Here is a 288,358-nt window from a genome sequence, read left to right as displayed (position 1 = left end):
GAGCATGGTGAGCTCATGGGACTTAACACTGAAAGCCCACTGATTTGGCAACTTTGTGAACCTGTATCATCTTGACTCTACCTTCAGAAAAATAATCTCAACCTGGAAATCACACGGCAAGAAGAAAAAGCAAAGGGAGGTAGGAGATCGGGAAGGGGGAGGGGCATGGGGAGAGGGGAGAGGAGAGGGGGAAGAAGAGAGAGAAAGAGAGGAGGGAAGGGGAGGGGGAGGTAGGAGGAGAGGGGAAGAGGAGAGAGGGAAGAGAGGAGGGGAGGAGAAGGGAGAAGGGGGAGAGGAGAGGGGAAGAGGGTAGAAGGCAAGAGGAGAGAGGGGCGAGGGGAGGGAGGAGTGGAAAACAACAGATTTCTATTCCATTTCTTCAGTTTTTTCTTTTCTTTCCTTTTTTTTTTTTTGAGTGCTTTTTGAGTTTAAAATTAGGGAGAAAAACAGAATTATATTCAATATTTAACTGTTTCTAGTAGACTATTTTGCAGGCAACGTTAAGATAAAATCAACAGAACCTAGAACCCAGCTACTCCAAGTAAAAGAAAGCAGGATTTTTTTTTTTTTTCTTTTTTCTTTTTTTTCAGAGCTGGGGACCAAACCCAGGGCCTTGCGCTTGCTAGGCAAGCACTCTACCACTGAGCTAAATCCCCAACCCCGAAAGCAGGATTTTTATTTTATTTTATTTTGTTAGATCGAGAGAGAATGGGGCTGGAGAGATGGCTCAGTGGTTAAGAGCACTGACTGCTCTTCCTGAGGTCCTGAGTTCAATTCCCAGCAACCACGTGGTGGCTCACAACCATCTGTAATGGGATTTGATGCCCTCTTCTGGTGTGCATGAAGACAGCTACAGTGCACTCATACATTAAAAATAAATAAATCTGTAAAAGAGAGAGAGAGAGAGAGAGAGAGAGAGCGAGAGAGAGAGAGAGAGAGAGAGAGAGAGAGAGAGAGAGCAGCGCTTGCTGCCAGATGTGGCAGAGTTGAGAGATTTTGTAGCCTCCACAAACTTCTTTACAAACAGAACTCGAAGACATGACTAGAAGGGGGTGCCAAAGAATTAGCTAAAATCTTTCTCAAGTTTTCAAACCTGTAGCTTGGAACTGACTGTTCAGAGAAGTAAAGGTATTGAGCAAGCCTGAGCCAGACTCAGCTTGTGATCCTGGCCTCCCCTCTTAGCTTCTTTTTTGTTTTTTAAAGAGAGAAAGAGATATGTAGGGTTTTTATTTTAAAGATTTATTTAGTTTATGTATATGAGTACGCTGTAGCTATCTTCAGACATATCAGAAGAGGGCATCAGATTCAATTACAGTTGGTTGTGAACCATCATGTGGTTGCTGGGATTTGAACTCAGGACCTCTGGAAAAGAAGTCAGTGTTCTTAACCGCTGAGTCACCTCCCCAGCCCCACTCTTAGCTTCTTTCTCTCACCTTCAGCAGCTTCTTCCCCAGCCCTCCCCCCTTTCTGCCCTGAGCTCACTACTTTCCAACAACCCTTCTCTCCTCACTGAGTCGGGGGTCTGGCTTCACCATGAGATAGCACAAGGGCCTAAGCTATACCACACATGCCTGCTCACGGACCCTCAATTCTCTCATTTATAAAGGGGGTTGACACTATACCCACCACACGTAGCCATTAGGATTGACGGAGAGCACTCTCTGGAATCTTTACAGATCCAGGCAAAATGTACTCTTCAATCCTACAATCGCTATCAACTTGGACTATGTAAGAGTGTCAGGATACCCCTGATATCCTGTTTCCAGGTGAGGGCCCCAGCGTCGGATCAGCAATCAGAGGTGCCAAACTGAGGGCTGTTCCGGTTGTTTGTGACCAGCTCTCTCCTCCCTTACTCTCACTCACCAGCACACCTAGCCTCAGCTCAAGTAGTCTGGGAGACAACTCCTTACCTTCAAGGACCCTCGTATGCCTGTATGGTCACCCATGAATTTTACTTCCTTCTCTCTTTCAGCGTGGGGTTGGCAGCTTCTGGTATGAGTGTGCTGGGTCCCACTGCCCAAGTCTGAGCCTCTCTACAGCCAGCAGCTCTGGAGCTGGAGCGACTCCGTTCAGCAGCCTGTGTGGCAGAGGAGCATTGTGGGAAGATTTGGTGTAGTGGGTGTGTGTGAGCAGAGCCCAGGCTTGGCATACATATGGGATGATGGTAAGAGGATCGCAAACACCCTGTAAGGAAGTGCGCTGAGAGAAGAAGACAATGACAGAGAGAAATGGCAACTTTCAGAGGGAACATTCTGGTCTGATTCAAAATACACTGAAGACAAGAATTAAGGGATCACCTGTGGGTCTGTCTTATAAAAATATAATGATAACTATGGTCATTTATGTAAAATGCTGAACACTTATGCCTAACTATTGTGCCTCTCCACCACAGCCATTCTGCTTGTCGGACGGTATGAGCCTGGTGTTCATGTCACCCATGACCCTGTTGAGGATCAGTTCCCTGACCCAGCAATACAAAGAAAGACACATCCACTGAGTCTGCAAAGCAGTGTGTGTGTGTGTGTGTGTGTGTGTGTGTGTGTGTGTGTGTGTGTGTGTGTGTATCTGGGTCTCTGAGTATCTGTGTGTACCTGTGTCTCTATATGTATGTCTCTGTATGTGTCTCTATGGGCCTATTTGTCTGTCTGTTTCTCTCTGTGTTCTCTCTCTGTTTCTTTGTCTCTCTCTCTCTCTCTTACTCTGTGTGTGTGTGTGGTGTCTATATATGTATGTATGTATAAATATGTATATGTATATATGTGAGCTGTGTATACGTATGTATATGTATGTGTATGTATGCAAGTCTGTGTCTCTGTGTGTGTCTGTGTATGTGTATGTACCTCTGTGTGTGTGTGTGTGTGTGTGTGTGTGGTGTCTATATGTATGTGTGTATTTGCATCTTTGAGTATCTGTGTCTCTGACTTTATATGTATGTCTCTGTATGTGTATATATGTGCCTATCTGTCTGTCTCTCTGTCTTTGTCATTATCTGTCTGTCTGTCTGTCTGTCTCTCTCTCTCTCTCTCTCTGTGTGTGTGTGTGTGTGTGTGTGTGTGTGTGTGTATCCATCTCCCTCAGCATCCACCATTGTTAGTGAAGCTGTATTGGTTATGAGAAGAACAAAGGCTGATCATTTTGAATGGTTGTTCATGACGATGGAATCCGGATGAGTGTATGTTTACAGTAAGCTAAACAAATTTTAAAAACTATCTTATAATGGATAAGTAAACAAAACAATGATGAGAGATATTTTCTCCCTAATAATCCATGTGACATGTTAAAAGCTTGGAGGAATTCAAAAATAAATAAAGCCCAGCCCTGATTACACAGGTATCACAACACAGTTCAAGGAGCCTGTGGCTGTGAGTACTGTAGGTCTGATAAAAAGAGACATCAGGACGTCACCCAGTCCCCCAAATACTAGAAACCTAAAGAATAAAGGGTTTTATATTTGTGCTTTAATTAAAAATCTTGGGTTAAGAAGAGAAGGGACAAGGAACAAGGGGCAATTAACCCTTTATTTACTTGACACATAAATATGTCACTGTTAAGCCATAACCTTTCCTTTCTTGTTTATCCCCAAGGTCACACATGAATACTAGTATTACAATATAAGCATTCCAAATTTTAAAAGTCCCATGGTCTTCAAAAAATCAAACACCGGGGTTGGGGATTTAGCTCAGTGGTAGAGCGCTTGCCTAGCAAGCACAAGGCCCTGGGTTCGGTCCCCAGCTCCGAAAAAAAGAAAAGGAAAAAAAAAAAAAAATCAAACACTTAAAAGTCTCTTTAAAATATTTAGCCTCTCAAAATTCAAACTCTTCGTAAAATTCCAAATCTCTTTAAAAATTCAAAGTCTCTGAACTGTTGGCTCCTACAAAATGAGTTAAATACTTTCTTACTCAAAGAGGAAAGAACCAGTCACGATCAAGTCAAAGCAAAACCAAACTCCAGCTGCGTAAATAACATCCAATGCCTGAGATTCACTCACGATCTTCTGGGCTCCTCCCAGGGGCTTGAGTCACACACTTCTCTAGCTCCCCTCTGCAGCACACACACCTTGTCTTCTAGGTTCCAGATGGCTCCTCTCCACTGCTGCTGCTGTTCCTGGTGGTCATCCCACGGTACTGTCATCTCCAAAATGCTGTGTCTCTCTTGCAACTGAACTGCACTTTCAGCAATAGCTTCTCATGAGCTCTCTTCACGGTGCCAAGACTCAACTTCTCTTCAATTTTGGAACTTCCAACTACTACTGAAGTGGCACCTTCTCTAATGGCCTTTCCTGGCTTCTCACAATACCAAGGCTAAGCTGATCTCTGTGGACACCTTCATACCAGTGCCACCTGGGTGACTCCTATACCTAGTTGAGGTGGTGGTACAAGTACAACCTTGTCCACGCCTTGGACACAGGTTTTGGGTGCTGACTCTCAGGAAACACTTCCCAGAAGTCTTCACCTCAAAGATGCTGGTCTCTTTTTGATCATCACTGGTTTCTGAGTTGCAGCTGACCCTCATCAATCATACCAGTAAAGCAAAGGTTTTATGTTAGTGATTCTGGTCTCTTGTTAATCACAGGTGAATTTTCAGCCCAAGCTAACTGATTCTTAACGTAAAAGATTCAGTGGTCCCAGGAGTCACCCAGGCTTCCACCATCTTCATGGCTCTCAACATTCTTGTTTTTCAAGCTTCCATAGAAAAGTTCACCAACGTTTGAACACTCAATGGCTTTTCTAATCTAAAATCCCAAAGTCCTTCCACAATCCTTCTGAAACGAACACAGTCAGGTCTGTCACGGACATACTCCACCCCTGGTTCCAATTTCTGTCCTAGTTAGGGTTACTATTGCTATGATGGAACACCATGACCAAAAGCAAGTTGGGGAGTAAAAAAATTTTTTGGCTTAAACTTCTGTACCATAGTCCATCATTGAAGGAAGCCAGAACAGATACTCAAACAGGGCTGAAACCTGGAGGCAGGAGATGATATGGAGGCCATGGAGGGGTGCTGCTTACTAACTTGCTCCTCATTGTTTGCCCAGCCTGCTTTACTTACAGAGCCCAGAACCACCAGGCCAGGGATGGCACTACCCTCAGTAGGCTGGACCCTCCCCTATCAATCACGGATTCAGAAAATGGATACGGCTCCATCTTATGAAGGCATTTTCTCCAGTGAGGTCCCCTCCTTTCAGAGGGCTATAACTTGTGTCTCGTTAACAGGAACCTAGCCAACATAGACTGCTTATTTTACAGTTATTAACATCTGCTGAACAGATTTAACAACAATCAGTTTGAAGTAGCAAATCCTAAATTGAGAAGTTAATTAAAGTAAGAACGGTCCTGTGCATTTCTTGGCTTTTCAATACTTAAGTGCTTTTCCAACCACAAGTTCTTTTATGCCCACTTCTAGAACACTAGATTTACTCTCATATAACAGCAAAGAAAAGGCGTGTGGGGTACAGTACATACAAGACATAAAACGTTCTCTGTGAATAATCAGGAAAGTAAGCACAACGATTTGGGAGTAGGGAAGACCTAATAAAGAACTTGTGCAGATGCTGGAAGAAATCTTGGAGAATGTGGAAAGCTGGTCTCAAAGCTGGCTTTCTTCTTCCAGTAAGGGTAGGAGCCTGGACCAGCTAGAGATAACTGGCTGGGAATCACCATAGACAGAGCTGAGCCTGTAGAACCTGACCTAGTAGCAGGTAGGTAGTACCTAACTGTGTTGAGTAGCAAGACCAGCTTTCTCTGAGCTTTTGTACCTCAGGGATTCTGACCTGCATCTCCCAGAGGATGTTAGAAACTAGGAGACCCCCACCGACAGTTCAGGCTCATGAACTGAATGAGCCAATGTTATTCCAGCACATGTTTTACAAAGCCAGATGGGTTTCCTCAACAACTTAGAGATGAAAGAAAAGAACGCCTGGATCTATACAACGGGACAAGGAATGGTTAGTTGCTAAGCTGCCCCCTACCCCAATATTTTTAGCTAGTGTACTCATTTTCTTTATTAAATGTAAAAATATGTAGACAGAAACCAGTAAATGCAAGTTTTACTACAAAGAAAATGTCAGTTAACTGGCTCTTTATCTGCCTTGTCAGAATTAGTCTTGTTTTGTGCCCACAAGAAATTTCTCAGCCTTTCATATACAGAATGAAATTTGAGATTTGATAGAGTAGTGACAAAAATACCATGTCTATTTTTGATATAAAAGAAGAATATTGACATTTTGTGCCTTGTTCTAGTATTAGATGAGAGAGAGAGAGAGAGAGAGAGAGAGAGAGAGAGAGAGAGAGAGAGAGGAGGCAGGGGAAGGGGAATCTACACATACTACACATACACCACACACACACCACTACACACATACTCACACACACAACATACACACAAACATGCACTATTACACAGACACAGCAACAGTAACTAATTTCTAAATCTTCTATAATGTTTAGATAATATTGACTTCTTCACAACAGCAAACCTTCACTAAGGCTATTTTCTACAACAGATTTTTGAAATTTCCTGAGAAAACCACAAGTTTAATTTTCCTAACACTTGCCTTCTGACCCCAAGATCTCTAGCCTTTCCTCAAACAGGATTCATATTCCTCTGGGAGCTCTTGGTGACCCATACACTTCCTCTGTGGTTTGACAGGCATGTAGAAACACTCTCCTCGGTAGAGTCCAGGCCAATTTTGTTTGGTACCACATTCAAAAGCATCAAAACCTTATGAGAGGCTTTGCAAAGTCTTCTCACTAGCTTAAGTCAAAGAGAGGTGACCTTGCAACTCCTGCTGAACTGGGCTGGGATTGTCCTGATGCCCACCTTAAATGGTTGGACGTTAGTTAGCATCAGTAAGTCTAAGGATAGAATACATTGGACCGCATCCCTAACTTCCCAGTTCTAGATTGTTCTACCAGAAGACATTAAATGTTTTTTAATTAGAGTGTTTTCTAGAGCTTAAGTGTAAGAGAAATTTAATTCAAGAGGCATGCCACACGTGTGTGGTGTTGCACGTGTGTCATCCCTACACTTGGGAAGCTGAGGTAGAAGGCTCTTGAGTTTGAAGATACAACAGGCTATACAAGAAGATGACCAAAATGTATTAACTTGATGCATGTAAAAATCTGTATTTAACACATTCATATTCCAGGGCTCTCTGTATTGTGCAGTTCATGCTTACTATTAATTAATTGATTAATTTATTAAAGTGGACTTTTAATAAGCCTTTACCTACTAAAAATCATTATCACTAAAAATTCTTATAAAGTCTATTGCTGTCCCATTTCACAGATGGGCAAAATGAGCTCAAAGAAGCTCAATGACTAGTATAAGGTCCCTGGGGGGAACAAAGTAAGCCAGAATTCCCACTGAAGCAGGGTAACTCCAGAGCACATAAACAGTGACCTTGCTGTACACCTGTGCCTTCTTGTTTTATTCAATTGAGCAGGCCTTGAGCAACTCCCGCATGCCACGCTCTGTCCCAGATGTTTCCACACAGAGCATGGGCCACACAGACCAGGCCTGGACTTGGGAACTTAGACTATAGTGTGAAGGGTCTGAAAGCATGTGGGACAGGGAGGGAGAGAGAGCCAGTGAGAACTACACAGCTTCTCAGTTGGCTTCCTAACTCTGTGGTTAACCACGCGAGAAGAAACAGCCAAGCTCCATGAGGCCAGCTGTTCCACTGTGACTTCCAATTTCTTGACTTCCACACCGTCACTTTACTGCCTGCATTTTTATTGTGGCCATGGTGAGTTCGTTCATAATTTCTATTTGTGAAAGAATTTCTTCCAAGAACAAAAGTACCAGATGATGCCACAAATCAACTGGATGTAGGAGGGCAGGGGGAGGGGGGAAGAAATTTGCCCTTAGTTTCAGAGCCCTGTGACCTGGACACCAGCTGTGGAGGTCCCTTTATGGCACCGTGCAGACAATGCTGTGCCCTGCTGGCCTCTGGGGACCCAGGACATTCACCAACTATCTGTCAATAATAGGTTTCCCAGATGGCCTGTAAGTGATCTATCAGGCTCCCCCCTCCTCCAACCCCCCCAATGGAAAGGCCAACACCCCCCAGCCCCTGCTGTGTTGGGTGGAAAAACAAGGTAAAATGCCTCCTTCTGTTTTACAGCAAGGTAAATCCAGTCCTGCTGCCTTTACTTCTTCCTGAAGAAAATTTGCATTTCACAGGGGTCATCTCTCACCGAGACCGAAGTGGATTTCCAATCTATCAGACATTTATAAAAGAAAACCATATTATCTCTTTTTAAGTGTCTTAATCACATTTAAGATTTTTTTTAATTAAGTAGATAGAAAATAACATTATGTCTTGGGAACATAGGTTTTCTTTTTACTACTAAAATACACTTCTTTTAAAAATAAACTAATAAATAAAGCTAAATAAAAATAAGCATTTTTTTTTAGCTCCTGGGAATATCGGGTTTTTTTGTTTGTTTGTTTGTTTGTTTGTTTGTTTTTGTTTGTTTGTTTGTTTTAAACTTGGCCCAAACTAAACACTGATTTAGGGCTGGAGAGATGGCTCAGAGGTTAAGAGCTCTGGCTGCTCTTCCCGAGGTCCTGAGTTCAAATCCCAGCAACCACATGGTGGCTCACAACCATCTGTAATGAGATCCGATGCCCTCTTCTGGTGTGTCTGAAGTCAGCTAAGGTGTACTTATATATAATAAGTAAAAATAAATCTTTAAAAAAACCCATTGATTTAAAGCCCAGTGCCATAGACATTCAGCAATTAGGTGACATAAGGCATAGTGTGACTGCACTGTGAAAACCCAGGGCAGCTGATCCTGTCCAGCACGTGTTCCCAAAGAGAGAGAGCTGTAGGCAACTGGTCTCTCACCAGAAGAAGGGGGAAAGGATTTGTTTGGAATTTTCCCCCCTTAATTAATGGCTTCCTTTGAAAACAACAGAACGACTAAGTAACCACTAAGATCAAGAAAGAAGCTGAATTAAGACCACAGCTTCATACCTAACCTTAACCGAGAAAGGACACTCGATCCCGATCATGTAACTCTAACTGTATGGAAGTTCATTTGGTTGTATAGATTTTGGGTCTGGTTAATTTTGGTGTGTGATGCTTTTATTTATTTGCAAGTTTTTTTTAAATAACACGATTTATTTTAAAGAAAATTGTAAATGCCACTAAGAGCTGTGACCCATGGATTCTTTGGGTGACAGGTATATGAAATTCCTTCTTCCTGTTTACTCGTTTGGTGCTGTGATCTACCAACTGTTGTTATTAATTCCCACTGAGCCTAATTTAAACCAAAAGCTCGCTCTGGAGACTGAGTTTCATCAGACGACACTCCTGGGAAGCCTCCAATGCTACAATACTACATTTTGGTTTGCCAAACAAGTTAAATTTCTCACATTCCTCTTAAAACTTTAGAGCAACTGACCTAAGAATGCATTAAAGCAATACTTGAGCTGTGTCTCCACCTGAAGATCTCACAAAGCACTAACATTCATTAACACTCATCTCCAGGGCCCAGCCTCTCCTAGTGCCCTGCGAGGTAAACTTCCTTCTGCCCAGAAGATTAAGGTAAGAAGATTAAGATTGGGGTTTTTTTTGCACAGGAAAAGACATCTCTGGGTCACTGGTTCTCAACTGTGATCCTCAGACAATGTGCTTAGGCATGCAAATTATCAGCCCACCTGGACCAACCAAGCCAGAACATTAGGGACCACCTCCCCCCACCCCAGCCCCTCCAAGTGATTCCGATGCCCATTAACACTTGAGAGCCACTGATTCGGGCCAAGGCTCTGGTTTTACAACTAAAGTGGGCGGTTAATGAATTACCCAAAACTGTTAAAGTCAGAACTGGAATTAGAGTCCATGCCTCTCAGCTTCAAGCACAGAGAAACAAGGAGACCTTGGCTCTTTTTTTTTTTTTTTCTCCTTCTCCTTCTTCTCCTTTTCTCCTCCTCCCCCTCCCCCTTCTCCCTCCTCTTGCCCCTTCCCCATCTCCCCCTTCTTGTCCTGACTGGTTTAACTGTGGCTGGCCCAGTGTCCCAGGTTTTAAACAAGGCTGGAATCTGCACTAGATGACATTTGCAAACCCTTTCCCGATCCCCTCGGACGCCCTGGCCTCACCCCTGCCTGGCTGCTGGGCACTGAAGAGTGTACTCAGCTTGTCCTGGGGTGTTCGCTCTGAGCCCTGCCTGGAAGCCCTAAGTGTTTTCACAGTCTCCGTCTCCCTTCTTCTGTGTGTGTCACCCATGGGAGACTCATCTTTGATCATACTAGAATTTGAGAGTCTACAAAATACAGGTATTTCACGATATGACCTCTACATACACTTCCTCGACGTCACCCTGCTGGATAAAAGGAATCCATTTCTTGCTGGCCAGAATTCTACATCCCCCAGAGTTCCTATTCAGCTCTTTGCTTCCATTCTATGCCTATGCCCCTTACACTGGTTACCAGGCTGCCATTCCTGTGTTAAACTATGAACTGGTTTGGATCAGACACCAAACTTTTGAAAATGTTTTAAATTAGCATACAAAACATTAAGTTTCACTGTGACCTTTTCCAGGTCATGCGATTTTTGTTTCTGTTGGTCCTCTGTCCCCCCTTTTCTCCGGCATCCTCTGCCCATCCTCCACCCCCACCCTTACAGTCCTTTGTTGGCACATGTGCATATGTGCATGTGTGGTTTATTACTCACCCATACTCTTCACCTCCTTTTTCCCTTCTTGCCCTCCCATTTCTGGTTACATGGCCTAGACCCAAATACCTATACACCTTACACATTACACACACACACACACACACACACACACACACACACACACATGTACACACACACTATATAGTATGTAGATATGTATGTGTATATAGATATTTACTATATACTATATATGTGTGTGTAAATATACTATATATAAGTGTGTGCCATATATATGTATGTAATATATGTGTATATGTGTATATATGTATTTTATATGTATATGTATGTATATATGTATAAAAGTATATATAAAGCTAGGGTACATATTTGTGATAAAACATGCAATATTTATCCTTCTGGTTAACTTGCTTAATATATTTCCCAGATCTGCCCATTTTTCTGTAAATTCTATGATTTCAGTAGAATGCAAATCTTAATCATAATAAGATTCAGAAGAAAAAAAAACACCAGATAAACAGCAACAATAAGAAACATTTCAACTTCTTGAAGAAAACTGTAGTATGTCTGGAAACCCCATTTGAATTAATATGCCCATAGTTTACACTGTAGATTCAGCCTTGCTCCACAAAAGAGCATGAAGAAATTTCAAGTTGTTTCCGATGTGTGGGATTTTTTTATTTATTTGCAAGGGTTCTCTTTTTATAATAATGTTGTTGTTTTTAAATTGTAAATGCCACTAAAAACTCTGACCCACAAATTCTTTGGGTGACGGGTATATGAAATTCCCTTTTCCTGTTTTCTCATTTGGTGCTTTGATCTACCAACTGTTGTTATTGATTCCCACTGACCCTAACTTAACCCAAAAGATCTATCTGGACACTGACTTTCCGGCTACCACACACCGGCCACCGACAGTGGTTTGTTTTCATGACATCGTGTATTTATAGACATACACTATGTATGCAGGTGCCTTTACAGCTATATAAGTAACATACGACTTCACTGTAACAGGACAGTAGCCCAGAAAGCAGAGGAGACCAAAAAGGGAAGCTAAAGAGAGCCTCAGCAAAGCTATCAGAGGACGACGATCCTGAAATAAAATATAATTCGGAGTGCATGCAGGTAGGGGTGGGGATAGCTGGCAGGCCCATGCCAAGGCTCCCGGACCCAAGAAATCACTCCATCACTCCATGCGACAGACCTGGTACAAGGCTTATTTGGGGGAAAGGAGAGGAGAGGACTGAAGACTTGGAGAAGGGGTAGGGGCAGACAGACAGGAGTAGAGCCACGAGGACACAGAAGTGGGGCGTGGGGAGGAGCAGAGAAGAACAGAAAGAAGGAGAGAAAGTCCAGGGAGAGGGAAAGAGCGTGAGAGAGAGCCGGGTGGCAAAGAGTCTTGTTTTTATGCATCAGGTAATGGCCGCAGGGGACGACATTGCTAGGTCCCTGAAAGAGTCTAGGGGAATCGCCTGTAAGCCAAGAGATCCATTGCTCTCCAGTCACATTTTGAAGCCAAGGATGTGATCAGGATGTTGATGTCCACAGCCCCGTCCAATCTCCCATGGATGTTCTCATCCACTCTTAGGAACCTTTTAATCGTTACCGTTAATATAAAGATTACTTCTCAGGAGAGGCCTGCGTCGCGGACAATCTCTTTTCTACCTGTCAACAACAGACATTGCTTCCTGAACCAAGCCCGAGTCTGAGGTCATAAGTTCATTCAGGATCTTTAATTTCTTTTGCAGAAAGCTTTTCTAAGGATCACTTAACACATACAGAAATAAGGATGTTTCAGGCCCCAGGATTAAATCTGAGAGTGTGTGATGAACAGGGAGGGAGGGGAAAATAACAGAACTTGGGGAAACTTCGCGAGTTGTTTCGCTAAAATAAGCTACAGCAATTTATAGAAAAGAAAAGCTGTGAAATCAGTCTCACTGAGAATCAAATTAGCTGGTTTTGTTAGGGAGGGCACGAGAAAGCTTATGTGCCTCTTCATGAAGAGACTGAGGAGTTTAAGCAAGTTTGTTTGTTTGTAAGCATCTGAAGAGAGTGGGCATTGGAAAATAAAGGCCTAATAGTTTAGTGAGGCTACAGGATATGAGCGAAGAAAACCACCTGGAAGGAAAACCAAATGTGTTTAATGTATGCATGTGTGAGGAGATACGCAGGCATGGGCGCTTACGCACAGGCGAAGGGCAGAAGACATCTTTAAGACAGGGTTTTTCATTGGCAGGAGCGCACCGGTTTCATCCCTTCCTCTGTCCATCTCCTGGACCTTATCTCTTCTAGTCTCTACCCTCCTGCAATCCACAAACTAAGCGCTCTTTACCCTGCTCATCGACCTGTGTAGGTTGCTGTCCCCACCCCTTTCTTGGGGCTCCGGGCAATTGTCCATCACAGAGAAGACCTGGTCTCTAAGAAAAGGAGGTCCCTCCCTGCCATCACCCTGTTTAGCTTCATTTTCCTGTACATGTGTTCTCCACGTGCTCCAGTACCCAGCTCCCTCATTAGAGTAGCGGTACCCTACAAGCCGAGATAGTAAGACTGCCCCTCCATTAACAGCACCCAGTCCCTATGTGCTTACAGAGAGTAGTTATCTCTGGGTTCATACCTCAGTTTACACTAACACCTACACCGCTCTCTCAAAAGCATTTTCTCTTCCCACTATGAATTCTTATTTCTGCAGACTTGCTTCAAAGAACACCCTTCTTATCCATCCTCAACCATGGCAACTTAACTGTCGCTGCTGTGGGCGAAGCCAGAGGTGGGCCTTCCCCATGGCCTCCTACCCAATCACTTTTCTATTTAAAGTTTTCTTCTCTGTTTCTGCAGAGTTTGACATCACACAGGATATATATATGGTAAGTACTTAACTATGTTTGCATATATTAAAATTAGTTAATTTAACTAACCTAGACTGTTATATACCTTTTGGTTTGGTTTGGTTTGGTTTTGTCTTACAGAAAAACACAAACAATGCTGTTGCTCAGGTTGGCCTCAAATTCCCTATGTAGCTGAGGGTGTTCTTGAACTTGTGATTCTCCTGCCTCCACCTCTCAAGTGCTATAATTAGAAGCATGAGCCACTACGTCCTGTCCTCTACTCTTTTAAGTTCTGGGTACTTAACTTAGCACTACACTGCCAACACCTTCTTTTTGAGATTCTCTCTTCTTTTGCCATCTACAATATTGCCTGGCCTTTTCACAGCTGGTCATTTTACCAACCATCATCTTCTTACATCTTCTACGATGGCCTGCGGTCAACACTAACCATTCATCAGAAGAGAGCCGGCCCAAGGCAGTATCTTCAGTCACCATTCATTGTCTGAGGATCCTGACCTGTATGTCTTATCCTAACCTCTTGTTTAAATGCCACAAAGAAATGCATATCCACCTCCAAGATGCATCTTAGATGCACTTAGAGCACACTACACTTGTCCCAGTTTGTCTTAGTTAGGGTTTCCATTGTTGTGGAACAACAAAGAGACCGTGACCAAGGCAACTCTTATAAAGGATAACATTTAATTGGGGTCGGCCTTATTTTCAAGGCAGGAAGCACGGCGGCATCCGAACAGTCATGGCAATGGAGGAACTGAGAGGTCTCCATCTTGTTCTGAAGTCAAATATAAGAAGCCTGGCTCCTATGTGACTAGGAGGACGGTATCAAAGCCCACCCTCACCGTGATACCCTTCCTCCAACAAGGCCACACCTACTCCAAAAAGGCCACACCTCCTAACAGTTCTATTCCCTGGGCCAAGCATTTTCAAACCTCCACACAGTTCAAAGTCACTCCAGTCTAATCTACACCAGCAGAGAGTTATTTCATCAGTTGCCAGATTTTGGGATGTCTGCACTCTACCTTCCATTCCCTACTGGCTTTCCAAAGCAAGAGAAACAGAAATGGGTGGGAAGGGAAACAGGAGCCCAGGGCGCTGTGCGCTGGCACATACTGAGTCTTACAAACATAGGAGGCTTCAAAAATGTCCTACACGCTCCAACTGAGACATGCAGAAATGTGTTATTTCTTTATTTTGGTCTTTTTCCTAAGTCTCCAACTGCTCGCTAATAGGAAAAACATATTGTTAATGTTCAAGTCCGTTCAAGTCATAATACAGTCTAATCATTTGAGGAGACCATTTGAGAAATGCCAAGTTTCCCTTTGAAAAATAACTGAGACTCTGAGGAAGATTCCCCTCCTCTGCTGCTTTTTTTGGAGAAGTCCAGGTGTATGGGAGGAAGGGACATGATTGATGCGTCTGTTGTCAAGGGGAGACACATGCTCTCGGATCCTACACTGTGACTCCAGAGTCCCCTGTCACGTCAGCTGGTGGTGAAGCATATGATGTGGCCCCCTGGGCTTGATCAAGACCAGAAGGTCTGCACAGCTGACTTCACCCACTCTGGCCTGGGCGTTTGCTATGCTGCAGTTTCCTCACTGTGTCTCAGTTTGCCCTCTGGTTGACGTTGATTCTTTCTCGCACTGAAGGTAAACATCAGAAGAGTTTCTCAATACTATCTGTCTCTGGGGCTAGACCCTGGGAAGGATGTGGCATTAGCTTCTTCCCTCTGGACCTCAGTGCTACTCATTTGCTGAACATGAAACTCTACCCTCCTAGAAACCGGGACTCCTGTCTCTCCTTCCCTTTCTAATACACATCTTCTTTCTCCGTTTTCCTCCTTACAATCTTTACTGCCACCAAAAGAGGATTTTTGCTTTTCTTTTCCTAGACTTCTCTTTTCTGCTCCATGTGTACTGAAGAGCTGCCTCTCCAATGTAGAACCCCATAAGCTCACTTGTCTACGCTTAGGTGGTGGCATGCTAAGAGACCAGTGAAAGGAACTAAGACAGTATGTTCCACCACAGCCTGGTGCACTTGATATAAATTAAAGCTGATAATGTGCACCTTATACTGTGCTAAGGAGCTTTGGTTGAGTCTTACAGCAACAAGAAGAGCCATTAACTGTTAGAAACATGATTCAACCTACTTTGAAAGATCCCATTGGCTGAGATATAAGGGGTGGATTAGACACAGTGCTGCCTAGATTCTGCTTCCACAGCGCTAGTGGGAAATGCTAATATTCTACAGCATGATGCGGAGACAGAAGAAATGCAAATCTGGGAGGCAGGAAGCTGGTTGAGATGCAATTGCAGTGACAAAGGGTGACTACTATCCAAACATTAGTTAGGAATGTTTATTATGTCTAATTTGTTATTAGTTCTTAGGGAGAAATGAATAGATTCTTGCAGGTCCCTGTCCTAGTTACTTTTAACTATCAACTTAACACAGCCTAGTTGCCTGAGAAGAGAGTCTCAACTGAGGCACTACCCGGATTAGATTGGCCTGTGGGTATGTATGTAGGGAATTGTCTTCCTTGTTAATTGATGTAAAAGAGCTTAGTCCACTGTGGGTGGCACCATTTCTTAGGCAGATGATCCTGGGCTGTATAAAAGAAAGAGAAAAAGAAAGAATCATGCTAAGCACTTGTCTATAAGCAAACCAGCAAATACCATTCCTCCTTGGTTTCTGCTTTAGGTTCCTGCTTGAGTTCTTGTCCTGACTTCTCTCAAGAACAGACTATATATATAAAACCTGTGAGATGAAATAAGCTATTTTGTCCCTTAAGTTGCTTTTGGTCATGGTGTTTGTCACAGCAGCAGAATGACAAGTGAATAGATACCAATTACATGGGAAAGGGCCATGTTGTTGAATTGAAAGTTAGATAAAAGGTCGAGCTAACTCATGAAGGCTTTTCCACAGCAGTGGAGAAGAGGGTGATGTTTGAAGGTGATGTACAAAGTTTGAAGTAGGAAAGGCAGCAGAAGGAGCAGAGCTGCTACCAATACTACTGTTTAGAAGGTTTTCCTAAGCTAAAAAAACCACCTAATAAATAAAATATCCAATAAAAAAATTACCCAGAGATCATATTAACAAATGTTTTACAGACAACAACCCTTACTTTTCTTTTTTCTTTTTCAAGACAGAGTTATGGTTTCTCTGTGCAGCCCTGCCTGTCCTGGAACTCTCTCTGTAGACCAGGCTGGACTTGAAATCAGAGATCTGCCTGCCTCTGCCTTCAGAGACCTGGGATTAAAGGTGTGTAACACCATTCCCTGGCTAACAGTCCTTTCTTCTTACTGAGTATTTTATATTTGTTAATATTTATGATCTGACTGTACCCAAGCCCCCCAAAGAAAATCAATTTATATTTAAGGTTCTGACGTCAAACATAATGAAATCTTGATGCAGAACCTGTAGAAAGTAATTAGGTTTCAACAGGATGAAACTCCACAGTGGGATTAGTGGCTCAGTCAAAGATCACTTGCCCAGCATGCACAAGGCATTGGCTTTGGTCCTTAGCACTGAAAGAGAAATTTGTTTTTACATTGTATTAACTAAAAGAAGAAGAAGAAAAAGAAATTGAAAAGAAAAGAAAAAAGAAATATGAAGCTAGGCGTGGTACAGCATGCCTTTAATCTTACTATGGTGATGCACAACATTTGATCCCAGCAGTTGGGAGTCAGAGGGCAGTGGAAGCTCTGTGAGTTTGAGATTTGGTCTCTATGGGGAGATCCAGGACAACCAGGACTACATAGAGAGACCTTATCTCTAAAAAGGAAGAAAGAAGGAAGGAAGGAAGGAAGGAAGGAAGGAAGGAAGGAAGGAAGGAAGGAAGACAGAGGGAGAAAAAGAGGGAGGAAAAGAAATAAGAGTAAGATAGAAAACTCTCTCCCCCTTCTCCATATGCACACACTAAAGAAAGGCCAGGCAAGGACAGACAGAAGGCAGCCACCTATGAACCAGGAGCTGCATCTCCTAGCACCCTGACCCCAAACTGCCTTCTAAACCCATCTCCAAAACAGAAGCAAGCATCTCTTTAAGCACCACGTCTACGGCGTTTGTGACGGCACCCCAAGTAGACTAAAGTGTCAAGCAACCATCTCGTTAGACTCCAAATAGCATCCATTAACGCAAAGAAAACTAAGTGGTAGCTGCCAAGATCTGAGAGAGTGAAGGGAAACCCTAAGACATGAGGAACTTGCCTGAGAAACTCTGAAATGCAGTCATGGAGCGGAGATTCTTCAGATCCGACCTCTCTAGTCCCAAGACCAGCAGTTCTGGAAGACCCTGCTATCTCTGGGAAGACAGTATATTTATTTTCAAAAGTTACGAGTCTATGTGTGTTCTTAGAGCTTCTCCAATGGATCCATTTCATTTCCAAAGTCAAGTTACCAGACAGCCAAGATTAGATCCAAGATTCTCTTTCACCTTCCTGTTTTTTCCCATAGCCCAACTCTCACGAAGGATCTGAGTAGCAGTGAGACTGTCTGTGTCTGTGGCCCGTGGAGGCCCCACATTTCAACTGTGCTGCTCCATGTGCACCTGTAAGACCCTCCCAGCATCCTTGCCTTGCTGTGCTACCCAGCATAGCAACAACTTCCGATCATGTCTGTTCCTGTTCCCAGGCAGATATTTTTATTCCGTAAGCTATAGTTTGAAATGACTTTTATCATTTTCATAATTGTATTCAATTGACCCCTTTATCTTTTCCCCATCACAGCAAAAGACATAAGGTGGGCAAAATAGCCAGCAAAGTTCAGATGATGCCATTCATTTGCAACCTCACCATGCCCTAGCCCGAGGGAGATGACTCTTGCCGCTCATTATGAAAATCACTGCCTTATACCAGGGCTAAGATATGCTTGGAGATATGATTTCATTTTTGAACTATGACATTTCTGATGCATTAAGCTTAAGTGTGTTAATGGTGTGTGCTGTTGGCATAAGTCAAGGCCAACTTTACCGTCAACCCTGTAAAATTCCTTAGATGCCTGAGTGCAATTAAGAGAAGTAAGTTGCTTCGAGGTGCTTATTCAGGCTGGATTAATGTGTAATCCCAAAGAACAGCAAACAGCTATGGAAAATACGAACTCTGCTTTATTAGAGAGGGGATGGAAGTCAGCTGAGCTAGGGAGAACTCTGAGGCGTGAACCAGACCCATCTGAACAGGCGTAGGACACAAGTGGATGACTTGGTTATAAGAATATGCAACGCTTTCAAATTCTCCAGCTCCCAGGGCAGCCCAGTCCAGTCCTCAGCCTATGGTATATCCAAAGCATTTGTCCAAATGCTGAGAGGACAGATGGACATCCACGAAGTCCTTAGAGACAAACCTATCAGCCCTCCCTACGATGATCAGTATTTATTTCTTGGAGAAAAGACAGGATTTCACACTCATTTTTCTCTGCTGCTCTTTCTATATTTTTATCACGTCTAAAACACAGAGAAAATCAGAGAGGTTTTGAAAGGCATTTCTGATACAGAAAGCAAATTAGAGGACATATTTTCAGATATATTCAAGTGATGATTAGGAAACTCTGACAATATTCTAGGTCACAAAACTGCATATTTACATAGGAGGATAGACTGTTATAAAAATTTCACTGCAATAAAAATTTAGTTAGTTAGTTAGTTGGTTAGTTAGTTAGTTAGTTAGTTTTTGAGACAGGGTTTCTTTGGATAGCCTTCCTTGACTGCCCTGGAACTCATTCTGTAGGCCAGGCTGGCCTCAAACTCACAGGGATCTACCTGCCTCTGTTCCCCGAGTGCTGGGACCAAAGGCATGTGCCATCACCGCCCAGCAGAGAGTTTTATTTTTTAAACTATGTGTGAAGTTAACATCTTAAAGAGTTCCAGGACTCAGAGCTCCGTACAGAAAGTTCAAGCATGGGTGAGAAGCTTACCGGATGGGAAGGAAAAGACTAAAAAGCCTTGTAAAATTCATCCTAACTCCCAGGAAACCATAATCCTTCTTTTCTATACTTCGACAATGTGATTCAAGATAAACGTTTAGATTTGGAAGTATGAACTCGTAAACGACAAGCCGAGTCGGATACGCTGTGTAACGCTGTTTCATTCAGCCCATCAGTTTAAAAGAAAATAACATAAAATGAAGGTCTGGGGAGATAGCTTAGTATGTAAAGTGCTTGCTGTACAACATGAGGACTTCAGTTCAGACCCTCCCATGCCCACCCCCACCCCAACAATGTAGGCCCAGGGGAGGGGAGACACAAAAAAATATCCTCGGAGCTCATTGGCCAAACGGTCTCACAGAAACGGCAAATCCTTGGTTAAGTTAAGAAAGACTCCAACTCATGAATGGGATGGACAATCATAAAAGACACCTTGGTCGACCTCTGACCTTTGCCTCCACACCCACATGTGCATACACACACACACACAAATCCACCACACACGCACAAAAGGAAAATAAAAAATGAAGGGGCTTAAGTCACTTCATTTTAGCTGCCCTTGTCTGAAACAGCTGTCCACGTAGCATTTTTGTGGTGGGTTTCTTGCAAACCAGCTTAATGGAATGATATTTTCAGAGCTTTCTGTCCCTGCCAGCTGTCGGGGGTTAGAGGGAAAGTATCTTGCAATTTGGAGACATGTGTAAGCCAAAACACCTATTTTATTCATATTTCTGAGTCAGATCGCTGCCAGGAAGTGTGAAGGACATCCAGGAAAATTCCAACCAGGTACTGAAACCTGTGAGGATGCTTTCGTTAAAGTAACTTTGTGGCTACAATGAGGGGAAATGAGCCACTGTAACAACATCCGGAGTCATCCAAGCGTATCACTGCATGGTCAGCCTCACTGTCACACGGTCATGACATCATTTTTAAAAATATGTTGCAGCTTAAGGGCCAAATGAAGTTGGAAATGAATGTCCCGAGCGGCGGCTCACTCACGTTTGTCTCTTAACACCCTGGAAAGGTCTATTTATTTCTTTGCTTTTCCGTGATCAGCTGACTTACTCCGTGGGTCAAAACCTCATCCCCCCAAGACACAAAAAAACAAGAGAAGAAGCCCTCAAAACCCACAATTAGCAGACCAGATGGCCTCCTGTTTGGCGGAAATCTCCCTGAGGTGACCTCAGGTGACCTGGCCTCCAGCTGGTAGCACATTAGCTGTAAATGAATTTAATCTGGTCCCAAGATCTCAGGTCTTCAGTCTTGTCAGTTCTTAAATGGGTCTAATTAGACCAGTCTCTTCTGATTCACAACAGGATATATCCATGCATATGATTTTTCAAATAAAGGAACAAATAGGAGAGAAGCAGTAATATTGAGGCCTGTCTGAATAAAGGAAATTCTCCAGTTTCAACAACTGTGCCGTAAGATGGACACTTGGATGATATCTTCTGGGAAAACTCACTGGGCATACGTATGTCTCTTTGTATATGTACACGTATGAATATTCACATGTGTATGCATGTTTCCATACATGTGTGTGGAGGAGGTCAACCTCCTCATGAGCCACCACATGGATTTTTAATACAGGGTCTTTCACTCAAACATGAGGCTGAAAGACTAGTTTATTGTGGCTGACCAGCAAGACCTGGAGACCTACCTGTCTGTCCTTCCCCAGTGCCAGCATGTACCTAGGTTTTTACACATGTTCTACGGGTTGAACCCAGGTCTTCATGTTAATGTAACAAGACTAAGTTATCTTTTGAGCCTCTAGGAGAACTCTCTATTCCTAGTTTCTATATGAGTGATCTATTGATATTAATTCTCCCCCATCTTTCTTTTTTCTCTGTCTCTGTCTCTGTCTCTGTCCCTACCCTGAACCCCCCCACACACACACAAATAAGAGAGAGAAAAGATGATGGGGGGAGGTGAAGATGATAGACAGACAGATAGACAGACAGACAGTTAATGTGTGTGTGTGTTCCTCCTGTGTAATTCCATCACAGTCCACCAAACATATTTGCAGTCCTTTAGAGAAAATTCAGCCACATCACAATGGAGTCACTACACAGAAAACACAGCTGAGAGTCATTTTCTCCATCTAGTTTTGAGGTGCCTCACACTACCCATGCTGGGCACTTCTAAGGGGACACTAGTGATTCCCATGAGTCATGTGAGCAAAGGTTGCTCCAGCTGGCGGTTGGCACGGCAAACAAAGCATCAAGTGCAGAGATGCCCAGTCTAGGAGACAGGGCTCTCCAATTTCCAACTAGGCACTTGTGATCGTTAATCTTGGCTGTCAATTTAATTAGCTTGGGAGGTGCCTGGGACATTAGTTAAGGATTCCTCTGAGTGTGTCCTGGGAAGGTGTTTCCAGAGATGATTGGCATGTGGGACAGCAGCTGGGGTGGGAAGAACCACCTTCAATGTGGGTGACGTATCCAATAAGCTGAGGACCTGATAGAAGGAAAGCAGGACGAAGACCACCCCCCCCGACACACACACACACACACACACACACACACACACACACACACTCTCTCTCTCTCTCTCTCCCTCTCTCTCTCTCTCTCTCTCTCTCTCTCTCTCTCTCTCTCTCTCTCCATCTCTTGCTCTGCTTCCTGGCTCCCATATGGGAACTGCTCGCTCCATAAGTTCTTCTGTCTACAATGAGCTCAAACCTCAGAAACCATGGGCCAAGATAAGTCTTTCCTCCTTTAAACTGTGTCTTCCCAGGTATCTGTCATAGCAAGGAAAAGCCTGACAAACTTGAGGACTGATGTTTGTTTGCTTGTTTGTTGAGACAAAGTCTTCTCTATGTAGCGTTGGCTGTGCTAGAACTAGCTATGTAGACCAGGCTAGCTTCTTCAGAACTGATCTTAAATGTTACAGGGACACAGAAACCATTTGCATTGTTACTATGGTAGCCTATCAGGAGTAATATTTAATTCTCACTTGTCTTTTGGTTTCTAAACCCTGATGCCTTCAGCAGTGGGTCAAATTATTTGATTATTGCATTTGGTCCTTTGAGAATACCAACTAGGAGAAGCTATAGTGAGATTATACTCTGCATCCGGGCAGCAGCTGAGTGGAAGCTGTTTGCGCTCAGATGTTTAGTGGCCAAGTTGTCCTCAAGACATAAGGAGGAGGACCTTGGACTAAACCATGGAGGGTGCAGGACTAAAGAGCCCAAGCCCTACTGGGACAACCTGCATCCAAAGTGAGGCAGAGGAGGGCAGAGAATGCACTGAAATTAGTATACAATAGGTAAGTAACAGTTCTCTGCACCCTAACACCCCCTACCTCAATTCGGTCACCCAGCGCTTCCTCCTTGTTGCTTCCTCTCTGGTGACCGCTGCTTGATGTAAACAAGATCTCACCAGGATAAGATGTTGTGGTGGTTAAAATAAAAATGGCCTCCACTGGTTCATAAGTTTGAATACTTGGTCCAGTTGGTGGAACTCTTTGGGAAGGATTAGGAGGTGTGACTTTGTTAAGAGGTGTGTCACTGGGGGCCATTCCCTGTCTCTCTGTCTCTGTTTCCTTGGCTCTCTGTCTTTGTCTCTCTGTCTCTGTCTCTCTGTCTCTCTCTGTCTCTATCTCTCTGTTTCTCTCTGTCTCTCTGTCTCTCTCTGTCTCTCTCTCTCTGTCTCTCTCTCTCTCTCTCTCTCTCTCTCTCTCTCTCTCTCTCTCTGTCTTTCTCTCTGTCTCTCTCTCTCTGCCATGCTCCCTACCCATGATAGTCATAGACTCTAACCCTCTGAAATCTTGAGCACCACATTAAATGCTTCCTTCCATAAATTGCCTTGGCCTTGGTATCTTATCACAGAAGCAAAAAGGAAGACAGCAAGACAGATATCTCAAGGAGAAACAAAGACTATCGCTTACAGCCTTATCCGGGGAGGCACTTCCTGGACTCTCTCATGAAGACACTGTGTAGTAGGTGAAGAAAAGATTGGCACTTTCAAATACACTTTCTCTCCTACCGTCTAAAATGTCTTGAGCACTGGTTCACAAACAACATGGTCCATCTTAGAGATATGTTTGAGTACCAGATAGACAGGTGCTCAACATGTGTTTGTTTTGCTTTTACACGTAGCTTTTGTAGACACAGATTCTTTAGGGGAAAAACAATAGAGGGTTGGGAGAAAATTGTGGTGTCAGAGGATTTTGTATTAATTTGACTGTAAAGTTTTTAAACCTGTATGCATTCCTTTAGCAAGAGCACCACAGTGTCTATGGTGGAGATGGGATGACAGTTCTTGGCGAGAGTCAGTTCTCTCCTTCCGCTCTGTGGGTCTTGGGGATTGAACTCACATCCTCAGGCTTGGCAGCAAGTGTCACTATTCATTGAGGCATCTCAAGAGAACAACAACAACAACAACAAAAATCAATGTGAGCTTTGTCAAGAGAGCCATGGATCTCAGCTGACTTCCGTAACAGTGCATTAAGTCCCGAAGAGTGTCTACTAAGGACTCCCACAGGCTTCTCCCTGTGGCTTTGCTAACTCACTCAGGCTGTATCTGGCTGGCCTTAGGGTGAGCCACTTTTGCTGTTCACTGACCTCTCTCTTTTGCAATCTGGGAGAAGGGAAAAACTTCTCAACTTGAGAGTCCTCTCTGCTGGTTGGTCCCTCATGTTCTGGTTTTAATAACGAAGCACCATTCTTCTCGACAAAGCTCTCACAAGCTGAACGTTGTTTCACAATTTGCTTATTTTCATTTCTTGGGGAACTCTCTGCAGTACACTCTGTTCAGTAGGGGACATCTGCCTGTGGGTTTTTGTCACCAGGAGGTCACTTACTGCATGCCTCAGTATGCCTGGGTGCAGAGATAACTGCCATAGGGAGTGAAATACATACATACATACATACATACATACATACATACATACATACACACATACATACATACATACACACACACACACACACACACACACACACACACACACACACACACACACGCCCACTGGCAGAGAACATATAAAGGTATGTCTATGAAGGTGTGTTCAAAGTGGACAATGTGCCCAGTGTCCCTCTGAAAGTGTCCAGCCTGCTGCTGGGCTTGGATCTTCAACACTCAGAAACACTGTAACACTGAGTGCTTTAGTAAAAGTGGGCTTGGGTCCTCTGGGAAGTTCTGCTTACTCTGTGAGTATTAACTTCCCAGGAACATTTTGCATTTTCATGGGATGCTGGAGTGAGAATCGGGATAATAGATGCTTCTGTTTCACTCTTGAAGCCCTGGTCTTCCCATGGCCAATTTGCAAGTGAAATCCTACCCTGGCTTTGTTTGCACACTGGACTTCGCTTGTGAGGCTCTAAAGTACTTTGAATGGATTCCCCTCTGCTCTCCTCCCTCCCCCCCCTTCCCGCTTGCCCCACAGACTGGTTGGCTTCAAGCTTCATGCCATACACACATTCATGATTCTTATGTACTCATATACAATCTGGGACCACGAATGAATAAAATCGTGTGTCTTTTTGTCTTTCCGGGACTAACTCAGTTTGCTTAATATAATTATCTCAACTTTCATGATTTTCCAGTAAACAACATAATTTCATTCTTCTTCATGGCTGAGAAGAAAAATTCCAGACGTCTATATTTTAAGACCTGTCACATCTCACAAAGACCAAAAATCTTAGATAAAAGAGAAACTGTAAGGAACACATTCCCAAAGCTAGAAGTCAATTGCACCTAAATATAGATTATCATTAGATTTTTCAATATCTATGTATGTTATTGGATCTTGAGTAAACTAATTGGTTGAATATGAAATAGTCTCCAAACCAAATAACATACGGTGGCAATACTTGACAAGGAAGCCAAATGGCCTCTTTCACTGTTAAAATGGTGTTTCTAGCAGCGGCGTGCTGCCACTGGACCCTGCAGACTCTCAAGGGCCAGTGCCTTCACTCTACCATGTGGTGTAGTCTACTGGCAGCTTTAAACTAGTGGGAAGATTTACTGTGTAGCACAAGCCACATACTGCATCTTGATTTTTCCCTGGACAAATGAGTACTGGACACTCACATCTCTCATGGTAGGTAGGCCTTCCTTCTAAACTTCCTTCACGTGAAGCATGTTGACACATGGAGGCTGTGTGACAGTCTAGATCTAAGTTGAGCCTTTGTTCCTCTTTGGAGCAGTAGTATGCACAGAATCAGGGGTGCCCGGGATGGAGGCATCTCTGAGAATTGAACTTGGATGGTCAAGCCTGCCTAATGGAGAGCAGTTACAGCCTTAAGGGTAGGGAGAAGTTACCACCTTAAGGGTGGGCCACTTCTTTCCTTCCTATATTCAGGGTTTTCTTCTTAGTCTAACCCTTCCTTCATCAATTTTTCTCCTAGGTTTTAATTCTTAAATTCAATTTGGCTTTGAATTTTTTATTGAATTGAATATATATCTATTTCTATACCTATATCTATCTATCTATCTATCTATCTATCTATCTATCTATGTGTCTATCTATCCATCTGTCTGTCCATCTGTCCATCCACCCATCTGTCTGTCTGTCTGTCTGTCTGTCTAGAGTGGAGAGTTTCTCTGTGTAGCCCTGGCTATCCTGGAACTCACTCTGTAGACCAGGCTGGCCTCAAACTCAGAGACCCACCTGCCTCTGCCTCCCAAGTACTGGGACTAAAGGTGTGCACCACCAACCACCACGTAGCTTCTTCTAGATATTTTTAATCTCTCGTTCAGACCATGATTCTGTTAGGTAAGGTATGAATCACACTGAGTAAATGCAATTGATTATCTGTATAAGCTGACAAAACTCTTGCTGGTGCCTTTCTGAAAGTCTTAGGAAGGATGTGATCAATACTTTCCTCTGGGTCACTGGCACTGGCAATGAACAGCACAGCACAGTGTCTGGGTTTGGCAGGCAGATGGATCTCCGAGTTCTGGTGTGTAAAGTGAGTTCCAGGGCAGCCAAGGACACACAGTGAAACACTGTCTTGAAAAGAAGAGAAGGAGGAGGAGGAGGCGGAGGAAGAGGAAGAGAGGAGGAGGGAGAGGGGAAGGAAGGGGAGGGGGAGAAGAGGAGGAGAAAAAGGAGGAAGCAGCTCTGGGTTTGATTCCCAGCATCGCATAAAATCAAACACTGTCTCCCATGCCTTTAATTGTAGCACTTGAGAGATGGAAACAGAAAGATTAGAAAATCAAGGTCATTCTTGGCTACACTGGATGTTGGAGGCCAAGCTGAGCTACAACAGACCCTGTCATGAGAAGAAGAAAAGGGAGGAGATGGAGGGGGTGGCAGGAAAAGAGGAGGGAAGTCAGGGATTCCAAGTGGATACACTGAGCTGGAAGGAGGGAAAGTCATAAAGAGTGGTCAGCACAGTCACTTACGGAATTATTTACTAATTCAGTAAGTATTAATCATTAAGTCATCCGATATTTACTCAACATTATACATATATATATATATTTTTCCAGGCACTACAGCAAATGCTAAGAAATAGCAGTAGAGTCCTCATAAGCCTGCATACATTCTAATGGAAGAAGACAAATTACACACACACACACACACACACACACACACACACACACACACACACAGATTCTGCTCCGAAAGGGTTTTAATGAAAACTACAACAACAAAGGTTGAAATGGTGATGAGTCTGTGGTAGTGTAAGGACGGTGGTTTTAGGCAGCGCGGTTTAGGAGGGTCTCACAAACGGAGCCACCTATGATCAGACCCTCACGGGAGGAAGCAAAGCAGGACTCAAGCCATAAGGGCGGTGGGACAGGGTGGCTTTCTAGATAAAAGGATAAATGTCACTCCAACAATCAGAAGTCAGGGAGACCCTGCTGTGTTCCAGGGTCAGTGCCTGACCCAGAGCTGGGCACAGAGACCCAGCAGCAGATGACAGAGAGAAAACTCTTTGTCTCTGTAGAGCTTGATGTCTACTGAGAGAGGGCACAACTAACTCAAGGACACACACACACACAAACCGGAGAGAAAGCTCAGGCAGTAAAGTGTCACTGCCCAAGCATGAGAACATGGTTTGAGTCCTCGGAGCTGTGTGAAGGGTCAGGCGTGGTACTGTGGGTTTATAATCCCAGCACTAGGGAGGTAGAGGCAGATGGATTCCTAAGGCTTATAGCCAGGTAGCCTTGGCTAATTCATCAACTCCACGATAGTGAGTAGCATTGTCTCAAAAAATAAGATATATGGCTCCTAAGGAATGACACTTGACATTGATCTCTGAGCTCCATATGCATGTATACACATACCCACATGTATCTGTATATGCATGTGCACCAACACACACACACACACACACACACACACACACACACACACGTGTACACACACATTTTGCTCAAGTTTAAAAGGATCATACAAATGACAGTAAATTTATGAGTTATAGAAAGGCATACTTGTATTCGTGTGATCAGACGCTTGCGACGTCCTGTGAGAACTGAGGAGGGTCCAAGCGCAGCTCCCCGCTCCCATCTGACATCTCCCAATGCTTTACACTTGACTTCGCACCGTCAATAATCCCACACAGCCTTGGCTGCTCAGAGAGCTTCAGGGCAATCTGCTCCCTGGCATGCTTTCTAGAAACACGTTGGTTTGGGGAACTTAGAGCCACCTGCACCATATGTCCTAACTCTGCACAGAAAAGCTATCCTCAAGCTTCTGTACAGCAGGGACTTCCAGAGCTGTACCCAAGAGTCCCTGAGGGCAAGAGCTAGAGTGAGAATGGGGGAAACCTACTCGAGTACCTAAGTCCATCCTGGGCCACATTCCAGCCTTTTTTGTGTATGGTTTTGTTGTTGTTGTTGTTGTTGTTGTTGTTGTTGTTTTGTTTTATTTTGTTCTGTTTTGTTGAGACACTTTCTCTGAGTAGCCCTGGCTATCCTGGAACTCAGAGATCTGCCAGCCTCTAGGTACTGACTGGGATTAAAGGTATGCGCCATCATCGCTTGGCAATTCCAGCAATTATGATTGATATTTGGCCTTACAGTAATTACTTCACTCCCTAACCTGGTCCGTCTGAGGGGTTAATGATGGCAGCTCCAAAGCTTTCTGAAGATTATACAAGATCACACACACAAAGACAGACTCGTAAGGGTGAGGATGAGACCATTCTCCTGGCAGAAACTAGGATTCGTACACTTTTGTCTGAACAAAGGTTTTAAGTGGCCCATGTAATGTTGGAGCTAGGCACACAAATAAACTGAAAGGAGCTCGCATAGACCTGATGAGCCAGTTTAGTCCAATTATCCCAAGATACATACTTAGTGGCCATGAGAAACTGCTGGGAGCATTGAGGAAGGATGCAGCAGAAAAGGAAAAGTCAGCCAGCTTCGAATGGCTTCCTGGTGTCGTACTTCCTCACCCTGTCCCATGGGGACAGAAGTCAGACTGGTGATGTAATGCAGAGACTAAAGCCTCAAATGTAGAAAAAGAGGTTCTCCAAAGTTGGACCCCAAAGCTGAGGGGGTGTTTTTATGAACCAGCAAATAACTGATTAGCCCAGGCACACATGCCTGCCGTCCGTCCAGAAGGAAATCTTAGCATCAGCAACACCCACACAACAAACAGAACCCTAATCATCTTTTACTGGCTCATAGATCACAGGAGCAGGCATACTGTCCAAGCCCCAGGGACTGCAGGGAAGCGCTCCACAGGTGTACATAGGCCTCCTTCAGCTCAGCTGGTTTGAGACCGCTGCACCGGAACTTCCCTCAACCCAGAGTCCCCAACTCAGAGAAGGAAGTCAGGCTGGCACTTCCACACCCACGGAGAGAAGCTGGGCATCTTACGACTACTTCACTGTTCCGTATGCACCCAACTAAATTCTACACACACTAAACGGGAAGGAAGATGATATTTCCAAAGGGCAACAGAAATTGGAAATAGTCAGGAAACCCAAAGCTTACTACACTACGGTCCAACCAGAAAAGAGCAACAAACCCCACACAGCATTCGCATGTCGAAGCAAGTGAACCCCAGACTTACTTCCCGGATTTTGGAGTCTTTCAGCCACTAACCATTTGCTTCTTATTGCTCACCAAAGTACAATGCGTAATCTGTGGGGTACTACGTGACTTAGACACAGCATGCCTGGCTTGTTACCATCCTACGGAAGAGCCCATGAACAAGGTTATTAAATCTTTCTTTTAATGTTGAGGCCACCGAGCCTCAGTGGGAGAGAAACACACACATTTACCCCAGGACTCACACAAAATAGATTCCAGATCATGGCACTGAACTATGGGCTTCTGACAATAAGGTTTTGGGGTCCATGTGTTTCACAGAGTCAAACTCTTAGTGCCACAGTGGTATCCAGCCTCTGTGGAGAGCAGAACCAAGTGCCAAGTTTGGGACCTCATGAGAGAGGTAGGTCAGCCAACCAGTCCTGACCAGCGGAGCGAGTACAAGAACTCAGAGGGAGGGGTGGGGAGCTCCATCAGAAACTCCTCAAAAGCTGAGGTAACTTCTTCAGGCAAACCTGCTCTTGCCAGAAGAAAGACCAAAGGTTTCTCCAGAGTCCAGCAGAACAGTGTCATTTGAAAATCTCCTTGAGGGCTGGAGAGATGGCTCAGTGGTTAAGAACACTGACTGTTCTTCCAGAGGTCCTGAGTTCAAATCCAACCACATGGTGACTTACAACCATCTGTAATGGGATCCAATGCCCTCTTCTGGTGTGTCTGAAGACAGCTACAGTGTACTTATATATAAATAAATCTTTAAAAAAGAAAATCTCCTTAAACCTACTGATAACTTGAAGCAGCCAGCCAAACTCTGCCTATGGTATAGTCTGAACTTTGTTTTTGCTTCTCATCAAAATAAAGTCTGGAAGTAAGAAATTTTAGCCCAAAGATTTCATGGAGGCTTTCGCTTCCTTCTGTTTTCCACACACTACGATTCTCATAAGCTGTTTCACTGCTTAACAGGTATGGAGGATATGGAAGAACTCTGTCTCTATGGTCAAGGCATGTGTGGGTGCCTCTTCTGCTGCCTTAGGTTTCTCAGACATAAGTTCTGTAACACAGGTAAGCCCACAAAAGCAGGGGTGTCTGTCTGGACCACTCGTGCATCTTCCCTGGTGGTGCAAATTGGAAACTCACTTAATGGCTGATCTATGATGATGGTAGACGGTTTTTCATATCTCTCTCTCTCTCTCTCTCTCTCTCTCTCTCTCTCACACACACACACACACACACACACACAGAGAGAGAGAGAGAGAGAGAGAGAGAGAGAGAGAGAGATGCATATATGCACGTGTGTTTACACAGGCTCATGCATGTACATGGGGAGTCCAGAGAAGTTTTCTGTATCTTCCTCTCTATCTCTACCTAGTTTTTTTTTTAAAAGCAGGATCTCTAACTGAACTTGCAACTCCCCAGTTTGTCTAGGCTCAGCAAGCCTCAGAGAGCCACTTGTCTCTGCCCATGACTTGTTGCTTTTTGTCAGCATTTTACATTGCCGTTTGTGTGTTTAGAGGTTAAATTAAAAATAGATCCAATTATTGTAAAGTACAATGACAGCACTGGACAGGAAACAGCAAACATATCTCCCTTCCCCTGGTAACAGAAGCTGCAGCTAAGACAGCACTGACTTCCTTCTTCCCCGATAGCACGTAGGTTTCAAAGCCACTACATGGTTGATCATATGACAGAAGAAATACATGACCTGCAAAGGGCACTGATTACGTAGACAGTGGTTTTCAGTGAGGACCAACATCTTCACACGCAAAGGGCATAAAGGGCCACCTCTGTGGCTCTTCTGAAAGGAAGTCTATCTGTGTTTTGCTTCCTTTAACTACATCTCTATTTTAAGTTCATTTAAATACTTGTAATCCCCGTGTACTCCCCTTTTATACAAATTGATGGGACATTGAGATCAGTTTTGTTTTGAAATTTATGGACAGCTACTGACCATTGAAGACAACCACCATTATCACATTCTCATAGTGTACTGATAAGGCAGAACCTACCCCAGTCTGTTTTTAAAACTGTGGCCTTCGCTCTGATAATACATAAACTCTCAACTGTAGTTAGTGGGGTGGTTGGTCTTTATTGTCAACTTGACACAATCTAGAGTCACCAGGGAAGTCACCTGAGATTGCTCAGATCAGAATACCATGGTTATGGCTCTGTAAGAGATCGTCCTGATTAATGGTGGATATAGGAGGGCCCAGCCCACCATGGGCAGCACCATCCCTAGGCAATCAGGCCTGGGCTGCATAAGAAAGCTAGCTGAGCATGAGCCAGAGAGCAAGCCAGTAAGTCACATGAAAAGATTATTCCCATAAGTTAATGACAGTGTTGAGCAATTCCTGTTACCAGATGTTATTGTAGCTGCTGTCACGTCTAGCACAGGCCTTCATGTGCTTGTGGGGCAGCTATGAAAAAAAACCTACCACACTGCTAGACCTATGAGAGTACAACCCACACCATTATGTACAGTGCCCTATGCTTGAGAATGATGATAAAGGCTGTGCTCTTGGCTTACATGTGTACTTCCTGTAGAGCTTATCATTATTCTAAAGTGCACTCATATATGTGTGTATGTGTGTGATGTATGGGTGTTTGTATGTGTACAAACATATGCATACATACTCGTATATGTACATACATACACATACACACATGTGCTAACTGTAGAACAACTTTAGACAAGTCCTTCAGGAGGAATTCTCCAGGATGATATTATTGTGACAAAAGATGACAGCTCCATGCATGTCATTGGCCTGAAGACCTCTCAGCATGACAAGGTGTGCAGGTGGAGGTGGGTCACAGTGATATGGACAATCCTGACTCTGTACAGCCCGAGACTGTAGTGAGTATAGTTTTAGGTTAGTACCATTATTCCTTTGTTTTGTTTTTGAGATAGGGACTCCTATGTGCCTCTGGCTGGCGGGAAGCTTACTGCGTAGCCCAAGGCTGGCTCTGAACTTGCTATAATTGCCCCAGTACTGGGATGTACAGGGATGCACCACCACATATGGCTGTGTCTGCTTTTAAACTGAGAAGCTGGGGCTGGAGAGATGGCTCAGTGGTTAAGAGCACCGACTGTTCTTCCCAAGGTCCTGAGTTCAAATCCCAGCAACCACATGGTGGCTCACAACCATCTGTAATGAGATCTGATGCCCTCTTCTGGTGTGTCTGAAGATAGCTACAGTGTACTCATATATAATAAAATAAAAAAAAATAAACTGAGAAGCTTAATAAGTAAAGTAATAATAATAATAATAATAAAAAAAATAGAAAAGCACTGTAGAATAAGGAGAGAAATGAATAAAATATTTTTGCACAGCTCTGTAACACATTTGGAATTTAAGCTAAGTGTTTTTTTGTTTTTTTGGTTTTTTTTTCTTTTTCTTTTTCTTCTTCTTTTTCCTTTCTCTTTTTTTCGGAGCTGGGGACCGAACCCAGGGCCTTGCGCTTCCTAGGCAAGCGCTCTACCACTGAGCTAAATCCCCAACCCCTTAAGCTAAGTGTTAATGGCACATTCAAGCACTTCAAAAAAATTTCAGGTTTATAAAGTAACATAGTAAAAGTTAATTTATGTAAGTTTATTATTGAAGAAGAAAAAAATTGAGATAAGGTCTCAGTGTAGCCCTGGCTATCCTGGAACTCACTGTGTAGACCAGGCTGGGCTCGAACTCACAGAGATTTGCTTTATGCTGCCATAATTAGCAAGAAGACCATTTTAAATTACATGTAAGCTAAGAGTGTGGTGCATACGAAGTCTACAGCTTCTCCATTGTGGTGCCCTGGGCCTTCACAGCCGTTCATCACCTTTCACTCACCTCGAGCCACTTGCAGGCCTGCCACGGCCTCCATCATGTCGGCATGCTCGTGATGGGCTGCACGGGCTGCGTTTGTGTCGGATCCTCTGTAGTGTTCATTGAAGAATAATCACCCACAATGCATTTCCCTCCCTCCTTCCTCTCTCCCTCTCTGCTTTCTTTATTTTAATTAGTTTATGTATGCGGGTGCACATGTGTATTTGTGAACATGCTGAGAGCAGGGGGGAGAAGACAACGTTGGGAGTCATGTGAAATGCTATCCACCTCCTTCGTCTAGGGTCTCCTATTGTTGTGACAGGAGATGCCCCTCCCATCAAGGTTTCCTTTTAGGGGGTTAGGCAGGGAGAAGAAGAGGAGAAGGAAGGTTAGAAATAAAAAAGGATGGGAGGCGGAAGCGGGGAGAAAGGGAGAGAGTGGGAGGGGGAGGGAGGGAGGGAGGGAAGGACGGAGGGATAGTAAAACCATTGCATCATGTGCTGTAATTAGCCTGCTCAAGCACCTAAATAATCAGAAAGCGCGTGCAGCTGAGCCATGGGTAGCTAAAGAAGGACCCACAGAAGTGGTTGGTAACCTCATCCTAGCAGCACTGCGTGTTTCTAGATCCAGAGCTGCCTTGCTTCGTCCAGACACTCATATGCGTTTTGAATAATTGACCTGGAACTTAGCCTGAATATTCAAGCCATCACGAACTCCGCTGGTTATCTGCACGGAGCTAAAAATAATGCGCTCATGTGCACCTCCTGAGGAGAACAAACTGCCTCACATTCTTCCCTGCATTGAGAAACCCGGGGCAGATTGATTTTCCACACTTTGGCTAACTTTCCAGAGATGTTGTGGAAAGTGGTTCTAAACCCTTTAAGTCCTTGATTCCTTTCTTTCCCCCAAAGAGACAGGGTTTCTCTGTGTAGCTCTGGCTATCCTGGAACTCCATCTATAGACAGGCTGGCCTCGAACTCATAGAGCTCTGCCTGCCTTTGCCTCCTGAGTGCTGCAGTTAAAGGAATATGCTGCCACCACCACCTAGCTTATTTACATATATAATATATACATGTATGAGAAATGAATATTTAACATATTTAATTTATTATAAATTTAGTATATAATCTATAATATATATTCTTTTCCAGTCATAAATGTAATGATCACAGTATTTCAGAAGACTGAAAGATAATATATATTCACACATTACTGATGGTTTTCTCATTCAATATTTCCAGACCCTCACCAGGTGGGCTATGATATTCTTTGGTAAATGATCTGCTATCCAAAACTGTCTCGTGTTTTCTCAGTCAAAAAGGCTTTTATTAAAAAGTAATTATAGATACCCATTAATAGTAACTGGGAAGTGACACTTCCCATTCATTATATCATTTCCATATTCACTGAAAACAAACTGTTAAGTATATATTATACCTCAGTTTCCAGAAGACAGAGAGCATAAAATAGACTGGGAGCTAAAAATGGACCCGATTTTGTAGGATTAAAAGGTGCATGCTACACGCGCTGCCATCAGCACAGACACACTTCAGGTCCACACATCTGCCTCTGTCTACTGGGCCCACAGACATTCACTACAGAGGAAGGAGGGCAGAGGGGGCCTAGAGAGCGCAGTCAAACAAACAGGGTCACACCCGGCAAGCAGGGATCGTTTGCACACCTGCCTTTCCTGGAAATGTTTGGGTTCATTGTTTTCTCAGGTTCACGTGCAGTTTCACTGGGTCCTGGAAACACCTGCCCTGTGTCAACTGCGTCAGCTCTGGGAGACCAGACCATTTCACAGTGAGTAAGTAGACAGGGCTGGGACCTTTTTTTAAAAAAATTTATTTATTTATATGTAGTGTTCTGCCTGCATATATGCCTGTATCCCAGAAGAGGGCGCCAAGATCCCACAACAGATGGTTGTGAGCCACCATGTGGTTGCTGGGAATTGACCTCTGGAAGAGCAGTCAGTGCTCTTAACTACTGAGCCATCTCTCCAGGCTGTGGCTTTTTAATACAGTTCTTCATATTGTGGTGACCCCCGACCCTAAAATTATTTTTGTTGCTATTTCATAATTAATTTTACTACTGTGATGAATCATCATGTAAATAAGTGATAAGCAGGATATCTGATATGTGACCCCTGTGAAATTGTCATTCGATTCCCAAAGGGGTTGAGACCCACAGGTTGAGAACCACTGAGCTCCAGTATTTTGTGTTGGATAGACAACACTTTACAGTCTGAGGTAATCCTAAACTAAATTGCATCTAGAAATATAAGGGCTGGGACATGACTTGTTAGTGGAGTGCTTGCCCATCAGGTTCAAGGACCTGTATTTGATCTCCAGCACTGAAAAACAAAAGTGAACAGGAAACTCAATTTTTGAGTCAATGAGGAACCACTGATGTAGCCACACACAAACAAATGTTTATACACACATAATTATGAAATAATAAAGTATAAACTAATAAACCCACCCTTATTTTGAGAAGGTGTGCTGGTTAGTTTAACTGTCAAACTTGATACAAACTAGAATCACCTGTAAAGAGAGTCTCAGTAAGGAATTATCTAGACTATGTTAGCTTGTAGCCATGTCTGGGGTGAGGTTATCAATTTATAAAGAAAGACCACTGTGGGCCGCACCATTCCCTTGGCAGAGGGTCCCAACAATGTAAGAGAGAAGAAAGCTATCTGAAAGCAAGCCAGCTAGCAAGCAAGATCAATACATTTATTTTTTTCTCTGCTCCTGACTGGGACATGCTACTTTGAGTTCTTGCCTAGACTCTCTGGAATTGTAAGCCAAGTAAACCTTTTTTATTTTTATTTCAACACTGATATTTTTATTATTTGCTTTATTAACAGTATAATATGTTCATGCACTCAGCACGTTTATAACAGATTCACTATCCACAATGTTTGATTCAAGTTACCAAATAGTTAGTTGAACATGGGGGAAGAAATGAGTTTTCTTTTTTCATGTAATTGGCTAAGCTATTTTTGAGAGTGAAAGTTAATATTGCTATTTACAACTTAAGTTTTCAAGCTTCCTGTCAATCTGACCATAAGTCTACTGCCTAGGCCAGAGGACTGCCCATCAGTCTTTCTTGTCGGAGAGCAATCAATCTCTTGAACCACTTTTCCTCAGCTTCAGCTTTTTCAATAAATAAATTTGGATGAGCTAGAGAATTGTCATCTTGGTACTTGATAGCCATGGGGATGCTGTCAGAGTCTATTTCCTTTCCAGTGCTGGGTGGGTCAGCAGCTACTGATGCTGGTCCTGATGCTGGAGTCACATGCTTCACTTGGCTCTACCGACTTTTTGACATCTTTACTTGATCTGGATGTCTGCTGAACAAAAGAATCACTTTCAATTGCTTCAATTTCATTTACTCTTTTTACTTGTTCTACCAGGGTGGCTTGGTCTTCTTCTTTTCTTCTCTTTGCTTCTTCCTCATTCCTTTCTTTGACTTCTAATGCTTCATCAGCTTTTGCAGCAGCTTCAAGGACCAATTGAAGTCTGGCTTTGGCCTGCTCAGCTGGAGGCAGATGTTCTAATCCGACTTTGATGTTTCCACAATCCCCGCGTTTGATGCTGTGCGCCTCTTTGTCTTTGCCTTTATCCTTCTCCTTTTCTCTCTTCTCTTTGTCCCGAACTTTACGTCTGTCTCTGTCCCTGGACCTACTACGAGTTCTTCTGTGACTGGATCTTCCACTGCTTCTACTATGTGAGCGTGGACGAGGTGTTGGCCTGGACCTTCTTGTTCTGCTTTTTGACCGAGACCTCTGAACTCTATAGGATTTCCCTCGGCCCCTGGAACGACTGCGACTTCTTTTTCTTCTGGAGCCATAAGAAGAGCTGCTGCTTGATCTGCGCCTGCATCTCCTCTCATAAGAATGTGAGCGAGGCTGGCGGTCTCTAGACCAGGATCGTGACTCCGACCTTGGCCTCCTCCGGCCCTTCTTGCGGCTGTACGTCCTGCTGTCTGAAGAGCTGCTTGAAGATGACCGCCTCCGATGTTTCTTTTTTCTCTTGCTTTTGCTTTCTTCTTCAATGTCTGAAGACCTGCGTCCCATTTCTGGGTCGACCTTTGGGTTCGCACCTCCTGAAGTGGGGACCTGGAACTCCCTCTTCTAACCTCGGCGCCACCGGCGTCCTCAGAACTTGCTTCAATTTAAGCTCAGCGCCTTCCTGGTTCCCCCAAGTAAACCTTCTAATCCCTCATGTTGCTTTTCACAAGAGAAATGAAATCGAGTCAAGAGATACAGAGATGGACTCCAACCTCCAATCTACTGATTTATCCCAACCCCCCTTTCCTTTATCCTGCACAGCACCCATAATGCTGAAATTACAATAAAAACTTCAGTAACATCTTTGGATTATTAAAAGGGATTTGAGAAAAATTCACTTGTTCCAGGAACTGTGAGATAAATTAATGAATTACATTTAATAAATATACATCCTTTTTATACTCCTGTGGAAAAGGAATAGGTGATGTTTTTAAAATTTAAGGAGCAAAGATGGCCAAGTGACATCAGAATCCAGGGGGCAGAACCGGGAGGAAGCTCTCAAAGAACATCATAAGGAAGTGGCATCGGTCACATTGCAGCGCCTCTATGCCACTGTTCACTTGTGTGCTGAGTGGGGGACATTTTGCTCCCAGTGGCTTCCATCCTCTGTGGCCACCCTGGAAACATGTGCCAAGATCTCAGGTCTCTTGGCCCTCTGAGTCTTTACAGAACTATTGCTCATTGGCTTTGTTATTTGAGTGTGTGTGTGTGTGTGTGTGTGTGTGTGTGTGTGTGTGTCTGTATGTGTAAGTGCGTGTATGTGTGTGTGTGTATATATGCATAAGTGTGTCATTGTCTGTGTGTTTGTGCTTTGTATGTGTGTCTGTCAGTGTATGTGTGTGTGTTTGTATGTGTGAATTCCAGAGTGCATGTGCAAGGCTTCATCACTGAGCCATTCCCTTCGCCTATATTTGAATTTTTGATACAGTATTTCACTCTGTAGTCTGGGCTGGCTTCAAACTTACAGCAAACTTCCTGCCTCAGCCTCCCAAGTGCTAACACGTTAGGCATAAGCTGCCACGCCAGTTGCATTGGCTTTGCTGTTTAAAAAGAAAAACATTACTGAAGCACAATCAACGTACATGGGACAGGCTGCAAACAACCCCGAGTGTATACAGTTTAACCAGAGGCGGGGTCACGCCTGTGAAACCACCTCAACAACAAAGATAATAGCCACACATTCACCATCTACTGTCCCTGTCAGTGTTTACCTTCTTCCTCCCACCATGCCCAAATCATCTTCTATTTTCCCTTAAGATAATTCAGAGGGCCAGATGGCTCAGTTGGTAAGATCTCGCCCTGCAAGCCCAAGGATTTGAATTCAGTCTCCCAGAATTCATAATAAAAGTGTCCTCACAGAACAGCAGGCTCCTGTGATCCCAGTTCTAAAGAGACAGACAGAAAAGACTTATGGGACTCTCTAGCCAGGCAGTCTAACTTAGTTGATGAGCCCCTGTCCCAATAAGAAACGCTGTCCCCCCAAATAAAGTGGAAGACAATTGAGGGAGATGTCTAACACAGACCTCTGACTTCCACATTTACACATAAACACGTATACATGCCCTGCACATGCACATATGCATGCACGTGCAGGCACACACACACACACTTTGAGTTGCCCTGAAGCTCGAAGGCATCTGCTAATCTGTGCAAACCCTGCACAGCAATCTGCTTAGTCGGCTGGCACATGTTTCACATAGGAAAAAAAAAAAATAGAAGAAGAATAAAATGCAAGCAAATTCCAAGAGAGCGGAGAACATACTTGGCTTGTTTAATAAGCCTAAGGAAAAGAAGTATTCGCCTCGGCTTTAAGCCAGCAGAGCTTTCTTCCCTGTGGGAAGTGGGGGAGGGGAGGCCTGCCAGGAACAGCTCAACACTCAAAGTGGCCACGTGTTATCAGAAAGAAGAGATGGCATTGCTTAAGGAAATGCCCACTCCGGGTGACAGAAATCAAGCCACTTCAGCTCAGGGAAGCCCTCGTGTGTCTGTGGGGGGGCTGCAAGGACAACTTCTCCCCGAATGTTAATGGACTGACTGGAAGCTTTAAGGAGAAAAGCAATGCTCAGATTTAGTCTTTGAGCTGCATCTGCTCTGAGGGGGGAGAAAACCCTCCACTTCTCTTTTTCTTGTTAATGGTGGGAAATTTAAGGAAAAGCATGATTCTGAATACGTAGATTCTTCTATTCATTAACTATGTGAGCCTATGTACATGTCATTTCACTCTGACTTCTTACTGAAATAACGAGAGAATTGAACTTAAAAACCACTTCAAAGTCCCTTCAAGCTTTAAAGTGTATAGAGTGGGATACTTTCGGTAATATCTTTGATCTGCGAGGGCCTCAGCTGGTTCAGATCTATCTCAGAGCGGGAGGAAGGCAAGTGCCCTCTACTAACCCAACAGTCCTTCCCACAGCTCTTCTCTGTTGCTACTATTAGAAAAGCTACTATATATCCATTATGTAACTCTGGATTAAGATGAAAACAAACCCAATAACATTTTAAACTGTTTCCAGAGAGGGTGGAGAGCCATGCCACAAAACTGTCCTTGTGAGAAATATTGCTAATTCTAGACACCCCTAGGTATCCAGAACAGCCTGCCACATGTCCTGTGTAACAACCCCATGGTTTTAGAGAGAGAGAGAGACTTTCCCCAAACAAAGGAGGCTGAGAAAATTGACTTTCACTTTTACTTCTATAATGTATGTTGGGGCAGGTTCCCATGCATTAGGGCTTCCCCAAAGAGAAGCAAGTGACTGGAGAGTAACGGAGTTCAAGCACAGTCATTATGACAGACCTTGCCAAAACCATTTGGCCTACAGGGCAGCAAGACTTCTGGGCATAGCAATGTGATTCCAGAAAGCCTGAGATTTGCAGGGTCTCCAAATAACAAGGCTAGATTCTGTCATAACTCTATGTGGTTGTCACTCCACATGTTGTGCACGGCTCTAGGCACTGGAATCACCATCTTAGAAAGCCTTCTGTGGGCCCTTCTCTGTCCACACCTCTCCTCACCCAGGAAGGCCACAAGTTACCCAAGGGACATCCCACTTCTAAGTTCATAACACAGTGACTGCTCTGGTTATGCAGGATCCAGAATTACCTAATAGGACTAATAGGAACCTTTCCCCAAGGGGCAATCATTTGTCCTGTCTGGGGTGCTCAGAACTAAGGACTATCTACTGGGTTGTTGTTTCGAGAGACTGTGTATGTGGCTTACACTGTGCATGCACAACACTACCATGAAGCGAAGGGAGTGGCCCATGAGCGGAACCTTCTCCACGTTCGGGTCTTAGGCCTTGCATTTGAACACATTTTCTCCAGCGTTGGCATTTGAAGACCATCACCTGCCTCCCACGCCGTGTCATCTGAGCATCCTGTTGACTTGCAGAGATGCCTCCCTCAACATCCCGAAGTCATCTGGCCGCGCAGCTGAGTGGAAACCCTGTGAGTCACGGCTGTGCCGCGCACATCTCATGGTCAACTTCAAAATCCATCAGACACATTGTTTACATAAGCTCACCTTGTAAAAACTAAGCTGTCACTATGAAGTTCACAGAAGAACAACACAGGGAGCATGTCAGTTTCTGCACTCGAAGGTCTTAATCGAGCTGGGCAGGGAGTGAAATAGTCTACAAACACTAATTCTCCAGAAAAGGCCCCCGGAACAGCCCAAGTCAGGCAACCACGGAGATTTACGCCCCCCGCCCCCCAGCACCGGTAAAGAAGATAAACACACAAAGTCCACTCTGTAGTGAAGGGCACGCCTTGCCTCAGCTTATAAATCCCCAACCCTTCCCTTCACAGAGTAAACAGACTTCCCCCCCAGCACTGTTATCTCTCGGCTTCTCCACTGAGGTCTTCAGAAAGCTTCCAGCCACTTTTATCTGGAAATTCCAATTTTGCTACAACGAGGTAACTACCAAAACGGGAGGGTATCTTTTGCCAGACCCATGAAACTGAATCTCTTTGATGTTTTCAGTGCCAGGTACCTCCTGCTCGCTCTCGTCTTTGTTCAATATTCAATCCTGCCCTGTGGCTCTGCCCCTTGTCTCTTCCTACTGAAACCATGACACTTCTTCAAGTCCCAGCTCAAATTCCTCCCCATTTGGCAGTGACCTTTCCCACAGTTCTGAATTCTGATAGGGACTTTTCATGACACTACTTTATCATGCACGATGTACTGTGGAATGCGGCTGATTTTCTTATGAAGCCGATTTTTCTGTTTCAGTTTCTTGGAAGTTCCCTTAGCACCTAACCTTTAAATTCAGAAACAATGCTGATTAATAAGTTTATTTTCATTGACTTAGAATATGAGAATTTAAATGAAGTGCTGGTTTCTAAATATAGCAGATATTTTATGTGGATTTACCATAATGTCTAAGAACAAACGTTTAAAATGATGACCAAGAACCTCAAATATGAAAGGATCATACCTAACTAAATATATTGTGTATGTGATTATGTATACATATGTAAGTGTATATGGAGATATAGAGTAAATGTACATTTTAGAGATATTTTTGAGAATAAGATTTGAAAACATTAAGTTTGCTCCAGTTCTACTCTTGGGTTTGGGGGTATCTCATTAAATGTTTATGGATTTAAACATCTCCAATAGGGACCTGGGTGACCATAAGAAGGAATTAACCTAAAGCAGGCTAAATGCAAACACAGGAAAACCTCTCGGTGTGGTCCAGCAGAACTCAGTGACTAAACACCAAGTTCTTGAAGATTAATCTAGAAAACAAAAGCTAAAGGGACCACAGACCAAGTGAAGACAAGTGCTTCAGAATTAACTCTGTAAACAGCTAGAGCGTTCTGTACAGAGTTAATGTGATGTTTGCAGCATGAGAGGAAAAACAAACCTTAAAGTAACCACACAAATTCTTATAAGAATTAGCACCGAAATGACCAGAGTGTTCTCTCCTGCAGGCGCCACGTTCCCTCTGCCCCTCACAGTCCTCCCTTCATTTACTCCTGAACACATCAGTGATGTCTGCATTCGATAGTTTCTTTAAAACCGTCTTCTGTTGTTGTAGGCTTCTGTGGACTTGCTACCTGTGGAAGCTTCATCTCTCTTCATCTGCCTGGAAGCCTAGAGAGGCTTCATAACAATGTCCAAGATGGCATTTCACACGCTACATACCAAAGCAGTGTCTGACTCATTGTAGATCCAATAAATGACAAACAGATGGATGGACGGATGGATGGATGGGTGGATGGATAAATGGACGTTTGACACTTGGTAGTTCCTTCCTAAATTCTGGACAGGAGTTTTCTCCCTACTAGGCTAAAGGTATCAAAAAGCACTTGTATATCTGAATCACTGCCATGTTCCACACACAAGTAAAAGTAACGGGCAGCCACTAAAAAGAGGTGAGTGTGAGGTAGCTGGGACCAAATGCCCCAGATGACCTAGAGCTAGATTTATACACTGTTAAGCAAAAGAGTATGCAGTCACCAACCCACAGCAGACTCGGCCAGTCTAAGGCGTCTTTGCCTAATCTGCAGGGCAACCTGGCTGCATTGGCATAGCCCACTCTCCAATATTTCTGAGAACAAAACATTTCTTCCGATATCAACCACATACCCTGGAGATAGTCTAACTGCCCCACTCAGAGCCTTCCGCTCAACCATCAAAACATAAGCACCCCTTATATCTGTATCTCTGATAAGGGTTAGCTCTCCGATGCAGCTTGCACTCTGACACACGCAACCTTTGACCTCATTGCCTTAAGGTTCAGTGCTCAGCACACATATAGGCGCACATGCCTATATGCACATACACATGGATGTACACACATCTGGCAATAGTTTAGCACTTCCTTGGAAAACTCCTTTCAGGTGACTGATTTAGGAGGAGTATCCCGTTAACTAGCATTTATTAACAGACATACTCGTTACTCTTTGGTAAAGACTTAGTGAGTCCTGATTCCAAATTAAACCAAGACACACTTCTTCAAGCGGGCCTGTATATCACCTACTTTCAAAAAGAGAGAGAGAAAGAGAGAGAGAGAGAGAGAGAGAGAGAGAGAGAGAGAGAGAGAGAGGCGCTAAAAATCTCCATAATGAGGCTTCTATGATAAAATAGAGAAACTCAGAAGACACTGACCCCCTGGGGGCAAGATCACCTCTCTTAGTGCCTGCTTTGGCAGGAAGTTCTTCAGTGGCTGCCTTCACACCTCCAGCAGTCCTGTGACATGAGTAAAGGCAGAGACATCGCCTCTACTTTGTAATAGTGGAGTTGGAGGGCTGTAGGGTCTGTACCTCCAGAACTGCCTAGTGGTGAGTGTCTCTCACCCCAAAGCTGAGGGGCCGAGAAAAGCAGATTCTCAGAGTTCCCTGACCAGACAGCACCAACCCCCCCCACACACACACACAGTGAACTTCAGGTTCCGTAAGAGAACCCACCTTAAAAATTAAAAAAAAAAAAAAAAAAAAAAAAAAAAAAGGTGGAGCATCATTGAGAAGATACTTGACTCCGTTCTTTGTCCTCTCACAGGTGAGCATCCCCCCCCCACCCCTCCCCACAATCATGCTGCCCTAACACCCAGAGGGCTGGGACACGAGGATCATTTTGATCTCAAGAGTTGGACACCAGCCTGGGTAACATAGTGAGACCTTTTCTCTCATTGAACATGGAGTTTTCAGTTTCAGATAAACTGGGCAGGGCTCTCAGAGTTTGTTTTGAGCCACACAACCAACAATGAGCAGAACCAGGCCTTCTTCTGTACTCAGCCCCGGCCCTCCACTCTGAGGCACAGCCTCACTGGAGATGTGGAGATACTGCAGGAATCAGTCCTGCACCAGGTACAGGGCATGTGTGAGGAGATCCTGCTGACTACAGAGCCAGCATGTTCTGTGTGTTCTGTGGCTTGTTAGCGGAGGTAGCAACAGCAACAGGGCAGTAGCTAAAACAACAAACAGAAATAAGACAGGTGACCTGACTTTGTGTAGCTTCCTTTAGAGCAGTGATTCTTAACCTCCCTGCTGCTGTGGCCCTTTCACGTACTTCCTCCTGGTGTGGTGATCCCCAACCATAAAATTATTTTCGTTGCTACTTCAGGACTGTAATTTTGTTACTGTCACGAATCATAATGTAAATATCTATGTTCTGATGGTTTTAGGGGTCCCCTGTGAAAAGGTTGTTTGACCCCCAAAAAGGTTGTAACCTATAGGTTGAGGGCCATTGTTTTAGAAATGTTCTTCTGAGCCAGGTAGCCTAGCATTCTCTCCCATGACCAATTTGACTTTCGAGAACTTGTGTCCCCTGCTAACCAGAAGGATCCTGTCACCCTTCTTGACTGTCAGCTGAGATGTTTTTATTTCTCATCCTTGCTTCCAACTCATTAACCCAGCCACGAGGAATTCAGGCCCATCAAAGTAGCATTACCGAAATCTACGTCAGTTTTCAAACCCAATACCTTGCTGTGGAGGAGAAACAATGTGGTGGCGGAATGTTTTTATTTCGTGGGCACAGAATCTCCATAACTGCCTTCCTTTTGTGGTTGAAGATGCCTCCCTTGTTTTTCCAGTCAGACAGCAAACGCCTTCCTGGACTTCCTAGATATGAAGATAAATAATAAGGACCCTAACAAATTTCGTTATAGTTGGCTACATTTTTTTTTTTTTTAGTTCTTTTTTTCGGAGCTGGGGATCGAACCCAGGGCCTTGCGCTTCCTAGGCAAGCGCTCTACCACTGAGCTAAATCCCCAACCCCAGTTGGCTACATTTTTAAGTCCATTGTAGACATTGTAGAATAGCTCCCAAATGAACTAAGATGCAATTAGGGGAACGACCGTGCACCTGACACTGCAGTCCCACGCCTCATCCCCATGCCAAAGGTGACCTGTGTCCAGTAGCACAGAGTAGATGAGGATGAGATCCGCTGGCCTAAGTCACCCCTGCCATGTGTGCCCAGCAAGTGTGTGGAGATCAGAGGACAACTTGTGGGAGTCTGTTCTCCCCTTTTACCAGGATTGAAGTCACATTATTGACTTGGGTTCAAAGTCAGTCACCTTCCTACCAAAGCGTCTGTTGTAAGCCTCAGAAGAGCCCATTTTCTGATGGGTCTGAAGAGGTGCTATTGATTAAGCTAGCACTGCTATCCTTACCCTTGGGCCCCTGAGGCCACCGGATGTGATCATTCATCTATCATTACGGATTGAACACATAACAAAAGTACAGGTTTCTAAGGCATCATGATTTCTGTCAAGAATGAGTCCACCTGTCTTTCAATGAAGGAGACACTCCTGTTGGCCTTGAGAAGTCGAATACGTGAGACCTTTACCTCCAAAAGAAGTTATTGTCCCATACCACTGTCGATAATTTTTAGGTTACAGCATTGCCATTCCAATCCAACTCGTCAAGCCCAGCCCGACTGGCTCTAGAAATCACATTGTATTGTTCTTTTCTGTGTCCTGCATCACTGATAAGCAGAAAATAGCATGCCTTTTATTGGAAAGTCCACCCAACAAGGAGCCAGAGGTCAAGCTACTTGATGGACATTCTATACACCCTCCTATGTAGGCATGAGAGAGTCCAGAGTACAGAAACAGACCCCTTCAAATATCAAACGACTTCTGGCTCAAAAGGAGTGCCTTAAGATGGTTCACAAAGCTGGGGTGGCTGCTGAACGTGTCACCCGAAACATTTCATCCTGGACAATGCACCCGATGGATGTGCTGGGGAGCAATAGAAACCCATTCTGTAACTTCAGTAGTCTACCCTCCCAATGACTCATGATGGTGACTATATCTCTTTTCTAACACAATCCAGACCAGCGTGACCGATACACTGCCCTGGTCAGTCGACAGGGAATTTTCCATATGTGGACTGAGCTCAGCTTCATGGATTCCCTCTTGGGTCTGAGATCATAACTGCAACTAGTTGGCTGGGAAACAGCTCTTGGGTTAGCGTTAGGGTTAGAGGGTTAGGGTTAGGGTTAGGGTTAGGATTAGGGTTCAGGTTAGGGTTAGGGTTAGGGTTAGGGTTAGGATTAGAGTTCAGGTTAGGGTTAGCGTTAGGGTTAGGGTTAGGGTTAGGGTTAGGGTTAGCGTTAGGGTATGGTTAGGGTTACGGTTAGCGTTAGGATTAGGGTTAGTCTTAGGTTTAGGGTTAGCATAAGGATTAAGGCTAGGGCTAGGGCTAGGGTTAGGGCTAGGGCTAGGGTTAGGGTTAGGGTTTAATGTCAGGGTCAGTGTCAGGATCAGTGTCAAGGTCAGGGTGAGGGTGACAGTTATGGTAGGGTAGGGTTAGGGTTGGGGTTATGGTAGGGTTAGGGTTAGGATTTGGGTCGGGGTCAGGGTCAGGGTTAGTGTTAAGGTTAAGGTAGTGTTAGGTTCAAGGTCAGAGTCAGGGTTAGGGTTAGGTTAGTGTTAGGGTTTGGGTAGGGTTAGGGTTAGGGTCAGTGTCAGTGTCAGGGTCAGGGTTAGGTTCAATGTCAAGGTCAGGGTCAGGGTGTGGGTCAGGTTAGGGTTAGGGTCAGGGTTAGGGTTTGTGCTAGGGTTAGGGTTAGGGTCACTTTCAGGGTCAGGTTCAGAGTCAGGGTCAGGGTCAGGTTCAGGGTCCCTGTCAGGGTCAGGATCATGGTTAGGGTTAGGGTTAGGGTACCTGAGCTCAGGTAACGAGCCACATGGCAGAGTTTAGGTTAAAATAAATTGGATAATTTAAATTATGATCTAATAAGAGAAAAGTCTAGCTGTATTACCAAGGTATTTGTAAATACATTTTGAGTCTGAGTCTTATTTCTGGGAACATGGAGCTGCGAGGAAGAACCAAACATTCCTTCTACCCAGGGAGACACAAAGGTGATGTCCACATAACAGCCCTCCATGTCCTTCACACCCAGATTGAGGTCAGGAGGTCAGCAAGCTGGGGCAGTGTTTATGGCGACTGCTCTGCTGTTCTCCCACTGCCCTCAGAGATGCAAGAGGCCAACTGTATTGGCAGAAAGAGTAAAACCTTCAGAACAACACAGTTCTTGACACGAGTTGGGGGGGCTGTGGGAAAGGACAGCCGTGATGTGACCATATTGGCATGTCCTCACCTTAGGAGGCATCTGACAATCAGCCGTTTGTTCTCATCCACACGGATGGCAGACTTGTCACAGTGGTGGCAGACACACCACCAGAACCATGGCGTGGCGTTCCTGGGATGGCTTGTCACCTTCCGTACAATCTTTGGATGACGCCACATGGAAGAGAATGCAGTGGCCGGTCGTTGTTGTCAGTTTGACACGGACACGCATCTAGATGGCAGCGTTCTCAGAAATGTTTAACTAAAGGGAGAAGACCCACCCTGATTACCCAAAGCACCATGCCCTGGGCTGGGAACAAGAATGACAGATGAAGGTAAGCTGGATGCCAGTATTTGTCTCTCTCTCTGCTTCCTGACTGTGGGCTCAAGACCAGGTGCTTCACACTCCCGGCTCCGTGCCTTCCCCTCCATGACAGGCTATCCCATCCAACTGAGTCCCAAACAAACCCTTCTTCCCCTCAGGTGCTCCTTGTCAGGCAGTGCAAAAAGTAGCTGAGGCAGGAGCAGTCCTCAGTGCTGAGAAGACATCTTTAAGGAATTTAACATTCCTATACATGTTGGGAGCTCCCTATCACTTCAGAGAAAACTCTCCGTCTCTTTGAGCAAATTCTAAGTTTGTTTTGCTCTACTTTGAGTACCTGAGAGATTCAAAAGAGATGAGTCAAACCACCTGGCCCAAGCTAGATGCACAAGCTCTGAGTCCTCCCAGTCATCCACCCCTCCTGGAGGGAACATGTGCCCCACCTCAGAGCCCTCAGAGCCTCCTCAGAAAAGACCGTTTATACCCCCAGGCCTCCAACAGGCCCAAGGGGAACCGGTCCCTACATCCACACAAAAGGTCTTTCTTTGCATGCCCACATCTGACAGAGCCTGGACTGATGACAAACTCTGATGTGTCAGGGACTTTTCTGGTCTGAGGGTGGCAGGCCTCGTTCTCAGCCTTGTAACTCCTGAGGCTAGTAGGCAAGAAGCTGGAGAGGCCTCACTGCCAACCAACGATTGGGGCCCGATTCCCCTCTCTATCCCACCCCTGCACCTCCAATTCTCTATTGCCAGATGGGAAAATATGCTGGAAACAAGACTTCTCTCTCTGCTCCTCCACCTCCTCTTTCCTCCCCCTCTTCCTCTTCCCCTTCTGCCTCCCACTGCCCTCGCCTTAGCCTTCAGGTTAATGCTAACAGGCTCTCCCTCGGCCCTGTACAGCCCTTACCTCTCTGCTGCTTGCAATTACCATTTGCTCTGCGTGTCTTCGTGCCTGTCAAAGCTGAAAGTTCCAGGAACTATTTCCCTGGCCTCTCACTCCTCAAGCACAGTTGTTGGCACGTCTTGGGCACTCTAAGAGTCTTTGACACTGGCTGCCCCACTTCCTCCCTGACTTTTATTGCCTTGGATCAGCTGCCTCAGGAAGCAGAGGCTTGGACGAGGACCTCAGCGTTCTCCTGTGTCTCGCCTTTTAGAATAGGCAGCTAAAAGACGCTTCAGCAGAGGCCACTGAGACCGGGCAAGAGCAAAGAACAGGCCCACAGCGGCAGAGCTGCAACCGGAAGTGGGCATGGAGGCGAGGGCTGGCGTGGTGTGCCCTGTTCTTTGAGTTATAATGGAGTTTGCCTTGAGAACTATTGAGTTTACAAAGGTATGTCTTCCTAGAAAACACTGAAAAAGACAGCCATTAAATACCATTTGCGGGGAATGCGTTAAGAGGCATTCTTCAATGAAAAGAGACTCTGGAAAAGAGACCAGGAGACCCTGTTTGAAGTCTGGAAAGGGCAGTGATGGAAGACAGTCCATTGTCTCTTCCCTAAAATGAGACAAGAGACCACTGGCACCCTACCCTCCTTCTAGAGGCCTGCCTCTGGAGGCCTTGCTCCTTCAGGCTGACAAGCATGGTGGGAAGTAGAAATGAAGGCGTGCATTCTTCTCTCTTAAATCTAACCATTGCTTTTACCCTCAGATTTCCTCGACCACCACCACCCCAATGACAGTAAGAAAGGCTGAGTGCCTGAGCCAGACCACCTCGATCTAGTGTTAGACTAAGTCCCAATTAAATCTATAAAATGGTCACTTGCACATGGCCTGACATTTTCATCTCGGTCATAGAACAGCTTGTGCTACTAACCAAGTTAGCTTCGTCCACTTGATATTTTCATTGGGCATATATCAGCTCTGAGCCATAAGAAAATAACATAGCAGATGAAAAAAAATATATACTCCCAGAGGCAAACGACAAGGGAGATTTTATCCTTTTAACCTTAAGTGTTTATCACTTGTGTCTGTGAGGGAGAAACAGTGTCTCATACAGCCTAGCTTGGCCTTGGATTTGCCATACAGTCAAGGATGATCTTGATCCATCTGTCTCCACCACCAGAGTGCCAGGATTACAGTCAGGAGCCACCATGTCTGGTTTATGCGGTGCTGGGGGTTGAACATAGGAATTCCCATAGGCTGGGGAGACACCACCAACAGAGCTACACCCTCAGTCCACAGAGGAGTTTCAAGTACAGACTTCATTACACTGGGCCAGGTCACCGCAGATGTCACTAATACCCTTTTACCGACAATTTCAAACCAGTTCTCTTGAATAAACAATCTCATATCCAGAAGAAGTGTTAGAATTATTCTCCTTCCAGGATTTAATTTTCCAGAAGAGGAACTGGAAGTTCCTTACTGCAGCCCCTGTCCAGGGTAGTGTCCGAGGCAGGTGGGACATATGTCTTCATCTATAACTAAGTTGTTTGTGAAAAACGATATTGTTTAATAATATATTATTATTTATAGGAAGCCCACAGTAAATGTTTGTTGATTAAACATGTGATTTGTGGTAGTGATTTAAAAATAAGCCATGGTTGAATAAATAAGTAGGAGAGAAAAGACAGATCTCCCAAGCAGATATCAAGTCATTTATATGAGTATCCCCTGGCCTCAAGGAGAATATTCCCCGCCTCGAGGAGGTGATGTATAACTCCTGGTTTTAAGAGGGGACTTCCCATGACAACTTCATTTCCAATAAGTGTGGAGAGAGGAGTGGAAGAGCAGTCTGTTGGGGAGAGACCTCTGCAACATGGTGGCCAAGGCGAAAATCAGTAGTTAAACCGTATGGATAGCATTACCCCTAATATGATACAATAAGAAGGGCTCTGCACACCTGTGGTCTCTTGAAAATCCAATGATGCTCTCTAACTCTGAAGAAAATGACAAAACACACATCTTCTGAGGGCCATTCCTTGATCTCCTTCCCCAGTGATACTCAAAACTGAGAAACTCTGAGAAACTATCAGAGTCAAGACACCTTTAAGAGACACAAAAAGTTAGAATGAGGGCTGGAGAGATGGCTCGGTGGTTAAGAGCACTGACTGCTCTTCCAGAGGTCCTGAGTTCAAATCCCAGCAACCACATGGTGGCTCACAACCATCTGTAATGGGATCAGATGCCCGCTTTGGTGTGTCTGAAGACAAGGACAGTGTACTCACATAAACAAAGCAAAAAAAGACAGCAGTATGATTCCATAACCTGGGTGGGACAGAAAAATGTGTATTAAGAAAACTTCAGGAGATCCAAGTGCCCACCCTGTCCCACTGGCCCTGGGTAGCCAGGAGACACCCAGGGGTACCACAAATGGGAGAATGTGTGATGACGAGATGGGGAAATTGAGTATGTGGTAGAGAGGTGGGAGAAAAAGCAAAGCGGAGTGGTTCATATGGAGAAAGGTGGCCCTAAGACTCAACGGTGAGGAACAGGAGATGAGGAGCTTGTACAACCACCCAAGGCCATGGAAGTGTCCAGGCCTGGGCTGCCACCAAGAGCCATGTCTGGATCTAGTCCGTGGTCCTGTTGCAGCTGTAGTCTGAGTCAGCACCTGTGGCCCGAGATACCACCAAAGGCCGTGCAGATGTCTGTGGTTTGGGCTGCCACCAGAAACCACGTGAATATCTGAGGGCCAAGCGACTGTTGGGGGACATATTGGTCTGAGTGGCCTGTACCCCACCTGAGGCTGTAGTAACATCAGAACCCGTGCTTCTGCCAGAGGCCATGTCTGGGTTTGTGGTTGTATCACAGCCAGGGTCTGTGTTGATGTCCAGGACCCATGTTACCAGCAAAGACCATACAGATGTCCCTGGTCTGGGATACCAGCAGAGGCCATGTTGATTTTCAGGCACTGTGCAGAGCAGACCCTGCCCCTCGCCTGTGGGGAGCAGTTCTGCACCTCATCTCAACAGCACAGTAGAGTTGGCTCTGGTGCAGGAGAGCAGGGGATCCAGCCTTGAGCACATGAGAGAAGGCCATGCCCCTGGTCTGCCATGAGGGTGGTGTGGGCAAGGGAGAAAAGATCCCCCTTCCAGCCACCAGTGGCAGGCTGTCCTTGTATCTCACCTGGGCAGCACAACAGAGCTGGCCCTAGTGGCATAGAGGCTGGTGAGCTGGCCCCAAGGGCATGAAAGCAGGTGAGCTAGCCCAGCCCCCTGCCTGCTGCACCATCAGGTGAGCTAGCCCAGCCCCCTGCCTGCTGCACCATCAGGTGAGCTAGCCAGGGCAGTGCTGGAGAGAGGGAGTGAGGAAGAAATGACTGGCTGACAATCTCAGCTACCAGCCAGGCCCAGATCCAGGGCTTTGGTTTGTCCCACCCTGACATTTGTCCCATTTATGAACTGCTGGAGCGTGTGAAAGGGCCCGTCCTGCAGATCCAACGCTGCAGATCTCCATGACACGGGGCAACAACAGGATATCCGAGAAGAGCCCTGGTGAGGATCCAGTGTTGATAGTGTAACAGAAGCCAGAGGCCTCGAAACAGACCAGTGACCCATTGCAATGAACCTTTGCAAGTAATGCTGTGTGGATGGAAGGGTACACTGTGTGACATACTGTGACACACTACCACTTCCACAAGATGGGTTTTGTTGTTAATTTTATCTTGTTGGATGGTTGCAAGGGCAGCAGGCAGATACAAAGAGTCAGGTACATGAGTGAGATTGGGGTGTAAGATGTGAGATTCACAAATGATCAATGGAAAGTTTATAAATAAATGAATGAATAAATAAATAATAGGAATAAACTCACCCCCCAATTAGCCAAATCATTTGGGCCCAAGACTACAGGTGCTTTTTTTTTTAATACTACTTAACTGTTTCCATGTCATTCAAGATTTCAAATTAAACAGTGCTTTTCTTTTGAAGAAAAAAAAAACTTCATGAAATTGAAACAGTGTGGAGTTTAATTAATATCTAGATACCGTTTAAATGATTTTGACAAATGCACCAGAATAACATTAATTATAGGAAGGTGTGACTTAGGGTATAAGGCAATGCACTAAACTGTCTTCTCAACACTTCTATAATAATTTCAACCCACAATTGACTTCAGGAAACTAAAATGTCTGAAAAATGACCCCATGGGCAAGTGAGGATGGGCCTCCCTGACTTCACTGTTACCGTGAGGAGCTAGGTTTGCGTGCCCTGTCTCTCCATTCTCCATGTTAGCCCACAAGGTCTCAGAGGCAAGAAGGAGCCTCAGCTACTCCTCTCTGTATCCAAAGCCACACCCAGAGCTGCCAACACTGCCGGCTCAGTGAGTCTCGGTGGCCCGAGTGGAACGCGCTGGAATTGTGTTTGAGTCCAGTGGCGTAGGGCATGTTCCTCTTACTAACCTATGTGGCAGTGGATTTCAGTGCTTTAGTATGAATGTGGGATGGAGAAAATCAAAACAACTTCCTGCCTACTAGGATGAGTAAAGTGGGTAGCTGGTGTAGGCAATAATATGATTTTATAGATAGAAATGGCACCAAATTGTGTCTTCATATGTTTTGTTAAGGTAAACAGATTCAAACAGCAATCATAGCACCTCATAAGTAAATCCATCCCTCCTCAAAATGCTTACAGAGAACCCAGTCCAGCCACTGCAAGGATTCATTCATTCATTCATTCATTCATTCAACAAAATATTTTGTAATAAACCTGTCTAGATTTGAACAAGACAAAGTCTACAGCCCTAAGAGGCATAAGGACCAATCAGGATTCTTATCACCCAGGTCAGACTGCAATTTGTAGCAAAGGACAAAGCACTCGACTTAGGGCACAGATTCAGGAGCTGTCCCCTTCCTTTGGATGGTGTTAGAGGTGACACAAAAGCCTGTCGCTCTGAGTTGCTGCCCTAGACTGGGCACGTGTAGCGAGTAGCGGATTGAGGGCAGACGGTAACAGCCTTTGAATGCTGCTCTGATGTGTCCTTCTGTAATTTAAAAAAGAAGAGAGAAAGAAAACCACAGCCATGAAGACTTTGAGAGTTTCTGGACTCACGGCAGCCAATAGGCTTCCTTTTCAGAAAGGTGACTGTCTGGCTCATCTGGAAGAGAAGAGGAGGATCTGGGTAAGGGATGATGAGACTCAAGAAGGAAGAGAAGAGGGGACACCGCAAGGCAAGGCCATTCCCTGGGCTAGGGGTTCTCACACCTCTGCTCTCAGGACCCCTTCCTACTCTTAAAAACTATGGGCATTCGTGGAGAGTTTTGATCCTGTGGCTTATACCTATCTGTTCCTATTGATTTACTATAGGAGTAAAAATGGAGAAACTGGGCACACATTACATCTGCCCCAAACCAGATGGCATCACACACCTTAAAACTTATGAAAAAAACTACTTTCTAGTCCTCATAGGGAGGGGGGAGGGGGTGGAGATGGTTCAATGGATAAAATCGATTATTATGAAAACCTGACAATCTGAGTTCAATCTCTGAAACCCATAGTTGAAGAAGGAATTCAGTTGCTGAAAGTTATTGTCTATTCTCCATACACACACTAAACACACACACACACACACACACACACACACACACACACTCATGAATGTGTACACCATTTTTTTAAAAAAGGAAAGAAAATACCTCTACTTAGCAGGTACCCTGAAGGCAGGTTGTGAGCTCAGAGGTCTTGAATGCTCTTTGAGAACTGCAGATCTAGGTGAGGCTCGAGTTCGTTGGGAAGGTCTGGCAAAAGACTGAGTTAGGATGGGGTTGAGTAGAGAGGACCAGACACCTGAGAAGAAGAGGGGAAAAAGTATTATTTTCATATTGAGAAAATACACTTTTTCAAACCCCTCCCCATTGATTAGACTTGTAGATTCTCAGATAATATTTCAAAACCAGTGCTTAGACGGTTCATCGTCTTTCTAGACTCCCCATCCTGCCCATGGCGATGTGTGTCCTCCGGCTGGCAAAGCACACAGACTAGTAAGGACTTGGCTCTCAGGCTTGATGAGTGCATGGGTGTTGACTAATCCGGCAGAGTCTACAAATAACCCTGTGAGCCCTCAGATGAAAGGCATAAAACTGCAAACTTCTCTTGAGCAATGAATCATGCTTTAAATATGCATTAAGATTATTTTCCTAAGAGTGCATTTCTCACCCCCACTACCAGTCCAAGCATAGTAGTACTGACCCCGCTTTAAGGAACGCCCATCACTTAACTGTGGCTTTCTTAAAGCAGGGTGTGTTCATTTAATTAGTTTTAATTGAAAGACCAATTAACAGTGTTTCAACATAGAACAACATGATAAAAGTTGGCTTTTTATTTCCTGAGCTACTGAATCATCTCTGGTGACTCTGACAGAACCTGATTTTTAGAATACAATGTTATCCCAAAGTCTGGATGAAACCCACGCTAGACTATTCTGCACCCTCTGGTTTTCAGCCCAAGTAGCTTACAATCTGCCTCGATGTCCCATCTTTTCTCTCCTGTAACTCTAATGTTCCAACAAACCCAGATACACGCCCAGAATCCCAAACTGTGTCTCATAATGAGCTGTAGTAACTTACATATTTTTTAATCAGAAATGATAGGCTCCAGCCGTGAAGAACCCTGATGGGGTCTTAGTTCACGTGCAGCTATGTCCTCCCTTGGCTCCCTTTCCGTAGGGTCCTGTCCTCCCCACTGGCTTCTGAACACCGTTACAGTCCCATGCCTTCTGCCACCCATTCATCCACTGCTGGATCTTGCCCCTCCCCTACTTTCAGAATCTAGTTCACATGACCCTTTCATATGCAGCTTCTGCAATCCCTCAGGCCTGGTTTATTCCCATCTCTCTTCTCTAGAATCTCCATGATCCATTCCCTGTGACTCACTGGACCGTGGGCTGCTTCTAGCTCTGGTTTCCTGTTTATAATCAGCCATTCATAATTGATACTTGAGTGGAATTGCCACTCAATGGGGAGGGTAGGAGAGGCAAGTTCTAACATCCCAACTCCCACCTGTGCAGAACTTTTCCCCATCCCTAGTCCTGCCTTTGATCTTGTCAATAAGAAAACACCTCTCTGTAGCCCTGAGTGTATTACCAAACATGGAATCACAACTTAAGAACCATTAAATCTAGTGCATCCTCTTGGAGTGAATGCTAAGGAAGCCTTTGACCGGGAGGTCAGCAAAGAGAATAGATGAAATCGAGACCCCCAAATATTAAGCGTGTATCCCAAATCCTTCCTGCATAGGCACACCTCCATCCCTGCAGCTTATTTCAAGATGATATAGTGAGCTCCATCGCACAGCCTGTCTGAACTTACAGCTGAACCTGCTTCGAGTTGCGGTTCTCAACCTGTAGATCACAACCCCTTTGAGGTGAGGGTTGAATGTCCCTTTAATAGGAGTCGTCTATCAGACATCCTGCATATCATATCAGATATTTACTTTATTCATAACAATAGCAAAATTACTGTTATGAAGTAGCAGCAAAAATAATGTTATGGTTGGGGGTCACGGCATTACGGAGGTTGAGAACCACTGACTTAAAGTATCCTCCAACCTAAACAGTCCTTCCTCCATCCCTTCACTTCTCCCCAGATCACATCCTCGTGACAATTCCTTTGCACCTTCCTTGACTACTGTCAGAAGAGTTACTGTGGAACTTCTATTTCAGTTCCTGATGCTCTTGTGCAACAAAGGAGGGCTAAGGCCAGTCAGGCTGCGAGACTAATCTAAGACCACATAACCTCCCTAGGACCTGTGACCCCCAGCCTGCTCCGTCTCACTGCTTGCATCCTTGATCACCAAGCTCTTCCACTCCACTCTCTAGTCACAGCTGTTTCCTGCAGAATAAACCTGTCACTCCCACTAACCCGCAAAGTCCCGATAGGGGATTCTGAGAGTCTTCAACGATTAGCAAAGCCCGGGCAAGGGATTGTGGGAGTCTTCAAAAGCAAAGGAAGCTACATGGTTTTTGGAGTTAAACCTAGGTTCAAGAGTGTGTTCTCTGAGGTTGGGGATTTAGCTCAGGGTAGAGCGCTTGCCTAGCAAGCAGAAGGCCCTGGGTTCAGTCCCCAGCTCGGGAAAAAAAGAGTGTGTTCTCCCAGATCACATAAACTTCTGAGCCTCACTCTATGCATCCGTATAGCCGGCCTCGACATTAGTGGGTCCAGCAGAGTACCAGGGGGCTGGATGAGTCATCGGAAGTCTGACGTTTGCCACAAACTGCCGTGTAAAGGAGAGGAATTGCCCTGGACTCCCTGGCTTAGGGGAACGAGCTCTCTGTACTGGCCCCTTTTATTCCAAGCAGTCTCCTGACTCTTGGATTGAAGATAAAGCTCCACTAAAGGAACACACCAGCTTGCTTTCAGGAAGGGAGAAGTTTATACTTCCTCTGTAAAGACGAGTAGAGGAAAATGACAAGTAGTTTCCACAGACAGAGCTCAAAGCAAAAATTAAAAACTCATCTCTGCTAAACCGACTTCAAGATACTCAGGATCTGCAGTCATTCAAACCCTAGCGAACTCTGACCCAGTGGTCAGGGACATCAACACCACAGTGTAATGCAGTGCTTCTCAACCCGACTGAGGCCATGCCTCCTTCTGGACCAGATTTGATACCCTGTGCCCCTTAGCTCTATGTCCTCATCCAGACTAAACATAGAGTCAGCCCACAGGACACTGCACTGGGCCCCAGTATGTTAAGCATGGTCTACTACATCAGGCATGGTGCTCCCACCTATAATCCCAGCCCTTGAGGTAAAGATTGTCCCAAGACCAAGGCTAGCCAGGTTGTGTATAGAGTGAGATCTTGTCCCAAACAAATTTAAGGAAACCCAGCATTCTCTTTTATTAAAAAAAGAAAAAACCAAAACACTAAACAAAAGGTTGGGGAGTTGGGCCAGTGGGCAGGAATACCAGGTCTTTGAGAGGGAGAACGAAGTTTGAATCCAGCATCTGAGTAAAAAGCTGACTGTGGCTATGCATGCCACAGCTGCAGCACCGCAGCCTGGAAGACGTCTGACACCCTGCTCTCACCTCATGTATCACAGAGTTATTTGTATGCAATACACACACTCACACACACACATGCTCATACACTCAAACGTACAAATATGCACACACAGACAAATACTCATATACACACATACACAAACACATAAACACACATACATATATACATATACATATATACACACATTCACATATACACACTCACACACACACATACAGTTTGGTCTACATAGTGAGTTCCCATGCCACATCTGCAGCACTGGAGCCTGGAGCAGGTTGGTCCCCCAGGCCCACTGGCCAGCCAGAACAAACAGCAGGTCTCAGATCGGTTAGAGACAGAGGTAGAAGAAGACGTCTGAACCCCGCCTCACCTCATGCACCCATGCAGTTATGTGTATGCAATACACACACTCACACACATGCTCATACACTCACACACACACAAGTATGCACACACATATCACATATACACACTCATTCACACACAAACATACACATACTCACACATACATATAGTTTGGTCTACATAGTGAGTTCCAGGTCTGGCAAGACTATATAGAGAAATCCTATTTTGAAGGAGGAGGAGGAGAAGGAAGAAGAGGAGAAGGGGGAAGAAAAAGAGGAGGAGGAGGGAGAGGAGGAGGAGGAGCAGCAGCAGCAGTGGCGGCGGCAGCAGCGCGGCATAATCTCTCTGTTAAATTCTAGAAAATTGCAGACACCACTCACCAGAGAGGTCCTTGAGCTACATCAAAATCCCAGCTTTGCCTTTTCCATGTACTTCCCCACTTTGTCAGTCAAACACACAAGTCACTCACATTTGTGGAGGTAGGATAGTGACTTTAATTCCCTCAATAAAAGTCTAAGATTGCATTCATAAATTAGAGCTCATCTATACCTTAAAATGTAAACGAATGCCAAAACCCCCATCCACTATCTACCACATGCAACGCAGATCTGAAGAAATTCATGTTGTCCCATTACCAGCGATAACTGATGGCGGGGCTGAGGAGATGGCTCAGTGGATAAAGCATTTGCAAGCATGAGGCTCAGAGTTAAGATCCCCAGCCCAGGTAAAAGCCACTCAGGTGTGGCAGCCACCTAAAACTTGGGTACCCACAAAGCAGAGCTCAACCCGTGGAGCAAGCTGGCTGAACTAGGTAGAGTTGAATGCTCCAGGCTCAGCAGGAGACCCTGCCTCTGTGAATAAAGTGGAGTGTGATCAAGGAAGACACCCACCATCAACTTCAGGCCTTATCACACTGTGTCTGCACACATGTGGACACTCATGCACACATGCATCTGTACACAGGTGGACATGCATGCACACATACATCTACACACAGGTGGACATGCATGCACACATACATCTGTACACATGTGGACATGCATGCACATATGCATTTGTACATAGGTGGGCACACGTACACACACACACACACACACACACACACACACACACAAGCAACATAAGCATAAAAAGCAACAGACGGATGAATGTTCCAGGGCAGAGAAACTAGGATCAAGTGCTGACGGTGCCTGGACACATGGAAATCGCTCGGCAAACATCTTACAGCTAAAAGGGTCTGTGCCAAGGTTTACTTGCTTGGCACCAGTGCTCAATTTAAGACGGAAAGAACCTAAGAATGGGATGTTTTAACATTCTTGAAACTTTGTGTAACCGTTCGGGTCCTGGAATGCCACTGAGGTGTGCAGGGTTGACTTTGGTTTTAGGGAGAAGAGCTGTGATGGCCGCATGACTCTGTAGATATGACACCAGCTCTTGCTTCTTCTTCCTGCCCTGGAGCCTAGCCGGTGCACTGGGCCTATACTGGCTACCAAAAGAATATTGTCTCTCCAAATGAGCCAATATGAGCTGTATGAAATAGTAACAGCAACAATACACACGCACACACGTACACACACGCACACACACACACACACACACACACATACACACACACACATTCAGGATCATTTTCATTGAGCTTTCTGTAATCTGTTTGATCAATTAACAGATTAGCAAAATGGCATGAGGAAAATAATGGTGCACTCATTGTTCTCCCCTCTGGTTTAATTCATGGGATAAGCTGTAACTTCCTTTGCTTGCAGGAGGCTCTATTCCACAGCATGATCTTAATCCGGAATAATTGTATGTAAACAGAACTTTAGGGTCCCAAACCAAATGATATCCTTTCCCACTGTGGGTTAAGATCCCTCCCATTAAAACCAAAGGAGACTGCACTGCATCGTCTTCTGTGGAGAGTGTGAGTGAGCGGCAGGAATGTTGTTTAGTCGTTCCTAAAGTGTATGGGGGCTAATCCTACTTTAAGTAATCAGTGCATTCTAACCGTAAAACAAACCATAGTTAAAAATAAATATCCATGACACAAACATCTGAGGAGCATCTGTGCTTTTAAAAGAGTCGCTCCGAGGGAGCATATTTTTCAACAAGTGAGGCATTGTTTAAGCAATGAGGCACACTTTCTTTGGCACCTCTTGCACAGATTGCCGCATGCTCTTTGGAAATATTTCAGAGGAGAAAACTCTGCCATTTTCGGGTTGGATTGACTTGCAAAAACAGCCAACACGTCTTTTCAGAAGGGACTAAGGGACACTGAATGCCAGGATAGGTAAGGCAGTTACACAGGTGTAGAAGTTTACAAAAATATTCAGGCACAAGGTACATTAAGATGACAGTGGCCACTGGACCTGACCATCATGCCCGAACCTAGTAGTCGCTACCTGTTGTCTTTGTGGAGGTTTTTAACTGGGCAGTAAAGTCTGTTGGGTTTGTCTCGTGGCCCAACTACAGCCCTCAGAACATTAGCTGAACTGTGTCACTTTGGTGAAGTGGTACGCAGTGTTTGCTCATGCTCGGGGTTCGACGTTCCGCAGCCTGTGTGGCTCTCACCTTCTCACCAGTAGTGTTGGTGATGAAGCAAATCAAGAGCGTGGGTCTGGAGGCTGACTCTTAACCTCTCTGGAACTCATCTGACCATCTCTGAAATGCTGACAATAACCGTGCTTGTCTTTTCTTGTGTGGATTGAACATCTGTGTACTCCAGATGCTTCACCTGCCACAGTCAAAACTAACTATGAGGTAGCCGGGTGACTGTAGTGAACACCTTGAGTCCCAGCACTTAGGAGACAGAAGCAGGTGGATCTCTGTGACTTTGAGGCCAAACTGGTCTACAGAGTGAGTTCTGGAACAGCCAGGAATACACAGAGAAACGCTGTCTCAAAAACAAACGAACAAACAAAAAAACAAAACAAAACAAAAAGGTGATAGACAATAGAGAGATAGATTAGATAATAGATGATAGATAAGTGATAGATGATAGATAAATGGATGATAGATGACAGATAGACAGACAGACAGACAGATAAGTATGAGGTACAGCTCTTCAAAAACTGACAGAGGATGAGAGGCCAGCCTTCAAACAAAACAAAACAAAAATAATAGTAGCCTGTGTCCATTAGAACAGTGGGATGCTTTAATCCCAGTCTGTAGAGAGGCTGGATGTCATGTGATGTGTCACAGGATTCTAAATATGGAGGACAGAGCCGGTCTCTTTAAGACACTTTTAAACACTGCAGTCACAGATCCCAGTAAGCCATGGGGTCCTGGGAGAAAATAGAATTCTTGTGAGCTGCGGCAACAGCGTGTTTTACTAAGACATCACACATTGGAAGAAAAGTCTTTGGAAAGGAAAGGTGGGCCTAAGCGTCAGTGACCTGCGACACCAGGTCTGCACACTTACTCAGGATGCTGGAGGGAAGACATTGATGCTCCCCAGTGATGACAGGAGACACCTGCATGTCCTTGTATGTGGATTCTCGATTCTTCTGCATCTGAGGGCAGGCTGGGCCATGAAAGAGGAACCTTTCCCAAGGTTCAGAAACTGAGCTCTGAGTGTAGCCCAGTGAGAAGAGCCCCAAGGGAAGCCACGTTTTGTGCGGGAAGTGGTGATGGAGCAGGAGGATCAGAACACTTGAGCGAGCACGGATGAGCAGGTCCTTTTCAATGCGGAAATCCAGAACTATCTGTTTGCGGAAAGAGTACACTGCTTCATCCAGAGAACCCCCAGGCCTCTCTTCCCATGCTCCCTTTGGGCTTCTGGGAGCTCCAGGCTTGGACCCCAGCCATGGTTACCATGACCTGAGCTGGTTAACTTTCATCCAATCATATCAGAGCCAACACATCTGCAAATGCTGGTTCCAAAGGCTCAACATCCATTTGTAACCACTTGTTCTTACATTCCAACTTAGTAACTATCAGGAAAGAACCTAGACTACCGTCTATGCATCCATGACCAGCTGCTGGGTGTCCTTACATTCCAACTTAGTAACTATCAGTAAAGAACCTAGACTACTACCTATGCATCCGTGACCAGCTGCTGGGTGTCCTTACATTCCAACTTAGTAACTATCAGTAAAGAATCTAGACTACTGTCTATGCATCCGTGACCAGCTGCTGGGTGTTTTGACCCAAGAGTTGAGAAAGAGCCTCAAATTTCCCAGCCTCCCAGAGTTCCATCCTATGCATAAGGATACAGGAACCAGAGGTCAAAGAGGAAGAGCGTATGGAGACACAAAAAGAGAGGATGAGGAAGGCTTTCTTCTGTTTGCTTCTGTTTTATTTGAGACAGGGTCTCATTCCGTAGCTCAGGCTTGCGAGGAATTCACTGTGTGGTCCTGGCTAGCCTTCCCTGCTGTCTCTGCTTCCCAAGTTACAGGCATGGGCCGCCACACCTGGCTTACATGTGTAAATATGATTGAATTTGCTCAGTGTCTTAGATTGTTCTTTAAACAACAGTATCCAGCCTGCCTTTAATAAGCTGTTATGGCCCATCAAATATAAACTTGAAAAGAACTGTGAAAAATTAGACCCAAGACTCACTGCCTTTCTCATGTGCTTCGCCATGACCAGCCTAGGAGCGAATTCATGAAACGTTCCTGATTTAAACATTGGGTCCAAATCTTCAGGGAGAACTGGAGACATTTTTATATAAAGTTTTAATTTTTTTGAACTCCTAAGTGAATCAACTGTTTAAATTTGAATACAGATATCATTTTTCAGCATAAACTACAAAACAGACAATATAATATATGATTGCTTTTTAAGTAAGACAGAACAGGTTGGGTGGTGGTGGCTCACTCCTTTAATCCCAGCACTCAGGAGGCAGAGGGGTGGATCTCTGTGAGTTCAAGGAGCCTGGTCTACAGGGTGAGTGCCAGGAGAGCTAAGGTTACACAGAGAGACCCTGTCTCAATAAACAAATGAGTAAACAAACAAAAAGGCAGAACATACATCCTGGTTTCTCTAGGATCTGGGGAGATGCTCAGTCAATAAACTGCTTGCTGTTTAAGCATGAGGACCTGAATCCTGAATCGTACATAGCGCAAGTAAACTGTGGTTCACAATGAGCTTGTGGTCCTAGCCCTGGGAAGCAAAGGGGAGAGTCCCTGAAGCTTGCTACCCAGCTAAATCCTTGATGCCTGGGTTCAATCAGAGACATTGCCAAGAGAGAAAGAAAGAAAGAAAGAAAGAAAGAAAGAAAGGAAGGAAGGAAGGAAGGAAGGAAGGAAGGAAGGAAGGAAGGAAGGAAAGAAGGAAGGAAGGAAGGAGGGCAATTGGTGAAGATACCTGACATGACCTCTAGCCTCCACACATAGGTGCGTGCTGGAGTGTGTGTGTGTGTGTGTGTGTGTGTGTGTGTGTGTGTGTGTGCGCGCGCGCGCGCGCGCGCGTGTGTGTGTGTGTGTGTGTGAATGAATGCACCATAGCATGTGTGTGAAGCTCAGAGAGCAGCTCTAGAGAGTCCATTCTCTCCTTCCACCTTTATGTGGGTTCCCGGGATGGAACTCTGGCCCTCAGTCAGTGAGCATCTTTAATTGAGGGGCCATCTCACTAGCCCCCGACTGTGCTTTGCTGAATTTTCTATGGCCTCTCTCATAACAAATTCACGGATGAGAGGATGAGAGCGCTAAAACTTTTGTGTCAGAGTTTGCTTGTTGCAAAGTACACATCAGTTACACTGTCAAAGCTGTTGCCCATGTTTAGCATCTTGAATCCTTGTAACCTTTTGACAATGAATCTGGAATCTTCTTCCCCTCCAACCTCTCTGCTGGCTTTCCTGGAGTTCCAGTGTCTATGACATTACATCTGTGTACAAAAACAAACAAAACCAAAACAAACAAACAAACAAACAAACAAAACCCCAGTAATGATAAGGCACGTCGTGACATCTCAGCTATGTTTTGACTTCTAAATTTTCCTTAAACATGTATCCTGACTCAGGCTGCCAGAAAGCCTGGCAAAGGTTTCCCTGGAAGTGAGTGAACCCAGAGTGCAGATTCCCATGGTCTCTAGCAGCAGCCCCTTCCTCCTAAGATCAAGCCCGTCTCCACGATGACTCAATGTGTGGGATTCACTGCTGCCTCCCTTAATGAGGATGCGATCCCTGCCAGAAGTCCCATTTGGATAATTTACTTTTTCTTTGTCGGTCAGATTGAGCAAATCATTACAAATAATAATCCTGTAATAACAGAGTTCTTTCCAGGAAAAGTCATCTTGCTGATGGCATCTGAGTCTGGATATTATTAAAATCTGGCTCCCCCATCCACACCCCCAGTCTGCACTGCAACTTAACACCCCTTGAAGAGCGACAACAGGGAGAGATGTCCTGGCTTGTGAGCTGCATTTCAGGTTGGCGGTCAGATGAAGGTTCCCCTTGGAAATATTTCCAAGGGTTTGCTGGGTGTTCTCAAATTTCTTGTTCTGTGTTGACTCAATCTGTTTTGTGAAATACCTCTATAAAACCAAACCAAAACAGAAACCAAACCAAACAAAACAGCAGACTATCAAGGCACTCGGATCAAGTGGAAAAAAAGTTTCCATTTGTTTTTCACTTCCTGAATATATAAACCTCTTATTATCCCTCAAGTAGTAAGACAATTGACTAATATAATTTGTGAGCATATGTATATACATATTCATGTGTATATGCATATGTTAATGCATATTCATGTGTATATGCATGTTCACTTGTGCATACATGTTTATGTGTATATGTGTGTATGCATGTTCATGTGTATATGTGGATATGCATGTCTGTGTGTTTATACATGTTCATGTGTGTGTATATCATGTGTGTATGCATGTATACATGCTCATGTGTATGCGTGGTCCTGTGCATATGCCTGTTCATGTGTTCATATTATGTGTATATGCATGTTCATGCATGTGTGTATGTATACATGCTCATGTGTGTGCATGTATGTGCATGTTCATGTGTTCTAATCACATGTGTATGCATGTTCACATGTATAGGTATGTTCGTGTGTATGTATGCATGCTCATATGTGCACATGTGTGTATGCATGTTCATGTGTTTTCATATGTGCATATACACAGGAGGCTGGAGTTGACACTTGGTGCCTCCTTCAATCATTTTCTACCTTGTTGTTTGAAACAGTCTCTTATAGGATCTGGAACTTTCTGGTTGACTAAACTGGCTAGCTAGCAAGCCCCAGAGATCCTCCTACCTCCACCTCCACATGTATTATAGGCACACATCCCAATACCCAATTTTTATGGGTGTGATTAAGATTGACCTTAGGGGCTGGAGAGATGATTTAGAGGTTAAGAGTACTGGCTGCTATTCAAGGGGTCCTGAGTTTAATTCCCAGCAACCACATGGTGGCTCACAGCCATCTGTAATGAGCTCTGATGCCCTCTTCTGGCCTTCAGGCATACATGTAGGCAGAACATTATACATAATAAATAAATCTTAAATAAAATAAAATAAAAAAGACTGATCTTAGCTCCTCATACTTTTACATGAAGCACTGTACCAACCTAGCAATGCCCTCCCACCTCAAATTTTGATCTAAAACTTAAAAAAGGATCTCCATCCCAAACTAAGTGCCTGCATCTTATATTTATTGTTAGGCACAGGAAGATTCACCTGAAATATTTAAGGAAACGGTACTGATTTGAATGAGCCACACGAGTTTTTGTAGATTCCTGTTGGTTCCCAATGAAACTTCGTAGAGCACACAATAAATACTTCTCAAAACACATGGCAAAAAGGAGCTTGGAGAGATGGCTCAGTGACTAAGGGCATTTCTTGCTCTTCCAGCAGTTACTGACTCGGTTCCCAGCATCCGCGTGGTGGATCACAGCCATCTTTAACTCTGGTTCCAGGGGATCTAACGCCCTCTTCTGACCTCAGTGGGCACTGCATGCATGTGGTACACAGCCGCCCATGCAGGCAAAACACCCATACATGTAAAATGAAAGAATAAAAAAAAAAATGGCAAGAAATACTTTTTGGAGGTAATAAGTGAATAAAAGAAAACCTACAAAGAGAATCCAGAGGGCAAATCTATAACCTTAATGTAGATACATTTGCTGTAATTGAAGAATACCCTATCAAAACTGACAATGTGAAGATTCTACCTCCCTTAATTGGAAGCAGGTTAAAAAGTGGGTAAAGAGGCTGGAAAGATACCTCAATGGTTCAGATCACTGGCTGCTCTTCCCAGGTCTGGTTCTCAGCACCCACGTTGCAGTTTACAACCATCTGTAACTATAGTCCCAGGGGATCTGATGCCCTCTTCTGGCCTTTGGAGGAACTAAGCACACAAGTGGTGATCAGACATAAATGCAAGCAAACTACCCACACACATAAAATAAAAATCAGTTTACAATATTTAACTGGTAAAGTGTCTGCAGTACAAGCTCAAAAACCTGAGGTGGATCCCTAGCACCCACATAAAAGCCAGGTGTGTCGGTGTATGTCTATACAATCCCAGTGTCATAGAGAGGCAGATCTTGGGGCCTTGCTCACCAATCAGTCTAGCCCAAAATGGTGAGAAAGCCCATCTCCTCCAAAACCAAATAAATACATCATAGATCAATAAAGGAAGAAACCCGACAGTGATTTCTGACCTCTGCACATGTGAACACCAGTATACACATGTGCACACATGTGCACACACCACACAAACCAAAATAAGAAAGTAAATTGTCTTAGTTTGGGTTTTACTGCTGTGAAGAGACACCATGACCAAGGCAACTCCTATAAAGAACAACATTTAATTGGGGCTGGCTTACAGGTTCAGAGGTTCAGTCCATTATCATCAAGGTGGGGGCATGGCAGCGTCATGGGACTGGTGGTGCTTGGAGTTTCACTTCTTGTTCCAAAGGCAGCTACCAGAAGACTGGCTTGCAGGCAGCTAGGATGAGGCTCTAAGCCCATGTTCAGAGTGACACACTTCCTCCAACAAGGCCACACCAATTCCAACAAGGCCACACCAATTCCAAGTAAGTGCCACTCCCTGGGCCAAGCACATTCAAACCACCACATTAATAAATGATAAAACATCTAAAAGGTTGCTTTAGGCTATCAGGATGGCTCAGGGGGTCTTGTCGAGACGCCTGAAAGAGGAGCTAAGTTTGATACCTGGGACCCTCATGATAGAAGGAGGAAACTGGTCCTGGTTTCCTAGGTTACAAAGCCCAGGACACGTGGGGTAGGAGCCACACCTGACACCATGTATGTGCTCAGCTGCCTTTGTTATGCTGCAGACTGGATCTAGAAGAGCTTATGTATGCTATGGGGTGAACGCCTGCCAAACCATGTTCTAAGCCAGACATATTGACCTCACTTTGTCAAGCAAACCCTCTGAAGAAACGGTTCCTCCTTACAGGTTAGAATCCTGAGGCTACCAGACGTGGCACAACCAGGAGGAGACTGACTTCCTGTAGGCAGCCAGAAGAGACTGTTTCACACTGGGCTGACTTGGGCGTATATGTGAGCCGCAAAGCCCCACCTCCACAGTGACATACTTCACCTATCAAGGCCACATCTCCTCATAGTGCCACTTCCCATGGGCCAAGGACATTCAAACCACCGCACATGATAAGAAAGCCCAAGTCATGAATTCAGTGTTGGTGTTTGTGGGCCACATTTAATCTGTCAATTAGCTCTGAGGACCTTGTTGGTTCTTTAGGCCCATGGAGTCAATGATTTTGAAGGGACTTCTTGCTTTGTTGTTGCTGCTGCTGTGACTGGTGATGGTGGTTTTGGCTATTGTTGTTGTTGTTGTTGGTGGTGGTGGTGGTGGTGGTGGTGTGGTTTGTTGGTTTTCTTTTGGGGGCGTGGCCTAGAACAATGTACCCATGGCTGGCCTTGAACTTCTGATCCTCTATCTCAATCTCCCAAACACAGAGTGTGTGCCTCCACACCCAGTTTATGAGGGGCTGGGCATTTCGCATAGGAGGCAAGCACTCTAGCGACTGAGCCCGTCCTCAGCCCTCTGTTTTGTTTTTAAAGAAAAACAATGGTCTGTCCAAGTGGCAAGATGGCAATAAGTTATGAACATGAAGTCATTTTGCATTTAATCTTTTCCCCCATTCTGGTCCTCACCATGGGACCTGGACTCTCAAAACATGACTTCCTTTGTAACTGAATTATCCTGGTTCTGCCTGCAGACAACGTAACAGTAGTCTAAACAGGCAAATGATATTTGGGATTCTAATCCCACCAGAAGTTTAGGGAAAGAATCTCCCTCATCTCTGGCCCATTATGTGCTTTTATCTCTAAAGATTAAGTTTTCTGAAGGTAAGTTTATGGGACGTGATGTCATTTCAATTTCAAATGACTCTTCTGGTTAAGAAAACCTCACTTTACCCATAAGCTCATTCTCCTACATCTTAAAATAACTGTTAGGGTTTTAAAGTTGACTTCATTATATTTTATTTTTATTTTGAGACTTTATCTCAGATGTTTTTGTGAGTGTGCATATATGTGCTATATGTACATGCTCCTATAGTTGCCTTCCCCTGAAGGTGTATGCACATAGTATGAAGGCCAGAGGTCAATCTTGGTATCTTCCTTGGCCAATGGATGGATGGATGGCGAGTGTATTAGTCAGGGTTCTCTAGAGTCACAGAACTTACGGAATGTCTGTATATATTGAGGGAATTTGTTGTAATGACTTACAGTCTACAGTCCAACTGTAGGCAGTCAACAATTGGCAGCTGTGAGTGGGAAGTCTAAGAATCTAGTAGTTGCTCAGTCCCACGAGGCTAGGTGTCTTGGCCTTCTGAGTAAACTGGAATCCTGAAGAAGTAAGTTCCAACAGAGGAACTGGCAAGTAAGTGTAAGCAGGTGAAGAAGAGTGAATCTTCCTGTTCCCAATGTCCTTACCTATGGCTCAGAATCAAGGTGTGTTTCACCACGCCTGGACTTGGAACTTGCTCTGTCCCAGGCTGGCCTCGAATTCAGGATCTACTTGCCTTTAATCCTGGGATTAAAGGTGTGTACTACCTTGCCTAGGCCTAAGCTTTTCATGGCCACTATGCCTCAAGATCTGGATCAAAAGTGTGTATCATTTCACATCAAAATCTGGGTCAGAAACCTATGTCTTCCAGCCTCAAGATCTGGATCACAGGTGTACCCTCCATTTCTGGATTGTAATTTCTGGATTGTAATTCATTCCAGAGGTAGTCAAGTTGACAACTAGGCATAGCCATCATATATATATATATATAGATAGATAGATAGATAGATATATAGATATATATATATATAGAGAGAGAATTATATATACATATATAGAGATAGACATTATACACACACACACATATATATATATATATATATATATATATATATATATATACACACACACATATACATATATATACAGAGAGTCTTCCATTGAACCTGGAGCTCATGGATTTAGCCAGGCTGCTAGTCAATCAGCTTTATGGATCCACATGACTCCTGACATTGTCAAGTGCTCCCTTTAATAAGATAACACACCTTGCCTTCTCTGCTTTCTGTATTTTTATATGCTTTAATAAATCCATAAACTTGTTAATTAAGTCTATGGACATGCTATCTGATCCTCTGTTCTGTCTCATTTATTCAATTGTCTCCTCTCACTCTCCACCCCATCTCTATTTATTTATATCAACGGGGTCTCATGTAGCTCAGGCTGGTATCAGACAGACAAGGATGACCTTGGATGTCTGATCTTCCTGCCTCTTGCCCCAAATACTGAGATTATAGGCATACTTAGTTCCTTCATTTGTTTGTTTGGTTTTTGAGACAAGGTCTCACTGTACAACCTATCCTGGAAATCATAATTCTGACTCAGTTTGCCCAGCACTGAGAATAAGGTGGGCATCACACGCTCAGTGGTGCCCCGTGATCCTCTTAATCCACAAAATGAAAAGATTTCAAATATGACCTAAGTTAACTTTCTACAGTTAAGCCTGAACTCTTTCATAAATCGTTACCTGGTTCTGCCCATGTGCTCCCAACACACATACATAGAACAACACAGTAATGCCATGATCATTCCTCAGGGTCATGAACTCAAAAATATTCATTCCATCAAGTGAATCTGGGTTTCCTTAAATTTTTCTTTAACTTGGTAAAAGTTATCAAAATACCAGAGAAAATTGCTATTTTCTTTCTTCTGTGTTTGGCCCTGCAGTTTGTGTGTTGAGTTTTTCTAGCTCCCTCTGTGAAATCCTTCCAATGTTCCCATATTGGTGAAACTCAATGATACAAAAAGCTTCTTTGTAGCCTGAACTCAGGAAAACAACTTCTGTCACATGGAAAGCCCTCCTGAAGTACCCTAATAAGCCTCTCTTTATCTGATATTTTAGACACTGAGTGTTTTGCAAAAACTATTTACTTTGGAGAGGTACAATCAAGTTCAGCTTCAAATTATGTAAAACAAAATTTTCAAAAGGCGATACAAAGATTTCTTTTAATGAGACAGCGGAGACCTTGTGTTCCGTAAACCATTTACAGTTAACAATCTGCAGTTGTATTTTCGGCGTTTTTTGTTGCTGTTTTGTTTTTGTGACCTTTCTGGACTGGTTTGTTTCTGTTTAGATCCCATCTCTTTCCCTTCAGGGATCATTGATAATTCTATCCACCCCACTTAGATATGTGGCCACTGATTCGTGACATGGGCAACAGACAAGACAATCACATAACGGTAAAGCAGAGAGCTGATTGAGAAAGGCCATTTTGAAACCACGGTGGAGAAGGTTTTTTTTTTAATTTTTTATTCCATATATATTTAAAGTGTTACTTGTGCTTTTTAAAGTATATTAAATTTTTATTTATGCACATGTATCTGCATCTGTGTATATGCCATATATATGCATGTGCCCTCGGAGGTCAGAAGGGGGTATCTGATCCCTTGGAGCTGAAGTTGCAGATAATAGTGAGCCTCTGGTCGTCTGGAAGAGCAATAAGTGCCCTTAGCCACTGTATCATCTCTCTACCCCCCATCCCTCACCGCTGCTTTGGGACACACAGTGAAATGATTGCTCAGAGTGGGCAGTGGACTTGTCTGCCATCTCACGCAGTGGTTTGTTTGTTTGGAAGGAGCATCTAAAGTCTGCTTTTAAGACAGTGTGCTGGTTAGAAGACGGTAGAGGCCATGGTAGAGGAATGGCAGCATAGCAACTTCCTTGTAGCTACAAGCCCACTACGACTCTGCTGGACCCAACAGCTTTAAAGAGGTTCATGGCTCTGAAGAGTCCAATTAGATTCATTGGAATGAGCACCCGTGGGCAGTCAAATGGCAAAAGAGTTTATAAAACATAACTTCCACTCATTGAGGTCTGCAAAGAGTTTTTTTTAATGCTGATAAATTGGTAGTGTTCTCATGGTAGATGCAGCTTAAAATGCGTTTGCAAACTGTCTATGATGCTGCCCACCAGTGTCAAGGCAATAGGCAATGTGATGGTTTGTATATGCTTGGGCCACAGAGTAGCACTATTAGGAGGTGTGGCCTTGTTGGAGTACTTGTGTCAGTGTGCATGGCTGAATGGAAGTGAGTATTTTGCTAGCAGCCTCCAGATGAAGATGTAGAACTCTCAGCTCCTCCTGCAGCATGCCTGCTTGGACGCTGCCATGCTCCCACCTGGATGATAATGAACCTCTGAACTTGTGAGCCAGCCCCAATTAAATGTTGTCCTTTATAAGAGTTGCCTTGGTCATGGTGTCTGTTCACAGCAGTAAAAACCTAACTAAGATTGACGAGTACCTGGGCCAAATGCAGTCCTGAAACAGAGTGAACAGAGGTATTATTGACTCTGCAGTTTCAAAGGAATTTGCCAAAACTGAGAAAATGGGAAGGGGTTTCATGGGAGCCCATGTCCCTGACTGTGTCAGAGTTGGCCGTTGTCACTTCTTAAGACTCTGAAGTTCGGGTCCACTGAGGGGAAGTGAGGATGTCTGGGCACTGGGGAGGCTTCCAAGGCCTGTAACAACTTGCTATTAGTTCTAAATATGACCAGAACTACTGGGGTAATGAATATAGAATCAGGTTACTGCCAAACCCAAAACTATTGTCTCTGATGCTCTGTGTGCCCCCAGGATGGTATGGCTCAAGGGTTCTTAGGGTGCTCTGAGATGTCAGATGGAGCAGCTTTCTAGCTAATAGCTATCCTTGGGTCTCAAAGCTAAGGACCTAAGGTTGCCAGGGGACTGCCGCCAGCACAGGGAGCCTGGTTCATCTGGAAAGGCTGGCCCATCTGATCTGCAGAATAAGTCCTTATCCTGTGGATAAGGTCTCCTGGCCATGCTCTTGTTTCTGTAAGAGCTGCCCTCAGAGGGTGTCCTTTGACAGACTGTTGAGAACAAACTCTTCAAGTCCCTTAGGTCATTCTGAAAGTGCTAATGGATTTAATGGAGTCTTCTGCTGAGCTCTGATCACCTGGTCATAGACAATTTCCCCACAGAATTTGAAATGCTTGTTCTTTCATATGTTTTACAAGCATGTTATCTTTAAAAAAGAATGTACCTAACTGGCTGAGCTGACCTGTTTTAAATTTCTGAGATGAATAGTGGTATAGCACTCAGGAGATAGAAACAGGAGGATCTTGAGTTCAGAACCAGACAGCGTGTCTCAGGATTTTACTTCTGAGAACAGACGCCATGACAAGGCAACTCTTGGTCAACATTTGATTGGGGCTGGCTTACAGGTTCAGAGGTTCAGTCCATTATCATCAAGGTGGGAGCATGGCAGCGTCCTGGCATGCATGGAGCTGGAGGAGCTGAGAGTTCTACATCTTCATCTGAAGGCTGCTAGTTTAAGACTCACTTCCAGGCAACTAAATAAGGGTCTTGAAGCCCAAGCCCACAGTGACACACCTTCTGCAACAAGGCCACACCCACTCCACAAGGCCACACCTCCTAATAGTACCACTCTCTGGACCAAGTATATACAAACCATGACTCAGGGCTATGTGGCAAGTGTAAGGCTTAGACTACTGAGATTCATAACAAGACCTGATTGAGGGTGGAGCTCAGTGGCAGAATGCTTGCCTAGCACGCAAGGACTGGGGTTCAATCGCCTGAAGAAGAAAAAAATACGTTTTTTTTTTAATGCCCAAGCATCTTCATTTGAATACTTTGATCATGAGATTTACTTTAAAAATAAGATGAACTCTTGCCAACTGGTTAAAATCCACCCAAAGGAAAGAAAAGAAATTGGTGTGAGACACTAGAAAAAGAAAATAAAAGTCCCACTGCACCAGTCAAGGGCTGTCCCCATCGGCCATGTGACTGGCGCTCTGGACATGTTCTCAGGGTCCCTGGCTTTCCCCAGAGGATGAAGCAAAACAACTAGAAGTTGCTGCTCAGAGATCCGACAGTTACAGCATCCAGGCGTGAGTCTCTTGCCACAACCTCCAGGCCTCAAGTGACTTCCTCCTTGTCCATTCTTACTATGTACTTTTCTACATCAAAAGAATGACATTTTAATGAAACATACTATTTTGTACAGTTGATATATGCTAATACTTTTTAAGAAAACTGACTTCTTCAGACAATCCATGATGATATTGACTTTACATGATTATCATTCTAAATATAACCTATTGTTTAGAATATGGATAAATTGCCATGCCATTACTAAAACAATCGAGTCTCTTGGCAGATTTCCAGTGTGTACCACCATAGAGGTCCTTAGATTATAAATCTAAAATCCACACAACAATTGCTAAACTTGGTGGGCGTGGTAGCCCATTTATAATCCCAGCACTTGGGAGACAGAGGTAGGAAGATAAGAAGTTCAAAGTCATTTATAACTAAGTAGAGAGGTTGGGGCTAGCCTGGGCTATATGAGATCTATTTCCCCAAAATAAACAATGACAAAACACCCAAATTGTTAAACTTAAACTTAACAAGAAGTGGGGAGATGTTGCTAAGAAGACACCAAGTTTTAGTTGCAAGATGTTTAGTCCTGGAGCTCTTCTGCCTGGCTTGATGATTCTAATTGATAATAGTGTGTTGCGTACTTGAAGCTCTCTAGATCTATGTCCTCCTCACCGGTGTCTGTGTGAAGGGAGCGCTATGGTACCCTTATCATAGAGGATCATTAAATAACTACGCATACATCAAAGCAGCATGCTGTACACCTTAGGTAGTAAGCATGGTGGGTGGTCCTGATGTGTAATCTCAAAATTGGTAGGTATGCCCGGGGAGGAGGATGGCCAAGTGAGGTTAAGAGTCAGGCTGGAATAGCTGTCCCATGTAGTACCTTAGACTAAATCAGGCCACAGGACAGATTGCAAGAGCCAAGTCTAACTTTCTTTTTCTTTTTTTAATTATATTTCTCATTAGTTTTGTTTTGTTTTTCAAGAAAGAGTTTCTTTGTGTAACTCTAGCTGTCCTGGCACTCTCTCTGTAGACCAGGTTGGCCTCAAACTCACAGAGATCCACCTGTCTCTGCCTCCTGAGTGCTGGGATTAAAGGCATACGCCACTGCCTTGCTTATATTTTTAATTATTTACAACAATTTTTTATTTTAAATATATTTTAATAGTATTCTGCCACTCACCCAAGTCCTTTTAGACCTTTTACCCCTCCCTACCCAACCCAACTTTAAGTTTGTTTTCAGAAAAAAAAAAAAACAATAAACCAACAGAATGAAATCAAACAACACCCCCAAAACAAAACCAAACCACCCCCACACCAATAACCAAATAAAAGCACACACACACACACACACACACACACACACACACACATACACACACACAACAAACAAACAAAAACCTGTAGAGTTCATGGTATGTTGGTGGACTATTCCTGAACATAAGGCCTGAGAGGTTGGTATACCCTGTTTAACTCCATTGAAGAAAACTGATCTCCCCTCATCCAGAAGGTCATAACAAAATAAAGCATAAGATAAAAGAAAAACTATCACAATGAAGTTGGACAAGACAAACCAACGAAAGGAAAAGAGCCCAAGGAGAGGCAGGAGAACCAGAGAGCCACTCCTTTGAGCGGTCAGGAATCCCACAAAAAGACTAAACTGGAAGCCATGATATGTACACAGAGGACCTGGTGCAGACTTTCAGCGGTGGGTTCTGGGGACCAAACTCAGATCACCAGGCTTGTGCAGTGAACAACTTCCCCACTGAGCCATTTTTGCTAGGCCTGATATCACACTGAGAAGCCTGCTGCAGAGGGTGTGGACTGTTCAACACGAACAGTGACAACAAACTGATCACCAAGCAAGTTTTAAGTAGTATGTATCCATATCTACCAAGCCTCTATATGATCATGGACATACAATAGGCCTCTCCATCTCTCCTAAGCTACTGTCGACAAGTGTAATGACAATGTTATAAGCCAAAAGCTATTGAGTTAGTTGTTTTCCTCACGGCTGTGATTGAATCCCTGCCAAGATGCAGCTTAAGGGAGGTCTGACCCCACAGTGACTCACTCACCACCTCAGCTAGGCCACATACCTCAAGGGTCACTCCCAACTGGGGACCACGTATTCAAACCCATGAGCTGATGGCGGGGCATTTCACACCCAAACCACAACAGCTATTGTAAATGAGAGACTTAATCGGAACGTATGTAAACCAGAATGCACATTTCACATACAGAGCCCTGAGAGCAACTGAATCGAAGCTTTAGTTAGGGCCTCTGGCCCGGGCTCAGCAGCCTTCCAGGTGTATCCAAAGCGCTCTCTCTCTCTCTCTCTCTCTCTCTCTCTCTCTCTCTCTCTCTCTCTCTCTCTCTCTCTCTCTCTGTTGCCCCCATGCCTTTGGCAGGAAAGAACACAGGAACCAAAGTGGCTGTTTAAAATAATAGGAGCCAAGATAAACCCAGTTTTCCTGAGAAACAATAGGAACTAAAGGTCTGCTGGGACCAAACTCACCGCAGCTGATTAGAATGTCTTCCAGGCTGAGTGCTGGCCTGGATGTGGGGTTAGGGGTGGGGAGATGATGAGGGTCTATTCGCCGTCTTAATTGCCATGAACATTCACCAGAGCCAGCAGCTTATGCTTCTACTTCCATGCCCTTTCTCCTGCAGAATGATCAGTGTTAAGCCTCCTCTCTTGGACCACATCTTTGTTTGGTTTTCACATTTTTTCCGACGTTAACAGTAAAGGGCTCCATTTTGCAATTAACGAGCTGGACCACCCACAACTACTGTAAATCTTTGGGTGATTTTTGGTATACTCTACATTGTTTTCGATCCATATTCAGAAGCAACTCTATCTTTGTCTGGAAAGAACCATGCTTTGAATATGCACCCTACATGGACAGGACAGGGCAGCGTAGAAGTACTTCCTTTGGAAGGGATAGCTAACCTCGCTCACACATCCAGCACTCAACAATTAAAGTCTCTATCTCCTTTTCCATAGGTCCAGAGTTCAAAACAGGTTCAAGTGCAATTATCACAGTCTGTTCTCAAATTTATTCTAAGGAGACTCTTGCTGACGGCAAGCACACAGTGACACTGCTTGTGAACATACTTGGTCCAGTCCTCTCTCTCTCTCTCTCTCTCTCTCTCTCTCTCTCTCTCTCTCTCTCTCTCTCTCTCTCCAGGATGCCTCTGTGTAGCCCAGCCATTCTAGAACTATGGATTAGGCTGGCCTCAAACTCTTGCTTCTGCCTCTCAAGTGTTGGGATTAAAAGATTAATCCACCATCTGGCTATGTTTGCTCTATCTTGGGTGTCTCTTTTCTCTCTCTGGCTAACATGGTCATATTCATATATTCTCTCTCTCTCTCTCTCTCTCTCTCTCTCTCTCTCTCTCTCTCTGGCATACATGTACACAATATGCATGTTTCTATGCCTATTCCCATGTGTGAGAGTGCACATATGAGGGCTGTGCCTTAGCAAAACTCCACGTGAGTCTGTATCAGCTGGCATCACTCTGCCAATTGGCCAAGTCCATGAAGCAGCAAGAAGCCACCAGGACACCACCAGAAATTTTTTGCTGTGTTTTTCTCTGTGGAGTCATGACAAACAGAGCTCAGCAACGCAATGTAAGGCAAACCAATGCATGCGTGTCATTAGCTAAGAGTCCTCTACGTGTCCTTTCACGTGCGTGCTTTATCAAAAGATCCTTTCACCTGTGTCTGCTTCGGCAACGTTCTTTGACATAACTGACTTTCCAAAGAAGTCTCCACTTCAGGTTATTTCTGTCATTTGCCCACTTAATCAAATCAACAACTGTGATTTGTGGATATGATGCCTTCTGTGATATTTATACTCCAGCTTTGAATTTTGCAGACATGGACACATTAGGCAGCACAGCATAAGGCCAGCGAATTCTGCAGATTTATTGCATCTCAGTGAGCAACATCTTCAGGGAGAAAGGAGTCTGACGGAGACCATGAAACTACCCTCTGATCCAGTGGTTCTCAACCTGTGGTTCATGACCTTTTTGGGGTCAAATGACTCTTCTGCAGGGGCTGCATATCAGATATTTACATTACAATTCATAGTGGTGACAACATTACAGTTATAAAGTAGCAACAACAATAACTTTATGGTTGGAGGTCACCATAACAAGAGGAACTGTATTAAAGGGTCATAACATTAGAAAGTTTGAGAACCACTGCTCTAATCCTAAATTCTTCAAAGTAATAAACCCTAGGGGCTAGGAAGACTGCCCAGCAGTTAAGAGCTTGTACCAAGGAGAAACTTTTCATGGCTTTTCCTCTTTATTATTAGACGATTGTTGTATACAACAATGGTTTTCGCTTATGGTATATACGTGCATATAATGTACTTCAGCAGCAGGTAAGGCATCATCAACAGCATCTGTTGCTGCTCTAGGTGATCCTAATTAAACTCACTGTCTCCATGACAGCAACAAATACACAAAGGTAAGGCAGGACTAATTGGAAGTGGGAAAGGAGTTCCCAGGAGTGGGAAGGACACAAGGGAGCATGATGGGGGTGGAAATGCCCCAAATCCATTTTACATGTGTCATAATGTATATATCATCGATGAAGCCCTTCATCGTCTATAATTAGTATACTCTCACTTTTAAATTAAAAACAGCACCCCAGAAAATGAGTAACAAACTGTAATCTCTGACTAAGAAGATGGGTCTTCCCCAGTCCCAACTATGCTGATACCCTGATCTCAGATTCCCCAGCCTCTGACACTGTGGGGGGAAATCGATCTCTACGGTGTATGTAAACCCAGACTCTCCTTTGCCACAGCCGACAGAACTAAGACAAACTGCTTTATTCGTCATTTTACTTGCCTGCCTCCTCCCCTCCTCCCCCTCCTCCTCCCCACCCTGCTCCTCGTCCTCCTCCTCCTCCTACTTCTTCTCCTCTTCCTCTTTCTTTTCCTTCTTCACACCCAGCAGAATCCCATTTTCTTTCTAACAGCGAAATCTGTTCAAACTGGCAGCGTAAAATTCCTATACCTCCTGATCCCCAAAGGAAAAAAATTCTCGGGGCTGACTGTGTGTAGCTGTGTGACATCAAAATGATTCTTGATAGAATGAATTAACCTCCCCACCCCCCCTTTTTTTGTTCTCCCACTGAAGGATTTCTCAAAGCAAATTTATAATAAATAAACAAACAAACAAACAATAAGCAAGCCAGCAAGTGAGTATGGTAAGTTTTTATTCAAAGTATTATATGAACTCTTGTCATTAAAGAACAGTTTTGATCAAACGCAAGGTGAAAATCAACTAGAACTTTCTATAAGGACACAGTGGAGAGAAGCTGACTTAATTAGCAACCGCTCCTGCTTGTGCCCAAGCTTCCAAACTCCTCTCAGTCTCACAACCAAGTAAGTCACTGGAATTTCCTTTTCTATTAAATTATTCATTTTACATCCCAATCGCAATCTCCCTCTACCCCCAGCGCCCCCTCACAGGGCCCCTCTTCCCACCCCTCCCCTTCACCTCTGAAAAAGGGAAAGTCTCCACCCTGGGTACCAACCTACCATGGCACATCAAGTCACTGCAAGACTAGGCACATCCTCTCCCACTGAGGCTGGACAGGGAGGGCCAAGTAGGGGGATGGGATCCACAGCAGGCAACAGAGACAGGGACAGCCCCTGCTCCAGTTGTTGGGGACCCACAGGAAAACCAAGTTGCATACCTGCTACATGTGCGCAGGAGTCGCTGGAACTTCTGAGGCCAGCGGGCAATTAAACGCTGAAGCTGAAATCCCCAGGCAGCCAGTCTCTGCAATCTGTGAAGCACGCTCGGACAGTGCAGGACACAGTTCCTGAGAAGATGCTCTCGACTTTCCACAGACTTCAGATAGGACTCAGCCCTCAATTGGAGAGTGTGAAGAAAACTGCTCTTCCGGTGGAAAAAAATAAGTTAGGGTTTTCGGGAAGGGGGAACGTGTATTTGATAATACCCCGTTTCTCCTTCAGACAGATACCAAAGGGTCCTACACAGAATTCTTAGTTTATGCTGCAGTTTGTAAGTAAGCCACTACTTACGGAAGTATAACATGCTTCCGTGTGTTAGGCAAGGGTGAAGACCGTGAGAGAACGGCAGGATGGACTTTTTCTTGAGCCAGAGTCTCATGTATCCCAGGCTGGCCTCAAACTCACTGTGCAGCTGAAGATGATTGTAAACTTACCCTGCTGTCTTCCTTCCACCTCCCGAGGGCTGGGGTTCAAAGCAGGAGCCACTGGGCCTGGCTTTCGTGGTACTGAGGACAGAACCCAGCAGCGGGTGCCTGTTAGCCAGGCACTCCACCCACTGAGCCGCATCCCCGGCCCTTGACAGACGGTTTTAGAATTGTAGAATGTCCGTATCAGTGTGGCCAGCCCTAAATGAAGGTGTGCAACATTTCCTACACTGCCAAAACCTCCATTCCTTCCTCCTGGTCGGTTCCATGTACCAGCCAGGACTGTAGTCATGACAACTGTAGCCACACTGTTCAATTGCCTGTTTTTCAACTCTGTAACGGGGAATCATACATGTGTGCTCTAGAATATCTGCATGACGCTACTTCATATTACATTTGAGAGGTTCATCCATGTCGCCACGTGCCGTTAAGTATTAACTCCTGTGCGGAAGCCTTTATTTACCATATATTTTCCTATCACTAGCTTATTTAGATTTCTTAATAAAGCCAACTTCCTGATTTTAATCATATCTGATATAGCCATTTTTTCCTGTACACTTAGTGCTTTTTCTGCACCTTTAAGGAAACCTTGACTCTGAGGCTATAAAGACATTCCACATTGTTCTCATTTATTTGCTGTTGACTGTGATTATGTTTTGATTTGCTACTTTGGTTTTTGTTCTTTGACAATTTCATAAATGTTTATAATGTGTTTGGTTTGTCTCCACTCTCCATCTCCCCACTGAACCACTCCTCCTCTTCCTCCTCCTCCTCTTCCTCCTCCTCCTCTTCCTCCTCCACCTTCTCCTCCTCCTCCACCTTCTCCTCCTCCTCCTTCTCCTCCTCCTTCTTCTCCTCCTCCTCCTCCACCTCCTCTTCCTCCTCCTCTTCTTCCTCCTCTTCTCAATAACTCAGCCTGCTGTTTCCTTGGTTTTGATTTGGCTTAGTCTTTTCGTGAGCCCCTGGTTTAAATAGGAATGCTCGCATGAGCAAGGGTGGAAAGCTCTTCACTGGATCACGGTACCAGCAGCTGTCCCACTGAAGGAAGTAGCTGGTTACTTGCTACAGGCTTAATTATCTTAACCTATTTAGAACCGATATTTGGGAACCACATAAAGTAAGTGCCAGAATGATTTTCCCATATGGATAAAGCGGTAATCAGCACCACTGATCTAAAATCATTAAAGATATCATCTCCCCCCCCCCCCGCTCCATCACAATGGCAGCTTTGTCATTCCTTGGGTGGCCACATGGATACAGGGCTGTTTCTGCACTTGTATCCATTCTACTGTACTTCCCTGTGCACCTGTTTGTAATGCCGTTAACAAAGGAGGCTCGCCTATGCTACCCTTTAATGGGCCTGCATATGAGATTAACCCTTGGCTGACATCTGGGAAATTGGATTGGGGAAGAGTTCCCACCGTTTTTTTAAACGGATGAGAGTGGCTCATTGTGCCTAAAACGCTCATATAAATGTATAATTTCTCTTAAAGATTTGCCTTCCTTCGAGGAGCCTGGATTGTGGTGTGGGCTCATGCCTGCAGAAGGCCTCCGTGAGAAGCCTTCCCCAGACGTTCAGTCTCTGGTGAGCATCTCTAAGGGACGGTTCGCATGACTGCTGAAATTCACTGAGAGGATTAAACACACCCCGCGTGGCTCCGCAGAGAGCCTGTGGACAAGGACTCCTGGAGCCTCACCTGATTTGTTTGGTTTCACCCTGCACACAATTCTCTTTCTGATCTCACTTTATATATTGTGTTCTGTCCCCTTTCACCACAACATAAAACTTGTATCCTCTTGTAATACAATAAAGCCATAAGCACAAACACCCTGGAGCCTGCTACTCAATTATCTGTCTGGTCTAAGCCATCCCTGGCTGTGTTCTTAGGGAATATTAACACAGTACCATGCTGTCTTAATGACAATCGACAGACAGACAGACACACCAGACACACCAGACACACACACACACACACACACACACACACACACACACACACACTCACAGCCATGAGACCTAGCAGTGCAAGTTTGCCAGGCCAAGCATGGGGCTAACTAGGTTTCAAACCTAGTTTAATGCTTCCCAGTATCCAAAAAGAATTGTTATTGTCTTAACAATAAACAAGGTCTTGAGAAAGTTTTTTTTTAATGTGCTGGAGTTATACAGATCTATGTATCAGGACTAGGAAGTGGCTCAGTCAGTTCTGTGTCCACTGCCCAAGCATGAGAACCTGAATTCAGATCCCCAGAATCCTCGTAAAACCTGGGCACTGTGGCCTGAGCCAGTAATCCCAGCACTGGGGAGATGCTCCCTGGAGTCTCCTGCAAGTTAATCCAGCCAAACTGGTGACCTTGAGACTCGGAGTGAACCAGTCTCGACTGCTTACCTATTCCATCTTCTTAGAATGGTTAAGACACAATTATCTGACTTCTGTCACTTGGGTATTAGTTGAAAAATAATTTTTTTTCTGTGTTGAGGAAAATACACACAGAGTCACTCACTATGTAACAATGTTTGATCAGTGATGGACATGATAACGGTCCCATGAGTCTATGCCACCCTATGACATCACAGCCACTTCAGTTTATATAAGTACAGTCTGTGGTGTTTGAGGGCTGAAATCATCTAATGATACATTTGCCAGAATCCCTGCTAGCCAGTGAATCATGGTTGCATGTGTACAGGTGTGTGTGTACATATTGTGTGCATGTGTGCATGTGTGCCTGCGTGTGTGTGTGTGTGTGTGTGTGTGTGTGTGTGTGAGTCTGTTCATCCATACATCTGTCTACCAACCTGTATATCCATGGACTCCACATCTGAGATTGAATTGTCAATTGGTCCTCACCTTGGTGCTTTTGGGAAGTGGTGAAGCCGTTAGGAGGTGGATTTTAACACGAAGGCTTCAAGGCACCATCTCGAAGGAGATGAAGAATGTTGTGGGATAGAATCTTAAACCTCCTCCATCCCCACCCCCATGCTTTCACCCTACTATATCTCTCTGCCATGACCCAAATCAATGGAGCTCACCAACCACAGAATGAAAATCGCTTACGACTGTGAACCAGATAAAAACCACTTCTCGGGGTTGGGGATTTAGCTCAGTGGTAGAGCGCTTGCCTAGCAAGCACAAGGCCCTGGGTTCGGTCCTCAGCTCTGGAAAAAAAAAAAACAAAAACAAAAAAAACCCTTCTCTTTGTAAGCTGTTTGTCTCAGGCATTTCTGAAGTCACGGGAGCTGATGAGTGCTAATATTATACTGGGCTATGTTGTATGTACACAGATCAAGTGCAAATACTATATCAGTTCATGTAAGGAATTCAGAATCTGTAGATTTGGGGTATTCTAGAATAGAAGGGTACCTGAAACCCATTGCCCAAGACAGTCAAGGGGCAGCAGTACATGCTGAAAATCTCCCTGGCTCAGATCTATTACCCAGACCTATCTCAAGATAGAGTAGATACGCCAGAGTGAAGTTTCTAACACTGTAAATTTCTTAGGATTCCCCAGACAATAAGCTTAAAGCTCTCAAGTGTCTCCCCTCACTGAGGTTTTTATGTGGGAAGAGCAGATACAGATATTTTAGATGGGGGGATTCCATGTATACCCCCACTCCTCCCCTTGCCATTAGAGAGCTTTATCCCTTCCATGAAGCCAAGTAAGAATTGCCCTAGTTGGGTCTGTGAACTTGGTGTGACAGTGAACCTTTTGTCAGATTCTCAGTTGAGAAATCTATAACAAGACATTTGATAATCAGTAATCAACGAGTGGGCTAAGGAGTGGTCGGCCATTGTCCTGCATCATTAGTAGCTGTAGAATATGGGAAAGGTAACTGAGCTCTTCCTGAGGACCAGGCCTGTGTGTGCCCTCATACGAAGGGCTTACTTCAGGTTCTATTTATAAGGACAAACTCCAGGGACACACACTCTAGCACCCCAGCAAAGAAAAGCAGAAACAGTCATCAGAGGTCATCTAAATGCCATGGGAGCCAACTAGGCTGAGAATGCATTTTCTGCATTGAAAAAGAGGTAAGATTGACTCTGAGGTAGAGTCTGATAACACCTCCAGTCATGAAAATTCTAGACCACTTTAGGATGGAGCTAGATAACAAAGCGCTTTCCCGTTCTCCCACCTCAGTCCTACCTCAGTGAGTAAATGGGGGAGAACAGGAAGAGGAAGAAAACCATTTAACCAAGCACAGGATGGCCCGGCTTCAGACCTCAGCTGCATGTGCCAGTGCAGGAAAAGGAAGAGAAAGTGAGTCAGTGCTAAATCAGTTTGAAAGTTTTAACTGACGAGTAGGAATAAACGCGTGGATTCCCAAATCAAGAGCCTTTGTGATCAGAAATTCTTCTGGAGCTTTCTGGGATGCAGTGGTGGCTGCCGTTGGGCCCTGTTCCATCTGCTCCTGTCCAGACTTAACTGCAGTTCGCTCCTGCTAAGGTACAAGTCATCCAGAAAGCCACGCCACAGCTATGGCTTTTGATGACACCAGAAAGACGTCCGTGGAACCCCAATTCGTATCACGTTCACCAGCCACAATAAAGTCATTGGAAAAGGTGCCTGCCAACTTGATCAGAGGTACAAAGGAAAAGAATTCAAAAGGGAAAGGACCAGTGTACATGCCTAAGACACTGAGCCTCACTACAAGAAAAACCCTCTCTGGAGACAATTCCAAGGTCTGGGCTCAGTTCCAGGTGAGAATCCACAAGTGACTCATCGACTTATGGTCTCATTCTCTTTAACTAACGGTGGCAGGGCAATGGTGCTACATGCCTTTAACCCTAACATTCACTAGGAAGGCAGAAGCAGGCCAGCCTGGTCTACATAGAGGGAGTTCTAGGACAGCCAGGGCTACATAAAGAAACTCTGTCTCAAAAAATAAAAAAAGTGTCTCTGTATCTACTTCTCAGTAAGGAGGTAAAGAAAGATATTGTGCATCCATTACAATGGCAATTACCTAAAAGGACAGCTAATACCAAATGACTAAGCTGATTTGGAGAAAAAAGAAAAAAGTCCTCGCTGGTGGACTATAAAATGGAATAGCCATCAGAATGCAAGTAGACAGTTTCTTAGAAAGAAGAATGTACTTTTACTAGACAATCTAACAATTGCAGCAAGTGGGACCCGCCCAAGACAGGAAGAAAACCGTGTTCACACCAACTTATGTATGACTACCTTCCCACAGTCGCATGCTACGAGTGCACTGCCCCAAAACTAGAAACAACCCTGGTGTCGGCCCTAGTGAGAACTCAAGGCATCCAGGTAATTAAGTAGAATTCAGCAGTGGGATGAATTGTTACATGAATAAATGGCATTTCAAAACTGTTGTGCTAAGGGGTTGGGGATTTAGCTCAGTGGTAGAGCGCTTGCCTAGCAAGCACAAGGTCCTGGGTTCGGTCCCCAGCTCTGAATAAAAGAAAAAAAAATGTTGTGCTAAGTACTACGGAGAAGAGGAGATAGCTTACCTGGCAAACTGTTTGCCTTACAAATATGAGGGCCTAGGTTTTAGATCCACATTTCACATTTTAAAAAAGGGGGGCATGCTTGCTTTGGCAGCCCATCTACTACATGGAGCAGAGAAGATTAGCATGGCCCCTGCACAAGGATGACACCCAAATTTGTGAAGCGTTCCATGTTTTTAGAAACAAAAGGCCATTACCTAATTTGTTCTATGAAGCCACAGTTACATTGATACCTAAACCACAAAGAGATCCATCAAAAAAGAGAGCTTCAGACCAATATAATCTATGCAAAAATAATAAGATACAAGCAAACCAAATCTAAGAACACATCAAAATGATCATTCACCATGATCTAGTAGGCTTCATTCCAGAGAATGGTTCAATATACAAAATTCCATCAACATAATCCGCTATATAAACAAACTCAAAGGAAAAAAAACATATGTTCATCTCATTAGGTGCTTAAAAAGCCTTTGACAAAATACAACACCCCCTCATGTTAAAAGTCTTGGAAGATCAAGGCCTACACCTAAACATAATAAAAAGCAATATACAGCAAACCAATAGCCAACATCAAACTAAATGGAGAGAAACTTGAAGCAATCCCACTAAAATCAGCGGCTAGACAAGGCTATCCACTCTCTCCCTACTTATTCAATATAGTTCTTGAAGTTCTAGCCAGAGCAATCAGACCACAAAAGGAGGTCAAACAGATACAAATTGTTAAGAAGAAGTTAAGATATCACTATTTGAGGATGATATACTAGTATACAAAGTGACCTCAAAAATCCCCCTGGAGAACTCCTACAGCTGGTGAATAACTTCAGCACGTGGCTGGATAAAAAATTAACTCAACAAATCAGTAGCCTTCCTCTACTCAAAGGATAAAAAGGCTGAGAAAGAAATTAGGAAAACAACACCCTTCACAATAGTCACAAATAATATAAAATACCCTGGTGTGACTTTAACCAAGCAAGTGAAAGATATGTATGTCAAGAACTTTAAGTCTCTGAAGAAAGAAATTGAAGAAGACCTCAAAAGATGGAAAGATCTCCCATGCTCATGGATTGGCAGGATTAATATAGTAAAATTGGCTGTCTTGCCAAAAGCGATCTACAGATTCAATGCAATCCCCATCAAAATTCCAACTCAGTTCTTCACGGAGATAGAAAGAGCAATTCTCAAATTCATCTAGAATAACAAGAAAACCAAGGATAGGGAAAACTATTCTCAACAATAAGAAAACTTCTGGGGGAATCACCATCCCTGACCTCAAGCTGTATTACAGCTTGATTAGTAATTAAAAACAAAACAAACCTGCCTGGTATTGGTACAGAGACAGGCAGGTAGATCAATGGAATAGAATTAAAGACCCAGAAATAAACCCACACAACTATGGTCACCTTTGATAAAAAAGCCAAAACCATCCAGTGGGAAAAAGCATATTCAACAAATGGTACTAGTTTAAGTGGAGGTCAGCATGTAGAAGAATACAAATTGATCCATTCTTATCTCCTTGTACAAAGCTTAAGTCCATGTGGATCAAGGACCTCCACACAAAACCAGATTCACTGAACCTAATAAAAGAGAAAGTGAGAAAGAGCCTCAAACACATATGGCTCAGGCTCTAAGATCAACTATAGAAAAATGGAATTTCATAAAATTGAAAAGCTTCTGTAAGTCAAAGGACACTGTCAGTAGGACAAAATAGCAACCTACAGATTGGGAAAAGATCTTTATCAAAGAACCCTACATACACTAGAGGCTAATATCCAATATATACAAAGAATTCAAGAAAGTAGACTTCAGAGAACCAAATAACCCTATTAAAAAACGGGGTACAGAGCTAAAAAAAAGATTTCTGAACTGAGGAATATCGAATAGCTGAGAAGTACCTAAAGAAATGTTTAACATCCGTAGTCATCAGAGAAATGCAAATCAAAAGGACCCTGAAAATCAAAACTCACACCAGTCAGAATGGCTAAGATCAAAAACTCAGGTGACAGCAGATGCTGGCGGGGATGTGGAGAAAGAGGAACACTCCTCCATTGTTGGTGGGATTGCAGACTGGTACAACAACTCTGGAAATCAATGTTGGTTTCTCAGACCCAGTTATGCTACTCCTGGGCATATACCCAAAAGATGCTCCAATGTATAACAAGGACACATGCTCCGTTATGTTGATAGCAGCCTTATTTATAATAGACAGAAGCTAGAAACAACCCAGATACCCTTCAACAGAGGAATGGATACAGAAAATGTGATATATTTACACAATGGAGTACTATTTAGCAATTAAAAACAATGACTTCATGAAATTCATAGGCAAATGGATGGAACTAAAAAATATCATCCTGAGTGAGTTAACCCAGACACAAAAGAACACACATGGTATGCACTCACTGATAAGTGGATATTAGCCTCAAAGCTCAGAATACCCATGATACAACTCACAGACCATTAGAAGCTTAAGAAGGAAGACCAAAGTGCAGATGCTTCAGTCCTACTTAGAAGATGGAACAAAATAACCATGAGGGGCAGAGGGAGGTTGGGACCTGAGAGGGAGAGAGGAGGAGGGGGGGCAGGTTCAGGTATGGAACAGGAGAAAAGTACAGAAAGTCAGGAAATTTAACAGAAATATGTAGCCGTGGGGGATGGAGAGCTAGGGGTAGACACTAGAACGTCCCAGATGCCAGGGAAGCAAGAGGTTCCCAGGACCCAACAGAGAAGACATTAGCTGAAATGAGATAGAAAAGGGGAGATACCAGTGAACGTGATTGTTGGGGAGAGGGCGGTAATGGGGGGAGGGTGGGGAGGGGAATGCCCATAGAGAAGGGGAGGGAGAGGGATTAGGGGGATGTTGGCCTGGAAACCGGGAAAGGGAATAACAGTTGAAATGTAAATAAGAAATACCCAATTTAATAAAGATGGAGAGAAAAAGAAAGAAAGAAAGAAAGAAAGAAAGAAAGAAAGAAAGAAAGAAAGAAAGAAAGAAAGAAAGAAAGAAAGAAAGAAAGGAAAGGGGAGATAGAACCTGTAGAGAAAATCTCCAGTGATAGGCATGGCCCCCAGTTGAGGGGTAGGGCTACCCACCCATCTCAAAAATTTTAACCCAGAATTATTCCTATCTGAAGGAAATGCAGAGACAAAAAATGGAGCAGAGATTGAAGGAAAGGCCATCCAGAGACTGCCCCAACTTGGGGTCTAGCCCATCTGCAGACACCAAACCCAGACACTATTGCTGATGCCAAGCAGCGCTTTCTGATAGGAGCCTGGTATAGCTGTCTCCTGAGAGGCTCTGCCAGAGCCTGACCAATACAGATGCAGATGCTCACAACCAACTATCGGACTGAGCAGGGGACCCCAATGAAAGAGTTAGCTGAAGGGAATTGCAACCCCACAGGGAAAACAACAATATCAACTAACCAGACTACCAAGAGCTTCCAAGGACTAAACCACCAAGCAAACAGTACACATGGAAGGACCCATGACTCCAGCTACATATGTAGCAGAGGATGGCCTTATGTAATGGTTAGTATATGCTTGGTCCAGGGAGTGGCACTATTAGGAGATGTAGCCTTGTTGGAATAAGTGTGGGTCGGAGTAGGTGTGTCACTGTGGGTGTGGGCTTTAAGACCCTCATCCTAGCTGCCTGGAAGTCAGTCTTCTCATAGCAGCCTTCAGGTGAAGATGTAGAACTCTCAGCTCCTCCTGTACCTGCCTGCCTGGATGCTGTTAGGCTCCCACCTTGATGATACTGGACTGAGGACATAGCTTTCTGTGTTTGGCAGCCGGCCAGTCAACTAAACAGATAAAGAATATGACAAAGGTATGGTCTGTCTTCTACAGTGGACTTCTGCCCTTACACAGTCACTGAAGAGATGGGGAGGCTTTGGACAAGATTCATACTTGGTGAAAAGTGAATTCATCACAGCCTACCAGCTGGAGAGGGGGACGGAGAGGGAGTGACCGGTCAATGTGGGGTGGTGGTGGTGGTTGTGGTGGTGGTGGTGGTGGTGGTGGTGGTGGTGGTGGTGGTGGTGGTGGTGGTGGTGGTGGTGGTGAAAAGCTAGCCCAGAACTGGAAAAGAGAAGGGGTGAGGTTCCTCCATATCAGCTCTTGGCAGAAGCAAAGCTCGCACAGCCCTGGCAACTCCACCTGGAAGAGAAGCAGTCGCTCGGGACTCAGCCGGGTTTCGTCCTTCTGTTGTCTCCCAGTTGAAGAACGTTTGATTTCTGTCACCCAAAGCAGCTTTGGTGTGTATGGTGGGAGAGCGAGGGATGATGGTAGCCTGAGTTTCTTACTCACCAGAAATAAAGGGGGTACTCTGTGAGTTGGGGGAGCTCATGGGTCAGCTAGGCATTTCTCATTTGGGGTGTACTGTGTAATCTTTACCTTGTTTGTAATCGTGCGGGAAAACAAGACTTTGTTCTGGGAGGAGGGACGTCCAGGGAAGAACCATCAAAGCAGGGCTGGAAACTCCCCAGTGTTCTGGCTGCTCATGTCCTGGCTGGGCAGGGGAGTGGCTGGGGCACCGAGGGAGGCCTTCCTGTGCAGCCTGTGCTTCCCTGTTGTCACAGCAGCCCTTTTCCTCAGTGTCAACAGCCAGGCCAGGCAGAGCCAAAGGGCTGTATCCCACCCATCAGGAACCAGAACTTAGTCATGAGATGTCTATCTCCAAGTCTGTAACCCAGAATGGAACGGTGCTTTGTGACTCCAGACTGCTTGTTACTTCTGATCCTCCAGCAGGACACAACCTGCATTCACCTCCTGTTTAGGCCAACATCATTACTCAGGCAGCCCTAACAAAGCCCGAGACAAGGAAGGCAAGCTTATCCACAGCTCGGCCAGTTTCTTCGGAGCCTTCAGGACTAGGCCTGCTGACTTAGTAAGGACTCAGACGTGGCTCCAGTCCTTACCAGAAGCATCGCTTTCTATCTTCTACCTTCTCTGAAGAAGGATAGTTCATTTGTGGAAGGCTGTGGGGGGGGGGACCATGCGGCTGGGGCAGGATTAGAGTTCTTGGACCTTGACTTGTAGGAGAGCCAGTGATGAGCCGCAGAAGTTACGAATGAGAGAGAAACGTATGCTGTGTGAAGGGACCAGATTGCAGAATGGAATCCACTCCATAGCATCTTCTGTGAACTCCCGCCTCCTACCACCTGGTGTAGAAGGTGGCGTGATGATCAGAGCGAGGAATTACAGAGAACAAGATCCTAACAAAAGGACTGGAGAGATGGCTCTGTGGTTAGGAGCACCTGCAGTTCTTCCAACAGACTGGGGTTCAATTCCCAGCACCCACATGTCAGCTCACATCTGTCTGTAACTGCATTTCTAGACCAAATGACACCCTCGCATAGACATACAGGCAAGAAAACCACCAATACACATAAAGTTATATACATAAATCATTAAAAATACCCTACAAGTGGCGGGAGTGTCATTGTGGAGGCACACCTTTGATCTCAGTGCTCAGGAGACAGATACTTATAAGCTCAAGACCAACTTGGCTCTATATGCGAGTTCCAGAATAGCCAGAGATACACGGTAAGACCAATAAAGCATACAACAAAAGAGATTGGAGACATGAGCATAAAGTCATGAGGATCTGGGTCTGGATTCTTGGCAGACGCACAAAACCCAGGCAAGGTCACATATGCCTACAATCCCTGCACTGGAGGGAGGGCCAGCGACAAGAGGATCCTGCAACTCACTGGGCAAGCAGATAAGAAAAATGACAAGATCATGCTCCATGAAAGAGTGTCTCAAAAAACAAAGGGAAGAGCAACAGAGGAAGACATGCACACAGACAGACAGACACACACACAGATATACAGACATACATGCATAGGAAAATAAACATTTTTTTAAAAAAGACTGAGTGAGTTTATCAGTCCTAACCATGATACTAAACAACTGTCTCCTCCTGCTTAACAGGGTAGGTAGGGAAGGCATTGATCAGTTAAAAAAAGAAATGCTTCGTTTACAATGAAATCTGAAACATGGAAGGAAATGACGTTGTAACTGGGTTTCTGAGAAGACACGTGGACAAAGTCACCAGGCGCCTTCACAAACAGCTTCAGTGGACTCTGCATAAACGCCTGATGTGACCTTTTGTGCCTCTGAGCTACTTCAATTACAGTAATGTCAGAGAAGGTGGCCAAAGCTGGGTACTATAAATTCTGTTGTCTTCCTATTACTGTGAACCACTGCAGGAAATTCAGTGCGCACCTCCTGTTCAGACTGTCTGGGAAAAGCACAGCGGGAGTAAACACAACCTCCTCACCTCGTTTGCTTTCCTGAGAGGTTAAAACAGCACTAACGACTGCATCTAGGCCCTGGAAGCCCTTGCTAACCTGTACGCTCCCAAATGAGCAGTACTCAGTCATACAACATCCAGTGGCTTCACCAAGGTCTGTCCCAGTCAATTAACACACCGAACCACTTTTCCTTAAGAACTGAGAATTCTGTGATGTAAGATAATCATAATTATTAAAAGTCGTGGACCTCAGGTAAACACGGAGGCATAGAGGTGTGATGTCAGCACTCAGGAGGCTGAGGCAGGAGGATCATGAGTTTGAAGTCACCTATGGGCTCCTCAGTATATCTTTATGTATGTTTGAAATTTTTTATTATTTTATTTATTTACATTTCAAATGTTGTTCTTCCTTCCCGGTCCCCACTCTGCAAGCTCCCCCAACCCATCCGCCCTTCTCCTCTAAGAGGGTGCTCCCCCACCCACCCACCCACCCACTTTCACCTCACCTCTCCAGCACCCCCCTTCTCTAGGGCATCAAGCCTCCTCAAGACCAAGCACATCCTCTTCCACTGAGGCCAGACAAGGCAGTCAGTCCTCTATTACAAATTAACTGAGGCCACGGTCTAGGCCATGTATGCTCTTTGACTGATGGCTTAGTCCCTGGGAGCTCTGAGGGATCTGGTTAGTTGATAGTGTTGATCTTCCTATGGGGTTGTCATCCCCTTCGGCTCCTTCAATCCTTCCCCTGACTCTTCCACAGGGGTCCCCAGGTTCGGTCCCAGTGGTTGGCTGTGAGAATCTGCATCTGTGTGAGTCAGGTGCTGACAGAACCTCTCAGAGGACAGCCATGTCAGGCTCCTGTCTGCAAGCACAACATAGCATCCATCAGGAATAGTGTCAGGGTTTGGTGCCTGTACATGGGATGGATCCCAAGTTGGGTCAGTCACTAGATGGCCTTTCCTTCAGTATGAGCTCCATTTTTGTCCCTGTGTTTCCTTTAGACAGGGACAATTCTGGGTCTAAAATTTTGAGATGGGTGGGTAAGTCCATCCGTCACCTGGGGCCATGTCTGTCTCCCGGAGGTGGTGTCCTCAGGCTCCATCTCCGCACTGTTGAGTGAGTCTCAATGTCATCCCCACTGGGTCCTGGCAGCCTCTCCCATGCCTGGTGTTAAATTCTAAATCATTCGACTCTTACAGGAAACATTATTCTTCCCTGCATTCTCAGAGGCTTCTTTCCCACTGCTTCGCTTGGGTCATCTGGTTGCTATCAAGGAAAGTAATTTCCTTTAAAAGTTTATCCTGCTAAAAGCTTTTCCTAGGCCCTGTCTAGAACGTGTAGCATGACATTGCCTTAAGAGCAGTCAGAGAATGACTGCCGAGCTTGACCCCGCCAAGAGAGCAAAGACAGAACAGAACACTAGCCTAAGTGACACACACACATCAGAAAATCATAAAAATATTTCTAAATATCTATCTGTGGGCCATCCCCGGAGATCTAATTCATACAAATTTTATTAGTGGCCATCTGTCTCTTTTCACTGTGTCTGCCAGAATGCTGGGGCCAGGTTAGAAGCCCGCCCTGCTCCGGAGCCCCCTAGCAGATGGTAAAAGCGTGGGCTGTGCGTGTAATCTACTCCTGGCCTCACCTGAGCTCCACACTTGGTCTCCATCTGGGGTCTTATTTTTGTCTTGATTAACCATATGTTCCTAAGCAGGCTTGGGTTCTCTTCTGTGGGAGGATTGTAGGTGATCAGTAAATCAGAATGGAAGGCAGAGATTCTGAAATATTACATCCTTTCCGTAACTTTTCCCTCTCCTTCAGAATTTAGGGCTATGTCTCTTTCAGTTTCCGGCAGCCCTCCTTGCTGGAGATAAACTCGTGAATATCACTGACACTCAGAACACACCTTCTTTCTTTTTTTTCCCCTCAGCCTCATATCTATCTCTTTCAGTTTCCCCTCCAGAAACACGCTATCCCCTGTCAGAGCCTCCTGGGTCCCCTGAAGTGTTTCACCCCCCTTGTCAGACCCTTCTGGGTCCCTTGCAGGATTTGACCCCTGCTGAGCCCTGCTGATGCATGTGGAAGCCTTTTGTTCCTAACAAAGGAGCAGTCTGGCCTGGTAGTGACACACCTGGGCTATGGTCAATTCGTTCCTGTCTTTTGTCTCCCCAGTCTTTTTATTATTATTATTATTATTATGTTATTTTATTATTATTATTATTATTTTCAGAAGCTGGGGACCAAACCCAGGGCCTTGCGCTTGCTAGACAAGCAGTCTTTTGTCTTTGAGACTTAGGCTGGTCTTCCTGGATTTCTCCCCAGTAAATTGGGAGCATGTATTCGGTCTTTTGTTACTGAAGTCTTGAGTTGGGGTTTCCCACTGTGCTTCCTAGATTTTTCCACCTGGTCAACTTGGGGCATATATTCGGAAAATAAAGCTACAGAAGGGGCATTCTTTCTTAACACGAATAACCCGTGTGTGTGCATGTGTGTGTTTTTTAATCCCGCAGGCTTCCGCCCTGTTCTAGGTACCGTGTCGGTGTGAGCATTGACAAATGGAGGTTCCACTGAGATCGGGAAAGAGAAGGTCTCCTGACGGGACATCCCGGGTAGCTGGCCAGCTGGTGAGGAAGCAGGGACGTATTGGGGTAAGATGGGCTAGAAAAGGCCTCGGTGATTTGGGCTAGCATGAGTAAAACTTGTAATAAAAAAGGGACAAGGTAATGGTAAAGTGTTTTTGTGTATGCGTTCTTTTAGAGTTATGTTTTAGTCTTTGGATCCTGACTAGAGAAACTTTACACCCTAGACATGAGAGAGAATAAATGGGTTTGGGAAAAACAGTCCTCCCGGACTCTCCGCAGATGCTTTGGAGAAAGAGAAAAACCTTTTCAGAGCTCTCCTAGGAACAGAAGGAAAGCAGGAGACATCCTACCTCTCTGCTGGCTCCTATTGGAGAAATGCTTATTTCTGGTTCTGGGTTCCATAGGTAGGATATCTGGGTCCCTTTAGTGGGACACCTTCTAGTTTTTTCCTTCTATATCTATTGTCTGTCCTTGGTGCACCAAGCTGTCCATGTCTGTCAGTTTATGTCTGTGGTTTTTGTTTCTTGTTGCTTAAATGTTTTATGTTTCATGTTCAAAAGAAAAAATGGTAAAAACCTTTATCTGCTGGTAGTTCACACCTTGATTTGGTTTTAACTTGCTAGAAAAAGTAAAAATGGTGTTTGGTTAAATATTAAAGATATGTATAGCCACTTCAATTTTGTTTCTGATTGGTTTTAAATGTATAAATATGCCCTGCATGCCTTGGTTATGGACTATTGGCTTTTAAGTTATTGAATATGGTTAAAAAGAATGTAACATTGGTAACAGAAAGTTTGCTTAAAACTGGTAATTTGGATGGAATCATTCTAGACAACGTGTGGCATGAACCAACCTAGGGAAACAGGTCTAAATTGAGATAATATTTTTATGGAATTCTTATCCTAGAAACCAGGCTTCTAAAAGAATTTAGGGCAATGTTTCTTTGTTGAGGTATTGGAGACTACACCATCCTGCGTTCATATGTAGGAATTGGCAGTCAAACTTTGTAGCATGAGGGATAGACTCGGTGTCTTGGAGACTGGATTTTGGAGGCTAGATTGTTTGTTGGAGGTTGAGTTTTGCTTTCCAAAGTTGTGGTTGTGCTCTGATGTTACAAGGAGAACTTAAAGATGTGGTTAAGGATTGTCAGTGTTACTAACTCAAACTTATTTGTAATAAAAATCAAACAGGTAGAGATTGTTACAGGATTTACGAAGGATTGATGATGCTATGGAACTTGTGAGAGCATTACAGCCTGTTTGCTTACTCCAACTGCCATTTCAAGATATAATTAGAGGATTGTTTTTGTGCAATTTGTTTACATACTGGTGATTGTGAGGAGTTTTCATTTAGTGAGCTTGCTTATAATTTTAGAGAGCCCATGAAGTGCTATCAGTAAAAAATTTTACAAAAGAATGGTTAATAGTCTTATATTATGTAATTTTGTCCCTGCTTCAATGTAAGAAGTTAGAACTTTGAATCTTTCAGTGTATATGAAAATTTTTACTACAAACCTTTACTCTCACAATGAGCTTTAATATTTGGGGAGTAGCTGTTGCTCCAGAAAAGATTCAATATTCCTTTTTAATATTTGAAACTAATTTTAAGCTTCTAAGGATATGTTAATTGGCTAATACCTCACCTTACCAGAGGACTTAAGCCTTTGTTTGATATCCTCATTGGAGATAAAGCTTTTGTTGTGTTAATATAGAATTGTAGGCTAGAGTCCAGGAAGTATTTTAAAAAGAAACCTGGTGAAACATACCTTATTCCAAACAGCAATTAAATTGGTTATTACAAAATACTGATATTTGGCCTATTACATATACAAATTTTTCAGGCAAAATTGATAATTTTACTCTTTGCATGCTTTTGTATTTCCTGTAAATTTGTGCATGCAACCCATAGAAAATGAACTTACTGTATTTATAGAAGGTTCATCTAATGAAAAAGCTACATATATGATTGAATCACTTGTTTATTCTCTTGAGTTTCCCCTTGCTTCTGCACAGATTATTGAATTACATGCTGTAGCTGCTGTTTTTTTAAATGTTGAAAAATCAAGCTTTCGGTTCATATACTGATAACCAATGTGTGGTTTGTGGTTTACAATTGATTAAAAAAATTTCCTTTTGTTAGATACTAATAATACTCAAATTTTACAATTACTTAATGCTTTATTGGAGGCAAGTTTTCTACATGAAATCAGTGAGTGATGATTTCAGTGTCTGACAATTCGCTGTCCTTTCAGAGCTCTGGCTCAGACAACTAAACAAAACCATAGACTCATACCTAGCTTTGTGGAAATGGTAATGGAGTTGATAACACACCCTCACGAAAAGAGGAAGATTCCATTTGCTTATTCTCAACTTCGGGCCTTGCCCTGCCAGCTCAGGGATTTCTAAGTAAGGCTAAATCTGGACAATATTTACAGGATTTGGCATTTCTAATTAATGCTTATATTTAGGTAAATAAAGCTTGTGGGGGGCTAGAGAGATGGCTTAGTGGTTAAGAGCACTAAGTACTGTTCCTTTATAGGCCATTTAAGAACACAAACTGGATTGCCTGGACCCCTTAGCAAGGGAGGGCAATGATACCAGGCAGATTATAGGCCTTATAGAGGAACAATTAGTCAAAAAAATCCCATTCTTTTATAGCTAGAGACAATAATTTGATAAATACAAGTGCTCAGTGTCCTCAATTTCTTCCTGTATCACATAATGGTGTTAATCCTCGAGGACTTATCTTAATAAATAATATATTAATATCTTAATAAATAAAAAGGGGGAGTTATATCCCTGTATGCTATACAATTATTTAAATAGTGCTCTTTTTATTCCAATTCGGATGCCAAGGAACTCTCTGAGTGTTTATGGCAACCTACAACTAGGCATACTTCTACCTAGGTGAAATGGAAGGCTCCACATATTGGCATATGGCATGATCCTGTTCAGGTATTTTATATGGGGAAGAGGGCATGTTTGTGTTTTTCCTACAGGATGCTACAGGAGTGTGCCAGCTGCCAGAGTGGCTGGTAAGACATGCTGATCCTGGGTCCCTGGAGTCATTCCTGTACCCTTGGAGGAAGATGGAGGATTCCCCCTCATCTTTTGTCATCACAGAGATTTTGGTGTTGCTGCAGTCATTGTTACCGCTGCTGCATGTCCCGTCCCACCACAACCTGTGCTCCTACCCTCTGTGCACCGCTGCATGCCGGAGAAGACTGGACTCCAGCCGTTACCCTTGCCCCTCCTCACTCCCATGGCGGTTCTTGCTGCCGTGACTGGTATTGCCATTTTGCAGTCTGTGGCTTCACAAAAATGCCATCCGTGTGAAGCTGCTGGAGACCAGGGAACTCTGCCCTGGTTTTGCAGATCTCAGACATGGTTCCATTGCCTGCTGGTTGTTCCAGAGAAGGATGGCCGATCCTGAAGTGTCTTGGGAAAGACTTTGGCATTTTCACTGCTATCATAGCAGCCATTGCTGCTGCAGCCACTGGGTCTGTGGTGTCTAGAATTGCCCTCCCCCAATCTATTGTTAGGCAAGCACAGTGGGTTAACTTTCTGGAGTAGTTGCTGACGATTGGGAATTCTAAATTTTAATATAGGAATGGCTTGACAGTAGCCCTCAGTGTTACGGTCCTCCGAGTTCCGAGTTTCGGCCCTAAGGCCCCTGTGCTTCTTATCACATGCGCAAACAGCACTCCCAGTCCAGGGCAGCAACTAAGCAGGTGTTGTTCTCCTTGTTAGGAGACGAACCTTCTGCCCAAATTGGGCTCAGCCTTCACGAGAAGCAGTTAGATAAGAATGGGCAGCTCTTTGGGACCAGGCCTCGCCTAAGATAGGAAATTCTGAGACTGGCAGAATTTTCCAGAGACGGGAAAGAGGCTTGATATCTCAAAGTGTCCTAAGACAGGCCCTGCTTAAAAATAATATAGGGGGACTTGCTTAATAAAAAAAAATAATATAGGGGAACTTGTCAGAGCCTCCTGGGTCCCCTGCAGTGTTTCACCCCCCTTGTCAGACCCTTCTGGGTCCCTTGCAGGGTTTGACCCAAGCCCTGCTGATGCATGTGGAAGCCTTTTGTTCCTAACAAAGAGCAGTCTGGCCCAGTAGTGACACACCTGGGCGATGGTCAATTCATTCCTGTCTTTTGTCTTCCCAGTCTTTTGTTTTTGAGACTTAGGCTGGTCTTCCTGGATTTCTCCCCAGTAAATTGGGAACATGTATTTGGCCTTTTGTTACCGAAGTCTTGAGTTGGGGTTTCCCACTGTGCTTCCTAGATTTTTCCACCTGGTCAACTTGGGGTATATATTCGGAAAATAAAGCTATAGAAGGGGCATTCTTTCTTAACACGAATAACCCGTGTGTGTGCATGTGTGTGTTTTTTAATCCTGCAGGCTTCCGCCCTGTTCTCAGTGCCGTGTCGGTGTGGGCATCGACAATCCCCTCCCACCCCACACACAAACCCTGCTTCTATGAGGGTGCTCCCTCACCCAGCCACCTACTCCTCCCACTTCCCTGCCCTGGCATTCCCCACACTGGGACATTGAGCCTTGACAGGACCAAGGTCCTCTCCTCCCACTGATGCCCAACAAGGCCGTCCTCTGCTATACATGCAGCTGGAGCCATAGGTCTATCCCTGCAGAACACACTTTCAATCTACCAACTATGACTTCCCAAGACACTTGGCCTACCCCCATGCCTCCTCTCCTCTCTTCTGCTCCCTTCCCCTCCACTCCTCTCCCCTCCTCTCATCCCCCCCCTTCTCTGCATGTCTTCCTACCTTGCTTGCTGTAAAGGAAAAGAAGAAAAGAAAGAGAAAAGGAGATGGGGAGAAAGAGGAAGGAGAAAGGAGAAAGGGGATTATTAGGGGGAGGAAATGACCTTTCACAGGGACAGTGTAAGTGCTTTGCTTTGGGGCAGTCAAGCCTCTGGTCTAGACAAATGTTATTTAGTTATGAGACATGAATACATTTATGTATGTTTAAGTCTACGTAGGCTGGGGATGTAGCTCAATGACAGAGTGGTTGCCTATCATGTGAGGGACCAAGATTCCATATCATTTTGTTCTTCAATAAAAGGGAATTTTTTAAAGCTACAACCTTTTCTTTTGGTTTTCTTCTTTGTCTCTTTTGTGGATGCATAATTTGGTTCATTTGGACTAAATAGAATGTCTGTGGCGGTTACGGCAGAAACCTGATAAAGGTCAATAGAAGAAAAGAGAAAGAGTTGAAGGAAAGAGAACTGTTCAGAAACCTTCAAAAAGAGAACCATAGGGCTGGAGAGATGGCTCAGTGGTTAAGAGCACCCGACTGCTCTTCCAGAGGTCATGAGTTCAATTCCCAGCAACCACATGGTGGCTCACAACCATCTGTAGAGAGATCCGATGCCCTCTTCTAGTGTATCTGAAGACAACTACAGTGTACTTATATATAATAAATGAATAAAAAAAAAAAGAGAACCATATTTGTGTGTATTAAAGAACACAGTATTTTAAAAAATGAAGGCTTCGTTCACACAAATATTAGTATGGTCATTTTACTAAACTTCAAAAGGATTTAAGATCTAAAGAAACTGCCTTTCATTTCCACTATAAAACATCCCAACCAAGAGACACCACCTCTCCACTGATAACAGTGAGCTGCCCCTGAAACTCAGGGTGGGTATGGGGTGAGGAGTGAGAAATTATGGTGAGAATTCTAACTCTTTCCCAAGGGATATGACATTTTGCAGATTTAGACGTTTATGCTCTACAAACTTTTAACACTGAAACAAAACTCCTCACCAAAGGGTGCAGGTTGCATTACTTGACTAAAACAAACAAACAAACAGACAGACAGACAAATACACCAGACTGGCTAGCAATGCATAAAATATTACCATCTATAGAAATCAAGAGATACACTTCAAAATGACCAATGGCTCAAAGACAAAAATACCCAAAAAAATGGAGACACTTTAGATGACAACAAGAAGTATAACAAAATTGTGTCCAATTTAAGGAATACTTAGAGTCATTACATACTATGGGGGGTGGAGGGTGGGAGGTCCAGTTGAAAGCCAGAAGCTGAGCATACATCTCAAGAAAGTAGCTTAAAACAGAAAATAAACTCGAAGTTTTCTTACAAGTTAGTAATAAGAAGAAAAGCATAGGGTTAGGGAAATGTCTCAGTGAATGAAGTGTTGGCTGCATACACACAAGGCCCTGAATTTGGATTCCCAGCATCCACATGAAAAGCAGAACCCAGTGGCCACGCCTGCAACCTCAACAAGAAAGCAAAGACAGGTAGATACCGGAGCTTTCTAATTAGCTCGGTGTATTAGTCAGGGTTCTCTAGAGTCACAGAACTTATGGCATGTCTCTATATAGTAAGGGGAATTATTGAAATGACTTTCAGTCTGCGGTCCACTTAACCCAACAAGGGACAGATGTGGACGGGAAGTCCAAGAGTCTAGTAGTTGCTCAGTCTCGTGAAACTAGTTGTTTCAGCTGGGCTTCCGTATAAGCTGGAGTCCTGAAGTAGTAGGTTCCAACGGATGTGCTGGCAAGGGCAAGCAGATGAAGACAAACACTTCCTTTTCCCATTGTCCTTATGTAGGCCTCCTGCAGAAGGTATGGCCCAGAGTCAAGGTGTGCACCACCAAGCCTGAATTTGGAATGTGTTTTGTCTCAGGCTGAATCTTGAACTCAAATCTGATTGCTTCCTTCTCCTGGGATTAAAGATGTGCTCTACCTTGCCTGGGCCTCAGCTTTTCCTGGCCACTCTGCCTCAAGATCTGGATCACAGGTGTACCCTCCACTTCTGGATTGTAGTTCATTCCAGATGTAGTCAAACTGACAGACAGGAATAGCCATCGCACCAGTCTAGTTCAGAGAGCCAGTACCAGGTTCAGTGAGAGACTCTGTCTCAGGAAATAAGAGGGGAGGGATGGGAAGACACCAGATGCCAACCTCTGTTTTCCGTGTGTGTATGCATGTAACACACACATACATAGGCATAGACCAGACGTCATGTGTATGTGTGTGTGTGTGTGTGTGTGTGTGTGTGTGTGTGTGTGTGTGTGTGTGTGTGTGTGTGTACACTAGCTACTTTATGTCAACTTGACACAGCTGGAGTCATCTCAGAGAAGAAAACCCTATTTGACAAATTCCCTCTGTAAATCGAACTGTAGGGAAACATATATAGAATTGTATTAATGTGATCAATGCGGGAGGCTCATTAATGGGTGGTATCATCCTTGGACTGGTGGTCCTGGGTGCTACAAGAAAGCAGACTGAGCAAGCCATGAGGAGCAAACCAGTAAGCAGCACTCCTCCACGGCCTCTGCATCAGCTCCTGTCTCCAGGTAGAGTGTAGGCACGATGTTTTTGTGCACAGTATAAAGTTTACCCTTGCTGATTTCTCTGCCCTTGAACCTTATTTCAATCTAGAAACAGCACTACAGTGCTTATGCTGAGAATCCTGTCTCAAATTTATGTAAACAGTTCTTGCCATTTATTCTCTGCCTTGTCAATAAACACTGATCACCCAATGGCTGGGCAGAATAGAGAATAAGGTGGGGACATCCACCAACCAGAGAAAGGGGGAAGGGGAGAGAGGGAGATTCAGATCAGCGAGGAGGATGGAGGAGGATTTGGAGCCATGAGGAAGGGGTCCTGAGAGAGACCATGGAGACACACTTGAAACCCAAAAAGCCAGACCAATAATAACATGCAAGTGAGCTGAAGTGGTTAAGAACACTGACTGTTCTTTTAGAGGTCCTGAGTTTAAATCCCAGCAACCACATGGTGGCTCATAACCATCTATAATGGGATCTGATGCCCTCTTCTGGTGTGTCTGAAGACAGCTATGATGTGCTTATATATAATAAATAAATAAATCTTTAAAAAAATAACATGCAAGCATCGTGGGATGGGGCTGGGAGGTAGCTAGATTAGCATAGAAGACTAAGGTAGATCATTTAACTGATCAACTATTGAGGTATAGTTTTAAATAAACATTGGTTTTTCTCTGAGATTATTACAAACTAACAAAGTAAGGAAATACAGCTGACTAATTCACTGTTTATATTTATATTACAAACATTTCACTTACTTAAGGCACCATATGTAGAAATCAGAGCCCAGTTCTTCCTCCTAGCCACAGGCCACCAGAAATAAGACACAGACTCAATATATATTTACAAATACCTTGGCCATATAGCTTAGCTCTACTCTGACTAGATCATAACTTAGCTAATCCAGTTGTTTTAGCCCACATTCTGCCACGCTGCTGGTTACCTCTGCTTAAATACCACGTGTCCTTCTAATCACACCTTCCTAGGTGGCTCTCCTGCTCCCAGCTCTATCCCAGAATTCATTCTCCTCCTGGATCCCACCTTCTATTTCCTGCCTAAGCCATAGGTCAGAGGCATTTTAATTGACAGGTGATGCATCCATACAACACACAGATATTCTCTCTACAGTAGTGCCTGGTACAAGTTCCTATCTTGGATTCAATGGACTTTGATTCAGGATATGTAGCCCAAATAAACCCTTTCCTCCCCAAGGAGCTTTTGGTCATGATGTTTCATCATGGCTACAGTAACCCTAACTAAGACAATTATACATATGTACAACAAATATTTTTGAAAAGGTTAAAAAAAAATTGACCAAACTGAGTATTTTAGTTTCTTTCTCTTCAAGTGATGAAAACACTGACCAAAAGCAAATTAGGAGAACAATAGACTTATTTGGCTTACATACAACTGCAGGCTATAACCTGTCATTAAGGGAAGTCAAGGCAGGAACCTGAAGTCAGGAATTTGAAGGCAGTTTGCTCACTATTCCACACAACATTACTTCTGACCAAGGAGCTCACTTACAGCCAAAGAAGTGTGCCAGGAACCGTGGATGTTGTTGCCTGTCAGCTGGCAGACAGGCTTATGATCAGCTAGCTTTTTATATGGTCTGGGAACACCTGCGTAGGGAATGGTGTCGCTCAGAGTGGGCAAGGGCCTCCCATATCAATAACAATCAAGGCACTCCTCCACACACCAGTCCAACCTAAGCAACTCCTCAGCTGATGCTCTCCTTTCAGACAACTCTAGGTTGTGTCAAGTTGAAAGATGCAGCTAGCCAATCACTGAGGAGGATAAAAAAAAAACTCGTTAATAAATGATCAGTGCCAGGGAGGGGGGCTAGGCAGAGAAATTGGCATTTAAGAGTACAGACTAGTCTTCCAGAGAACCCATGCTTGATTCTGAGCATCCACATGGCAGCTTACAACCATTTGGTCTAGTTCCGGGAGATCCAATGCCCTCTTCTAGTTTTCAGACCATAAGAATGCTAGTGGTGCACAGACATGCATACAGACATTCATAGAGACAAAATGCCCATACGGCATAATTTTTAAAGGTTTTTTTTTTTTTTTTAGAAAAATTCAATGCAAAGAGTGAAAAGAAGACCTAACTACAGGTCTTACCAACATTTATTTTTTTTTTTAATAAAGATGAAAAATATTTCAATTTTATTAAAATGTACACTAAATGTTGATATATAATTGGTTTATTAATTTGTCAAAGCAAAACAGTATGTTTGGTAAATACAAAGAATGATGGAGATGTGTGAAATAAAAATAGGTATATTTGAAAAAGAAACAAATAATATTATTATATATTTACCAAAAAGTAAATCCAAAAACCTATAACACCCTTAATTCTACATATAAATATGCACATATATTTTTTTTTGCTTCCTTTTTTATTTTTTTATTTTTTTATTAACTTGAATATTTCTTATATACATTTCGAGTGTTATTCCCTTTCCGGTTTCCGGGCAAACATCCCTTCCCTCCCCCCCTTCCTTATGGGTGTTCCCTCCCACCCTCCCCCATTGCTGCCCTCCCCGACAGTCTAGTTCACTGGGGTTCAGTCTTAGCAGTACCCAGGGCTTCCCCTTCCACTGGTGCTCTTACTAGGATATTCATTGCTACCTATGAGGTCAGAGTCCAGGGTCAGTCCATGTATAGTCTTTAGGTAGTGGCTTAGTCCCTGGAAGCTCTGGTGGCTTGGCATTGTTGTACATATGGGGTCTCGAGCCCCTTCAAGCTCTTCCAGTTCTTTCTCTGATTCCTTCAACGGGGATCCTATTCTCAGTTCAGAGGTTTGCTGCTGGCATTCGCCTCTGTATTTGCTGTATTCTGGCTGTGTCTCTCAGGAGCGATCTACACTTCTGCACTTCTTTGCTTCATCCATCTTGTCTAATTGGGTGGCTGTATATATATGGGCCACATGTGGGGCAGGCTCTGAATGGATGTTCCTTCAGTCTCTGTTTTAATCTTTTGCCTCTCTCTTCCCTGCCAAGGGTATTCTTGTTCCCCTTTTAAAGAAGGAGTGAAGCATTCACATTTTGATCATCCGTCTTGAGTTTCATTTGTTCTAGGCATCTAGGGTAATTCAAGCATTTGGGCTAATAGCCACTTATCAATGAGTGCATACCATGTATGTCTTTCTGTGATTGGGTTAGCTCACTCAGGATGATATTTTCCAGTTCCAACCATTTGCCTACAAATTTCATAAACTCGTTGTTTTTGATAGCTGAGTAATATTCCATTGTGTAGATATACCACATTTTCTGTATCCATTCCTCTGTTGAAGGGCATCTGGGTTCTTTCCAGCTTCTGGCTATTATAAATAAGGCTGCGATGAACATAGTGGAGCACGTGTCTTTTTTATATGTTGGGGCATCTTTTGGGTATATGCCCAAGAGAGGGATAGCTGGATCCTCAGGCAGTTTAATGTCCAATTTTCTGAGGAACCTCCAGACTGATTTCCAGAATGGTTGTACCAGTCTGCAATCCCACCAACAATGGAGGAGTGTTCCTCTTTCTCCACATCCTCGCCAGCATTTGCTGTCACCTGAGTTTTTGATCTTAGCCATTCTCACTGGTGTGAGGTGAAATCTCAGGGTTGTTTTGATTTGCATTTCCCTGATGACTAAAGATGTTGAACATTTCTTTAGGTGTTTCTCAGCCATTCGGCATTCCTCAGCTGTGAATTCTTTGTTTAGCTCTGAACCCCATTTTTAATAGGGTTATTTGTCTCCCTCGGTCTAACTTTTTTTGAGTTCTTTGTATATTTTGGATATAAGGCCTCTATCTGTTGTAGGATTGGTAAAGATCTTTTCCCAATCTGTTGGTTGCCGTTTTGTCCTAACCACAGTGTCCTTTGCCTTACAGAAGCTTTGCAGTTTTATGAGATCCCATTTGTCGATTCTTGATCTTAGAGCATAAGCCATTGGTGTTTTGTTCAGGAAATTTTTTTCCAGTGCCCATGTGTTCCAGATGCTTCCCTAGTTTTTCTTCTATTAGTTTGAGTGTGTCTGGTTTGATGTGGAGGTCCTTGATCCACTTGGACTTAAGCTTTGTACAGGGTGATAAGCATGGATCGATCTGCATTCTTCTACATGTTGACCTCCAGTTGAACCAGCACCATTTGCTGAAAATGCTATCTTTTTCCATTGGATGGATTTGGCTCCTTTGTCAAAAATCAAGTGACCATAAGTGTGTGGATTCATTTCTGGGTCTTCAATTCTGTTCCATTGGTCTATCTGTCTGTCTCTGTACCAATACCATGCAGTTTTTATCACTATTGCTCTGTAATACTGCTTGAGTTCAGGGATAGTGATTCCCCCTGAAGTCCTTTTTATTGTTGAGGATAGTTTTAGCTATCCTGGGTTTTTGTTATTCAGATGAATTTGCAAATTGTTCTGTCTAACTCTTTGAAGAATTGGATTGGTATTTTGATGGGGATTGCATTGAATCTGTAGATCGCTTTTGGTAAAATGGCCATTTTTACTATATTAATCCTGCCAATCCATGAGCATGGGAGATCTTTCCACCTTCTGAGGTCTTCTTCAATTTCTTTCTTCAGTGTCTTGAAGTTCTTATTGTACAGATCTTTTTTACTTGCTTGGTTAAAGTCACACGAGGTATTTTATATTATTTGGGTCTATTATGAAGGGTGTCGTTTCCCTAATTTCTTTCTCGGCTTGTTTCTCTTTTGTGTAGAGGAAGGCTACTGATTTATTTGAGTTAATTTTATACCCAGCCACTTTGCTGAAGTTGTTTATCAGCTTTAGTAGTTCTCTGGTGGAACTTTTGGCATCACTTAAATATACTATCATATCATCTGCAAATAGTGATATTTTGACTTCTTCTTTTCCGATCTGTATCCCCTTGACCTCCTTTTGTTGTCTGATTGCTCTGGCTAGAACTTCAAGAACTATATTGAATAAGTAGGGAGAGAGTGGGCAGCCTTGTCTAGTCCCTGATTTTAGTGGGATTGCTTCAAGTTTCTCTCCATTTAGTTTAATGTTAGCAACTGGTTTGCTGTATATGGCTTTTACTATGTTTAGGTATGGGCCTTGTATTCCTATTCTTTCCAGGACTTTTATCATGAAGGGTGTTGAATTTTTTGTCAAATGCTTTCTCAGCATCTAATGAAATGATCATGTGGTTTTGTTCTTTTCAGTTTGTTTATATAATGGATCCGTTGATGGTTTTCCGATATTAAACCATCCCTGCATGCCTGGGATGAAGCCTACTTGATCATGGTGGATGATTGTTTTGATGTGCTCTTGGATTCGGTTTGCCAGAATTTTGTTGAGTATTTTTGCGTCAATGTTCATAAGGGAAATTGGTCTGAAGTTCTCTTTCTTTGTTGGGTCTTTGTGTGGTTTAGGTATAAGAGTAATTGTGGCTTCATAGAAGGAATTCGGTAGTGCTCCATCTGTTTCAATTTTGTGGAATAGTTTGGATAATATTGGTATGAGGTCTCCTATGAAGGTCTGATAGAATTCTGCACTAAACCCGTCTGGACCTGGGCTCTTTTTGGTTGGGAGACCTTTAATGACTGCTTCTATTTCCTTAGGAGTTATGGGGTTGTTTAACTGGTTTATCTGTTCCTGATTTAACTTCGGTACCTGGTATCTGTCTAGGAAATTGTCCATTTCCTGTAGATTTTCAAGTTTTGTTGAATATAGGCTTTTATAGTAAGATCTAATGATTTTTTGAATTTCCTCTGAATCTGTAGTTATGTCTCCCTTTTCATTTCAGATTTTGTTAATTTGGACACACTCTCTGTGTCCTCTCGTTAGTCTGGCTAGGGTTTATCTATCTTGTTGATTTTCTCAAAGAACCAACTTTTTGGTTCTGTTGATTCTTTCTATGGTCCTTTTTGTTTCTACTTGGTTGATTTCAGCTCTGAGTTTGATTATTTCCTGCCTTCTACTCCTCCTGGGTGTATTTGCTTCTTTTTGTTCTAGAGCTTTTAGGTGTGCTGTCAAGCTGCTGACATATGCTCTTTCCTGTTTCTTTCTGCAGGCACTCAGCGCTATGAGTTTTCCTCTTAGCACAGCTTTCATTGTGTCCCATAAGTTTGGGTATGTTGTACCTTCATTTTCATTAAATTCTAAAAAGTTTTTAATTTCTTTCTTTATTTCTTCCTTGACCAGGTTATCATTGAGTAGAGCATTGTTCAGTTTCCATGTATATGTGGGCATTCTTCCCTTATTGTTATTGAAGACCAGCTTTAGGCCGTGGTGGTCCGATAGCACGCATGGGATTATTTCTATCTTTCTGTATCTGTTGAGGCCTGTTTTTTGACCAATTATATGGTCAATTTTGGAGAAAGTACCATGAGGAGCTGAGAAGAAGGTATATCCTTTTGCTTTAGGGTAGAACGTTCTATAAATATCCGTTAAGTCCATTTGGCTCATGACTTCTCTTAGTCTGTCTACGTCTCTGTTTAATTTCTGTTTCCATGATCTGTCCATTGATGAGAGTGGGGTGTTGAAATCTCCTACTATTATTGTGTGAGGTGCAATGTGTGTTTTTACCAACATTTAAAAATGCAGTAATGGTCTCGTGAAATGGTCGTGTGATATATCACAAAAGGATGTTATGTATGTTATACCAATAATATTGACATGTGAAATAGATATATTCCTAGCAAAATATCACTTACTGAAAACATGTAATCCAAGTAGTAATGTCTCTTTTAAATAAAATTCAATGAATAATTGAAATCTGTCCGACAAGAATTCTTCACTGACAAATTCTATCAAACGCTAAACAAGGAACTAGTCCCAGTTATACACAGCCTGGTGTGAAAGAAGAGGCATGAGTTCTTAGCTCACTTATGAGCTCAGTTCTACCAAACCAAAACCCAACGAAGTCACTTATCAACATCCCTCACACGCATAGACTTGAGGTTTTAAGTAAAATATTAGAATAGGAAATTGAGACATACATAAAATAAAATATGGCTTACTTTGGGAGCATAGATTAATCTCACATCTGAAAACCATCAGTATACATCCCCAAGATAAAAGAAGAAAAACTTCGGCATTTTCTTTCAGACAGCAAATAATGGGCTTCATTTTCAATGGCTGTCTCATTGTGTGAAAAAATAATAATTTTTAGAAATTTCAAGACTCATTCAAATAGAGAAAAATGGGAGGGGGCCTGCTTCAAAGCTAGACCCTGATGGAATTACTTTGTTTCATGAGGAACAGCCACAAAAGGTGTGCAGCTAACATCATGGTTAATGCGGAATATTGAGTGTTTTCCCAAGATTGGGAACAAGGCACAGAATTCTAGCACCGCTGAGTAATACCAAATGTCCCACCCAATGCAATACAGCAATAAAATACATAGAAATTGTTGAGCTTGGAAAAGAAGCTGTTATCATGCATAGATTATGTGAGTACAAGTGAGAAAAAGCCTAAAGTAGTCTATGAAGAGGTTTATTAAAACGAAGAAAGCAGACCCAACCTAAATGTGTAAAAATCAAGCGTACGTCTCTACAACAGAGAAATGAAAATAAAATTTTTTCAAGGCAATTTACAACAGCATCAAACACTTAGGTATCTTGGAATGTGCATACCTCATGATGAAAATTGCAAATATGATAAAGGAAATTGAGATTATTTAAATACAGAGGTAAGACTGTTGTTCATGGATCAGACAGTAAGATACCAGTTTTCTCAAAATTTTCAATACATTCAATACAACCCCATTCAAAAATCTTCAAATTGATATGTAGTCTGTGGTGGTCTAAATATGCTTGACGCAGGGAGTGGTGCAGTTAGGAGGTGTGGCCTTGTGTCACTGTGGGTGTGAGTTTTAAGACCCTCATCCTGGCTGCCTGCAAGTCAGTCTTCCAATAGCCTTCAGAGGAAGATGTAGAATCTCATCTTCTCCTCCTGCACCATGGCTGCCTGGATGCTGCCATGCTCCTGCCTAGATGATAACGGACTGAACCTCTGTCTCTATAAGACTTGCCTTGGTCATGGTGTTCGCAGCAGTAAAACCCTAACTAAGACAATTTACTTCTTTAATTTTGTGTGTGTGGTATATCCACATGTATGCACATATGTGCACTGGTCTCATGTGCAGAGGTCAGAAATCACTGTCAGGTTTCTTCCTTTATAGTGATACACACATATATATTCCATATATTTACCAGATAATAGTCTTTTCTGGGCAGAGTTTCTTTGTGTAGCTCTGACTGTTCTGGAACTCGCTCTGTAGGCCAGGCTGGCCACAAACTCTCAGAGATCTATAAATGTAACTTCTTTTTCTCCAGATGTAATTTTTTATCTTGGAGGCTTATTACTGAATAAAATCACCCTTTCTAGATCTCTCTGATCTCTGACTGACTGGTTCAGCTCAGCTGTTCTGGCTTAAACTCCTCTCCAAGCTGACTGATTCAAACTGGCTTCTCTCTGACTGAATTTCTCTGCTTGGCGTCATGCTAACTTTGGCAAATGTTCTGGTCTTCTGGCACCTTCTGTCATCACCTGTGTCTAGCGTGTTCTCTCTTCAACCTGTCTCTATAAAACTGCCCTGGTAAAAGTCCCCACCCCGACTTCCTTCTCTCTATGTGCTCCCTTAAGGAGCCTCTCTTTCCTGTCTGTCCTCATGAGAGTTGGGCTTTTCCTAATTCTGACTCATTCTGTCAAGTCTTTCTCTGATTAATCACTTTGTCTGCCCCTCAATTAGATGTCACTTTCAAACATGGGTGCTTTCTTCTACAAACTAACCTTACCCACATTGAGATTAAAGATGTGGACGAAGGGTGTGTCTATGTTCCCTCCAGATGTGTGCCATTCCGCCTGGATCACACAGACCTAGAACTTTGGATGTGATCCATTGCCAGAGCAGCCATGTGGCTGGATGAAAATTCCTTTACAGAAATCTGCCTGCCTCTGCCTCCCCAGTGATAAGTTATTTCTCCACCAGTAAAAGGTGCCAATTCAAGCCAGAGTCAGGTATATAAAAATGCAGGTTTATTGGGAAACTGCTCTTGGGTGAGTTTACTGGACCCAAGAAAAGAAAATGACCAGAAAAGTCACCATGGGGAGGGAGAGAGGGGAGAGGAGAAAGAAAGAGAGAAAGCAGCAATGCACAAAGAGAAGGAGGAGAAAAATGAGGGGCAAGGAAAAAGAGGAGGAGGAGAAGAGGAGAAAGATGAGGAGACTAAAATGTCTCAGTTATATAAGGAAGAGTCTCTGGGGTAAGGGCAGCCCGGATGCTGGGCTGGAAAATTCAGAGCTGGGGGGATGCTGGGAGAATCTGTTATATTTAAAACTTAGTAAAGGAACTCAAGGTAACAAACATGAGATTAACAACTATCCATGAAGTAGCTGACAAGTTGGGGCTGTGGCAGAGCCTGCTGAGGTCCTGGATTCCTTCTGTGGTTTAACCTCCATGTAGTTTAGGAAGGTGCAGCCAGAAAATTCCATTATGCATAAAGTTCATAGTCAGACACAGATAGACATCTTCCTTTTCTCGTTCAATTTCTCCACCTCTCTAACTCTCTTCTGCTTAAGAAACTCCAGATGGCTGAGCACAATGTTGCACTTTTAATCACAGCACTCTGGAAGCAGAGACAGGCAGATCTCTGTGAAATGGAGGCTAGCCTGGTCTACATAGGAAATTCCAGGTCTTAGTGAGACCCTGTCAAACAACAAACAAATAATATCAAATGCCTTGAGAAGAAACCTGCTATATAGCATTGGGCTTACTTCCCTGAATTCTCTTTTCTCTGAATCCTTCTGAATCTGAACAAGTCATCCTTCATCGGTTTTCTCACAATAACAACAAAAGAGGTGGTCCAGAGACCAATGTCATCTCAGGACCACATAAGCAACAACATTTTGTTTACTTTAGTATTCAGTTAACAAAAATAGTTAATAGTGACCAAGTGCTGCACGTTCCCTCAACTGCCCCCTTCTTTTAAAGTAAACTGAGACACACAGTAAACCTGCTCCACACAAAACATTAGTAGGAGCGAAGTCTGTGTTTTGACCTGTCTATGACTCTAGAGCTCTTTCTTTTCTCAAGATTTATTTTATTTTTAACTGTACGTTTGTGAGCATCATGAGACGTGCAATGCTCTTGGAGGCCAGAAGAGGGTGCCAGAACCCTATAACTAGAGTTACAGGAGTTTGTGAGCTGACCAATGCCAGAGCTGGGAACCAAACTTGGCTCCCATTCTTAACGGTACACATTCTTAACTGCTGAGCCATCTCTCCAGTCCCGAGTCTAGTGTTCTTAATAAGTTGTAAAACAACACATGGATGGAAAATGATACAGCTATAAAATAGGCTGGCACCATCAGTCTAGTTCTCTTATATGATTAGGACATTTTCTTAAAGTGAAAGGAGTCGGATTTTGGGTGTGTTTTGTTGTTTGTTTTGGGTTGGTTTTGTCTTTGTTTTGTTTTTTGGTGTGTTTTTTTTTTTGTTTTTGTTTTGTTGTTGCTGTTGTTTTGATTTGTTTTGTTTTTCCAGGCAGGGTATCTCTGTGTAGCTCCCTAGAACTCCCTCTGTAGACCAGGCTGGCCTCAAACTCACAGATCCACCTGCCTCTGCCTCCCGAATGCTGGGAGGAAAGGTGTGTGCCACCACGCCTGGGTCATGGTTAACAGTTTTGATGCGATTGAAATACTTTTGATCTTTCCAAATGGCTTCTTGAACTTCTGTTAGATTCCATTAAAAGGGAAAATGTCAAGGTCTGTGCACTAGAGGTTGCCTTCCTAATGGCGGGCCCCTGGCTGGTTACCTTCTGTTGCCTCTTTGAAGACAGCGAAGTTGGCCAGGTCTCAGCAGCAGTCATCAATGTGACCAGCAGATGGCACCAGAACGCCAAAGATCCAGAGGTTACTGCGGTAGCGGAACAGTTCTTTAACAATAGTGTTCGTCCCAAAGGGCAGACTGTGCTAAGTGCATTATTTTAATGAATGTTTAAATAGGGCGTTATTTAGTTGCCAATAGAGTTTATGTAAATATGTGCGCGCGCCCGCGCGTACACACATCACTTGTCTTCTGAAAACAAACGAACAAAAACAAGATAGGTTGCTTGAAATAGCAAGCTACAGAGGACGTGAAAGAGACCTAGCTGGCTAGAATGACAGTTCAGACTGAGTTTTCACCTTCCTTCCTTCCTGTATGACATTAATCAAAACTCAAAGACACACCTGAGGTCAGGAAAGTGACAAATCCACAAGGTTCCAGCCTTTTCCTCTCTGGGAAACTGACTTGTTTCTCTCCTCTCAGTTCAGTGGTGAGCTGGGTGTCAAGGGGACCTACAGTGTGTTCGTGGCTTTCTATATCATGTGAGCTCTAGGAGGCTCTCCCTCCGGACAAGCATTCATCCTACTGGACTGCGGCCTAACAGTGATTCCTGACGTTCCAGCTGCTTACCTCACCCCTGTGTACCGTAGGCCTGCAGCAGCCCAATGGACTTCTTGTCTTAGGACCTTCACTTGACTCATCCACACGGAGCTGCGACCTACAGGAGGCATGCGCTAAGGTCTCATAATTCCAGAGCCAGATGCTCATCATGACTCTGCTCGCTGACCATTTAATTCTGCGACTCTCCAGGAGCCAAATCCCACTCACCTAGGATGAGCACGAAGGTTAGAATCTTGCTATTGTGAGTGCTGCTAGCATAGTCAAGACTTACAGACCTCTTAGGAAGACTAACCTACCTCATGTGAAACCAACCTGGTCACATCAGTGTTGTCTGTAAGGACTGTGGAGAAGTAACGTGTATGCGGACAGGTCAGTAGTCAGGTATCCGGATGAATCCCAACCCTTGGGATGCAGAGACAGTCAGATCTCTAAGTCCAAAGCCAGCCCAGTCTACAGAGAAAGTTCTTCAACAGCCAGGGCTACGACAGAAAAACCTTGTCTCGAAAGAGCAAAACAAACAAAAACAACACCGGCCTGTATTTGTGTGCGTTGTGGGTGAACTACGTGCATGTGTGTGAGTGTGTACATGTGTGAGTGTGTGAAGCCCGGGGACAAACTTCAGCCGTCACTCCTTAGGAGCGGTCCACCTTGATTTTTGAGATAGGGCCTCATTGGCCTGGATATCACCAATCAGCTCAAGTGTGGGGGCTGGCCCATGAACTCCAGGAACCATCCTATTGGACGAGACAAAGTTAACCTGTAAGCCCCACTGCCGGAGGACAGATAACATCCTGGAATGTTGGGCGCTGTGGTTCTTGGGGAATAACGAGTTACATATTTTCGATCCCTTAAACAAGTTTGTTTGCGCCACATATGCTTGATTGCATGTGGGCGGGAATTGTGTGGGCAGGAAATACGTCAGGATACATTCTTGCTCCTGATTGGTCCTGATGGACAATATGGTGGCCATAAAATTTTGCATTTCTAAAGCGTCTGCAAAACATGACTCATGGCTATTTCCTGGGAAACCAGTAGTGGGCCTGGCCAGAGTCCATCACGGTGGCCATTATTTAATTGAAGCTTGCTTCGAGTTTGGCACAAAATTGCGAAATTGGTCTTTCTCCCGTGCTTTTCGGGATTAACACTATCTCCGCCTCTCGAACTCTGGGGTCACAGGTATGCACCAAAACACCCAGGTTTTCTTGTGGGAGCAGGAAGTAAATCAGTTGTCTGTAAGTGAACTAAGCAAGAAGTTATTCCTTAAACGATGACATAAAATTTTCATATGATTCAGCCAATTGTCAGAAATGAAATAAAAATTTAATATCTATGAGAGCCACCACCTCTAAGCCTCAGTAACTCCACCACTAACTCCCCTACCACACCCCTTAGTTCTTTATCTTATTAACAATTTTATTTGATGGTACCAGGGACTGGCTCCCGTACCTAATGCTATGCTAAACTCTGTCCCCTCAGCTACACTCCCAGCGTGTTACAGAGTTCATCTTTCTCTTCCTCCTCTCACCAGTTAGTGGCAGAGGACAAAAATCAAAAGCAGCAGGTGAAACTCCCGATGGATGCTCTCAGTCTCTGAAGCCTTCCCGCCCAGCTAAAGAAAAGCTACTCGGATCTGTAAATGTCTGAGGATGCAACTCCTCTCTAGTCATCCTGAGAAGGAATTTCCTGCCGAAAGAGTTGGCCTTTCTGTGATCACCATACCTAAGAGAATGGCTTAAAGAGAATTCTTTATTTTTCTCCTGTATACTGGCTGTTTTTGTGTGGCAACTTGATACAAGTTAATCATCAGAGAGGAAGGTCTCAGTTGAGGAAATGCCTCCATGAGAACCCACTGTAAGACATTTTCTCTATTAGTGATCAATGGGGTAGGGCCCAGTCCATGGTGGGTGTCGCCATCTCTGTGTTGGTGGTCCTGCGTTCTTTAAGAAAGCCGACTGAGCACTGTATGGGGAACAGGAACGCAGCACCTCCCTCCAGGTTCCAGTCCTGCTTGAGTTCCTGTCCTGACTTCCTCCAGTGATGGGCTAGATCTGAAAGTGTAAGCCAGATAAATCCTTTCCTCCCCAATTTGCTTTGTGGTCACAGTGCATTTACACAGCAATGAATCAGCTTCTCAATTCACCGCTCCTCATCACTGCTCTGACAAGCGTTAGTAACTTCCAACATTTTCTAGAAATGTATAGATTGTTCATTCAGTTCTAAATTACACTTAAATTGCTGTCACAAGGACCCTATCGATGAAGACATTGCACGCTTCGGCTTTTCAGAACACAAAGAAAATATCAAACTGATTGGGAAAGTCCTCCCTGCTCCTGGCTTTCAGGTGCAGAAAGGTGCCGCCCCCTGCCGGCTGGAGGAGAAAAGACATCCATGTGTTTTCTCCTCCAGCACTAACCCCTGCAGTCTCCAATGCCAGCCTGGAGTTGTTGGCTGAGTAACTGTTAATGGGAGTAACTAACCACTTTCTAGTTGGGTTTGAGACATAGGAAGTAGGGCCCACAAAGACATCAGGGACTTTAGAAGAAATCTGCAGTTAGAGAACTAACTACTTAAAGCTGTGCTTTCATTCTCTCCTTTTGTTTTCAGCTCTGTAAGGAGACACTATCTACAAAGTGGTTTTATATGATTTTGGAAGTTGATTTTGTGCTTTTTGTTTTGTTTTAGTTTTTTTTGTTTTTTTTTTTTTTGTTTGTTTGTTTGTTTTTCCAGCAGGGTTTCTCTGTGTAGTCCTGGATGTGCTGGAATTCATTCTGTAGACCAGGCTGGCCTGGAACACAGAGATCCACCTGCCTCTGCCTCCAGAGTGCTGGAATCAGAAGATCACGCCACTGCTGCCCAGCTGCCTTTGTGGTTTGGTTTTGTTTTGTTTTGTTTTCTAAATGGAGATCTCACCAGAGGCTTGGGTTAATCTCAGGATTTCCTGCTTCCGCTGACTAGTTCCTACAGGTCTGCAACACTTTCACTGATCACTTCTTATCACTCAAACAAAGTCAACTGCTCTAGGTACTCAAAGGAGATCAGAAGACAAATCAATTTGCATATTTTGACCCGAAATTTTTTACAAATGGAGAAACAAGATTCTAGGGAGACACAGCTGCTGTGTGACACAAGTGGACCAGGCAGGAGGGAGCTCTTGCCTTTGATTAGATAAAAAAAAAAATGATTGTAGAAGCTTTTGTGTTTCAGCCTGCGCTTGAAAGAGCTGGGAGTTTGCAAACCATTCAAGCTGGGCAGGGAATTCCACATGGTTTTTGTTTTTCTTTTTATTTTATTTTATTTTTTTTTTAGCACACTGCTGTTTTGCCTTCAGGGGTGTGTGTGTGCGTGTGTGTGTGTGTGTTTGTGTGATACCCTGAAACTGGAGTTACAGATTGTTGTGACTGTCATGTAGGTACTGGGAATTGAACCTGGGCCCTCTGGAAAAGCACTCTTAACAACCGAGCCATCTCTCCAGCCCCTTCACACAGTATTTGCAAAGCAAAAAGAACTCAGCAATTGTGGTGCATGTGGGAACTCACAAATAGCCTGGTATTTTTGGTTTTGGTTTTTAGGGGCTTTTGGGGGGGGGCGTGGCTTTTTGCTTTTTGGTGAGGTTTTTTGTTTTTTTGTTTTTTGTTTTTAATGTAAAGTGTCAGAAGAAAAAGTCCTAAGCTGGTACCACACACAGCAAATGCAAATCGATGTGCCATGGACCATCATGGTCACATCACTATTTATGAAGAAGGTTGGGACTTGTGTGCAAAACCCCGAGAGTTTCCTTCCAGGGCAAACTCTATGACAGCGCCTTTGAACTCTGGTTAGATGCTATCTCAGCTTCTCTAACAAATTAGGGCTAGGGTTTCTTCTTCAGAAATTGAGTCACCTCCTTCTGTCAGGAGAAAACCGGTCTGCCTGTCACACATCTGTTCTTTGCTGGGTCATCATGTTTTTTACAGAACTCTAAACGGCCACTAATTTTGTCCTTTCCATCAAATCCGTGGACTGTGATATAGGTCATAGACAGACCTTCATCCTGTTTCAAGTTGGAAGGCAGAGTTGGTGCACATCTGTAAAATTAACTTTTATTCCCCTGTTGTAGTTGTTGTCTCCAAGGCTTACTGCCTCCGTCTGGTATCCTAGGCCTAGTCCTGGAAGCTTCCAGCCTCCGTCCAATCTTATCTAGGCCTAGGGTGTTGTCAGCCTCTGAGACTGACTGCTGAATATGCACTCCCCTTCCTAGCTCTTTCTGATCTGGCTGATTCAACTCAGCTCTTCTGGCTCAAACACCTCTCCCAGCAGACATATTCAATCTGGTTTTTCTCTCTCAGCCTCTAAATTGCTTTGCTTGGCCTCAAACTAGCTCTAGCAATCTTTTTCTAACCCGGCTCCTTCTCATTCTCTAGCTTGTTCTGTCTTCACCTTTGTCCAGCTTGTTCTCTCTTCAATCTGTCTCTGTATACCTCTCCCTGTAAAACTGCCTCCTTCTCCCTCTGTGCTGCTCCAATGAGAGACTACTGAGAGCTATCCAGTAAGATCCTGCCCCCGCCTCCCCCCAAAAAAAAATTGGGGCTGGAGAGATGGCTCAGCAGGAACACTGGTTGCTTTTCCAGAGGACCCAGGTTCCATTCCCAGCAACCACATGGCAGCTAACAACTGTCTGTAACTCCAGTTCCAGGAGGTCCTCCCCTCCCCTTCCCCAAGACAAAACAGGCAAAACATCAGCGCACATAAAACAAAAACAAACCAAGTTAGAAAACAGGAGTTACTCAATTATTTTGTGTTTTTGAAAACCCACAAGTAGGTCATCGACCCAAAGGACTCTGTTTCTTACTACAGCAACACACACTTATCTGTGTTCATCATGGCTCTATTCACACTAGGCAGGACATAGAAACAGCTTAGATGCCCACCGGCTGAAAATGGACAACAAAAGTGTGGTACCTCTCGGCAATGAAATATTATTAGCTGTAAAGAACAATGAAATTTGGAGGTAACTGAGTAGAACCGGAAGCCATTAACCAAGTGATATAAGTCTGACCCAGAATGACAAACGTCTGAGTTCTCCCTTGTACACCACCTCCCATCCCATCTTCAGGTCTGTGCTTAACTCAGAGGACCTGTAGCAGACAGGAAACCATGAAGGCGCCTTTGGTGGGGACAGGCAGAAAGATAAAGAGAGAATCATGGGAAAAAGGCTTCAGTGAGGAAAGGGTCGGGAGGATTATGCAGAGGTGTGCTGGGATGGGCAGGTAACCAACATTATGGATAATAAAAATATTTTTTAAGTAAGAAAGTGAGCAGACGGCAAACGTGTACGTGTATCCTTTCCAGGTTTTGACTCTTGGGTGTGGCTGATTGCATTGATGTCCCCACAATGATGGACCATAACCTGGAGTTGTGAGCCAAATAAACTCTTATTGAATGTCTAAGTAAGGGTTTCCATTCCTGTGAACAGACACCACGACCAAGGCAACTTTTCATAAAGGACAACATTTGGTTGGGCCTGGCTTACAGTTTCATAGGTTCAGTCCATTTTCATCGTGGTGGGAAGCAAGGCAGCACACAGGCAGACTTAGTACTCAAGAGCAGAGAATTCTACATCTTGATCCGAAGGCAGTCAGAAGACTGACTCTTTTCCATACTGGGTAGAACTTGAGCATGGGACCTCAAAGCCCACCCCTACAGTGACATATTTCCTCCAACAAGGCCACACCTATTCTAACACAGACACACCTCCTAACAGTGTCACTTTTTGTGGCCAAGGATTCAAACATGAGTCTATATGGGGACCATCCTATCTGAACCAGTGTATCACTCTTCCTCAAAACTAGAGAAACAAAAGAAACCCCAGGCCTGTATCTCTTTGTTATATAAGAGGGCGATGGATCCTCAAGGTCATTTATTTAACAACATCTGATGATACTTCCAAGACAGAACTGAGACACCCCTAGAACTCAGGCCGAAGACGTGCTGGGGCTAATCCAGGTCCTGCCCTGTCTACTAGGCATAAGACAGTGGGAGTTGATGGGATTTTAAGACTCTTGACTTTCATAGGACTCACTGTTCCTCTCCTGTTCCTACCTTACTTAATATTTGTAAAGGAATTTATTATTGAATTTGTCCCAACAGCAATGCATAGATCTTGCTGGAGAAGCAAGCCACTGGAGCTCTTGCTCCCAAATGGCCTCGTGTGCTTAATTTTATTTGTAACATGAAGGATGTAAAAAGCTTCCTATACTGACTGTGAAGGACAATTTCAATCATCAGCTTGATAGGACAGAGAAGAAACTAGGGGATTAGTAAGGCTCGCCTCTGGGTGAGTGTGCAAGGACATACAAAGATACACTATGATTGTGAGGGATCTCACCTCATCAATGATTTGATCCATTCACAGGTGCAGAACTTCAGTAGGCCTGCTTGGTCACTGGACAGGTGTCGCCTTAGCTGTATGTTGCTCAAACCTGTATGAGTTACCCACTGTTGTGCTTCTTGTCCAGCTTGATGTAAACTGGGCTGTGCTGCTTCCTGTGCAAAGGGACATGGCCAGCCCCCTCCAGCCTCATGTTTTGTATTCTGTTCAAGCACCTGGGCCAGGAACCAGAGTCCAATGATGAGCAATTCCTCCCAACTCAGGTCATGTCAGTATTTTGCTATGAGAAGGCAAGCAGAGCTTGCATACCAGCTGAACGAGGATCATTAAAACCTATAAAGTCTTTGTTCTTCATAAATATTTCCATTAGGAAACAAGATTCCAACTGCATTTTCTTATAGTTGCCTAGGTGAACATTTTTTCGAGCGGATCTATAGATGTATATGTATACCAGAGATTTTAAAGCATTTATCACCATGTGTCTTAGTTAGGGTTTCTATTGCTATGAAGAGACACCATGACCAAGGCAACTCTTATAAAGACAACATTTCATTGGGGCCGGCTTACAGTCTCAGGAGTTTAATCCATAATCATCATGGCAGGACATTGTGGGAACAGGACCAAAGATGAGAGTGAGAGGTGACAGAGTCACCTGATGAATCCTGGGAAATCAGGCTCCAGAGACCAGCATCAGAGTGCAGATCTGAGTTTATTGTGCAGCATGTGAGCTTGTTACAGTGTTGAAGCCTATCTGAAGCCCCTAACTTGATTGGTATTCCATCACCATACTTCAGTGCCTTCATGCCCTGCCTGATGGGGTAACTCAGAAGGACTGTGGGAGGCATCCTCACCTGTGAGGACTTCCGGGAAGCAAAGCAGTCACCACTCTTGCCTTGGTTCCTCTTGCAGCCTCACAGGTGTTCTGGGAGCCATCTTAGATCTAATGCCATGTACAGCACATCAAGACCCTTCTAGTTGCTGCGGGAGCCTTTGACACCTCCATCTCCATCCCGCTTTTCCCTTTACAAGGTTGACTTCCACATCCTCCACAGGGCATGACAATGTGTGGGCAGACACAATGCTGGAGAAGGAACTACATCTGGATCAGCAGGCAGCAGATGGAGGCTGTGTGCTACAATGGGCGTAGCTTGAGCACATGCAACCTCAGAGCCCACCCTCATAGTGACGCACTTCCTCTAGCAAGGGCCACACCCAGTCCAGTAAGGCCACGCCTCCTAACATTGCCACTCCCTATGGGCCTATGGAGGCCAATTACATTCAAACTACCACACCATGTTAGGGACAGAGAAGCAAACAATGAAGGTTGACAAGAGTCCAACAGGAGTTTATTACCTTATGAGGAGAAGACAGGGATATAGACAGTAACAATATAAGGCTGTCGGTCATGTAAAAGAAGGGGGTGGAGGTAGGTTTCTGTTTGCCCCTGTTGTTGGTTTCCTGTTCTTTCCTATCCCTGGCAAAAGGTTTCATTTTTCCGGAGAGTTTATGGGTGTGATCTGGGGATGAGCCAGGAAGCCAGGTGTTGGGCTATTGCTATGATAAATATAAATTCTAAGTGAGCTGAGTGCCCAAGGAATGTCTCATTAACGAAATGAGCTATCAGCTGTGCCTAATTCTTTGGATTTACTTGGTTTTCAGAGGCACGGGAAGGTTGTGGGCATGTACTTTAGAAGGTGATGTGTTTGAATGGCACATCAATCTATTTTGTCATCAGCAAGAGTTAAAGGGGAAGTGAATTAATATGTTCAGAGCCTATCTTATGTGGCCATGAGATCCCCAGAAAACAAATCGAAAATACTATGAAAACAAGACTTTATAATGATTCATTCAGGGCTGGGGAGGCAACTCAGAAGGTATAAACCACTTGCCATTCGAAATTGTTGACTTGAGTTTGGATCCGCAAAACCTAGGTAAAAACTCTATGGGAGAATTAAGACTAGGTGGTCCCCAGAAGGCCAACTAACCAGACGACGCGGCAGGGAAGGAAAATGATGCTCAACCAAGATGGCTGACATCAGAGAGTGGTTCTCTGAACTCCATACACACCACACACACACCCCTTTTACTACAGTACACAGATATTCTAACTGAGGGGTGGTGTGGTGAAATCAGCCTGTTAGCAACATTAACCAGAGGAGGCATTTAGCTGGGTGCATGGTGGGTTGGTGAGTTGGTTTCATTGATTAAAGGTGCTTTCGATGGAAGCATGATACCCAGAGTTCCACCACAGAGCCCACAGTGGAAGGATAAGCCCAACTCTCAAAAGTTGTCCTCTGACTTCCACCCATACACCTGCACACGCACACGCACACGCACACGCACACGCACACACACACACACACCCTTGTGTGCACGTGCACAAGTGTAAAGGTGAATCAGAATGACTGCTGGGGAGAAAGTGAGCGGATCAAGCGAACCCATTCCTTGGTTCTCGGCAGGTGCGTTTTGAACCTGTTGGTTTTCTGAAGGGCTCTTTGCTGAGTGAAGTGTGCGCAGCTGTAATTGGCCAAGGACCAGAACTTCCATAGCCCTGGTGTGAGTTGTCTGTGGTTAACCTTTTTTTTTTTTTTGCTAACCACAATCTCCCCTTGCAGCCTGCTTAATTTAAGACTACCCTGACAGCTTTCGGTTCTGTGTTTATGCTAATTTGCTTAGCTATTTGGAGGCACTGCATTTGCAATTAAAATGGTCTGTGTAATTGTTAGAAAACGACTCTGTAAGTGAGATGAAAAACAGTTTTGTGCTGTTAAAAATACATGAGCAAGAAAAGAGACTGAGGGAGAAGGAGAAAGGAGAGAGGGAGACAGATTAACCATAGATAAAACCATTTTAATCCCAACAATCAGGAGGAACATTCATTTGAGATTAGTTCAGACTCTGTAATGAGACCCTGTCTCTGTAAAAGTAAGCATAAAGCTATAGGGCTGATTAGCCATCAGGGAGGAAGGAGCTTCAGTTGAGAAGACGCCGCCATAAGATAGAGCTGTAGACATCTTTCAAATTAGTGATCAATGGGAAAGGGCCAAGCCTACAGTGGGCTGTGGCGTCCCTGGGCCGGTGTTCCTGGGTTCTATAAGAAAACAGGCTGAGTTAGCATAGGTTGCAAGCCAGGAAGCAGCGCCCCTTCACGGCCTCTGCATCCGCTCCTCCCTCCAGCTTCTCATCCAGACTGAGTTCCTGCCTCAGCTTCCCTCAGCGAACAGTGATTAAACATACGTAAGCCAAACACGCCCTCTCATCCCTACGTTGCTTTTGGTCATGGTGTTTCATCAGAGCAATTATAGCCCTAAGACAAAATGCATCTGAGCAAATGCTGAAGACATGCCTAAGTTTTCGAAGGTTGGTTAATCGTGTCCTGCTTGGAAGGCTGTCCACGAAACAGCACTTGGCATGTGTCATGTAGGTTATTGGCGTGCAGTTCCTGGGGCAGTGCTTGGTGTGTAATTCATCGGGGAGCAATCCTTGTGGTGGAGCTTAGTCTGTGCCATGAAGGTTACCACAGAGTTTTTGACTGAGTAGATAAGAGAAGTTGCAGCCAGACACAAGAGCACTGTTTACCTCTTAAGTTACCAATATCTCACACTCTAAAGGGGAGGACCTTGGAGGTGTCTTCACTGTCCTTACATCACCGGCAACTCATCCTGTCCAATGATGATTTGTTTAATCTGAATTGACACCAGGGCAAAATCTCAGATGCCATTTATTAGCACATGCATAGACACCATTAGGAACCAGGGCCTATCAACCTGAGTTCAGTTCCAGCTTCAGTCTTACTGGCCCAGAAAGCACTGTGAACATAATTATGTCACCCACTAAAAAGTTTCTTAGGGACCAGAATTAATGGGGGGATTTTTGAGTAAGGTTTGTATGATTCTCTGACACAGTCAGACCTGGCACTCTCTGGCTTACATTCATTCTTGGCAGCAATTGGTCAGAGCTCTCCCTCTTAAAGGGGTGTGCTGTGGAAATGTGTCATGGTCTCCACCATCTCTGTTCTTGATGGGGTCTTGAAAACATTTGGTCTTTACCTCTTTCATATTTGATATTTACACTCTAGCTCACTGAATCTGGGGGGAGAGAAATGGGTCAATACTAAATCATCCAACAGATCAACAAATCATATATATATGTATATGATATACACATATGTACATATATCATATATACATAAATATTTAATAATATGTATATAAACCATGGATCCCACATGCAGACACCACAGCTCTGCCTAGTTCAGCCAAGTGTGAAATCACTACCTGCTTAGGTCTCAGCCCATAACGTGCACCACACTTCCTGTTTCTATTCTGTGCCTGAGCAAGACCGGCTCACAGTATATGAAGCAGTAATCAAATTTAGATTTATCATACAACAAACCAACTATTAAAGTTTAGTCTCAAGATGAAATTAGGTATTATTAAAAGAAATGTAACAATGTCTGAATTCATTTCCAACTATAGAAAAAAAGGGGGGGAGCTCAAGGAGGTAGGGAATGGAGAAGATTAAGCTGCATATTAAGTTTTTGTCAAAAGTGGGAGAGAATTGGCTGGGGGTGTAACTCAGTGGGAGTTACAGGCACTGCCAGCATATGCTTGATGCCCTGAATTCCACTGAGCCATCTCTCTCTCTCTCTCTCTCTCTCTCTCTCTCTCTCTCTCACACACACACACACACACACACTAACCACTTTAATAAATCTATTTTATTTTATGTATATTTATTTTATGTATGCCTATTAACTAATATTGTATAATCATTTCATTTATGTGTAAATCTATTAATTTATGTGCATATGTCTGCGTGTGAATGCATGCACGTGTTCAGATGCCCTTGGAGACCAGAAAGGGGCACTACAATCCCCGAGTTTGGAATCATAAGTGGTCATAAGCCACAAACACAAAGCACAGGTGCTGAGAACTGAATTCCAGTTCTGCAAGAGCGGCAAACACTCGTAAGCCACCTCTCCAGCCTGCCTTGACCAGTTTAGATGCACAGGTTCAAGGTTAATCTTGAAAACACTAATGCTTGATATTGGTAGCATGTTTCAATACTAAATGCTGAACAGTGACCATGACCCATTGGCTGTGGATCATACAAAGATTATCACATGCCTTGCCTATTTTTAGTCCACACAATTACTTTAAGAAGCAACAACCATTATTCCATTCTTACAGATGAAGAAGCTGCGAGTTGAAAGATGAGGTGACACTTAGGCAAGCTGACATGACAAGAAAGCTCATCTGTGGGACAAGCAGCTAAACTCCAGATCCGCCAGTTCCAGAGCGTGACCTCTTAACTTTCCCTTAGGATGTTCACAATACGCACAAAAGCCACAATCCATATGTAAAGCTATAGGGAAGAGAAGCAAAAGACAGCAGTGAAAGATCTAGGGCTGGAGAGAGGGCTCAGTGGTTAAGAGCGCTGTCTGCTCTTCCAGAGGACCTGAGTTCAATTCCCAGCAACCACAGGGTGGCTCACGACCATCTGTAATGGGTTCTGATGCCCTCTTCTATCATACAGGTCACATGCAAATAGAGCACTCAAACACATAAAATAAAACTTTAAAAAAGAATTGTTTTCTAATGTGACATATTACATATCAATATGCAAACATTCATGCACATCTATACGTATGTATACGTAATATATGTGTCTTAGAGTTTCCATTGCTGTGAAGAGACACCACGACCAATGCTAACTCTTACAAGGACAACATTTAATTGGGGCTGGCTTAAAGGTTCAGCGGTTCAGTCCAGTGTCATCATGGAAAACATGGCGGCTTCCAGGCAGGCATGACACAGCACGGGCAAAACTGAGACTTCTACATCTTGCTACACAGGCTACATCAGACCCTCTCTGAAACGGAAAAAAAGAGAAGAAAAATAAGTAAGCTCCCCTCATAGAAAGTTATGAAGAAACGAAGGGCCACAAAGCAGAATTTAAGGGAAATGGGTTAGTGAATGTAATCATTGAAACCAGTGAAACAGGCGCAGCTCATCTTGCCAGGAGGGAAACACTCCATCCTGATTTGGCCAGAGCTGGGAAGCTTCTCACGACTGAAGGTTTTGTGTGTGTGTGTGTGTGTGTGTGTGTGTGTGTGTGTGTGTGTGTGTGTGTGTGTGTGTGTTAAAACCAGGAAGTCCCTGGAAAACTCAGATACACTCACCCTGATAGGAAGTCAGGATTCTTTTGGAAGGAAGGAATACAAGTTAGGAATTCTTGAGAAATTCCCAAAGCTAGAACTAAAGCTGTTAACACTTATGTAACAGGAGATTTGGGCAAAGAAGTATTTTAAGAATAATAATGAGTAATTTTTCTGGCTGAAAGATCTGACAAAAGGAGGGTCTAAATTGTCAAGGAAAATGACATGTTTATTTTATTCCTTCAAGATATCTCTAAAAGCTATTCCGAATGAGAATGAAACACCCACAAAAAAGCAAGTATTCGAGTGGCCATTGAAAGCCACACTGGGTATGCACAAGCAGGGGATATGTTTTTAAAGTGACAAGAAAATAAATAACAAACCGCACAGTTTGTTACGTTCAACTTTCAGAATAGGCAAGTCTTCAACAATGAATGATGCACTTTGGGGAGGGGTTGGGGGCTGGAGAGATGGTTAAGAGTGGTTAAGAGTACGTACTGCTCTTGCAGAGGTCCTGAGTTCCTTTCCCCGTATCTGTGTCTGAGAGCTTACTGTAACTAAAGCTCAGGGGATCCAACACCCTCTCTGTAGGGACCTACACATGTGTGCATGCACATTCAGAGACATACATGTAAACTTCAGTAAAAAAGTCAAGTAAGTATATATTTTAAAGCTATACTTTGTGTGATGATATATAGATATAGAAAGATAGAGAGATGGAGATATAGACATAGATAAAGCTATAGATGGACATATATTTTTTTGAGGTAGGTTCTTACTACATAGGCATGGCTGGCCTGGAACTCACCATGAAGACCAGGCTGGCTTAAACTCAAAGAGATTTGCCTGCCTCTGCCTCCTGAGTACTGAGTTAAAGGCGTGCACCACCACACTCAGCTATGATGAACAATCTTGACTGTCAACTTGACCAGATGCAAAATCTCCTGAAAACGCAGCTCAGGGTGTGGATATAAGGTGTTTTCAGACTTGTTTAACTGACAGTGAGCAATAGCTGCTTTCTTGTCTGTCCTTTCCCCACTGGGAGTCCAGTGATGCCAGCTGCCTCAGGCTCCTGATGCCATGACCTTCCGTCATGGTGGACGGTTGTAGATTGTTGTCTATACGCAGGCGAAGGCTGGCATGAGTTAAGACAAGGCCTGTGACTGGGCAGTGAAAAAGTAAGGCGGGCACAGAGTTTTGAAGGAAGGAGAGAGGAGGAGAAGGACTAAGATGGGGGCAGAGAAGGACGGCCCTGATCCGTGTGGCATTAGACCGCCACGGGTAGTTATGGAGATTTCTTAAGGGATGGATTTTTATAGGTCAATTTATCTTATCTAGGTGGGCAGTTTATATCATTTTCAATTGGTTGTGAGTTTCTTGTGTAGACGTTTTGTGGAGTGTAAATTTACTGAGATAAATTACTGAGATAAATCTGATTGCTAAATTACAAGCATATTGAGTTTTGATTCTAACGGGTTGCTGGGAGTTGTGACTTTAACCACAGGGGGCGGTTGATGGGAATGTGAACAGAGTTCGGTGACAGAGAGCCAGGAGAGTGGCCACTGCTGGGACCAAAGAATAGCTAGAGGTATTTGGCATGGTACCCTAGACCGGGCTGCCGCTGAGAGGAGTATACCTCACTACTGCCACATGGCTCGGTGATGCTGGCTAGGGAGGGCTTGTGGATATTTTTAATATTTACCGCAACAGACGGTACATGTGGCCCTCAAGCATAAAATTATTTTTTGCTACTTTATAACTGTAATTTTGCTACTGTTGGGAGCCATACTGTAAACATTCGTGTTTTCTGATGGTCTCAGGCGACCCCTGTGAAGGGTCTTGACCCAGGTTAAGAACCACTGCTGTAGAGGAAGAACACGGAGCATGGGCGCTGTGCACTGTGGATCTGAACATAGAACACAGGCACTGTGCACTGTGCATGCCATCATGCTGTGCTGTGCATCATGAACAAATGTTTTGTGGAATACCTTGGCTGAGACTCAAGGCTATCTTGTGTTTACAGACCACAGGGCTTTATTACCCAGAATACCTTTTCTGCTCTTGTAATAGGCAGCATTTTAATTATGAAGACATTTAATATTTCTGTACCAATACCCTCCAGCATGTAAGTATCACACTCGTGTGCGTGTGGACTATTTGCTTTTAGAATGTTTGATTTTTAAGAACTGTCCTCTGAAGGCCAGTGAGCTCGCTTGGCAGGTGAAGGTGTTTGCTGCGGAGCCTGCCAGCAGGAGCTTGATGCACGTGATCAGAGGAGAGACTGACACCCCCAAATCGTCCTCTGACCTGCTTAGGTGCACATGCATACACAGACACACACGGGCGCTCTCTCTCTCTCTCTCTCTCTCTCTCTCTCTCACACACACACACACACACACACACACACACACACTAAATGTTAAAAAATAAAACAAAATATGTAAAAACCACTCTTTGTAAAGTTGCCAACTTTAGTTTTACTTTAAAAAAAAAAGTTGTTCCCTGACTTTGGCTTGAGTGTAGGACAAAACTCCTAAGTTTTTGAAATGCTTCTAGACATGCTTTTGCCATTTTGACATCTGTCATTAACATTGATCATTATAAAATTAAAGCGTTGGTGAATTCTGATAGATGTTGAAGGGGTTCTCTGTGGTGTCAGATATTCAGTCAAGATTTAACTCTTTACGAAAAAAATGTTATGAAAAAATAATACACGTCAGTCTCACTAGTGAACACATTTTCTATAGTCTTTAATAAGTGGTAAAATTTATGCATGTCAAAAATTATCCAAAATGAATGTGTGATTTCAGTTCTAGTAAATGTTTGCTTTGTTATGGTACTTTATATACCTTACATCCTTGTTGGAATAAAAAGTTCTTGGGCAAAAAGGAGTTATAAACTAAGAAATATTTCTTAAAGATTTATTCACGCGTTTGGGCATTTTACCTGCCCATGTACACTTACCAGAAGGAATTGGATCCCATGGGACTACAGTTATAGAGAGCTGTGACCTGCCATTAAGTGCTGGGAATTGAACTCTGGACTCCTGAAAGAACAGCCAGTAACCGCAGAGCCATCTTTCCAGCCTCTTGTTCTAAACCAAATTGGTGGTGAGCGGTTATAGCAGAGACCAGCTTTACTGCTGCCCCTTGGTGCCTACCGGGAGTACCATTACGAGAGACTGTGCCGAGCTGGGCTTTGTCAAACAGCTTTCTCCTCTTGCTCGGTAGAGGTCGCTGTTCTCCATGTGCCCTGGCGTCTAGGGGAGAAGAGCCGATTCGCTTTTCACCCTGTTCTACTGTGTAGCCCTCTGAGGTCCCACGTGGCTTTCCCCTAGCCAGACTCTAAGCTTTGACTATTGCCCTCTTTCACTTAGGAGCCCGTCAGAATCCAAAGTTCAGGTTTGCCTGGGATGAAAAAAAAAATCAACCGACTCTCAATGCAGACTCAATTTCAGGGTCCCAGGAGACTCGTGGTGTCTCCAGCCTTCAGTCTTTGCTCCAGTGCGTTCAGAGACAACTAGACCGTTTATTTTTTTCTTTCAGCATCTATTGCTTATCAATGAGGCTCCTCGAATTGCAGGAAGCTTATTAACATTTTGTATTCTGATTCTGTCAAGTCCACTTTTTGGATGCCTATTTCTCGCTTCTGAACGCTTCCATGCATCGTTTTCTATCACCACGGTCGGAACACTCAATCAAGGCAAAAAGTGAGCACTTGTAGCTGGTCTGGTCTCCCTTAAGCAGTAAACACCAAAGCATGCCTTTCTTTTCAGCCACTTTCAGTTCTTTAATCTTATTCGTAAAGGACTTTTGTCAGGCTTCTTTACTGGTTGGGTCAGTGGCTTTCTTCCTGGAGCCTCCGTTCCAGTCTCAGGTGTCTGGCAGCTGGCCAACCTAATACCAACTTGAAATCATTTCTTCACACGAGATTTTTTTTTTTCACACCGCCCAGGTATTAGGGATTACACCACAAATTTGTTTCTGAGGTCTGACTTGTGGTTACAAATTCTCAGGGGAGCATTTTCTGTCTCTTTACTTATTTCCAATGTCCTTCTTGCCTGACCCCTCTTCATCTTTGGGCATTGTGGTGCTCCCTTTGGATTTTGACCTCTTTACTGCCAAGGCTGTCCTGTACCTTCCACCCTTAAATCAGTATATAACTTCGAAACCATCTGGACTACTTAAAACCCTCATTTCAACCACGATGACTTTTATCACAGGGTCTTATCATAGCTCAGATTGGCTCTGAACTTGTTATGTGGCCAAGGCTGGTCTTGAACTTGGGGTGTCTGAGTGTTTGAATTACAGGGATGTGTAACCACACATAGTTTATGCAGTGCCAGAGACTATACTTGGGGCTTTGAGCATCCTAGGATAAGTAAAGTCTTCCCTCTTTGTGCAGCTCCGACTACCTAGGAAGAAATGTCACCAATTGCTATTAGAACTGGAAATGTCCTCAAGTCTGCATCCGCCGCTGTTCCCACCTGTAGTAGCTCTAGTCTGCTGCTGTGACCCGGGACACCTTGATGCATTCTCAGGAACCATGTCCTTCATTCTGTCCTCTTTTGCTTTGATTTTACAATGGCCTTTTGGAGAAGAGTGTTTAGTAACCTCTGACCATTTCCAACCCTGGCATGATTTCTGCCCTTTGCATAGTGCTAGGGTTGATCTTACCGAAAGCCACAAAGGAATCCTTTTTACTAAATTTAAAGGCGCTCCCAGGTCTCTGTCTAGCTACCTATCAAGGTAGGTCCCACCAATCCTCTCCATTCTTTTCTTCTAAGTTCTTGACTTTCTTTCCTTCTTTCTTTCTCTTCCATTTCTCTGTTCCTCTTTTTTCTCTTTCATTTCCCCCCACCCCCGCGCCTCTGTTTTTTTGAGACAGGGTTTCTTTGTGCAGCCCGGGAAGTCCTCTGTAGAGCAGGCTGGCCTCATAAATCTTCCTGCCTCTGCTCCTGAGAGCTGGGATTTAAAAAGGCATGCATTCCCGCCACTGTCAGAACTTGACTCTGTTCCTTTTTACATCACGACCATTGTGTCTTACTCAACTTTATATATTCGGCAGAATAGAAGGTCAAAAGGCAAGCACCAGATCAAAAGGAGTCAAAGGGAATGGAATATCTAATTGTAAAGCTCAGCAGTGGGCCCCAACATTGGGCCTGCTGACATGCAACTTGGTTTATCAAGGCAGGGTTTCTTCGGGTCGGCTTGGCTGTTCTGGAACCCACTCTGTAAAACAGGCTAGCTTCTAACTTACAGAGAACTGTCTGCCTCTGCCTCCAGAACGCTGAGATTCAGGGTGTGTGGCACCACTGCCCAGAAAAATACTATCCTGAACCTCTATCTTGTAGACCTTAAACACTTCATTTTTTGTCACATTAATCAGAAGATTACTACCACCCTGCAAGAGTCTGATTACCTCTGGACTTTAGGAGCAAGTATCTTGGATCAAATCTTAGTCAATGTAATCCTTCCAAGTCCCATGACAAGGTAGAACCCATCTTCTCCTCCTGTTGAAACCTGAATCCGATTAAGTTGGCCTAAGAACTTTGCCAGAAAATCCAGCACGCGTATGTAATCAGGGAGAGCTGCAGCAGGATGCTTCATTTTCCCGGGCTTCATTGCAGAATAAAACTGAACTTACCTTTGGCGACAAAAATAGCATCCTTTTTCAATGAAGCATGGTTTACTCTCGAAAGGAAAAATCTAAATGTCTTCCAAAAATAAAAACAGTTTGGCGACTGTCCTCACTGCTTTTAGCCTGCAGGTTTTGGAATGTGCTGGGCTCTCAGTCTCAGCCTGTTGTATCCTACCTGTGCAGGTTTGATGAGTCAGTCTGTGGTAACTGTGTCATAGTCACAGGGGCATCAGCAGTACACATATGCTTGCCCACTCTTCAAGAGCCCTGGAGCTCTCGATCGTGAGATCGGGCTGCTGGTAGGCTCAATCTCTCCTCCGACTTCACCATGTCTTCCCTTTGTGGGTCTCTCTATCCTCCTGTCTTCTGGCACCCGGATTAGGGTCTTGTTAGCCTAGTTCTAACTGAACTAACTACCCCTGTAAAGACTTACTGCCAACTACAGTCAGAATTTTTAACATGGAACACTTGGGGGACAGAGTGCTTGCCTAGTGTGCATGATTCCCAGGGTGTGTAGCTCAACATATATAATGTGGTATGAGTGGCATTTACATTCTGGAGGTGTGTTTAGCTGCATACAAACCTTGTAAATGGTCCAGATGCCAAGACTCTAGATTCTTCTAAGTTTTTCCTTCCCCCTTGCTTTGTTTCTATGGACTGCCCCCTTCCCCTCACAGTCCTCTAGTATTTCTCTGGATGTGGAATCTTTCTAGATCAGACTGCACAGTAGGTCAACTGGTTAGGGCTCGGTGATTTACACTGCATTTTTGTTCTGTGTTACTGAGTAAATATGGCCAAAGTGGGAATTCTCATGACAGCCTGGCTTGAGTAAGGCTGAATGTGAGCCTCGAGTCCTAGCATCACTTCATCAGACTTCTTGAAAGGTCAGCTATGAGAAAGCAACCAACCATGATCAACAGCAGCTAGCTAAGGGAACTGGCACAAGGCACTCCGGTGAGCAAACGCTCGCTCTCTGTTGTCAAGGGACTGTGTGGAAGGTGGCATGTGCAGAGGCAGCAGTGCCTTCATACTGCTGCAAGACCTAAGGATGTATTTAAAGGGCAATGGAAAAGTATTGCTGGGGGTTTAAGCAAGGGTTGTGTCTAAAGTAGATCATTTTGGCTACTGTCTTAGAGACAGCAGGATCATCAGGGTTAGGCCTGTGAGCGCTGGAGGAGGTGGAGATGACTTGGTTTTGAGATAGCAGATGAAAAAAAATGTAAGCTTCCAATCCTAATTTTTACCCTCGAAACAGTCAGCACCAGGAGCAAAGCTGTGAATGAAGCGGACTTAAAGATTGTTTCACAGGGCTCTGGACTTAGCTCTTAGGAAATACTTTAATCTAAAGCAACCCATTTTTCTCTCCCTTTTCGTTTTGCTTGAATTTGGGGAAGAGCGATGGCAAATGACTTTCAACAAGGGTGGTAGTATGTGTGGATGCGTTCACTGAGAACAATCGTTCTCCAATCCCGGTTTAACTTCAAGCAAGCACTAAGCAGCTTCACCAGTAGTAGCACGTCTCGATCCTAAAATCCGCAATCATCCCCTGCTCCGATAACTTGGGGCCAAATTCCTTGGGAATAACCCGCTTCCTAAAAAATAAACAAACAACCCAAACAACAACAAAACGAGTTGCATTTCCGCGTCCAAACGGGGGCGTTATGGGTTCCTTCCCGCCTCCGGGATGCCCAGGCCCGGCTCGCACTCTCGCATTTCCCAGACAGCGGCTGCCCGCGTCCCAAGCCAGCTTTTGTGTGCAGCGTTTGCTCCCCGCCACTAGGACTCCAGGGCACACGGTGGCGACGAGGAATCTAAGTCAATACCCGCTAAAGTTCTCAAAGGCACTTCAACCCCGCCTCCACGGCAGGCGCCATCCCACCGGGAAGCAGCAACGGAGACACCGTAGTTTCCGCCATTCCGTCTTTCCCCTGCACTTTGGGTTTTTCTCAGAGCAACGCTCACCGGCGGGACCAGCCACCGGGAGTCCCTCTGTCCGCGCCGCAGCGCTCACCCCCGCAGCCGGGGACGCGGGCAGCACAGAGCCCGGGTCCCCCTCTCCCGCCGCAGCGACTCCGGCCTCTCTGGCCTGTGCCCTCTCGATGGTATGGCGCGGCCGCAGGCCTCGCGCGGCCTGGTCGCCAGGGGGCGCGCTGGCCGGCGCCGCCGACTCTGAGTGCGCGGCTCGACCGCGTCCGCCATATTGGATGCCGCAGCCGCCGCGGTCAGCGCTTCCTCCTGTGTCTTCGCTGCGCGTTGCAGGTTCCCGCGGCCTAGGCGGCAGGGAGGTGACACAGGAGCCCGTGGGAGGAAGAGGAAGGAGGAGAAGGGGGTGGAGAGTGGAGGGGGCCGAAGCTTGAGTGTGGAGGCCGCTTCCGAGCGGGGCGGAGAAGCAGAGAAGGCGCCGCGCCAGCCCCTCCCCCGCCGCCGACCCGCCCCGGCGGCCTCGGTCCTGCTCGCTGCGCCCGCCCCGCGGCCATGCCGGGACCTCACCGGCGCTGAGGAGCGTCTCCAGCTAGCCGTGCTCCGCGGCCTCCTGGGCCCGTCGCCCGCCCTTCCGCACGCAACGCGCCCAGCCGCCGCCTCTTCCTTCGCCGGGCCCCGGGCCTCTGCGCAGACAACATGGAGGCCGTGAAGACCTTCAACAGCGAGGTTCGTACCGCAACCCGGCCTCCCCGCCAGGCCCGGCCCGGGGCTCGCGTGCCGAGCAAGGGCGCGGGCCGCACGCAGCTCCCCCGGGTTGGGCGACGGTGGCTGGGCGGCCGTGGGGGAGGGGAACGTCCCGCGCCCCTCCCCGGGCCGGCCTGAGGGAGGGCCAGGGGAGGGCCGGTCCCCGAGGCGGCCGCGCCACGCTCCCCGGTGGGTTCCACAGAGGCCTTTCCCTCCCACCCGCTCCCGCGCCCAGCCCGTGGCCTTGCAGGGTCTGAACTGTTGCAGGACATCACTCTGCAGGTCCTCCCGGGTGACTGAGGAAGCTGACACACGGATGCGAGGCCCTGGAGAGGACCCACGGGGTGGTGATCCGCGGTCACGTTACACGTAGTGTTTATTATTGAGGTTCTGTTGACTAGGTGACTTGCCAGCCAGCCAGGGACCTCGCTAATTGGATGGTTGGTAGGGAGGCAACATCATTCTGCAATCTCTCCCTCCCTTTTCTCTTTAAAAAATTCTGCTTGCCCTTCTGATCATCTGTTAGGGATAAAGAGACGAATATTAGGGAGACGTTGTGCACCCAGAAGGGGGGAAGAAGCTGGGAGAGTCATTTGCCACGGGTTCAGTGTCAGGCTAAGCAGATTTTTTTTTTTAATGTAGGTGTCCATTTTTTTTACTGTTTACTGAATTTACTGATCTGATTGGAAGACAGGCTTTGAAAACATACAATTTCTTTTTAAGGAATAATAGCTATTCGGATATTAAATGTAGCAAATACAGGGTCAGCATTATCTTGTACCTTTTAGAAATGCATGCATATTTAAATGCATGCTAACTAATTAGCATAGTTTTCAGAACTTTTGATTTGGGAGTGTTAATGCTCAGTAATAAGACTATTAATGTCTTAAGCACATGAGTTTTTAAAATAGTATTTGTGGATGTCCAAATGGGACAGCACTCTTAAATGCCTTTTTGCAGTTTCATCTTTTGTTTTGTTTTTTGTTTATGGTAGGTAGCATTGGGAAATGCTGCAAAAAGGGTTGTTGAAAGTTAGATAAAGTTCTCGAATATGCATATTACTTTAAGTAGTGGTGAACTTCCTGATACTGACCAATTCTTTTGGAAATCTTGTGAATTTATAACTGATAATATGGACAGTTATCCTCTTAAGAAACTTAATTCTCCCTCCCAATGATATATATTTAGGATATGGAATAAAAGTTTAGTGAAAATGTAATTAGCTATTTTTAATATTTTGTAACTGTATAAGAAAAAGCCGTGTTGCTTTTTTATTTGCTGCATACCGTACTAATAATCACGTTCTTTACTTACAAAGAAGTCCTTTCTTCTGTGGGCCTGGTGGTGAATGCCTTTGATGATGCTAGTTCTCAAGAAAGGCAGAGGAAGGTGGGTCTCTGGGAGTTCAGGGCCAGCCTGGTCTACATAGAGAGTTCCAGGACAGCTAGAACCATAATAGAGAGATTGTCAAACCAAAACAGCAGCAGCAACAAGAAACCTCTTATTTCCCAATTACTGAACTCAACCCTTTTCCCTTTTCCACTGTGCTTAATTCTCTTCTTTGTTTAGGACATTCCTAAGGTGTCTGCCCTCCTCCCCACAGTGATAGGTGTAAACAAGTGTTAGTGCTCCGAGAGCAGGCAAGGGTAGTGTGGAGAAGGACTGTGAGGTGGGCTGTGTTGGAAGGATAAGGGCTGATGGTGTGTGTCTTCTGGAGCAGTCATCACCGTAGCACTGCTTCCTGCCCTTCCTGTTTCCCTGAGGATTTCAGACTACTTAAATCTTTACCTTCTATCTTGATAGGATGTTACCAGTTTGAAGTGGAGTTAGTTTAAAAGTAGAGGTTGGACTCAAAGTTGAGGAGCAGTACCCTAGACTGGAAGTTGTAGGCAAGGGTCCACAGCTGAGATAGATGTCCCAGTCCTCTTTATTTTGGGAGAGGTCCTCACTAAGATTGCCTAGGCTGGTAACACTTGAGCTCACTCTGTAGTCCAGGCAGGAGTTGTATTTATTATGTGATACTCCTGCCTCAGCTTCTCTGGTAGCAGGATTATATAGGCTTGCACCAGGCTTGGTTCTGTATACTTTGTTTAAGCACAGAATGTATAGCCTTGGTTAATGTAGAAAAGAAAAAATTGATTCTAACGTTTTGCATATATGGCTGCTGTGGTGCATGTTTTGTTAATGCAATTGAGCACTGGAGTAGCTCATTCATTACTGTTCTATTAAGTCGGGTTTTGCAAGGTACAAAAAAGAGAAGGAGTCTGATTACAGGCTTGGGAGGAAATCATGTTTTCAAGTGCTCACAGTGAATTTGGCTTTTAAAGCATCAACATTTAGCTCATGGTAATAATAACTATTATTAGTATTGTTGAGACAGGGTCTTACTGATGTCTCAGCTTCCTGAGTGCTGGGATTACAGGTGTGTGGCACACTCCTGGCTAGCTCAAAAAAGTATCATTACTATTTGGTAGCAAGACATTTTTAAACCTTCAAATGCTTAAAACATGAAAGTTGGGTGTCCTAATACACACTTTGTAATTCTAGCACCTAAGAGGTTGAGACAGGAGGATTGCTCTGAATTTGAGGCTGGTCTGGGCTATATACTTTGTTCTACACCAGACTAAGCCATATTGCACAATCCTATCTGAAACAAAAGCAAAACAAATAGATGTTTAGAATAAGAAATGTTAGCAAAGGCTTGCTAATTCTCAGGCCTTATAATTATATCCTATATAATTATATAATTCTCAGTCTTATTTTATATTCAGCAGAGAACATTAGCTTGGAAATAGCATGCTAGAGATTGTGAAGCTAAGAATACAGTTTTTTTATTTATTTAAAATTAATCTGCAAACTGTGAATGAATTTCAGTCTGAGTTATCATCTATCATCTTCCTCCTAATTTCTCAAAGGGCTTCTCTGTCCTTCACCACTATATTAAAGATTATTATATCAGGAGAGCCTTTGTTCAAGAATTTTGGAGTAAATTCCTTCTCATTATCCTTAGCTGAATGAGGTTTAGTCCCATGGCCTTTATTGTCAGTTCTGATACAGTGAGAGAAAGTTTGTTCTTACTTTATTCTCATGAGGATCAGAGTGTGAGGGGAGCAGCTAAAGCAGATGGAATGATGTGGAATTAGTGTGAAGGACTCTGTTTGCTTAGTCAGTTCTTACAGAGACTTGGAGTCCTCACCTACTGAGAAGGACAGCCTAATGGCAGGACTGCTCTGAGTGTGGGAGCATCTGCATGTGAGCAGCTATGTGTACTGTGCTGAAGGCTACTATCTGGAGGCCATGCTAATAGGGGCCTCCTCTCTCATGCCTTGGTTTTGAAAAGGGAAAGGGAAGGGAATGGCTTTATATGATAAATACCTTCTTTAGAAAATGTCAGTGCAATTGGGGAAGAAAATTTAAAACTCACTGTTTAAGGTAATATGTGAAAAGTGTAAGAGTGGGTTAGCAGTGGTTATGTCTCGACAAAACTAGAGGAAGGGAATTATTAGTTAAGTATTTATTAGTCATTTAATTTAAAAATTAAAAAAAAACTAGTATATTTTTCACACATCAAAAAATTCTTAGTAACTCTTTAACATAGTAAGATCTTTGTTGGCGATGGATTTTTGTAGCTGGTTTTTAATAGCTGCTTATGGTAGTGTAGACCACTTGGCCCATAACATACTTCATTTTTCTTGCTCTGAATGGGCTGAGTAGGCAGTAGGACGTCTATGGATTTAAAATGCTGGAAGATTCATTAAGGCTAAGTCTTAGATTTACCTCGGTTTCTAAGTTCTGACAAGATTCTTTTATCATCTTTCTAAAAATCGACCAATCTTTTTAAGATAGAGTATTGATAGTCCACCAATAGTAGGCTTTTGACGTAGAGCATTGGCTACCTCAGCTGGAACTGTATGTAGAGGAGGCTAGTCTAGAATTTGGAAGACTTCTTGCCTTTACATCCCCCATGTTTGAAGTGAGGTCACAGGCTCGTGCAGCATATCTGGCCCTGGTTATCCTTGTTAGGGTGTCTGTGGTGGTCTTCTGACTTTGGCATTCTTTGGTTAATTGGATCTCTTTCTCTGAAAGATACACACTTGGAAGACTTGCTCTAATATCCAGTACATTTTCTTAGTCTACATTTCACTTCCAGCTTTGTATTCTGAGGGGTGGTTTGTATAAATAACTACAGAACTTTTTGTAACCTTCCCATCAGTATCTAGTAGTAGCCATGGGTTGGTTGAAGCATGAAACGTGTAGAATAACATGAAACATTTGCTTTAGGTTTGTAAACTTTTGCTCTATGGCTCAGGAAAAAACACTGATGGGAAGCATTTGCAGAACATTTCTCTTTATTTTCATCTTTTAGAGCTGTGTTACATTTTCTCTGTTGTCTTGTTTTGTAGGGGAATAGTATGGTTTGGTTAATAGAATCAGGCTGTAGTTTTCTTTCCATGTTGTTGAAATTTATTTAAAGACGGAACATACTTAGTGCTTTAAATTAAGGAAGCCCTCACTAACAATCCTTCTTTCGCTCCAGTGGCGTAGATTGTGCTTCCTGACTTGGCCCTGCTCTTAGTGGAAGCTGTAGCTGCTGTGTGGAGCACTCGGAGTCCGTCCTTCAGCAGCAGCTCTGCTTTTACTGACTAGGTGCCGTGTAGCTCTCTCTCTCTTGGTGGCATCCAACTCTGTCTTTAGCTTATCAATTTCTCATATGGGAGGAATAACAATCTTGTTGAGAATTATGGATTTAGGTTTCATTCAGTTGTCTTACATTCTGTACTTCGCATGCGATGATGACTTTACTTTTAAGCACTTAGTCTTTACCGCCGTTACAAGCTCAGTGAGAACAGTGCCAGCATTGCTTCAGATCCTCAGTGCACAGGGCACTGTAGAGTACATTGTAGAGCCACAGGCCTGTCTGTGTCAAGTAAACGGGGAAGGATGCTATACTTGGTAGCTGGTGATGGTAGCTAATGTTTCTGCACATTTGCTTTTAAAATACAGAAGGGATTTTCTTTTCTTGTACTTGAGTATTTGGTTAGTGGGAACTCTTCGACTTAATTGAATACAGTTATGTTTATGAGGAACAAATACACCTAAGCATTGCTTTAAATGTAATTTTTAGGACATTGTAGAAATATAGATTAAGTGAAAAATTTAAGTCAGAACTCTTTTATTTTTAATTTTCACCAAAGTATGGGGTGAAATGGAGGGGGTAGTTCTCTGCTGAGGGTTTCAGTTAGGGCAGATCATAGTTTTATGTTGGGTAGTAATTGTGTTCAAGGTGTTTTGGATTACTGCTGTAAAATAATTAAACAATTCTATTCTTACAGTAATAAAATTTAGACTATAAGAGTGACTCAGATTGAGTAGATTTTTGATACTGTGTGATTTGAGTGTATATAATCTCAACAATTCAGGATCACAAAAAGTTGTCACTTGAAATTCATATGTTCTAGACTAGCATTAGGTTTGTTAGAGTAATTCTGTTGATATTTAAGGGACTTGTATATCTTCACTTTCCTGAACAGTCAGTCATATTTTATGATCATTTGCAATACATAATTTAGAATTAATGATGATTTCATTACTTCCATATGTGATTTCAGATATCTCTTTCTAGGGCCAGATTTGCTGTTAATGGACAGTTTCTAACTCATAGTATTTATGACGAAAATGTAATCAACCATGACCTTGAACACTGGCTGAGCTCAGACTCTAGTGAGCTCATTTTGTCTGTTTTTGTTTTCTCAACATCTTTCTCTACTCCTCTCTCTCAGGATTGTGCCTCTACTCCTGCTTGTACAGACTGCTTTCCAGCAGCATGGACACAAGAAGCATAGTAAGATGACTGTACCCACATAAGGCAGGCTTTGGGGAAATGTTAGGTATATTGTGGTAGTGAAATTCTGTATTGCTTGTATGGGTAGTACTTGGGAAGCAGATAGAATTTGCCACTTACAACATATTAGTACTTTTATAAAGATCATCTAGGGAATAAAACTTAATTGCTTTATAAGAAATGTTGCTATATCTTTAAAATGGGGAAGAAGTTACTGGGCTTAATGAGCATGTGCCATAGATTGCATTAAATTTACTTGCATTCTGTACTACATAATTTCACTACATTTTTGATACCAATTTTAATATGACCTACTTACCTCATAATTTAATGGTTGGAAATAAATTAATGAGGTGTGCTATAGGAGTAGAGGAACAAACTAAATCAGATTTTATATTTTTCTAATAGAGGGGTAAGTTATGGTGCGGATGTCTGAATTTAAAGAAGTTAGGACTGGTGAACAGTATTCTGTAGCCTGGGGTTGCTTACAAGATCTGTCTCAAACTTGATGGGAAACATGGTGTTTGGTCTTTGTGATTTACATTTTATGCATGTATTTCATTTTATTAAACTCATAAAACCAAGTAAAGGTGTAGGAATGGTTTATAAGTGTACCCACTGTGGGTCATGAGCTAGGAGTGAGAAATAGATGGTGTATCTTCTCTGAGACAGCACTGATGAGGGAATGTGTGTCAAGCAAGTGCTTGCAGCCTGCACCTTACCTTGTTTGCCACTTCTATAGTTTGATTTTGAAAGGGCTATGATTGCATTCTTTGATGTATTGTTAGTTATTTAGTGACTGCTTACCTTGTACCAGGAAGTTGCCTATCTTCTTAGATATGGTGATAGCCAGAAAAACAAAAGACTCCTCTCAGAGGTTACGTTCCTGTGCCCTTTTTTCCTCAGCCTTCCTGCAGAGCCAGGCAGGCAAGGCAGGCAGGCAGGCAGGCAGGCAGGCAGGCAGGCAGGCAGGCAGGCAGGCAGGCAGGCAGGCAGGCAGCAGGCAGGCAGACCTGTTGGTTCCAGCATTCTTGGCTTCTGGGATCTTTCTTTCTAGGCCCAATTCTGCTGGCCAGCCCAAGTGCTTCCCTCCTAGAACCAGATTGCTCTGCCCCTGCAGGGCTGGCAATAGACTCAGCAGGGAGGTGGCCAGTTGTCCCAAGAGTGGGGTATGTGACCATGCTGCTGAATCTTATTTGAAAATTACTGACAGTATTAAAAAAAATTCCTTCATTTGTTTTTTTTTAAATAACAGCTATTATAAGCTGCAGTTTTAAGGGTCAGTTCTTCTGTAATTGAGATAGAGTTACTCCATGGGTAATGTCTGTTAATGGGCAACAAAAGCTTAAGTTTTGGAAAAGTAGTCGATTTTTATTTAAAATATTTCCCTTGATCTAACACCTTCTGAAATTGGTGTGTTCCTTAGAGGTCCTTTTCTTCCCTACAGCCAAAGGACAAAACTCTTGAAGTCATATACTTTTGTGTGTACAGCTTGGGAATACGGTAGACACCTCTGCATGGTGACACTGGAAAGAAAGATTGCCCCAAACTGCCTCAATGGCTTTCTTTAATGTACTAATGTGGTTTTGATGCCATAAAGTTGACACAGCATTGGGATTAATCAAGTAGTTCAAGTGTTCAGTAAAAATCCTCCCAGAAGTTTTATTTCTTCAGACTGAGCCTAGGGCCTTGGGCAAGGTGAGCTCCTCAACACTGAGCTCGGCTGTTAGCCATGAAGTAATTTTTATTTAATCTTTTCTCCCTTTAACATAAATATTGAATTCAAGTAAAAATTTTGCAGACAATACCTCTATATATTAAATTATCTTTGTAACACCTGTTCACTTTGTTGGAAATGTCTAGCTTACATGTTTTTTTAGAACTTTTATAAAAATGAGTGACTTTTATAATAGTCATCCCTGGAGGTCTGAGGGGATTGATTTCAGGACAACATCCTCTCCTCCTTTGCAGATACTCAGTTCTTAGATGTTTAAGTCTCTTACAGAAAAAGGCATATGGTTTGCATATAACCTATTCTCATATTCCTATAATTTACAGTTATGTCTAGATTACATCTAATACTGAATACAGTGTAAACACCATTTACGAAATAGTATTGGTTAGGGAATAATAGGAAAAGCCTCTATGTGTTCTGAATGAATAGTTTTCCTGATGATTTTTAAGCGGTAGTTGAAGTCATTGATGCAGAGGCCACAGTTATGGAGGGACGCTTGTGTTTATTGTGTTAAACTCTTCCTTTTCCCAAAAAGTTAGTATTTTTCAGCCACTCTTTAGAACAGTGTGAAAGGCTAGGAGGGTGCTTTTCATGTGCAGATGGGAAACTGAGGTTGACCCTGTGAAAAGCACTTTGAAGGTACTGAACAGAAACAGACAGGTGTGATTTAGCCCTATACAGATATCCTCGCCCTTTGGGTTCTTTTGTTTTTATTTTTTAATTTTTAATGGTGGAAACAAAAATACACCTAAAAGTAACAATTTTGGAAAAACCTATTTGTTGTTCCTTATCTTGTATCATTCTTCAGGCTTGACCTTGGCCTCTCCCTTGTGTTTCCTAGCTGGGTCTCTAAAGACATCCTTTTTGACAACAGTTTTGTTCAAGAGGATACCCACAGTGTACCTTGTGGGTAAGAGGGATCGTAGTTACAAACTTCCATAAAGGTTTAGATCTTTTGGCATTTTTCTTCTTGCCCATGACAGTTAATACTTTCTGAGGATAGAATTGAATGTCCCATTTCTGCAGAGAACAAAGACAGAGCTGCTCAGAAATTTGTAAATTGAAAGGTTCTGAGTTGACTTTTACGGACGAGCCATGTCCTAGGCTCTCAACTTCAGAAAGCTGGCTGCCAGTAAGCCATAGCCTACAGGTTCTGCTTGAAGGACTCTGCTTGTCTTGAAGGGTTCCAGAGGCTTAGAGTCCAAACTCATCCAGTAACTCGCCCATGGGGTATAATGGTGGGGGACTAAAGGACCGTCTGCAGCAGGCCTTTGCCAAGGGACCCATTGCTCTTTAGTGACTTTATTGGCGTCATATCTACATACAGTTCAGTTTTTCTTAATTATTTGAACCATACCCATTGGAAAGCTGGAAGGAAAAAAGATCTAGGTGCAAGCTTTATTCTTTTTTATTATTTTAGGTATTTGAGTGCTTTGCCTGTCTGAATGCATTGAGTGGGTACCTGACAGAGTCTGGAGTTAGAGATGACCGTGAAACCCTGTGTGGGTGCTGAGGATTGAGCCTGAGCCCTCCGAAGAGCAGTACTCTAACTGCTAAGCCATCTTTCCAGCCCAAGAGTCTTTGTGTTAAACACGTGTACTTTCTACACGTAACACACAAACACAATTTTTCCTGAATATTTGAGAGTAAATTCTAATCCAGAGTGCCAGTTACCTTTGAATAGCTCTTTATTTTCCTTTAAAAGAATATTTGCCTAATCATACTACAATGTTACTGGTTTGTTCAATATTGATGAAATTATTGTTGGAAATCTTTTCTAAATTTCATTATACATCGTACTCATAGTCGTTCTTACAGAATAATTCTATATCATGTCTTAATAATTGTCTCACCTTTTTTAATTTGAAATAGTTACTGGTTCTTTTCTATGAGCTTGAGGTGGTAGTGTTGGATGACAGCAGGACGATTTAGAATTCTCTCCATATTGTCTTGTCTGCTGCATAGGTTCATGTTCTGCATCTTTGTCTGGAGTCCTTCAAAAGTAACATTGCGCATCCTCACTTATGACCGTCTGTGTCATTAGCAGGAATGGGGGCTCTTGGCTACACATTTTTTTGCTTTCTTTACCTTTGTACCATGTCTCTCTTTTTTAATTTTTTTTTAAGATTTTTTTTAATGTATATAAGTACACTGTAGCTGTCCTAGACAAACCATAAGAGGGTATCAGATCCCATTACAGATGGTTGTGAGCCACCATGTGGTTGCTGGGAATTGAACTCAGGACCTCTGGAAGGGCAGTCAATACTCTTAACCACTGAGCCATCTCTTTAGCCCTTGTACCATGTCTCTTATTGGGGAGATATTTTGATGAAAATATAAAAAAAAAATCACCAAAATTTTGCCTACTTGTTTGAGCATACATTTATTTCTTGTCTGGGTTGGTTAGTAGTAATATAATCAAGTGTATTTTTTAAGTTCGTTGTGCTTATTTCTTTGCATCCATGAGAGCTTTTTCTTGTCTCATATAATTGTATGCGTTGTTGTAAACTAAACTCATGAATTCTTTTTTATTCATTGGCCTTTAAAGATCTTCCACAATTCGTTTTAACCCATCAGAGCTTCTTCAAGCTGACCATGGGCACTTTGATAAATGCTGGTCAGTTTTTGGAATAGTCCCCTATTTTCTAACACAGTGAGATATTTCTTCCCAAACCTTCACTGGCCATTTCTCCAAGATGCCCAAGCTTCTTTTGGTAGCTATATGTGTGTTGTCAGATCAAGCTAGACATTTTATTTTACACACTTACAATTCTAGACACATCTACAAAGCCATGAGTTCATCAGACCTTCCCAAACTCCATATGTATTTACTTTCCCTCATACTGAGAACCCTGGCTTCTATTATCTACAGCAGTGGTTCTCAACCTTCCTAATGCTGTGAGTCTTTAATACAGTTCCTCATGGTGTGGTGATCCCAGCCATAAAATTATTTTCATTGCTACTTCATAACTATAACTTTTGCTACTGTTATGAATTGTAATGTAAATATCTGATATGCAGGATACCTGATGTGACCTCTGTAAAAGGTTCATTTGACCCCCGAGGGGTCAAAGCCTACAGACTGAGAACTGATCTATAGTGTGCTTATAATTGATGTCATTCAGTGGACTGGAGGGTGAGATCTCACACTTTATTTAGGTTACATAACTTCTGAGTAGCTGAATTAGTACAAATTAGTAGCCTTTTTTTCTTCTTAGTCTCATTTGTCTGTCTCTGTACTCAAGGTGGAGCTCACACTCACTATGCAGCTAACTTCCTGCCTCAGCCTCCTCAGGACTAGAACTATAATTCTGTGAACCACCATGCCCAGCTACATTTATACACTTATGTAATTCACTGTTCTTGTTTAATGGGATGGATTATTTTTTTAAGTGACAGTCTCACTAGGTATTCTTGCTGGTCTGGAACTTACTGTGTAGACCAGGGTCTTCAAACTCAAGAGATTCACTTGCTTCTGCCTCCTGACTGCTAGAGTCTAGGTGTGTGTTAGCACACCTGTCCAAGATGGGTCTTTTTTAAAAAATGTGACTGCTGTCAAAGGAAGTTGGGACAGAATATCAGTTATGCAAGGAGAGATGTGGCCTACCACTCAGTACAGTTAGACAAGACCCTGGAGGATCACTTAGCTATTCATCCCAGTGCATATGTTTGTAATCTTTCTTTTTAACCTACATTTAGTTGATTCTTTTAAAAAATAGAGGTAATAGTAGCTTTTAGCTACTTTTACTTGGTTTGATGTTTGATATAATCTCATAATTTTTATAAAGCATTTGGAAAGCTAAAGAATATTATTTATAGAATTTGGTGTTTAGAGGAAACCATGAAGGAAAGGCAGTTTTCCAAGATAAAACATGGAAACATGTAGTGTAATTGTGAGTATCTTGTCCTGGAAAGCCTCTTGGTATTTTTCCATATTTTAGTAATAGGTAAAAGTTACAGACATTTAGTTCAAAAGAATTTGCTAGATGATGTTGTGCATATTTTCCAAATTGAAGGAGAGTTGACCAAGATTGTTCATTGATAGACAGTAACAATGTTTGAACTTTAAGTATTTTAGGCCAATATTAACTTTGCTCACTATTACCAAGGTTTTACTAAGTCTAGCAAAAGCTTTTGAGAAACTCAACCCTAAACAGAAATAATGTAATTTTTACTAGGATGTGTAACATATCTGTTTCATATTCATAGACATTCACACATGTCTTAGTTGAGGTTTTATTGCTGTGAAGAGATACCATGATCACAGGAGCTATAAAGGAAAACATTTAATTGGGGCTAATGATTTAGCCCGTTATCATCATGGCGGCAAGCAGGCAGACATGGTGCTGGAGAAGGCGCCGAGAGTTTTCGTCTGGATCCGCAGGCAGCTTAAGAAGACTCTCAGCCACATTGGGGGAGCTTGAGCAAGAGAGGCCTCGAAGCTCCCCACCCCAAGACTACACATATTTCAACAAGGCCATACCTCCTAATGGTGATATGGGTCTGTGTAAACCGCTATACCACACATACTGAACATGCACATACATAAGAAAGTACATACATGTGGAAAGTTTGGAAGGCATCCTGCCAGCCTTTAACAGTGGTTAATTTTGAAGACCGCTGGAAGTAGTAAGAGTGCAGGGATTGATAGCTTTATAAATGTAAAAGTTCCACAGCATTTTCTAGCATGCTGTTTGTTTGTAATACTTTGTCCAGACTCAAAATAGTGTGTCCTTTAGTTTTGGGAAGAAAGGCAGAGTTCGTGTATTTTAACAATTTCAGTCAGTGTTTCTTATTGTAAACGGACTCATTGTAAAGGGTTTTGAGTTCTAAAGCCTAATTGAGGATTGCATAAAATTCATGTTTAGGTGAATTTTATCAAGTTATGTGGTAAGTAGATTCACAAACTCCTTTAAGTTTTTGGTTAAGATGTGTTTGGTTATTAGGTTGACACCATCGCATAGTATGTTTCCCCAATCCATCTTTCCTAGGGACCAATTCATTGTGTAGATTTACATGGTTCCAAGTGGATAGACTTGTTTTCTTTCTGTTTGTGTTTTGTTCATGTTTTTGTAGTACTTAGTTATTTTTATGTTATGTGTATGTGTTTTATCTGCATTTACGTCTGTGTATCAGTTGCACCTCGGCTTTTGTGAACGGCCATTCACGTTCTGGGAATTGACTTGGATCCTTTGGAAGAGCTTGAATGCTCCTGCCAGCCCCGTTTGTTGTTTAGCCAAGGGTTTGCTCTGTAGCCCAGCTACCTTGAACTCGCTCCCTGTTTCTGTTCCCCATACTGGGGTTACAGGCATGGGCCTCCATACTTGTCTAGTTTTGTCTCGGAAACTTAAAACACTTCTGTGAGCCAAAAGACTTGTGTGAAACATGAGTCGACAACATATTTGATGTGCTTCTATAAAAGTTTTATTTCCAGGCTACATGGAAAGCACTTTTGCGAGCCACCTTGCCTACTTCCCCCAGATTATTTTATTATAAAACGTCACAGATGATGTCAGTGATTATTTGAGGAAAGCATCGTGGTGCAGTGATCTTTCCTTCTCTCCCATTTGTATCCTCATGTTGGTGAGTGACTGGAAAGCCTTTAGTCCTACCAGAGCAGAGTACCAAGTTTTTGAAAGTTAAAATAATACAGGAAGAAATTTATACCAGTTCCCATGGCTTTGGCATTACACATCTTTGACTGAAGTCAATCTGCATTCAAGTGAATTTAGTCATGAAGAAGTTAGGTAAATTCATTCTGCTAGCTAATTTTGGCTATCTAATTACTTTTAGGGTCTATGTGTATGTATTTAGGTAAATATTAGCCATTGTGGATGATATGGAAAAATAAAACAACTTTAATGGCTGTTGTTTAATGTGAGGTCAGAGTAGCTGGGAAGGGAAGGAGATAGCTCTGGGTGTTTGTAAAAATGCTGGCATTAGGTTAAGATTTTAGATGTAAGAGGGATTCACTTTCCACATTTGTCTCAATACACAACATCCTGTTTGGTACCACTGTACTTTTGTGCTACTTTATATTTGTTAATCTCTTTTTTGGGGGGAGGAGGTGTTTTGAGACAGGGTTTCTCTGTGTAGCCGTGGCTGTTGTGGAACTAGACTGCGCTGGCCATGAAGGTTATTTGAGAGATTTTGCTTTGAGCGAGTAGTATTACCTAGACAATTTAATGTTTTCTTTATCTTGTAACTTCTTAATCCTACCTTTTGATAGCTGTGGGCTATAGCATTGTCTTTCAGAAAATACTTAATTTCTTGGGGCTGGAGAGATGGTAAGGGAGTTAAGAGCACATGTTCCTCCTGCAGAGTCTGTGTGCTTACTCCTTACTCCAGTTACATGGTATCCGATGCCCTCTTTGGCCTCCACGGGCACCAGATGCACACAGTGTCCCGTCTGTACACAGGCAAACCACTCTTACACATGGAATAAAAATAGTTAAAAAATACTTAGTGTGGCTTACAATCCAAAAATCTAGTATGTGTCCTGATTAAGTGGTCAACAGGTCTGATGAAGTGTTGCTGAAGATTGATCATTGTGCTTCATCTTTTCTGTTGAAGCAGGGTTTGATGGCACGGAGATAGGAGGATTGCTACAAGTTTGATGCTGACTTTGAGTACATAGGGTGACATTTTATGGGCTGGGAGAGGGAGGGATGGTAGGGTTTGTTTTGCTTTTAGAAAATTTTTTATGTTTATTTTATCTAATTGACAATTTTTTTAATGTTTTTGTATTTAGTTCTTATATTTAGGAAATTGTGATAAAATGTTTGCTTATTATTTAATGTATTAGATATTTCTATTATTTTTTTAAGATTTGTTTATTTATTTTTTGTATGCAAGAACACTGTAACTCTTCAGACACACCAGACAAGGGGATCAGATCCTATTACAGATGGTTGTGAGTCATCATGTGGTTGCTGGGAATTGAACTCAGGACCTCTGGAAGAGCAGTCACTGCTCTTAACCACTCAGCCATCTATGTCTTCAGCCCCCCCATTTTTGTTATTTCTAAGATACATAAGAACACTTATACATAAGAAATAAGAGGACTGGAGAGATGGCACTCACCTTCTATACCCTTCCCACTTCCTGTAACGCCTCCTCTTACATTGTAGACAAATTACCTGGTGCGTTTGTGTATTTCAGATATGTCAGAGAGAGAGAGAGAGACAGACAGAGACAGAGACAGAGAGAGATGGAGACAGAGAGAGACAGAGACAGAGAAAGGGAGACAGAGAGATAGAGAGGACAGGGACAGAGAATGAGTTTTCACATTCTTATTAGACATTATTTTTTTTCCTCCCCTTCCTTTCCTCTTTCCTTTTATGAGACAAGATTTCTTTATGTATCCATGGCCATTTTGCAACTCAGTCTGTAGACCAGGCTGGCCTGGAAATCAGAGATCCAACTGCCTGTCTCCTGAGTGCTGGGATTACAGGTGTGTTATAAACCACAGCCTTCCAGCCCATGTTAGAGCCAGTAAAAAAGAAACAGAAGCAGATAGAAAAGATTCTGTCCTTGCCTTCTCCCTCTTCTCCTTCCCATCTTCCAGCATCCTTTTGTCTGATCTCCTGATTGGCCACAGGTTAGGCCTCTGCTGGTTCCTATGCTTACGTTGGGTACACTGCTCTTTGGCTGTCTTCTGGCCTGCTCTTTTACTTTTGAGTCGCCAGGTAGTTTTGTTTAGTCCAGAGTTTTCAGCTGCTGTCAGGGAGGGGCTGCAGAAGGGGACATGTATTCGACCTTGGCCAGAACTGTGTACTTTTAGCCCTCTCATTCCAAGGATTTGGAAAGGAGGCACACATTTGCTGATTGAAAGGACTTTTATGTACACAAGTTTTTGTGACTTAAATATAGTTCTTTAAATAATATTTATAGGGAAAGATGATGCTTATTTTTTGCTACAAATGCAATTTTGAACTTAGATTCTAAAATATTTTCCTTTTAAGTAGCCTTCAAAACTGTGATACTATCTTTAGGCATTTACTATACTTGAAAAATAGGATTCTTAATTTAATTATAATTCATATGATAGTGCTTATAGCCCATAGGAAGGGTGTCTAGCTGTAAAACATCAAAATTCATGTTGTTGTTATAATAGTGTTTTTGTTTTTGTTTTTTCTCTTTTTTTCGGAGCTGGGGACCAAACCCAGGGCCTTGCGGTTGCTAGGCAAGCACTGTACCACTGAGCTAAATCCCCAACCCCTATAATAGTGTTGATAGCCATTTTTACTTATAATTTTTGACTCTGGGGATTGTGCCACCAGGAGTCACATGCTAAATGTCAAATCTGCTACTCAAACTGCTTTAGGTTAGGGTATTAGGAAAATAAGTATCCCCTCTTTGAATATCTTGTACTTTGAAGAATGTTTTAGGTTTTTTTATTCAGAGAAAGATGGACAGAATTGCACACTCTTCTGTGTGCTGTTACAGTCCTCACTATATCTTCCTGTAGTTTAGACTGTTAGTCCATTAGATTATTGTCTACCTCCAGAAGCATGTGAGTTTAATGACAGACTTGTTGGCCCATCTTACATTCCTGGTTTTGGATGAATGCTGTGCTGTCAGATTATACATATGTTGTTTTTCCTTCTTTCTGTTTTTTTAAAACATTATAGATTTTCCGTATTAAAATATTTTAAGATAGAAAATGGTCAGTCAGAGATAACTCAGTAGGTAAAAGCCACTTGCTGTCAAGGCAGATGATCTGACCCACATGGTAGGAGAGAACTCCTGAAAGTTGTTGTCTGACTTCTGCTGGCACGTGTGTACACTCACACACGAATAAATGTAATTAAAGTATGTTTTAACGGGGAAGAAAGATAAACATGCCTTTAAAAAGGGCACCTATGTTGATCATAGTTTATTTTTATTATAAGTCATTTTTTGTTTTGTTGTTTTATAATTACATATTCTGTTTCCCCTTTGCCTTTGGATTACTTTGTCCTGAGTCCTTTAGTGTGAAGTAGGGACTCAGCCTTTGCCTTTGAAAGTCCAGTCTGGAATTCCCAAAAATGTGACATCTGCTACCAGCCCTGACTCTTGAAAACATGGCTTTTAAAGACTAAAATTCTTGGTAAAATTTTTGAGACGAGTTAAGAGAATGTCAGTGATCTAACTAAAATAATTTTGAAGTTGCTTGACAAAATTCATTAAGTATGACAGCCACGTGAGCCATATTCATCCATCCTTTATCTTGGGAGTTGAGGCTTGAGAACAGTTCTCTTTAAAAAGTGTACAAAGCTCTTGTGTGACTTCTCCCAAAGAGTCAGGAACTGATGTCTGTTCCCTTCAGGTAAGGCATGTGGGAGAGGATTGTGTCCAAGTGTGGCTCAGTGACCTGAACTTATTGAGGTCACTTAGAAGAGCATGGTGACTTAAAGACAGCTGAAAGGTTCTTCACAGCATGGTTGATAGTTGGGACCCTGGAGTTGACTGCTCAGCTTCTAGGCTGCTTTACAAAGTTTTCTCCTACCAGTTGTTTACTGCTTCCATAACTGTGGGGAGGACCTCATGAGACTTGGAGCATTTTGAGACCTTTGAGTTTTTATTTGTTTGTTTGTTTGTTTGTTTGTTTGTTTGTTTGTTTTTCAAAACTTGGTTTCTCAGTGGTAGCTTTGGCTGCCCTGGAACTCACTTTGTAGATCAGGCAGGCCTTAAACTCAGAGGTTTCCCCTGCCTGTGCCTTCTGAGTGCTGGGTTTAAAGGTGTATACCACCATACCTTGCTTTTTTAGATAACAGTTTTATTGAGACATATTCACACTATACATTTCATCTTTTAAAGTGTACAACACATAGGCTTTTGTAGATTACACTAATTATTCTTTAAACTATAGTAACCCGGTGCTTTCTGTGTGTCTGTGTTGGGTGAACCTCACACAAGTTTGAAGAAATAATCTACCAATCTATCTTAGTATTTTATCTGCCCCCTTTTTTGTAATGTTCTGAGCTTGGTCTGGTGACAACCCCCAACTTCTGGCTCAGATTGGACTAGCAGTGTTTCTTTCTTTTTAGTACGTATAAATGGTTGTAAGTTTCTGCAGTAGCCATCATACAAAGAAGAGTATCCTTCCTGAACAGAGGAGTACTAAACACAGATATCTGAAGGTAGTTTGGCAGGCAACATAAAAAGCAATTAGTCTCCTTTTGAGGCCTGGGATTTCTCCAGCCACAGTGTTTTTTTTATCCTGGCTTACAGTAACAGAGAAAATAGTGGTCTTATCCATCACTGTCACTGACAAATCTTACCTGGTGTCCTCATAGTGTGCAGAGTCTATAATCAGGCAGGTTTGTTGGGGACAGTTACACAGCAGGTTGTAGAGTGTATTCCAGAAAGTTAGCTGAGAGAGCAAGTGTCATTCAGCTCTTGAACAGTTGGAATTCTCCAAGTCCTGCAACCAGGACTGTGTTGTGCTAGCAAAAAAGGGATCTACCATCTAATTACCATCTAATTTGTGCATACAACCAGCATCAGTGACCATAGGCTTTATGATTTATGGTGAATGGGGCGGGGCTTTCTGACCAATAATTCATAGGGGTATAGCGCGGTGTGGGCACAGGGATTTTCATTATTAACCTTATAGCTTCTGTGAGTGGTGGGTTTTTTGTTTTTTTGTTTTGGAGGGGGGTACATTTATTTAAACTAATTAGTTTTGTTCTTTCAGTATTTTCTAAATCTGAGATACTCAGTGGTTGGTATTATATAATGAAACCTCACAAAGAGTGAGCAGGATCTTTGAACATCCATGACTGTCCTTTTGAGGAAGTACTTGTTGGTTTTAGGAAACAGTAGATAGCAGAATAATAATGATATGATAATGATAATGGCTTGGCAAGTTCCATGTACAAGTTCCAAGCATGAGGAGATTGTGTCACTTGTTCTGGCAGAAGAGCATTGGTGAGATGCAGCAGTCTGGTTGGAGTCAGTTTTCATGAGCTCTCCTGGTTCCTCATCCTGGAGTGCTTCTGGGGATGCCATGCACTTCTGCCTGCACACGCTCACTGGTGCAGGATAGTTGATCACACTGTGAACCTGATATTGTGTTGTCTACTGGGAAAACCTGTTTATAGTTGCGGTGTGACTCAGCCTTAGCACACACTTTTAATCACAAAGAATGAAGGCAAAGTTAGTTTGTAGAAGAAAGCAGCCATGTTTGAAAGTGATGTCTGATTGGGTAGCAGACAAAGTAACAAATCAGAGAAAGATTTGATAGAATAGGATATGCTCAACTCTCAAAAGAACAGGAGAGGTGATTTAAGAGAGAGCAGTGCAGACAGAGAGGGGGCAGTTTTACCAGGACAGTTGTACAGAGACGGGCTTTAGAGAGAGAACAAGCTAATAACACAGGTGAAGATTGAATGAGTCAGAGAAGGAGGAGTCTGAAGATTAGAAGGGATGGCCAGAGTTAGTATGAGGAAATTCAGAGGCCGAGAAAGAAACCAGATTGAATCCGTTATCTTGCAGAGGAGTTTGAACCAACCAGCCAGAGATTAGAGAGAACAAGAAAGGGGAGTGTATTCAGCAGTCTCAGACACTGAAAACATTCTAGGCCTAGATTAGATTACATGGAGGTTAGAAGCTTCCAGTACTAGGCCTAGCTTAGGAGATGAGGCAGTGAGCCTTGGAAACAATGATTGCCTCAGGTCAGTGGAGTTGCCTAGCAGTTGCTTGCTTGGCTAGGAACCAGGGGAAGCAGGGTCTAGTTTGTGCCTACCTTGACTGCCACTGTGGTTTCTCAGTATAATTTGTTGCATATTCCAGGGCACTAATTCCCCTTCCTTTCCAAGTCTTTCTGTAACGGTTCATTGTTAAGGGCCTCATCTACATTCTGAATTTGTCTCTCCTATATTTAAGATCTAGAAATTACCTTAGTACTTAGTATACAATGAGGGGTAGGTATGCGGAGCATAGCACTTCTGTGGAATAAGTTCTCAGCTTTTTTCCCTCACGGATTCAAGGTGTCAGGCTGGTTGCTGGCCTGTGCAGCAAGCGCCTTTATACAGAAGCCACGTCACTGACCCTCCTGACTGCCCTCTCTTCTGTTTCATAATCTCTTTCACTGTTTAATTTTTACCCCAGGTTACAAATCTTTATATCTGATAAGGGTTTTTAAGGACAGATACGTTTGTTTCTCACCAACAGCAGATCAATACCTTCATGTCATCCTTCCTTATTTTCTACTGTGTGTGTGTGTGCTAGGTTAGAGGCCAATATAGAGAATAAAATATTGTACGTTGTTTTTTAGTTGTTTTGTGTTCTTTGTAGACAGAAAGATGAACCTCAGTTGAATGCCTTATGGCCCAAATAAAGACATATAACTGCCACTATAGCCTGATTACACACTACACAATGCTACGGGAACATTCTCCCCTTTCCTAAAAGATGCTCTACTCAAATGGCCCCACCACACAGAGCTATTGCTACACAAGGAGACATACCCTTTCCCTCATATTGGGGAACAGTAGTCATATTGGGATTATCCCTTATGGATTCTCCACCCTTAGACAGATTGGCCTCATTTGCTGGGGCTGTGGAATGACTCCTCTTTGTCTTATTTTGGTTATAGTAGTCCCTTTGGACACCAGTTGTGTTGTGTGACTATTCCTAGCAAGAAATGAATAAACACCTTTATCTCAGGACACTGTTGACAGATCAAAGAAATAGTTGCACCCATACAGCTGGACAAAGCAGTAAGCTTATTAGGGTTAGTTTTGGCAGCATGAAGGGCCTGTCCAGCATGATGAAACCTGCATCTTAGAACTTCCTGAGTCTGATATGTTTTATCTTTAACCTCTGTGTGTAGTTTGCCTTTTGAATTTTCTGAATGTGCTGATCCTCTTTACTGGAGAGAATGTTCAATTTGGAGGACATACATTTGTAAGAGCTATGACTGTATTTTATTTTTCCCAATGTTCTAATTGGTTCTAATTGGTAGGAAACTTTCATATAACCCATTTTTATGGTGTCTTAAACAGTTGAAAATAATTTTTTTTATAGTTCTTGAGGTTAGGCAGTGTAGGCTGACCGTGAGTTCCTGGGAGAAACTGTTCTTGGCTGATGCATATCTGCCTTCTCACAGAGAAAGGGAGGATGGGGTGCTGAAAGTACTGTGTATGTGTGAGCCAAAGCCCTAAGGGGTCCATATGATGTCATTTAATCACCTCCAAAGAGACCCTATATCTAAATATAGTGGAGGCTGGGACTTTTGAAGAGGATGGTCTGTGGAAATAAATGGTAGTTTTCAAGGTAACTTAAACAAGAGACCTGAAGTCTCTGGCTCAATGCCTGAGTCCCCCAAAGAACAGTGTTTTTACTTCACACTTAAGTTCTTTCAGCACTTGTTTTCATGTCACCAAGTCCAGTTTTGATACTGCTGATGGTTGGGTTTGAGACAGTGCTCGTTGTTGCAGTAATAGGGTGGGACAATGGCTCCCTTGACAAAGTAGTGAGACCCTAGGAGGATGTGTTGTCCAGCAGCTATGTATGTGCTGTGATCATGGTTTCCTTGGTTCATCAGATACCGACTTCATTTTCTAGAAGCTGATGACATCTCTTACCTGTTGTTTCTTGTCCTTCTTTTCATTTTGAAAGTTATTTACTGCCTTCTGAACAGGAGGAAGAAACAATTATGTCTGGTCAGCATGCAATTTTGAAAGTGTCAAGATTGGATTGGCAGGAACTTAGGCTTTTGAAGTCTTTGGAGATTTGAGAGACACTGATCCATATTTTCAAAGCCCTAAAAGGTTATTTTGGGAAGAGATGAATTATTTTTATTTTAGATTCATACCTTCTCTTAATTCATTTGGTTAGAGTCCTCAGCCTTGAAGGCACAGATGAACCTGTGCTGATGTCTCTTGAGGCTTCTGGGACATGACCTATAATAAATTCTGTTAGGCTCTTCCAAAGCCATAGGACTGATTGGGTATTAGTCAAATCAGGAAGGAAATGAAAATGTTTTTAAAAATTTTGTTTGAAATAGTATGAATGTTGTATTAAAATTGGGTGCTGAGTCTCAGTATATCGGCGGTAGGAGTGTTTGGTTATTTTGGTTCAAAGTTTATTGGTGTCTTGCTATGAGAGTAGAGCCAAACAGATGTGATGATCTATTAGGAGCACTGCACCTCACTAGTCAGTGCTCTGTCAGCATAATGAAACACTTCAGAGAGTAGTCCTCAGCTTCTCCTTTAGGAGGTTCTAGAATATGATGCTTGCATTGGGTTCTGTTCAGGTAATGGCCCTCATTAGTAGCAGGAGCGTTTACTGTGTACCTATGATTGCATGAGGCAGGGATTCAAGGAGCTTAGTGTGGCCAAGTTCAAGCTTGGCCTCTCTTAGGAAACCTCTAAAGTGTAACATGAGAACACTCCCTCCTCCCAATTGGGGCTTCTCTTTGTAGCCCTGGCTGTCCTGCAACTCATTTTGTAGACCAGGGTGGACTTGAACGCAAGAGACTCACCTGCCTCTGCCTCCTAGTGCTAGGATTAAAGGTGTAGACTCATTGCTGGCCACATAAGAGCAACTTTATTCTGTTGATATTGCCCACAAATGTGTTCGGGCCTTTCTTTTTCTTTTTCTTTTTCTTTTTTTTTTTCCCCCGGAGCTGGGGACCGAACCCAGGGCCTTGCGCTTGCTAGGCAAGCGCTCTACCACTGAGCTAAATCCCCAACCCCCGGGCCTTTCTTTTTACACCCCACTGCCACAGTTGGAGTCAACCTTCTTAGTGTCTGTTGGGACCTGATTTTAGTGAGATGATGTAATGAACACGTGTGCCCCCAGAGGACACTGAAGAGAAAGGTTGCTTGCGATGTTAACTGGAATCTTAGATTGCTTTCTGTTGGCATCACAGTTGGGCTGTCGTTAGCCAGGTAACTTCTTAGATTGTTTATTCGTGTTGGTCACCATCACCTTTACCTTTGTAGCAGTTCTTTTTAAAATTCAAAGATTAGACATAATTAGGCAGATTAATGACTTCAGAGGTGACTGGCCAGACCTGTGAAGACATAAGAGAAACTTGGCACTAGGGATTATAAAAGCCTTCCTCATTGGTGATTTAGGGAGAGGTACAAGTTAACTAGTGGGCAAGCCCTGGGAGAAAGTATCTGAACAGACTACAGAGAATGGACTGTGGCAGGGACTGAGAAGAGTGCAGGAGCCAAGAGCAGAGAGGAGTAGAGACTGATCTTGCTGATGGGAGCGGCCAGTGCCTTCAATGCAGTTTGGTTTTGCCCAGAGGGAAGTGATGGAAGTGGTGATTTTTTCCCCCCCTTTTTTTACTATAACCACCATAAAAGGACTTGCCTTATTTAAGTGTTCTTCAGGTGGGGAGTGGTGATTTAGACTGGTCTATGTTCTGGCTTAAAGCTCAGAGTATGTCTTCACCATAGTATCACTGAACACAGCAGAATTTTTAGTCAGCTTTCATTTGACCACAGTTCTCTATTGTCTAATTTTTCTTAAATTATTTCTCTCTGAGCATTATAGGAGGAGTTTTAAAATAGATCAAGAGGTAGACTGTTTTGGACCATTAGAATCCTTGAGATTTAAAAAGGATTATTCACTGATTATTCTTTGCTGCCCTCCCCTTTCATTAAGGCCCACTGTATCCATAGCTAGCTCGGCTTTTTCTCAAACTCAGACATACCTACATCTCTCTCAAATGCTGGGCGTAGAGGTGTGCACTGGCTTTACAAAGCATAATTGTGAAAATGTACAAAGTCAGCGATCTCACTGTGGCCATTTTGAGTATATTCACTACATTGTGCAACCATAATTACAATTAACTTTAGAATATTTTTATTACCTTTCATAGAATTGCTAATCATAAGTTTTCCCTCATCCTCTCAATACCTGTATTAAACCTAGGGCCTCACGTGCTACCTATCCAGTTTTCTTTTTAACTTAGCATAGTATTTCCAAGGGCCAGGCACATGTTTGTAATCGTAACCATTCGCTAGGCCGAAGCCAAAGAATGGCCAGTTTGAGGCCAAAATGGACAATTTAGTGAGATGTCTTACCTCTCCCTAAACAGTTCTCAAGACTCATTCGTATTATATATCTAAGGATCTAACTCCTCTTTATGGCTGACAGACAGTTCAGTTAAAACATAGCATCACTTCGTTTGGGTTGTTGCTACTTTTTCAGTGAGGTTTTAATGGACTTTACATTGAATAGCTCTGCATTGATCATTAGGTGCAGGGTTTCCTTTTCTTTTTTGAGGCAGAGTCTCAACTGTATATCGCCATGGCTGACCTGTTCTGGAATTTGCTTTTGTAGCAGGCTGACCTCAAATTCACAGAGATCAGTCTGCCTCTTTTTCCCAAGTATTGGGATTAAAGTTGTCTGCCACCATATTCAGTGTCAGAGGCACAAACTGTAATGTGAATGGTTCTTTTTAGCTCACTTAGGTGTGGATGTAGGAGCAGGAATGACTTTACTATCTGTTGAGAAGCTGCTCTGCTGTAGTGTTTTATCTTTTTCTATTTAGTGTGCATATGTGTGTGCATGTGTGTGGGGGAAAGGGGACATATGCATACTATAGCAAGCCTGTGGAAGGACAACTTGTCAGGTGGCAGTGGTTCTTCATTTCCACCTTGTAGATTTTGGAGAATGAACTCAGATTGCTGTTGTTAGGTTTGGCGGCAATCCCCTCCCCCCATGGAGCCACATTGCCAGCTTGTAAGCAGAGTTCTAGAGTTGCTGCACCATTCGGTATTCTTCATAGTGTGTGAGGATTCTAAGTTTTACGTTCTCTCTCTCTTTCTGCTTACTGACTATGACAGAGCAAGTGGGAGGTACTAGCAGATTGTGATTCCCCATCCCCTGCGCTTAGTGTTGTTGAGCTTGACTTTTTAGAAACGATGTCCTTTATGTTTCATTGAGAATAAAAAATAGAAATTCTAGTAGTTTCATGATTGCCTAGTATACTTAACCTTTGCTTTTCTTTTCCCTTCAGTTGTATTCGCTGAATGACTATAAGCCACCCATTTCTAAAGCAAAAATGACCCAGATTACAAAGGCAGCCATCAAAGCTATTAAGGTGAGTAACAAATTTTACTTTTGTGTCTTCAAAAGAAAATAACCCTTATATTTGTGTGTGTATATGTATGTGTGTGTATGGGGGGTGGGGAGGTAATACATGTACCATGCACAAAGGGTCCTGTAGAGTCCAGACTGTGTCAGGCATCTTCCTGCATTGTGTTCCACCCCCCCCCCAACCCCCCACCCCCTTTTTTGAGATAGTCTGTGGGAAAGTATTACATTGTCAATTTGACATGATCTAGAATTAGTTGGGAGATGGTCTTGGGGTTTGCTGCCTGTGGGGAATTACCATTCTGGATGGTGGAACTATTTCCCATCCTAGAATCCTGGCCTGTATAAACAGATAGTGGGGGCAGAGTAGCAGCAGCCGTCCTCATCATTTGCTGCTGCTGCTGCTGCTGCTGCTGCTGCACCTGCACTTAGTAACTAGCGTTGTCACACTGTAGGGTGTGCTTGTGAATGTCTGGCAATTAGAGGACAGCTGCCTCTCTTTTCACCACAGGATGTGAAGGTTGAACTCATGCCCTTGAGTTTATTTGGGAAGTACTTTTAAACACTGAGCCATGCCCGTTTCTTTTTGCTTTGACTGGATTTGTGTGTGACCAAGTGTCTCAGGTTTCTGATTTTATAACTTCTCTGACATGAAGACTGACCTGGAACTGTACTGAATTGGCTTTCATTGGGATATTGTCATAGTAACAGGAAAATAAACTATTTAGTTAGAGCTCTCTAAGAAATAGGAGGTTCTGTTTAAATGGGATTTATTAAAGTGGTTTTTAGACTGTACTTTGAGCAGTCCACCAATGGCTGTCTCAAGACAGAAAGGCAGAAAGTCTGGTTGCTGTCGTCCCAGTCTAGAAGCTATCTAGAGAGCTGCAAGTTTTCAGTCCTATGTTAGACTCCTGAAGAAATAGGTTTAACACCAGCATAAAGAATAAATGCCTCAGCAGCAGGGTGGATGGACTTGCAGGTAAGAATGAGGGCAAGTAGATAAAATGCCAAAGCTTCCTTTTTTCTTGGTCTTTTATGTGGGTGGCTACCAGAAGGTATGGCCCAGAGGTAAGGTGGGGTTTGCCACCTCAAATGATCTGTGCTCATAGGTGTGCCCTGCAATTTGTATTTAGATGATTCCAGATGTAGTTAAGTGACAGTCAAGATTAATCTGAATTTTGAAACAACCTGACATACAGTCACATTCTCTCTTGCTTAAATTCCAAATGACAACAATTACCAGCTCATACCTAACATAAGTGCACTATGTATTTCAGAATAGGTGGCCCTGAGTTGTACCTCAATCTGTATCACGTTATATGAAAGAGACAGAATAAAAGCAACACAAATATCTACACTATACATGTGCATATGCACAAACACCTTCTTAACAAAATAGGACAGAAGCACTTATGTCTGTTACAGCTGTCCTTTCTTCATCTGTTCGCTCACCACTTGAATTTTTGTGGGTGCTTGAGAACTGAACTCCAGCCTGCATGCTTGTTCACTGTTTGCCCAGCTCCTCCCTAGTTTTATAAAAGAATGGATTTTATATATTTACTTCAACTTTACAGTATTAATACATTCTCCTTGTAGAAAATAAATCTGCCACTTAAAAAAAACCCACATTTACATAAAAAACACATTTTGAAAAGAATCTTCCAGCTAGAGACAGGTTCTGTGCTCCGGTTTGCAGAGGACTGGGTTCAGTTCCCATCACCCACAAGGTCACTCACAGCTGGCTCAGTCCTCTCCAGTTTTAGAGGGTTCAGTGCCTTCTGACCCCCAAGGCCACTGGGCACATACCTGGTTCACACATGTACATGTAGGGAAAACACTCATACACAGAAAACAAATTTTGAAACAAGCATTTCCCTTATAGTACAGGTGTTAGTTTTGATATAACCACACCACAGAGCAAAGGTGTTCTGATACTGGCATTTGTCACTACACTGACGCAAAATTTTAACTCTAACTAGGTGAAAAACTTGGAAATAAAATTTAGTGTGTTGGTTTTTTCTCTTATTGGTTGTATATAGATCTGAAAACAAATCATGGAAAATAATTGTGTGCTTCAAAGTGTATAAAGTACTTGAATTTTAGGAAGAGACCAGGGAAAGTTATTCATTGCCCTGATGCAGTGAGCTTTGAGCCTGCATTAACTGATCCATACTCTGGAACCACAGGGAAAGGTTGGACTCTGGAGAAGAACACATGATAATTTGTTTAAAAAAATCTTTTCAAATTCAGTCATACATAGTTTCTTGTCTACCGGTCTAAGATTTCCTTCTAGCAAGGATATTAAAAATGGATGATTGCTTCTATTTAAGTAGGTACTAACATATGAATATTTAGTGATTAAAATATTAGCTCTAACTAGACCCAGCAGCTATTAAATTGCCTTTTGAATTATTGCAACATATTAACCAACAAAGTCCTAATTACTAGTAACTACTACCAGAAGAAATTTACTTGATTTCTTTTTAAAGTTTAAAAATATTAAGTTTGTGTGTGTGTGTGTGTGTGTGTGTGTGTGTGTGTGTGTGTGTGTGTGTGTGTGTGTGTGTGTGTTTGCCATGGCATCTGCTTAAAGACCAGAGGACAAACTTACATGTATTAATTCTTTTCTTTTGTGTGGGTCCTAGGGACCAAACTCAGCTTGTTAGTCAGGCTTCTGTGACAAGCACCTTTACTTGATGAGCCATCTTGCCAGTCTTTGTGTGTATATGTGTGTGAGTGTGCATGTAAATCCCCATATTTTTATGTAAAAACAAACAAAACAAAACAAAAAAATCAAAGGTGAGGTATAAAGATAGTGACAAGCACATTTAAGCACATTTAAGATTATGAAAGAGGCTAGTTAGTGTGTCTGTTTTAAGTGCGTCTGATAGGCCTGGTGTGCATAAGCTTATTCTCTTGTAGTTTACACTATTTCCAATGATCTGATTCTTTGGATAATGGTTCTAAGAATATGCAAACATGTATGTTAATACCAGCAGTACTAGTCTGAAAAATTAGTAATTGGTATATTTCATGAAAAACTTCAAAGTATGCTTTCTTAAAGATTTCTTTGCTTTTGTTTTTTTGACAAGGTTTCACTGTAGCGGAGATTGGCCCCAGCTTGTCATCACTTAGTCTCAGCCTCACTGAGGCTGGAATTACAGGCATATTCTGCCCTGACCAGCTAGAATGGTTTTACACAGCACACTTTAGATGCATTCACTGTGCGTAAGTTTTAGAGGATTGCTTAAAAAATTCAGTGTGATAGCTAGTTTCCTGTAAGGTGAATGATGTGAAACCCAAAAGTTTGACTAAAATTTATTATTTTAATTGACCTTTGGAGTTCTTAAGCCTGTGGTTATCAGAAAAATTTAATCAAGCAAACTGATTTTAGAATCGTTTTCTTTCTCTTTTTCTACAGTTCTATAAACATGTGGTACAGAGTGTTGAGAAATTCATTCAGAAAGTAAGTACATGTGCTCCTTACTACCTGGGCTAAATGTGCTGTAACTTGTATTGATGCTTATGTTCTCATTTATTCATTAGTTATTTACTTTTAAATATATGCAATTTAACTTAAAACAAATATTTTTTATGTGTATGAGTGTTTTACCTACCTGTATATATGTGTACCAAGTGTGTACTGGTTCCCCTAGAAATGGAGTTACGAATTGGTTGTGATTGACCATTTGTTCTGGGAACTGAACCCATGTCCTCTGCAAGAGTAGCAAGTGCTCTTCTCTTAACCACTGAGCCATCCTCCAACTCTTAATATTCTCCTTTAGACTAAATGTTTGCCTTTTGGCATATATTTTTGTTAAATTTGTTTTCTCTTGCAAAGTTATGTCCTTATGATTTTTACCCCCAAATGTTACAAATCATTCTCACTAGTCATTTTAAGCTGTATACTTAGAGAGCAACTCTGTGTCTATGTTAAATATGGGTTAAATTATTGTCTCTCAACAATTGTTTCCCTCATTCATTTTGTTGGAACCACCAGTGCATTAAGCAGTGCTACATCTTATTTTATAGACCTTTTAGCTTTTTTCCCCAGGGGACACAAGGTAGATAAAAGCTGAAATTAACAGTCTTGCATCCTATTTTAGTTATGGTTATTATTGCTCTGATGAAACCCCTTGACCAAAGCAACTTGGGGAGGAGAGGGTTTATTTGGCTTTGCTTCCACATCACTGTCCATCACTGAAGTAAGTCAGGACAGGAACTCCGGCAGAGCAGAAACCTGGAGGCAGGAGCTGATGCAGAGGCCATGGAGCGATGCTGCTGACTGGCTTGCTCCCCATGGGTGCTTTGCCTGCTTTCTTAAAGAACCCAGGACTACCAGCCCATGGACGGCACCATGCACTGGGCTCCCCCATCAATCACTAATTAAGAAAATGCCTTACAGGCTTGTCTATAGCTTGGACTTATTGAGGCATTTTCTTAATTAGAGCTCTTTCCTCTCAGGTGACTTTTTTTAGCTTGTGTCAAGTTGACACAAAACTTTCTAGCATACAAACTTATTAGAGTCTCAGTGTCTCATCATCCTTCTTTGTACTCTTGTTTCTGGCAGGTCTGTTTAAGACTTATGCCTAAGAAACTTACATTTTACTGACTTATACTTGGTATTAACATTTAGCAAGGTTGCAGTGTATTATGGAAGGTGAAGGGATCAAAATAAGATTACTGTGTTTTTAAACTGGGTTTTCTTGAATAGAAATAACCTGTTGTTGTTTCCTCCCCTCTTTTAACAAAGATCATTTTAGTTGAGTGTAGTGGACAATCTTTAATGGGAGCATTTAGTAGAGGCAGTTGGATCTCTGTGGATCCAACGCCAGCACCATAGTGTGTTTCAGGACAGCCAGGGATATTTAGAGACCATGTCTCACAAACCAATAATAAAAGTAAAAGATAAGAAAACAAAAATTGCTCTGCCCCTTTTCTCTCTCTGACCCCTTTCCCTCTCCACATGTTGTGGCTGGCCTCCTCTCTCTGCCTCTGTGCCCTCTCTTTCTCTGCCTCTGCTCCCTTCTCAACTCCCCTTCCCATCCCCTAAATAAACTATTCTATACTACCTAAATGAATAAATATTTTAATTTATAGTTTTTGATTTATTTTTTATTTGTATGAGTGTTTTGCTTGCATGTATGTAAGTGTGTGAACCAGTGTGGCTTATATTCATGGTGGGCAGCAGGAGCTGCAGCCATAGCCTGTGTCAGCTGTCATATGTGTGCTAGAAGTCAAACCCTGGTCCTTTGGAAGAGCAGTATATGCTCTTAATTAAGCACTGAGCCATCTTTCCACCTCTTTCCCTTTTTAAAAAGGTGTTTGTTTTCTCCATAAAACACTTGTTAAACGTTTTGGGATTAAGTAGTTTAGATAAAGATAAAACTTGAAGGAAGTCAAACTGTACAGTGCAGCGATAGTGACTAAACATTTCCACCAGTGTAAATCTTTTTAAAGGGTCTAATGTCAAAGCCAGCACTTGAGTGTAACTGTGGGAATATTGTGTAGGGAATGTTGCTGGAATGCAGGGTGTCACTGAATTAGGGGAGGGGCCTGAGATGTGCATTTCCTCCATTTCCTGGTTGGTGACTTAGCTCCTCATTGAAAAGTCAGTCTGTATAATCAGGTTTCATGGGGAAAAAACACTTACAGATAAATGGGTTTTGATGGATGAGATTGGGGTGGAAGTATGTTTGATCAAATAAGATAGGTATTTCAGGATGTCGGGAAGACCTTAATAAGACTGTTTTGCAGTCCATGTGAAGAAGGTACCCTGGAGAGAAAGTGAAGTGCTTTGTCTGTATCCCTGTTTACAGACTGAGCTATGAATTTCTGTAATGGTTCAATAAACTTTTTTTTTTTTTTTTGGTTCCTTTTTTCGGAGCTGGGGACCGAACCCAGGGCCTTGCGCTTCCTAGGCAAGTGCTCTACCACTGAGCTAAATCCCCAACCCTTCAATAAACTTTTAATCTTAAAGTATTAATCTTAGAGTGATAACTCATGTTATTAGGTCAGTGAACATGTCCTAACACAGATTGCCTGTAACTTTCAATTATTTTGGGTGGCAACATATTATATAAAATAAGCAAACCTAATCTAAAAATCCAAAATCATATTGCTCCAAAATTCTAAAAATACTTGCTTAACTTTATAGAGAATGTTGGACAGGTAGAATTAGCCTTTTGAGATAGTCCTAAAAGTAGTTTCTTCCTTTTGTTTTATTTTCTGCATCGACTTCTGTAGATTGTTCCATAGGTTAAGCATTCACACACTGACAAGAATCTGATTCCTTTTGGACTTCCAAATAAGGTAGCTGAGAACACTCATGTTCTAGTTGTGGGATAAATGCAGGTATTCCTTTTTGGGGGGGAGGGGGACATAATATTTCTGTTATGGAAATTGCCTAAGTATTCTCCAGATTGACTGTACCATTTCATGTTACATTACACACTGTAAACAAATAATCCAAGTTCAGTACAAGTGTGTAATCTATGGTCCTATGTGTTAGATGTTAAAATCTTATAGATAGAATGATGGATGATGGTGACAAATGAAAAGTTAGCATTAAAGCTGACTTCTTATAGGACAACTGCTTAGAATAAATCCTGGGGCCCCCAGCTTTGATGTGATGAGTGCGGCCAACACACCATGTTCTCATAATTCTCTGCTCTTTGTAAGTTGCACACTTACATATTTATTTGTTTGTCTGTGTGCGCATATGTGTGTGTCCATGTGTCCTAGCATAGGTGTCGAGGAGAACAACTTACCGAGTCAGTCCTACTGGGTGGGGCCTGGAGATGATGACCATACTTGGTGGCAGGTGCATTTACTGGCTGAACCATCTTGCCATCCTGTCTACTTTCTGTAAGACTGAAGCAAAAAACTATAGACACTAAGGAATTAAAAGTTTTAGCAGTACTTTGAGTCAGCTTTTAATATTCACCCTGTGTTTGTATTATAAAAAATCTACTTACATTAGTTATGGATGAGAAAATTAATTTTGAATTGGAAACTCCATGATTTGCTGACTTTTCTATTATCTCTACCTAACCATTCTGTTATTTACCCGTTTAAAATGCACTAGAGAAGCCTATTTAGCTCCATTCCTGGAATTTTTATGACTAGTCAAGTTCCTTTTTGTCCATGTGAAGCTTACCATTTTATATTTGTCTTTTATACTCAGGGCTGAATGCTGTCACTCAGTATTGTTTGTTTTAATGTAGTCTGGATACTCTGTTTTAACCAGAGGCAGTCAGTGCTGCTGTGGCTACTGTTAGCTACCCATTAGGCCTGTGATCTTTCTCGGTTCTGATAATATTCTGTCAACTGTTACTGTTGGCTTTTATTAACCTTTAAATTTCCTACTGTTATGCTGGTAATAGAAGAGATTCCCTTGTCATTTTCATGAAGCAGACACAGGAAATATAAAAATTATGACATACTCTTGCCTTAATGTTTTCCTCCAGAAACCTTAATCCTATGCAAGTACCTGCTTTTATTTTTTTAATTATTTGTGCATGTGTCTGTGCTTCTGTAGGCTACATTTGCACAGTTGTGTTTAGAGTCCAGAGGCACTGGATCTCTAGAGCTGCACTTACATATTTATTTAATGTGGCTACAGGGACCAGGACTGTTCCCTGTGGTAGCAGAGTGGGCTCTTAACTGGTGAGCCACATCTTCAGCCTCCAAGTGTGTGTTTTAATAAGCTAAAGCACTTGGTCATCCTTTGCTACAGTTATTTCTCCACCCGTTGCCGTTCTCAGAAAGAATGGCAGTCTTTTTTGAGGGACACTTGTTATAGTCACTTTTGTTCTCCCTGTAGATGTGTACATTTTTATGTATCTTAGTGAAGACTGACTTTGATTGTGTACTTAGTCTTCATCCTTGGGCGGGTGCACAAACATAGGGGCATTTAGATAATTTGAAAGGAAGTCCTTCCAGAGGCTCCCTGTCCATGTGTAATGTTTACTAAAATTTCTTTGCCCTGGGATATCTTTGGTAAGTTATAAACGCCACACTATTCCAGTTTATATTTCATGTACACTTCCCTGTCTAGTTATGATGAGATGCGTTTGCCTAATGCTTTACTTTTTATTATGAAGTACATACATATATGTACATGTACAGAAAGTGGTCATAGACACATGGCCTTATAAGGACAAGACTTGTGTAATTGCTACTCATTTTTTTGCAGTCAAACTAAAGCTGGCTGCCTCTTTCTAGTCTCTTGTATTTGTCCGCCCAGGTAAGCACAGTCAGGCTTTGCTTTTTTCTTGTTTGCTGCTAAAATAAGCATGACTTTTGTTTTTAATTATTTACAGAATATTAGTTTCTATAACCCAACCCACAAGGATAATACTTCCAAAATTAACAGCACAGCTAAAGTTGCCCAAAATTCAAATTTTACACCACTAAACTTCGGCAGTTCATAGACCAGCTTTTCAGATATACAGAAGAAGAATTCCCCACATGGTGCCGCCCTAACTGTACCCTGGGATAGCCACCAGCAGCATCACTCAGTTATGTGCAGGTACAACCACTTGTATTTTCCCTGGTCTCCTTTTGTTTTCCTTAATGGTGACTTTTAATATGTGAAGGCAACAGCTCATGTCTGAGTGGAATTATTGAGTGAAGTGTGTTTACATGTTGCATAAAATGGTGCCCCGCTTGCCTAAAGAAATCTTTTTTAGACAACCCTGACTGATAATAGTGACAGATGGCAACTTGGGCATGATTCAAACCTAACAAGTACAGTTAGAGTTGTAGTCACTTGGTCTTTCCCTCCCTCCCCCACCTTCCTCAGAAGAGGGCATCAGATCCCACTCCAGATGGGTGTGAGCCACCATGTGGTTGCTGGGAACTGAACTCAGGACCTCTGGAAGAGCAGTCAGTGCTCTTAATTGCTGAGCCATCTCTCCAGCCCTTTACCTTTTTCTTAATAAGATTGTTTTTCTGCAACATGAGAGATTGAAAAGTTATTGGAATATTTTTGAAGATGGTGTGTCTAACATGGTAATAATATTAATTGTTCAGTGGTGAGACATGATGGTGCATCTCTGTAATCCCAGCTACTCAAGAGATGAGGCTCATGATTGTGAGTTTCCAACTCTCTCCACACTATACCGAGACTGCAGCTTAAAAGCAGACAAACCACATCATTGACAACAAAGTAATTCGGATTTAAAATGTTGGGGAGGCGTAGGAAATTTTATTTTCAGTCTGATAGAATTTTTGAAGTTTTTGTGTTAAGTATCTGTGATTTATGTACCTCGAGTTAAATTATTTAAAACAAGAAATTAAAATATTTTGCTTTTCCATGCATGCTAAGGTGGCATAAAGTAGTGTGAGAAACTGCCCTGCAGTCTGTTCATGTAAAGAGTGGCTCTCAGTGGTGGAGGAAGTGTTTGTCTTGGTGCAGTGCTGCTTGGCTCTAGGGCCGCTGCCCTTCCAAAGCCTCAGTCTGCATTGCTCCATGGAGGCAGCTGTTTGGGGTGGGCACTGATGCACTGAGAATTTGTCATCAGAGCCCAAGGAAAATATACTTTAAAGACCACATTGATGACTTGTTTTCTTTATTATTCAGTGCTAACTTGACTCATTAGCAACTCGTGAGTCCTAACTCATAAGTTAATTCTTTCTGTAAAATGCATTGTATGTGAGATTATTATTTATGTCAACATATGGTCAATAAATCATTATTTAATGTGTAGCAGTGGTCATATTTTCTTTTTAATCAAGTGGATTTTATTCTCATTAAGTTAAAATTATTTTTCTTTTGAAATGTGTTGAATGGATAGGTAGGTGTGTATGTATGTAAGGAAGATAGTTTGGGACAGATACATGAACTAAAGCGACGTGTGGGTGGGTGGGGGTATGAGGAGAAACTTCTGGCCTTCAAAAAGAGCAAACTTTAAACAGGCGTTGTTCTGATTGGTCAGTTTCTTCAGATAATAAATGTTCAATCAGCACCTTTACCATCACCTTTGAGGGACTACCACAAACTCTTAGTAGCAAACAAAAAACCCCAAACATCTAGAAACAATTCCTGTGCATTAGTGTTTAAATCTCTCTTGATAAAGACCAGTAAGGAAATTTGAAGAAACACATTAAGTATCGACTAGACTTTTTGCAGGGTTAAATTAAAAATTGGGTTGGCTGTAAATAGCATTAAATGGTGGCCTAAGGATTACTTTTTTCACTGATATGTAAAACTTTTAAAATGTGTTTTAAAAGTTGTACTTTAAAACGAGAAACTGTAGTACAGCCAATTTAAGCTTATCCCCAGCTATCTCGCAGATAAGTGAGACTCAGACTATGGTTATTTTATTGGGCTTTGGCAATTACTGGGGGCTAACCCTAATCAGCTTTTCTAACTTCTAGCCCGGCTACCTCCCCAGCAGTGTACCCAAGATACTTGCAGTTTCTCCTGGCCATGTGCTCACGGTTCCTCTCCCCTCATGGCGGCTTCTTCCGTGCTCCTCTCATTCTTCTTCCTTTTCCTCCGGGTCTCTTCTCACTCCTCTCTCTTCTCCACCCCGAACCTGGAAACTCAAAACCCACCCACCTCTAATCTCTCCAGTAATTGGCTGTAGCCAATTTTATTTAACCAATAGTTTTAAATCAAGGAACAAGATTTGTACAACAAAAGCTTGTAAACGTGAGAATTCACTCCTAGGCCTAGACCTTCCTGTATAGAATTTAGCATTACAATACATAGCCGCAGACCAAACCCCAACAAGAAACTTTTAAAAAAGAAAAGCTGTATTTATAGATCTGGACAGGGCTAGTGCATGATTCTAAATATGTTGAGTCCCAAGTAGTGTTTTGTGTTAGTTTGTTCAGTGATTTCAAGAAAATTAATTTGAGTGTAATATTGGACCTAATTATACCTAGAAGTACATCCTTCTTTGTGGTTGTAAATTTTAGCTAACATGTTTTAAAGCAAGTTCTCTTGGGGCTGGAGAGATGGCTCTGGTTGGTAGCAGTTGTTTTTGCAGGCCCTGGGCTCTGTTTCCAGCACTGCATGTCAGCTCACAGCCACCTGCAGCTCCATTTCCAGGGGATCAGTACCCACTCCTCTCTTTTGCAGGCTCCTGCTGTGCATGTGCTGCACATCCATACACGCAGACAGAATACTCATGTGTATGGAGTAAATAAAAAGACATCCAAGTTTTCTTAGGTTTCTTGTTCTAGAATAGAAATCTTGATTCCAACTATGCAAGCTAGGAAACACTGTGCTAAGAATCTTTAGTTTACAAAATACTTCAAAGATAAGTAAGTTAAAAAGATACTGACCCAGTGGGCTAACATTTGAGCGCTTTGGTGTTTGCCAGCTTTCCCAGAGTTTTATGGCGGTAGTTTCATGTCTCCTTTATAGATGAGGTATTTGAGACAATCATAAACGTTCGGCTGGTTATATTTAGCATGTTATAATGGTTGTTTTATTTGTTCTTTTATTGCTACAGAAGTGTGAGCAGTGGAGTCTAATCCCCGCCTGCAAAGCGTTTTCTAACCCTTTCTTGATTTTTTTCTTCTATTCTAGTTTCTTAAATTCTTTAAGTGATTTTTCAAAATAATGTCTATCAGGTTGTTTTTAGTCATTGAGGTCAGTTATACAGTGCTGGTTTGGAACTTGGGTGAGCAACAGTTGACCTGAATGCATTGAGTGGTGAAAGTAGATTCTGTTCAGAGTAGATGCTATTTCAAATCGAATGGTTAAGAACTAGGCAGAGTCTGCATATTAATTACAGCCTGAGCAGTGTTTTTGCTTAAGTGGGGTTTATAATGTCTTTTCTTTCAAGGATTTTACCTTTCTATTCCTTCCCTCTCACTCTTCTCTCATCAGTGCAAACCAGAATACAAGGTACCCGGACTGTATGTTATTGACTCCATTGTGCGACAATCCCGGCATCAGTTTGGTCAAGAAAAGGATGTGTTTGCACCCAGATTTAGTAATAACATCATTAGCACTTTCCAGAATTTATATCGGTGCCCGGGGGATGACAAGGTATGTTATTATTTTATTAAAGGAGCTATGGTAGGTACCCTCTTCTTAGATAGAATCTTTAGATCACCTTATTATATGACCTCCTGTTGACATTTACTCTTAGCTAATCTGACCTTTAATATTTAATTATTGTAACAGCCACACTCATTTTACTCGTAGAACTTTTAGAGAGTAGAAAAATGTAATTGCTTCTGCTACTTTTTAATTTATTGAAGCAGCTTTTGTAAAAAATTTGCTACCAAAGTATTTTGAAATTGTATTAGACATTGAGTCCTGCACACAGCCACTTTAGGATTGTGGTTATATTTCAGTTTTGTGGGAAATGGATCTGCCAAGCAGTTCATAGAGAAGTACACATCAGACTTCTTTTGTTGCATTTTCTAACTGCTGAAGACTAACACTGAGATTTTAGTATGTGTAAATGGTCTATATTTGGAAGGTAAAGGATCTAGAGCTAAGATTCAAAGGAGATGGTTCCCTTCATAGCTCCTCTGGTTACTTCAGGTGATACTGATTTGGAAGTGATATGGTGTCCTTTTTCTGTTTTTAATAAAAGCTACGAAATGGTTAAGAGAGGGTAAATGGTTGGTGATGGCTGTTGAGAATTACTTCTCTATTAGAGCAGGCAGTCGTGAAGCTTACAGATGTCTGTATCCCCAGTTCCGAGGGATTCACCACTGTCTTTCATTCTCTCTCTTCTGTTCTTTTTCTTTCTCTCTTATACACACACATACAATACTATAAAAAAGAGAGAATGGGTGAGGGTTGTTATAAGGAAGAATCATAAATCTAAGGCTTATAACAAGACTAGTTTTTTTTTTTTTTTTTTTTTTTTTTTTTTTTCGAGCTGGGGACCGAACCCAGGGCCTTGCGCTTGCTAGGCAAGTGCTCTACCACTGAGCTAAATCCCCAACCCGACTAGTTTTATTTTTAATCACTGTCATGTCTTGAATTTTAAAAGTCAGTATTATAGGGATAAATTTATTGTAGCATATTCTTCGTAAATATTCTTGGATATATTTCCTGGCAGTTCCTGTATTTTGTTCTAATTATTTTGGTATTACGGTAAGCCTAGCTAGTAGTCCTAAAAAATGTTTTAGATGTTCAGTCACCCACCTTAATGATTTCTTTTTTTTTTTCTTTTTTTCTTTTTTTTTGGAGCTGGGGACCGAACCCAGGGCCTTGCGCTTGCTAGGCAAGTGCTCTACCACTGAGCTAAATCCCCAACTCCAATGATTTCTAATAATGGAATCCTGTGTAAAATAATTCATTAATTTGAAATAGCACTTATTTAGAAGTCATACTGATTTTCTTGAATTTTTGACAGTTACAGGATACAAATCCATTTTGATCTTGTGGGTTTCATGACTAACACCTCTCAGGATAATCTTTATGGATGAGGCATTTTACAGACCGTATGAGGAAAGATGAGCTGAGTCTGTAATCTCAGTATTAAAGGAGGGATGTGTGTTTAGATATACAGGATGATGTTGCTGGGGTTTTTTCTTTAAAGAACTTAGTGAGTATCAGACGTAGAGAAAGGTTATGTGCCAAAAGAGTGACCAGTACTCTGAGTACTGGCTCTGTGCAGAGGCAAGAGTTGAATCAGAGGGCTTGAACCATTTGTTGTATAATTTTTCTTATGCATCATTTGAAGTACAAAAATTCACACAACTGCATGTTACTTAAAGTGAACCAAATCTTTATTTTACATATTTAACTATTATTTTCTCTCGCGACTTGGACAGCAGCAGCTTCTTTTTTTTTCTTAAAAAGTAACACCACCTTAGAATAGTAGTAATTGATAGTTCTTTGGCATAGAACTTTGTATTAAATAGTTGTGATTCATTAGTTCTGTGTGGTCATTAAGGGATTGGGGAGACTTTTATTCTTAATTTCGGTTCAGGTGGTCTTTACTCTGATTTAAGTCTATAGTCTGAGTAAACTAGTATTTCAAGAAGTGGGAATAATTGATGTTTATTTAAAATAATAATAAAAATAACATGGTGAAGCATTTTAGAATATCTTTCTTTGTTGGGCATATAGGCCTACAGACCTGAAGCTTCTGGAATCTGTGAACCCTTCCATCAAACAAAAAGACACTTAGTAGGAATCTCTTTGCTCACTAACTCTCAGCATTCCTGATTGTGACATACAGATCTCTATAATCAACTCAGTCTTTTCAAGTTACATTATCTTGAGTAAGACATATACAAGAATTGAGTCAATAGAATTTGAGAACTAAGAAGGGATTTCATATGAACACTGTGGGAGAACGATGAGGGTTTCAAGTGAGTTGAAGTAGTTTTTTGACTGATGACAGCCTGTAGCTTTGTCCCAGGGTGCTTGCGCCTAAGACATGCAAATGCTAGCAGCAAGCAGTTTGTTACAGTCACAGCTAAAGAAAAGGATAAAATCTGTTGTAGTTCATTTTGTAAATGAAGAAATGTTGGTAAAATTTATTGACATAGTTGGCCTAGGACCAGAGAGAATGAGAAGTGTCAGGCACATCTGTCATGAATTGTATAGGAGATGCTTATATATTACATGACTACATGAACCTCACGAAAAATGGGACTCAGGCCTAAGTACTTAAGAAACCCAGAACAGGTAAAGCACACTATGATGTACCTGTAGGACTGAGTCGAAGTTCTTTGACTGTAGTGAATTGGACACACAGTTGCACTCAAAGGGCTTGTCAGAAAAAGACTCATGGTGGAGAACATGCAGATTTGATTTATTTATTTTTGCAAAATGGTAGAAGACGCAGATTATTCTAAGTCACAAAATAATGTAGAATATATAAATGTATCATACAAAACATAGTTCTTGCCCTAAGGGCCAATTGAGTAATGCTTGTGGGGCGTTGCCTTTACCTTCAGGGAGAGGGTCGGTAGGAACAGTGACAAAGAGGAGAAGAGGGGCTTCGCGCTGTGCCTAGGAAGTGGTGGATGGCTTTGGGTGTAAAGTACATTTATGGCAAGGTTCTTAGACAGGACTTGAGTTTGGTAAATTGTCCTTTTTCTTTTTGTCAGGGAAACATGCTGAACACAGGTACTGAGCTACATTTCTTAAGTAGAGAAATAGTCTTCCTAAAATTATTAAATAGCTTATAAAATGAAATTTGTTTAAGAGTCACATTAGATGAGGACCTTGTCCTGAAGTTGCTTGTAGTTCAGAAGTTAAGCATTCTGTGAGCCAGGGTTAACGTGCACCTTTATGTGTGTGTACACATGGTATTGACATAGTCTCTGCCCCTGCCTCAGAGGTCTTAGGGCAGGGCAGAGATGATGGCCAAGAAGTAACGTGCTTGTGTTCAGGCCCCCCACTTCATTTGATCCTGGAACCCATGGAAAGGCGGGAACTAAAACGGGTAGTTTAGGTAGGGAACTACCTGATACCTGTGTTATCAATCCCATGTGACTTGGCATATATAGAAGATGGAGCCTACCTGTCACCTGCTTAGCTAAATGTAGCCTTCATTTATCGTGTGTAGCTATCAGAAGTATCTACCCTATTGCCTAAAGTTGGGGACTACAGAATGGTTAAAAACAATTTCAGGTTGGAATTTGCCTCTGAAGTATTTTAGTCTCTCTTTGTATGGCCAAATAACCTGAACGAAATGAGTGTGCTAAGGTTTTGAAAGCAGAAAAAGTTGAAAACAGTTTTAGAGATGTAATTTGCCATGGAAATATTTTAATGTTCTTAATATCCTATTTCAGATAATCTGTGAAATGAGTTGTACTAATATTTTGAAAGCAAAACATTTAGTGTCATTTTCTTTGTTCTAGAGTAAAATAGTGAGAGTATTAAACTTATGGCAGAAGAATAATGTTTTTAAGAGTGAGATTATCCAGCCTCTCCTGGATATGGCGGCAGGAATTCCTCCCCCAGTTGTCACCCCGGTTTTGGCCAGCACCACTGCAGCCATGAGCAACACTCCAGGTACGTGTTTGTTGTACAGACCTGTTGGAGACCCAGTCTCTCTGCTCACCCACTGTTCACATGCACAGTGCTACAAGGTGACAGCAGAGGGGTTTGTCCAGCGTGAGACTTGACGGCTGAGTGTGGTGGCAAGTGCCCTTAGTCCTTACACTGGGCGGGCAGGCAGGCAGGCGGGCAGGCAGGCAGGCGGGCAGGCAGGCGGGGCGGGCAGGCGGGCAGGCGGGGGGGCGGGCGGGCGGGCAGGTAGGTGTGTCTCCTTATGTTTATCAAATAAAATACTGTGCTTTTGCAGTTAATCTAAAATTTAGAAAACATTTTTAAAAGATTGATTTTATTTCTTTTTTTTAATCACCAGAAACGTTTTGGAAAATGTATATATATAACCATCCATTTTGTTTTGTTTAGCACTATCAGGAATTGAACTCGGGGCTTTGCCTGTGCTGGGCAAGCCCTCTTCCACTGAGCCACAGCCCCAGCTCTCAGTGAAAGGTTTCCTGATTTAGGTTGTCTGTAACTCCTTAAACCTATATATGTAACTTAATTTGTTTACAGGAAATTTGGGGAATGTAATTTTTAAGAACCCAAAAATGGCTTAGTAAAGCCAAGATTGCTTTAATGTAATTATCTAAAAATTTTTATCATTTGGAACATTTTATATATTTTTAGTTTTTACTGACTGAACCCAGCATTCACTAACTTTTTGTATGTAGTTCTTGTTCACCTGTCTACAAATTTACATATGTATAAACAAGAGTTTTGAACAAAAATGGTTTTATCTTATAGAATCTCACAGATTTTACCAGGAAAGATTGTATTTTTGTTATTTCTCCCTGTTAAAGAATTTTCTATAGTAAACCTTTGCTGACAGGTTTCATCGAAGTGGTAGCTTAGTTTAAGACAAGTGTGGACAAATCCCATGGGGCTTGGAGTGGAGAGTTTCCTTTCTGTCTGTAGAAGGCTGTTAGTGGTTTTCAAGATGGAGTCAATAAAGTGAAAGTGTACTATCTGCTCATGTTTTATATATTAACTGAATAAATCTTGGAACCTTTTTAAGTATCGTTTGCTTGCTTCCTTCTTTGGTGCATGTGATGTCTTTTCTAAAAGGAACACCTGTGACACCTGTTACTCCAGCCAATGTGGTTCAAGGCCTACCTGATCCATGGGTATCGCAGATAACAAACACAGACACACTGGCAGCTGTTGCTCAGATCCTACAAAGTCCTCAAGGTCAACAGGTGAGTCCCTACGTTGTGTCAAGGTTCCTGATGTGTGATTCCATAGTGTACCCTTCATGTTGTGTTGTCCTTTCCTGTTAACATGGGAGTACTGTGCTTGGAAGAAACACTTACATGGTGTTTACTCAGTATTCCTTCGTGGACATTATCTTGTCATAAATGTTCTCTCGTAAGGTTTTCTATATGAGAGTACTGAGGTAGCACATAGCATATGCCAACCATTATTAGGTGGCATTACTATCCCACTGATAAAACAGGGTGCTTCCTGTGGTCACTGTAGCAGGAACCAGTAGAATAAAGTCACTTTAGAGAAGTTACTGCTGGGGTGCTTTGAACAGGGCCCTTGGGAAATGGCAATGTCAGAGGACTGGTTCAGCTGTCTAAAGGAGGACAGCCTGTTTCCCCTCTTTTCTCTCATGTTGCTTCCTCCATTCTAAGAGTTGTGTGTCTTATTGTTGACCTGAGTGGTAAGGTCATGCTCATAATGTTTTTTCTACTATAATAAATATCCAATATTATAGTAATATAATAGACACTGTTCCAGTGGTATTACAATATATGATCTAATATTGCAATGTTTTGATAATTGCATGACTCTGATTTGTTTCCTCTTACTGCTATTTTAAGATGGATTGTTTACTACTCTCTTGAATGGTGCTTGTGCCTTCTAATGCTAACTGTTAATAGTAGCTCGCCGTTTTCACTTTCCTGGTCTTTGCTGACAGTTACTAATTGTAAACATTGCACTGAATAGATTGTTTTATTAACAAGGCAATTGTTTATGAAGCAATAATACATATTCAAGGCATATATGTAATTTGTGATATTTAGATTAGGGTAAATGGCATATTTACTCTCTCAGTCATTTACTCTTTTTGTTGTTGTTGTTGTAAACAGTAAAATCCTCTTTACCGGATATGTTAAAATGATTGTTCTCGGGGTTGGGGATTTAGCTCAGTGGTAGAGAGCTTGCCTAGCAAGCACAAGGCCCTGGGTTCGGTCCCCAGCTCCGAAAAAAAGAAAAAAAAAAAAAAAGATTGTTCTCAACTCTACTTGTCCTCCTGTGCTCTACGAGGTGTGGCTCCTGGGCGTTGAGTAAACCCAGGTAGTCAGACTTTACCCACAGAGATACCTCACCAGCTCTCTTAAGTGCTGTCTTAGTCAGGGTTTCTATTCTTGCACAAACATCATGACCAAGGAGCAAGCTGGGGAGGAAAGGGTTTATTCAGCTTACACTGCCACATTGCTGTTCATCACCAAAGGAAGTCAGGACAGGAACTCAAGCAGGTCAGGAAGCAGGAGCTGATGCAGAGGCCATGGAGGGATGTTGCTTACTGGCTTGCTTCCTCTGGCTTGCTCAACTTGCCTTCTTATAGGACCCAGGACCACCAGTCCAGGGATGGCTCCACCCACAATGGACTGGGTCCTCCCCCCTTGATCACTAGTTGAGAAGATGCCTTACAACTGGGTCTCATGGAGACATTTCCTCACTGAGGCGCCTTTCTCTGTGATAACTTCAGCTTGTGACAAGTTGACACACAAAACCCAGCCAGCACAGGTGCCTTTGTTCTGTTGTATTTTCGAAGATTTTACTTTATTTATGCTTATATCTGGAGGCCAGAAACGAGCTATGGGTTGTCTGGAGCTGGGGTTCCAGGTGATTGGGACCTGCCTGACATGAGTGCTGCGAGTCAAACCTGAGTCGTCTGCAAGTGTGGCAAGTGCTGCCACTGAGCCATGTCTTCAGCTCCATGCTTTGTTTTGTTTGTTAAAGATGGGTGAAGAGCAGGTATAGGTGTTGCTGTAATTGTAGTCTGTTCTATTCAGAACAGGAAGTTACAGAGTCTGTTCCAGAGCCTCAGACTATGTCCTGTTGAACAGGTTTCTCTCCTGTTTTCAGGGTTCTCATGGGCTCTCAGTCAGTAGTTGTGATTGATAGGAAAGCTGCTATCCTTGTGGGATTAGCTGAAGAAGGATGAGAAGCTTAGTGGAAGCATCAGACTGGTGAGGAATTGTGTTCTGTAGTTACAGTGTGACTATTTCTTGACCTTCCAGAAGTAAGCCAGCCTTTCCAGGGGCTTAGGTGCTGCCTGCTTCATCTGCTCTCCTGCTGCAGTAAACACTGACCGAAGACATTTAGGAGGAGAGGGTTTCTTTCAGCCTACACGTCTGAGACAGTCCATCACTAAAGGAAGCCAAGGCTTCCTGGAGCTAGCAGAGACTACAGAGTTCCCAGGTTCACATTCTCACTACCTTTCTTATACATCCCAGGTCCCCTTGCCTAGGGAAGGTACCACCCTCAGTGATCTGCTAAGACAGTGTCACAGGCTAGTCTGATTGAGGGAGTTGTTATGTTGAGGTTCTCTCTCCCCAGGTGACACTAGGTTTGTGTCAAGTTGACATCTAAAGTTTCCTGTGACTTTCCATCCCTTGTTAACTTTGACATAACAACATTTTAAACCATAAATTTTCTTTTGTTGGTTTCCTAAATCTTACATTAAGTCATAATATAAAATATACTACAGCATTACAAATTCCAGTCTTTAAAATAAAAATTTCAACACTTCGAGGCCAGTATTTCTTAAAAAATCCACAGGCCTCTTCATTATGGGCCCCGGCAAATTCTGAAATGCATAGTATACTTTCTTATTCCCAGAAGGAAGAACCAGGCAGTGAAATCGAGCTGAAACTAATACCCAACAATGTAAAAAACAAGCTCAGTATCTGACTCACGAACTGGGCTGGCTCCAAAGGGTCAAGCAGTAACATTTCTCTGACTCTGCCACTTACTACACATACATAGCTTGTCTCGTAGGCTAAGGGCAGCTCTACCTCATACCTGCCATTGTCCTGGGGGACTTAACCACAGCCCTGGCATCTCTAGTATGCTAGGGTCACCACTTCAACTCAAGCTGCACCTTTGTTAATGGCCTTCCTGGCTTCTTCAGGGACTCTGGTCCTGTCACAGCGCCACTCCACTCTTTGTTTTATGTGTCACTCTTTGTTTTATGTGTATGGGTGTTTTTGCCTAAATGTCTGCACCGTATTCTTACCTAGTAATCTCAGAGGCTAGAAAAGTGTATTGGCTGCCTGGGATTAGAGTTCCAGATGGTTGTGAACTGTGTGTGCTAGAAGTTGAACCCAGGTCTTCTGGAAGGGTAGCCAGTGCTCTTAATCTCTAAGCAATCTCTGACTTCTATAACGCCACTCTCAATCCTTTTTTTGGGGGAAGAGGGGGACTTCAATCATTTAAAACCAGTACTGTGTAGAAAAAAGTATTGGGCAAATTGTGGTGCCACCTGATGTGCAGCCTCAGTCCCCTGCTATCCACAGCTTCCGTACTGACTCTGAAGAAATACTTCCCAGACAATTTCCATAGTGGCTGCTTTTTCAGGCCCAGCTGTTCAGCCTCCATTGTTCCAGCAAAGCACATTAGCTTTATATGTCTCCAGGTTGTCCATATTCTGCAGTGGTTTTCATTTCTGTTTTAAAACACAATGACTAAAAGTGACTTGTGGACAAAGGCTTTGATGTCCAGAAGGAGAAAATCCATAGTAGCAAGGGAAGCATGGCAGCAGGCATCAGAGCAAAAGAGCCGGCTGGTTACATTTTGTCACACAGGAACCCCAAATATCACAACTTTTAACTGCACACCCAAGCCAAGACTGTGGACCGGAAGTGTGGCAAGTCCTCAAAGCCTGGCTCTGACCTCCAGTGATGTACTTCTGTCCTTGGCCAGGCTATACATCCCACCCCAATGCCCCTCTACCATTCATAACCTTCCCCAGTAGTGCCATTATCAGGAGGATGACATGTTCAAACATAGGCATCTACTGGGGCATTTCTCAGTCAAACCACATAAAACACATACAAACATTTTTAGAGAAAAAGGATGATACAATTTGTCAAAAATGTTGAGCCAAAAGACCTAGCACTGACCCAAAATTATGGTATTGTTTTTTTCCCTTCCAGCTTCAGCAACTAATACAGACCTTACAGATACAGCAGCAGAAGCCCCAGCCTTCTATCCTTCAGGCTTTGGATGCTGGCCTTGTGGTTCAGTTGCAGGCACTCACTGCACAGCTTACAGCTGCAGCTGCTGCAGCCAACACACTTACTCCCTTGGACCAGGGAGTCTCTTTCAACAAGGTAGTGGTTGAAACTACTGACGTGTTGTTATATATGAACTGAAGAATATGTAATATCTCATAGATTCTACTGTGTAGATTGTTTTATCACAGATTTGTGTTTGATAGGACCTTTTTATATGTAGTCCATGCATGCTACTAATACCTGATCTGTCTGCCTCAGCCTCCCAAGTGCTGATTGTGCTAATCTGTGTTCTGTAATATATGTTACCATCATTGTACATTTTATGTGTAGACTTAACTATGGAAAAAGTGATTTTAAAATTGAAGCTGTTTAATGAATGATTGTGTGTGTGTGTGTGAGAGAGAGAGAGAGAGAGAGAGAGAGAGAGAGCGCAAGAGCGAGCACGAGCGCGTCTGTCTGGAGTGTATCTTGCAAGTGCTGTGTGTGTATAAATATGCATATATAAGCATGTGTATGTTTTTTGTTATAATTATTTTCATAGAAAAATCACTCCTAGTTTCTTGAATAATGACTTGGCCATTTAACCAGTTGTTCTTAATTTATTCCTAATAGCTAGACCACATTTTATTATGAAGTTCTTACTAGTTAACAATTTGTTATGGTCCTAGAATAGTTTTTAAGTTACAGTTCCATAATCCATCATTTTCTATTTATTTTAGTTTTCTGAGCTAGGCATGATGGTGCATGCTTTTAATCCCAGCACTTGGTAGGTAATGACAGGTGGAAATCTCTGAGTCCGAGGCCAGCCTAGTCTACAGAGCAAGTTTCACGATAGCCACTACACAGAAAACAAAGCTGTGGTTTAGTAGTCTTACTGCCTTGTCCAAATCGGCTCTGCTCTGTGATGATGCTGTGGTGTCTCTAGTCCTCAGGTGATTCCGGCACCTCCAGAGGAGCCTTGAAACCAGAGATAGAGCTAAACCATCTAAAAATGTTTACACATACTTGTGATAATGCTTAATAAAGTAAGCACAATGAAAATAGAAAAAAATAATAAGTGAAACTGCATGATTTAGATATCTCTTGAAATCACTGCAGCAGTATTTTCAGACTGTGCAAGTGAACAGAGTTGGATTGGTGAATGTGTAAGGGCACTACTGTATGTTACAGTGCTCTAAACACGCGCTCAGAACGCCTACTCTAGTACAGAGTGATGTAAAACAGCACAGAACGTTTACTTCGCATTGCAGATAGCATTTGTAATATGCACATTGGAGGCACTTTTTAATTTGTCTTTCTCCCCTTCCTTAGAAGTTGATGGATAGATTTGATTTTGGGGAAGATTCTGAGCATAGTGAAGAATCCAAAAAGGAAATTCCTACTCCTCAACTGTAAGAATTACAATTTTCTTTGTACCTATGTTTTCTTTTTCTCTTATTCTAAATACTGGGTGGAATGTTAGCAGCCTTAACAATTGGAGCGAGCTTTTTTATCAGTTAGGGTATTGTTTCAGACTAAGCACCAGGATTCTGGAGGGTGGTAGACTTGCTGTCTTAATAGCTCCCTAGATTATTTGGATTCTTTTTCAGATCTTTGCTAATAGTTGGGATATATCAAAGTTCCTATAGGAAATTGATAAGCATTGGTAAGTCCAGTTGTGATATTTTTTCATATCTTTGTTGGCTTAAACTATTTGTAATAGGTGAACAGATGCTCCTGTCAAAAGTCCACTTCTAGAGTAGTATGCCAATTTCTGAGAAGTATATTGAACTAGTTAGAATGATTGACTAGAATTATATGGGTTTCATTTATTTAAATGAATGGGCTTAGTATTTTTATTTAATTCAGTTACTTTCTCCCCTTAAATGGCTGTACAGAACCCTATGTTTTCTGAGTGGGTTTGTAAGGACCAATAGGAGAGGGAGAGAGGGAGGGAGGGAGGGAGGGAGGGAGGGAGAGAGAGAGAGAGAGAGAGAGAGAGAGAGAGAGAGAGAGAGAGAGAGAGAGATCTCACTCAAGCAGAGGTAGTAGATCTTCTATACCAGGATAATATGTAAGAATACATAAAATAAAATACATTCTTTTGACAAAGGCCTGACAGAATTTTAAAAATAGTATTTTAGATTCTAAGTAGTGAAGGTGGAAGAGCGGTCTGAGGTGATGTGGATGAGGGTGCTAAGCAGCGTAAGAAGGGAGTTGTGAGTAGTCCTGAGGGTAGAGTCAGCGCCTGCCCATCTTCTGAGAAAGAGTGTGCGCACTGTTCGAGTGTCACATATTCTGTTGAACTGTGTTCCTTCATCTTCTAGACAGTAATGCAAACGCTGTGTAGTGAAAGGAAAATAAATGGACTCCAGTTTCTTTCGTGACAGTGTGTCAGATTTGAAGATAGATATCATTCTTCCTGTAGGTTTGTCTGCTCCAGGTGACAACACTCAAGGACTCACACCACCCTACTTGCTCATTTTAGGGTACCCTCTTTTTCCTTATGTGTTACCTTCTAGCACCCAGATTCCAGGTATATTCAGCTGTGACTTTCCCAGAGTGTAGTTAAATTATTATTTTCTCTTTCATCTACAACTGTTTTCTGTTTACATCCCTCAATAACATGATGCTTTTTTAAAGGGCAGAACTCTATAAAGTGTATGGGCACTGAGGACATTTCCACTATCTCACGGTTGAACATGCGTCATTAAATTGATAATGTTTACATACTTTTACCTCTTTTTAAACAATTTTTTGCGGTTTTACATTACCCTAACAGAAGTTACTAATGTCTGTGTATAGCATATTCATGTGTATAGCATGAGGCAATGATGTCAGTTCTGTAACAGCATCTATAATGCCTTTTTGTTGTAACATTATTGAGTGTATTTCTCTTCTAACGTGTTGATTCTTCAAAGTATTCCATTTTGGGTATTAATATTTTAAGAAGAGAACAACACTGCAGTAGAGCACCTTGGGTGTGTGATGTTCTCTAACTGCTTGCTCTCTGTTACCTTTTGTCATCTTAACATGCAGTGTCACCCTTTGTTTCTCATTTAGCTCTCACGTTTCTGAGTCTGTGAACAACTCCATCTTCCATCAGATAGCAGAACAGCTGCAGCAGCAGAACCTGGAGCAGTTGCGGCAGCAGCTCCTGGAGCAGCAGCAGCCTCAGAAGGTCCGTGCCTCCTGCAGTTCCTGTGCTCTGCAAATGGGCATTCTGTGAGACACTTGGGTGGTGTTCATTCTTTGGAGCTATTTATTCATCTTTGTTTTGCCAGCTACCATGTTTTTTCTAAAGTATTCTTTTCAAAGACCTTTATAGTATACAATGTAACCAAATGATGTATAAAAATTAATTTCATGATAGAAGACACATGTGTATTTTGGAGTTACATCTTAAGCTTCATGTTTTCTCTTTTCTGCTGTACTTGCCTAGGAAGGCAATGACAATTATGCTGATGTCTATGCAGATTAATATTGCTCATCTTTAAAAGAAATGTATCCCTAATGCCATGTGACAGGGACTTCATTACACATAGGAGAGGCATATTTTTACTTAATTTTCATGAAGAAAGTACCATGACTCCCATTTCCTCCAAAGGAGGTTGAAGTGTACTGAGATAAAAGATGTAATGCAAAGTCTTTAGCCAAGGCTATCTGGTCAGTGTTAAGAATTGCCTTTATTTTATGCATAACTAGGATGTAGGAACACTTCTAAACTGCATTCCCAGCATGAATGTCCTCATGTCATTTCAAGATGTTAGGAGTTCCAGAGATGTGGAAGAAACAGAAGTCTACTGTAGACATCATAGAACGTCAAGTTACAGACTGAGGTTTAGTTTTACAAAACCTGTTTGTGACCTGTATGAGAAACACTGGTAGATATCCACCCAGACTGGGCCTGAATCACTAAAAGTGCCATCAGTCATGAATTTAAAATAACCTACAAGCATATTTTACATGTGATTATACATTGTTTAGGCAAGTGACACATACAACGATGGACAGAAAAGTAGTTCTGACCTAAGGTGTACACCTTTTCCCTAAAATCCAAATGTTTGCATAAACCTAGACTCTATCATAGAGGTAACAGTGCAGTGTGCTGGCATCATGGAAAGGACTTAGTACTTCTGAAGTTCAGAGCAGTTTGAGACACATTGAGAGCTTGAACATGACCTTGTAAATGCAAACAGTGTACCATGGAGGTGTCCAGAGATACACTACAACTCAGAAGCACAGCCTGGTCTGACAGACAAGTTCTGATTCAGTTGGCCTAAGTAAGAGGCATGGTTTTGCAAAAGCTCTGTTCTCTACAAGTCTACCAGACGGTAAATACTGGCATGTTTGTGTGAGTCAGTCACATAGGACAGTAACTACAAAGTTAATAGAGACAAGGATGGTGCTTTGTCCATTAACAGCTGTGCATAGAACAGGCTGAGCTGCTATAGCTCAGAAGGGTTGGCAGAAGCAGCAAGCCAAGGCTGCCTCCCTACATGAAAGAGCCTGGAAGTTTCAGAGCACCAAGGAAGAAGTCTCACCAGCCAAAAAGAGAGCCAATTATTCATATTTTAGTTTCAAAACTTTGACACACACAGTAAAAAAGATCTTTTTAGAAGAAATAGAGCTTAAGTTTCCATTGTTCAAAGCTTGTCTAATGATAAAAGATGTCTTAGTTAGGGTTTCTATTGCTGTGAAGAGATAGCATGTCCACAGGAACTCTTATAAAAAGACATTTAATTAGGGCTGGCTTACAGTCTCAGGTTGAGTCCATTATTATCATGTCATGACATGGCAGCATGCAGGCAGACGTGGTGCTAGAGAAGGAACTAAGAGTTCTCCATCTTGATCTGCAGTCAGCAGAAGATTATTTGCCACATTGGGCATGGCTTGAATATATAAGACCTCAAAGCCACCCCATGGGACACACTGCTTCAACAAGGCTACACCTAATAATGGAACTCCTTTTGTCAAATACTCAAACACATCAGTCTCTGGGGACCATTTCTGTTCAAACTGCCACACTCCACTCCCTGGCTCCCATAGGCTTGTAGCCATCTCATAATGCAGAAATGTATTCAGTCCAACCTAAAAGTCCCCATAGGTTTTTCCTTCCATTTGTTTGCTCGCTCCTTCCTTCCTTCCTTCCTTCCTTCCTTCCTTCCTTCCTTCCTTCCTTCCTTCCTCCCTCCCTTCCTTCCTTCCTTCCTTCCTTCCTTCCTAAACTCACTTTACATCCAGGTTGATGCCTCCAGACCCCCGCTCCCAGTTCCTTACCCATCCCCTTCTCTTCTGAGAGGGTGGAGTGACCCCTCTCCCCCAAGTATCTCCCACCTTGGCACATCAAGTCTCTACAGGGCTAGACCAATCTCTCCCACTGAGGCCAGATAGGGCAGACAGCCCAGCCAGGGTAATGGATTCCACAAGCAACAGCTTTAGAGATAGTCTCTGCTTCAGTGTCCCCATAGTTTCTAACACTCTCAAACTCATTAAAAAGTTCAAAGTCTCTTCTGAGATTCCTGGAATCTCTTAACTAGTCCCCTGTAAAATCAAAATCAAAAGCAGATCACATACTTCTAACATATAATGGTACAGGATATACATTACTGTTCCAAAAGGTAGGGGAGGGAGCACAGTGAGGAAATACTAGATCAAAGCAAGACAAAAAACCATATGGATAAACTCCAAACCCTGCACCTCCATGTCTGATGTCAAAGACTCCTCAGATTTCCAGCGCCTTTCAGCTTTGTTGACTGCAATAGACTTCTATTGTGCTGGTTCCTCTCCCTGTTAGCAGTTCTCCTTGGCAGGTATTCCATGGCTCTGGCATCTCCAACATTTTGGGGTTTCCGATGCAATTAAGGCTTCACCTTGATGGCTTCACACAATGGCATCTCTAGGCCTCCACCTAGAAGAAACACCCCTGCCACACACCAGGGCCTCAGCAGCTTTCCTTAGTCATGGAGGGAGATTCCATAACTCCTTCCTTTCTTCTTTCTTTGACTCTAGAGCCAGAACTACATGACCAAAGCTGCTAAGTTTTGCTGCTTGCTGGGGTAGAACATGGCCGCCTTTTTAATTACAACTTTATCAGCTTTCTGGTTTCAGTGATACTGTTTACTACGTAAGCTTGGCTGCCCTGGGACTCTCGCTTTGTAGACTAAGCTGGCCTTGAACTTAGAGACCCACCAACCTCTGCCTTCTGAGATTAGAGGAGAGGCCACTGTACCTGGCCCTCAGCTTTTCTTTAATTCCTTTTCACAGGTGGGGAGCTCTGAGTGCAGCCTTGCCCTGAGCTCACCTCTCGTTTTAGTCTATCTGCCATCAGGATTGTCTTTAATCTGTTTTATCTCTGTGAACACAGAGCTCCATTCTACTTCCCGATGCCCCTTTCCTCCTCAACTTGTATATTTTACATTTTTCCTTCTCAGTTTGCTCTTTTTGTTACAGATTTTCATAAGAGTGAACACTAATAACCACAGGACAGAGTCATTACTAACCTGTTTTGAGATTTTTTTTTTTTTCTGCCAACACAATCCAAAACTCTTCAATTTAGCCTTGGGCAAACTTTTGGACAGGAACCAAAAGTAGGCACATTCTTGGTCAGAATATCACAAAAACAGTCTGTAGGCCACATGCTGACATTCTCTGAATCCTCAGCACCACCCTCCTCCATGTTCTTAGTCTCCTACCATGTTCCTCCTGGCCCATTAAGCCCCACTTAAAGCATTCTACTGTTTTCCTAACCCACAGTCCCAAGGGCCACATTCCTCCAACGGAAGCATAGTCAGGACTATCACAGCAGTACCCCACTCTCTGGTACCAGCTTCTGTTTTGGTTACGGTTTTATTGCTGTGAAGAGACTCATGACTAAGGCAACTCTTACAAGGCTCAACACTTAATTGGAGCTGGCTTAGCGTTTCAGACGTTTAGTCCATTATCATCGTGGTGGGGAGCATGGCAGTGTATAGTAGACGTGGTGCTGGAGAGGGAGCTGAGACATCTTGACACTCGGAGCAGAGGGAGACCGCATGTCGCCACACAGTGGTGTGTAAGAAAAGGACAAGCAGTTGATCGCTATTGTGTGAAGTGAACAGTGAGTGTAAACTGGCAGGACACTAGCTAGCTGGGAGACAGATGTATGGAGGAAGGTGTGTGATTGGGTGGAATGAGTGATGGCCTCATGTTTGAGAGCACTTGCCAGTCCTTGTGGAGGACTCAAGGTGGTTTCCCAGCATCCATGCTGGGTGCTTTACAACCTTCAGCTTCAGATCAGATGCTCAGGACACACACACACATAAATACATACATATAAATAAGTAAATAAATAAATTGAGGAGGGGGTGGTTTTGAGACAGGATCTCTTTATATATGTAGCTTTGGCTGTTTTAGAACACATCATGTAGACCTCGCCTCTCATATCACAGAGATCCACCTGCCTTTGTCTCCCAAATGGTGGGATTAAAGACATACACCACTGTGCCTTGCTCTAAAATCTTTAACAACAACAACAATAACAAGATGGACTAAGATTTGTAGAAGCACTTTTGTTAGCATTAGATCCATATAACTGCCCCAGACTAAGATGGCTCCAGGCCACAGCCACAGCAACAGTGTACCTTGGGGTTAGCGGCCAGGCATACGAAGGGATATACCTGAAAACATCTGAAAAACTGGGGTGTGTTTCTAATTAAAAAGAAAATGAATGACCGGAATTATAGAAGGATAGAAGCTTTATCATCATGAAATGATTTCTCTTGTCTTAATTTAGAGTTTTGAGGTTTTGCTGATTTGATAGTCAAAACATGTTACTAGAGCTGTCCCTCAAGGTGAAATGTTAATCAGGGTTTTAAAAGGATCTTTGAAATAGTCACTTAGTGATGATGACATTGTCAATGGCATGTCTGAAGTAGTATAATCTACTTTGTTTCAGAATATAAAGGAACTGGGAATGGTGGCGCATGCCTTTAACCTCAGCACTCAGGAGACAGAGGCAGGCGGATCTCTGAGTTGGAAAACAGCTTGTTTACCCAGCTAGATTGGGTAAACAATCTATTTGGGGCTACATAGAAGGATCATGTCTCAAAAACAAACAATAGCAAAAAAACCCAAAATAAAAGGGAAAGAACAGAGGAGACACTCTGCTGTGTTGTGTGTAAAATGGCTTATCTTGGTGGAGTCAAGTAAATTCTAGGATATTGATTATATTGAGTTCTTAGAGAGCTCATTTGGATAAATGCTGTCAGTGTAGCACGTGGAGTTCAGGGACGCTCTTGATAGACTTTGCTGTCATTTCTACAGATAAAATAGAGCACTTAGGAGTGTTAGGTACCAGTCTGAGAAGAGTACTGTGATAGCTGATGGTAGCCATGCCTGACTGTGCTCTTTGTTTTTATTATTGATTTGTGTGAATGCATAGTTGTAGAAACCAGATGTGTTTATCAGGATGTAACCAGAAAAAATGTCACTTGCCTCCCAGATCCAGTGAATCCCTTTTTAAATATAAAAGTGAGATTAAAGGAATAGAGAGAACTTCACTAATTTTTATATAATTTCAATGAATCTTCTTTTGACAACTAAATTCAAATGCAGATGTTCTTTTTAAAAAAGTAGAACGTTCTAGGTTCTTATTCCAAAATCATTATAATGCCAGATGGTGTGATTGGGTGTGGTTAGGTTGCTTTCTTTATTCTTGTTAGTTCCTTGGTTTGACAGGTAGTTAGGGTGGTTTAGATTTAATAATTGTTAGGGTCTAGAACTTGCTATTTCTGTGCATTTCTTTTCTCGCTTTAATTAATTATTGTGAAGTGTGTAGGTGAGTTGTCTTTGTCATACACATAAAATTACACATCTTAGGTATCTAGTCCCTAAAGAAGGCTAAACACAGACTGTAGGATTTAGCAAAAATCGAAAACCTTCCTCATGTGTGGCCAAGAATTCTGTTGTTCCTAAACCATTTAAACATTTCAGCTAGACTTACATGTGCAAAGAATTTGATATATTCTGAAAGCTTACACTTAGCCTGAGGCTGGAGAGGTGGGTCAGTGGTTAAGAGTACTGGCTGTTCTTCCCGAGGACCCAGATAGGAATCGTAGCATCCACATCTGCTCCTAACCATTTGTAACTCCAGTCCTTCCTACCCCACTTCCAGGTTCTAGTGCCCTCTTCTGACCTCCTTAGGCACTACATGTGTGTTTTGTACAGACACACAGGTGAGAAAGCCATTACTATGAAGTTAATACAAAGAAGACAAAAGATATAGTTATTTACTACTTTTTGGGTTCTGTCATGCTTCAGAAGATAGATGTCTGTCTTGACTTTTGCTTAATGTATATTTGTCAACTGGAAACAGAACTGCTTGTTTCTCAGAAGGGTACTGACAATTGTTATTTAAAATTCTGCCCTGAATTTTATGATACCATCTTTTCTTCTACTTGTAAAATTTCCTATAACTATTTTATGAATTCTTAGACAACATAGTTGGGGAAGACCTTAGTTGGGAACAGTTTTGCTAAATCACTAATTTTGGTAGTGACTTTTGGGTATTGTTTTTCCTCTAAGCGTATTATAATGTGTGATTTAAGTTTTTGAATGTAAGGTTTTAATTGGACCTTTAGAGTATTTCATTGATACTAATTAATCATGTAGTTATAGGTTAATTTAATTTGCTATCATTAAGTATTATCTCTATTACTCTTCAGTAGTTTTATAAGACTTACATACTCTAACCGTTTTATGCACATACATATAATACCCTCTTTGGGAGGCTTTCTTTTTAAAAGTACATTTGGATTTATATGAAGTACAACTTCAGATGGAGTACTCTAGGAACGCTTTGTCGTGAGCATGACTCCCCTTAAGCATTTAATTGTGGTGCTTGCTATATTCAAGTTTTCATTGGTAGAATGTTGTCTCAGAACATTTGTTTGTTCTCAACAGGTAACTCCTCAGGACAGCCAGGAGGGAGCATTTGGCTCTGAGCACTCAGCTTCACCCTCACAAGGGAGTAGCCAACAGCATTTTCTGGAACCTGAAGCAAATTTAGATGATTCCATAGACATTCAGCAACAGGTAAAAGTCACTGCTTTTCTGAGTCATAAAGGTCCAAAATCAGTCAGGCCGTGGAGGCACACACCTTTAATCTCTGCACTCAGAAGGCAGAGCAGGCCTGTTTTCATGAGTTTGAGGTCAGCCTGGTCTACAGAATGAGTTTAGGACAGCCAGAGCTACAAAGAGAAACTCTGTCTTGAAAAACAAAACAAAATTGTTCAACGTCCTTTAAGTGTGTAAGGTGCTTTGTAAATACACTGTAGCCTAAATGTAGTGTGTCTTGTGTGTCTTTCACACTCTTACCTCTATGACCTGTGAGGCACTAATACTATATTGTGAATAACTGTAAAGGCAGAACTGCACTTGTATGTTAAATCTTAACTGGACCTTTTGTTTATATGCTTTGAATTTTGCCTTCCAAGGATATGGATATTGATGAAGGGCAAGATGTTGTTGAAGAGGAGATCTTTGAACCAGAAGCTAAGAAAGTAGCTGTTCGCTCAAGATCAAGAACTCATTCACGATCTCGATCAAGGTTCTATAATAATATTTAATAGAATGTTTACTTTAATTCTTTGCTTCAAGTTTAAAAGAAATATTTAGGGATTAAAAAAAATTGTCTCAGGAAAAGTAATTGAAAACCAAAACTAGAAGATAGCCTTCGTTCATATGTCTGCTCTTTGGATTCTTTATGTAACAATAACAGCTGTTGTTACAAGATTGTGATTTTTGGATTATAGTTGATTTTAGTTTATACTACCATACCTTACTTAGGGAATTAATACTTCTGAACAAGCTAAATGACTTGTATTCTAAGCTATTGTATAGCAATACCAAGAGTGTCTCCCAAGACACCCATAAAGCAGGTATTATGAATCTTAACTATACTGCCAAGCCTGTAGGAAGTACATCCTATAGTCAGAACCAGGTCACCACTCTCTGGCATTCTTCATTCCGCCTTTATGTGGGCACATGTTGATACACATGTATAGTAAAGAAAGTGACTCCATATCAGTTTGCATTGTAAAGTCAAGAACTGTACGTGTTAGAAGTTAAAATTATTAAAACAGGATTATATGGTGTTCTAAAACTACCTAAGTAGTTTTTATTTTCTAAGATTTTCGTTTCTATTCTGTGTGAGAATGAGCTAAAGGATACTTAACAGAGAGTGAGGCCCTTCATTGCATTGTGTTTTTCTTTTGTTTTAATGAATAAAGTTTCAGACATAGAGCCATTCACCTAGCATCTGTTAGTAATATTGTCACAGCATGAGACTACAGTGGATCACATGTTTAATAGTTGATTATACTGTAGGATAGTTTAAGAGGTGGTTAAATATAACAAATGCTGCCTTTTCTCATTCACTTCAAATTGAAAGGTAATACTCTCATTAGAAGTAAAATACTTAATTTTTTGTAGGTCACCAAGAAAACGGAGGTCCAGGTCACGCTCTGGGTCCCGAAAGCGAAAGCACAGGAAGAGGTCTCGCTCCCGCTCCAGAGAGAGAAAGAGAAAATCCTCACGTTCCTATTCAAGTGAACGCAGAGCCAGGGAAAGGGAGAAAGAACGCCAAAAAAAGGGCTTGCCTCCTGTCAGATCGAAAACGCTAAGTGGTGAGTGGCATCCTTGTGTCAGACTTCCCTAGAGTCAGTGTTGGAAACTAGTTCACTACCTAGTAGACTTGCTGCAGAGATGCAGGGGCCTGGCTGAGGTGCTCAGCAGGAAACCCTGGAAAGGTGTGTGACTCTTGTAATAGGAAGGGGACACCGGTGGATTCCAGGCTATCTAGTTTAGCCAATTTGGTGAGCTCCAGGCCAGCAAAAGAGTATGCCTCAAAACCAACACCACCACCAAGAAAGCTCAGGACAGCTTTTGAAGAACTACCTAACGTTGGTCTCTGTTCTCTACAGAACAAACAAACAGCTAGCTTTCTGCTATAAAAATCTCTTACCCAATTTTTATTTTCAGAGTAAGAAACTGAAAAGGGAGGGACTTGTTAGTAATTAAATGGCTTTGACTCAGACTTTTGTGAGAGAAAAGCAGATTAGCAGATAGATCTAGAGACTGCTTAATACAAGTTGTGACGTTTGGCCTGACCAAGGGTCTGTGAAATACGCCAGGCTGGTATTTGTAACATGATGCAGTGACTACTGTCAGTTATGAGTATTCTCATCTGTAGGAGTAATAGGTATACATAGATACCCCTTGCTGTGTTTTTATATATTTATTTATATATTGTTTTTAATTTGAGTGTGTGTGGTGTTGGAGATTAAAACCAAGGTTTTTGTTCCTGCTAGGTATTTGGTGTACCTCTAGGCCAACCTCAGGGTGACTGTTAAATAAATTATAAACTTGCGAGTTTTGTACGGGAAGAGAAATTTCCTCTATTTTAATCTGCTTTGTGTACTTTAAACATTTGGTCATGGTAGGGTTTGTTTCAGGAGCTGGCTGGGGCAAGGATCATGTTAAGTACAACAGAGTTATTTTCCCATTAGGTTTGTTTCTGGGGAGACTGATAGACTCCAGGTGAGCAGGGAAGCACTTGCTAGAGAGCCCAAGAGCTAAAGTATTAGACTTGTAGGATTTTCTGTTGGTCTTCAAGTAAGTTTACCTGAGTATGAATAACTGTACAGATAGCTGTGTGTGCACTTTTTTGCACTGCGATCACATCCATCCTAGGCTCGCTCTTTCTGTGGCTCTTGGAAAGTGAATTTACGCCCTCATTTGGTACTACTAGGACATCTTGAGACTCAGGTTCCCTAAAGCAAAGGCAATGGCATCTTTTTATAAGTTCTGGCAATCTCACTAGACCTTGGTATCTTTCCAGAGCCTTCTCACATTATAATCAGCTAGTGCAAATTCTGAAAACTTTTACTTGCTCCTCGTTATAAGGGGCCAAATATAAATATTTTAGTGTTGTTTGACAAATCCAATGACCCCCACTTCACCCCAAATCTCTGCTCTCCATCCCTCTGTGATGACCCCTGGATCTTTTAGAATCATTACTTTATTAATGGAGCTTTATTAATACTCATTTACCATCTGTTCATTCAATACTCACATACTTTGTGAAGCTGTTGAGCGTTGTCTTAGGCCTACTGTTGCTGTAGTACAATACCATGACCAAAAGAACGTGGAAGGAAAGGATTTATTCTGCTTATCAATCCACATCACTGTCATCATTGAAGGAAGTCAGGGCAGACACCTGAAGGCAGGACTTGATTGATACACAGGCCATAGAGGGATGCTACTTACTGTCTTGCTCCTTGTGACTTGCTCAGCCTGCTTTCTTACAGAACCCAGGACCACCAGCCTAAGGGTGGCACCACCCACAGTACCAGGGTCCTCCCATATCAATCACTGATTAGGAAAATGTCCTATAGGATTGCCAATGGTCTCATCTTATGGAGGCATTTTCTGAGTTGAAGCTCTCTCCTTTCAGATGACTCTAGCTTATGTCAAGTTATCAACTTGACTCAAACACATCACTTGTTAAGTATAACCTTTCCTTGATATCCTCAAAGCCTCATTAATAATCTCATCAACAATCATTAGTAGTCTCACAGTCTTTACAAATTTATATGCTTAAAAAGTCTCTTTAAAAATCCAAAAGCTTCAACTATGGGCTCCTATAAAATCAAAAACAAATACTTTCTTACTTAAAGAAGGAAGAACCAGGGCAGTTGCACTCTGAATAAAGCAAAATTAAGCTTCAGTTGTACAAATAGCTGAGTGCCCAGTGTCTGACATCCTCTAAAGGGCTTGAAGCCTTCTCCACGCCCACCCTCTGCAGGACACACAGCTTGTTCCTGCTCAGGTTCAGGCTGGCTGCACTCCATGCTGCTGCCGTTATCCCCCACGGTGCTGGCATCTCCAAAGTGCTGGGCTCGCCTGCTGTGCTTTCCCCTGTACCCTCTCTTGGGCTCTCTTCAGGGAACTCAGCCCTGACACACAGTTCCAAGCCTTAGTTGCTCTCCATGACCGCTTCATACCTTGAAAATCATGTACTGTTACACCCTCAGGTTTGGCTGCCAGTACAAGGTACAGTCTTGGCCTCCTCTTGAACACAGCTTTTGTGTGCTAACTCTGAGGAACCATTTCCCAGAAGATTTTACCTCAGTGCTGCTGGTCTCTCCCTTTAAAAAAGTTTTTTTTTTTTTTTTTTAACCGTTTGTTTCACATGTACTTGTGTTTTGCCTGTATGTATGTGCACTACTACTTTTGTGCCTAATCTATGGAAGTCAGAAGAGTGCTTCTAATCCCCTGGAACTGGAGTTAAACAATGGTTGTGAACAGATGGTTGTAGGTGCTGGGAGTTGAACCTGGGTCCGTCCTCTGAAAAAGCAGCTGGTGCTTTTAACCCCTAAGCTGTTCTCCATCTCCTGCTCGTCTCTTCTTAATTTCGCAATTCCAGCTGACCAGCATCAGTTATTACAGCCAAACAAAGGTTTTACTTTTAGCTGTTCTAGTCTCTGTTAGCCCCAGCCGTCACCCTAAGGTTGTACAAGCGCTGTACAGAAAGTCTCTCTGTGTCTGCACCACAGCTTCCTAAGGCTGTGGCCTTTAATACAGTTCCTCACGTTGTGCTGAGCCCTAACGCCACAACTGTAATTTTGCTATTTTGAATTGTAGTGTCATCTGATATGTAGGCTATCTGATACGCAGGCTCTGTGAAAGGGCTCTTCTAGGACCCTGAAAGGGATTGTGACCCACAAGTTGAAAACTGTTGAGCTAGGCTGTCCCACATGAATCGGTAGTTGAGAAAGTGCTCTGTAGGCTGGCCTACAGACTGATCTTATGAGGCCTTTCACAGCTGAAGTTGCCTTCACTAAGCTGGTGCTAACTTGTGTCAAGTTGATATAAAAAAACAGTTGGTACAGGCATGGGATCCATTTTCCTCTTATTTCTCTTTGTATATCTGTGTGTTGAATACATGTATGCATGCATGCCCTGTGCATGCTTGATGTTTATGCAGTTGAGACGAGAACATTGAATCCTCTTTAACTGGAGTTACGGACAGCTGTAAACTGCCATGTGTGTGGTAGGAAGTAAAACTGGGTTTCCTATAAGAATAGCATGTGCTCTTAACTGCTGGCCCCAGTACCCCAAATGTGTTATTTTTGACACCTTACAATTATATGTACTTTTAGGTACCATATGGTATTTTTGTACATGTATACATAATGTAATGATTAAATTAGGCAATTTACATATATAAAACTGAAATAATTACTACTAGTTAGTTGTAGTCAATTCTGTAGAATATCATTACTCCTCTTTAAAAACTTCAGTCTATTTTACACACAGCATTGCAGATTACATGTTAAATAACACTATGGTAGAATAATTTGAAATAGTTTTGCTTCAAAGAAAAAAGTGGAAACTTTCAGTTTATAACCCTTTCCTATGGAAAAATGTAAAAAAACAAAAACACAACACATTGTGAACAGGTCAGTACAGTAGATGTAATCAGTGACTGGAGGTGCCTCTACAGCTGCCTTCCCAGGATTAGCAGGGGCTGGGTTCTTCCTACTGCAGTAGACATAGGAAGTTGTGTACGTGCTCTTATCAGCTGTGTAAGAAACACTGTGGTGGAGTTGAAACAAACTAATCAGCCTTCTATCTTCTTTCATGACTCATGCTCTTGAGTCCTTCCCAAAACCCACCCTTGAGCTCTCCTGATCTCTTTTCTGAAGTTTTTTTTTTTTTTTGCTTCTTTTTTTCGGAGCTGGGGACCGAACCCAGGGCCTTGCGTTTCCTAGGCAAGCGCTCTACCACTGAGCTAAATCCCCAACCCTTTTCTGAAGTTTTAAACATATCCTACTTAGACTGTTTGCCTGTATTTGTATATGTATCACAGGCTAGGTTCCTCCTGCCAGAGCTGGTTTGTTTCTGACCACCAACCTTTGACCGTACATAGAAAACCCTTTCCAGGTTCCTGTCCCTCTCTTAGGTTCTCTGCTTCTGTAGCGTCAGCTTTTCCGTTTCTACTTAGTAGTCTGAGAGCATGCCATGCTCTCTGTCTGTCTTGACTTAATTCCCACAGAATGATTTTCTCTAGTTCATGGGTGTTCTATATAAGCATCAGAACTTCATTTTCTTTTGTGGATAAATTAGAATGAATTTATTTTCTATTTCTGGTTAAAAGTTCAGCAAGCACCATGATGACTATGTCTTCCTTCCATTGAGTACCTCAAGACTTTCTTCATCTTGAAATGGAAGCAGTTTCCTCTGGTTGCTTTTCTTTCAACACATTTGAAATAGTGTGGTCGTATTCCTCACTGCTGCTCCTGGACTCAGATTGTAGAGTACAGTGCTTTCAGGGAAATGAACAGGTTAAGACCCCAAGAACCAAGCCTTCCCCCCCACCACCCTTTTTGGGACTGAGAAGAATCATAACAACTTGTTATGAAAAAAATTATAGAGCAGCATTGTAAAAAATAGGAAACATGTTAGCACAGCTTGGGGAAACTGAGGCTCTTGGAGTCTTCAGGATAGGGATGAGGCCAGAGGCATTACTGTAAGGTGATAAACTTCTTCTAGATCCTGGGACTTGGCCTCAGGAAGCAACACAATGGTATTAAGAATGTCCACAGGTGGGGTTGGGGATTTAGCTCAGTGGTAGAGCGCTTGCCTAGGAAGCACAAGGCCCTGGGTTTGGTCCCCAGCTCCGGAAAAAAAGAACCAAAAAAAAAAAAAGAATGTCCACAGGTAGGAAATAGTTTCAAAACTGTTGTACTTTAGAGTCAGTTGGGGACTCTCAAAAGCTTTTCTTTCAGTCTGATATACCACTTTTCTCTGGTGGTAGGTTAGTGGTATTTACGGCTGTTTCCTGCAAGTTGGTGACCTGCAGGAAGTTGGGTCTGTAGAAATGTAAGCGGACACTAAGATCTCAGTCAGTTTTAAATGTAGCCATTATTTGTGGGGAGCTGTCAGGTTGTCTACATTTTAGGTTGAGTCTGATGTGTTATTAGTAATGCTTGAGGCACCTGTGTCCTTGTGATTTAAGGCCCTGCTTCTCTGTCCTGACAGTATGCAGCACCACTCTCTGGGTTGGCCAAGTGGACAAGAAGGCTACACAGCAAGATTTAACCAACCTTTTTGAGGAGTTTGGACAAATCGAATCCATTAATGTGAGTATCTCTTGAGCTCTCTTCATGTCCGACATGGTGATTCTCAGCGAGACACGCTTTGTTCACTTTGCTCAGTGTTCTCTGTTTGCTATGAAGCTCCTGAATGTGCAGAATATTCATGGTTTTTTTTTGTTTTTGTTTTTGTTTTTGTTTTTGTTTCACTATACAGTTCTGTTTCTGTAGGCAAGGAACTGATAACATGTATTCAACATTTCACCTTTATTATGGCTCAGAATGGAAGGGTGGATATAGGGCTTATTAAGAATAAATAATTGATTACCTATGTGTTGTGTCAATAAACAGAGAAAGAGAATTAATGTGGTGGTTTGGTCAGTTGTCATACATGTTCAGTTTTATGAGAAGCAAATGTCAGAATGAATTTCCATCCTTCTGCTCTCTGTAAAGAAAAGGACTTTTCCCTCATAGATGATTCCACCCAGGGGCTGTGCATATGTCTGTATGGTTCATCGACAAGATTCATTTCGGGCTCTCCAGAAACTGAGTTCAGGATCCTATAAAATTGGTTCCAAGGTCATTAAGGTACGTTTCTGTGATTGAGTCTGTGGTATAGTGATGACTAACATTTCAGCCTCTTACATCACAGCCAAACATTTTTCATAGGCAATGTCACATGATTCTTCTTGTTTGCACCGCTAGAAGGCCCCGGTTCTTTTTATCATTTCCTCCCCTTCGCTTCTTGATGGATCAGACCTGGGGCCTTGAACATGTTATAGCACACACTCTCACGCTAATCTCCATCCCGGCCTTACCTTCGATGTTTTTAGCAAGCTTAAGAGCTGAGTCTTATTGAGTCATAATTAGGAATAAGTACACTGACTTTTACACGTGGGCCAACTCAGGCCCTGTTCTGGTTAGATCTTCTTTATTTAGGTTTGTCTTTCATTTACTACTTCTTTACATTATCTTTTTCTTATTAAAGCCAGCCTTCTTCTAAAAGGTTTATCTGTAAGCACTTTTTTCTTCTTAGTCTTCACATTGAGAATTTATTGTTTTCTCATTCCTTCTGTGATTGACTCAGTTTCATTTAGACTGTTTAGAGGATTGGTTTTCAACCTGTGGGTCACCATCCCTTTGGTCACCTAAGACCATTGGAAAACACAGATATATTTACATTATGATTCATAACAGCAGCAAAATTACAGTTCTGGTGGAACAATGGAAATAGTTTTATGGTTGGGGTTACTACCATATGAGGAACTGCGTTAAAGGGTTGCAACATTAAGGTTAATAGAGAGAATGCATTTAGTCAGTTTTTGCACCTAAATTAAAACTCTGAACTCTTTCTAAAGACAGTGCGTGCCTATCTTGTACCACTGCTTGACTGTGTGTGTTTAAACTCAGTATCACTGATGCGTACTGGCGTGGTGTACAGGACTTTAGTAAACTCTTCATTACCATCCTAGTTATTGCCAGTGGAATTGAGATTTTGTTATAAAAGTAGACTTTATTATATCCCAAAATGAGTTATTTAGAATTGGATAAGAAGTGGAAACAGATCTTCCGTGGCAAACATGATTCCCCAATACAAGTCTAAAATAAGTACTCAGAAAAGTGAGCTTTTTGTATTTGTTTAAATATGACTTCAAACTTTCTTCTTATTTCAGTATGTATGCGATCTTCCTTTTTCTCCTTTCTCTCTCCATTCCCGGTAGATTGCCTGGGCTTTGAACAAAGGTGTAAAGACAGAATACAAACAGTTCTGGGACGTGGATCTTGGAGTCACATATATACCCTGGGAAAAAGTTAAAGTAGATGACTTGGATGGCTTTGCAGAGGGAGGCATGATTGATCAGGAAACTGTAAATGCCGGTAAGAGTAATAATGCTTTTTTTATTAAACAGTACACATCAGAAGGATATAGTAGAAATGTGTGGGGAGGCAGAGTAAACTATACTTATTTCCTGGATTTGACTCCAAGAAGAAGAAAAATAACAATGCTGTTTCCGAGGTTGACTGTTCACTATTTTGTTTTTTCATATGTGTCAAGAAATTGTTTAGAAAAACACTAAATGAAAGCTTGCAAATGTAGATTTTTTTCTTTTATGACAGTGTTTTAATTATATTTAAGAAAAAGCTTTACACAGGGAGGGTTTTTTGAAGCATTTTTAATTTTACAAATTTTAAGTGGAAAACAAGGATTCTAGTAGCTTCTTGGAGTAGCAGACACTCTCATGCTGGTTCAGGTGCTGTAGCATAATACCATCTGAAACATTTCATATTTTACCTATAACCAATGATTATATGGCGTGCTCTCTTTAAAAATAGTAGTATTTACAGCCACAACCAGAAGGAAAAACTCTAGTCACTGTTTGGGATTTGTGCAGAGTATGGTTTTCTGTTTCTTATCTTCGCTCTCTTATCAAAGGTTGCTTGCTTCAGGGTAGTTGTCCTGCTTAGAAACACATGCAGACATCTCCTTGATGTTGTTGCCTTCTGTCTGGAGATGTCTCTCATGTAGGAGCCATGTTTTGAGCATAAGCAAGGCCCTTGGTTTGAACCTCAGGACCACCAGATAGATCAACACAGTTTATTGCTTCCTGCCCTGTGGCTGTTTTCCTAGGACAATCCTTCTTTTAGTTGTCTGAACTTCTGCCATGACAGTTGATTCTTCAGGAACTGATGTTTTGATAGTGAAACAAGGTCATCTTTAGCGAATGTGGCACAGGCTCCCTTGGCCTACATTCTGGGCTGGAACCTACTAATGGCCTGGTCTGAAAAAGTAGCTTGTGGAACCACAGCCATATACATATTTTTTTTTTAGGACTTCTCTTCTTCCCTTTCTTCTCTTCCTCCCCTCCTCCTCTCTCTTCCTCCTCTTTCTTCTCATTCTTTCTCTCTCCTTTTTACATTATTTACAGTGGCAAGTATATATGGTTAGAACAGAGAGATCACCTGGTCTATAGAGTCTTTACTCCGTACTTGGAAAAACCATATTGTACTCAAAAGAAGTAAATAATAAGCAAAAAGAAATTAGATAGGATCTCTGTGTTGGTATATGAAGAAATTGATCACACATCAGGTATGGTGATGCACATGACTCAATCCTTGATGTCTTAAGACATGTGCTCTCTACCCATCTGAAGCCATAACCAGTTCTACCCTAGGCTGCATGATGAGACGGGGTGGGGGTGGTGTGGAGGGGGCAGGGAAATAGGACAGAGAGAAGGAGAAAGGTAGGGGGGAGAACACACTAGCGAGAACCAGCCATAGGTGTGTTACACTGTGAATGGACGTAGGTCTGTGGGTGTAGTATATCTAAGAGTTGAGACAAGTGTCCACTTTGGAAACAGCACTCCAGAACCTGATCAACATGGAACAGAGGAAATGAAGGCAGATGTACAGAGAAGTAAAAGCTACTCATGTTTGCTCTTTGCTCTGAAAAAGGTGGAGGCTAGTGATGGATTTCCTGTTGCCCAGCCTGGCCTCTGATTCCTGTCCTAGTGCCCCTACCTCCTAAGTTCTTGGCTGGGGATATGTGCCACATGCTTAACTAATTCTGTTTCTTATGTTCTGGTCTTCTCTGGGATGTTTCTCTGCATTACTTCATTAATTGAGCTTGATGGCACACGGAACAGGACTGGTTATTCAATCGAGAAACTTGTATGGAATGTCACTGTTACAGCTCAGTGTCGTCGTTTTCTCTCCTGTGTTACTCATTTTTCATTTGCCTAGTATTTAGATGTAACATAAATGGGAGGGAAACCTGGGAAGCTGCATTTAAAAGACATCAATTTCAAATATTTTACTTAGAATGGGAAACTGTGAAAACCTCAGAACCCGTTAAAGAGACCGTCCAGACGACACAGAGTCCAGCTGCAGTTGAGAAGGAGACAGTGGTCACAACGCAGTCAGAGGTTTTCCCTCCTCCTGTCACCATGCTGCAGGTTAGTACTAGCTGCCTTCTTAATGGCCTTGCACCTTCCCATCTGATTTTATTCTTGAGGAACAGTTGGAGGCTGTTGTCGTTAAGATGTTAAAAACATTCTGCAGGTCCAATGGTGTTATCGTACTAAATGCACAAAGGGTGTAATGCCCTTAGCCTTGAAGTATTTTCTTTAGATGATGCTTTCTGTGCAAGCAGATTTCTATCAACAATATTATCTGACAATTTTATTAGATTAATCAAATAATTTTAATGGATTTAGTGAAACATTTTGAAAAATCATTATTGTTGGAAGTGGTATTATTTATACTTAAATGTTTATGTATTGAGTATGCTCAGTTATGCACGGTACTAGGAGTCCTAGGGCTTGGGGTCCATCCATGGGAAATGTGGAGCTTTCATTGTCATTCAGGGAGACAAAAAAATGTAAAGAGAGGATTGGGTCCTGTGGATAGAGAAAGGAGTGTGGCTGCTCAGGAATGCCTACATGGCTGTGTGCCCTCTTAAAGAGGTGCTCAGAGTGCTCCTGTCTCATCGACAGCTCTTCAAAGGTGGTCAAGAATTAGCCATTTCTGTATGTGTGTGAGGAAATCCAAGCTGAAGGCCTGAATGGCAGGAGAGAGCCTGTAAGGTCAGCTCAGGAATTCCTCTGTCATTCTGAGTGCAGGGAACCATTGGAGGAGTGGGGTCAGAGATTGAGTTCAGTTATTCGCTATACTGCTGAGAGTGAATAGGCTACAGCAGACAGCGCAGAGGAGCTGGACTGAACATTCCTGGCAATGTAGGTGAGAGGTGATGTGACATGGAGAGGATGGTGAGGACAGGAGGGAGAAGTGGATGGGTGGGAGTCGACCTGGAGGCCACAGCCAACAGGACTGCCATGGGTATTGAGTTTGGAGTTGTGCAAAAAGGAGACAAAGATACCTGGTCTGAGAAATTACAAGTATGGAGAGTGCTATTTTCCCAGCATAGAAAATGGTTCAAGGAGAGTTCTCTTGGGAGTAACATTTGGGAGTTCGTTTTGTTCTGTGTGTGAGACCCTTGAAGTGCTCTTTAGGCAGTGACCTTGAGATGCTGAGCAGACCTTACATTTGAGGGTCAGGATCGAGAGAAAGCCATGCTGGAGAGATGTTTTGGGCTTTTTGTAGTTGTGATGAATAAAAGATAATTGTGTTAAGATTAGAAAACAAAGTTTAGAGAACTTGCTTCCCAGAGCAGCCTCGCGGGCAGGTGCTAAGGAAGGCCGAGCCTCTGCCAGCTGACGAGAGTTGGTTGCTTACAGTCTCGAGCTGTGCTACTACCTATTGACTGATACTGTGTGCAAAAAGTACACAGGAAGAGGCAAACAGATGTAAGGACATTTAGTGCTTTCCCTTTAAAGTAATCCATATTTATAGTAATCCATATTGTAGTAGTCACTTTAGGTGGAGACACTGGCTAACTGACATTTTCTACTCACAAAGATTCCTGTAGCACCAACCGTTCCTGCAGTTAGCTTAGTTCCACCAGCGTTTCCTGTGTCGATGCCTGTCCCCCCTCCTGGATTCAGCCCCATCCCTCCACCTCCTTTTCTACGAGCAAGTTTTAACCCTTCACAACCACCTCCTGGTAAGGAATTTATATCTTACTGTTTTAACTCTGTTTAGAGTATCATGAATGCTGGCTTTGGGGCCTCAGTGCCGTACAATGGTTTGCAGACTTCGGCACAGGAAGAAACCAGTCTTAGCGTCCGTTCTCTAGACTCTCGATCCATTGGTTCACACCTTTCAGCCTCTTTATTTAACTTAATAGTGACACTATTAAAAACTGCAAGAAGCAGATTCATAATTTGGTCTTGTGGTCAGTAGGATCTCAAAAATGTCATTTGATTTTAAGACATATATTCATATAATGACATATGTCATTTATTCAAGAATTTAAAACATATAATCTAAAGTTAACAAAGTATGTTAACCTCGTGGTAAATAACATAACATGTTAAAGAAGTAAAGTGACTGGCAGACGGACAGCATCGTGTTACCTTCTGTGAGCACTAACTGAGATAGGTTTAGCACTCTCCCCGTGAGCAGCATTCCGACATTGACCCCTTAGCTTACCATGTGTATCAGCAGCACAGAGCTTTTCACAGAGTGTTAGTGAGTGAACAAAAAAAACCCGAGTGCTGTGATCAGGATCACTGCTTTATCTGCCTTAGAGGAATCAAGTAAAGTACGTGTAGAAGTCATTTTAATTGGAAAATAATGCCTGGATCCATTAGCATGGAAACTGAGGCCATTTTAAAACTGACATTTTGTTGGTCTGGTGGAACACTGAGGTCCGCATTCCTTGAGAAGTTGACATAGACTGACCTAGTCCACGGGCTCCATAAGAGCTGGGCAGCAGAGTGAAAACCCCACCCTAAAACAGCAGGAAAATGTGGGTGTTCATTTAGAACTTCTGAAACCTTTGATTTCAAACAAGTAATTTTCCTTGTGCTGTTTTACTTTGGTCTTTTTTTCTTCCATGTAGGTTTTATGCCACCTCCAGTTCCCCCACCTGTGGTACCTCCCCCTGCAATCCCACCCGTAGTACCAACATGTGAGTTTTTGACTTACAAAGTCTGTTTTATTCTAGGGAGTCTTAGTATGTTTGTGCTCATTCCTGTAAAATGCTAGTTGCTCAACAAACACGTGTTCGATGATTTCTGAAAATTGACAGCCTCTCACAGGTTCTTACTCATGTTCTCAGTTGTCTCACACTGTCATTCCATAGTCTGCTTCCTTTAGTCAGGATCCAGAGAAGTCATCCCGTTACCATTGTGATTTCGCTTTGTTGTGTTTATTATAAATGTCTTCCTCCAGCGCCCTCCTGCCTGGTCTCCCTTCCAGTTCATAGTCCTTGACTACTGCTCAGCTGCTTCCTAGGTACAGATGTTGTAAGGTGGGAATTAGTGCTGAGGACTTGTTTATTACATCGTGGATCATGTTTTCCCACAAGGACACAGCAACATGTCTTAGACACGCATCCTGTCATACTAGTGTCTGTTCATCTTGAACAAGACACAATACTTTTTAACAAAACCAAGCAGAAAGTACAGAAATTATTTGTGTGCCTCTGTCCTGGCTCATGCCGGGACATCATCTCCACTTGTTACCATCCCCACTAGAGTGGACCGAGTTAGAGTGGATGAATCTATTTATACCTCAGGGTAATTCTTTTTTTTTTTTTTTTTTTTTTTTTTTTTTTTTTTTTTTTTTCGGAGCTGGGGACCGAACCCAGGGCCTTCCACTTCGCTGGCCAGCGCTCTACCACTGAGCTAAATTCCCAACCCCCAGGGTAATTCTAATACAGAATTTATATTACGGTTTGCTTACACTTGGAGGTTTCTAACATATTTAACAATGTTAACACTTGATGAGGATATTCGGGTATTGCAATTAAGTAATTGAAATGTTTGCCTATTAAGTTTTTAATGTTTGTATTTGTTGATTATTGTTGACCAAATCTGTTTATCATTATTAATTGAAAATTGCTAATCTTTCTAAGTAGTAAGTCCTTCTTCATTCCTTTGTTGGGATTTTTTTTTAATGTAATGGAAACTTGCCAGGTGATGGTGATTAGTGACCTTGAGGTGTAGTGCACAGGAAGGTCACCATACATAACAACATGCACAGTTCAGAGTGCATGACTCTAGTAATAGCAGGTGACAGAAGGACAGGAATCCCCACTGCCCTTTTGTGTGTTCGTTGTTTATATGTGTATTAATGGACTAATGCAGTACTTCCTATCCACGGTCTTCTCTGTTCTTGTGTTGAGATGCTTTTCCCTTTACCTGTGTTGCTTCTCTGTGCCTTGCATTTAGTCACCATCTCGTCTGTGATGGTCCCAGGCTTTTCATCCTGATTGTCCCCAAGTCATACTGTGTCTTAATGTAGTCTGAACCAGACTCGTGTGATGCAGAAGGACATTTACAGGCCACAGTCAGGCTGCTAGATCTTGTTTGCTCTGAGGGCTGTTGTGTGGAAAGTGTTTGAGTGGGCAAAGCTGGGGGTGATGTAGTTTGAATAAAAAGAGTAGAAATGTGCATGATAAAACAGAGCTTCAAGTACAAGTTTACAGGGTGTTGTACTTGGCTTCTTTTTATACTTCTCTCTGTTGTCACACTGAAACGAATGTTTACCTCCTCCCCTTACTATGAGTCACAGACACAGGAAGTAGTAAACGGATGGCACTGCCCTCCAGACTTCTGAAGAAACTAGGTTCTTTGCTGCTTTCTTGGCCTTCAGAGTACATGTATTGCCAACCTAATCAGAAGGATTACAAAAACGAATATTTACAGACATTTAAGTATCTTAAATTTCTACTTCCTGTTTTCTGTTAATAAACATAGGGTTTCTGCGCAAGCATTTAGTTATTTTGGAAAATCCTGCTTTAAAAATTAGATTACAGAAGACTTTCTATGAGAGCACAAATAATAATAGAGATGTCTATTGATTTCTTATAACTCTAAATCCATTTTCTTTATATTCTAAAATGTTGTCCTTATGATTTAGGTAGCATTCAATTTTTTCTGAAAATTGTAGTATTCAGAAGTGGGTTTTTTTTTTTTTTTAATTTGCCACCCAAAGAGGCCTGCCTCTCAATAACTATAGCAAGGGATCGTGCTGCTCTTCCTGTCTCACTTGATCCCCATGATCTCTATTCAGTCTTAGTTGTCTGTAGTAGACGCACCATTTGCCCAGGTGTTTCTGAGGTGAATGGGATGGGGTCACCCTTGCTTAAAGTGTCCAGGGATGACCCAGCAGTTTTCTGTTGGATTTCTGTTGTTCAGCCTGCTAATGTATAGGTTACATAGACGTGGAGTGGGGTGTTTTTACCAAGTGCTTTTGACTAGAATGTTGATAGCGTTACATTTAGAGTTCACCTTGCTGACTAACCTTGCTCGATGAAGGTAGTGAATATAAAGGACTCCCCACCCTATACTCACACATTGTAATTTCAAGATTGGCCAGAGTCTTTCATTCTCACATCCCCTTGTCTGTCTGCTAGGCATTTCTGTGTATTTAGTGTTAACTAGGCCGGTGTTCTCAGAGAATTAGTTTTTATATGTGTTACTAGGATAGTCTTCACCAGTGAGTCCTCCTGTACCAGACTTTTCTGGTGAAAATATTTCATAAAATTGTTTTCTTATTCTAAAAGAGTAAAGCCTTATACGTAGAGCTGAGCCTCCTTGTTATGACTAGTAATTTTGAGCATTGATTATTATACATTGTGCTTAGTAATGCAGGGATGCCACTAAGTAAACACTCAAGTTACCAGAAAACTTAGCTTATAAATTGATTAAGTCTGAAATAAATTTTTGTCCTGTTTAAACAGCTTTAGTGCAACCACCATTGTCTATGACCCCAGAAACTGTGAAAGATGTTGGATTTGGCAGCCTTGTTTTACCGGGTGGTTCTGTTGCTGGCAGTCTTGCTCCTTCAACTCTATCAGCTGGAAATGTTTTTAATCCTCCCAGTAAAGCAGAGCCTGAAGAAAAAGTACCTCACCTTACAGAACACCAGATTCCTTCTGGTGAGAATACCAGACCAGGTAAAAACAAAAGCAGTGACTATAAAACTGTAGACATAAGATTAACTTCATAATTATTTTCCTGAAGATTAGTACTAACCTTTAGAGGAGTACACATATAAAATCCAGGGGTTTGTTTTGTCTTGGTAGACTCTGTTCTCTGCGTGCCCCACAGTATCATTTTCAGAAGAGACATTCTGAAGGGTTGGAGACATAGACTAGTGGTCTCTTATTTTAATGTCCAGCGCTGTCAGGACAAACTACAGATGGCATACTTCTGGGTTTTTTGAGACCTCTTCATTAAAACCCGGCACTCACCATTTGGAGGCACATGGTGCTGCTCTTGGATGTTGTCAGCATACCGTTACATAGTGTTTATTTACAGGAAGGTAAGAGCTGAAAGCTCGTGCCAAGTTCTGTACCAGAATATCATCTAGCAAGAAATGGTATGTGAAAGTGTTAAGTGATGTTTTTTCTCTTTTAAATGGCCCCACTGTTTGATATCTTAGTGGTGGAGGATCACACACAAAAACACCTGACATGTTTGTGCCGAGGATTTTAGACTGCAGCTCCACTGAGGTTTTGATATGTGTGCTTCACTCTGTGTGCTATGAATGGTCTGAGGTTGGTGGTCGTCCTGTATCTGGTAAAGTCTGATTCTTTGAGTGGGGGAGCTACAGTTCACTAGCAGATTTAGAACGTTAATAATTTATTTCCTTTTCACAGCAGAGTAACTGTTACTGTAGATGATTTATTCTCTTTCTCTTTTAGTGATTCCAAGTGATATTCCAAGCAGTGCTCCAATGTTAGCACAGCCGCCTGGGGCCTCAAACACCTCTGGGATCCTGTGCGTGCAGAGACCAAACGTATCGAGCAATTCTGAAATTCTGGGGGTTCGTCCAGCCAATGTTTCCAACAGTGCTGCGATTATGGGAGCCCAGCCACCAAATATGCTCAGTAACTCTGGAATTTTGGGCATACAGCCACCAAATGTGTCCAGTGGCTCTGGACTTCTTGGGGTACTGCCTCCAAACTTGCCTAACAACTCTGGACTTGTAGGACTACAGCCACCAAATGTTACAAATCCTGCTGGACTTTTGGGAACACAGCCACCAATTGGACCTCAAAACTTACCCCCCTTAACCATCCCTGCTCAAAGGATGCCTGCGTTGCCAATGCTAGACATTCGTCCGGGACTGATAGCACAGGCTCCTGGGCCAAGATTCCCTTTACTACAGCCTGGAATTCCACCACAACGGGGTATCCCTCCCCCATCGGTACTTGACGCAGCTCTTCATCCACCACCCCGTGGACCTTTTCCTCCAGGGGATCTTTTTAGTCAGCCAGAAAGACCTTTTCTGGCTCCTGGAAGACCAAATATAGACAGCGTTCCTAACCCAGATAAAAGAATACCACTTGGGAATGACAATATCCAGCAGGAAGGGGATAGAGATTACCGCTTTCCTCCTATAGAAACCAGGGAGGGCATTAATAGACCTCCTCCAGTGGATGTTAGGGATGTGGTTGGACGACCGATAGATCCCAGAGAAGGCCCTGGAAGGCCTCCGTTAGATGGTAGGGATCATTTTGGAAGACCTCCAGTGGACATGAGAGAGACTCTTGTGAGGCCAGGTCTAGACCACCTTGGCCGAAGAGACCACTTTGGCTTTCCCCCAGAAAAGCCTTGGGGGCCTAGAGATTTCGATGAGAGAGAGCACCGAGTTCTGCCTGTCTTTGGTGGTCCAAAGGGCTTACATGAAGAAAGAGGCAGATTTCGGGCTGGAAATTATCGATTTGATCCTAGAAGTGGTCCTTGGAACAGAGGATTTGGACAAGAAGTTCACAGAGATTTTGATGACCGCAGAAGACCCTGGGAGAGGCAGAGGGATAGGGATGACAGAGATTTTGATTTCTGCAGAGAAATTAATGGGAATCGTCTTGGACGAGATAGAATTCAAAACACTTGGGTTCCCCCTCCTCATGCTCGGGTTTTTGATTATTTCGAAGGGGCCACTTCTCAACGGAAAGGTGAGAATGTGCCTCAAGTTAATGGTGAAAATACAGAGAGACACGCTCCGCCACCGCCTTTGCCAGTGCAGAAGGACCCTGAACTCTATGAGAAGCTGGCGTCTTCAGGGGGCGCAGACAAGGAGGAGAGCGGCACAGCTGCTGGTGTAGAGAGTGAAGCGGTGGTAGAAAGCACAGAGACTGAGGGGACATAACATCGCTCAGTAGGTAAAAGAAACCTTTTGTACAGTTGTCATCTCTGTAAGAGGTTAATGGCTGACTGCACCACAGTTGTTCACGTTTATCTACCAGAACTAAGTTAATCTGATGTTCGTGTTCACCTTTCTCTTAAAATAATTGTACAACTGACTTGTATAGACATTGTTCTTAATATGAACATGGTAGGTAAACATTTTTTTATTTTTCTGATAAAGTATAAATGTTGCCCCAGATTCTTTTAACGTCAAGGAGATGCTAACAGCTTGTCGGGACTTCCTATGGAAGAGAAGGTTTTAGACACAGTCGTTGGGATGGGTATGGCAATGACGTATTTCAGAACAGCAAGGTGTGGCACATCTCCATAGCTCTAGGCTGCTGCAGGGTTTTAAGGTGACAGACAAAGCTGTGATATTTTATGCAAGGACTGGCTCTAGATTCTTGAGGAGCATAATACAGAGATTTTAAAAAGTGATTTTGTAAAAATCTCCACTATGGTCTCTGTTACTCCAAAGTAAGTGTGTGTGATTTGTTCCTCATACTACAGTAAGTAAAAAAGAAAAGAAGCAAACAACATAAACATTCAAATACGTTTTAATGTTGGGTGAATTTTGTTTTTAGATGCCAATAAAACTTATTTGTTTGATAACAGTGTTCTAGGAATTGTATTTTTTTAACCTACAAATTCTTAAAACTGAATTGTTATTAGCATGCACTTAGCTGTTCAAGTTTCTCATGACCCTTTAACAACAATGAATAGTTGTGTGCTGATGAAAGCCTGTGTATGATATAAAAATCATGCAGTCTGAACAATATGTACACAGTATCTATGTATATTTATTGTGTAAGCCATGTAGTTTTTCTTTCTCTGTATGTCTATCTCTGCTCATACAGAGAAAAAGAATGTTTTTAAAAGTTTAATATAATATTTCTTAAAACTTGATAGAAAATTGGGAGCACTGGGTAAATTGACATTCCTCATGGTTATAGCTTGTTTTAGTCTTGATAAATGTGAAGAAAGGAATTAAAGGATAGCGGCTGAGAGGCAGTTCTTTGGTGCTTTGTTTAATACGGCTAAGCACATAGTCAGATGTCACATTAAGTGATTGCAGTTTCTCACACTATCTGAGTCTGTCATTAAGAGTTTAGTTCACATGCATGCCATCAGTTTCTTAATTGCACAAAAATGTAGCTGGCACTGATGGCCTAAGCGATTTTAGATACCAGGAATAAAGGATCCATAGCCTCTGGGTAACACTGTTTAGAGGAGGCTCTAAGGTAAAGGAGGAGAAGCGTTTGGGGCTGGCTTTTGCTCTTGAGTTTCACTTCTTTGCTGCTTCCTTTTGTGTTTCCCACATTCTGCATATACATGATAAAAAGGCCATCAGTATCTTTGAGTTGCCAGTGGAAAGCTTGCCTAGGATTCTGTGAGCATTCCTTCCTTTCCTTTGCATTTTCAGCCCTGCATCCTGTGCTGTCTAGAGTTTCTAAGCTGTGACAGCATACCAGTCATTCACAGTCAGACGTGTTTGTGTGCTCCTCCGGTGATGGTGATGATCTGACAGCTATGAGAAGTTGTGTTGCCTTTTCTCACACAGCCTGAATACATAAATACAGACAGTAGGGTATATTCTGATTGTTTGGGGAAGGCAGGTAAGAGTAGAAAGAAGCATTTGAATATTTACTTCCAAAGTAACTCTGTTAATCGTTTGATTTGATGTCAGGTCTTTCCCTTAGGATAAAAAGTCAAGATTTCAACCATGAGGCAAAGTAAATGTTCAGGAAAAACTGGCTTTGACCTTTAGGAGAAGATGGTACTGAATACAGTTTCTCACAATGACTTTAATTCCGTTTACTCTGATCAGAATTAATGGACATTTATTCAAGTTAATATAAATAAGACTTACTTGTTAGTGATCCGGTTTTAATTCTAAGCTTTCAACCTTCCCACGGGTACCTGAGAAGGGTTGCACTAGTTTGAAGGTTCTAGAAAGTGTAAGTTAACCCAGCAGTTGTCAGGACTGTGTCACCGTGTGCATGTTTGAGAACACCCTTTCCTTTTAGACAAAATCAATTATTCTGTGCTTGTCCATCCCTTGTCCTTCCTTGTCAGTGTAACAGGAAGGAAGGACATGCCCAGCCTCACTCACTAACCACCCAGACAAGGGGCTTAGGACCTGCTAGTTTGTCTGCCTGTGGTCACAGCTCTTACTAGTCTGCTGCCAACTGGAAATGCGTGTGAGAACCGCCCGGCCACTGCAGTTTTGCAGGCAGACACTGAATCACACACTGGGGGTTTGCTCTGCCGCTGGGGCCCATCATGCCCTGGGCCAGTTTTATGCTGGATATTCTCCCTCCCACTGGGCCACACACCCAACAGCCCTACGTAGTTCAGTGTGCGCCATGGCAGAGCGATGCCACACTCTGCTTCGCAGTGTAGCCAACTGAAACAATTTCTTACATGTGCACACATTCCATGAAGCATGGTCTCTGTTCTCAGCATTAGTGTATGTGTATGTGCCTGCGGCTGGTGAGTTTCTACAGCACCTAGAAACACGTAACAATGCCATACTGGTCTGCAGTGCTGCTTCATGTCGCTATAGGAGGAGGCACTGCTCAGAAGTAATTGGGAGGTCCAAGTAGTGTAAAGGGCCCATTCGGAACACAAGGTCATTTCACTAACACTTTATTCTTACCACAGTGCCTTCTCTCATCCTGGGAATTTTGCTGCTTTATTAAATTTTTCACCCTTACTCATGTGAAAAATGATACTCTATGAATGATTGAGACCAGGAGCAATATTTCTTAAGTTACTTTTAAAAGTACTTTTTAATTAATTTATTTTTTGCCCCCTCCTGGTCAACCCCTCCCACAATCCTCCTCCCTTTCCCCTCCCTTCTCCTCTGAGTGGGAGGGGGACACCCCCAACCCTCTCCCCACCCTGTATTCCCCCAACCCTGGCACTTCCTAGCGCTTCCTCTCCCACTGAGGCTAGGCAAGAGAGCCCAGCTAGAAGAACATATCCCACATACTGGCAACAGCTTTCGGGACAGCCCCTGCTCCAGCTGTTGAGGACCCCCATGCAGACCAAGCTACACATCTGCTACATATGCACAGAGAGGCCTCAGTCTGGTCCGTGCAGGTTCTCTGGTTAGTGGTTCAGTCTAATCGCCCCAGGGGTCCAGGTTAGTTGACTCTGTTGGTCTTCCTGTGGAGTTCCCATCCCCTCGGGGCCACAATTCTCCTCCTGTTCTTCTATAAGAGTCCCTAGGCTCCATCCACTGTTTGGCTATGGGTGTCTGTGTCTGTCTGAGTCAGCTGCTGGGTGGAGCCTCTCTGAGGACTACACGCTCCTGTCTGCAGCAACCATAATACAGTATCATTAATAATGACAGGGATTGGTGCTTGTCCATGGGGTAGATCTCAAGTTGGGGCAGTTATTGGTTGGCCGTTCCTTCAGTCTCTGCTCTATCTATCCCTCATGCCTGCATTTCTTATAGTAGATAGAATAAATTTGGGGTTGAAAGTTTTGTAAATGGGTTGGTGTCCCTCCCTGGCTACAGGAGATGGCCTCTTCAGGCTCCATATCCCAGTGCTGTGAGTCACCATTAAAGACACCCCCCATTGATTCTTGGGCACCTCCCCTGTCCCAGGTCTCTGTCTCTTCCTGGAGATCTTCCCCATCCCCAATCAGTTGCAGATTTCCATTCATTCTCATGGCCATTCAGCCATCTCCCCTGCCTCTCCCCACACCTGACTCCAAACCCTACCACCCCTCCTCCGGATCCCCTCTTCCACCCAGTTCCCTTTGCCTTCTGTGACCATTCCATTCCCCCCTCCAAGTGAGGCTCATGCATCTTTGCTTGTGCCCTCCTTCCTGCCCAGCCTCCTTGGTCTGTGGAGGGTAGCATAAGCATCTTGCATTTAATGGATAGTACCCACTTACAAGCATACATGTCCTCTGGGGACTGGGTCACCTCAGAATGATACTCTCAAGATCCATCCACTTCATGATGTCTTTGCTTTTCACAGATGGATAGTATTGTAGAGATGTACTAAGAAATACTTCTTTAAAACAGTGAATGTCATTGGGTAAAGTGCTGTTAATTGCAAGCAGCACTACTCAGAAATGAGAACTGTTTCCAGTAAAACCTAACAATGGCAGTAACGTAATTCATAACTCAGAATAGAATGGAAGAGAAAGGAGACATAGAAAGTAGGCAGCCGACAGTTTAATGAACACGTGTGAGTTACTGTGGTGAGTGGATTGAACACACTCCTTGCCCATCTATTCTAGCACACATCCGCCCTGAGCACATGATTTCAAAGATACCGTATTTTCCTCACTGTGTGTTCAGGTGGGTATGTATGACCTTTGAACCAAGGGCACTTTATATTCAATTAAAATATTTTTGCTGTGCCTTATGTGCTTTTTATGTTAGTAAGACATTATTTACTAGGTGCTGTGTTAATAAAGTATTTCAGCACCTCTTAGGTTTTCCCCCTTTACGCACAAGTATCGTTCAAACATACTGCATAAAGATGAGAACATATATCTGTAATTCATTTTTAAGGCAGGCAAATAAAACACTGAACTATTTAACCACAGATGCTGCGGGGTGGCCCAGGATTATGTTCTTCCTAAGTGTTCTTGCTGTGGCTTTTATATAAAACAGAGCATCTTGTAAACCATGTGAGCTCTAGCACTGAGAATCTAATGTTCACGTCTAAAGAAAAACAATCGTAAATTTAATGAAAGATTAGAAACGATAATTTGATCCATCACAACTTACAGGATCAATTTAATGTCAGCTCACACAGGAAGTGATTTGCGGTGTGCTGCTCCCGGTGGGTCCCTGCTGTCTAGGAGCTGTTAGCATTCATGGAGATGTTTTATGACACACACATAGATATGTGTGCATAAGTTACTGTAGACACACTCTGTATTTTTTGCTTAATCCTACTCAAGTATTTTCATTTCAAATCTATATTGAATATGTTTCCTCTCCTTTTAATTGTTAGGTCAGGTTCTCCTGCTGTAGTTTAGGCTGGGCTTGAACTTGTGAGTTCCTCACAGTCCCAACCCTGTTCCTAGTGATGGGATTACAAGGGCTCATCATCCACTATACCTGGCTTACACACAGTACTCTTTAAATTGTTTTCTACTATTTGGTCTTTAGGCTGTTTCCTGCATTTTAATACCTTAGCTTGTGGAATGCCGTAGAACACAGGCCACTCAGGAATCTGAAAGCAGTAAATAAACTCTTAAGTCCAACCAGACTCACAGAAAGTATTCTAGTTTCCTAGAATTATTTTAGTGGTATAGGAAACAATACATTTTTGCCAGTTGATGCTGGAAGGTGACGGAAATGTAGAGAAGGTATCAGTTTAAGTTCATACTTTAAAAATGAACTATTGCATCAAGAAAAGACTGGGAACAGAACCATGAAGTGACAGCAAGAAGCATTTTCTCTACTTACTCGGGCTTTTACAGGGAAGTTCAAGCTTTACTTTATCTCGACAGACTTATAATGTTAAATCGGCCAGGAACTGACCTCAGTCTCGTCATAAATAAGACTACGTAGAAGGGCTTTACGTCAGGAACTAACACCAGTCGGGTTCCTCCTGGCTTAGACTAACCTCCACTACCCTGCTTTGCTCTAAAGGTTATTGAAGATAGAGAACAAAGACCTAGAGGCTTCTTTCCTTCCTCTCCCCCTCTCCTCTACCAGTCTCTCTTTGCTTTTACATCAAAGGGGGGAGGAGGTATAAGTGTATAAAATGTTAGAAGCTTCATGCCGTAAACTGAGACTACATTTGCACATGGCCAGATGCGTGCTATAATGGGTTTGCACATTGTCCCCTGAGGCCTTCTACATGGCATTGGTACAAGTACTCTCCCCCCAGGTCAGAAGATACAGATGTTCAGTCTTCTGTCCTTCTGCGTACATTAAATCATCTTGAGGTTACTTTTGATGCCTAGACAGATGCACTACAGCCATGGTAGTGACCAGGCTCCATTGTTACAATGATAACCAGCAAAAGGATGGAGTCTTGCTTTTTTTTTTTTTTCCCTCCAAATACCTTTTTATCTAAAATTGCTTGAATCCACCAGAGCAGCATTTCTAAGTGCAGGGTGCTTGTGTGCAAATGCTCTTCGTCCCCTCCTGCCCCATGCCACCGACGGGCTGTGTTCTTGCCTTTCCCAATAGTCCTGGCTATTGTGGAGCAGGCAGTTTGCCCACTGAAAGTGTGGCTTTCATCGGAAGTGGGCTGCCCTCTATCCTGATCTGTAGGCTGCTTCCAGCATTTTAATACCTTAACTTGTAGAGTGTCATGGAACACAGGCCACTCAGGAGTCGGAAGCAGTAAGATCTCGAGTTCAACCAGAGTCACATAGCTAGTCCATGCCTTTAAACAACAGCAGCAGCAACAAGAAACCAGAAATAGGCACTATTTAAAGTTTTCTGTTTTGTGAATGATAAGTTGAAGAGAAGAGAAAGTGACCGTGGGAACAAAACCCAACAGTATTGGACCTGGCCTTAACAGTTGCTAGAATGTCTTTGGGCTCTTCTTCATAGCTAAACAGTCTTTGTCACTGACGATACCTGTAGCTACTCAGGCCCTGCACTGTGTTGGGAAGCTGAGTAATTGCACTGCGGGTGTGACGCAATCCTGTGGCCATCCTGGGAAGTAGTCTTTGTGGTGTCTGTTTTGCGTAAGAGAAACTTAAGTCACAGATGTAAGTGGCTTCTGTAAGTCTCATAATTTGTGTTTGAGCAAAGACTGAAATCCTGTTACCAGATTTAGAAATGAGTGTGCCATGTGAGCAAATGCCAGGTTATGTAGGATTTATGGTTGCTGCAGCCTCTGGAGTTCCCCTTCTGTGGTTGCACGTGTGTTGTTACTCCTCCTCTTACACTCTCTAAGAACTCACTTTTCGTTCTTCACGGTTTCAGTTTATGCAGTGATGTGCTTTCAGCTAATCTGAAGGCAGGCCTACCCTTCGCTGATGCTAACAGATAAGGTTTCCTTTAGAAGACACTTTGCTCACAGTAAAATGCAAAAGCTCTCCTCAGTTTTCCTGCCCCCGAGGATGCTTTGTGACTAGTGAGGACATCTCTGCAGATGTGCATGGAGGGTGTGATTTCCACAACTTCTAAAACTGAGCGTCTTAATTATTGTGTGTATAATCAAATTTAGTAGTCTGTGGTCTTCTATAGAACCATGCTATAAATAGTCCATTGAGCTTAGATTAAACAAGGTGGTTGTGGAGATAGAGTATATGCATTTGAAATATTAGTGTTTCCTGCCACTTGAATTCAGAGTTTAGACGATAGCCCTTGTGCTTTGTGGTGATGGTTAATTTGCAGTTGTTCTACTTTACTAAAATACATAACTGGATTCCTCAAGTCTTCAAGTTCCCAAGCTAGTCTCGTACAAACAGTCCTCATATCATGGCAACAGTTTCCAGAGCCATCAACCCAGTGACTGAATATTGGCTGTCACTGCCTAGTCTTCCCCTCAGAGGACATGCTTATATCATGTGTTAGGTAACCTTACATTTCTGCTAATCTTAGCAAATCTAGTTACTTTTATGATTACTACATGAAATAAAACGTTACTTTGGTAGTAAAGTCGGACTTGTCCTTTCCAGACTTGAAGGCCGGTTCAGTACCTGTGCCGTGTGAGCCAGACCTACCTCTCTGCGGGCTTGAACGCGGCTTTGAGCCTTTTAGACTAGAGAGGCAGTGTTAGCACCGTCACGCTGAGGCCCTCACTGAGGACTGAGAGGCATGCTAGCACTTCTCCCAGAGCCTCCTGTGATCTGCTCCTCTCCCAGTTGTTAGCCTCAACAGCTTTCTCACTACAGGCAGAGAAGGGCTTGGAGAAAAAAGTTTTAATCCCTGTGTGGCAAGCACTGTGCAGTTTATCTTCAGACAGAGTCCTATAGGAGGTTCAGATAACATCCGTTCCAGTTAAAGGAGATAATACTCTCCTGGCTGCTACACTTGGCCTGCATGTGTGTCCCCTCCCACTCAGGCCTCACCTTAGAAATCTGCTTTCCAAAGCTGTGGTTTTTGCTTTTGAAATGTGCGTGTTAATAAGCAGACCATGTTGATTAGCTTACCCTGGGTTGCTGCAACAAGTACCAGGAAGTAGCAGGTCAGGGTGTCAGCAGAGCCCTGCCTTCCCTGAAGGCCCTGGAGACAAGCCCTCCCTTGCACCTTCGGACTGGCGGCTGTCCGCTGTCCTCTATTTGTTGTGTCTTCGCACCATCCTCTCACCAGTGTGTCTATGCCCAGACTGTTTCGGTTTTTCCAGGCAGGGTCTCTCTATGTAGCCCTGGCAGGCTGCAGACTTACTCTGAAGACCAGGCTGGTTTCTGCTTCCTGGACGCTGGGATTAAAGGCGTGTGCTGCCACTGACAGACCAGAAATTTTTCTTGAAAGGTCTGAAGTACCTCAAAATATTTTGAGGGGCAGTAGTGACCACGTCCATGACAGCCCAAGACTGAACTAGGTAACTATTTACAATCCATATAAACTGACCTCCTACAATATATCAGAAAGGGCGGGCACAACAGAGAGACTGTTCCCATTCAGGTTGGCTCTCACAGCAGCAAAATTAAAATTCCTAAAGTTCATCGCAGACCATGAAATAGTTGAGTTCACCTCTTCAGATGAATCTGTGATGATCATACTTGAGGTTAACATTTGAGTGAATGGAATGTGCAAAGAAAATCATCCAGTAACTGCCGTTAGAGCCCAACAAGCAGCCGCTGGGAGCTGTGCTTTCATCGAAAAGTAGTCGATGGACTGGGGACTCAGTGGTGGGGGCCTAATACGTCCATAGGCCTGGGTTTGACCCTCCAGAATGAATGGGGCAGAGTACAGGTGGGGAGGATTTACACATCATCACATAGTGCTCTATAAAGCTGTACAGCCACGTCAATTCCGATTCACCCTGTCATTTTGCCCCACCCCACCCCCCAAAACCTGGCAATATTTATATTTTGTTTTGTTTGCTCATTGAACTGTTTGAGTCATTCTTTACTATTTCAGTGGCTTAGTAGACATAGGCTTTTAAAAGTATAGTGTAACCTTAAAACCTTTCTCAAGTTTTTCACACAGTTAGCCAGCAGGATCAAGTTAAAAACAAAGCAACATGAGTGTGCATGGGAAGGCCCAGCCTGAGTAGATCTCTTAAGAGACTCTAGCTTTCCCAGAAGTTGGAGTGAGTGTCCCCCGGGTGTCACGTGAGGAGCACTTGGCACTTCCACACCAAGGCACTTTCTAGTTCATTATGGCCAGCGTAGCCCTGGGCGCCTTAGGGTAATTGCAACAACTGAGGAATTCCTTGTGCAGAGTTAGTCATTAGAACCCAGAGTCAGAAGAAATGGCAATGCATGGTTCTCGGAGTTCTTTACGTTTCTAAAACTTCCTGTACATCACGGATCCCTAACTCTGTCACGGTGGAGGGTGCCTAGAAAGCTTCTTTCTTCGGTTCATTGCCAGAACCCGGTAGTAACAGATTCTTAAATCAGTCAGCATTGCTGAATTTCTTATGCAATATAGTGAGGAAATCAGGTTTTCCAAGTAGATCCCTACCCCCACGCCCCACACCCTACATAGTACTTGAAAAAGGTTGATTCTTTTGAAATTGAGAAAAAACGAAGACTTCCCTTGAACATATCCATGCGTACAACATTGTTAATCCTGGAAATAAACTGAATCGCTTCACTGGGTTGTGTCTGACTCATTATATTGTATTTAGACTTTTTAAAATTCCTGTTATTCCCCCATCACATGATACTGATAATTTGATTGTATTATGAAGAGTTTCATCCTTAAATAAGTATCAGAATTCAAGGTCTCAAAAGAGTTCTGTGGGAGAGAGAAAGGAAATGACTGTTATCCCAAATCTGCAGTTCCTGGAGGACGGGCATTTTCTGTCTGTTTAGTCTGGTCCCAGTGATTTAGTAAAGGGCAGTTTGGGAAGACAGAAGTCTCAGCCCTGTTGGCTGGGCTGCAGTGGTGCGTGCTTTTAATCCCAGCACTCGGGTGATTCGAGGCCACCTTCATCTACAGTGAGTTCCAGCACAGCCAAGGCTACATAAAGAAATTTTATCTCCTAAATACCAAAACAAATTTTTGTTATTTTGTCTTTTTTTTTTTTTTCCCCCGGAGCTGAGGACCGAACCCAGGGCCTTGCGCTTGCTAGGCAAGCGCTCTACCACTGAGCTAAATCCCCAACCCCCCAAAACAAATTTTTAAGAAGCCAGAATTATCCTTATCTGTGTCTTCAAATAGAGAGTAGTTGTTTCCTTCTCAGAGGTTATCAAGTAGGAAAGGGAACAAGTGGGTTTCTGAGGGGACAGTTGCCTTCACCTGGAAGGTCACAGCTGAGGAGGAGCAGTCCTGTGAGCTTGCCTAGCATTGTTGCCGCAGAGGGAGACTTCCAGTGCAGAAGAATGCATAGTCCAACTCCCCACTGCTCGCAGTTCAAAGCCCAGGACCAGAGAAAACCAGCAGTTCCCACTGCAATCTAAGTAAGAAAGGTTGATTTCCAAATTAGGGCGGGAAAGGCGCTTCCCTGGTTCCCTGAACAGTTCCTTTCATGTGGTAGTGAAAGCAGGCGTATGGGTGTGAGACTCTGCACTTGGGAAGGGACCTCAGGTGAAGGGCTGTGAACTGGGAATACACTGGTTTCCTTCAAGCTGGTCTCCAGCTAATTGAGTGTGTTTAACTAATAATGGGTGCTTTTCAAACCACCAGACGTGATATAGACACGATTTCGAAGGGGCCACCGAGTCTTACAGGGTCACATTTGTAGAAAAGGTACAGTTCTCCATCCTTTCCTTTTCCTCTTGGAAAGCTTCATTTGCTTGGCCTGCTGGACAAGGACGTGATCAGAGAGCCCCGCCTTTTGATGCAGTGTCAACCCACAAAGGCAACCTGAAGGCTGGGATTGGTTGAACCAGGTTGTCGCACCCCAACCTGTGGTAAATGTCTTCTTTTTAGCAATTTACATTTTTAGTTTAACATTTCAAAATAGTTAACAATATAATTCACAACCGCACATCGCGCGCACACACACACACACACACACACACACACACACACACACACACACACACTCGTGTTTGAATAAGGTGCCTCAAAGCCTTGTGGGTTTTCTTTATCTTTTTATGTTGGTATCATTGATATTTTTACAGAAGTGGACAGCTTAAAGCCAGTATTTTTTATCTTTGCTTAAGTCACATTTGTTTTGAAACTAGGGCCATGAATGTCGCCACCTGATGTTTTCACCAGGGTCAACTCGAGTCTTTAGGAAAATGAGTCTTGAAAGTGCCCCATTAACCCAAATTCGAGGCCACAGAGATAGGGGGAAAGGACAAAGGATAATAAATACAGACACAGAGGGTTCTGAGAGAAGAGGGATCCCAGGGTGAAGGAGTGATTGGTACAGCAGGGGGCATCTGTGCCTGATATGGCCCTAAAGTGCTTTGTAGTCAGTGTTCAGGAACAAACCTTTCTTGTGTGCGTGCGTGTGTGCGTGTCCTGTTAGAAACCTTGTTAGACTGGTGCATTACAAAGTACTTGATTTCAGTGAACCTGTGTCCACGGGTCGGTATGTCATGAGAAGGATAGGGTTTTGCTCATTGTACAAAGTTGAAAATTTTCCTGTGGTAATGATTTTTAAGTGTTGTTTTGTTTTGTTTTGTTTAAGTTAAACTCCAGGCATATATCTGGCTGGTGAACGTGGCCTGACTGCCTCATGCACTCTGGGCCCTCTCATGTAAAACTTAACCTAGTCCGTGAGAGAGCCCAGTGAACGCTCTTGTGCCGCTCTAATGTTTCCTGTACTCTTCTCTCCAAACTCTGAGCAGAATTGGTGAGACTCGGGTGCCTTTGCTTCTGGCTTGAGCTAGACCTGCTCTCAACAGCCTGGGTTTGTGAGGAAGCATCTTTGAAGGCCCAGTGCCTTTCCCTGCTAACTTGTCACAACAGAAAAAGAGAAACAAAAACCCCACAGGCCTGAGAATATCTGACATTGGACTAGCACTCAGAATTGGAAGTCATTACGGTCCTGCAGGCAAACACTGTAGGTTCCAGGACACGTTTGCCTTATAGCGTGGCAGATGCCTAGGGAGGTACACCAGGATGCTCTGCTGCCCAAACCCAACAATTGGTTCTGTCCAGGTAGCCATTTTTTCCTTATTTTTATTCTTTGACAGTCTCATGCATATATGTAATAGATCTTGGTCATCTTCTCACCCTCCCCCATCAGTTCCTTCCCCACTGTGCTCAGTCCCTGCAGTTGTCAAGTTCTGTTTCTCTCCTGTTGTTTGAGGTACATTGAGTTTAGGGTTGCTTACATTAGCAAGGTGGGAAGGGTGAGTTACTGGAACTTGGGAAACATACCAACAGCTACACCCCTTCCTCCCCGGCAACCGGTAGCTGTCCGCCATGCTTCTTTCTGTGTCACTGATTTAGCATCAGGTCTGTGCCTCAGCCTTGGCCTCAGAGCACTTTAGCAGCATTTCTGTGTTTTGAAACAGTCTCAACGTTTTCTCTTGGTTTGCTGGTAATTCTGTAGTTCTTAAGCTGTTGCAGGATTTGTAATCTACGTTGGTAAACAGCGCTAGGACATCTTCCAGACCATTTTGCCCTTCATTTCAGCGCCTTGAGATGCTCATTCAAGTCTGGGTGTTCCTGACTACTGTGAAGTATTTAGAAACAAAAATAGTTGTCAACACAGATTTGCTAGCCCGGTGTCATGATAGCCCTGATTGCTAGACTTGCCCTCGTTTTCAGGGATGGGCAGGGAAGAAGCCCGACATGGAGGTCTTCCATGAAGTAGTCATACCCTTTGCCTCTCGTTTTAGGTAGGAGTTAGCTTTGTCACTGAAACCGTCAGAGGTCGTTAGAAGCATGCCAACACATGACTTCAGGACATAGTTCATTTTTCTTTAAAAAGGTCTTTTTTACCTTCACGTATTTGTGGAGTAGGGCAGGAGTGTCACTGTGTGCAGGGGTGTCAGGGTTAGAGGACAACACGCAGGAGTTGCTTCTCCCTTCTGTCACGTGGCTTCCTGGGATCAAACTCAGGTTGAGAGGTGTGGCAGCGAGTGTCCCTGCCTGCTGAGCCATGTTCTCGACCCCAGAGTCTCTCTCTCTTCCCCCTTCCCTTCGCTTCCTCCTCTTTCTTTCATATTAAACCCTATTTTTCCCAAAAAAATAAAAATAAAAAGGAAAATTATTTCTTTAAGTGCCTTTGGAGAAAAAAATGTTATGAGGAAACAATCAAGAGAGAGGGTGGAATTAGGATTGGAGTGCTTCTCTTGTTTGCCAATGGAAATAAACTAGTGAGAGATGAACACAGAGACTGTTTAGGAAAAGAACAAGTGCTCCCTAGTGACAATGTTAGCCAGCTCTCTCCCAAAAATGAAGTTTCCACAGTCACAAGATAACACTTAGCCCAGAGATGAGTATTCGATGAGGTTGAAATACCCATTGTCACATAGCATGTGATCTTGGAAGTGACTGCATGGGGCATTACTGACAATTCTTGAATTCCCTCAAAGAGTGGCTCTATATAGACTGTTTGAAAAGAAAGTAAAAGCAAGTCTCTAACCCTCGTCCAGGTTGAATTAGCCGAGCCCAGGACTGAATCAGTCGCAGTGTCCAGTGAAACACAAGTTGCTTAATGTTGGCCCCAGAACTCAAATTAGTAATTCCCAGTGCCAAGTGGATACAGGGTCTTTCTTCCATCCGCTTTAGACATGCTTCGTAACTGATTTATGCCAGGGGTGTTCTCTGCGTTCCTTCATTTTGACTGGCGTGCCTCTCTAGTTGTTTCTGAGTTATGTGTGCAGTTTTCACTTCCTTTGGAGCTAAGGAGTCAGACCCACCATCTTTGTCCTGCCCGGTGATAATGTGAACATACTGGCCTTCAGTTGGTTTTTCTTCTTGGCTTACAGCGATGCTTTGTGGTCATTCAATAATTTAGTTATGGGTGAAACTGGTGGGCTTTTCCTATAATACATGATCTTAGCTTCAAATTCTCTTCCAAAACTCCACCAGGAAGCCCTGTGGCCTGTAGGAATACATTCAGGGTTCTCTGATCCCTCAGGATCTGCTGTCTGTGAGCTTTGCTTCCTTAACTTTGGTTATGCTATGTGGGGGTGACTCATGCCTTTAATCCCATCTCTCTAGAGGCAGAGGCAGACCAAGGGTTTCTCTGGATAGCCCTGGCTCCTCCGGAGCTCACTCTGTAGACCAGGCTGGCCTTCACTCAGCTCACAGAGATCCACCCATCTCACAAAGATGCACTTGAATAATCTCACACCAGTTGGACTCTTATTATGTGTAATTTCAGCTGTTTGTCCTCTAGCAATGAGAATTTTAAGTTCCACTTTGAATTTCATTGGGAAGAAAATCTGTGGTGCATCCAGACCCTTGTTCAGACCTCAGTTCAGTGCATATGGTTGTGACTCCAGGGAGGTGTGCATAGCTAGCCACAGTGAGGACCATTACCAGGCATGCTGTTCTGCAGAGGGAAAATGCTGGGTCTCTGAACATCTGCTCACTTAGCTGTGTGCTCGGCAGAGGTGGGAATCTCTGCCTCGTCCTACGTCTCTGGTGGGTGTGTTAGCACATTTAAGCAGGTAGATGCTCTGTCAAGATGCATTGTTAGGGCTCGTCTAGGTACTTCAGTTCTGATAGCTGCACTTGACGGTATCGACAGTAGCTGAGTTAAGTTTAATGGACGCAAAGGTTCTCTGAAGACACATTCCCTGGCATCAGTCCATTGGCAAGCTCTGGGAATACTATCCTCCCCTGCTGTCCCCTTCTTGCCTTTATGACTGCCACAGCCTAAAGTGTACAGTGAACTTGTGTGTTTTCAACCTTCTTAAGAAAGGGGTGGGATTGTTTAAACCATGCACCAAAATTGTAGGATGTTCATATAAAGTTTACGGGACACACATCTATAGTGTGTGGACACTGTCTTCCTGTCTTTCATTTCTGACAGTGTGCAGCATCTCAACCTTTAGAATCCCTTAGAACTAAATTATTTTCTAAATACTGATCACAAATATTGAGATGAATTTCCAGGAGTATGTGAAAATTAGCATGACTCGTTTTCAGGGCTGGAGAGGTAGCTGAGGTTAAGAGCACTGGCTGCTCTTTTAGAGGTCCTGAGTTCAATTCCCAGCACTCACGTGACAGCTGTAACTCCAGCTCCAGGCCTCTGACCTCAAAGGCATAGCATACATATGTACACACATGCAGGCAAAGCACTCAAATACTTAAAAATAAAATATTCTTTCAAAAAGGAAATTGGTGATGAACTGAAAGATTAAAATAGCGAGGATAAAGCACCCAAAAATATTATTCTGAAAAGAAATACCCAACTTTAATATTTCAGATTAAAGGTTTTTTTCTCTCTTGTCATAAAATTTAGAGTTTTGAATGGAGTAGATGTTCTTTTTGATAAAATATAGCAGCCTTCCTATTGAAAACTTAAAATTGTTTACTCAGGTTACAGAGAAGACAAATTCAATATGAATTTGTGTGTGTGTGTGTGTGTGTGTGTGTGTGTGTGTGTATTCATATACTACCATATGTATACCCCAACACATAAGATGGTTTTTCTTAGAGTCAGACACCTGAAGATAATCCCTATTCCAAACTGTCATGAGAATATCTGATACAGGTTCTCAGTATGACTTGGGCCCAGGTTCCTCTGGGTACTGTTTTCTGCAAAGACTGAAGGGGGAAACCCACCTGTGGTATAAGCTGACCCAAGAGGGAAAGTGCGTTCCGCTCAGTTTTTCTTTCTGCCGTTGGCTCCTCCTATTCCGCCGAAACCGGAGGGACAGCTTTCACCAATCCCAGAACACGCAATGGACTGGGAGCCAGCGGCTCTCAAAGGCACTTCCAGTTTTTTTATTCCCTCCACAGTCACCCCAGACACGTGTCCTCCCTTCCCCATAGAGCAGTGATTCTCAACCTTCCTGACTGATGCTGTGATTCTTTAATACAGTTCCTCCTGCTGTGGTGGCCCCCAACCGTACAGTTATTGTTGTTGCTACCTCATGACTGCAATTTTGCCATTGCTATAAATCATAATGTAAATAAATGTCTGATACAGGAGATCTGTCTGATGTGGAAACACACAGGTTGAGAACCACTGCCTTAGAACACGAAGTGTTGCTTGAAGACACAGCTCGCTGTTACGACTGAGGGTGGGTGCAGCTCAGCTCCTTCAGTCCACAGCGCAGGCCTGCCCCGCGCAGGGCAGTCTCAGGAACTCACCAGAAGCGGAAGCTGGAAGCCTTGCTCCGGTCTGCTCCGGCTTGTCAATGCTTAGGTCCAAAGCTAGGTTCTCTGTACCACTGTTGTGTGGGCTCACAACAATGCTGCACCCTCTTGTCTTTTCCTAACCGTCCACACTTCCTGTGCGTCATTTTCACATTCATGCGCTTGGTTCTCACGTGTATTTAAAACAAAGTAAGACCTCTCCTTGCCTTCTACCTTCTCATTGTTGGTCTCTTCACTGCATTATAGACAGGTCTTTGGGTAGAGTGTGTTTGTGGGTGTCCGTTTCTGCACCCTCCTGGAGCTGGAGTCTCCGTCTGATGACACAACTCCTTCAGTGGCTCCCTCTGACCTCCAGTTGTCTCCTCCCCAAGCCCTCACTTCTGTACTCAGCCAGCTCAGCAGCATCTAATGGTAGCACCAACTTCCTCTTGCTTTTCTGGAAACCGCCCCCCTGGCTTTGGGCATCATCCTCTCCTGGATCCTCCCGGTCCCCCTCCCACATTAAAATACCCAGTTTCCCCTGTGGTTTCGTTCTCTCACGTGTACTCAGTTCACTGTCTCCTGCATGACACTAGTGCACCCGTGGGATGGCACCCAGGTCTAGAAAAGTTGCTGCCTGCCATCCCATAGGCAGTTCATGCTGTATCCACATGTCCTCTCTCCTGGGTCCCTAAAAAATGCCCTTTCCTTTGATATCCCAGTTTGACAGTCAAGTTCTATTCATCTTCAAATCAAGAAATGGAAACCTCATCTTTTCCTAGCATGGCGCCCCTCAGAGAGAGGCAGTGCTTGGATTTTCTTCTCACCAATCATGCATTCTAATAGCTTACCTTCCTTCAGTCTTTGTCCCTTTCCTTGACTGTCCCAATGGCTTCACCACTGGCTCCAGGCTAACAAATGTGTCCTCTCTCGTTTACTGGAGTAGTTTTTCCTAGAATCTCCCGTAGTAAGAACTCCATTATCTTGGGTTGAACTGAGATAGATCTTTGTGATGCCTCAGGGTTGTGTGGGATTAACACCTTAGTACCAGCCTCACAGAGTTTCACACGGGACTGGATACAGGTAACCAGAATTGTTCCTCACACACAAATGCAGACATTACTGTCATAGCGATCAGGGTTGTATACAGCTGGACACATTGATCTGCTGGGATACAGTCTCTCGTGTGATGACCTTCCTTAATGAAATCCGGACTGCAGGACCCACCTGACCGTGTCTCCAGTGCCCAGCAGAGCTGAGAGTTCCTAAGGTCTGATCTGGCTGGCCATTTCCCAGGGTGCTCTGCTGCTCCCCTGGGGCCCTCACCTCTGCTGAGCAGGCTTCTGTTTTCCCTCTGCTTGCCCTCCTCTGAAACACACCTCATCACAGTCCCCGGCAAGTGGATAGCACGAACTTGCTAACTGGTTTTCTACTAGCCTTGTGAGAGCAGAGCTCAGATCTCTCATCCCACCATAGTGCCTGCCACCTTGTACACATTTAAAAGTTTTGTTGAACAAACACATGGACACATTGAGAAAGAAACTAGGGGGCCAGAGAAATGGCTCAGTGTTTAAGAGCATTGATTGCGCTTCCAGAGGGGCAGGGTTCAATTCCCAGCCCCCACACGACTGCTCACAACTGTCTGTAACTCCAGTAGCTGATGCCTTCACACAGACATGCCTACAGGCAAAAGACCAATGTACATAAAATAAAAGTCAAGTATAAAAGAAAATGAAACTAGGAGAATTAAGAAAGCCAAACCAACATTAAGGAAGACCTAGGAAATTTAAGTTTTTGCTATCCAGAGCTTCGGCCATTGACTTCAGCATCCGTTGGGAGGTGGCTAGAAGCCCAGAGTCTCCAGCTCCACACAGACTCACTTAATCAAGGTCTTCATTTTTCAGGACTGGCAGAAGCGATAGCGCAGTAAGATCTGAGCAGCCGCACCCATTTCTAGTTTCCCCAAAGGATTTAAAATGTCCCAATCTCTGATACTTGCTAGAGATAAGAAGGCACACTTTTCACAAATGTGCTCGGTGAAGGGTAAATTTAATTCTGATACACCTATTAAATTCTCTTCCTCTTTAAATGGCCGTTGGCAAATGTTCTGTGTGACCTTTGTTTCTGACCAGGACAAGATCACTCTTTGCCCAGAGTCTTCTGTGGTGTAACTGCATGCTACCACTTACGATGCTGTATCCATAGCAAGCCCTCGGTGGCACTGGTCCTGTGGGTGTTTTTATGTGGCTTGTAGACAGGTGTCATTAAGTCTTAGTGTGGAAGGCTGTGGATTGGACTAAGGAAATAATGTCCTAGACTGATCTGTCCTTTTCTGATTTTTTTTCTTTTTGGATGGGTGTTGGAGTTTTTCCTCGTTCACACTTTGCCTCGTGTGTCCCACATATGCTGTGTATGTCCCACACATGCTGTCATGTCCCCCATAAAGAGCAAGCACAGTTTAATCGTGTATGGAAAGTTTTCTTTAAAAAGTGGCTCTATCACACGAATAGACAGAGGCACGGAGGATTTGCTCGGAAATGTTAGCGCAGGTCTCAGCCCACACAGTCCGTGAAGAGGTCGGTTGACCTTCTGCACTTGGAGATTAGCATGCGAGGCTGAAGGCTTTTCTGTAGTGAGACTTTTGTGTCACAACTGACTGGTAGCATTAAAGTCTGTTCAGACATTTCTAAAAATGTGGGAAATGGGCTTTTCAGAAAGTAATAGCGTGTAACATGCGACAGCTCGTGTTTTGACGGGACGTGAAAATTTCCAAGCTCATTCCCAGATGCTTTGGACTGCGGCAAGATTTTAACCATTGAACGTTCAGCTTGGTCCTTGGATTTGAGTGCCTGATGGGTCAGAGAGTGGATGTTAAACCTGTGCCCATCGCACTGAAAACTGTGTGTTCTTTGAATGCCTTTAATGACTGACTCTCAGTCAGTGAGATACTGTGCTGTTGACCAGACACAGAACCTGCTTTCGAGATGCTTAATTAACTTTCAGTAGGGAACAGTCAGTAGGGATGATATGGCAGGGTATACAGGATGTGTAGGACTAGAGGACACTATTTATTGGTTGCTGGATTTGAGGTGGAAGATACATGCTCGTTTTATCCCACTAAACTCCTGCCTGTCTCAAGACCCTCTATAGACATAGAGACAAGGAACATATCCTTTGTAATTGTTCTGCCAAAGGTGAATTTGTGTGTGTGTGTGTGTGTGTGTGTGTGTGTGTGTGTGTGTGTGTGTGTGTGCGCGCGCGCGCGCGCGCGCTTTCTATATCCACAGACCCAGCACATCCGTGGATTCGTCAGAGCATCCCTAAAATCCTGGTGGTCAAACTTATGCTTCTTTGAACTTTCCTTTCCGTCTCTTGCCCCTGCTTTAAGCGCCTGTGTTCTCTTCCCCTCTCCAGAGTTTCTCGAATGTCAGTGGTGTGTCCTGTGACAGCCTGGTCACATCTTTCTCTTCAAGATTTATTCCATCCAGTAGGGTAGCCGTTAGTCACACATGGCCGCCTAAGTTAGTTACCAGTTATGTTCTCAGGCACACTGGCTATGCTCAGGCGATTCATAAGTGCTTTCAGGGCTAGCCTGCTGGGCAGCAGAGTACAGAGTCCCAGAACGTTCCGTTTTATCGCAGGCTTTTGGAATAGTGAGCTGTTTGTCGTAGCAATTTTACAAAGCAAAACTCAATATTAAGGTTTTTTTTTTTTTGCATAGCCCATCACAATGCTTTACACGTCTTGTTCCTGTGGAAGCATAAACTCTGGGTTGCTAATTTAATTCACGTTGTATGAGATCGACTAAAACACGGAGGGTTCAGAGCTGAGGGTGTAGCTCAGTGGCAGACTATCTACCTAAGATGCAAGGCCTTGACATTTGAGCCCTTGGATCAAAATAATAAAATTAATGCACTCAATTTATTCTTCAAATATAAGGCAATGGAGGTTTTCAAGAAATACTTTTAGGTGCCAAGATAGTTCCACTTAAAGAGCAGCATCAGGTACTGCGATGCTTTAACAGACGTCGTCGGCACTACCTCTCGTCCATTCGCCATTTGGCTTTCAGCCCACACTTCCCACAGCCGGGCAGTGTTGAGTCAGGAAGTGGCCCCCTCCTGCCACACTCTTTCCTGTGGTGGGCCGGCGTGCCGACAGGTGACTGGATGGCCTCGTCTTTGCCAGTGACTGAGGTCGGAGAGGTCGAATGCAGGTTGCTGGTAGCAAATTCCTACACCAAGTTGGAAACAGTGCAGCGATGGCTTAGCGGTTAAGAGCATACACAGCTCTTGTAGAGGACCGAGTTCCATTCTCAGCATCCATGTCTGACTATAGCTATAACTTCAGCTTCAGGGGATGCCATGCCCTCTTCTGGATTCTGAGGATACCTGCACTCATACCATATACAGAATCACACAGACAAAATTAACTTTTTTAATTGAAAAAAAAAAAAAAACCTGTCAGTGATAGAAATCAATGTTGTCCTGTGCCAGTGCCTTTTCAGAGGGACTTTTAAACAATAATTCCATAGCCCTAAAAGTGATATTTTCTGCTTTTTGATGTTGTGATGTTGATGGGATTATCTTAATGGTGTGAGAGATGTCATCGTGTTGCCCGTTTGATTCATTATCTGGTTTAGAACCCATGTTCTCCATGTGGCTACAGCAGCTGTAGTTACTACTATTGTAATTTTTAAAGTGATAGCACGTCAGAGCAGCACTGAATGAAGAAAGAGTGACCTAAAGATTAAACAGCTTAAATTCAGTTCAGAAGTACCACAAGGTGATTGCCATGTTCTTGTGTATGAGTTGGAACTTTTCTTGTGACTTTAGCTGGTGACCGTTGACCTACAAAGTAGAAGGTTAAGGGAAAGAAGGACCAGAAGAGGTGGGCTTGAAGTGTGTGATGAAAGGCCAGCTGAGTAATAAATAGAAAGTTAGAGGTGAGATGCATGGTGTTCACCCCGGTGTTTATATAATAAACTATCGTGATTTCGTGAGTTGGAATTTGCCAGTAACTACAAAGACTGTGAGAGCTGTCTGTCAAGCTGTTTCACTGTTATTCAGGCATTCTGTTTGAGGGTCTGGGCAGATTGAACAGAAAGACTAAGAAAGTTTACCAGTGTTGTAGTCTGGGAGGACCTAGAACATTGAGAGCTTGCAGTGATATAGTGTGTGTGTGTGTGTGTGTGTGTGTGTGTGTGTGTGTGTGTGTGTGTGTGTGTGTGTGTGTGTCTGTCTGTCTGTCTGTCTGCGTGTCTGTGTGTGAGAGGGGCATGGGAGGAGATATAGGCTGGCAGAGCCTATGGTTGAATACAGGCAAGTGCTTCTATATACTGAGGAGGTAAAGATGCCATAGGCTGTAAGACAAGGAAATGAGATCTGGGCTGGGCCTTGTGGGGCCGAGAAAGGGTCAGAATCATTCCAGATAGGAACATCAGCTTGAGCCAAGGTATGGCATTAAAGCCACCTCTTGAGGGTGAATAAGATTTGAGCTCTATCTGCTGAGAGCAGGCAGGCTCATGCTGGGAGGTAGGAGCGCTGGAGGAGCTAGTGGTTGAGCCTAGGCAGTCATCCTATAGAAATTCCCTTGGAAGGTATCTCATACCTCCATGGTCAGAATTCCTCTAAGCATGTTTGGAGAGTGTGAATGGTCTCAGAACTAGTAGGACACCGAAATGAACTTGCTTAACAATTCAGGCCAAGGGCTGGCTACATGGCTCAGCCAATCAGAGGTGCGTGCCATCAAGTCCATCTGAGTGCCATCTGAGTTCCATCCTGAGGACCAGCATGGAAGGGAGTCGTGACTCCTAAAGGTTGCCCTCTGACCTTTGTATACAGGTCACACACACACACACACACACACACACACACACACACACACACACACCATTAAAATGCACTTTGAAAAAAACAATGCAGGCCCCGCCCCCTCAAGACCCAATTGAGGTAGAAGTGTCGCGAGCCCATGGAGGAATGTTGTGTCCTTAGCCAGCCCAGCCAGGTGACTCACACACGCTCGGTTTTGGGAAATGAAGATCCCGAATATAATCTCCCATGGAATTATCATCCTGATAGTGGTATTTAGATGTGGCTCCTACCAGCTTTTTCAGTTGGGGCAGCTCAGCTCTCAAGTGGACGCTGAAGAACATTAGATCTGCTGGAATTGGAAGCTGATTTTGTCCTATTTTTTATCCAGCATGCGTGTGCATGCACATTCTTGAGAAGTTGCGTGGGCCTCACATGCCTTTCCCCCTGTTTGAGGGAGGGTCTGTTTCTCTGATGCATGTGCCAGGATAACTGTGCATCTGGCTTTTATGTGGGTCCTAGGGATTTGAACTTGGGTCTTCTCACTTGCACAGCAAGCATTTTTACAAAACCACTGAGCCATTTCTTCCAGCCTCGAGTTTCTTACAGTGCAGTGAGTTCTTGTTGCATAGTAAAGCACACAGCACAGGCCATTACCCCAAGCGGTGAATACAGTGAGCAAACAAGCCAGCCTGCAGCGTTGGACACCTTCGTGCTCTGTAAGAGAACTAGCATTGACCAGTCGGAAGAGCTGAGAGTTGTCCCCTCCCTACTGTACTGCCCTCTTTAAAACTCCCTGGTAATCATTAGACATCTTCTGAGGGGATGGTGTACATCCTGTTCACTGAATGCATTTTTTTTAGCTGTTGCCAAAACGAGAATTCAGTTCCACAGCTGTGTCTAGGGATGGCGGAAGGGAAGTTCTGCAGTGTGCAGGCAGGGATGTCACTAACTATTCCTTGGCTCCGTCCTAGCTTCTTGGCACAAAAGCAGGAGTATTTGTTTGAAAGACAAAGTACTGAATGGAGGTAGCAGTGTTGTCTGTCTCCTGCCTGAAAAAGCTCTCTCAAGAATTTGCCCTGGCCTTACCTTTGCTGATTTGATTTTTAATATAGATTGCCTTTTACCTTAAAAAAAAAAAAAAAAAAAAAAGGGGTTGGGGATTTAACTCAGGAGGGGAGGGCGCTTGAAAAAAAAGGCCCTGGGTTCGGTCCCCAGCCCCAAAAAAAAAAAAAAAAAAAAAAAAAAGTCAAGTAAAAAAAAAAAAAAAAAAAAACAAAGGCATTTGGTGGTTAATGGAGTTTCCGGACCCCTCACACCAGGTCTACATCAAACCATAGTGCAGGCGGCTGGCCATTTTTCTTTCCAGCCGAGCTGTGTGTTTTAATGAAAAATAAGACGTTCCATTGATTCCAACGAGGACGAGAATTAGCTGAGGCCTGTGACACAAAATATTGAAGTTTCTAAGTGAAAAAGGAGATTCTGCAACTCTTGCCATCAGAACATTCCAGAAATAGCATTGCCTACTGGGTGGAATACATACAGTTACTAGAGGTAACGTGGAACACATGGGAGAGGCCAGCCTGGGCTACATGAGACCCTGACTCAAAAATAAAAAGGGTGAGGCTGGGTGCATGGCTCAGTGCTTACAGCTCTTGTTGTGCTTTCAAGAGACCAAGTTCAGTTCCCAGTAATTTTTTTTTAAAAAGGGGGTATTTCAAAACAGTGTTTCTCAGTGTAGCCCTGGCTATAGTGGATCGCGCTTTATAGAACAGGTTAGCCCGGTACTCAGAGATTGCTCCTAGCCTCTGCCTCCTGAGTGCTGGGATTATAGTGTGCACCAACACCACCACCCAGCCCCAGCACCCATGTTGGGCAGCTAAAAATCACCTGTAACTCCAGCGCCAGAGGATCTGCTGCCCTCTTGTGGCCTCTGCAGGCATTGCGTGAATTGCATGTTTTAAGGTACAGGAAGCAGTGTGCACAGTATCCACTTTAGAGTGTGCTATAATTTTGCTGTTTTTCGTAGTGGGGTTTTGCTATATAGGAGGAGCTTCTCTGGAGCTTCCTTTCTATCTGCCTGCCTCTTCTGAGAACTGGGATTATTCCTGTCTGGCTAGTTTTTACGGATTTTCCTGTTTCCTTCACCCTACCTGTTGTCCAGTGTATCCCTGCACACCTGGACAGAAGCCTTAGCCTCCTGAGAAGCTGGGACTCTTGGCCCTGCCACCACACCGGCCAGCTTTAAAGGACTTAGCCGACAGTGTTTCCATCCCACCTCCTTTGCCATCTCTAGGGGCTAAGCACGATGAGAAGGTCAAGAGTTTTAACCTCCCACTCCCCAACAGAGCAGCGGGCAGGAGACTCGACCTGGGGAAAGTCACAGCCACAAACCTTCCGAATCATAAGTAGTTCTCAGTGTTGATAAAAGTGGATTATTGAAGTCAGTGGGGACTCTGTATTAGGTGCGCACGTGCTGCCTTTGTTAAATGTGGAGGTCTCTCTGTTCTGCCCCGCTTTTCTTCTTTTGAAAAGACACAGTCGGTCCAGGTGCTGCTCTCTCCCCTACTGTCTTCTATGGGATCCAGATTAGTGCAGCCCTGGTACCGTTTGGGTAAGGTTTAAAAGTTACAAGTGTCCTCTCTCATCTCTTTTTGAGTTCTCTGTCTCTGTCTCTGTCTCTCTCACATGCACACACACACACATGCACACACACACACACACACACACACACACACACACACACACACACACACCTTGACATAGTGAAGTACACAGCACTGTGTTGCCCAGGCACAAGGTAGCCCACTGGGGTTTTCCCGTGCATCTCTACCACTCCTAAGTTCCACTAAGGGTCCTGGCTCAGGCTCACTCACTCTTTCTTGGTTACTCCTGAGAAGGTCTTCAGAAAAGCTGTTCCAATGATTCATTTTTAAATTACAGTAGAAGCCATTTTATAGTGATGAGTTTCACAAAGACATTTTTATTTGCGTCACTTCCCGTTAACCTCTCCTGTCTCCATGCCTGTTCCTTCTCTTCCTTCCCCAGATAGTCTGCTTCACTTTCCTACCTGAGAGGTAGACTGACAGATGACTGATAGGTAGGTAGGGAGATGGTAAAATAAATATACAGATGATAGGTCAATAGATACGAGATATAGATTGATGGTAGTGATGGGAGGATAGATGGGTAGGTGGGTGGATGGATGGATAAATGGATGGGTGGGTGGATTGATGGATGGGTGAGTGGATGGATGGATGGGTGGGTGAGTGGATGGATGGATGGGTGAGTGGATGGATGGGTGAGTGGATGGATGGATGGGTGAGTGGATGGATGGATGGGTGAGTGGATGGATGGGTGGGTGGATGGGTGGGTGAATGGATGGATGGGTGGATGGATGGGTGGGATGGATGAGTGGATGTATGAGTGGATGGATGGGTGGGTGAGTGGATGGATGGATGGATGGTGGATGGATGGGTGGGTGAGTGGATGGATGGATGGGTGAGTGGATGGATGGGTGGGTGAGTGGATGGATGGGTGGGTGAGTGGATGGATGGGTGGGTTGATGGATGGATGGATGGACAGATGGATGCATGATGGATATAGATGACATGTGATACTTATTTCATGGCTTATTCACTAAGCTTGATGAACATTTTTCTCCCTCCCCAGCCCTCACCTCTCTGGCTACCCTCTGGGGTCCTCAGCTCCGTTCTGCTTGGGTTTCACTTTCTTGCTTCAGCTCCCTCTGGTTCAGCTCCTGGGTAGCATAGCTTCTGTCTGAACACTTTTGAAAAGAAAAACATATGTTTCAGATAGTTGTGTACAGTTCACAACTGTAATGGTCTTGCTTTCCTCCCTCCCTCCCTCCTTCCCTCCCTCCCTCCCTTACTTTCTTTCTCTTTCTTTACCTTCTTCCACCTCCTGAAGAATTCTGCCCTAAGCACAGGCTTTGTCACCTCGGTGGCTGGAGGACCAGCAGCAATAATCGGTTCTTGCAGTGCCCCGTGCCGAGTAGTGTCTGTCACACAGCAGCTTCTCAGTGTTTACCACAGAAATCTCCACAGATCAGAGCTGCTGGCCGGGGTGGTGCACACCTTAACCCCAACACTCGGGTGGCAGAAGCAGGCGGATCGTTAAATTCCAGGACAGCCAGGGCTACACAGAGAAACCCCATCTTGAAAGACCAAAGGGGAAAAGAAAAGGATTCATTTTCCCCAGAGTGTGAGCATATGGGTGATGCTTTGAAAATATGTTAAGAAATATCCCACCCCCCACCACCCCTGAATCCTGGGTACCCCAGGCCTTCTTGAAAGGTTTATTTTCTCTTAGAAACACTGAAATTTTACCATTTCAGTCTTTGAGCTCTTCTTCCAAACCGGTCCTTGTTGTGACAAATGAATGTATTAGATTAATTTATTAGGCCAGGAAACACTAAAGGTTAGACTCCTTTTGTTTTGAGAACCTCTCACACCGACCTTGTAATGTCTTTCTTTCCCTTCCACCATTCAGATGTGCACCCCACCACACCACTTCCATGATGCTTGGTGTAGTGTGCGTCTACCTTTTTACTTTGAGGTGGGATCTCTTACCCTTTCAGCTACACTGTCTAGCCAACAACAAGCCGTCTAAATCCTCCTGTCTCCCTGTCCTCCAGAGTCACAGGCAACTGCAGCCCGGGTGGGCTTTCTGATTTGTTTTCTTAAGTGTGGTTGTTTAGGATTTGAACTCACATCACTGAGCTAGCCCCATAGTCCTCAGAATGTGTCGTGTCATCTGCCTTACTAGACGCCCATTGTATAGGATTCAAGCAATACCATAAGCTATGAATTAGTAACCATCCGGCCAGCCTCACGTTGCAGGGACTGCACACATCTATCTGGGTGCTCCCACCACACACCAAGCACGCAATCCCTTTGTGGAGCTGCCATGGAATCCCACTCCCTAGTTACCCATAATTCCACTGACCAAATGTCCTGGGGATGGTTTTAGTCGCTTCCTGTTTATTTCTCTCATGCATGTTTTAGGCAGAGCTTTAAATGATGTTAGCATTTTCCTGGATGTCGTTTGTGGCAAGGCAAAGGTTTCAGAATTTATGTGGGGGTTTTTCTCTGAAAGCTTACAGTGTTCAAAACCCGGAACTCTTTCGGAAGGTCGGAGTTGACTTTGTAGAAAGTTGCTTTCGTGGTGTTGGATGTCAGCAGGCACAGACCTGTGAGCTTGCAGTAGAGGCTGAGAGGCAAAGCAGTCCCCTCCGCTCACCCCACTTTCCCCTGCAGCAGCCTTCTGCCTTCACTTCCCCAGAGCTGGGATTACTGGGGCGCATGGTGCTGGGACCCACCCCCAGGGTGTCATGCATGTGAAGCCAGCATTCTACCAACTGGCCTACATCCCCATCCCCCATTAACTACTTAGTACTTGAGACGTCTCCCCTCAAATGGAGTATAGTCTTTGTACCGGTGATCTCTGTAGTGGTTTCTTCAGCTCTATTGACATTCTGGACTCCCGGCCATCCAGCGCTGCAACCCAGATCCACTGGCATGAGGGACTCTTTCCGGTTCTTGTGTCTTCTTCCTTTTCCCTGTCCTTCTGTCCTGCCTCAATCCCAGACATGTCCTGACGGCATTGGTTAACTAAGAACTGTTGTATTCCTGATGATGTCAGTAGCCCTTGAGCCAGAAGCATAATTTCCTGTCTCATCCCACTGACTAGCCCAGTGGTTCTCAACCTTCCTTACGCTGTGACCCTTTAATACAGTTCCTCATGCTGTGGTGACCACAGCCATAAAATCATTTCATTGCTGTTTCCTAACTTAATTTTGCTACTGTTATGAGTCTTAATATAAATACCTGTGTTTTCCAATGGACCTCTGTGAAAGGGTGACAGATCCCCCAAGGGCTCTCGACTCACAGGTTGAGTCTAAGAGAGGAGTGTGGCACTTCAGATGCAGATGGTGTTGCTTGAAGGGAGATAGAAAACCGATACTTCTTACATTATTGATGAAAAACTTGTATTTTAAGGAAGAGTTGTTTAAAGCGTTCTGCTGCTATCTGGTCCTATCTTGTAAACACAGCAGCGGATCCCAGCATAGAAGCAAATAGGAATAGTGAAAAGCTGACGTGTTGACGAAGTTAAGTACGGATCCTTCACTTCCCTATGCCGCTCAGTACGCTCTGTGCCTAGGCTGTGCGTCTTCGCTGAGACTTGGTAGTGAGTCTAGTCTCTAATGGTTGAGCCATCTCTCCAGCCCAAACAAACAAACAAAAAACCCCAGGCTGGATTAAAAGAATTATTTCTCTGGTGTCAGGATGGACTCTTAATACACATCACTGAAAGGTGTCGTTCTGAATTCTTTACTACTTCATTCTCTGCAGTAGAAATCTGTAAAAGCGAAGTTATTACGGAAATGATTTTAGCCTGTGAGATTTAAAAATACTACCCGGTTCTTGTACATCGGCTTACACACTGCACTCCCATCTCTGGTCCACAGGTGACTCCATGGTGACATGGTGGAGCTTCAGGACCTTTGGGGTGAGATATGCCTTTTGTCATTTTTTCATGACTAGGTCAAATTTAATTATCCCAGGTTACTATATATAAACTTGAGAATGTCTATAGTTTATTTCTGACAGCTGTTAGGAATGAAAGGGAAAATGCCGAAGCTTTAACCTTTGGTTTGAAAACAGGAAAACAAATGTTCATGAGAAAGTGGGTTACCTAAGACTTGGCCTTGGGAAGTTTCAACACATCTTGATGGTTTTTTTTTTTTTTTTTTTTTCCCGTGCTGTGGTTGGTTCCTGTGGAAACCAGTTATGCTGGAGACACCTCAAGATATTTTTATAGCTGCTTCGATATCTATGGCAGTGTTCCGTACTGCCTGCGCTGCAACACTGTACAGTTTTCTGTTCTTTCCGTTCGTGCTCAAATGCCCGTGGCCGACTTGGAGTATTTAGGAGAGAAAATCACATCAGCACTCGGTCTCCACCAGTAGAGGTCACTGTGCCCCCATAGAAGGCGACAAGGGCTGCTGTGGTGCTAGAGCCAGTCTCATTGCTATTTCTGAGGGCTTACTGCAGATGAAGCTCTGGGGAATCATTGACAGCTTCCTGTAATAGACACGGGCAAGTCAGCTGATCCCACGCGCATGCGTGCTGAGTTGCGAGTGACGGGTTACCTCCTCTCAGTCACGTGCTTGTCACTCCCAGTCGCATTGGTCTCAGAGACCAATGTCTGCTGGGAGAGCCCCTTCCTCTAAGGTTCTCTGCATTTGCTGATATGAATGTTTAAGAACAAATCACACTTCTGTTGTGAATGCAATTGCGATGGATCCCTTAACAGCCACGTTATGTAAATCTTGGTCTAGCCTGGGTGGCCTTGGAAAGAGGAGCGCAGTGGAAGCGACAAACCTGGGAGTTAGCACATGCTCCCACAGGCAGTGGTGTAGAACTCGCTGCTGCTCCCAGAGCCTTCCAGCACCACCATCCTCGCCTGGGTGGCGATCGAGACATGGTCTGCCCCTCTTCGTTCTGGTGCCCTTGTGGACACCCTCTCTGTACATTGGTTTGAAAATACCGGCCTCCTGGTGCGGCCACCAAGGTAGGACCAGGAAAGCCTGAAGACCATTACCCTGGGATGCAGGGAACACTCAGGCTGCTAATCCCGTCAGCTTTCTAAGTGAACTCCAAGCTGAGCAGGGCATATTAATTCTTATACCCTACTGATCAAAAGGGTTTATTTTGTGTTCTCTCTAATTAACCCATAGTTTTTTGTTTTTTGTTGTTTTTCTGGTTCCGTATCAAGGAACAAGATAGGTATATGACCATTAATTACTTAAGTTTTCTTTTTCCTTTTTTTCTTTGAAGTTGTTCCTGTGCTTATTCAGTGAGCTTCCCTCTGCTGGTCCAATATTCTCTTCTGGAGTAATCACCTGCGCTCCCCTTCTTAGTGAGTTGTGCTGATTGTTACTCTCCATTTATTCTGTATTCAAGGGTGGTGGTTTCGATGGAAGACATGAGACCTTTTTTTTAATATACAAGATTTCATGGTAATATTTCAGTTTACTGATGAATGTTTTCATGTTAGGAATCTGTCTTGTTGATTATAATGAAATGGTGTTCACCTCAAGAATTCAAAGCAATGATGGTTCCATTTATATAGAACAGAAATCTGGTCACCAAAGTCTCTGGGATTAAAGTCTACATATACCAGTTCTGGGTGAGGGAACGCATTGTGTGATACAGGAGCATTTTGAGACATTTATTTTGAAAAATATCTTAGTTCCATGTATTCGTGTGAGGGCTCACACACACCAGGACATGCATGTGGAGTTAGAGGATCCTGGAGGGATCAGGTTCCTTGGGTTCTGTGGATCCCAAAGATAACTCATGTTGCCAGACTTGGTGGCAGGTTCTCTTTCCTGCTAAGCTATCAAGTGTTTGTAGTCTACATTTGGTCTTAGAGAGTGGGACTGGTTGTAAATATTTTAAATGTATCTTTAAAGCCCGTGCTCTGGTTTGTCTGTAGGCATTGCCTTTCGGTAGGCGAGGTAAACCAGTTGTCCAGAGGCAGGTCACACCCAGCTCACTACAGTCTGTTATTAGATACATGAGCTAGGAGGTTTCTTTAGGGATGGTCCAGACTCCTCAGAGGAAACCACAAACTGCAGGTCTTCCTCCATTGGCTAGAGAGCCTGATATTTCTAAGAAAAGGTGCTAAAAATTGTATCCATTAGCTGTTCCTGGAGAGACTGTAATGTATTAACACTTGAGATTCAGAGAGCCAGGCCAAAACCGTTGACTCAGATGGCCCAGGGATTGGAGGACAGCAAGGACTTTACTGGAATACGTTATTGTCTCAGAAGTTACATGATGGGGTGGGGAGTTGTGAAGGGGCAAAACGATAATTGATTTTCAGTGTCCTCTGTGCATTTTATAAGTTTAGCCTGTAAGACTACTGTAGAGAAAATACTGGTTTACACGTCCTTTAATTTTTCAGCCTGATTTTGTATTGAGGTATGTTTGATCAATATGTCTTTCACAGACACTCAGGGAGTTACCTCGAGTAATATTTAGATACATTTCAGTAATTCTGAAATTGGTATTTGTGATTTTTTTAAATATTGAGATTTATTGAAATTTTATTTCTAAAACTTCAATCTCACAGTGCTTTCATTAGATATTAATGGAAGTATTTGAAGGAAGAAATTATCTCTTAAATTTATGCTATCATTTTTTTTTTCTGGCATATGGGAACTCTATCTTAAAATGTATCTATTAATTTCCTAAACTTTCAACTTGATTATAGCTTGAGATTAGTTTCCCAACAGTTCATTCATTCATTCATTTATTCATTCATTCCAACAGCTATGTAAGAACCAGGCACATGTGGAAATAAAACAGGGCTTTGCTCTTAAGCAGTTTCTGGGGCCGTTCCAAGGCAATCCTGTAGCCAGACAACTGACTGGATTCATCTGTCTATTCTGGGATGAAGCAGTGTGCTTCGGGCCACCCAGGACTAACCAGCCATGGCAGAGGCTGACTTGGGGAAAGGGATGGATGCAAAGGGAGGGTCTTGTGGCTTGCCAAAGGGCAGGTGCGTCTGCAGTGTCACATGAAGGGCTCACAGTCAAGCGGGTGAAGCCCAGGGCACAGGCATACTCACTTCCCTACCAGTACGAGTCACATGACAACAGAGTCATAAGCGAGGTGGCATCTGTGGTGGGTCGCAGACCCCCTCTCCTCTCTCTCTCTGCCTTTCCTCCCCCTCAGGCTTGATGAGAAGGGCCGTGTGCTAGGTCAGAAGGAAGCATCATTATTCCGCCTAACCTTTCTGTGCTTCATGCTCAGACCTCACACCTGCACACATCTGTTCTGCACCTAACATTCTGAGTACGATATTTCCCAAACTCTGGCCATTTATTAGATGTTAATTATGCACAACAATGGGTTTCTTTGACGTTTTCATACATGTTCATCAAATTCACCTGTCGCCCCCCTCTGTCTAATTCCTTTCTGTTCCCAGCTAACCTTCCCACTGCTTTCGTGTCTTCTAGTGTCTCTTTCTGTCCCCTCCCCACCCCCACTTTGTGACTTAGCGAGCTCTGTGGGGTTGTTTACAAGACCTAACAGAAAAGCAGTCTACCTTTGGAGCCAGATTTGCTGCCTCGTGGAACAGCTGCTCAGCGCTCAGCAGCCATGTGCAGCTAGCTCACCAGAATGTGAGAGAGAATGTGAGAACACTCTGGAACTGTCGTTTGCACTACTAGACTGTGAAAAGAAAGAGGATTAAAGGTAGTAGACTCCAGGAGAACCAGGCCACAGCAGCAGTGGGCTTTCTTCTTAAGTGTCTTTCAAAGCGGAAGGAAACAACAGGGAACGAGAGAATGATCCTCAGTGAAAGCCATCCTCCCTTTTTCCTCTTCCAAGACCTTCAGGAAAGCACGCGTTACCAAACATTTGTTCACTATATGTATCAGATGTGGGTAGGATGCATGCCACGAAAGGCCAGACCTCCGCCATCTTGTATTCATTGTTTATAACCAGGAGCGTGGAGACACAAAGCCATTCATGCAGTAATCCAGCTGCAAGAACAAGGTGCCTACTTGGAAGTTTACTTGAGAGGTGGAGGTCCCAACATTGTCTCCATAGAGCAGGACAAGGAGGCAGCTCTGTGTAGAGAAAAGCCAGCCACTGTCCTCAAAGAATAGGTACTGGTGAGCAAGTCACGGCTCTTCCTGAGCCAGCGGAGCCTTTGTGTGATGCCTGTGCCTAGCAGGCAGGTTACAGCCACAGGCGCTGACAGTCTCCATGGGGCCCTGGGAATCCTTCAGTGTGGCAGAGCTTGTCTTGCTGATGGGACACAGAGAGCAGCAGGATGTGAGGCTGGGGCTGGAGCCACTGCTGTCTGAGATTCTTGAATGAATTCATCTTGGTACTTAGCAACTTCGTGTGTTACAGCTGAGGTTAGAGCCCTCAGGAGATCACCAGTAAGATCTCTTGTTCGCCAACTCAGAAAGGAGAGGAGACAGTGACAGGCGAGCTTGCAGTGCTCTGTGTGGTGATGCAGAGTGAAGCCTTGCAAATCCTCTTGGTGTGGGAAGATGCCTGGGCTCTGAAAATGGGAGGAGAGGCAGGGGATTGAGGCTAGCCGCAGTTGCGAGATGGCAGTGCAGCTCTGCACAGCTTCTTCCCCCAAGAAAGCGGAGCGAAGACTCCAGCCACTTAGAGCTGCACAGGATGAAAACGCCTTGGGAATGTGAGGAAATTTAACTCACATGAGACACAGTGTTAATTTTCCTGCTGACACTTGGCACACACCCGCACGCAGATCAGCATTTGGAGTGCTGAGGTAGGGAGATTGCCTCACGTCGAAGGCCAGCCTGGGCTACGTCATGAGATGCGTGCACCTCTGCACAGTCTGAAGAATAAGAGCAAAAAGTCAGTTTCCACTCCAGTTCCAGTGGGTGAAATACTCAGAAAGAGACCTACAGATGGCATGGCCAGGTTTCTAAAAACAACAGGCAGACACCCTGTTAAACTTGAATTTCAGGTAAAACACATTTCAATGTAAGAAGGCTTGGAATTCATACTTAACGGGGCAGCCTCTGTTTCACTTTACATTTCTCACTGGAAACCTGGAGCCGGGACGAGTGTGTATATGTTTTTGTGTGTGCACAAGCGTGAGTGTTTTGTATGTGTGAGCATGCATGTCGGGGCCAGAGGTGATGCTGAGTATATATATTCTCAGCGACTCTCCACCTTGTCATGGAGGGAGAGGCCAGACGCCTCCAGTTTAGCTACTCTGGCCAGCTCTGGCCTGCTCTGGCCTGCTCTGGCCTGCTCTGGGGCTCCCCTGTTTCTGCCTCCTGTCATCCACACGGGTGCTGGGAATTCAGACTCTAATGCTTGCTTGGCAAGTGGCGTGCTTTGACTTTTTGACTCTGTGCATAGGTGTTTTGCCTGTGTGTGTATCACATGCATGAAGTACCTGCAGAGTCCAGAAGAGGCTGTTGATTCCCCTGGAACTGGAGTTACAGGTGGTAGTGAGCAGCCATGTAGGTGCTGGGAATCGAACCCAGGTCCTCTACAAGAACAGCCTCTACCCTTAACCACTGAACCATCCTTCCAGTCCTTTTCCTAACAGCCGTGTGAGAGTGGGTGAGAATGTGCTTCACAGATGAGCTCAGAGTGTATCTCCTCTGGTCACACGGCCAGCTCCAGCAGAGTCAAGCTCAGGCCCCCATCCTGCTACCACGCTGTTCTCACATCCGCTCTGCCGGTTTTGGATCAAAGTAGCTTGTACTTGACACCATGACAGAACTTACGAGATCGTCCTATATCCTTTAAATCTTTTAAAAATTACGCTTTCGTATTTTAAGGGTTTTGCCTGCATGCACGTATGTGCATCAAGTGTGTGCAGTGCCTGCAGAGGCCCAGGGAAGGCACTGGAGCCCGGGAGCTGACTACAGGTAGTTGCGAGCAGCCATGTGGCTACTGGTAATGGAACCCACGTGCTTGCAAGAGCAGTCAGCGCTCTTACCCCGGGGCCAGCTCTCCAGGCCTTTGAATTATCTCTTTTTGCTTTATCATCAGGGATAGGAATTTTTCTTCATAGTCGTTAATTGTGAGTTTATGTGCCTGTCAGTTTTATTTTTTGGCCTGCAAGTAGGCTTGCTTTGTTTGCAATTTTGAAAATATCTGCTATTTGTGTGTGTGTGTGTGTGTGTGTGTGTGTGTGTGTGTGTGTGTGTGTAGGGCATAGACACACCATGAGACACCTGTTGTTATTGTGTTATTGCTTCTCTTCTTCATTCTTGTTGAGGCAAGGTCTCTCAGTGCACACTCTAGATGGGCTGGACAGGAGCTGTCCTGTCTCCACCGCCCATCTCACCATCACAGAGCTGGATTGCAAGTGAGCGCACCATGGTCTTTTTTTTCAATGTCCATTCAAAGAGTTAAACTCAGGGCATCATGTTTGTGTGACAAGAGCCACCTCCAGTGGCTCCCCTGTCTGCAGACACTTTATCTTGCTAATTAAAATATTGTACACTTCAATCCCTTCTGAGGAGTGTAGGTCTCTTCCCAACTTTCTTGAATACCTCAGCCTAAGATGTGTGGATTCGTGTAACAGCAGGGTGGGGATGCAGACTCCTACCTGTGTCTGGACTCCGCTGTATTTATCTGCTGATCACATATATATTTAAGAATAGAAATCCATCACTTTTGCCAGGTTCCTAGAGACAGGGACGTGGGAAGGGTGGCAGCGTGCTATTCTCAGTGGACTCTGGCAAGCTCATGGAGTGTGGTATAATGGCCACTGGGCTCCTTCAGAGTAGGACATTTTTCACTTTCCCTAGGGCTGGCAGCTAAGGGCTTGGCTTAGTTCAGCTGTGGAGACTGTAGTGAGGAGAACGTCAAGCCTCGCTCTCCCGAGCTCAGGCTGGCCTCTGTGTGTAAGCCCACTTCTCTCCAGATGGCGTCTCTCAGCCAGCATCCCATCTCCCAAGAGCCCCATGCCCTCTGTGTCCTGAGGAACAAGGCCTTGCCTTTGTCACCCTGTTCCTCCCTCTGAGCTGCACTTGACAGTTGTGTATGGCAGTTGGGGAGTCGCCTCCAAAATCTGGCATTTGGGTTTCAGTAGCCAATTTAAATATAAACCACATCTTTTAAAAATTTCAGCGGGAGACATTTATACTCAGTGTCTTTTAAATGAGGAACCAAGCAAATGAACGGTGGCAGGGGCCTGTCTTTGCTGTAAGTCTTTGGTGACATTTTGATGACGGAATTCAGGATGCGAGAACCCGCAATGCTCTAACAACACCCTGGTCTACGTTCAAAGTATAACCAGAAATAGCTTTACATGTCTGTGTTGGTTAGGGTTTGCTGTGAAGAGGCACCATGACCACGTCAACTCTTCAAAAGGAAAGCATTTGATAGAGCTTGGGTTACAGTTCGGAGCTCTGGAACATTGCCATGGCTGGAAGCATGCGGCGCGTGGGCAGGCATGGTGTTGGTAAAGGAGCTGAGAGTTCTACACCCAGAGCGGCAGGCCAGGCACGATACTGGGCCTGGCTTGAGCTTCTGAAACCCCGAAGCCCACCCCGCTCAGATTTGTATTTCAAGGGCAGTTGTGGTTCTGAAAATCTGCGTTGGCCGCTCCATTTCTCTACATTACCTGCCATTTCGTGTTCGTGGTAGACAAGTTATCTGTTTTCAGTCCGCGTTAGGTAGGCACTGCGTGCATGCGCATGCGCACTTGTCTGCACGGACGCCTGTGGAGCCCGTGGTTACAACCTCACCTCAGCGCTGGTATAGAGTTCCGTGGGCCAGCATGCCAGTGTTTTATGTTGGACGCTGGGGATCCAGACTCAGGTTCTCATGTTTGCATAACAAGCACCTCCCCCACTTAAGCCATCTTCCCAACTCCCAAGTTAATTTGTATGGCTGAACTTAGTCTTGAAGTCACGGACCCCTATGCAATCGTGAAGCCTGGCTTTTTATTTATTTACTTTTCAATTGATTGATTTACAAAGAGCCGCCTTTTCTAATTTTAGGAATCCAAGGAGTGTGGCTGTTGCTTCACTTTGTGGCGCTGGTGAACACTTAGTACAGTTCTCTTTTCTCCCTCAACACCAACTGTTTCTCCAAATTGTGTTCTGCCTAATTGTCTTCTTCATTTGGAAACACTGACATTCTCCCAGCGTAATTAAGAAAGTTAATCTTTGCTGTTGTGCGAAAACAGTAGCAAGTCTATCTTACCTGAAACTCAGAGCAAAGGTCCTTTGATAGGACCATGGCTTCCTACTCAAAGGCAACATCTGCCATACCACTGTATTAAGGATTCTGGAAACTACTCCATTGTCTGAGACTGGCTTCCCTCAGCCCATGCAACAAGGCCAGTGTTCCTCACAGGACCGTTGGTGGTGGCGAGAGATAGTGCACATCAAATCCAAGCACAGTGCTGTGAGAACTGGCAACAGCCATCTCATTTAGACATTGTTCTGAGGGGCCATGTATGTGGTGAGCATAACCTCCCCTCCAGGCCCTTCTACAGTGTGTCCCCATGGCTGTCCATAGCCCTTGGCCAGGCACTAACTGACCCTAACTTGAGAGAGTCCAGCATCACAGTGTTTGCCTGTAGACATGAGAGTCTTTGTCTCTGCTGATAGAGCCATGGATGTTCCATGAACTGGGTGATAGAGAAATGTTTAGTTTACTTTATCAATTGAAGGGAAGGACTCGGTTCTGCTTTGGAAAGGGAAGTATACCATAGCTAGCTTTCTTAACAAGGTCACTCTGACCTTTCTCTTACTAGTCTGTAACAGTCTTACGTCTACTCAGATCTTTACAAAGAGCTAGACACAATATTTAAGTAGATATGCCATTTTCCGTTTCTCCAGCCTATGGATGTGGATGTTCTATACCCTTCTGAGGAACAAGCAGAGGGCACTGTGTGTGTGCCAATCTTGAGGATTCTGGAAGAACAGAAATGGAAGTGAGCCCATTGTATCAGGGAAAAGGAAGTTGGTCTTGTAATCTAGCTGAGACTGAATGACATTCCTCAGGTAATGGTATGCGTAGGGGTTTTGAATTCCCCAGAGAAGGAGATGCCCTGCTAATGAGGGAGTCTCCCATTATGCACAACACCCCAGAAGGCTACCCAGATAATGGTAGACTTTGGCCTTAATTAGTAGTTTTTCCCATGAGGCAAAGGGTATGAATGTGTTTAGTAGCAATGCATTGTTAGCTTTAAAGGAAAGAACTATTCAGGGGAGGGGCCGAGGTGGGCAACTTCTTGCCCTTCTGCCTGCGTTCCAACTAACAGCATTTACTGTGAGTCCTCATGCCAAGGTAGCACTGCGTCATCTTCCTCTCTCTCCCAACAGCCAGCGGGCGAGAGGGAGCTTTCTTCTGTGTCAGATACCATACTGAATTTTGGGTTCAAAGGTAGGATGGAGTGCAAAGAGCATTGAAAGTTGGGTGTATCTGTTTCTCTCCCCATTGCTGTAAGTCCATCGTGGCAGGGGGCTCATGGTAGCAGGACCTTGAGGCAACTGGTCACATCACATCAGGACCCAAGCCGAGAGAATGGTACCTTCCATTGTTAAGGCTAACCTCATCATGATAGAAGCTCGTCTCCTGCTACTGTCAATTGACACTATTAACTGTCAGACTGGTTGTCAAGTTCTGGCCCTCCGCCTGCTTTAGGTCACTTGTACACTTGAGCCTATTTCTCATGTACTGAACACTGTAACATGTCACAAAAGTGGGAAGAGAAAGGAAACCCGTTTTTGCAGATAGCCGTATCATATGGGCTATAACAGTCCTGACCACCTATGTGCGGGCTCCCCCAAGTGGTGGATCTAACCAGTGTTGTCATCTAATGGCCAATGCTCTGTCTCATCAGAAGAGCAGGAACATTCTACCAGGGCAACCTGAGGTTGTTATAAAATGGTCTTTCTTTGGCAGACAAGTCCAGCATACCAACCATGTGGCTCAACCATTAAAGTGTAGACATTAGTCCTCACCAAGTCACCAAAACCCACATGCCTCCAAATCTGAGGCTCAAAAGGAGGCAAAAGGATGTAATGTCCATTCTGCCCTCATGACAACTGACCCCCAACTTCAACACAGGCAAGCCCCACAGAAATCCCCATAGCTCTGAACCGCCTCTATCCTGCTCTGCGTAACAACAGTTTCATAGCTCAGAGTCATGAGCATCAGACCTAATGACCTGGCACTTCCAGGTGCTAGAGAAATAAAGAGGACATCACTGGCAGGAACTCTGGGCACTGCTGTGTGTGCCACCATAGTTTGCAGAGAGCATCCCATCCCAAAGCTTGACCGGGAAGGATGCTCTCATAGACTGTAGACGTTTGAAGACTGTAGGGAGGGGATTGCACAGAGGGCCAGCTGTGTGGGAAGGGAGGAAGCAAACAGACCTCTTGGGGAGGGGGTGTTGAGTGTTTATAGACAGAAGACAAGGGACTGCAGATTGGAGAAGGGAGTGCTGCATACATTGTGATAGTGGTTTTAAATGTGTTCTTATTGATGATGGTGGTGGTCTGTGTGTGCACACACATGTGCACACGTGATGGTCATATCGCAGCTTTGCATTTTTACACTAGTTCTGGGGACCAGACTCAGGCCTCCAAGCCTGTCCAGCAGGCACCTTCGCCTTCGTGGCCACTGCTCCAGCCTGGCTTTAAATATCTTCATGATGGTATCCATTAGGCTGTGCAAGATTAAAGGTGTTTTGCAAACCCTTAATGATTCTGGAGTCAAGCTCCTCTTTAGAAAGGCAAACAGAACATCTTTAAGACGCATTGCTTATTAACCCCGGACACGGAAGATTCACAAAAGGCAGAAATGGCGATGGTGTTTCACATAACCGAAGCTTGGAGAATTTGGCTCTCCTTCTACAAATCTTGAAATAAATGTTTTCTGGAACGTTAATTGGAAGACAGCTTGCTAGCACCAAACTGGCAGTCTGTGACGGGAACTGGAAACTGCTAACAGATGCAGCCTCCAGATTTTTAAAACGTGGAATCTTTTCAACCAGCTGCCAAGTCATTGATCTCTGTAACTTTCTAAAGTAAGAAATTTACATTTAAATCCACTTCATGGTTCTGCTCACACAAACCGTCCCTGTCCGTGTGATAACCCAAATACAGGTCTGATTTCCGAGACACTTACCCTGACCAGAAGCAAGGTGTTTTTATTGACTGGGTAGTTTATCTAGAAACATGCGGATCAAACGCAGCGTCTTAAAAATGGCGCTTCAGTATTCGGCCAGGCTCTTCCTGAGTGACTGCAGGTGTGGAGGGGACTCTTGATGTCCCTTGCCTTTGTTCAGCATGTACACCGAGTATATGCTATTATAATACATTTAGGAAACTATCCAAATATGCACATTAGTTAAGTGATACGTTTTCCGCACGAGCCCAGGTCGACACAGTTCTACAGCATTCAATACAATTGCTCCCAGGAGGAGTTGAATAGGCAGCAGGGCCTTTCTAGACTCGATCTGGGATGCATTGGCCAGTCCATTCAAAACCCATGACTTATTCAAAATGGGAGTCACCACCAGCTCTGTGCTCTGGGTGGTGAGGAGGTCTGTTAGTAGGGAGGACGACCATATCAATGCAAGCTAACCGCCCCCATCCTCCAAACACACGTGTCCAACATAGTTCACCCTGCTAAGTACCCCTCTCCCATTTGCTTAACAGATTTTCAAACAAGTGGCATCTCCATTTTGTGAATCTCTGTAATTCTTCCACAACACTTTTGCCAACTGCCTGAGCACTCTTTCTCCATCTCGTTATGGGTACAGAAGCTGGCCCGAGGCTGTATGTGAGCTGATGTCCTTGTTTTAAACCATGCAGAAATGCACAAGTAGGAAACTGTAGGGTAGGGTGAGAGCAGACAAAGTTAAACCACCTAACATCCCAAATCCGTGCAGTTTTCATTCTAAAGCTACAGCATCCTGTTTGCCCGACACAGAACTAGCTCGTAGGAAGATGCTCGTAAGAAGAGCAGACAGCTCTCGGGAGCTGGAGTCTCCAGAGCCCAGCTTCCCATCTTTCCGGTCAGCTGCCCTTCCTCTGAGTCTCTGAAAAAAATGCCAGCAGTCCAGGGTGCTGAGAAGAAAGGCAGAAGAAGGAGTAGGACGGCAGCTGGTTGCCATGATGCTGTGTCTGGCTGTGCCCTCCTCCTGGCAATGTTTCCGGGCTCAGAGATAAATGGAGCGGACGAAGTTTTCCTAGAGAGAGGCAGACACACGAGTGATAAGGGCAATAGGATAACCCTGTTAGGAAAGAGCTGGGACTCATAATGGCAAGAAAAAGGAAGGGCGTTGAGCCAGCCACTCTCTAGGGCTAAATCTGACATGAGCAGATGGGGTCACAGTCCAAGACGAATAACAGAGCCGGGCACACAGCAGGCTTGAGATGAGGTACGAAGGGACATTCTAGTGTGGGTCGGGAGGAGGGCAGAGGCACAGGGGTCTGAGTCTTGGGCTAGACAGGGGCTCCAGTGTGAGACCGAAGGACGTAGAACTGGAAGGAGGCAAAGATGTGCCCAGTGCTGCTCTGGTCTTGAAAAATGACAGAACAGGCAAACCGGAGAGGATTTTAATGTTTGACCTTCGAGCAGAGGGAAAACTTCCTAGAAGGCTGAACCAATGAATCTGTCATCATTTCTAACAAGATACCCAAAAGAGTTTACGGTGGGCATGGTGGCCCGGATCTGTAATCCCAGCACAAGGGGGCAGAGGCAGGAGATTCTCGAATTCAAAACCAGCCTTGGGTGCACTGTAAGACACTGCCTCAGACGAGATAAAGAACTACTTCAGAGTTGGGGAGATGGCTCAGTCGGTAAAGTGCTTGTATAGGCTCGGGGACTTGAGTCCAATCCTTTAGAACCCATGTTTGTAATCCGAGCTGGGGAAACAGACAAGCAGATCCCCAGAGCTCACTGTTAGGCTAGCCTAGCCAAATTGGAGACAAGAGAGGAAAGCCTGTCTCAAAACACAAGGTAGATGGTCCCCAAGGAGTGACAACAACCAAAGCTGACTTCTGGCTTCCAACCACACTCACAGTGGAACCATTGCTGGGTTACTAAGAATAGATCCCTTGAAGGAAGACAATTCTGCTTTCGAAAGTCTATTTCATGATAAAGGAGAAAGGTGCTTGGATACTGTCAATAAGGAATTGAGAAAGTTGCTCGGTTTGTAGCATTGATGGGGGGAGCCTGGAGGGCAACAGCGAAACCAGGCTGGCCCACTTCACCTACCCAATAGCTGACTGGTGTCAACCCAGGGGAGAGGGCATTTTAGGCAGCCCTCAGTCCTGATCTCAGCAGATGCCTGGCCTGGTCATTGCCTTAGAGTGTGCAGTTGTTACAAGGCATGGCCTGCCTGGGTTAGAGGGAGGAAGCCAAGCCCAACGAGACATGGCTACAGGCTGGCTGCCCTGAGGCCCTGGGATAGGGCCAAAGCCAAACCACCTCTCCCTTCCACCTTGCGTCCCTCAGGAAATCTGAGGGCTCAAGTGGAGTTCTGACCTCACATCTGTCCTGTGTGACCTGTTTATCACTTATTTGAGAGAGAAAGTGGGTATTGGGCTGTAAATTAAACCAAGGGTGCTGTGTAGTGGGGAGAGCTCTGTCTGCCAGTATGGATCAGATGCAGCAGCTTCACAGGGAGGGACTTGATGGAGATGAAAGGGCCCTAAGAGAGGTTGCTGGCTGAGGCCAGGAAGCCTGATTTGCATATCTCCTCTACTGGCCACAGAAGAGGTAAAAAGTGCTGAATTGGGCAGAATTAGCCGGGGTTTTCTCGTTCGTTTTGTTTTCAAGCAGGCAAGTTAGGATAGGCAACTGCTCTAAGTAGGATTTTAAGTTTTAAGTTGCTTATTATAAACATAAAAGCCCCTCCATCGGCCTTTGGGTGCAAGTCAAAGACACCCATCACTCAGATAAATGATGCCGAAGTTCCTGGCGGTCATTGGCTGGTGCCTATGTCCAGGACCCGTGACCATGTTTGTTCCTGTCCCTTTGAACGGTGGTTGGAGGGAGCTTCAGGGGAGCCATGGGAACCTGGTTCCCAACATAGTCTCAGGCACTTGTTGTTCCTGTGAGGAGTTGCCGTGGAAGAGGAGGGCCTCTCCTGGAGCCCACCTTTTCTAAAGCCCCCTCCCCTGCTCAGACCTTCAGTCCTGCCTGGTCTCAGTCATCAGTCTTCCTCTCCACCTCAGTCACGAGCTCACAGTGATTGTGTACAGAGGAAAGAAGAACACTGTTTATGGCTGGGCATCAGTAACAAAAGATAACCACCCTGGAGTCACCTCCATTTCTGCAGAGGCCAGCTTGCCTCGTAAATAAATGAACATACCCTGTAACAGCAGGGGTACAGTGCCCTTGGGGTACCCACCTCTCCACCCCTGGGAAGAGTGGGAGAGAAAACACAGGCTATCCAGTAAGCTTAAGCAAGAAATCATTCTTAGCGTTAAGTATGTCCCATGCAACCTTTGGGATAAACTTATGCTAACATTGATTAACCATGGCTTTCTAGTTGGTGAATTTGATGGCATTCCCTGGTGTAGGGTGACTGGACTTAAAGGTTAGAAGTTTGAGCATTCTCTCCAGTGTTCTTAAAAGGAAACTTTCCATCAGCCTTGTCCCTGACATATAGTATTGCTGATTGGCACCAAGTGCCATCCAGAACCCTCTCGGACTGATGGGTACACCTCTTAGGGCCTCTTTCTCTACAGTCAAGAAAGCACACCAAGTATGAGAAGGACTGCTACAGAGTCCTTCTGGAGTTATTTGTGAAATAGATGTGCAGTTTAGACTTTATTGTTGTAGCTGAACTCAATAAATGGCTCCTGACCCCCTCCCAACTGTGGGCTAACTTGAAGGGCAGATTACCTTTGAGGTTGGACATAGGTAGCCTAGAATCTAAACTAGGAAAAGGGGGTGGAGTGGGCGAGGGGATTTTTTTTTTTAACTTGAAATACAGGATGTTTTACTGGGAGGAGAAAATTAAATAAAATCCAAAAGGGACCTTTCTGAAGAGAGTTGGCTGGGTCAAAACCGCCTGGCTCCTGGGAAAGCATGCTGATAGGTGTGTATTGTGAGCAGTGGCACTGTAGCAGGTACAGTGTAACAAGGTAAGGGCAAAATGAATTCCACCTCAGGGCCACTTAAGTAGCTCTGGTGAAAGCTTATTGAAAGTGCAGCCCTGTAGGTGGACAGCGGGCTGGATTGCCCATTGTTTCTTAATTATAAAAATTTGCCCGTGCCGATTCAGAAATACCAGGAAGCCTGCAGCACAGTTGGAATAAACCAAAAATAGAGAATAGCTCACAGGGATAACTACTAAATTACTACTTTGAAATGGGGGTGAGGATTTGATTATTTTTTTCAAAAAAGACTCAACATACAGCCAAGGCTGGACTCTTGTCTGAGCTTTCCTTTCTGCCCTTTGAATAAGAAACAAGCCAGTAGACATAGTGTTTATTTGCATCTTTTGGTCCACACAAGCACCCACTGTCTGTAGATGTGGTGCTTAAGGAAGTGTCTGTGTGAGCTCTGTAACTATGTCTGGTACCGCTAGGGATGGGACCCTTCTCCCCTGAGTCATTGCCCCAGGCGCTGACTCCTTGAGCCCCGGCTGCCTGTCTGTGTAAATTCAGCCACCACACAGATTGTGGGCACGTTCCGCAAACCACCCTGTTAGGCATCCTAGGAAGAACTCCAAAAAGCGAACTCTGTAAACGGGGATAAATCTAGCTTGTCACCATTCCAAAAGTTTTGACACCTTTTTTGGGGGGATGGGGGTGGGGCAACTAGAAATACTTGAGCTGGTTTCCTCAGTCGAGAGCTTCTCTGGCAACTCAGACCAGCAGCTACTCGTGGGTGCCAAGAAGCCCTTTGTTGGTTCAGTCTCATGCTATATCCTGGCAGGGTATAGTTCCCTCCCACTCAATCTGCAATTTGAAGAATAGTCCCATCTGTGACTTGTCACCCTGAGAGAGTCCCTCAGGTGATGAACAGCTCCCTTTTGAAATGCCACAGAAGTTTAGCTCTGCCTGCCACCCACAGTATAAACCGGGAGATAGGAAATCCACAGGCCTGTGTTCCTGGGCTGGGGCTCAGTGATGGCCCAGTAAGGTGTGAAGAAAGGCTACAGCCAAGCCCCTCCGCGGTCTGGATCCAGCTCATACAAATCAATTCAGGTCTCCTCTCTGCCCCTCCCCCCTGCTGGCCTAACACCAGGTTTACAAATCCCTCAATTACTTAAGGAAAAGCGGTACATGTTTAAAAGGAACATCAGAAGAAAAGGGAACATTTTCTTTGAAATTACCAGAGAAGAACCCAGGGACATTGGCTGGTTCGCTGCCAAGTGGCTCGAGGGGAAATAACAGTTTCTTTTGAAGACATAAAAAAGGAAGCCAGAGTTTTATTCTGTTGTAAATTTGTAAACCAGCTGTATCTCAAAACATAACCTTCTGGCCCTATAAAACTCTTTTAACAAAGAGTTTACGATCAGGTTGTCCTGAGACCCGCTGGAATTTTATTTTTCTCCTCTGTCCTGTCTCCAAGCCAAGGCACTTAAGCCAAGAACACCCCACCCTGTCCTGAACTGTGGTCCTGCTTCTCCCGAGGCAGCCCTCTCCCATGATCAGCTGCTAGGCCCAGTTCAGGTGCAGAAGGCTGTGCATTTAGCACTTAAGTCTTGAGCGTGCTGTGGCTGTTTCTTCCTCAGTGTACACGTAACCCACCGAAGGGAAGGGAGATCCTAAAGAGGAAGAGGAAGCATTTGCTGACATTTTTCAACCACTTTGATCTCATTTATGGGAGGGTCAAACTTTCCGGCAGGAAATATACATTGTGACTTCCCTCCCCGGGAGACTCTCTCTCTCTCTCTCTCTCTCTCTCTCTCTCTCTCTCTCTCTCTCTCTCTCTCTCACACACACACACACACACACACACACACACACACACACACACACCACCGAGTCTGATACTCCCACAGGGATCCAGTCACACACACACAAAAGAAAAGACAGCAAGCACCTTGAATGAAAAGACATCAGGCCTCTTTGAGAAAATGTCGCCTGAGTTCACAAGAAATGGAGGCTTCCCGTGGATCTCTGGGGGCTTGTGATCGTGGACGGGTGTGGGTGTGGAAGCACGTACATTCTGGAATGTGTAAGCCCCGAGACAACTAGGCATCACTCCTCTGGCCACTGGCCTTTCTGTTGTTAAGACATGGTGCTGTCTTTGGAAATCACCAAGTAGACTGGGCTGGCTGGCCAGGGAGCACCAGAGACCCACATGTCCTCACCATGTCCCCAGCTCTGACATTGCAGGCATCTGCCACTCGGCCCAGCTCTTCTGACATGGGTTCTCTAACCCGGAAGTAGGTTGCGCTTACATTGGGTCCCAGTTTGAACAGATTCACTGATGCTGACCTTTCTGATGTGCTCAGAACACAGTCGACTGTATAATGTTGGGCCAGAGGCTTTCACAGTTCTGCCCTGTGGGAGCTGTGGAGCAGGAGGGCACAGGTTATCCTCGGGGCCTAGGCCTGCCCACCTTCTACTGGAGCTGCTCAACGCACATCTAACACCTCGATCTCCCAGATTTAAAACCAGGCTGTGTCTGCAAACAGATGCCTGGGTACCATGCATCACTGCCTCATGGCATGTAATCATGTATAATTTTGCCGAGGCACAGATGGGGACAGTGTTGACGGCAGGGTGGGAGGGTGGTAGTATGCCGTGCAGCTGGCTGAGTCAGCCCTCTTGACTGCCAGGCACCATCACCCAGGCACCATCCATGCAGCCTTTCCTTATCCCCCGTTGCCTGGCTGTTTTAGTGGGAGAACTACACTATCACACAGTGAGATTTGCCATTTGAGATCTGCTAGTATCCAAGATGTGCCCCTCCCGCAAGTCTGAAGTCTTTTGAGGTGTGTTCAGGACCCTGGACAGCTGGATGGAGGAACGCAGGTGTCCTGCCTGAGGGGGATGACCAGAGGTGTGTTCTAGAAGGTTCTATGCTAAACCAGCTCCATGAGAGGGGAGTCTTTGTGGGAGATCTATGCAACATGCATTAACTCCCACAAATACTGCAAAGAAATTCACTTCTTTACCCCAATCCTGGCCAAAGCTTCTGAGGAGTTTGATTCTGGAGACTACCCATTTTTAAAAAGTCATTTTCCCTTCTAGTCTGTGCTTTTTAGTTTCCTGGGGATGAATTCCCTGAGAGGGCACTGTGTTGTAGAAGGAGAAGCTCTATTAGTGACTCATTCAGCTAGACCAGGTCCAGAGTTCGTGAGCCTGCTAAAATCTATTTTAAATTTTAAAAATTGTATTTTTTAGTATGTTATGTATGTGATATACATACATATGCATGTGAGCAGGCCCTTGTTGTGCTGCATGGAGATCAGAGGACAGCTTTCAGGCAAGAGTCAGTTCACCCCTTCCACCCTCTGGGGTCCCTGGTATTGAACTTAGATCGGCAAGCTTGGTGGCAGGAACTTTGACCTGCCGAGCCACCTCGGTTAAGCTATTTGCAGAAAAACGGCCTGTGTCAGATTTCACTGGCATCAATGTTACACTGACAAACCACACAGACTGTAGCTGGGAAGGGTGTCACAGATGGCCGATGCCTTTCGGGAGTCTGTCCTGCTTTGTGTTTTTAAGTAGCTAGGATCCTGGATTTGCTAGCTCTGCACTGTGCCCACTCTAAGATGTGGACCCCAGATCCTGTCAGTAACTCTGTGAGCATGAAGATGAGATCCACCATCCAGTCAGTCAGGACAGCATTTATTAGTCGGCCTCTCTGAACGAAACAGCAGATGCTTAAAGAAATGTTTTTCTCTTAAATTTTACTCACCTACCTTCCTACTGGTACTTTGAAAGCAGCCTGTTCTCTCTTTTAAATGCTTTTGGGTAAGGAGAGAAAGGGCATGCATGCAGAAAAGAGAACCAATCAGAGGTGAGCCAATAGGAGGTGCAGTCTGGTTGGAGGCAGCCAGGTGTCTGTCTGTCTGTGCCCGGCCCAAGTCCCCAGTTTCTCTGATACAGAGATGGGGTTTCATAGAGCTGTGGGTGGCAGTTCTGGTCTTGACTATCCCCAGGGTCACTTTCCCCTGGTCGTTGAAGGAAATTGAGTGGCTTGTCCTTTCCTGGACTAAGATGTCAATTCACTGTCACAGATTCGGTTTGCAAATTAAGCCATTAAACAGCAATACAGCATCTGTGCTGGTGATGGGCTGCGCTGGCTCTGCAGCCAGCTGTGACTACAGCCGGGGAAGGCGATGGGGTTTCCAGCTTCTCGAAGACTGGACATATGGGAAACTCTAAAGTCTGAAGCCTGAAAGAATGGATAACTGTTCACTTTTCAAAAAGGCTCGAGAGAGAGAGAGAGAGAGAGAGAGAGAGAGAGAGAGAGAGAGAGAGAGATAAACAATAGGATTTTTAAAAATGCTGGCTCTTTCCAGTACACTAAAGACTTCATTACTGCCTTGCTTTCCAGAGTGTTCATTATATGTAAGAATGCTGTGCCTACAGCACTGTGCCTTTTAAAGTTAACTTTAAATAGCGCTAGAATTTTGTAACTGGTTGGTTCATTTATTTGAAGAAATATTGACTGTCTTCACTCTGGCTTGGCATAGGAGGGTACATCCCACTTAAATGATGATTCGAACCCATGTTTGGAAAAGAGAGCCCTGCCATGCAATCCCCTGCACAACAATTTCCATCTACTGTTGGAAACCCAAGTGGCGGGAGATGTCGTTCAGTGGCAGAGTGCTTCCCATGCACAGGCAAGGTTCTGGGTTCTACCCCCAGGTCCAAGGGTGGTAGGAAGGTTACTGGAGGCAGACATGATCTTTTTGACCTGTGTCTGGAGAAAAACTATCTCAAGCTTCTGTAAGTCACATGCATTAATGCTTGGCCTCAGTTCCCAACTTTGCCCAGCACACAGGGTGATTCTGTTGCCTATGGAATGGAGGCCACGGTTTCAAGCAGGTAGACTTTAGTCTTCCTGGTGACTAGTGTTATGTCACCAGCATCAAGCCCTGCATTGGTCATTATTGAGTGTCCATTGAGCCCCAAGAACTAACCACCTCCAGTTTTTGTGAAGCAAAATGATTCCTGAGGTCGGTGCTGGTTTGACTCCTTTTCTAGTGTGGATTTAAGTGGCTGCTTTGGGCTTAGTGACTTGAGTAATTACCTGTACGTGCAACACCCATGTAGATATCAGGCAGGCAGCATGGCCTCAGTTGAACAGAGGAACCCTGGGTGTTTCCCGGCATAGAATAAACCTCCTCACTAGGCAAATTGCCTTTGATATTGTAATTATCCTATACTTGGCATTTGGAAAGATACGGCTTCTTATTATTCCAGTCTAGTGGGATGAAGGTCCATGCATTCTAAAGTAGGTTTTTAACTCTAGGACAATAAAACAGAGAAAGCCACCGGAACGCATCTGCACGGACTGGCAATCCCGATTCTGTGTCAGCCATCGTGAGCCCATATGGGCTGACCGAACGCATCAGCTGGCTGGGGCAGATGGGGACCTGGCATCTGTGAATAACTCTGGCATTTTCCTCCCCACGTGACAGGACAGGCTGGCTGGGCCTCGGTCTGAGCATCTTTTGGGAAACAACACATCCATACCAAGTACACTTATGTTACTTCTTACGTGGCCCTCGGGTTGTTAATCCAGGATCTTCGGTGCTGGGGCAAGCTTCTCTGATACTGTTTTTCTTTCCCCCTGGCTTCTTAATTACAGGCCTTTGTCTTTGGTGTGAAGCAGGGGACAAAGGCAGTTTGGGACTCCGGTCCAGACCTTTGCTGACTAGCTGCAGCTCTGGTGAGGGATGTGTGTACTGGGAGGGGATGAGTTACTAAAAGGTCAGAGGGCTCTCTGTGGGCTTTGTCTCCTCCTACGATTCCCCCGTGTATTAGTCAGGGTTTCTATTCCTGCACAAAACATCACGACCAAGAAGCAAGAGGAGGAAAGGGTTTATTCAGCTTACACTTTTCATCACCAAAGGAAGCAAGGACAGGAACTCACACAGGGCAGGAACCTGGAGGCAGGAGCTGATGCAGAGGCCATGGAGGGATGTTAGTTACTGGCTTGCTTCCCTTGCCTTGCTCAGCCTGCTTTCCTATAGAACGAAGGACTACCAGCCCAGGGATGGCACCATCCACAATGGGCTGGGTCTTCCCACCTTGATCACTAATTGAGAAATGCCCTACAGCTGGATCTCATGGAGGCATTTCCTCAAGGGAGGCTCCTTTTTCTCTGAGAACTCCAGCTTCTGTTAAGTTGACACACAAAACCCTGCCAGTACACCCTGCCCTCTCTCTTCTTGGCTGTAACTTAGAAATGACTCTGAGGTTATATACAGTTACAGCCTGCCGATAGGGCCATTGATTAAGATGGGAAAACCAGCTAGACCACAGGGTCCTCCCAATAATATGTGGGTGAAAGACTTCTGTTTCTCCATGCTATTGGTCCCCTTGGAGTCATGTCCCTAAGGTGGGGCACATCTTTGCCAGGTCCTTCCTCTGTCTTCCTCTTCTGCTTGGTGTCTTTGACTTGGGGACCTGGCCACCTAGCCAATGTCTCTACCGCTGGACCTGTGTAGTAATGGACAGTACAGAGTACATGGAGGCGGCTGAGCCTCATGGCCCTCAGCACCCATGAATCACGGTGTCTGGTGGCTGTGCCATTTCCATGTGTTGTCAGGGGAATGGACTTTGATAGGAATGACACAGAAATACAGGGCCAGACATGCTTAGCTGGAGATCCAGTCCCTAACACTGTCAAGGTGTTTCCTCTTGTCTTGGTTATTTGATGTCAGGGAACCTGTTTGCTCCTCTGATAGGGGGAGGTTCCCGACTACGCCTCCCTCCAGGTCTGTTTAGGTTGGCACTGAAGACTCCCTGGCAACCACTCTCCACCAAGTGTCATCTGGGCACGAAGCACATTCCTCTCTACTAACCTTTATGGCAGAAGGTCAGTAGCTGTGCTTACCCAAGTGAGACAGAGGCAGACACATTACCAATCTAGGAAAACCCGTTCTAAACCTGTCACCCAGGTATCACTGGCTCCTTCTCAGATTTATTTCAAAGAAAAGGTCATGCCCTCTGTACCTGTGTTCCCAATTCTGGTCCCCATTCTTTATTCACTGTGAAATTATAGGTGATGTCTTGGTGAGTCGTGAGCCACCCTGGTAACATGACAAGAACCCCCTGATTGTGTGAGAATTAATTTCTTCACAGAATCTCATCGTGGGCCAAGTTCTTTTTTTTTTTTTTTTTTTTTTTTTTTTAGTTCTTTTTTTGGAGCTGGGGACCGAACCCAGGGCCTTCCTTCCTAGGCAAGCGCTCTACCACTGAGCTAAATCCCCAACCCCGTGGGGCCAAGCTCTTAATGTAATGGGAAGACATTGATGTATTGAATTCCTGCAGCTGTGACTTTACGAAGCAGCCAGGGTTTCCTGGTTTGGACAGTCTGGGTTTATTTTTTTTTGTTTTGTTTTGTTTTGTTTTGTTTTGTTTTTTGTTTGTTTGTTTGGTTTTTGGTTTTTTGCTTGTTTGCTAGAGACGGTGTTACTTGTAGCCCAGACTCACCTCACACTCTCAGTCCTCCTGCCTCAGCCTTCTGGGCTATGTGTCAACACACCCAGGAGAGTTTCCTTTCTTGTGGCCAGGCTTCAGGCATGGCTGCTTCTGTTGGATCTGATACCCACGGGGCCACAGAGACTCTGTGTGGCAGGCCACGGCACACGCAGATTAGGCACAAGGTAGAGGACTTCGAGGCTGTGTGATCAAAGCTTGGTGCTGTGGCCCAGCCTTCCTCTGTGGGATACTGGGCAAGATGTGTCTGGCATCCGTTTCTCTGTGGAGATCTGTCTTCCTAAGGATTTTCTGTAAGGCCGGTAATCTACGAGCACTAACACTGTTGGCAAAGGTACGCAGAAGTAATGGGTACTGGGTAGCGATCCTGCCCGTATTCAGTGCTCCGAAGGGAGAACTGGTCCAGAAAAAGAATGCTTGGTTGCCACCCCAGTCTAGGGCTTCGTTTGCCTAACACTGAGCCAGCCTCCAGCGCAATCCCAATTTGGCTGCCTCGGGAAGCTGGGTTCTCTGTTGTAAGAGCCAGCAGGCTCATAAATGGGAGCTGACTTCAGAAAGCAAGCACTATGCTTTAATGCTATAAGAGCTGTTGGCCCACCATCCACGCCTCTCTTTGTTCCTTGCATTTTATTTCATTCTCATCCTGCTTGCTTTTTTTTTTTTTTTTTTTTTTTTGTAAGGTCATAGCAAAAGATAGGAAAACAGATGGGAGAATTCCGGAATTTTCACTCTTATAAGCTTAACCATACTATCATCTGTGAAGTCTTAATTTCCTTAAGGTAGCATATATGTTGAGGCTTCTCTGAATTAAGCTGATTCTGGACACAAAGCAAAGCATGGTTTGAGTTGTAAGCCTGGCCATCCACAAAGGTCGACATGGCCTGACCAGGCTGTGCTCTGTAGGGATCTCAGAAGACAGGAGTATATGCACGTATTAGAAGTTAGCCTTGGAGAGCCAAGGCTAATACTGAGGCATATACTTTAGGTCAATATACTTTCAGTGCGTGTGTGAAGGGATTAGGGTACCGTAATGGCAGGGACCATATTAGTCCTTGGTGGAGGTGTACTTGGAGCCTAGACCTGCCTGTTTGGGAGAAGGTCTGTCTCCTATTTCTGCTCTACCAGAAGAAAGCATAGCAGTTCTGGGCATAGAAAGTCATCAAAACATCAAAGCATTTGCGTTGGTGTTGACACCATGTCTTCTTAGGGGAATAAATTTAAAAAAAATAGGAAAGTTATTCCATTTACCAGTGATGACGTTATTGTTCCTTTTGTCAACAGGCAAGGTGATGAATGAAGTCCTGGCAGCTTCCAGTGTCCCAGGCCTTGTAGAAATAAGTGAGACAGACGTGCTTCAAAGTTCTAATGAGCGTCACACCGGAAGCATTAAAAGGAGCCCCGCCGTTGCCTGTTGAGAAGGCTCTGTGCTCTCAGGCGCGGTTTCCGATTGAATGCAGAGGTCACACGCATGCCTCCCTCTATTACCTGTCGGAGCAGGTTTAATTTTATAAATTCTAGACACAAACTCTATGAGTTTCTAGTTCATAGTTGTTCTTTTTGAGGATCCACTCAGACGAACAGTATTACATCCGTAAGAGATACGCACTCCCACTGCCCACAACTAGTTGGGGAATCACTGGCGGACGAACTCCATCAGTAGCATCGCCCGGTGCATGATGGGAAGGACAGGAGGGCGAGGAAACCCTCCCCGGAGAGTCGTACGGCCGGCCAGAACCATAGTGTTACTTACTACACCAGCGATCTTTTTTTTTCCCTTGAACACAGTAGCTTACTACTGGAAAGCCATGTACAAAAGCCTGGCCGTGGCTTTCAGTCCATTGTTATTACTTACTTCCGTGAGCACTCAAAAACTCTGAAAGTTGTTCAGAGTTTCATTTTTTTAAAAATCCTTTTTAATGCATCTTTGAGAAAAATCCAGGGTTCAGCACACCACCCTGAACCTTTTGCTCCGGCCTTCTTGTCCTGTCATGCACGCAGCAGGCGTGCTGGCCGAGATGAGAAACCTTGTGGGACAGGAAGGGAAACTGATAATCAGGCCTACTGCATGGTAGTTTACCGCACTTCATGAATTGCGGCAGAGATGGTGACAGTCTGCTGCAGAACAACAGACCTGATTTCTGCCTTTGACAACCACCAGTGTTCACACGATACCTGGGGGAGGGGGGGACTTAAAAATTCAAATGTGAGCACCGTTTATACCCAAAAGAGATTATTTTTAATCATTCTTTTGCTTGTTTTGTCAAAAAAATTAAAGTGCTTGGAATTCTTTATCTGTGGTCCCTTGGAATGTAATCAATGAGAACTCTAACCTCCAACAGTATGATCTCACTTTGGACATTCATAATAAAAGCTGAAACTCGTTTTGGTTGCAAGTCCTTTCTTTTGCCGTGTTGGGTACGTAAGTCGAAATATACCTTTGCCTGGCGCAAAGATGCATTCATCTTTCAAGCCCCACCCCCACCCCCAACCCCCGTCTTTTTCGCTGGATGACTGACAGTTTCCAAATTTGAACAGCCACTCTTCTATGATTTCCTGGAAGACCCAGAGATCTTTGGATGCCAAAGTCTTTTTGAATATGCATTGCAACATGGGCTAAAGTTATCTCCCAAGGACTGTAGCAAGGCTTCCTCGAGTGCTTACATTTGCTATTAAACGAATCATAGTGCGATTATGCTACGTCTTGGCTGGGCCGTAGTTTCTGCTAATGAGCTGGAACCTGGAAGAGGCTATGGCTGACAGAGTGACACGGTGTGAGCTTTTCAGAGCATCTTTGTTTGACACTCCAGCATGTTGGGGTGTCACCTTATGTATTCCAGCATACTGAAGTTAAGAAAGAAAACAGCTCCCCCAAAGTCCAAACATGCCAGTCTTCGGAGGCATGTGCACATCTTGCCTGGCACTCTTACTTAAATCTGCTGTGGCAATAAGAAAGGATCGCTTTCTGTCTTCGTAGTTAACCCTGCAATGCACAGGTGCACTACCCACCTAGCATCCTCCTCCTGGTACCTAATCCTTATCCCCAACGAAGAAACAACACAGATTGGGGCTCACCAGGGTAGTCTAGTGCATATGAACATACGATTTGGGAATTTGGGGGGCTGGGTAGTTGGCTTAGTCAGGAAGCGATGGCCACACGAGTAGAAGGACTTGAGATTGGTCCTTAGCATCCGTGTAAAAAGCCACTGGTTGGGTGATATGCTTTCATATCCCAGTGCCGGGGAGCTAGAGACAAGGAGACCTCTGGTGTCTGTAGGCCAGCCAGCCTCGTCAGTAAGCTCCAAATCCCAATAAGAGACCATGTTTTAAAAAATATGGTGGACAGCTGCCCCCCACCACACACACACATTGAGGGACAACGGCCCAGGCTAATCTATGGCTTACACACACAAACTGATTCGACTGTCTGTAGCAGTAGATCCCGGTTCTTCCTCCCTGCCCCATGCTCACAAAAATAAGACTCAGACTCAAAATACGTTTACAGATACCTTGGGCGTATAGCCAGGCCCTATTCTGACTAGATCATAACTTAGATATCCCGCCACATGACTGGTTACCTGTGCTTGGGTACTGTTCATCTGTCTCCTCACGTCTTCCAGGGCAACTCTCCTGCCTGGCTCTATCCCAGAATTCTCCTCCCAGATGTCTCACCTCCTATTTGCTCCCTATGCCATAGGCCATCAGATTTATTATTGACAGGTGCCACATCCATACAGACCTAAGATAGGCTCTCTGCAGCCATGTTTTTTGCTAACAAACACGGGATATTACCATGTTGCCCAGGCTGATCTTAAAACTCCTGGGTGCAATCCTGTCCTACTTTAGAGTGTCAAGTGGTTGGAGCAATAGATGCCTTCTACAGTCGTGCCCTTTGATTGTTAAACCTTTAAACCGGGGGAAGCAGAGCAGGTCCTGAAAGGTTCCTTCCATAGGTAGACTGATGGGACAAAGTAGAATGGTAAGGGACTTAAAACTGAGCTCATGACTTCAAAAGCCAAGCACGTAGGCGGTCAGCACTTAGCTGGAGATGCGTTTCTGCAGGTCACATGCACTGAGGGGTCACGGATGAGAAGAGCTCTCTTTCGAGCATCCAAGGACAAACGTCTTAGTGGTGGGGGTTGGTGACATCATGGCTGGTTGATCTCAGAAAGCTCCATTTCCTACCAGCATCCACCCGGTCCCCTGTGCTCGCTATATTCCCTGAGTGCTACCCTACCCCGCACTCCGCAGCAAAGGAAGCCTTTCACAGGTCCTCTCTCCGGAGAGACCTCAAAGGTTGTTTTTTCAGACAGCTTTGGGTGTCTCTGACATGCTGGAACCATTGGGCAGTGGCCTCCGCATGGGTTGCTTGGTTTTGTAAGAGCCAGCCTCTCGCCTGAGTTCTGGGTTGGTGATTTTATTCAGATGAGGTGAATGGTCTGAAGCAGTTCCTTTGGTAAATCAGTTCTTCATAGGATAAAAAAGAGAAAGAAATGGCAGCAACAACAACAGAAACCACACTGTTTCAGAACGGCCTCCCCAAAGGAACTGTGCGGAGATGCTTTACCGTTTGTCAATCATTTGGGCTTTAAGTGGTCAAGCGAGTCACCTAGTTCCACGCTGCAGAAGGTGGGCTCCTCCCACTCGTGCTAGTGCCTTCCAGAAATCTGCGATTTCTGCGTCCACTCATTAAAGTTGGGGTCACTCCACTCACGGTGGCACCAGAGCCGATCATTTTCTTGGCTGCACACTCTCTTGGAGGACTACCGGGCATCCCAGAGTGTCGATGGTTAGCCTGTCTCTGGTTTGCTTAGGCCTTCTTCACCGCACCTTTTAGTGTATGTGAAAAATGTTGGGTTTACTCCTCTTACGAGGCACACCGTCCTTCATGGTGCTGTTCCCCATGGAAACGAAGAGTCGTTTCATGAGTTATATGGAAGCAAAATGAGGCCCGTTGCCACATACACTTATGTCAAAGCAAGAATAAATACCCTCCCATCCAGAAGGGTACAAGTAGATTAAATGCCTATTAATATGATTTAGTAAAAAAAATCATGAGCTATTAAAAACATAACACGCATTTTGTTAGCTAAAAACGTATGCGATTTCAAGTTCTATGCTCTGATACGGTTTCTAAAGACACCTTCCATAAAATCAATGTGAATTTTAAACTTCCCTGAAGTATCCACAGCTGTAGAAGGAACTGGTTTTCCGATGCCTAGGACTGTCAGCGTGCACGGTTAAGAAAAAATTCTGATTTTGCTTTCTCCAGTTAAGTTCTGATCCCTGTGGGGAGAATACTATTGAATGATATTGAAGAAAGGATGGACAGTCAGACTGGTGTTTTAAACTTTGTGGAGTCTAAACAGAATCTTTATCTAGTGAATCCTTCACAAAGGATCACACTCATTAAAAACTTCCCCTCCCCTCCCAATGCCAAGCAGGCTAGGTCAAAAGCCACAGCTGGTCACAAACAGGTCAGATCCATGCCACTTGTCATTGGATGGCCTTTTTGTACTGTCAGGGGGAAATCTTTTTACTAGGGAAAAGGTAGTAAGTTTTACCCCAAATGCCTGTATTTTGTTTCTGTCCATGTGGAAGTAAGTACACGTATGTGCTTGTATGAACAGGTCATGCAGTTGGAGGCCCATCGACCACAGTCTTAGGTAATAGAAAAGTAAAATGCCTGAAGTTGAACCCTGCTGGGGGCTGCTGAGAGAGCAGAGGATCTCAGAGGCCTGCCCTGGCTTCTTCAGCATGTGTGGCCAGTCTCTGTATAACAAAGCCGCCAGTGCCTGCTGGTGCCCGCCCCCAGGCCAGGACCTTCGGAAGAATGTTGCATAGACAGGTGTCACCAGACACCAAGTTATCCAGCATTCACCAAGTGCACAGTACTACTGTGCCTGAGATCAAAGATGAAGCCCTGTTATAGATCATTGTCCAGCCACGTAGGATCCCACACTGAGAAAGAATACAGGTGAGCATTGTGCTTCACAAAATATGAGCACAAAAGAGGCTCACAGAGACAGGTCCAAATTAGTAATCTCTTCATCATGAGAAGTAAAACAGGTCTATGTAATAATTGATGCTTTTGGCTCTGCCCTAGCCAACAACAAGTTTATTGTTTTATTTAGATCCCAAACCATCAGGGTCTGGCTCCCTGGTGACAGTGAACCATTTCTTTGTAAAGCGTAGGCTTTCCAAGGACCTTTTGTCTGATTTCAGCGTCCTACAAGCAAAGATCCTTATAGCAGGTAGGCATTCAGATGAAATGACTCAACGTTGAAGATCCTCTCCTGTCTCAGGCAAAAGGGAGATGATTTCAAAGCAAAATAAGGCAATACGTTTTTTTTTTACTCTTAAACTCATTCATGATCCCACAAATCTGTTCCCAGCTTACTTAAATAGAACCCCTGGTTTCTGAATCCCTAATCTTTATGGTTACTTTTACAAGTCCGATCACCCATACATGATGCCATCAGACTCAACATAAGGATTGTCACATTTGACCAATAAATAGATGGAGGGAAAACAGTTCAAAATGCAAGGACAATGGCTAGCTTTTACAACCTTCGGAGAATTATAAATGAAATGTAAGAAGCTATTTCTACTAAAAAGCTGAATGGATTTTTTGAAACAGCTTTTTTATTAGAATACTAATGTTGAGGGGCTGTATTCAGAGCACTGGCTACTCTTGCAGAAAACCAGGGCTCAGTTCCCAGCCCTTGCATGGTAGTTCACAATCATCTGTAACTCCAGTTCCTGAGAATTTGATTCCCTCTTCTGACTCTGAGAGCACCAGGTATGCACACGGTGCACACACATACATGCAACCAAAACACCCATACACAGAAAATAACATTTTAAGAATAAATTATAAATTATATACCAATAGATATATAGACATGCACACACATATTTAGTGGAAGGTGGATATATCGCAGAAGGACAGTGGAGTGGGATACCGTTACTGGAATTCCAGCTATTTTCTGATGTGGGGCCATCTTCACGGTGCACAGAAGCATGGATTGTTTAACTAGATCTTTGCTGCACTTGATACTGAAGAGAAAGACTGAGTGAACGAATCTTCCTTAGAAAAGTGCAGAGAAAGACTGAGTGAACGAATCTTCCTTAGAGAAGTGCAGAGAAAGACTGAGTGAATGAATCTTCCTTAGAGAAGAGCTCAGGAAATACAGCACTGGGCAAAGGCCAGCATCAATGGTCACAACTACCTGAACCGGAGTCTTGAGGGACATAGGTTTGCTTCGACAATTCAAATACTTCCACCTGATTGTAAGCATACGAATGACAGTTGGTAGATGGCTGCCAACTACCCTGCCTTTGGACTTCAGCCAAGACATAGCTTGAGTGGTTCATTTCCTTAAAACCCCACTCGAATTCCTACTAACTGCACTTTCTATAACTGGAAGGTCACCACACTCTTCAAATGTAACACCACAGTTTAACCACTTCTTTTTTTGTTTTAAGGATTTATTTATTTATTATAGATGAGTACACTGTAGCTGTCTTCAGATACACCAGAAGAGGGCATCGGATCTCATTACAAATGAGTTGTGAGCCACCATGTGGTTGCTGGGAATTGAACTCAGGACCTCTGGAAAAACAGCCAGTGCTCTTAACCGCTGAGCCATCTCTCCAACCCTGTTTAACCACTTCTTTAACACATATGTGTTTTGTGTGAGGAGGATGGGGCATGTAGCTGCCACAGTGTGTGTGTGTGTGTGTGTGTGTGTGTGTGTGTGTGTGTGTGTGTGTGTGTGTGTGTGTGTGTACTTCAGAGGACAACTTATAGAAGTCTGCCCTCTCCTTGTGGCTTTTCCTGGGGATTAAACTTGGCTCATCCTAGGGTGTGCCCTGGACGCTGGGAGTCTTAGATGAGGTCCAAATAGATTCTGCCCTGGAAGCACTGTTGGGTACTGCTGGGATGAGGAGACCGAAGGGTTGGTGTCAGATCTGGTTGTTCATGCAGCACAGGATGGAGGTAGCCACAGCAGCAGCTCTCTGATCCATATAATGAAAAGGTTATGTTTTCCGTGATTCGGGATTATAATGGGCTCAGCAGAGGCTGGGCACTCAGGAAAAGATGGCTGCCATTTATCCCTAAGGTAAAATAAAAATATAGAGACATCGGATGATTAAGGGATGCCGGGGTCATGAAATCGAGAGCCAGAGGGTGACACCCAGGCTCACAGGGGACTCTCCCTTTGTTTTTCATGGACAACTGAATGGCTCCTCTGTCACAACATTTTTGGAAAGAGAGCTACAGCTTTACTGAGAGATAATGCTATTGTGGGCCTCTGTTTTCCCAGGCTGGGGCCAACGGGATCTGCTTGGCAGATAAATCCAGAGACAACTGGGGAGTGAACTCTTTGGATAAGGCCTGCTGTGTGTCTGGGTTTGGGGTGAGGTGAGGGGCACAAAATCAAATGCCACCTCCTTGCAGCCCAGGGATGGCCCCAAGCACAGTGGGAGAAGAAGTAAAGGGACAAAGATTATGTTGTAGACTCTTAGCACGTTTCTCCTCTGTTACCAGACTTTTTATTACCTGTTTTGTATTTATCTCAAATAAACAGCAATTAACTTTTTTTTTTTGAAAACAGAAAAGGGGGAGGCACAAAAACTATGTCTATGGAGTGGATACGATATCCATCGTGCAGAGGTGGGGCGGACAAAGGCTTCCCACTCTGTATGTGCGCGTAGTGTAGCTCTTGAATGGTGCACAGCATGAAGAGGAGAGCCTTTGTGTGTGTGTGTGTGTGTGTGTGTGTGTGTGTGTGTGTGTGTGTGTGTGTGTGTGTGTGTGTGTGTGTGTGTGTGTGTGTGTGTGTGTGTGTGTGTGTGTGTGTGTGTGTGTGTGTGTGTGTGTGTGTGTGTGTGCTTCTCTGGGATGGAACCATCAAGCGATCTGAGTATCAGGGCAGGTAGGAAACCCACACCAACATCCAAGCACCAAGCTCCTTGACTATGAACATTGTGGAATCTTCACAGCATTTCTGACACATTTAGTCCTCTTGTAAAAAAAAATTATTACATCATCTTTCCTTCCAGCCCCTGCTCCTGGAATGGTTACTCTGAGTCTAATTATTTATTATATTAAGTGTGCTGGTCACGGGGCTGGGGATTTAGCTCAGTGGTAGAGGCGCTTACCTAGGAAGCCCAAGGCCCTGGGTTCGGTCCCCAGTCTCGAAAAAAAGAACCAAAAAAAAAAAAAAAAAAAAAAAAAGTGTGCTGGTCTGGCTTTGGTTCATACCCTGACTAGCTCTTAACTTATTTAACCATTCAAACTATGTCTACCACTTGGTCAGTTACCTCTCCTCAGTCCTGCCCTTCTTCCTTTGCAGCTCTCAGAGCCTTACTAGAATCTCTCCTTTATTCTATCCTGAGTTCAGCCACTTGCTGGTTTACATCTCCATCTCCCTGCCTCCCCACTCCACCCCTGAGTCTCCCTTTTATTCCCTCACTATTTCCCAGAATCCCCTCTCTTCCTGCCAGTGTCCCACCTCCCATTTCCTGCCTCAGCTCATTGGCCATTGACTTTTTATTGACAGGCAATGCTTATAAGAGATTCTCTCTACACCTCTATTTGGTAAAGACCATGACTTTTCATCTGACTTGGCAAAGAGCTTGCTAGCCCTCCAAAACCACAGAGTCAACTTCACACTAAGGAAACAGACTTAAAGGAATCAGTTCAAAGATGCAAGGACAGTCAGGAGCCGATGAAGGAGGAGATAAGTGAAGAGGGAGGCCATGTTCCTGTGATCTGAGAGTATTGATCACCTGCAGCCCCTGGAAAGAAAGCTGAACTATGTTTGCTAATGAGCAGTATCCTTGGGTCTACCACCGAGGCAGAGTCAGACAGCTCCAGGGGCTAGCAATAGGCAGGTTCAGGAGACACAGGCCACAGAAGCTAAAGGAAGCAATGGAGTCAGACCAGCAAGCTTCCTTCCTTCCTTCCTTCCTTCCTTCCTTCCTTCCTTCCTTCCTTCCTTCCTTCCTTCCTTCTGTCCTTCCTTCCTTCCTTTTTTCCTCCCCCTTCCTTCCCTCTTTCTTTCTTTCTTTCTTTCTTTCTTTCTTTCTTTCTTTCTTTCTTTCTTTTTCTTCCTTCCTTCCTTCCTTCCTTCCTTCCTTCCTTTCTTTCTTTCTTTCTTTCTTTCTTTCTTTCTTTCCTTCTTTCTTTCTTTCTTTCTTTCTTTCTTTCTCTTTTCCCAAGGCTCATGGACCCAAGAGAGTTTACAGAGTAAAGTTCTTAGGTATCTTTCATGAGACTGTTAAACCCCAACAGTAACAGAACTCCAATAATACAATAACAACAACAACAACCACACAGGGCTTGCCCAACGCTGTGATCAACCAGGCTTGCAACAGGCAGGGGAACCCTGGGAAGAGCTGAGAGATACTTTGCCATCCATCCCTGGTAGAGAACAGGCTAGAGGTTAGGGGTTCAGACTTCACACGTGTTTCATCTAAATTGAGGAGTTCTCAGCTCTATTATACGCTAGGAATCCCCCTCCTCTAATCCTGGCTTTCCTCGTCTGTAACAATGGGAATAAGGCTGCCTGTCTGGTGGATCATTTTGAATTTAGTGGAAAGTAGATTAGGTGTCTAGCTGATCTTGTCATATCCATTGTGTCAAGCATATTTTGAGGGAATTAACCTTTCGAGAAAGGAATAGGGTCATCTGAGAAAAAAAGAAACAGTCTTTTTATTTCTTTTTTAATGATTCCTTCTGGTCCCTGCCCTGCCACAGCTGACCTCAGCCATAAACTCTCCCATTTGATCTTAATGTTCTAATACAGGGTGTCATGAAGCCTAAGCCAGCCTCTGTCTCAGGCTCTATAGATAGCCACAGATGGCCTAGAATTCCTGATCGCCCTGCTTCCACCTCCCAAGTGGGCACCACACTTGGCTCTTGGCTCGCTATTTAAGTAATCAAGAATTAAAAATCAAAGAAAGGGACTGGCGAGATGTCAGAGGTTAAGAGCACTGACTGCTCTTCCAGAGGTCCTGAGTTCAATTCCCAGCAACCACGTGGTGGCTCACAACCATCTGTAATGAGATCTGATGCCCTCTTCTGGTGTGTCTGAAGACAGCTACAGTGTACTTATATATAATAAATAAATATTAGAAAAAAAATCAAAGAAAGAAAACTAAGTTGCAAATGATTCCAGTGAACTTCTAAAGAACTGGGAAGGGACTTGGGAGGGAAGAAAAGGGACATAGACCGCTCCAGGGGGCACAGAACATCCTTACAGAGGCAGAATTGGTGCCGCATGAGGATGGGTTGGGGTTGTGCTGGGGCCTGGGGCCTGGGGCCTGGGGCCCGGGAGACCTCAGAGAGGGCCGCTAGCATCGACTACCCCTTTGTGTAATTACAAAAGCGTACTTTTGTACCCAGAGTGCACAGCTGGGGCTCAGCTCCTGGGGCTCAGCAGGTCCTTTTGCAGCCGAGGGCCGCATAGACTCTGACGTTCGATTATCCCTCTCTAACCACATGGAACACGGGTAATACTGAAGCTGCATCCATGTTTTCCCGGGGGTGGCAAGATGGGGAGATAAGGCATTCGGGGTTACCGGAAGTCCCTTCCAACCGTCTCCAGAGCGTCTCAGCCTCACCACTCCTGCTCTCAGATCCCTCTCCAGTCCTTACCCAGGCTCCAGGTCCTCTCTTCCCCACCCTCTCTTGTTCCCACGCCCGTCCCATTGGCTTCAGAGAGCTACAGAGTGACCTGTCAACAGGCTTTGAACAGACTGTTCTACATCCCGACTGTGGTCCCCTTGCCTGGGCTTGGGGAGCTGTCTGGCTTGTGAGGAGTGAGTGCAGGAGGGCAGAGGGAAGCTGTCCATTCCCTCTTGGGCAACTCATTCACGTCTTCGCACAGCTGCCACTAGGTCCACCCCCTCCTACTGTCCGTGTCTTTAGGCTTAGGGCCTGGCCGGAGACACCATGATGATCTCACCTTGAAATCTATAACTTAACCGCACCTGCAGAGGCACCTTTTCCAAATAAAGTCACAGCCAGGGATCCCCCAGGCTCCGACAAGGATGCACCTGTCCATCCTGCCCCTTTGTAACACAGTCGCAAACCCACATTATTCCTGTATTTCCCCTAAGATGTGGGTGTCCTCTGGATACATCAAGCCGTCCATGGATGGAAGATGGAATATTCTAGAAAATCACTTAAATAATAGCAAGCTGCTGGTTAGGGAGTAAAGTTTCATATGAGGATCTAAGCTCTGTGTCCAAGAAATTTATCTTGGAAAAAAAAAAAGATCACCAAGTGTGGTTGTGCATATGGTAATCCCTACAGTTGGGAGGCAGGGGCAGGAGGAGCAGGTGTTTAATGTCATCCTCTGCTACATGACAAACTTGAGTATAGCCTAGCATACCTGAGACCCCATCTCAAAACACAAACCAAAAAGATGGAAAGCCTCTCAGACCCTTGTGTCTCACGCCTCTTCCTGCCTCCGCCACCACATGGCTGATTCCTGAGTCCTTCTGTCTCTCTAATGGGTACAGCAGTCACCATGCTTCCTCCTTCCCCCTTCCCATACCTGACATGTCCGTGCATACGTGTAAATGCCTACCCTCTCTCAGGAAGAGACCCAGCGAGGGTCGCTCAGCAGGTTGTCTTCAGTTTGTAGACCCCAGGCTTGAGCACGCAGGTTTGTGCCTGGAACACCAACATTGGGAAACACACAAAAGGCAGATCCTGAGAGCCTGCTGCTGGGCTAGCCTGGTCTAAATAGTGAGTTTCCAGTTGAGTCACAGACCCTGTCTCAAGACAATAAAGAGGGAATAACAGAGGAAGACTCGACCTCCCGCTCTGGGGTCCCCATGCCCTCACATGGGCTTTTTCTCTCCTCTTTCCCATCCTTCCTCTCCCTGCCTCTCCTCTCTTTTCCTACACACACACACACACACACACACACACACACACACACACACACAATCTGAAGTGTAACCTTGTAGTAAAACACTGGCACACATGAGCTTTGGTTTTACAAACCAGCCCCCACGCCCTGCACATCAGAATAAACAGCAAATACAACCCCAGCTCACAGCCTGGCATTTGAGCCTGTGCGACTTCTTAGGCTCCCCACCTCTGTCTCCTAACCATCAGGACTCACGGCTGCTTCTCATGTTCACATGCCTCTCCCACTGTGTGCCCCGCCCTGACATCATTTCAAGGTCCTTGGGCCTTGGGAGCCCAAGACTTTTATACTGAAATCTTCCAGCCTGTACTGAATCAAGCATTAAAATGCACCCACCTGCCACATGAAGTATTTTTGGGCACAGGAATATTTTAAAGGCTTTTGTATGCCAGTTTCAGGGTTCACGTGACTGAGCAAATCATTTGAGAGTGCATACAGGGTTTCAGCCGGCTCCCAAGTATTGCAGGCATTGTGGGTAGGGACGGTATTCAGCCTGCAAGTCTTGAAGTACAGCAATGTCTTCATGACCTCTAAACACCAATGCTAGGCCCAGCTTTGTTTAGTCTCCTCATGTTAAGCAGCTACAAACTTCAAGCCTACTCCAAATCCTTACCCATTCCTCACACCATTCTTTTTTCTTTTTTTTTTTTTTTAAGATTTATTTGTTTTATTTTATGTGATTTCATTGTTGCTATCTTCAGACACATCAGAAGAGGACATCAGATCCCGTTATAGATGGTTGTGAGCCACCATGTGGTTGCTGAGATTTGAACTCAGGACCTCTGGAAGAGCAGTCAGTGATCTTGACATTAAGCCATCTCTCCAGCCCCTGCACACCATTCTTAAATGTGCCCTCTCTTCCCAGAATGCACCTGGCCGACTTCTGCTCATTCTTCAGCTCTTACCTCAAACAGAGGCCTCTTGTGGCCCTGCGCGGTGTTTTCTTTGATCTCTCTTCCGGGTCAGATGCCCCTGTCACCTCTCCCCATGGCACAAATCTGCTTTCCTGCAAGCTTGTCTCGGAATCCTAATTGCAGGCTGTCTACGCATGCCCCTTGGTTCTCTCCCTCATTTCTCCTGGCACAGGGACGCCCCAGGACTCCGATCCTCCTCGTGGGCTCACAGGTCATGATCACAACCCAAGAAGATACTTTGATTTTTTTTCCTACTTCCTCATGGTGTAGTGAGACAGGTCTTAGCATATTCATTATTCTGCCTGGTAACTCATCAAGAATCATGAGAGCGTACCGCTGTTGAGTCCACGCCAGGGAGATGTGTGCTCTGGGAATGCACCTGCTTAGTTGGATGCTTCCTGAATGATCGGCATGTGTCCCTGGTCAAATCTGTCACCACAGCAATCATTGCCACCACCATCCTATGTGGCAGATCTAGAACCTTCTGTTTTACAGTGCTGTCTTTGTCATTCCTATGGTAGTCTCCTTGCTACTTACAGTAATGTAGGGAGTTGGGTCATGGAAACAGCAGGTCCCCTACATAAATGACACGCTGCTTAACTATTTGAGATATGGTAAAGGCCAGTCATATGTCACCACTATTGCCCTCAGGGAGCTGAAGAAGCTGAGATCTCAGGATGTATGGTATTTAGTCACAAACTACCGATGTCACTTCGTACCCCTGGATACTTGTGACTCAAATAATTAACGCTAGTGCCTCTCGGTGGTGCTTGTTCAGCTTTTGGTTTTCCAAGATGGAGGACATACGTCCCAGAGCAAAAAGGTTCCGCAGTGGTTGTCTGGAGACTGATGGAGCTTGGGCGGGGTGACCGCACAAACTTGGCTTTGGTCAGGATGCTGTTGCAAAGCAGGGACTCGAAGTCTATTGGCTAGACCCTTGGGATCGTGGTGGAGCCTGGAGAGCATTCTGTAGTGTCAGAATCAGAAGAGGACGGCCAGGAAGGGGGGGGGAGGCAGGCCTCATTCACTGGTGGGAAGTGGGGGACACTGTGGTTCATTATATCATAGGACGTGAGTGTAATTACTGGATTAGGTCTGGCGGGGATGGTGGTGTAGAGCTCAGTTGGTAGAGTATGTGGATTACTATGTGTGAAGCCTGGAGTTTCAGCCCCAGTACAGAATAAACAGGCCATGGCGGTGCACACCTGTAGTCCTAGTACTTGTACGGTGAAGGCAGGAGCAGCCGAAGTTCAAGGTCACCCTGGGCTGTAGATGGTTGGTTCTCAACCTTCCTACTGCTGTGACCCTTTAATACAGTTCCTCGTGTTGTGGTGACCCCCAACCATAAGATTCTTGTCCTTGCTACTTCATCTGTATTTTGCTACTGTTATGAAACATAATGTAAATATCTGATATGCAGGGGACATGATGTGGCCCTGCGAAAGGGTCTTTTGACCCCCCAAAGAGATTGAGACCCACAGGTTGGAGAACTGTTGATCTATGGAGTCAGAGGTCGGCTTGTGCTTACTTAGACCCTGCCTGCCGCAAAGCTAAAGATTTTTCCTATGTAGACCTTTAGACCTTCTTCCTCCCCCACTCGCCCCTTTTTCTCCTGTTCTCCCTCTCCCAACACTCAGCAAATCAGAGAACAACATTCCCATAGGCTCTCTAGCAATCCTAAGGACAGTGGCTCACTCTGCTCACGATAACCAGGAAAACAAAGGCCCAGGACAGAACTGGAAGTCTGGGTTCACTTTCAAAGCATCCCGATCGTCACGGCCCCTTTGAGTTCCCTATCCAGAGCCTGGGAAGATGTGAGGAGTGTGACTGACTGGAGAGGCTTTGGGGAAATGGGGTGTGTGGCTTCTGCTTACACCTTGGGGACCTTCCCAGGCCTTGCTAGGTCCCAAGAGGCAGATGGGAAAATACCTGTAGACTGTCTGCTCTCAAAACTCTCCGTGGGCACGCTGCCTCAACCACTCTACCCTCTGCCTGTAGTCAGCAGATCTCAGCTGCAGGCCTGGGTGGACACATTCCTTGTAGGGAGGTCACGAGCCTGCCCTGTATGTGTAGCAGACCTGAGTTCCCCACTCAAACCATGCATATTTCTTTCTGGAGGTTTCTGCATATCTCCCCAAAATATCTGCCATCCAGAGGAGGCCCAACATGTCAGACACGCCTTGAATGTCAGAGGATGACCCTGACAGTATCCTGATGCTCTTAGAGCGGAGTGTCCTACATCTCTACCCTGGTGCACCTGAGCACAGCATAGGAAAAGAAACTCTCTGTGCACTGTGCACCGGGCCGAGGACACGGCCTGGAGTTGTCACCTGCATAGCCGCTGCTTTCCTTAAAGCTCCTTTATGACCATCAGACTGTGTGCCAGCTTCATACACACGCGCGCACACACACACACACACACACACACACACACACACACACACACACACGTGCGCGTGCTGTGTAGACTACAGGTTTGTCTTAACCCTCGAGTTCTGGTTCCTTATGCCTTCGGCTCTTGCATGACTGCTTCAGCAGAGCCTAAGTCACCTTCCAGACGACTCTTGTCTGTAATCCCCCATTTGCCTTCCTCTCTCTTCCCTTTGAAAGCCTGCTCCCCCTACCTCTTTTTGTTTCTCAAAAACAGCTCGAAAAATGTCACACTTTACCACCAGCTTCTCTGCCTGATTTGAATTTGTAAGCAGAGGTGGAGAGTCAAGGCCAACGGGTCAGCAAGCAAGCCTATCAGACAGGAGACTCGGAGTTGACCAATCAGTGATCGGTTGATCAGTGGCAAGGATCACAGAAGAGAGAGTGAGCATTAAGTCTGCTCCCAAGCCATGCTGGCCCATAGAGGGAGTCTGGGACCCACTCTCAACCCAGACATCCGTCCTCAGCATCATGTCAGGAGAACAGGACACAGGGCGCATGGAGGAAACACAGGACCTCTAACATAGCGAGCTGACAGCATTAACAAGCTAAGGTTTGAATGAGTCCTGCCCTGAGCCCTCACTGCTGGTCAGGAATCACCTGCCACCTGAGCGACACTCATTGTTGCTGTTCTTAGTCTACAATGATCGCAACCTCGTTTCAGTTTTTTTATGTCTAAGTTGAAAGGGTTCAATGATCAGGGATATAAGGAACCAATGTGATAATTTTACAAAAAGAATCCTATTTTGTTTCTCATTAATAAATCCCATAAATGCTGATGTCTTTAGCATTCATATACAGAGGTCTTTGTGTACATTTTATTACCCAATTCTCTTCATAACCCTCTGAAATAGATTCTCCTATGACCACTGTGCAGGCGACCGGGGAGGGTGTGCTTACTAAGATCACAAACTGCAAATGGCAGGGCCCGTCTTTACCCTCCGCCTAGAGGGGAGGCATGTGACAGTCACTTAAGTGTTTTCACAACCCAGACTCAGCTAGGAGGCGAATTCAAGGCCAGCCTCAAAAAGAAAATAAAACAAACTCACAAACACAGCCCCTAAGCACTGTGACATGCTCACATCCAGTGCCCCATGGTGGAGAAAGCTTGCCCCTTGAGTCTCCAAGATAAGGAACACTATCTAGAACTAGCAGACACTCTGAAACGCTCACCCTTGTCAGCCTGCCTCTTTCCTTTTATCATTTATATACACGGATTCATTTAGTCAGCCATTGCAATTTTGTTTCTTTCTGCCGCGGATTATTGACTTCAAAGAGAAGGAATTTGATTCTAGGGAGAGGACAGTACAGCATTCTAACACTTACATCTTTGAGTTGATTTTTATTAGCTCCTCTAGTACAGTCACTAAAATTCTCAGCGAGAGTTTCGACATCTCTAAAGGCTGCCCCAAGAGGGCGCTCCACACAAGCCTTTAATCTACTCACTCGGGTCTAGCCAGTCCTGAATATGGGTTTGGGAACAGCATTGTTTTCAGAACAAGGATTGCAGGCAGTCTTGTGTGAGCGCAGAGGAAGTCCATGGACCCATCAGGCTGCGAGAAAATGTGCAGAAACTGGAGGAAATCGTCTGCTTACTTTTGTTTTTAAGTTTTAGAGAATTTTATATTTATTTGTTTGTTTGCTTGTTTGTTTATTTATTTTTAGTATGCTGCAGGAAGCAGGGGTGGGGCCGGAGGGATGACTCCATGGTTAAGATGCCTGATACTCTTCCAGAGGATCTGAGTTCGGTTCCCATGTCAGGCACCTCACAACTGCCTATAACTCCACTTCTAGGGGATCTGACTTCTTCAAAAGCGCCTGTACTCAAACCCATATAGACAGACAGACAGACAGATAGACACACACACACACACACACACACGCACGCACGCACGCACGCACGCACGCACGCACGCACACGCACACAACTGAGAGAAAGAGAGAGACAGAGTGAGGAAGATAGAGTGTGCACTCACAGAGGTATAAGAGTAACAGAAGAACTGCCTGCTGGGAGATCTAAGCTCACAGGACGGAAGTCTTGAGAATTTAGGATTATTAGAAAGATCCTTTAAGGAAAGCTCCTCTGATCCATTTCCTCCGTGGACTCACAGCAGCGGGGCTGTTGAAGTGACAGGAAGATTTTGAAACAGGGTCTCCCAGGTTGTCCTCAAACGTGTGATTCTCCTGCCTCTGCCTCCAAAATGCTGGGATTAGAGGCATGCAGCATCGTGCCCACCCTACCCTTAAGGGCTAGGAAGGGAACGCTCTCAGCTCTTCCTGCCACCCCTACCCAACTGTGACTGTGGATTTACCAGGGAATTTAGCTTCTCTTCACCAGTGCTTCATGGAAATATGAGACAAACAAGCTCAATCCCTCATCTAGATGGAGAGAAGGCCACAGGGGACCGAGTTGCGCCAGCCAATGAGCACTCCGCACACAATAGGTTTTGATTTAATTTTCTTGGTTAATGAAGAGCAGTCGTCTCGGCGTCTTTTGTTCCTGGAAGGACATCTTGAGATTGATTATAATTGCTGAGCGAGGGAGCCTGAGGTCTTTGTCGGGGCAAGGAAGCGGCTGAAGGGTTCACTTAAACCCTGGAGGTCAACCCTGTAGCCCAGGAGTAAATTGCTTCCACTTGGGGATGTTGAGCCCCCTTATCTATTTCCACGGAGCAACTTGCAAGGTCTGCCCCCTGGCACAGCAGGCTGTCAAGGGAGCAGGCTCCTCCAGGGCCCTGATGCCCAGTGTTTGACTATGCTTATGAGGCCTTGGGTGCCAAGACGGTAGTTTTACCACCATGAGTTGGTGACACTTAACATCAAAGGCGTCTTATCTCCCAGCCACCCACATTCTTCAAGGAGCCAGTTAATAGGATTATGAAAGGACAAAGGCCAACCTTATCCACCCCCCTCCCAGAGAGCCCCCCCCCACTTCTGCCACATAGTTCTCCTGGGAAGTGAATTCTTCAATTTCCTGCACTGACAGTGCTTAGCATCTTTCCACCCTTGAGAAAATGATGAACTTAAATCGTGTGAGTTCCTTCTCAGGGCAGCATAGAGGAGCTGTTTGGGCTAAAGTTTCCTTTCTTTCTGTATCAATTAAGATGGAGACCTGATCCCTTGGACCCATATCCATTCTCTCTCTCTCTCTCTCTCTCTCTCTCTCTCTCTCTCTCTCTCTCTCTCTCTCTCTCTCTCTCTCTCTTTCTCTCTCTCTCCCCCAGAGCTCACTTGATTTAACTAGCTGACCGTGAGCCCCACAGATCCTCTTACTTCTGCTTCACCAACATTGGGAGTGCCACATCACCTGGGTGCCGTTGTTTTCTTTGTGGGTGCTGGGCATCCAGACTTGTGTATGCACAGCAAGTACTTCGTCGGCTGAGTTATCTCCCCAGCCCTGGGAATTCTCCTAAGGTACTGTCTTCTTAGTTCAATCTGAACCATATTCTCTTGTAGACCTTCTACCAGCCAACTCTGGTCAAATGAAAGATGAGACAAGAGAGAGGGAGGGGAGAGGGGAGGCATTAAAAACTTAAATTAAACCCCAGACGCCAGAATTTAAAGACCGCATATGTTCGCTGGCAGGGAGGAAACATCCAAGATCAAAACACTATGTTTTATTAGTCAAGAGGCAGACATCCTAAGGTGATTTGGAAGAAGTGGAGAGCTATTTCTTCCAATGGGCTTTTATCTTTAGATTAATAATAGGCACGGGGGGGGGGGATCCCACACTTAGCCTGTGCAAGACCTTAGGCTGATTTAAATTAAACAACAACAACAAATCCATCTCGGCACAGGAGAAAGACTGGGGAATAGCAGGCCATTAGCAGCTAACCCAGGGAGACAGTAGGCATGCGCACCTGGTCTCCTCTTCAGAGCCACTTGGCACCCCTCCATGGAGATTTTTAGGGTCTTCAAAACTGTAAGGTAGGCAGCATTTATTTCTTTGTCTGTATAGTGCATTTCACTGTTAGTGAAATGTTAGTGCGTGTTAGTTAGTTAGCTAGTGAGTGAGTGAGTGAGTGAGTGAGTGAGTGAGTGAGTGAGTAAGAGGGCCACTGAGGCATCAGCTAAGAAACAATCTGATGAGGGGCCAACGAGATGGCTTATCAGGTAAAGGAGCTTGCCTAGAAACCCTGATGACACAAGTTTGAGCCCCGGGACCCACATACAGGCTGAAGGAAAGAACTGACTCCAGAAAGCTGTCCTCTGGCCCCTATGTATGCTCTGTAGGAGGTGCTCCCTGACCCCCAGTAATAACGAACAGTTTAAAAAGAATCCAGTAAATATCTAAGTGGGTTACTTATACTGTAATGTCATGATTATACTTTCTAGCTACCTGTGTAGATCAGTTATTGAGCACATGCTTAGCATGTGTGAGGTTCTGGGTTCTCCCCATAAAACTAACTAGCTAGCTAGCTAACTAACTAACTAACTAAATGGATTACATCTTCCAAACAAGGGAGACTGACTTGGAGCCTGTTGGAGTGTTCATCTCATAAGTTTTTGTTTGTTTGTCTGTTTTGCTTTGTTTTTGAAATGGGCTCCAACTTTGTGGTCTTGAACTCACTACGCCACCCAAGCTGACCTTGGATTCTTACTTTCTCTCGGTCTTCCAATTCTGTGCTCACTGGCGTGTGCCATCTCATCTGCTGAGCCTTACTTTCGTTTAAACAGATGTACAGGAGAAAAATGGGGTGACATAGGTTTTGTCTACATTCTCTTCAGATGGCTTGTGGCACCGGAAATGACAGCACAATGGAAAAAGGCTGAGTCCAGGGGGACAGACAGTTTTACACTGTGCGTTGGATACCTGTATCTTATCCAGTCTCTGGTCTGCTCTGTTAACTGGGGCATCTTAATTACCTTTCTATGCTCAGACGCCATGGCCTTCCGCTTACAGAAGGAAGGGTTTACTTGGGCCCACGGTTTCATGAGGATAGAGTCCATCACCATCACTGTGGGGAAGCAGATCTGTCAGCAGCAGGCAGGTATGGCTGCTGCAGCTGGAAACCCAGTGCTAAGGGCTCACATCCTGAGCCACAAACAGGAAGTAGAGTGCACACTGGGAATAGTGGGAAGCCTATGAAACCTCAAAACACATCCCCAGTGAGGTACTGCCTCTAGCCAGGCCAGGCCTCTGCCCGCCCCCGCTCAATGTCACTGCCAGCTGGGGACTAAGTATTCAAATGTCTGAGACTATTAGGGACATTTTATTTGTTCTGCCACAGGGAGTTAGCATTTTCCTGTTCAGATGGGAACACTAAGTAAGGCAAGCATTGGACTCGTGATGGGCTTTGATGATGACATTACAGGCAAGGACAACCTTCCTCTTCTTCCTCTCCCTCCTCCTCCTCTCCCTCTTCCTCCTCCTCTTCTTTCCTTCCTCTTCCTCCTTCTCTTCTTGTAGTTCGATGACTTTTTTACACCCCAAAGGCAGTTTCCCCTTCCTCCTCTCCTCCCAATCCCTCCCTCCCCCACCCCTTCTTCCTGCCACCCCCCATCCACTCCTCTTCTGTTTCTTTCCAGAAAAGGGCAGACCCCCCCCCCATGGATATTAACCAGTCACAGGATATAAATTTGCACATCCTCTCCTACCAAGGTTGGACGAGGCAACCCAGTAGGAGGAAAGGCTCCCAAAGGCAGCATCGGAGTTGGAGACAGCTGTTGCTCCCACTGCTAGGATACCACAGAACGTAAAACTACACGACTGCAACATATGTGCAGAGGGACTGTCAGTTGCCCTGGTTGTCGATTCAGTCTCTGTGAGCTCCTGTGAGCCCAGCTTAGTTGGATAATCCTTATCTCTATTCTAGCTACAGCCTGGACCACTGGACCACTGGACCACTGGACCACTGGTCCGATTCTTCCCACTTTGTCCAGAATCTTCCCTTTTTGTCCAGTTTGTTATTCCCACTGCCGCATCTTCCTTCATCCAGCCTTATTTCCCATCTTCCCTTTCCTTAACCCGTGAGCTATCACGATTTTCATAGTTCTGCACGCCTCCAGAATTATTTTAATCACTTCCTGACACCATCTCCCTTTGGGGGGCAGAGAGGGCAGTGTGAAGGACTGGCTCTCAAATGCTAGGCAGAGTCCTCTGTAACTGAGTGACCTGTCACCTGCCTCTTTAGAGAATGCATTCTTTAGGCTCACTTGGCAATTTTCTGGGTTTCTCAGTTTCTTTGTTTTAGACAGCCTCGTGTAGCCCAAGCTGGTCTTAAACTTTGCTGTGTAGTCAAGGATGGTCTTGAACTAATAATTCTGTTGTGTAAACGTCCCAGGCCCTGAAATTCTAGTTGTGTGCGCCACACCTGGTTTCCTGGGGCTCAGGCATGCTAGACAAGCGCTCTGCCACGGAGCCACATGCCCGGCCCAACAGTGTTCTGCTTCGAATGTTCCATGGCCTGCCATTTGCTCTGAGGGTCTAATACCTCCGTCCTCATTTGGGAACTTGCTCTCACTGGCGCTAGAACAGTCCTCTTTCCGGTTCTCTTTTTTCTGGGGTAGTGGAGACCTTGGACTTCCCTCCAGCCTCGGCTTGTCTCAACAGAACACATCTCTAGCTAGAAACTAGGCATATCTAGTTCCCCTGCTCTTCCTACTCTTTTGGCTTTGGATGAAAGTCCATTGGGGGTGGGGGAGAGAGAGAGAGAGAGAGAGAGAGAGAGAGAGAGAGAGAGAGAGAGAGAGAGAGAGAGAGAGAGAATTTTAACAACTGATTTGCTGTCGAACATGAAGCTCAAAAGTCGAATTACCCATCACTGCCCCTGTACTCTCGTGTCTGAGATTGGTGGCCTGGTTTTCTACTGAGAAGTCTCATTGATGTAAGCCTTAAACAATTTTAAACCCACAGATTAGGAACATATGTCTCTTCCTGTCACATGCTGTGAGAGGTTTCAGCTAATTCTGAAATCTGTACTTAAGGATGCCTTTAAAGCTAAATTGTAACTTTATAGCTACAGTATGTACAAATTGTATCAAGTGTGGCTGGAGTGGCTCGCAGAGTCGGAAGGGCTATCTCAGCCTCCTGTTATTATTATTATTATTATTATTATTATTATTATTATTATTACATTATTATTATTCACATATGCAGTCTGTTTCATTTTCCTTGTTGGATGGTAGTACCCAGTGTGGGTGTATAGGGGAAAATACAGTGTGGGCATGTGGGGGAGGGTGCAGCATGCGGGGGGAGGGTAGAGTGTACACATGGTGAAGCGTGCACACGTGGGGGAGGGTGTTGAGGTGGGGACTTGTTCTCCCTCCCTGATATTTCTCTCAGGAGTCAGGAATTGATTTTTGTCAGCACGTCTTTAGCTCACCCCTTGAATCTGTTCATAGTTTATCTGCTGCCTCTTGGAACACAAATCGTATTATCTACAGGAGTTCAGGCCTTCCTCTCTTTGTCCTAAAATCACCCAATCTTTGCAGCGCCTGTTGGTTTCCATGTCTGGAAGCCATGATGGTATCTGCGTCGTCTCCGCCCCGCTGCACGGCTGTGGAGGCACTGACAGCATTGGCATTTGTAAAGGCCAAGGAGGCTCCTTTGGGTTCAGAAGAGGGGAGGATCGTCAAAGGGGACTTCCTTGACCAGGCACTAGGTTTGAGTGTGTGTGTTTGTGTGTATGAGAGCGCATGCCTGCATGTGCGTGTACTTGCTGTTCCTCAGGTGTTTTCTACCCTTTGTTTGTTGTTTAATGTGTGTTTTGTTCCTTTTGTTTTGGGGACAAGGTCTCTTGCTGGCTTTGTTACCAATTAGGCTAGGCTAATTGGTCAAGCCCCACTACCTACACTGTAAGTGTAAACTACCATACTTAGATTTTTTTTCTTTTCTTTTTCTTTTTTTTTAAATATGGGTTCTGGGAGGGAGGTTTAATTCAGATCTTTCATGCTTCCGTGACCAACACTTGATTGCCTCGCCAGCTCCCCAGCCCCACCAAATAGCTGTGTTTTTAATTTTTTAACAAATTTTGTATTTTATTTTACATATATATATATATATTGCCTGCATATATGTCTGTGCACCACGTGTGTGTCTGGTGTCTTTGGATCTCTTGGAACTGGAGTTACAGCTGGTCATGAACATCTACGAAGGTGCTGGGAATCGAACCCAGGTCTATCTGGAAGCCCAGCTGGGGGTCTTAACCACCGAGCCATCGATCCAGCCTAGGTTTCTGATAAGGTGCAGTGGTCTTCCTTGTTAGTTGACCTACACCCTTATGATTGTTGAAAAAGGGGTTAAGTGTCCCACACAGTCTTAGTGTCAGTGAAAAACACAACCGATCCAAGGCATATAACCCACGCTCCAAATCAGGCTGGCTCGCCCCTCTTTAATGGGACCATTGCAGGCATGCCAAATACTACAGCCAGTCGATTGTATACATCTGGTAAAACTTTTCATACCAGCTAAGGTTTGCAGCAATGTGATTTTAATTACAGACAGATTGGCTGGAAGAAAACACGGGAACTAAACAGAGAGTAGAGCTAAACACAGGCCCTTTCATAAATGGTCCTAGTTGGCTTTAAGTGACTGCTGGGGACAGCGATGAGCTCAGGGGTGGGGTGGGGCTCATCTTCAGCCCAGGGATGGTTGTTGACAAGGAAGGGGGTGGGTTCACAGCAGTGGTGATTAGACTCCTTTTGAAGTTCAAGCAGGCTGATGCTTGTCTCCTGTTACCTTGGTCCTTGGGAGCACAGGTGTCTCTGCCAGACATTGCTCTGGGTCCAACCACACTGGCTTTGAAGGCCTGTGCAGTTTTGAGCCTTCCCCCCTAAACAAGCCGTATTAGGCCGTGCTCTTGTTTCTCCAAAGTTCATTCCACAGAAAGATTTCAGATGTGCAAGCAAAGGCACAGGAAGCCAGCTGCACCAGGTTAGTTTCCCTGCCTAGAGCACAGGGGGACCTGACAGTCTGGAATGTGAGTCCCCAACAGAACAGCACCCCGTGATTTTCTTCAGAACTCTCTAGAAGGGTTCTTAACTGCCCCATGGGTAAGCTGCTGTGATTTCCAACTTTCTTTCTCTGTATGGGTGGAACTATGACCCCCTTCCCCTCCCCTCAACCCCTCTCACCTTACCAAGGTGTTCACTGGAGGAAGCTTGCTGTTTTCAAAACACAAAACCTGACTAAACTCTAGGCCTTATCCACATAGTCTCCTGGAGGAGAAGATGGGTTTGGCTTAGGAAGTGTATAAGATGACATCTGGTTCTCCAGAGCACCACACCCCCATCCGGCTACCACCTCAGACCATTGCCAGAAAAGGGTCAAGCATGTGTAGTGTGTGATTTTTGCTTTTGAGGAACTAGTGCTTGGCTTAGGGGCTTGTCAGGGTCTCCTCCCGGGTGTTGCTGGAGCCCCCACCATCCCCTGGTAGATGAGTTGGGAGATTCCACTTGCTGGAGAGGAACCTTTCCTTACCTACCTAGTGTTTGGCCAGGGAGAGCATAGGTAGTCCTGCCCTGCCCTGTGACTGGTTGGCCTATCTGGATGCCTGGCAGAGAAGTAATAAATGTCTTCCACGTTCACCCACCTCTCTGGTGACGTGTAGACCACCATCTTCAGGAACCGATGCTCTACAGTTTGTGATTTGGCTTCAGGCATTCATCTTGAGAATGTCACCTTAGCCTGTGGGGACCTCTGGGCATTGACTGTTTAATCACAGTCATCATTCAGTTTTAGTCCCTGTCTTAGTTATGGTTATTATTGCTCTGATGAAACCCCATGACCAAAGCGACTTGGGGAGGAGAGTAATGGGCTTCTGCTTCCACAGCACTGTTCTTCATCAAAGGAAGTCAGGACAGGAACTCAGGAGGGCAGGAACCTGGAGGCAGGAGCTGAGGCAGAGGCCATGGAAGGCTGCTGCTTACTGACTTGCTTGACCTGCTTTCTTATAGAACCTGGGACTCCCAGCCCAGGGATGGGATAGCCACAGTGGGCTGGGCCCTCCCCCATCCATCGCTACTTGAGAAAATGCTCTACAAACTTGCCTACAGCCCGGTCTTAGAGGAGGCATTTTTCAATAGGTGGTCCCTTCCCTCGGGCCTGTGTCAAGTTGACATAGAACGAGCCGGTGCGGTCACTGTAGCCGTGAGTTGTGTGGGATATGACAGAGCTACTGGTTACCTAAAATGTAGTCCCCCGAAAACCAATCCCTCAAGGGCAGCTTCCGTATCTCAGGCACTTCTCTAGACCAGGCTGAAGGAGGGACCTGACATTAACTTTACTTATTTGAAATGGACTTTTAAAAATGAGAGAACCCTCTAGTCCTTGTCTTTCTTCCCTTCTTTCTTCCCTCCCTACTTTCTCTTTCTTTCTGTTTTAAAACTTTTTAAAAAGTATTTTCAATTACGTGTGTAGGTCTCTCTCTCTCTCTCTCTCTCTCTCTCTCTCTCTCTCTCTCTCTCTGTGTGTGTGTGTGTGTGTGTGTGTGTGTGTGTGTGTGTGTGTATGGAATATGCAGATGTCCAAAGAAACCAAAGGACCCTGGAGCTAGAGTTACGTGTGGTCATAAGCTGCCCATTTTAGGTGCTGGGAACTGAACTGGAGTCCTATGGACAAGTGCAGATTTTTAACCACCAAGCCACCATCTCTCCAGTCCCCTCCTTCCCCCCCTCTTTCTTCTTCCTCTTCTTCCTCTTCTTCCTCTTCTTCCTCTTCCTCTTCCTCTTCCTCTTCCTCTTCTTCTTCTTCTTCTTCTTCTTCTTCTTCTTCTTCTTCTTCTTCTTCTTCTTCTTCTTCTTCTTCTTCTTCTTCTTCCTCTTCTTCTTCTCCTTCTCCTTCTCTTTCTCCTTCTCCTCCTTCCTTCTCTTCCTCTTCCCCCTCTTCCTCCTCCTCCTCCTTCCCCTTCCTCTTCCTCTTCCTTTTCTTCCTTCTCTCCTCCTCCTTCCTCCCTCCCTCCTCCTCCCTCCCTCCCTCCCTCCCTCTCTCCCTCCATCCCTCTCTGCTCCTGCCCCATCTTTTCTCTCACTGTAAGATCTTGCTATTTTGACCAGGGTGCCTAGAGCTCCTGGACTCAAAGTTATTCTCTCTGTTTCTGCCTCCCAAGCGGCTGGAATCGCAGGAGTAACCCACTGCTCCCAACTCCCCACGCCACCCCATCCCCACCTTTTAGAGAAGAGGTCCTACCCTGTAGCTCAGGCTGACCTTGGACTGTCAGTGAACCTCCTGCCTCTTTGTCCAGCTTACAGGCTTGAACCCATCCTGCCCGACTTGTTTCTCTCTTGGCAGGCACGTGAGAAATTGTGTTTTCATCCACCTCCTGGCAGTGATGGGGGCACAAGGGTTTTTGTGGGTGGTGGCATGTTTTAGACTTCCTAGCATGCAGCATGCCGTCTGTGCCTTGATGATGTTCAAAGTGAGCTTTGCGGAAGGACACATGGACTCTGCTGTAAGAACAGATGGGTCTGTGGAAGCGGATGCAGAAACCAGGGGTGTGTGTGTGTGTGTGTGTGTGTGTGTGTGTGTGTGTGTGTGTCCGTGTCCCTTTCTCACAACCATCACACATTGGTTTGAAGCTTTGTGGAGTTTGCTCTCGGGTTTCAGGGGGAAACGTCTCCTAAATGTGGTGGTCCAGAATTTAGGTTTGGCTTGCTCTCTAGCTCAGCCTGCTGTGGTTGGCTGAACCATGAGGTTCCTCAACCATCCTGGCGTTTCTCAGCAGGCCAAGACGTAGCTTAGAGGATGAAGAGGCCCTACAGAAAGTGTCGGAGCCCAGCATCTTCCTGGATGTCGCACTGCCAAGGGCTAAAGAGAGGGAAGGAATCCTCATTGATTTCAGGGCAGCAACTTTGCCTTTGCCTGTGGACAAGCTCCAGACCCTTCGTCCCCTGGGGGGCAGTTGCCAAAGCCTGGTGCAGGCAGCTAGAACACAAAGCCCTGCTTGTCTCCACCCTCTTCATCTCGTGGAAACCTGTCAGGCCGCCTCCCCAAAGGCCCTGCATTTATTTTAAAGAATGTTAGAAAGGAAATCTATCCGCTTACCATCTTCCTCCCTCTTTGGGAGTGTTTATTGTGATTGGAGATCATTCTGGTCCACATGGCTGTGGTTTTCCCCACTCATTCTTTGTGCTCATATGTTAAATAGCTCTGGGAGAAAATAAACAGACCGGGCCCGTTTTCACTCCAGTGATGGAAGAGGGAGAGACGTTGGACTCTGGAGAGCTGGAGCTGCAAACCCAGGCTCCGCCTTGGCTGTGCGCTGGCTTTTCTCACCCTGGAGTCTGGCCAGGAGGCTCTGGGAGGCCTTGGCTAGTGGGGGTTGGGCACCCAGACGCCATGTCCTGCAAGCAGTGTGACTTGGCATGCGATGTGGAAGAATTTACCTGGGCTCTGTCTCAGCCATTTCTGCTGGAAGAAGAAATTCTGAACCGCTCCAAACTGGAGGAAAACCTAAAAGCAGGGTTTGCCAGGGAGAGGGCTCAGTGGGTTAACCTCTTGCTGCTCAAGCATGAAGACTTGAGTTTGGATCTCCACTAACCACATAAAAAGGCAGGGCATCACACAATGTGTCCCATAAAACCCTAGCTCTGGGGAGGAAGATATAGGCAGAGGTCAGCTGGCCAGCAAGTCTAGCGAAGTCGGTGAGCTTTCAGTTCATTGAGAGACCCTCTCTCAGAAATGAGAAAGAGAGGCATCTTGGTATCTATTTACTTGAGCAAATGCACTGTATACATACAGTCACCATGCTGATGCAACACACACAACACACACACACACACACGCACACACAGACGTGCACACACGAGCACACAAATGCACAAGCATACACACGCACGCACTTGCACACATGCACAG

General features: G+C 43.9%; 2 protein-coding genes and 1 pseudogene across 6 annotated transcripts; 2 read left to right on the top strand and 1 right to left on the bottom strand.

The window, feature by feature from the left end:
• Nucleotides 1-36,204: 36,204 nt before the first annotated feature.
• Nucleotides 36,205-37,223, bottom strand: LOC116894636 (serine/Arginine-related protein 53-like). Its single transcript, XM_032896351.1, is given in 3 exon segments — nucleotides 36,205-36,446; nucleotides 36,448-36,891; nucleotides 37,018-37,223. Coding segments are annotated over 3 exon segments (873 nt in total). The 3' UTR covers nucleotides 36,205-36,223.
• Nucleotides 37,224-84,940: 47,717 nt separating this feature from the next.
• Nucleotides 84,941-85,038, top strand: LOC116894878 (annotated as a pseudogene).
• Nucleotides 85,039-132,819: 47,781 nt separating this feature from the next.
• On the top strand, nucleotides 132,820-261,651 carry Scaf8 (SR-related CTD associated factor 8). 5 transcript variants are annotated; one of them, XM_032894765.1, is made up of 21 exons: nucleotides 132,820-132,955; nucleotides 133,122-133,264; nucleotides 157,829-157,912; nucleotides 161,327-161,371; nucleotides 169,754-169,915; nucleotides 173,707-173,860; nucleotides 174,965-175,095; nucleotides 179,068-179,244; nucleotides 180,460-180,539; nucleotides 182,191-182,308; nucleotides 189,070-189,201; nucleotides 189,603-189,715; nucleotides 190,600-190,793; nucleotides 196,213-196,313; nucleotides 196,740-196,853; nucleotides 197,987-198,143; nucleotides 200,085-200,218; nucleotides 201,681-201,825; nucleotides 202,726-202,794; nucleotides 205,573-205,788; nucleotides 206,539-208,641. In XM_032894765.1, exons 1-21 carry the CDS (start codon nucleotides 132,820-132,822, stop codon nucleotides 207,987-207,989), a joined length of 4,056 nt encoding a protein of 1,351 aa, XP_032750656.1. In that variant the 3' UTR covers nucleotides 207,990-208,641. The 5 variants fall into 5 exon arrangements, with proteins under 5 accessions (XP_032750656.1, XP_032750651.1, XP_032750654.1 ...); XM_032894760.1 differs by lacking the exon at nucleotides 132,820-132,955 and adding an exon at nucleotides 260,550-261,651 and having other exon boundaries at nucleotides 133,018-133,264; nucleotides 206,539-208,002; XM_032894763.1 differs by lacking the exon at nucleotides 132,820-132,955 and adding an exon at nucleotides 139,063-139,124 and having other exon boundaries at nucleotides 133,018-133,264.
• Nucleotides 261,652-288,358: the final 26,707 nt, after the last annotated feature.

This window comes from Rattus rattus, chromosome 2, assembly GCF_011064425.1.
Source record: "Rattus rattus isolate New Zealand chromosome 2, Rrattus_CSIRO_v1, whole genome shotgun sequence".
Taxonomy (NCBI): domain Eukaryota; kingdom Metazoa; phylum Chordata; class Mammalia; order Rodentia; family Muridae; genus Rattus; species Rattus rattus.
The sequence above is the reverse complement of the archived record's forward strand: the minus strand, read 5'-3'. Positions and strand labels throughout refer to the sequence as shown.

Excerpts from the sequence above, each read along its gene's own strand:
- Scaf8 (XM_032894765.1), top strand. The coding sequence starts at position 132,820 with ATGCCGCAGCCGCCGCGGTCAGCGCTTCCTCCTGTGTCTTCGCTGCGC. Across the intron at positions 180,540-182,190 it reads GAAATTCCTACTCCTCAACT|CTCTCACGTTTCTGAGTCTG; the intron begins GTAAGAATTACA and ends TTTCTCATTTAG. Across the intron at positions 196,314-196,739 it reads GACAAATCGAATCCATTAAT|ATGATTCCACCCAGGGGCTG; the intron begins GTGAGTATCTCT and ends TTTCCCTCATAG.